The sequence below is a fragment of the Sphaeramia orbicularis genome, chromosome 5, assembly GCF_902148855.1.
Source record: "Sphaeramia orbicularis chromosome 5, fSphaOr1.1, whole genome shotgun sequence".
Taxonomy (NCBI): Eukaryota; Metazoa; Chordata; class Actinopteri; order Kurtiformes; family Apogonidae; genus Sphaeramia; species Sphaeramia orbicularis.
Window position 1 is genome coordinate 3,828,538 of NC_043961.1, and position 258,907 is coordinate 4,087,444.

The following is a 258,907-nucleotide window of genomic DNA, read 5'->3' on the forward strand; positions in this document are numbered from 1 at the left end:
CAGAGGATAATATTCTAATAAATGGTGATAAATCACTTAAGAAAGGTTAAATCTACAGAAAAATTCCTTTGGAAACAGTCACAACAGTAGCACTGGGTCTTTTTGTGTTAAATTAAACACTTAGTTGTCACTTGTTTCTTCATTAACTCATTAAGACCACAAACATGTTGCTGTAATGAAAAGAAAATGAAACAATGAAATGATTTGGAAAACTTACTCGTCTTTAACGAGTACATGTAAGCATACACGAATATATTTAAAATTTCTAATGAAGTACAGCATAAACAAGCTCCGTCTAGATTTGTGCTCATTAGCAGCGCTTCAAGAAAAGACACACAAGACCCAGAGGATTTCCCTGTCGCAAAACACGTTCCTGTTATTGTCACAATTAACTAAACTCAGACTGAAGCTGATAGTGTTTTAACTAAAAGCTAAAACGCTCATATTCTTTTTGCCGAGTACAGCTGGTAGGTTATGGCTGATGAGGTCTGTGCGCTGTGTGGGTGTGTTCCCACTGCACAAATCACCATCAGGACATAAATCACACAAAAATGAAGCTGAAAACTCAATGTAAACTTCACCACCCAATATTCTTTCTTGTGCTAGAAAAGTAATGAACACTGTCAGAGTCCACATCTTACTTAATGAGCATCCAGGTACAATATGTTTTTTATGTCTGATCCAAGAAAAATGACAGAAATGTTTTTTGTGAAGACGTAAACATCTACTAAACGTCACATCGACTGTCTGAATGTAAAGTCTGTTTGTGTTTTATCAGGTGTGTACAAGTAGTACAGGATGAAATGAAAGGAATACAGGAAAATAAAAGATGCACAAATGCTGCATTAACCCTTAAAAACCCAAACATTCACCATCTACTGATCTAAACTCTTTAATAACTGTTGATCCACTAATCCTATGAAGACATGTAAATAACTGGTATAAAATACAGTTCTTCATCTTTCATGGTCATCAGATATGACTCATTTGGACGTTCAGAGGCTCTGTAGTTACCGTGGAAACACTGTCATCTTCTACAACATTGATTCACCAGTAAAACCCATGGAGCTAGATCAATGATACATTGTAAAATAAATAAATAAATGAATAAATAAATCTGTAATTTAACAGAATTTTCACTGTTTATTTTACAGATTTTTCCTGTATTTTTAAGATACAGGAAAATATCAATGAAATGACAAAAACAGACTGTGATTTTACATGTCTAATGTAAAATAACACAAAAAAAGTGTAACTGTGAATAACTATAAAAAAAAATTTTTAAAGAGATTTTTTTCTTTTTTCACAGAAAAATACAGTTAAAATACATTTGCAAATGTATCATAATTTTACAAATATTTATTTTCTATTTATGAGATTAAACTGTTAATTTAAAGTTTAATACAGTAAAAAAATAAAATAAATAATAATAATAATAATAATAAAACGAGATAAAATTACTGACAATTAACTGTAAAAGAAGTATTTGTTCCGTAAGTTTAACCACACTTGTCTGTTAATTGACAAATATCTTGTGTAATTACAGGAGGTTTCACAACAAAAATGTTGAATAAATGTATTTTTGTGAATGTATAACATGTATAAGCACTGATAAACTGTCCAAATACAGTTTTTAATCAGTGGATTGGACAACTGAGTCTAACTGAAAATTATTTATATGTATATTTATAGGTAATTTGATTGTTTTAATACATGAAAATATTCTTTATTAAACATTAAAAAGTCAAAAAAAATTCTGCAAAATGTCAGGTAAAGTTAGGGTAAAAAACTGTATTTTAATTATGGAAAATTACCATATTTTTATGAGATGGTTGTTTTCTGTTATTTAACAGTATTATTTTGGCACTCCTGCTGCCGGAATATTACAGTTTCTTCACAGGGTTTTTTTTTTTTTTTACAGTGTAGTGGATGGACACACTGGGTTTATGTTCAATTGATGAGAGATTTGACTGAAAAAGTCACTATTTCTTCACTTTTTCTTCTTTTACTCTAAGCTTTTATGAAATCTACATGATTAGTAAATTAAATGTTGGAAAATACCTGATTTTCACCAGAAAAAAAAACAATATACAGAAGATAATATCAATCAATCAATCAAGATTTATTTCTATGGCACTTTACAATAACATGAAGAAGACCAAAGTGCTTTACATGTAAAAGCATGATTAAATTATAAGATAAAAACAGTTTAGTCAAATACCATAAATATGCATAAAACAATAACACACAACACACAGTGATAAAAAAAGACCACAGATTAAAACCTAATAGTGCCTCAGTGTTAAGGGTCTAACAGCACGTTTGTCTTTCCTGTGGAGGAATAAATGTATCATTGATTAAAATATGGATTGTGTTTTTTACTATGGAAAAATAAGAACAGGGATGTCAAACATAAGGCCCATGGGCCAAAAACAGGCCGCCAAATGGTCCAGTTCAGCTTTGGAACAAATGTCAAAAGTGCAAATATTCAGGGGCCACATACAACTCAATGTGATATTAAGTAAAATAATAACATAATAATTTATACAGTTGTGGAAAAATTATTAAACCATCAAAAGTCATCAAAAACAATGGTTCCGCAATCCAGTCCTAACTCCTGTGTTTGTCATGTGTCTAAAACAGACAGAAAAGAAAATATGGAATGAATAAAAGCACTGTTTTTGTCAGTACAATGACATAGATATTGATGGAAGAACTGAAGTGATTTTGTTTTTTATCAAGAAAACATGTTAAATGGATAGATATCAGCTCTGAAATTAAACTACTATGAGCTATTTTTGTTGGTATCATTATATTTGTCCAAACAAATGGACCTTTAGTTGGACCAGGCATTAAAATGAACAAGGAATCGGTTAGGGTTATGTGAAGTGGAGATCTTGGTGTAAATTGACATGAGCCAACACTAAGCAGGTTACTGTTGATATTAGCTAATTCAGTTTCAAAGCTAGCACAAGTTAGCATTCTGCATATTTTATCATGTGACTAAAACAGACAGAAAAGAAAACATGGAATGTCTAAAAGCACTGTTTTTGTCAGTACAGCACCATAGATCACAGGTGTCAAACATGCGTCCCGGGGCCTAATCCGGCCCACCAAAGGGTCCAGTCCGGCCCTGGGATGAATTTGTGAAATGCAAAAATTACACTGAAGATATGAACAATCCTTTTAGTTCAGGTTCCACATTCAGACCAATTCAGTCTCAAGTGGGTCAGACCAGTCAAATACAATCATGATAACATATAAATAATGACAACTTCAAAAGTTTCTCTTTGTAAATGTAAATATTTTCACGTATTTACACTCAAAGTATAATTTTGCAAAAAATGTGAATAACCTGAAATGTCTTAAGAGAAGTAAGTAGAATTTTAACAATATTCTGTCTGTTATTAAATGTTTTGTGTGTTTGTAGATCCACTGTGATCTGTAAATTATAATGTACATGTGGAAATGATATACTGAGGCAGAATATTGTTAAAATTACACTTATTTTTTCAGTTTGTTCATGTTATTCACATCTTTTGAAAGGATAGTTTGTAGATGTAAACCTTTTCATACTGTAAATTTACTTTTTTTGCTCTAAAACATAGAGAAAAGTTTGGAGTTGACATTTTTTATATATTATTATGTTATTATTTTGCTGGTTCGGCCCACTGCAGATCAAATTTAGCTGACTATGGCCCCTGAACTAAAATGAGTTTGACAGCCCTGCCATAGATATTGATGGAAGAACTGAAGTGATTTTGGTTTTTATCAAGAAAACATGTTAAATGGATAGATATCAGCTCTGAAATGAAACTACCATGAGTTATTTTTGTTGTTATCATTATATTTGTCCAAACAAATGGACCTTTAGTTGGACCAGGCATTAACCCTTTCATGCACGAATTATGAGAACCTTAATCAAATTTTTTTCCTGAATGTTTTTATTCCTCTTTAGGCACAAAAAAAAAACAATGCGATTGGAAAATTTTCTTCTGAAAAATAAATACAAATAAATAAATAAAATAAAAATAATTTCTTAAAAAAATGTAAAAAAAAAATACATTAAAAAAATAATAATGAAAAAAAAAATTCTTATGAACCTATTTTTCATGAAGTTGCAAAAATGTCCACTCAGCTGGACACCACACGGTTAATTTTTGACGCACAGAAACATGAATTTAGTGATAAATTGTGTGAAAACTATGGGGAGGGTTTGTGATTCTGGGGGTTTATGCTCAGGAGAGATCTACATAATGTTACCAATTCATGCCAGAAAGATATGTAGTGTCTTAAAACTTTAATAAAGATATGTGCAAAAAAAAAAAAAAAACAACGAAAAGAACAACAAAACCCATGAATATACAAGAGAACAGCTGTAGAATAACTGTCCACTGTAGTGACCGGTATGCATGAAAGGGTTAAAATGAACAAGAAATGGGTTAGGGTTATGTGAACTGGTGATCTTGGTGTAAATTGACACATGATCAAATGGCGTTAGATAACACGCGAAAGGTCGGAAATGCAAATTCCATAAGAACTGACCTGACATACAATGTGATTTCATGAGCTCAGTCTCTAAAAACTGCTTTGGATCCTTGGCATATGTTGGGGAACGGTAGCTATAATTCCACAATAATCATCAAAAAGTATGTTTATAAAACGTCTTTATTAGATTTGTGCGAACACCACAGCTTCTCCTGCAGATCCACAGAGGAGCTGGATGTGGATTCCCTCTCCTAAACCCACTCTGAGACCAGTTTGATCTCCTCATTACCAAACAGTATAATCATAATATAACTGCATAATATCTTGCATGATAGCATGTGGGTTTAAATAGCAAAACGAATCAAGCAATTCCAGAGTAATGTCAGTGCAATTCCAATAAGTTATAGCGCTTCCGAGATATTATTGCAGCCCTTTGCATATTGCCTTAGTGTGTATTGTGGCTGGATGGTGTCCAGGCTGCATTTAAATTACCATCATTTATTATACAGCTGACATTAAAAAGTCAACTCAATTATCCACGACGAACTGAGCTCCAAATATTAATTGCTTTTATTTAAAGTTTTTCACAGCCTGTGCACAATTATTCCAACATGTTTTGGCTGTAATCTAGTGGAAACCAGGAGAGACTGAATGAGAGCTGCTTCCATGCCTTAGAATCATGTCCCCTTTAAGGACCAGTGTGAATGCATTAGCTAATATTCGGCGTTGAATTCTGCTTCTGAAAGGAAAGGTAAAAAACAAAAAACAAAAAACTGCAGAATATTAATCTTATCCCAACAGTCGGGGGCATTTTCAGAAGAAATGTGGCGATTGTAGACTCGGTTTCATCCACGTTAGTCGATAGTTAGTGGCCACATATGATCTAAAGTGGGCCGGGCCAGTAAAATAATATAAATAATAGGATAAGAACACAAAGTTTCCTGTGCTTTTGAGTGAAAAAAAGTTAAATTCCATATTAAAAATGTTTACATCTATGAACTGTACTGGAACAGATCATAACATACAAATATGAACCTAAAAATTCTTAAGAAAAATAACATAACAATTACATCTTACGGATCACAGTGGATCTACAAATACACAAAACATTTAATAACAGGCAGAATAGTGGTACAACTCCATATACTGCTCTTAAGACATTTGAGGTTGTTTATATTTGTTCAGGTTATTCACATTTTTTGTAAAAGGCTAGTCTGTAAATGTAAACATTTTTGTGTAATTTTCCTTTTTTTTTACACTAAAACAAAGAGGAAAAAATTGCTTTTATCATTATTTATGGGTTATTATGATAGTATTTTTCTGGTCTTACCCATTTTAGATTTTATTGACCTAAAATGATTTGAACATCCTTGATTGTTAACATCTTCAGTGTAATTTTTATATTTCACAAATTCATCCCACGGGCCAAACTGGACCCTTTGGTGGGCTGGATTTGGCCCCCGGGCCGCATGTTTGACACCTGTGCCTTAGAATCATGTCTCCTGTAAGGACCAGTGTGAATGCATCAGCTCCTGTTCAGTGTTGAATTCTGCTTCTGAAAGGAAAGGTAAAAAAAAAAAAAGAACACTGCAGAATATTAATCTTATCCCAACAGTCGGGGGCATTTTCAGAAGAAATGTGGCGGTTGTAGACTCGGTTTCATCCACGTTAGTCGATAGTAGCATGTCGTAAAAACTTAAACCTTGAAATGAAAAAGACATTAAAGGAGACAAACTGTTCTTCAGTTACATTTTCACCCACTGGGCTCATGGGTTACGGTGTCCACGCAGATGCTTTAAAAACTTGCGAAAACCATGCAACATGTTGAAACTATCTTTGGTTGTTTCTTAAAAGGGTGTCTTATATGTGCAGACGTATGTAGGTGTTTGTGAATCACAGACTTCTGGGATTTGAAATTGAAAGGACAGAGGGTGTGAAGTGACTTTTTTTTTTTGTTTGTTTGTTTTACATGGAGTTATATGCAGGGGCGTAGAATTGCGTATGGACTCTAGGGGCCCGTCCCTACCAATATCCATCCACTACTGTGTAGAAAAGAAAACTGGACAGAAGACACTTCTATAGGAGTCAAGGTGTAAGTTAGTTCAAAGGTCTAGAACTGTAGAGACTCAACACAGATACTGAATAAAAGACACTATTTAATACCAAACAGATACACTTTTTAAATCAGAATCAGAGTCAGAATTGCCTTTATCATCATTTGACAGCACAGAGTACATCAAACCAAATTGAGATTGATGATTAGGGACGTGGGGCCGCTGCTCCTAACCGATGCGCCACCACAGAATCCTTTTCTTTGAAATTTGCAGTGAAAAACAGAGAATAATGCAAAGTACAAATATAAGACATCGAAGTTACTTTACTGATTATTTTAATGCATTTCTATGGAAGAGCAAGTGTTTAAAAAACACAAATAAAGAAAATTTGCGGACAAAATACAATAAAACCTCAGTCCACCATGCTGGTTTGTTTACATCTACTCCCACAATTCCTTGCGCTCAGGCAGTTTGGCGTGACTTGCCTGGAACGCTACAAAGTCATGAGTCGTGGTTTGAAGTTGTGACTTACGGGCTCAAAAAATGGCCTGGAACGCAGCATGAGATCGATAAATGTTAGTGATTAAGAAAGGCACATTCAACAGATTATTTTAGCTGCTTGCATAGAACAAATGAAAATATTTAAATGTGTACATGTGTAAATAATAATTCTGCAAATATAAGTGTTTTAATGTTAAATACTTATTTGGGTAAACACTGTTAATTTATTTTTAACAAATACATGAATTAACTTGTTCCTTGTAATTTATTCCATTGTTAAACCGTACATTTCTTCAACATAAATTATTTTGACTTCTGACCCTTACAATAGAGTAATTTGTAAACATTTTTGTAGGATCATGATCCGTTAATACTACCGATGCCATGATAGTGGAGCTCCACAGGAAGCTTCACTTCTCCTCCTTTCAAAATAAAATAATTTTAAAACTTCTTGTAGTTAATATTCATCAAAGTAATATTAAATGAAAGGCAGTTGAACCATTCAACGCTGTAATCACACAATTTCTTACTCGTGCTGGTAGTTCACAAAGTTGCAGTCAACTTTTCATGTTAGCATTAGCTTAGCAACAAACCTTCACACAGTGCACAAAAGAGCCATTTACCCTTGAAAACTAACCCTTACCATACTCTAACCCTAACCTTAAACATTTAACACCCAGTCCTAACCTTAACTAGACACGGAAACCGCATTTAATCATTTAACTGCTTTGCAAACTCTATTAATGTAAATATTGTCAAAATAACTTTATTTTTAGTGCACCAACCTACACTTCCTGTGGGTTACTTCCTTAGCATTAGCCACATTAGCTGAAAGCCTTAAAAATTTTCAGCCTATGCTTTTATTTTTTGTGATGGCCTTGATTTTAAAGCAAGAGACCTTTGGGGTAAACAGCCCCCCCTTAATTGAAAAAGTGGATGATTTTTTTTTTTTTTTTTTTTTGATGAACCTTATTTAAAAGGTGAAGGGGTTTTCTTTTTTAGGCGTATGAAGTTTTATATTTTCAAACACACTTTTTTTATTAATGTACAATTTTTGATGTTGCTCAGTTTTTTTTTGAGGCACTTTTTTTGTAGAAGTCTTTTTTTTCTTTTTTTTTAGGGGATTATTATTTTAAAAATAATCATACAAGTTTATTTTATTTCTTTGAACAAATTATATACATATATATATATATATATATATATATATATATATATATATATATATATATATATATATATATATGTGTATGAGACAGGTTGTTTTTTTCATGCAAGTGTATTTTTATTTAAGGAGTACATTTATTTTTCTAGATACGTTGTTTTAAATAAATAACAGTCTCCTTTTTTTTCTTATAGTGGATAATTTTTTGGGCTATTGCCCCTCTGGGCCACCGTAGATATGACAAATGTTTTCAGTGTCTGTGATTTTTATGACACATTGTCATAATAGTGTTATGGATTTGTCTTCAAAAACATTTTCATTCACCTGTTTCATCAACTCCATGTCCTCATCACTAGCAGGTAATTTTAACAAAAGTCTGTCAATAGAAATAATTACGTAGCCTTAAAATATGTTTTCTTAGAGTTATAAAATTCAAACCATGTAAATTTTAACTACAAATATAACAGAAGGGTTCAAATCATTGCACTGAGCAGCTGCCTTGTGTTGTGACTGTAGTAAACACTGCCATCTGCTGGACAAACCACCTCCATACACTACAGTTTGAAAGACAAACCTCATGCAGTTGACATCAGCATACCTTCACCTGGATATGATCTGGAAGGGTTAACAACGTGTATGTACAGTTTAGTGCTTTGATGGAATTTATAATGTTTCTATGATATAATGTAATAATAATAATAACAATAATATATGATGATACAAATGTGTGTATAAATGAATATTCCAGATCATTTTTACTGCAGATCAGCTTTGCCTTATATTTTTGATTTTTGAGCAGATAAATCTGCCTTTTGAGCATAAATACACTTCACAAAAGCATTGAAATCACATATATAAGAGTTTACTGGCTGGTTGGTATAGAGTACATTCCTACACCAGCCTTTCATTGTAGATCCAAAGTCAGTAAAATGATCATCAGACCGACACAGTTAATAATAAAATAACATATTCTGTCTATCAGTGACAACCTAGTTATTGGGAATGGATGCCTTCAAATAGAAATCAGTAATGATGAAATAAGTACCAAGTGTGTGTGTGTGTGTGTGTGTGTGTGTGTGTGTGTGTGTGTGTGTGTGTGTGTGTGTGTGTGTGTATAAGTGCTCTCAAATGATAGCATTTTTCAAATCAGATTAATGACAGGGTTGCTGTGGATTAATCTTGATTAATCACAATTACAAATCATTCAGTTTAATTTATATTAATCATGTCTCCTTTTGAATGAATGAATTTGTATTATCTCTTTTATTCCTTTTTTGATTTTCGTGTTTATTATAATTATTGTACAAAGTGCAATGATTAATGTACAAACTAAAAATCAACAATTCATTCATTCATTCATTCATTCATCCATTCATTATTTTTGCATGAGCAAACAGACCCAAGAAAGAAGGGAATATATAAGAATTTAAAGTGTTTATTAAAGGTGCAGGTGACTTTCATGACCAGTTTTTCCTCACATCTGTCCATCCTCAGTCATATCCTCAGTGTCATGAATCTGTTCGTCTGTCTGTCATTACTCATCTGAATCTCTTTCATTACGCTGAACAGTTTCTTAGTGCCATCTACCAGAAACAAACCATATGTTTGCATTCTGTGCCAGGAGGGAACTTGGGCATCTTCGGAATTTTTTCGCAACGTGCATTGTGGGAAATGGAGGCTCACGCCGCCACCTGGCAGCGGCAGCTGTTACAGACACAACGCAGAAATGGCAGAAGCTCCCTTCCTTCCTTCCCTCTATGCATATTCCTCCAGCCGTTTCCATGTTGTGTTTGTTTCAGTCATATAATATATGGTTGCACCTGCAGTGGCAGCACATACCTGCCTTCCCACAGTGCATGTCGTGACAAAATTCCAAAGATGCCCGAGTTCCCTCCCAGCTCAGAATGTAAACACATGGTTTGTTTATAGTGGATGAAACTGTTCACTGTAATGCAAGAGATTCAGGTGAGTAATGACAGACAGACTAGCAGATTCATGATACTGAGGATATGACTGAGGATGGACAGATGTGAGGAAAAACTGGTCACAAAAGTCTCCCGCACCTTTAAACACCTTCAACAGTTTCAACAGTTTCACACTGTATAAATGAATACTGAATGTTTAATACATATAACAGCGTTCAGTATAGATTTTATTTTATTTTTTCATGTATAGATGTCTGTATTTTTGAGCGTCATTCACATTCTACATCAACCTTCACTTGTTCTGAAAGTGTGACAGGCCTCCTGTGCCCAGTCATGGTTTCTAATTTTGGATTGGACAGTTTCCATTTTAGGGAAGAGTTCAGCGACGGGTCAATTCACTCAAAATTAGGATCAAATGGTTTACGATGAAACATCTGTGCTAAACTTTGCATAACAGGATGAACTGAAATCAAGCTTTAAATCCCGCCTTTTAACAAACTAAACGAAGCATAAAATGAGACACTTCTGAAAACCAAAAATGAATCGTAGTACGACACACACCTCTAATTCCGTTGTTTTAGGCGCCATCTGTTTGCGTTTCTTCCCCCTCAGGCACTCACCTGCCGGAGGACGACTGCAGACGAGACCAGATCTGGCAGCAGCTGAAAGTGAAACAGTGAGCACATCGAAGCTCTGTGGGTGGAGGTTAACTACAGCCGAGATGGAGGAGCTTGAAACTAGAAAGGTAAAAATAGACCTGGACATGTTTTACTCTGGCACGCAAACACTCCAGTGAGAACACACAACAGATGAAACATCCACTGAAAATAGTAGTAGATGCTCATGAGAAGGTGTTCGAAGAAGCAGACCTTTTAATTTGATGAAACTTGGGATACCACTTTTTTTCCAGAGCGAGTACAAGTACTTACATTTGACTTGATTTACTTGCCGGAGTACCGATACGAATACTTATAACTGGAATAATCCCATTCCAGTTGTTAGTTCCTTTTGTAAATGTGCTTTATTGTCGTTGTCATTAGTCTGACTGGAACAAAGTGCTGCTACTGACATTTAATGTGTTGGAATGAGCGTTTGTCAGTTAATCCACCAGGGGGCGCCGCTCTGAATTAACCATACTGGACAAATACCACGAAGAAGAGGAAAGTTTTATGAGAAGAAGAAGAAAGTCAGTAATAACAAACATGGAGACGACAGAGGAAACATTAATGTGGATACTAATACTGATACGAATGAGGGTAGTTGTCATAAATCTGTCAGTAGTTTTTAGCTTACAGCCGACAGGCCGGAGGATATTGTCGTCATGCGGCGTCCGGTGTCGTTGTCTGTCGTCCATTACAAAACTTTCAATCATCTTCTTCTCCCAAACTACAATTCCAATTGACTTCAAACTTGGTATACATTTCTTTATGATGATGTCAACAAAAGTTAGTGAAATTATTTGGATCTGGATCTGATTCTGGATTTGGTGCCACTTTGAAAAATGTCCCCATTATAAGAGATAGGAAGTGGATGGATGCAATAACTCAGTAAATATAAAAGATACCAAGTTGAAATTTCTACACTACAGACCTGATGGGGAGATGACCCAAACATAATGTCCACATGCTGATCAGGATCTTCTTCTGGATCTGGAACTGATGCAAAATTTAACATGGGCTCTTATGGGGAAAACATTTGAATCATCTTCTTCTCCCAAACTCCAGTTCTGATTGACTTCAAACTTGGTATACAGCTTCTGTATGAGGATGTCAACAAAAGTTAGTGAAATTATTTCCATCCAGATCTGATTCTGGATTTGGTGCGACTTTCCCATTATAACAGATCGGAAGTGGATTGATCCAATAAATCAGTATCAATGATATCAAGTTGGAATTTGAATTTTTTTACAGATCTGATTGGAATATGACCAAAACATGGACTATTTCTGTAATAGAATAAATACACAGAACTGGTGATAATAAATGGCATCTGGATACATTTCCCAAAGCTTTGAATTTGCCTGGTAAGCTACAGGGCTATTGATGCTGTTTGTCTCTAACTCACACAGTGGCTCTTTGAACAGATCCTCTACCTCCACTTATTTCAAGATTCTTTTTTGCTTAATTCATGATTTTCTTTTTGCTTAATTCAAGATTTTTAGCTTAATTAAAGATTTTTGCTAAATTCAAGATATTTTTTTGCTTAATTCAATATTTTTTGGCTTTATTCCAAATTTTTTTTGCTCAAGTTTTTTTTTTTTTTTTTGGTTAATTCAAGATTCTTTTTGTTTAAGATTTTTTTAATGCTTATTTCAAGATTCTTTTTTGCTTTATTCTTGATTTTCTTTTTGCTTAATTCAAGATTTGTAGCTTAATTAAAGATTTTTGCCAAATTCAAGATAATTTTTTTTAGCTTAATTTAAGATTTTTGCTTAATTTACGATTTTTTCTTTTTTTTTTTTTTTGCTTAATTCAAGATTTTTTTTTTTGCTTAATTCAATAATTTTATTTAATTTTTTCACTTAATTCAAGCTGAAAAACTTGACAGATGAGACACCTGTATGTCAGGATGATAAACTGTTTAATGACGCTGAAGTCAAACACACTGAAAGCCTTGAATCGATGCTCTACAGCCTCCAGCCGGGACTCTGTTTGACTGACACGACCTTAACAACCTCACATTTTCACCCCATCGGCAAGGTTTGACAAGTATTAAACAGCGTTGGTTTCAACCTGTTATTTGCACGTCAGTATCCTAGAGTCAACAACAAACAACATGACTGATTCACAGCCTTTGAAAATGGGTAAAATATAAAAGTTACTTTTAACCCACGCTGCCTTTTCACATCAGATATTACCGACACTGACCCAAGCGATTCTGTTTAACCTCAACTCCTACTGATGCACAGGATTTGACCCCTGGGGCTTATTCAAGACCATTAAAACACCAGACCAATTTGTCCATCCACTCATGACTGTGTAATTTAGAGCTCCAGACCATCATTAACATCACATCTGAATTAAACGACTACTGAACCCAGGAAATCAGTGTTTAAAAGCCCTACAACTATTTCTGTGCTCACTTCCAAATCAGCTTTTTTCTTCTACACTTAGCCTTTGCATAGTGATTCATCACCATTTAGTTCAGTGGTTTCCAACCTTTTTTGGCTCATGACCCCATTTCTGGCGACCCCAGACATTCAAAACGGAGACTCTTTTTTTTTTTTTGCTAAACTCAATTTGTTTTTGATCATGTAATAGTTTGCTATACAATGTGGCAAATAAACATTAACCCTTTCATGTATACTGGTCACTACAGTGGACAGCTATTCTACAGCTGTTCTCTTATATATTCATGGATTTTTTTGTTTGTTTGTTTGTTTGTTTGTTTGTTTGTTTGTTTGTTTTTGCACATATCTTTATTAAAGTTTTAAGACACTACATATATTTTCTGACATGAATTGGTAACATTGTGTAGATCTCCCCTGAGCATACTCTCACCCCCAGAACTACACCCCCCCCCCCCAGTTTTCACACAATTTATCTGTAAATACATGTTTCTTCGTTTCAAAAATAAAATGCAAGGTGTCCAGCTGAATGGACATTTTTGCAACTTCATGTAAAATACGTTCATAAGATCATTTTTATTAGTAGTAGTAGTAGTTGTATATCTTTTTTAACTTCATTTTTTGTTTTTTACATAGTTTTATTTATTTATTTATTTATTTATTTATTTATTTATTTATTTTTCATAAGAAAATTTTCAATTGCATTGTTTTTTTCATGCCTAAAGAGAAATAAAAATACTCAGGAAAAAAAATCTTGATTAAGGTTCTCATAATTCGTGCATGAAAGGGTTAATTTTAGAGGACATTTAGGCTATATAATGTATATTGTTTTTAGGGATGCAAATGATCGATTAATCCATTAATCATTAGTTGGTTGACCTTATCGACAATTAATTGATAATTGGCGATGTTGGTACAAAAATAGAGCAGATATTGGGTTTTGGACTGCAGCAACCCATTTTTTCGCTTCTGCTGGGAGATATTCCCGACGGCTCGATGGTGAAGGACAGGTACCTCCTGAGGATTTTTGGTGCCGCAGCAAAGAAAGCAATTGACTGAAGGTGGCTTCGGCCTGAGCTACCGGTGTTGGAGGACTGGATAGACATAGTGGATGAAAGAACACAAAATGGATAGATTTACACTTATACTGAGACTGCAGACTGAAATAATAATAATAATAATAATAATAATAATAATAATAATAATAATAATAATAATAATAATAACAACAACAACAATAATAATCATAATCATAATCATAATAATAATCATAATAATATTTTATTTATAAGCGCCTTTCAAGACACCCAAGGACACTGTACAACAAGATAAAATCTACACGTGAAGGTGGAAAAAATGAATTACTTTTCTTAGAGACAATTAATGTGGGTACTGATAGAAAAAAAAAACTCTGCTCTGCTGCTTTAATTTGATTTAAATGACATGGCTTCATTTATCCCACACACAGGTACCAACTGATAACCCTGTTTTGAATATTACCAAAAACTTATTTTGCCGAATGCTGATTGTTTTGTTATTGTTATGTTATAAGGTTTATTATGTTTCTATTATGTCTTCATTTTGTGTTAAAAAAAAAAAAAAAGACTAATAAAGAATAAGTGTCAAAAAAAAAGATAAGTGGCAATTTTCCTGAGAACCTGAATTTCTCTTTCAATCAGGTCAATAAGAAGCTAAAAAAAAAAACGCAAAAAAAAAAAAAGCTAAATATTGTTTATATACATCATGAAAAAGCATGTCATATTCTTTAATGATTGATTTCTTGTACCACTGGATACAGTACAGGCAATGACATTTATGGAGTAGAACTAAATAAATTCTGCTGAGAAATTCAATCAAATAAATGGATCTGTAGAAGGGCAGTTTAGAAGAAACGGGCATTTCTCACTTTGCATCACTGACATGATGGAGCCAGATTTCAGCGGAGGAGGACAAACCGGCAGCTTTCAGATAGGACATGGAAAGGGGCAATTAACCAACAATTAATAGTTTAATCGAGGAAATTCTTATCGGCAATTAGTTGATCGTCGATTAATTGTTTACGTCCCTAATTGTTATGGATGGAGGCAGAAAAGCCAGGTTGGCATAAGTGAAAATATGTCCAAACTTGGAGCCCATTACCTAAAATGTTCAGTTGTTGGTTGAACAGGACAGAGCAGCACAGCCAATAACCTGGAGGGGGCGGAGCCTGAAGTGGCTCCTGTGCATTTAAAGGGCCAGCGCTCCAAACCACCTTTCTGGTGTCATTACTCAGAAATAGGGTTGAAGATGGACCTGTGGAGTTGAATGAATGAAGAATTCAGAGCCAAGCAGAACATTTACAGTTTATGGAGACCACAGGGAAATGAAAATAACAGTTTGAAAATAATTCCATTTTAAAAAGCCATATATCACTCTTTTAATATCATTGAAAATCAGTGTTTTGTTTTAGTTTTTTATCACAATAGTAAATACAGGACAAACGATGGTATGGTACACCACTGCCCATTTAACACACCATGAGCCACAGCAAAACACCTAAAATACCAAGGAGATCCACTGTCACTGTATTTTGTATTTATTTAGTTATTTAGTTACAGGACAGTGTGTATTGGCATTAGTTACAAAGAACAAAATGCGTGCACCAGATTTAGCAGAGAATAATAATAATAATAATAATAATAATAATAATAATAATAATACATTTTATTTATAGGTGCCTTTCTTGGCACTCAAGGACAATGTACAGTAAACAGGAGATTATAAAATAAGTAATAAAACAGATTAAAAAAGAAAAGGCAGGTTAAAAATTGAACAATGCAGTTGTGGTCGCAAAGAGAAAGCTAAGAGAAGCTAATTTCCATCTGTTGTCCTGGACAAATGACCAACATAATAAACATCACTTAGATTACAAAGTCATAATATCCATCCATCCATCCATTGTCTGCCACTTATCCGGGGCTGGGTCACAGAGGTAACAGTCTAAGCAGGGACGCCCAGACTTCCCTCTCCTCAGACTCCTCCTCCAGCTCTTCTGGGGGGACCCTGAGTCGTTCCCAGTCCAGCCCACAGACATAGTCTCTCCAGTGTGTCCTCGGTCTTCCCTCAGGCCTCCTCCTGGTGGGACATGACCAGAACACCTCCCCAGGGAGGAGTCCAGGAGGATCTGAAACAGATGTCTGATCCACTTCAGCTGGTTCCTCTGGATGTGGAGGAGCAGCGGTTCTACTCTGAGCTCCTCCCTGGTGACTGAGCTCCTCCCCCTATCCCTAAGGGTGGACCCAGCCACCCTACAGAGGAAACTCATTTAGACCGCTTGTATCCTGGATCTTGTCTTTTTGGTCCTGACCCAAAGCTCATGACCACAGGTGAGGGTAGGAACGTAGATTGACCGGTAAATCCAGAGCTTCTCCTCTCAGCTCAGCTCCTACTGTAATGCTGTAAGTACGGACCCTGAACCCAAATGCAGAACTAGGAGGCAGATATAAAAGTTCACAGAGTTTATTTGTCACAGGTAGTACAGATAAGTAGGTAATGAAGATAATTAACAAGATCTTGAGGACAGCGGCCAGGGAGATTCTCTTTGGATTCGTCCTCCGGACCAAGGACGCAAACCCTCGGTATGGCTCAGTGTTTTGAGTCGGCACTCCGACTAGGGAAGTAGGGCGGAGTCAGGTAATCAGGGAAAAGGTGAACACGATCAAGGAAGGTAAGTAAAGACGACAGACAAGACACATGAGGAAAAATTAACAAAATAAAACAGGAAGTGACAGACAAACATGAAAGACAGACAAAACCAGACTAACGTCTGGTGGCAGGCTTGACACCTTCTTTACAACAGACCGATACAGCGACTGCATCACTGCAGACGCTGCACTGATCCACCTGTCAATCTCACGCTCCATCCTTCCCTCAGTCATGAACAAGACCCATGTTCAAGTCATAATATACTGGAAGAAAACCATTAAACGTGACAGATAGAGGAAAGTCTGCTCAGACTGAACGGCTTCAGTCAAATACCTAAACTGAAGGTGTCCCTGCCATCAGAAGCAGAGGTGGTCCAGCTGTTCAAGAACATAGTGCTATCAGCAGGGCTAAGTGGCAGGAGGGGGTGTATTTACGCTCCTGCAGAGCTTCATGCATTACCACGGTGCTAAACCCAAAGGGGAAACTCCCCCATCTGTTTCCCTGCAGGCACAAACCCCATTTGGCTGAATGAGACGCCCTCAGATGAGCTTCATCTGATGCTGCCTGCATCATGTGCATGAGAGCGTGCACAGATAGTTGTGTAATAGGTAGCACTCAGGACGACAAACTGTACATGAAAGGCACGTACTGTCCTTTTACAGTAGCGTGGAAATGGAAATGAGCTGCAGCGTGATGTTAATTATTTAAAGGTCTGCTGACTCTGGCTCTGCTGTTATTTCCAACCACACGGATTAATGTGGCCTTTTCTTTAGAGTGGGTGAAGAAGTGGGTAAGAAAACATTACACTGAGACTCAATTAAAGTTAAACCCATCAATTTAGCATTTATATTTATTAAATTAGACATAAATGTCACTTCCCGTCTCTTATGTGGGCGCCTGTCTTATCATAATACAGTAATAGTATGTTTTCTGCTGGGATCATTACTGAGGATCTGACCCTTTGGATGGTGTTTATGACAGCGGTTTTCAAAGTGCGATGCGCACCTCCCCTGGGGGGCGCCAGAGGACTACAGGGGAAGCACGGCGTGAGAAAAAATAAACCTGAATAAAAAAGGAAAAAAGTGTAAACATCTGGTTAGCTAACTACAGTACATGCGAGGGGAAAAATGCATTCATTTTTAGTACCTCAAGTGAAAGTGAGAGAGGACACAGAGTCTGAGGGCAGAGTCCGTGAGCAGAACACGGAGGAAGTATGACCCTGGTTATTAAAGTTTGGTCCTGATGATGTTCCGCTGCCACAGTGTGTTATTTGCAAAGAGGTGCTAGCTAACGACAGTATATGACCGTGTAAACTCCGGCGTCATAATGAAACTAAGCACCAAAGTTTGAAATGTTAAAAACACACAAAGATGTTAAGATGTGTTAAAGAGACGTTAAAAAACATACACAGATGTTAAAATGTATTTAAAAAGATGTTAAAACACACAAAGATGTTAAAATGTGTTAAAGAGACATTAAAAAGCATACACAGATGTTAAAATGTATTTAACCCTTTCATGCATGAATTATGAGAACATTAGTCAAGATTTTTTCCTGAGTGTTTTTTTTCCTCCTTAGGCATGAAAGACCAATGCAATCGAAGTTGTTTTTTTTTTTTATGGATTTACAAAAATGTCCTCTCAAGTATACCATGCATTTTATTCTTGAAGCAAAGAAACATGTATTTAAAACAGAACATCAGAGAGTCATATGGAAATAATGAAATAAAAACATTTTTAATGTTGCCAATCTGATGTTTTTTCACAATTTGACAAATTCTAATACTAGTTATTACTCACTTAATGGACATAATATGCAAAAAAAACAAAACTTTTTGCTTAAAAAAAAACCCAAACTGTTAATTACAGTCTAACAATTAACAATGTATTTACACTCAAACATGTTACTGTAGATCAGGTTTATCGAGAACAGCAAAGTTACAGTAATGGTATGAATTGCAGTGTATGGGATGGTGCCAATGTCTCTCCAGGTGTTTGTACTAATACTTAAAGGTTAACTGTGTAAACTGTATATGTGAACTAATGCTAGGTAATGTGTGGGTGGAGCCTTAATTTATTAAATGTTTCTAATTTTATGAAGGCTGTCACTTTACATCTTACCCAGAGACAACAGTTGAAAAACAGCTTTTTTGCTAATACTGGCACATTTAAAGAAATGTTCATTAATGTGTACTGTCCCTGCTAAACAAACAAATAATAAATAAATAAGTATCCACTGTGTTGGCTGATTATGCAACTAAACAAAACCTGTGAATATACAAGAACAGCTGTGGAACAGCAGTCCACTGGAGTGACCACTATGCATGAAAGGGTTAAAAAGATGCATGAAAGGGTTAAAAAGATGCATTAAAGGGTTAAAAAGATGCATGAAAGGGTTAAAAAGATGTTAAAACACACAAATATGTTAAAATGTGCACGGCTGCTTTTGACTTCTCTTCGGGGAGCTCACTATCCCACACTTTGAAAACCCCTGCTTTATGATCTTGTCAGAATGTATTTCTGTGCTCAGGTCTTCAGATCTGTGTGTAACCCCTTTGAAAACATAGCTTACACTAACCAACAGACATATTCCACCTGGTTAGCACACTACACACATACTGAATAAACTTGGATGGACTTGGGTTCAAACTGAACACATTGGACTGGAGTTTGATGAACATCAGGCGGCATTAAGCTGTGAAAGGACACTTCATTTGGGTTTTTTAAATTGAGGATTTGAATCGGAACTGAATCCATCTTTGTTGATTGGAAAAACAAATATACCTCTTTTTACCTTTTACACAAACCATCCCCCTCTCCTTGAGTCGAAAGGTAGTACAGTAGTCAATTACCGTCATTTTGGGACTATTGAGCGCATCTGAATATAAGCTACACTGATGCCAAGCTTACGTGCAGCAGCTCTATTTCCTTCTTCGATGGCCAGCTCGATCACCTTTAACTCCAAAGCTGCCTCATGCATTTTTTTGTGTGTTTTCCACAATGAGGGTGTGTGCATGACGCGCAAAATGACTGATCTGAGGAATTTAGTGTGAGTGCGTTTGGTTTACAGTGATTCGAACAGTTTCATAGGTCCACTGTGACCTGTTCGGTAATTTCACTGGTCTAGTGTGACGAACCTAAATGTATTGGCGGCATGAAGCTTGTTAGCCTGAAAAAACATGAATTAGCCACATCATCATTTAAGCCGCAGGGTTCAAAGCGGGTGAAAAAAGTAAAAAAGGCTTATATTCCAGAAATTACGGTAAGTGTTGTTCATGCTGGGTTACATGTATATTATGCAGAAACCATTCATCTTCTGAACTGTTTTATCCTCGAGAGGGTCGAGGGGGTATTGGTGCCTATCCCAGCTACCTATGGGCAAAGGTTGGGTTCACTCTAAACGTCGCCAGTTCATCGTAGGGCCAACGCCAAGAGTGAGGACTTGTTCCTGAAAAAACGTTTTTTGTTTTTTTTTTATGAAGGATTTTCATTAGTTTTAGTAGGGGTGTGTATTGGCAAGAATCTGGTAATACGATACAAATCACAATATTAGGACCACGATACGATATATTGCAATATGTTTATGCATTTGGCAGATGCTTTTTTCCAAAACGACTTACAGGGGAAAACCAATCAAATCACTCAATCAATCAAATTTTATTTGTATAGCGCCAGATTCCAACAAAAAGTTATCTCATGACACTTTATATAGAGAGTTGGTCAAAACCAGACTCTAAGCCAATTTACAGAAACCCAACAGAATCCCAGTATCAGATATATCATGATACTATTAACAAGGCAATATTTTTTGTTTGTTTTGTCTCTTCTTCTAAGAGAATATTTCCTGGGAAAATGTAATTATACCAGAAATATGCGCAAACATTAAACAAATTTTTATTTGATCAGAACAGGATTTAATACTATATCACAGAACTTTCCTCTGTAAAAACAAATTTTTGTTATAAATAATAATAATAAATAAATAAATAAATAAATAAATAAAATTATGCTTACAGACATTAAAGTTTTAGATCCTGTTCAAAGGTTCATTTTCTATTAGTTGTGAATAAAATGCATAGTGGACAGTCCCTGAATCATCCAACATCAGAACATTATTTTTGTGTGATCCCAACTGAAAAATTAACATCTGCCTCCTCAGACAGTAAAAAGTGCATATAGGCTACATCAAATAACCATTATTTAACAAAACACTTTTATCAGTTTAAAAAAAACTACATGCATGACCAGAAATATCACAATACTACTTTTTTTAGTGCAAACAACAGAGTAAAATACCCATGTGGATATAGAAATAAAGAAACACAAAAAAGAAAAACAAAAACATGAACCTCCGCCATATCTCCATTTGAATAAATGCCTAAAAATATCGATACAGTACTTTTTAATATCGATACAGTATCATGAAATGAAATATCACAAACTAATATTTTCTTGCACCCCTAGTTTTCAGTCTTCAATAATTCAGGGTTATTCAAAAAGAATGAACTGATTTCATTACACAACATTATAATAAGGAACAGCAATAGAAAACTCCAGCCAAGTCACAAGTATTCTACTTATAGTTAACTTTCATTTCATCTTCCAAGTGTTCAATGTGTCTACCACCTGCAGCACGGACAACATCAATGCCATAAGAGAATTCCTCCCAGACGTGTATCAGCAGATCACGACCCACTGAGTTGATCGCTGTTGTTATTCGATGTTTAAGGTCACCTGTGGCAGCCGGTCAAAACTTAGAAAACTCTTCTTTCAAATGGTCACTGACTCATTCCATGACGATGCTTGAGAACTGAAGCAATGCGTCATGAAATCGGTTCATTCTTTTTGAATAATAATAAAATGAGTTTTTCTCTCACACTTGCAGTATAAGTACTGAGGCTGTAAACATGAACGGAAGATGAAATGGAATCACTCACTTGCTTATTAATAGAACTACTGAACTAACTTCCACCACAAAACAGACTTTAAGAGCAGGGGCATGTGTGAATTTTACAAACTCATGCATACTGGTCACTCCAGTGGACAGCTATTCTACAGCTGTTGTCTTGTATATTCATGGATTTTGTTGTTCTTTTCTTTTCTTTTTTTTGTTTTTTTTGTTTTGTTTTGGTTTTTTTGTTGTTGTTTTTTTTTTACACATATCTTTATTAAAGTTTTAAGACACTACATATCTTTTCTGACATGAATTGGTAACATTATGTAGCATAAACCCCCAGAATCACAAGCCCTCCCCATAGTTTTCACACAATTTATCAGTAAATACATGTTTCTGTGCGTCAAAAATTAAACGTGTGGTGTCCAGCTGGGTGGACATTTTTGCAACTTCATGAAAAATACGCTCATAAGAATTTTTTTTTCATTATTATTATTTTTTTTTTATTATTTTTTTATCATTTTTATTTTATTTATTTCATTTTTTAATTTATTTTTCAGAAGAAAATTTTCAATCGCAATGTTTTTTTTTCATGCCTAAAGAGGAATAAAAACACTCAGGAAAAAAATGTGATTAAGGTTCTCATAATTCGTGCGTGAAAGGGTTAAATTTATTCAGTTTTCACTACATGTAGGAATCTGAACAAATGTGGATGTAAACTGCAGCTTGACTGGTTGCCAGTGTGCAACCACAAAGCGCTAAACCCACATATTCTTGATAAGTTATTTGCAGAACTGGTAGTGTTGACAATAATTAGCATGACCTTTCTTTTCTTTATGAACTGGAGCTCCCGACAGAAGGCTCAAAGCGTTGTTGCGTATTGGCCAGTGCAGCGATAACAGACTGTGGTTTCCTCGGGGCTCCATCTAGTCCAGCAGATTTGACATTAATTAGGCTAGCTGACACTAATTACCACCGTCTTCTGTCAAGAAAAGGTAATTCTCCAGACGTCTGGTGGGGCTGCTTTGGACCGAGGCCGTTCAGAGACAGGTGCCTGCTGTAGTCGGAGGTGGGAGTGCAGACTGATGGAAAGAAACACCAGGTAGATGGAGATTAGCCTGTGGTGAGGAGGGTGAAAGATGATGAGACAGAGGGAGGTGTTGTCAGAAGTAGAAAAATAACCATCAAAAATACAGGGAGAAATGATAAAAAACAGCCCCCCTTAGAAAAATGAAAATATTTTACACTTGAGTTTGAGGGAATGTGAATGAGGTCTGGATTTTTTCAGTTGATACCCTTTATAATATGTCGTCACTGATGGTGAAAACCTTGTAAGTCCATTTATGGTTTTTTTTTGTTTTTTTTTCATACAATTATTCTGTTGGTCAGTCTTCACGTTGGTCTGGCAGGTTTAGAAATAACATAAAAATGTTGCAAGATATTTGATCAGGCACCTGTGTGAGCAGCACTTGAAGTTCAAAAAATGTTAAAAGAGTATTATGTGTACATGTAGTAATAATTTCATTTATGTTACTGCATAAAAATCTTAGTTATCTGACCATCGTAAAGAGGAGGTGATCATATTATCTATCTTGTCATTGTTTTTTGTTGTTGTGTTGTTTGTTTTTCTCTGTTTTTGTGTTTAATAGGTTTGTTGGATAATTTGTTTTGTTTTTTTTATTGTGTCTGTGGTTCCTTATGTCTAAGTACATAAGTACACAAGAGGATTCTGTTGGGTTTCTGTAAATTGGCTTAAAATTTGATTTGATTTGATCTATCTCCCCTTTATGTGAAGCACTTTGTAACATGTTGTTTTAAAAAGTGCTATGTAAATAAATAAATAATAAAAATAAAGCTTTACATGTTTATGTAAATGTATAATTAAAAAATCTTATCTTATCTGAGTGTTTCAGTTGTATTTTATATTCAATGGGGTTTATAAACAAAACAACAGCTTCAAAAATTGACTGTAGATATCGGCAATCAGCTGACCAAATTTTTTAAAAAATCGACCTTAGAAAAACCCGTATCGGTCGACCTAGTTTTACACCAAACTCACTGAAGTTATCATAGCAGACTGATCTCATGAAATTGCGGTGTATGTCATGCCAGTTCTTATGGCGTTTGGTGTCCTGTACGTATGCTCTTTCATCCTTTCACATGTTATTCAACGATATTTGATCACATGTCAATGTATGCCAAGATCTCTGGTTTACATATCCGTAACCCCTAACCCTAACCGCTAATCATGTGGTATTTTACGCGGTGTGAACATAGCCGCAGAAAGCTTATAATGTGTGCAGATAACACGCCAATTAAAAGTGGCATATTGTCTAAACGCAATTCATGATATCATATTAATCATAGTAGCATTTGTAATGTACAGCTCTAGTTTTATATTTAGGCCTAATCCCAGTTCACCCCTTGGCCCCTCCCCCTTACCCCTACCCCTTGGGCCTTGCACTTGACACTACCCCTTGAAACAGAGTTGCCAGGGTTACGGGTTGAAACATTCTCCTATGAAATGGGACAACCGTTCCAGACCTGTTACATCATCAGCGGTCATCGATGTTACTATTAACAGATGTGAAAACTTTGTTTCCGACAGTATTCCCCATGTCGTCAGCAGCTGTAACCGTCTCTGTTCCATGGGCTTTGGTCGTCTTTTTACGTCTATCAACTATAAACCACAGAAATGCGATCTATAACACAGTGAAACGGCATGAAATGGTCGATCAAATGATTAAGTTGTTCACAAAGAAAGTACGTGTAACTGGAGGTGTCGGACTCTGCGTTGTGTTCTTTTTTTTTAAATGATGAGACCCGCACGTGTGTCCTTGGAGGCAGTCTCCATTTATTGTTCTGACAAAAATGATAAAACATAAAGACCTCTGGTCAGCGACCCCCATAAAACACACTCCTCTCCCACAGAAATCCAGAACAAAAGGGAAGAGGCAAAGGCGCGAAAACTCCAGTTATAGTGCGCAGTGTCACACTGTAAATTGTTCACTGGGGAACAGACCAAAACCAAAAGTTCCACACACTGACCCGGAGGCCCACACTGTCAGGTACCAACCAAAAGAAATGAAAATGAAATGAACAGATTTTGTGTAATTATAACAATACACAATATAATATACATACCCACATTGCTGCTAAATAACTGACCCTGTTACATACGTACATTTGTGTGTTTCTTTCGTTACACTCATGCACTTTTTGGCTGTGTTTACCTCCATCTTGCTAACGATTTGAACAGAATTATGGGAAATATCTCCTACTCCTCCATTCATAGTGTGGTCCTGGAAAATTTCTCCATTTTGAGGGTCAAACAGCTCTCCGCCTTAGCCCCTCCCCTCCATCAGAACAACACTACCCCTTAGCGTGCATGCGTAAAACCAAGGGGGAGGGGTAAGGGGGAGGGGCCAAGGAGTGAATTGGGATTCAGCTGTAATTTTCCAAAGGATCCCTTAACAGTTAGTCACAGCAGAATACAGGTGAATGCTGTCAATGATCGTGAAGTGGAACAGAAAGTCCTCACATCTCTGTGTTTGGTTGAATTCTGTGGTAAAACCCACCAGCATGTTTGTCTGGAAGTTCATCAGATGGATTCCCATTAACGAACCCACTAATGTACATTATTCTGTTGGAAGAGAAAGAATGCATCACTGTCATATTTGGACACACGGATTGTCTGTTCTCTTGTTTTATTTTTATATACATTTTACATTTACATGTATGCATTTGGCAGACTCCTTTTTCCAAAGCAATAAATACACTGCTGTTTTTATTCTGGTTTAACATGCTGCTAATGTTTTAATCCTGCACTGTAGTATTTATGTATATTTATTTATTATTATTTTTTAGGTTTTTACCGTAATTATCAGATTTTATTATTATTATCTTTAATACAGGATTCGTTTTATAGGATTTTACCATGTACATTGCTGGGCCTGAGTACTGATTTCGTTTCATGTATACACTACATGTAATGACAATAAAGTGAACCTTGAACCTTGAACCTTGAACCTTGGAGAACCAAAAAATGAAAGAAAAATACAAGAATAGATTAAAAACATAAGACAGCTGTACAATTAAAACACTGTCGTACAGAAGAATAAAAAGCAAAATAATAGACTAAAATACAAGGATAGATTAAAAAGAGACATAAAAGCAGCTGTACACTTAAAATCAGCAAAATAATAATAATGGATTGGATTTATATAGTGCCTTTCTAGACGCCCAAAGCGCTGTACATTATTGACCCATTATTCATTCGCTCTCACGGTGGTAAACTACATCTGTATCCACAGTTGCCCTGGGACAGACTGACAAAAGCCAGTTTGCGCCTACGGCCCCTCCGACCACCACCAAACATTCATACACCAGTGTGAGTGGCACTGGAGGCAGGGAGGGTGAAGTGTCTTGCCCAAGGACACAACGAACTGACTAGGACAGAGTGGGATTCAAACCACCAACCCTTCGGTTATTGGATGGCCCACTCTACCACCTGAGCCACAGCTGCCCCACAGCCCCAAGAAAAAGCACAAGTAAAAACAACAGAATAGAAATGATAATACATTTGAAATGGAATGTTTGAAAGTGCTAGAACAGGAGGATAAAAGAAGGATAAAAGGATAAAATATAAAATAAAAAGTATATTCCTAAAAGACAGTGCGACCTTGATGGCTGTTTGGGTCGATGGCGCTGTGTAGGTAAAAACACGGTGAAAAAAATCTAACAATCGGTCACTTCGATTATTAGATTAAACCACTCAAGTTAAAAAGACACAGTTAAAAAGTTAGATTTGAGTGAAAAAAACATTAAACGGTAAAAATAATTAGTTTCAAAGGCTGTATTTCTGGGAGTAGGTAAGTCGGTGGTTTGACAGACGCCACGCGTGTGTTAATATCTATATACAGCAGATTTTTAGTTCATAGTGTTGACACTGAAATACTTACAAATAGTTTTCAGTGATAAAGATCTTGGCTGTCTGCAGGTCTAGAGTCAATCTGTCCATCTGTCGTTTCCATTTTATCGGACAATCTGTCTGGAATTCACATGGGCAGACTGTACTGTAATCACAGCTTGTCCAACATCATCTGCCCACAGATTCAATATAATGGAACAGTTAACAAATCAAAACAGTGTCCAGCTGGGAATCCACATAGCAGCGGACGTCTTTTAGCCATTTATGAACCAGGCTTTGGTCTGTCTACTTCTGCAGTCGTCTGGCACAGCACTATTTAGCACCTATTCTCCTGTCCTGTTGGCTTTAAAACCAGGATGTATTACACTGGTCAACAACAAATTTATTGTTGAAGTTTTTTGAGCTGATTTAGGATCATTTTGGTGCTGAATCCAAAAATCACATTCATTTTGCTCAATCAGGTCAACTTTCTGAACTATGCTACATATTGGCTTTTTAACATTTTTGCTTACATTTATGGGCATTTTCACATCATACGATACAAAATTCTTTCATATTTCTTGCAATAAACAAGTTCTGAAGATTTTACTTTTACCAGTTTATGATTAATGTTTTTTTAATATTACAGGTGAATGAAATGGCTTCAACTAGAAGATCTTGCAAAAATAACCCTGACGTATTCTGCTCCATCTGCGGTGAATACACCATTGTACCTAACAGGAATCAAGTCACAAGTTTCATAAAGTGTGCTTACCAATCTTATTTTGGTATTAATTATTATATTTTGTGAGAAGATCAAATTTTTCGAAATCAAATTAGCAAAAAAACCTGACCTGATTGAGAAAAACAGATGTCATTTTTGGATTTAGTGGTGCAAAATGGTCCTAATTCAGCTGAAAAAACCTAGACAACTTGCACAAAATATTTTTTTGTAACCCAGTGTTATTCATTATGAAAACATGGCATTGATGATGTGGCCTTTGATACAGTTAAAACGTAGACAACAATGTTTTATTAGTTTTAGTCCCAAGAAAACTATTCAGTCTGGTGCTACACATCAGTTATATAATGGTATTCGGCCCAACTGTGACAAAATGTCACTGTGTAGTGTAGGCACATTATTATTACTGAAAAACAGTTTGAACTAATGTGTGTTTTAAACAGGGTTCTCGCTGGGGCTTAAAAAGTTTTAAAGGGCTCATATTTATCTAAACCCACTTTTATTAGTCTGCGGTTCATTTATTTGTGTATTTGGACCCTAATAGTTTATACAGTTTGAATTTGAACCCTCCAGCTGCTGCAAAACTATATTTATTTGGGCAAAAATTCCGTGGATTTCTACAACCTGTTTTAGTTACCTCCGCTAAGGAACGGCAGAGGTAATGTTTGTTTGTTTGTTTGTTTGTTTGTTTGTTTGTTTGTTTGTTTGTCTGTCTGTTACCAAGGTAACTCAGAAAGTTTTGGACAGATTTTGATGAAATTTTCAGGAAATGTTGATACTGGTACAAGGAACAAATGAATAAATTTTGGTGGTGATTGTGTGTGTGTGTGTGTGGGGGGGGGTGATCTGCCTTGGCATAGGTTTGCACTCTCCGAGTGCTTTTGTAGTTCCTTCTTAATTTGTTGCGTCTGTAACTAGTTACATCACGACATTTGCATATATAAGGTCCAGACATCCGATGAAAATTTCTCCAAGACCTTTGGCACAGGAACTAATTTTGCCTCATTTTTTCAGTCAAAAATGCTGAAGTGAAAGTTGGGGGTACTGGGCTAAAAACTAGATTTCAGGGGGTACTCCACTGTAAAAAGTTTGACAAACCCAAACTCTGATTATATTTTGTAGTTGCTCTTTACATTTGTTATCTTTTACATTGTAATACAATGTTGTCATTGCTGTTGTTTGTCATTATTTGTTGTTTGTTTGTATATTTGCTTGATTTTTCTTTTTGTTTATTTGTTGTTTTTTTTCTGTCCACCATATCTTGTTAACTGTATCACTAATTTAAAAAAAAAAAAAAAAAAAAAAGCTCTGACAATGTTTAAATCCAAGCTGAAAACCTGTCTTTTCATCTCTGCATATGGCAACTGACATGGTTTTATTTGCACTCTTCTTTTTGTTTAATTTTTTGATATTCAATTTAAAATTCCATATTTTACTGTTTTTAATCTTTATTCTTGTCTATGTATTTATAACTTGTCTTTTATTTTTGTAAAGTGCCATGTGTATGAATGGTGCTATACCAGTGCAAATAAACGTCCCTTTCCTGTATGAGGTTTCACTGTAGATTCCAACAGGACAGAACACATGGCATGTGAGAAAGTGTACTGTGAATGCATATGTATAAACATGTGCAAACTAAAGCAGAATGACAGTTTTGTTTATTTCAAATATGTAACAAAACAAAATAATTCTACCTAGCCCTTATAAATCAAACAGATTATAAGAAAACAAAACAAATGTAAAGTGAAATCTAATACAAAGCCAAGCGAACAGAAACGACACAAACACAGACTGAATGTTGGCAGCAGCAAAGAAATCCAAAGGAATGTCTCTTAATTCTGTAGTAAGCCAATTAATCTGCTCCGAAGAATTCAGGCGCTCATTGTTACCTTATTTCCTCCTTCCTGCTCTCATTTGAGGAAAAACACATCTGACCTTTCACCCCTGGCACTTTCCAACAAGCTCTGCACTGTACAGAGCATGTGCCACTGATTTACTTCATAGCACAGACTTGGAAATACTGAAGATTCATTCATTTTCACTAATATTTATGACAAACTGGCTCTTTCTAGCCTTTTGGTAAAGCATAGATGGAATAAAATATAAATGATTGCTCCTGGCATGTATGTTTTAACCCATAAAGACCCAAATATCCACCAGCGACTACAAGAATTTACTGATATAAAAAGGTAAATCACTGTTGATCCAACAATCCATCCATCCATTCAATACATGTAAATAATTGGTGTAAAATACAGTTCTTTATCTTTTCATGGTCATCAGATATCAATCGATCAATCAAACTTTATTTCTATAGCACTTTTCATACATGCTACATGTAGCACAAAGTGCTTCACAGCAAAACCCCCCACTGTCCCGCGGATGCAAATAAAAATACAAGCAACAAAGTAAAGTTTACAGTAAGGGTTTAATTAAAAGCTAGACTAAAAAGATAAGTTTTGAGTTTACTTTTAAAAATATGAACACTGGCAGCAGACCTCAGGTCCTCAGGTAGACTGTTCCATAGTTTGGGGCCATAAAGGCTGAATGAGGCCTCCCCATGAGTCTTAGTGTGGACTCTAGGAACAGTTAAGAGATTACCACCTGAGGACCTGAGGGTCCGATAGGGCTTATACGTTAAAAGCAAATCAGATAAATAAATAGGGCTAAGACCATTAAGAGTTTTAAAAACCAATAAAAGCACTTTAAAATTGATCCTGAAGCTCACAGGGAGCCAGTGCAGAGACCTGAGCACTGGTGTGATTTGCTGGGTAAAAAAATGGCACTGGCAACACATTAACCCTCAAAGACCTAAACAGCCTCTGAAAACCAAAACCATCTACTGATCTAAAATGTTTAATAACTGTTGAACCATTAATCCTATTAATACATGCAAATAATTGAGGTACAATGCAGTTTTCCATCTTTTCATGGTCATCATTTATGACCCATTTGGACGTTCAGAGGCTCCGTAGTTACCATGGAAACATCATCATCTTCTACAACATTGATTCACCAGTAAAACCCATGGAGTTGGATCAATGACAGTGGATGGACACACTGGGTTTATGTTCAGATAATGATAAACTTTACTGAAAAAGTCGCCTTTTCTCTGTTTTTGGTACAATGACCTTCAAATGTAATCTCAGCATGATGATTAAAGTACACGATCAGTAAATTAAATACTGGGAAATACCTGATTTTCACTGAAAAAATGCAAAATGGAGAATAGAATAGAATAGAATAGAATAGAATAGAATAGAATAGAATAGAATAGGCTTTATTTTCATTACACCAGTTGTGCAACAAAATTGCAGGTTGCCCTACATCTAAGTAGCAAAACAATAAGATGCAGACATCTTTAAAGAAGTATAAAAATATAAAAGTGTCAAAAAATATGTTTAAAATGGAGGCATACTGTATGGAAAGCAAAGATTTAAAAATTTTTGGTACTATAAAATATCTTCGTATATGTCGTTTTGTACCATATTGTAGTGTATTAAACTGTACTATTTTGTAATGTATTACACTGTATTGCTTTGTACTGCACAGATCACTGTTATTTATTTATTAAGTGGGGACTGTGGATGAAAATTAGCACTGACGCTAACACCGGCATATTTACATGTTTATACTGAAATAGAATGTATAAATGTGTTCATTAATGTGCTCTGTCCCACCCTAAATAAAGATACATACATATGCAAATGGAGATAAATCACTTAAGAAAGGTTAAATCTAGAGAAAAATTCATTTGGGAACTGACACAAAAGTACCACAGGGTCTTTATGGGTTAAGTTTACATATAGAAATATAATAATATGCTTGGTCCATAATCCAGCTGCATGACATTTGCCGAAATCCTCATCATGTTTGGTACCAAAATAACACATATTTTCAACTCACTGTGTCTATTCCAGAAGCTGTGATGGACATTTACAGTTTGCATGTTACATAATTTTATCTAACATGCAAAAACAGCCCAGCCAAGACCTGCAACCTCAGTAATGGTGCTTCATCCATGTGTGTACTCTACAAAGCAGCCACAAGGGGGCCTGGATGGTCACAGGGTTGTGTTCTCCAGCCAACACTGCCATTAATCATCACTTTCCTGTACACACACTCTGTGACCTGCCACAATTGCTGTTTCTGTAAGCCAATCTATCTGAAGTGTGTGCAGATGGACTGTGACAGTTCAACAGAAACCAGAAACGCTGTTCGGTGTCAGGTGGTTGGAAGAAGTTCTGTGTGTGAGACTGAAACAATAAGATGAAGTCGACTTATCAAAGCAGAGCTGGAGGTTAGAGCCCAGTGACAGAGGTGAAACAGAGTTCAGGTGTGAATCACTCTCATCAGATTTAAAGGGATCATATTTGTCTAAACCCACTTTTATTCTTCAGTCTTTGGTTCATTTCTTTATGTATTTGGACTCTAGTTCATACAGTTTGAATTCGAACCCTCCAGGTGCTGCAAAGCTATCTTTATATTTGTTTTGGATTTCTACAACCTGTTTTAATTCCTGCTTAATCTGTTACGTCTATAACTAGTTACATCACGACATTTGCACATATAAGGTCAAGACTTCTGACGAACATTTCTCTGAGTACAACATAATAGGGGTTTTTCACGCTTGACCCGGAAACGGTTTGAATCGCCTCATTTTGTGTGTCCTTTCTTCCGGTTTACTTGTCAACAGTGGCTGAGGCCGTATCGAAGTGTCACTGCTGTGTGTCCCAGTGTACAACGAATAAACAAAGGCAACTATATTGGAGTTTTCACAGTTTTCCTTCAGATTTTGTTGAGAAGAAGAAACGAGATGAGGGGCCGAACTTTAGAATTCAATAAGGGAGTATGTTTGTGTGTAACAGGTGTTCTGAACACGCATTTCTGGGAACAGGATTAACAGGGAAACATCAGGGATATTGTGAAGGGAATCAAGAGGTTAGAAGTAGGAGAAACACCAGAGTCCTGCACCGGATACCTGACGGGTAACCTGCAAAAACATTCGGGGGTGGATTGAAAGAAAAAAAAAAAAAGTTTTTTCACGGGTATGGCCACGGGTAAAATTAAATGAAACACAGGCGGCTAGCAGGCAAGGAAGTGTAAAAAAAAAAAAGAAAAATTAATGGATGAAACTAATTGTCAGGACATTTAATGGTGATGATCATCTAATTTGACCGTGGTTGATCCACAGCCGGTTTGTTTGATTTTGAGGTGAGCTTCACCTCTGTGTATCTACCCACAGATGTCATTGAACAGCACATATTAGAGGTTTATTGATGTGTGTGTTTTAGCCAAAAATAAAGCCATTAAAAGTGTGTTACTGTGCAGACAATGTGTTCAAGCACGGACCGGGTTGTGGGTCTAATGTGTGCAGGTACGGGGGGTGCAGATTGGATATGAAAAAAAAAAAAAAAAAAATAGTGGGTCAGGTTGTTTTCCTGACTTTTAACCTCTTGATTCCCTTCACAGTATCACTGATGTTTCCCCGCTAATCCTCCTCCCAGAAATGCTGGTGTACACAGGACACCAAAACCACCTTTCTGGTGTCATTCCTCAGAAATAGGGTTGAAGATGGACCTGTGGAGTTGAATGAGTGAAGAATTCAGACCCAAGCAGAGCATTTACATTTTATGGAGACCAGTGTCGGCTGCTCGTCTTTCAGACAGGGGAAGCTCATTGTCGGCTTACATCAAAAAAAAAAAAAAATTGTCAAGTTATTTAAACATACATTTGGCCCTCCGTTCCTTTTTAAGAAAATGCTCAGTGAACTTATCGTAGGCATCTTTTCCAGGGACTGGACCAGTGTCCTCTGAATGTCCAGCAGAGCTGGGCTGCTTAGATTGCCTTTGCCCATTGTGTTGTGGGTGTTAGACTTCAGGCTTTTTAAACTACAGATGCTCCTTTCACTCCGACCTAGCCGACAGTTTGATTGATTTAACTATCTACAAAACGATATTAAACTCGAACAAGAAATGATTAAATTATGAAACTGAAACAAGAAAACGCTGAAATTATGTTAAATTGAAACAAGGAAGTCCAATGAGTGTCTTTTATTTACAGTGCAAGAAATGAACGAGTAATTTCGCAGTGGTTTCTCTCTCCATTTCACAGCAGAATGTGTGACGGTATTGAACTGAACTGTGTCAGTGAAGGAGTAGATCTCCAAACAGCTGTCAATCAAACGGGATTTGGCCTTTCGACTGATCCTCCAATCAGCACATGGGATTCTGGCGTCCAGCCTGGCCGAGCTCCACCCACAGCTCCATTCACCCCCAGAGACGCCCGGCGTCCGGGGGCGGGACAACATCGTGGCATTTATCCAATTACTGTCCAGTTTTGAGGCAATGAAAAAAACTGTTCCACTCAGTCCCATTGAAGCCCAGAGACGCCCGGAGTCTGCGGACAAATGCACTGAGCAGAGATGGAGGAGAAAACACAGACACGGGAATGGAGGAGAAGTGAACAACATCGAGTCTGATGATTTGTGATAAAGCTGATTCTGAACGAACTCGTCTGTGAGATGAATGTGTTCTAATACATTTGGAGTCAATGAAATGTCAACACAACTGAACAGATTTAACCATTTAATTTTCGTAATTTTAGGGGAAGCCGGGCTTCTCTTGCAGTCTATGAAAAATCGCCACTGATGGAGACCACAGGGAAATGTTGGAAAATGAAGAATTCCATTTAAAAAAGCAAAATATCACTCCTTTAATGTTCATGTGTATATTTTATTAGAGGTAAAAGAACCAAAACAACCTGGATTTAACTAAGTAAATAAGATCCTTCCATTGGATAATTACTACAGTGACTAATATGTTTCAGCTGCAACTAGTGATGCACTGAGTTCCTTCTTATTTCTTAAACATCTCTCAGTTTGTAACATAAAGACTGGACAATGCAAGGATTCACCAGGCTCAAATTGTACCGACTAATTAACTTGTTCATGACTTCAGACGTTTCACACTGTGTATTAGTTGTATGAGAGTTAAAAGCGTCTGCTGAGCTGTTTCAAGGGTTCTGTCGTCATCATCTCCTAGCTGATTTGCAGATGTGGCAGGACTTTATCTGTTTGCACAGGATGAATCATGCAGCATTAACTTTTTAATCATACTGAATTAAATAGGTTTTACTTCATTAATCAGAACCAGTCTGTATGACCAATCCCTTTTGCTCTATTAGTCATGTATCGGTGCATGTACTAATAATATAACACAGAGCAAACAAAACCAAAGCAAAGCTGCTCAATAGAAGAGGATTTACTCAAAAAAAAAAAAAAAACACTCCTGATTCAGTGAATGAAAATGTCTTTTATAGACAGTTTTAAAGGCCAAATCCAGCCTGTCTAGTGTTTTGTATCTTTGTAGATCCACTGTGTTCTGTAAGTTGTAATACACGAGTAAATTAGTTGAGGCATGATATTGTTAAAGTTGCACTTACTGTCTAAATACACTGTAAAAATCTAAATCTCACCAAGTGTATTTTTCTCATTTTTTGTCCAAATATCTCATCACACTTAAAATCAGACATAATCACCTAAATAGGAACTTTTCAAGGAGATATAAGAACTGATTTATAGACAATAGGTCTGGAAAATCTGATTTCAAGAAATCTTACCAAGATAATTTTCACTTGTTCCACTGGCAGATTTTTTTTTAACTTGAATTAAGCAAAAAAAAAAAAAAGTTGAAGTCAGCGAAAAAATAATAATCTTGAATTAAGCAAAAAATAAATAATTAAATAAATAAATAAATAAATAAATAAATAAAATCTGCCAATGGAAGAAGTGAAAATTATCTTGGTAAAATTTCTTGAAATCAGATTTTCCAGATCTATTGTCTACAAATCAGTTCTTATATCTCACTGAAAAGTTCCTCTTTAGATGATTATGTCTGATTTTAAATGTGATGAGATATTTGGGCTAGAAATGAGAAAAATACACTTGGTAAGATTTGACTTTTTTTAATCAGTATAAATTTCAAGTTTTTCAGGTCATTCACATTTTCGTTTGAAAGAATAGTATGTAAATGTACACATTTTCATATTGCAACTGTAATTTTTCACACCAAAACAAAGAGAAAATTTAGAGTTTTCAATATTTATAGGTTAATATGATATTATTTTACTGGTCTGGAATTCAAATGGGGTCGCCTGAAATTTCTTGTAAGTGATAAAAAATAATAATAATAATAATTACTAATAAAAAATATATGGTAAGTTGACAGAGACAATCCCAATCCATAACAGACAAACTGTGGTTGTGAAACTGCAGCACTGTGGTTCTGTTTATCTGTCAAATGTTCATTGTGGTCAGTTTCAGATGCTGCAGCTCTTTCATAATTCATAGTTTCAGTTCTTGTTTGTTCAGTATTAATTGTCCTCCCTGTAAATCACAGCTGGACTGACTGGACAGATCCTGACCGAGGACAGTCCAATTCTCTCTTTGTGCAGTAATCTACACCTGGATTTACTGCCTCTATCCACAATAATATACACTGAACAAAAATATAAATGCACGACTTTTGTTTTTGCTCCTATTTGTCATGAGCTGTACTCAAAGATCTAAAACTTTTTCTGTGTACACACAAGGTTTATTTCTCTCAAATATTGCTCACAAATCTGTCTAAATTTGTGTTAGTGAACACTTCTTCTTTGCTGAGATAATCCATCCACCTCACAGGTGTGGCATATCAAGATGCTGATTAGACAACATGATTTTTGCACAGGTGTGCCTTAGGCTGGCCACAATAAAAAGCCACTCTAAAAATTGCAGTTTTATCACACAGCACAATACCACAGATGTCACAAGTTTTGAGGGAATATGCAATTGGCATGCTGACTTCAGGAATCTCCACCAGAGCTTTTGCCTGTGAATTGAATGTTCATTTCTCTACCATAAGCCATCTCCAAAGGTCTTTCAGAGAATTCATGAAGAAGACTGTGTGAGGAAAATGGTGGTCACACCAAATACTGACTGGTTTTCTGACCCCCCTGGACCACCCAATACAGTAAAAGTGCACATTTTAGAGTGGCCTTTTATTGTGGCCAGCCTAAATCACACCTGTGCAATAATCCTGCTGTCTAATCAGCATCTTGATATGCCACAGCTGTGAGGTGGATGGATTATCTCAGCTAAGGACAAAGGAGAAGTGCTCACTAACACAGATTTAGACAAATTTATGAACAATATTTGAGAGAAATAGGCCTTTTGTGTACATAGAAAAAGTTTTAGATCTTTGAGTTCAGCTCATGAAAAATGGGAGCAAAAACAAAAGTCGTGCATTTATATTTTTGTTCAGTGTACATTATATAGACTAAATGTCCTCTAACATTAATGTTTATTTGCAACATAGTATAGCAAACTATTACATGATCAAAAACAAATTAATTTTAGTGAAGAAAAAAAAAAAAAAAGTGTCCGTTTTGAATGTCTGGAGTTGCCAGAAATTTGTGACGTTAAAATGGGGTCAGGAGTAAAAAAGGTTGGAAACCACTGTTTTAGACAGTTGACTCTATTCCGTTGTTTTGCTAATCAAAGGTCTGTTTTCAGGTCTCACACATCAGTGGTTTTGCTGTCATCTCCCAACAGTAAACTGGAGTAAAAGCTGTTCTAGTTTTCACACCATTGAACAATATACAAAGTGAGCATCACAGTCTTTATTAGTTGTGAAATTCAGTGCTACGGCTGCTACGAAGGTGAATTTAACTCTGAATGAGCTGCTATTCAGTGTGTTTCTGTAAATCTGAGTCACAGATGCAGGTCAGATAAAATCATTAACACTGAACTGAGAGTGCTTGGATTCCATTTTTGTGCAACATATTGTTTAAGGCTCAACATTTAACACAGTTTATGGACTGTATGAGCAGTTGATTTTCTGTTATCGCCAAACATCTGTGTTTGATGGTTGACTTGTTCACACTGTTGTACTTAATTCTTTCTATGACTCATTCAGTTACTCACAGGAACATTTATATCACACCAGGTGCCAATATGCAGACACTTAACAACAAGGACATTTTAAAAGAGGAATATAAATGTACACACACACACTAGTACAGTACATGGAGTCTACACTGTACAAACACACACACACATGCACACACACACACACACACACACACACACACACATATTAACCCATACAGACCCAGTACTACTTTTATATCACTTCCCAAATACATGTTTCTCTGTTTCTGCCTTTCTTAATAGAAGAGAATCAGATTTTTTTATTGTCATTGTACAGATACAACGAAATTTTAAAAAAGCGCAATCGTCCTAGGTGCCATAAAAAAAGTGTAGATAATGTATATAAAAGTATGAAAACTAAACTATAAAAGAAAAACGCTGATGGCATAAATATCTAAAAAAAAAAAAAAAAAAAAAAAAAAAAAAGCAGCATCAAAAAAGAGTGTTACTAGACGTATAAAAGATGCATAAAACATTAACATAAATAAATAAAACTAAATAAATAAATAAATAAAATAATATCCTCTGTATTTTGCTTTTTTTTTTGGTGTAAATTGTGTATTTTCCTATATTTAACTCCACCCCGCCCACCCCCGACCAGCCCAGCCACCCAACCCGGGGGACGCCGGCCACCGACCCAGGCCCAACCCGGAGCCCCCCGCCCCACCACCACAGGGCAACCCCGGCAGCAGGTCCACCCCCGCCCCAACAGGGACAAACACCAAGCCACCCCCAGAGCAGGGCGGTCCAGACCCCCACTCCGAGGGACCACTAGTGACCTGTAGCCCCACAGCACCTCCCACCGGCCTCCTAACACTCAGAGTGATGTGATAGAGCTAATCACAGGGGTCCAGACTGGATCAGACTGGTCCAGACTGGATCAGACTGGTCCAGACTGGATCAGACTGGTCCAGTTGATTGTTTGCAGAGGCAGATATTGTCTCATTACTGATGTGATCTAATAGAAGGTTCCTAAACTGGTTCATGCTCAGACTGGCTTTTGTTTCCAATTCACAAGGATAGTTTTCTTTGCGATGCATAAAGCAGTGAGGACCATGTGTGAGGTGTTAGTATCCATGTTGGTGTGGCCCAGGTCACCTAGTAAACACAGTGTGTTGGGGGGGCTGGAATATTGCATCTGAGCCATGTTGACAGGTCCTCACAGACCTGAAGCCATAACCTCTGGACAGGTGCACATTGCCACAAGGCGTGTATGTAGTTATCAACAGAGTTATCTGTGCACTGTGAGCAGATGTTTGACTGTGAGACCCATCTGGAACATCCTTTGTCCAGTAGAATGAATTCTGTGAAGAATTTTGAACTGAATTAGTTGTAAATTCGGGTTTTTAGTCATTTTAAATGTATTTGAACATATTTGTGACCATGACTTTTGATCCAAATCACTGGGTAAATCTGTCTCCCATTTTGAAGGCGGTAGGTAGATGAAGTCGTCTGTTTTAGCATTAAGCCGATATATTTTGGATAGTAGCTTTGGGGTGCGGAGGTTCAAAAATTCTTCCACCTTGATTGGTAGTTGCAGGTTTAACTGGTTAGGGGTATATTTCTTACCTATAATAGATTTGATTTGGTGATATTCAAAAAAATTTGGTGCTGCTAATCACATGTTGTGAAGTGAGCGTGTCAAATGGTACAAAGTTTCCGCCCACTATGATATTTTCTAAATGTGTTATTCCTTTGTCCTTCCACTGAGTAAAGTTTATAATTCTTTTATTTTGCAGGATGTCAGGGTTGTTCCAGATGGGTGTCTGCTTACATGGAATGGGTGAACATTTGTTTATTTTAAGAAATTCCCACCAGGCTGTCAAAGTGGAGCTGATGTTCACACTTTTGTAACATTTATGATGCTTAATGGTCGAACTAATGAATGGTAAGTCAGAGATTGCTAGATCATCACACATTGCTTGCTCTATATCTAGCCATGGCTCATCTACATAACTAGGTTAGATCCATTTGGAGATATACTGCAGCTTATTGGCTAGGAAATACTGGCCAAAGTTGGGAAGGTCTAAAGTGCCCCTGTCTTTGGTCTGTTGTAATATATTTAAACTTATACGTGATGGTTTGTTTTCCCAAAGAAATTTAGATACGTGTGAGTCCAGTGACTTGAACCAACTAGAGGATGGTTTGATGGGTAAAGTAATTAACACCTGAATAAACTACTACTACTACTAATAAGCTCAGTTAAAGTACTGGTTAACAGTGTAACAGAATCCTCTGATGGTTTTCAGGTAACTTCTTCAACATAAATGCAGTAGAGCCATTTGTCATACAGAATATATGTTTTATTTAATTAACAAAGGGTCCAACTCATTAGCCATTAGCTAACTGGGAATTAAAGCCCAGGCAGTAGTCACAGACAGCCAACCTGTCACTCAGGTCTTAATTATGTATAAAACCTGAAATATAAAATATGACTGAAGTGTTATTGTAAGATATGTAGTTTTAAGTGGTAAAATTAGGTATAAAGAAATAAATCTAACTCTATATTAACTGAAATATCTTAGTAAGACAAAATTTTTCAAATGAGATTAAACACAAAACTGTCTTTCTTTTTTTTTTTTGAAGGAACAAAAATCTTATCAGTTTTTTTTCCTTTTATCTTTCTTTTTTTCTACATCTCCCTATGAAAGCACACAAACACATTCAGATAAATATTTGCATACCGTAGAGGAACTGCTGTATATGTAAACACACACACACACACACACACACACTAGTGTACTGTGGATATAAATGCATACATGCAGTTTTACATACATGTTTCCATAACTATTGACTGTGCCTGTGCTGTCAACGCCAGAAGCAGCTGAAGAGAAGGAGGAGGAGGAGGAGGAGGAGGAGGAGGAGGCTTGTGCAATGCAAAGCCTTGATTGGCCGTTGCCATAACAACACAGGAGGGCCCAAGGCAGAGATTGGTGTGGGAGGAGCTGCTGGCTGATTATAAAACCGTTCTGAGGAGCAGTTTTTCTTCTCCTGAGCTGTTTCCACTGTGTGTGTGTCTGCGTTCAGCCTTTCCTTCACTCCGGTCCGACTGAGGCTGCTCATCCTGCTCTGTGTCCAGAGGACGGACGGACGGACGGACAGAGGGAGGGAGGCCGAGCCATCACCAGGACTGGAGGACAGGTCGGTCGTCTGTCCATCACTGTTCCTCAGCCTCCTGCATCTTGTGGATTTATCTCATGTGTGAGTGACACCTCTGCAACTGGAGTGAAACCTGAGCGGAGGCAGGACTCGGCTCCACACTCTGTCCTCCCCTGGCGTGGATGACCTCTGCTCTTCTGTAAGTATTTGTGATGCAGCTTTTTCACATTCTTTCTCATTTAGCAGAAGATAAACTCAGCTTATATCTAAGGTCAGGGGTCACATAAACAAAGAGGCTGATTCTTTAATTAATCCTAATTATCTCAGTCTTCAAGTGTCACTTTTTTAGGTTTTATTTTGGAGGCTAAAATGACATTTTAAGGAGATAATGCATTTAACAGCATGCTGTGTGGTACTGAAGTTTACAAAAACACTGGTGCTTCTTGTCCGGCAAGAAAAACAAGAACATCTGAAGACCTGGACCCCACCCACTCATGCACCTCTGTTCACTGATGAGTGTCATGCATTAGTACTCACATGTAAACGGACTCTGCAGTTGTAGTTATGTCAGAAGGGCAACTCAAATATACAGAAGTCCATGCCTAACCACTGTACACACAGCAGTGTGTACCTAACGCATGAGGGGGAGGGGGGTGGCAGTGGCGGTGCAGTGTGCACAGCCAAAACAGGTTCCTTTTTCCAGTTTATTGTCATGCATTGTTGAATCATGGACAAATATAGTGTGGATCTTTATGAATGGTGTGTCTAAAATAAAACCCACTGAGTCTCACATCCTAGTAAGAAGTTGCATTGGTAGAAGGTCATATGTTCAACCATGTTTGTAATGTCTTAAAACCAACTAAATGACAGGGTAAATGTAAAGTTGAATTAGTCTTTCAGTAGCGCATAACAAAATTATACATCATTCACCAAAGAAATAACATTACTGAAACTGTGTGCTTTGGAGATACAGTAAGATTAACATAGGACTGTGACATTTACGTCACCTTTATTCTAACCTTCGAAAACAAAAAAACACAAGATTAAAAGAATGAGGAAAGGAACAACAGTGGTGTTTATCTGCCTCCAAAGCCACCAACAGTAGCATATCTGGCAGCAGCAGCTCTGTATGTACCTACTGTTAGCATTACTTATTAGGATTAAAATAATCTTTTTATGGGGCTGTAGTTTGTAGTACTTTGCTAAGTTTCTTATTTTATAATTGGGTGCTTCTATGAAACTGGTCCTAAAAACAGGACATGGGGCTAAAAATTCAAACCAAGTTTGGAAGCACTTTGGGTCTATTTTAAAAGAAAATATTTACTGAGATAAAAGAGAAACAATTTTTCAGATAAAACACATTTTTATATTATTTTGATACAAAAATCTGTATGTAACACTGTAAAAAGGACACGAAAATTATGCTGTACTATTTTTTCAAACACTACATGGTATCGGTTCGACTCAACTCGACTCGGCCTTTTTGCGTTTCCATTACGAAAAAGGACCAAGAATCTGGTACCTGGTACTAGTTTTTCAGTATCACCTCCGCTGAGGTTCCAGGACTGGAGAACAGATACTAGTGTAAACACTGCAGACCACTGATTGGTCAGAGTCGTCTCTGTGACCCGCCCTTTTACAAAAACCAGATGCAGAAGTGGACAGTAAATATAACGGTAGGTTAATCCACATGATGACAGCCCAAAAAACTACATCATGGTCGGTGGAGATTCAGTCTTTGGTGACCAATGTAAAAATTTAGCATGAGCTTACCGAGACAACACACAACAAGCAAGTTTATCAGTAACTCTGAGCAGACGACACGGAAGTAACGCACCGCATCGCTATGACGTCCAGGTACTGTAAAGTGGGTAGTATCCTGTAATGGAAACGGTCTCCAGGAATAGGACCTGGTACCAGAGTTGAGTCGAGCTGAGTCGAGTCGAGCTGGTTCCACATAGTGGAAACGCGGCGTTTGGTTCCATCCACTTTTTTCATCCAATCTATGGTTTTACCACCTTTCAAAGGTGACCTAAACCCCAGCCTCACGCAGAAACATTACCGTATCCTCAACCTTGTCTTACTTTTTTAGTACGATAAGCAAGAATGGGCTGAAACATGTAAAAGATGTTTTGTCATCAGGTTTGTCAAGCAGAAAGCCAACAAAGTGAGGCAGTGATATGTGTGAACGCATGCATCATTATTTCTTTGATGCAAGTATTATTCTATGTTCTGTGTATACGAACGGGGAAGGAGCAGCTAGATAACATCACATGCACAAAGTAATTAGAAATGGCAGGTAACTGAGAGAAGGAACAATAAGAGGAAATGCACATATAATTAGACATCAGTCATGGTTATTAGAAACAAAACACAGCTTTCTCACTCTTCTTGCATCCTGTCCATTCTCATTGCTTCTTCCAGCCCTCATCAAAACCAGCCAGACAATTTCTATCTACTGTTAATAGGATTTCCTCTGACAATATCCAGTCCTCTGGTACGCGTGTGAAGCACTAACTCCTGCACCCACCGGACTTTGTTCACCAGACATTTCCCTGATATTCATGTCTGCAAGTGGGATCATCAGGGTCTGTACACCTGCCTCAGATAATTACAATATAATTAGGTTCTTCAGCACTTCGTACTTTGTCTCTGAGAATAGTTCTTGCTGTTATTTTTTAGTTGCACGGTAGTAATCTTTTGCCGTCATGCTCTGCAGCTGAGGCACAATAGTAATATTTACATAAGAAGCTTGTTATTGGGTTCCTGGTTCATCACACAGGCCCAGGTGCACTCAACCATGATAATGTGAAGATAGGCTATAGACCAGGCTACCATATTTAATAATAGCCCTGGCACCAGCGCTGAGCACTGCTTACAGATGAACAAACACATGCAAACATTTGGTTAAACCACCAAATGGAAGGCAGTTCACACAGCAAGTTGATGTACTGGCCTCTGTAATGAAACACTGAAAGGTTTAATGCTTCAGCAAGCAGGAATCTTTTGTGAAAATAAGCCCATCGTCTCAATAACCTGGGGTGTCACGGATCCTTCGTACTCATCTCAGTTATAATTAGAAAGGCTTTAGTGGAGCAGTTCCCTTAACGGGGCAAAGAACACAAGCTTTTATGGCTTTGTTATTGTTTTGGTTTTATTCTGCATGTTGGTAAATCTGAGTTTTTCCTCTGCCAGTGTCTGAAGTAAAGCTGCTCTAGGGTATTGTAAGTTTTTCTTGTGCTTTGTAAAATCAAACTGAAAAATTAGCAGCAATGACAGATTTCAACAAGTGGTTCCAGGCATAATAAACCCCGCCCCTCGCACATATTGTAGCTTATTTTGGCATCGATCCAGCTGATGTCATCATGTCTATGCATGTGCTGATGTCAGCATATCTACTGCCTCTATATATGGGCCTTGTTTGAAGCAAATTGAAACAAAATTGATGTTTTTATATACATGTGAAATTTCGCCCATTCTAAGTAAACGGGAGAAGAAAAAAGATTTTAAAAATTCGTAAAAAAATTAAAACTTTGACCTACTTTTCCCAAAATGTAATGACATCTATTCTGCATCACTGGCAATCTATAAACCCAATTTGGTATGAATTCAACCAAAAGTTTTGCAGCTACAGACATTTGAAATTTCACCCATTGTAGGTAAATGGGGATTAAAAAAAAAGATTTTAAAAACTCATAAAAAATTTGAACTTTGACCAACTTTTCCTAAAATGTAATGACGTCTATTCTGCGTCACTAGCAATGTATTAGGGATGCAACGATATGAAAATTTCGTATCACGGTTATTGCGACCAAAGTTATCACGGTTATCATTGTTATCACAATATTGTTGAAACTGTGCTCAAAATGTTCAAAAAGTATTAATACACACACTGAAATAATTTAACCTAGTTGTATTTTCAAAAATACATGAAAAAACAGTAATAAATAAATACAATTAAATAATAGCCACAATGTACTTTCTGCTGGCAGAAACATTAAAATATTAACATGCAAACAATCAAATATACAAATGTGCATTAAAGATGTCACCTTATGGCCACTGTTTGACCATTTTCCATACCAAGTTTGAGTTGTTTTAGTTTTGTTTTTCATAGATAGATAGATAGATAGATAGCGCCTGGAGTGCTGCTGCTTCTCCAGGAAATGAGCAGCGCCATTAGTTTTCAAAGTGCAGTAATCAAACAAGGTTATCATGATAATTAGAATTTAAATGGTAAGACTACCCGTCGGGAATTTTACCACGGTTTATCGTTATACCGGTAATCGTTTCATCCCTACAATCTATAAACCAAATTTGGTATGAATTCAACCAATAGTTTTGCTGCTAGAGTGTTAACGAACAAACAAACATACAAACCGAACCAAAAACAATACCCCTTGCCTCCTCTTCGGTAGGTGGAGTAATAATCCTCTTTACTGTCAGGGGTCAATACTTATGTCAGAACCAGTAAGTGAAGTTACAGTAACTGGAATAAACCTAATGGAAAATGGGAGCCATTACTGTACAGATTAAGACTGAATGAGGATGAAGTGTGTTTTTTTCTTGAACAAACTGTGCAAAGTTCCCAGTGTTAAAGAGTTAGCCAGCTGCAACTCATTTGAAGCTAGAAAAATGGCTTGCATCCTATCCCTCTTGTTCTTTCTGGTGTTTTTCTGACATGTCCTCAGTCCTTCAGCAAAGAGCTAATTGGATTTAAGCTCCATAGTAAAGATATTTCATCCAATGTAAATGTCATACTCTACACCAACCTGCTAATTTGAGGCTACTTCATGACTTCAACGCCACCACAGCTAAGCTTCAAACTTGTGATTTAATTTCACACATTTAAGTCCTCCACAAAAATCTTTCCTCTCAGTGTGAGGGTTACTGGTTCTGCAGGTGAATAGAAAAGATACGAGGCAATAAAAGCATATTAATGATTAGCCTTTTTGAGTTTTCATGTTCACCATGAATTCTAACATAGCCACTTGTAAGCAGCTGCTTTTTAGGCACACAAAAGCTTCAAAATTCATGAATATTTTATGTTTTACAAAGAAATGTCAACATCTGCCAAGACCGTTTTGCAGGGATTTTAGAAAAAAAAAAAAAAAAACACATTCAAAACACTCATTGACTTTAAGATGAGGGAGCCGAGATGTTAAAAAATGCTAACTCACCTCTGGGGGCTTAAGATTAATTCCTGCAGTTCATGCAAACAACAAAGCACAGAACAACATACAGGTTTACTTTGCATGCAACCACTCTTGTAGAGGTATATGACTTAAAGGCGTGATATTTAGCTTTTTTATTACCTCCGCCAAGGAGGTTATGTTTTTGCCAGGGTTTGTTTGTTTGTCTGTCCGTTAGTGTGCAACATAACTCAAAAAGTTATGGACAGATTTGGATGAAATTTTCAGGGTTTGTTGGAAATGGGATAAGGAAGAAATGATTCAATTTTGGTGGTGATCGGGGGTGGGGGGGGCCCACGGGGGGGCCCATTTCCAACAAACCCTGAAAATTTCATTAAAACCTGTCCATAACTTTTTGAGTTATGTTGCACACTAACGGACAGACAAACAGACAGACAAACAAACAAACCCTGGCAAAAACATAACCTCCCTGGCGTGGAGGGGGCCCACGGGGGGGGCCACTGATCAGCCTTGGCGGAGGTCTGCGCTCTCCGAGTGCTTCCAGTTTTAAATGGAATTCCTCATTTTCAAACATTTCCTTGTGGTCTCCATAAACTGTAAATGCTCTGCTTGGGTCTGAATTCTTCATTCATTCAACTCCACAGGTCCATCTTCAACCCTATTTCTGAGTAATGACACCAGAAAGGTGGTTTGGAGCGCTGGCCCTTTAAATGCACATGAGACATTTCAGGCCCCGCCCCCTCCAGGTTGTTGGCTGTGCTGCTCTGTCCTGTTCAACCAACAACTGAACATTTTAGGTAATGGGCTCCAAGATTGGACATATTTTCAGTCTGGACTACAACCATTGCTGCTGACAAACTATTATGTTGTACTCAGAGAAGTGTTCATCAGAAGTCTGGACCTTATATGTGCAAATGTTGTGATGTAACTAGTTATAGATGCAACAAATTAAGCAGAAATTAAAATGGGTTGAAGAAATCCACTCGATTTTTGGTTCAAATTCAAACTTTTTTAACTATTATGGTCCCCAAATACACAAATAAATGTACCAAAGGCTAATATAGGTGGGTTTAGCAAAATATGACCCCTTTAACCCTGTAAAGCTTGAACCATTAAATCATTGACAGAAAATTCCAGTTCTTCGAAACTGGAGCCTTTATTGGTCCTTCTGAACAACCTAAAAATGTTTTTTCAAATATCAATTTCCATATATGAGTTTCAATTTTGTATCATATTTGATACATCGGGTCTCAATGCTCAAATATTATTTTTGAACAAACAAAACATAATCTAACACAAACATGTCTAACAAATTGTTAATTTCTTTTCTAAATGCTCCCAGTTCTTCCTCCTTCCTCATTAATGTCAGTCTTATAGTGTCACTGGAAAGGCCTCTGGTGAATGAACTCCTCCCCCTGGTGGATTATCTGTGTATTGTATGTATGTAATTGTATACATCAGGTTTTTCAAGAAAATTATATCACACTGATCAGGCTTCAAAACTCATGTATCAAATATGATACGTTTGGAGTTATAGGGTTAATTTACAACTAGTTAACCCTGATATTAGCATCAGCAACATTGTTGAAGACGTATTTACCTCACAAATGACCGATCCATCAATCAATCAAAGTTTATTTATATAGTACTTTACAACAACATGAAGAAAACCAAAGTGTTTTACATCTAAAAGCATGATTAAATTATAAGATAGAAACAGTTTAGTCAAATACCATAAATATGCATAAAACAATAAGACACAACACACAGCGATTAAAAAAAACACCACAGATTCAAACCTAATAGTGTCTCAGTGCTAAGGGTTTAAAACCAGTCCAAACAGCTGTGTCTTTAACCTGGACTTGAACAGGGCCATAAATTACCCAGCTTTAACATACTGACAATGATTTTCCTCACTTTTAAAAATATTGCCGCAAAGTCAAACCACCTCCTGGAAATGCAGCAACTGTTCATTATATTATTTATGTTATTTCTCGGACAAAGCATCACTGAAATTTGCATTTTCTAGATTCTTCAACCTCATTTCTGTTGCCTGCATACCAAGGTTATAATAGTTTTGGATTTTTCATTATAGTTTAATTTTATTTAGTTTTGACTTTTTTTTTCTCTAATTCAGAGTGATTTAATTGGTTTTCCCCTGTAAGTCGCTTTGGAAAAAAGCGTCTGCCCAATGCATAAACATAAACATAAACATAAACATAATTCAGTTAGTTTTAATTTGTTTTGAGAGCAGGTTTGCTAGTTTTTAATAGTTTTCATTTTTTTCTAAATGCTTAGTTTTAGTTTAGTTTTAGTTTTTTTTTAATATCTTTTCTCTTCTTCTCTGTCGTATTCAAATAAATCCCAGACAGGACTCTGCTGCTTTCTCCCAACTTTAGTCTCCATGTTTCCAGGTGGAGTGGGGACCAGAGACGACTGGAAACCACAAGTGACAGACCGTTAAATATCATATGGTGCCAGCAGCTAAAATTGCTAGAGCAAAATAAATCAATTTCATATCAAAGTGACACTGACAAAGACAAAAACAAAGGGAATTTTATTCAATTTTTATACATTTTCGTTAGTTTTGTAAACACACAATACAGTTTCAGTTACAGTTTTTCTTTTAATTACAGTTTTTATTTATTTCAGTTAAAGAAAATGTTTCTTCAATTCTAGTGTTCGTCATTTTGTTAGTTTTCGTTAACGATAATAACCTTGCTGCATACTTCAGTCATAGAACTAGCATACCAAAAGGAATGACCAATGGTGCATTTAGTGTTCAGGTTTCAGCTGCAGCACCAGAAAATGATAGGATTGTGTTGTGTACATGAGCAGCCATTCTAGCCCACTGCTGCTGCAGCCAGCCTCACATTAAAACACTAAAAAAAGATTTAAATGGCCTAAAGTGTTGTTGCAAATGCCTTCCTCACTCTCACCCAATAAGCTTCAAAAGCTCTTCACAGGTGGGTGGGCAGTGCATTCACAGCTCAGCTATCCAGATAATATAAAATTATCCTGAATATCTCAGGCAGCCAGTGCTTTTATTTAAAGAATCATGTTGTTTTGGGGGAAAATGAAGAAACACAAATGCTGACAAGCTGTGAGAGGCTGTTAGCAGACCGGCAGGGAATCCTAAAGTCCAGGTTTTGATTTACGAGGCAGGAGGATAGCCACGGCGTTCACTTTTAAACGTCATGCTCAACCGTGTGTTTTGGCGCTTCACATAATTGCAGGCCTTCTTTTCTAGTCTGGCGCTGCAGCTGTGATGGCTTATTTGAGGCCGGCGTGCACACTGACACGAGCAGAGGCCACCGTGGGGAATGTATAATGTGTTGCGTGTGAGCTGTGTGAAGGTAAACTGTGAGTCACAGAGCTACTTTTGTCAAACGCAAGACCATAGGCTAGGACCTGGGGGAAAACTCCCATCAAACACCACATCTGAATAATCACACAAACATAATGTGATGTGAGGCTATCTGACAGATGTGAAGGTCTAACACTCCTGATGCATATCTCTGACATTTAGCAGGAGAGGATTTAGAACAGTCCTGTCAAATACATGCAGTAAATTCAACATTGAGCTTTGTTTTCTGTTATAATTGAAGTTTGTAATGTGCATAGAACTGTTGAAAAAGGCTAATTATTCTTAAAGCAGTCATTTTGTGCTTTTTTAAACCGAATTATGCATTTTAAAACATTTCCCTGTGGTCTACATCAGTGGTCCCCAACCCCGGTACCGGTCCATGGACCATTTGGTACCGGGCCGCAAAGAAAAAAAAAACGTAGTTAATATTAAAGCAATTTTTTTCCATTAGTCTTGCAGAGATTTTATTTTGAAGAGCGACCATTTCCGCCCTCGCCTCACAACCGCTCACTTACGCCATTTCATGAATCAGTAGAAACACAAGCTAAAGAAATGAGCCAAAAATAAAATTCACTGGAGAACTTTTTCAGGAAGAAACGAGGAAACGATGAGACTGTAGAAGGGTCACAGACTGTAGAAGGGTCACCGACTGTAGAAGGGTCACAGACTGCAGAAGGGTCACAGACTGTAGAAGGGTCACCGACTGCAGAAGGGTGACAGACTGTAGAAGGGTCACAGAATGCAGAAGGGTCACAGACTGAAGCGTCACAGACTGTAGAAGGGTCACAGACTGTAGAGGGGTCACAGACTGTAGAGGGGTCACAGACTGTAGAAGGGTCACAGACTGCAGAAGGGTCACAGAAGGGTGACAGACTGTAGAAGGGTCACAGACTGCAGAAGGGTGACAGACTGTAGAAGGGTCACAGAATGCAGAAGGGTCACAGACTGAAGCGTCACAGACTGTAGAAGGGTCACAGACTGTAGAGGGGTCACAGACTGTAGAGGGGTCACAGACTGTAGAAGGGTCACAGACTGCAGAAGGGTCACAGAAGGGTCACAGACTGTAGAAGGGTCACAGACTGTAGAGGGGTCACAGACTGTAGAAGGGTCACAGACTGCAGAAGGGTCACAGAAGGGTCACAGACTGTAGAAGGGTCACCGACTGCAGAAGGGTCACAGACTGTAGAAGGGTCACAGACTGTAGAAGGGTCACAGAATGCAGAAGGGTCACAGACTGAAGCGTCACAGACTGCAGAAGGGTCACAGACTGTAGAAGGGTCACAGACTGTAGAGGGGTCACAGACTGTAGAAGGGTCACAGACTGCAGAAGGGTCACAGACTGTAGAAGGGTCACAGACTGTAGAGGGGTCACAGACTGTAGAAGGGTCACAGACTGCAGAAGGGTCACAGACTGTAGAAGGGTCACAGACTGTAGAGGGGTCACAGACTGTAGAAGGGTCACAGACTGCAGAAGGGTCACAGAAGGGTCACAGACTGAAGCGTCACAGACTGCAGAAGGGTCACAGACTGTAGAAGGGTCACAGACTGTAGAGGGGTCACAGACTGTAGAGGGGTCACAGACTGTAGAAGGGTCACAGACTGTAGAGGGGTCACAGACTGTAGAGGGGTCAAAGACTGTGGAAGGGTCACAGAAGGGTCACAGTCTGTAGAAGGGTCACAGAAGGGTCACAGACTGTAGAAGGGTCACAGAAGGGTCACAGACTGTAGAAGGGTCACAGAAGGGTCACAGTCTGTAGAAGGGTCACAGAATGCAGAAGGGTCACAGTCTGTCTCAGTTCCAGGTTCCTCAGGTCCTACAGGTGACACACCAGCTCCTCCAAACTGCTGCGACACATCCATCCATGTTTGAGACAAATTCAAACCTCTGTTCGTTCTGGATTCAAGTCAAAGCAGAACATGCGGATATCGCCACAAAAGCCCTGAAAGTCCTTCTTCTGTTTCCAACCTCACATGTTTGTGTGTCTGGGTTTTCTGCGATGACAGTTACCAAAACAAGAATCCAGAGTAGACTGGATCTACGGAACACAATCAGAGTGTATGTCTCCATCAGCCCCAGATGGAACCATCTAGTTGCAGGGAAACCAGTCCACGGTTCCACTGGTTCTGCATTAGGCTGAGTTGATCTTCTACTGTAGAATCATTGTAACTGTCTGATCTACAGTGTAAGTGTTTCAGATCACATGCTCGGAACAGACAAAGGTTTTTGTTATTGGAACCCCCGCACCTCTACCTGGTCCGCGGAAAATTTTCATGCAGGAAACCGGTCCGTAGTACAAAAAAGGTTGGGGACCACTGGTCTCCATAAACTGTAAATGCCATGTTTGGGTCTGAATTCTTCATTAATTCAACTCCACAGGTCCATCTTCAACCCTAAGTCGGTATCATAAATTGCATACAGATAATAATAATAATAATAATAATAATAATAATAATAATAATAATGGATTGGCTTTTATATAGCGCTTTTCTAGACTCCCAAAGCGCTTTACATTATTGATCCATTCTTCATTTGCTCTCACATTCTCCCTCTGGTGGTGGTAAACTGCATCTGTAGCCACAGTTGCCCTGGGGCAGACTGACAGAAGCATGGCTGCCAATTCGCGCCTACGGCCCCTCTGACCACCACCACCACCACCACCACTTTTAATTGACGTGTTATCTGTATGCATTATAAGCTTTCTGCGTGTATGTTCACGCCGCGTAAAATACCACGCAATTAGCAGTTACCGCGATTAGCACAATTACGGTTAGGGTTACTGGTTAGAGTTAGGCTTAGGCTTAGGGTTAGCAGTTACAGATATGTAAACCAGAGATCTTGGCGTACACTGACGCACAATCAAATGGCGTTGAATAACACGCGAAAGGATGAAAATGTGTATGTATAGCACGCCAAATGCCGTAAGAACTGGCGTGACATACAATGTGATTTCATGAGATCAGTCTGCTATTTCTGAGTAACGACACCAGAAAGGTGGTTTGGAGCGCTGACCCTTTAAATGCACATGAGCCACTTCAGGCCCCGCCCCCTCCAGGTTGTTGGCTGTGCTGCTCTGTCCCGTTCAACCAATAACTGAACATGTTAGGTAATCTGCTTGAAGTTTGGACTCAGAGTACTCGGAGAAATGTTTGTCGGAAGTCTGGACCTTATATGCGCAAATGTCATGATGTAACTAGTTATAAACGTAACAAATTAAGCGGGAATTCAAACGGGTCGTAGAAATCCACTCAATTTTTGCCGGAATGAATATAAAGATAGCTTTGCAGCAGCTGGAGGGTTCACATTCAAACTGTTTAAACTATTAGGGTCCAAATCCACAAATAAATGAACCACAGACTAATAAAAGTGGGTTGAGACAAATTTGACCCCTTTAAGTTGTGTTCGACTTCTCTTCTATCGCAGCTCTATCACGTCGGCCCTGATACAACCTGGCTTTAGAATGCATCTCCACATGCATATCTCGATCAGATCTGACTTCCAAACACAACACACAAATAAACACTTCCATTCAAGTGAATAAAACAAAGTACATTTCATTTCCTGAAAGGCACTGTGGCCGCTCTACAGGCTTTCCTGTTTTAACAGGTGGGCTTTGTCATGTTTCTTTACAAATCCATCATGAATTGAAAGTGATGAAAGGACGCTTTATTGTGCCTTTCAGATCAATAAAGTCACCCTGAAATCATATTTGATGTTCAAGTGTTTTTATATTATACATCTTGTGCTACATGCCACTCAGCGCTCAGAGTCTGGCCTTCAGGATGATGTTTTCTCCATATTTTTAACAGTGTTTTACACTTTTAAATTTTGTTGAGAGCCATACAAATTTGTTCTCTCATCCTGTGAACAATTTGCATTCAATGAAACACTTTTATTTACATCCTTACACCATTGCAACAAACTGCAACAGGTAGTGGTGTGCAATACTGCATATTTTGGAATCAGTCTGATACTGAGTAAATACAGGGCCAGTATCGTTGGTATTGATACCAATATGTTTCAATTCCATTTCAATTAATTGCTAAATCTCAATTAATTTTCATGACCTTTAAGTGTTTTGTGATGTTTCCTTTTTTATTATTAAATAGTTAAAACCCAGGACAGAATTTGGACAAAGTTTATAATTAAATAGAAAATACTCTATAATCAAAATAAGTTTTTTTTCAGACACAATAGAACAGTAACAAAACAATTTTTCCCCAAACATTGTCATGTCTGGAATTTTTTTCTTAAATAAACAAAGTGCACAAAATGATCACCAGAAACCAAATTCTTTTTTTCAGGTAGTGTTCAGAAACTGCGATACAAAAATTAAATTAAAATCATCTGTACCATATAGCTTTTTACAAATTATTCAGCTTGTTGTTGTCTCATGTTCGGCCTAAAAATAAAACCACATGGCACTCCTCTTCCATGCCATTCTAAACTAAAGTATTGATCTCACCACACTAGCATCGATCTGATACCGATACCGACTCGGTATCGATACTATCAACATTTGGATCGATCTCCTCACCACTACTAACAGCTACAGATCAAGGTTATTATCGTTAACAAAAACTAACGAAATGATGAAAACTGAAATTGTAAAAAATTGGAACTGGAATAAATAAAAACTATAATTAGAAGAAGAAAACAGCAACTAACTGAAAATGTATTTTGTGTTTACAAAATTAACTAAAACGTATATAAATTATGAATAAAATTCCGTTCGTTTTCATCTTTGTCAATGTTGGTTTGATATGAAATTGATTTATTTTGCTCTAGCAATTTTAGCTAGCAGCACCATATGATATTTAACGGTCCATCACTTGTGTTCACTTGTGGTTTCCAGTCGTCTTCTGGTCCCCACTCTACCTGGAAACATGGAGACTAAAGTTGGGAGTAAGCAGCAGAGTCCTGTCTGGGATTTATTTGAATACGACGGAGAGGAAAAGAAAAGATATTAAAAAAACTAAAACTAAACTAAAACTAAAAATCTAGAAAATAACAAAAACTAATAAAAACTAGCAAACCTGCTCTAAAAATGAATTAAAACTAGAAAAGCACTCAGAGAGCACAGACCTCCGCCAAGGCAGATCGACCCCCCCCGATCACCACCAAAATGTAATCATTTGTTCCTTGTGCCAGTATCAACATTTCCTGAAAATTTCATCGAAATCCGCCCATAACTATCTATTATCTTGCACACGGACAAACAGACAGACAGACAAACAAACCAACGCCGGCAAAAACAAAAGCTCCTTGGCGGCGGCAACTAACTGAATTAGAGAAAAAAAAGGTCCAAACTAAATAAAACGAAATTATAATCAAAAATCCAAAACTATTAGAACCTTGCTATGGATTAGTGCAGAATATCAACTTTCCAGTAAATAAAGATGGACACAGTGATGGCTCTGAAAAAGTGAAGCCAAAACATCTGGAACTCCTTGTCCATACATTCATAATAGTCATAAATCCTGCTCCTTCCCTGTCATTCAATGGGATTTCAGCCAAGCGAAAAGCTCAAAGTACGTCCAATACCGTTTCCCCAAAGGCGGTTAGGTTTTAATCAGGCTTAATTTTTACACAGCGGGAGGAAATGAATAACAGTTTTCTGAGCTTATAAATGTCAAACTCACCAAGGCATGTGAACGGCACAGGAAAAGCCACAGTCGTACAAGACAAAACATGTCTCCATATAGATGTAAATGTCTTAACATAGATGTAAATAATCACCCATGAAAAGACGAAAACAGCATAACATGATGAAAAACAACCTAAAAAAACCACAACAAAATGAAAATACAGAGGAAAAAAGCACTTTCAGCTAGTGTCGTAGCAGTGTTTTTGTTAGCATTTGTTTGTTTCATGTGTATCTTATTTTGTGTCAAACATGTTGTTGCCATGGTAACATGACCTATTGGTGTTAGCGGTGATGGTTGCTGTTATATTCTGATATTCCACCGATAAATGCAGCTATTTTGAGAGATGAGATGAGCCACTAAAATGCAGTCGGAGCATATTTTTTGTAAATTCGAGTCCAGAGAAAAGTGGACATAGTCAAAACAGAAAGGGATGGTGTTTGGTTTTACATAAATATAAACATGGAAATATGCAAAAGCAAACAGAATGCTCAGCTGTTTGATCCACTGTGTGGCTCAAGGGCTGCAGACATCTGTAAAGCTGGATAGTTTTTTTGCCTGTAACTTAATGTGCACATTTTAATCAGTAAATAGACCTTAAAGGAGTGATATTTGGTTTTTTTAAATAGAATTCTTCATTTTCCCACATTTCCCTGTGGTTTCCATAAACTGTAACTGCTCTGCTTGGGTCTGAATTCTTCATTCATTCCACACCACAGGTCCATCTTCAACCCTATTTCTGAGTAATTGATGCGAGAAAGGTCCTTTTGAGTGCTGGACCTTTAAATGCACATGAGACACTTCAAGCCCCGCCCCCTCCAGGTTGTTGGCTGTGCTGCTCTGTCCCGTTCAACCAACAACTGAACATTTTAGGGAATGGGCTCCAAGTTTGGACATTTTTTCAGTATGGATTATGACTTTTTTAACCCTTTCATGCATTAATTATGAGAACCTTGGTCAAGATTTTTTTCTTGAGTGTTTTTATTCCTCCTTAGGCATGAAAAAAATTGTGATTGAGTTTTTTTTTTTCCATGTAGTTACAAAAATGTCCATGCATTTAATTTTTGAAGTAAAGAAACGTGTTTAAAACCCAATATCAGAAAGTGAGATAAAAACAATGAAATAGAAACATTTTAATCCTGCTAATCTGATGTTTTCTCACATTTTAACATATTCTAATGCCAGTTATCACTCACTTCATATGCAACAAAAAAAAAACAAAAAAAAAAAAACTTTTTGTCTCACAAATAACAATTGATTTACACTCAAACATGTTAGTGCAGATCAGGTTTTACCAAGAACAGCAAAGTTATAGTAATGGTCTGAATGTCAGTGTATGGGATGGTGCAAAAGTGTCCACTGTGTTGGCTGATCTGGAACTACAACAACAAAACCTGTGAATATACAAGAGAACAGCTGGAGAACTGTCCACTGGAGTGACCACTGTGCATGAAAGGGTTAAATTAAATAATTGCTGATATTAGAAACATCATGATGCAACATTTTTTTCAGACTTGTTCCATTGGTAGATTTTTTTTTTTTTTTTTTTTTTTTTTGCTTGAATTAAGACAAAAAATCTTGAATTAAGCAAAAAAAATCTGCCAATGGAAGACGTGAAAATTATCTTGGTAAGATTTCTTGAAATCAGATTTTCCAGATCTATTGTCTATATATCAGTTCTTAAATCTCAGTGAAAAGTTCCTCTTTAGGTGATTCGGTCTTATTTTAAGTGTGATGAGATATTTGGACAAGAAATGAGAAAAATACACTTGGTAAGATTTAGATTTTTGCAGTGTAACAGGTAAATGGTTGTTCAGTCGTAGCGGTTCTTGGTTCTAGACCAGCAAAGGCAAGGCAAGGCAAGTTCATTTGTATAGCACATTTCAACAACAAGGCAATTCAAGGTGCTTCACACAGGACATTGAAATAAAAGAAACAAAAAGAAACACATTTAAAACATTATAAAAGAAACATATAAAAGGTGATTAAAAACAGCAAGTAAGAAAACAACACATAAATTCAAAAAAAATGAAATAAAATAAAATAGAATAAAATAAAATAAAAATAAAAACACACACATATTAAAGTAAAAGTTGCAGTGCAGAGTTTCAAAGAGAAAATAAAATTTAAAAAGTCAAAATCCTTTTAGTCAAAGGCAGCAGTGAACAGGTGAGTCTTTAACCTGGACTTAAAAGAACTCAGACTCTCAGCAGACCTGATATTTTCTGGTAGTTTGTTCCAGATATACGTAGCATAGAAACTGAGCGCTGATTTTCCATGTTTAGTTCTGACTTTGGGAACACAGAGCAGACCTGCACCAGATGACCTGAGTGGTCTGGATGGTTCATACTGGACTAGAAGGTCTCTGATGTATTTTGGGCCTGAACCATTCAGTGCTTTATATGCTAGTAAGAGAATTTTGAAGTCTATTCTCTGAGAGACAGGGAGCCAGTGTAGAGACCTCAGAACTGGACTGATGTGGTCCACTCTCTTGGTCTTAGTGAGGACTCGAGCAGCAGCATTCTGGATCAGTTGCAGTTGTCGAATAGAACTGGTTTAAGATTAGGCACTGGAATTAAACCCCCCTAGAACTGCCTCAACTAATGTAAAGATGTTACAGTTTGCTGTTTGTTCATGTGTGAATGTGCTCATGCAGAGCTCAGCTGAGTTGCAGTACTTCAGAACATCCCAGGACACAAGTTCAGTCACAGTGTTAGATGAATGTGACCACATGAAGCCCGGACCAGTTCTGGATGTGGTCCCATTGATCAGATCTGGAGTGCTTTCCCTTGTGAGCGCTAATGTGGCTGTTGATATGTGTGTTAGGGTTGAAGCAGCACAAAAGTGGCATACACATGGACTGACGACAAAGACCAAAGTACTCAGTGAATACAACTACTGTTCTTTCTTCTCATATATGGACAAAAGTAAAATATATGGACACAAATATATATATGGTAAAATATATTGGGACACACACTGTAAAAAAATAAATAAATAAAAAAAATAAAAAAAAAAACAGTAATATTCTGGCAGCAGGGGCACCAAAAAAATACTGTAAAATAACGGAAAATAACCATCTCATAAAAATACGGTAATTTTCCATAATTAACCCCTTCATGCACGAATTATGACAACCATAGTCAAGATTGTTTTCTTTCTTCTTGTTTTCATCCCCCTTAGCAGGGCCAGATTAACACTTCATTGTACCCTGGGCAACAATACTCAAGGGCCCCATCATCACAACCCCAGGATCCCTATAATCTGGCAAAATACAGAATAAATTCCAGGAATATATGTAAATATTTTCCATACTTCAATATTTAACTATCATCAAATGCATTTTGATGTACAAATGTGTAAATGCTCGTAGAACTACAAGTGCACCACTATAGCCTCCTGTCAAGGCCACTCACTTGCATATGATGATATGAAAACAAAACACATTAGCATCAGTATAATCTAAAATTGATCCACTACATTAGAAAGAGAGGGAAGTGTCCTCCATTTTCACAAAAAATAAATAAGAAACCATTTCCAAAGTATCCAGTATTTATTTAAGAACACTTTTTGCGGACAGTTTCATTTATAAGCAAAAGATAACCAGATATTTTCGTTATGCCCGAGCTACCCAGGGCCCTTCAGAGGTCGCGGGCCCCTGGGCAATTGCCCAGTTGCCCATATGGTTAATCCAGGCTTGCCCCTTAGGCATGAAAAAAAAAAAAGCAATGGAGTTTCTTTTTTTATGAAGTTACAAAAATGTCCATGCGTTTCATTTCTGAAGTAAAGAAACGTGTTTAAAACCCAATATCAGAAAGTGAGATAAAAACAAATGAAAAGATTTTAATCCTACTAATCTGATGTTTTCTCACATTTTAACATATTCTACTGCTAGCTAGATATTACTCACTTCATGGAGATAATATGCAAAAAAAAAAAAAAAAAAAAAAAAACTTTTTGTCTAACAAATAACAATTGATTTACACTACAACATGTTAGTGCAGATCAGGTTTATCAAGAACAGCAAAGTTACAGTAATGGGATGAACTGCAGTTTATGGGATGATGTATAAGTGTCCACTGTGTTGGCTGATATGGAACTAAAACAACAAAACCCATGAATATACAAGAGAACAGCTGGAGAATATCTGTCCACTGTAGTGACCACTATGCATGAAAGGGTTAAAGTACAGTTTTTGTATCAAATATGATACAAAACTGAAATTCATACATGGACTTTTTTTGTTTTGTTTTTTTTTGTTCAGAAGGACCAATAAAGGCTCCAGTTGAAAAGAACTGGAATTTTGATGGTCTAATAATTTTTTCCTTGACTGTAGTGTACATTAGAGTTGAAACGATTAAGTGATTAATTGATTAGGTGCTTGAAACAAAAATTAATGATTCGATTAAGCGACTCGAATTGATTGAAGGGAGATATTCTATTACAGTTTTCCTGAATTGAAGCTTCTTTGTGCATCACAATAAGTGTCCGTGTGAAACACAACAGTGGAACCAATGTTTAACAGCAGAGAAATGAAGGAAACAAAGCTTTGATTCAGGAGAACTGTGGTTGAAGGATTGTTTTTGGATCACTTTGAGTCGATTAATCGTTTCAGCTCTAGTGTACATTCTCAGGTAGGAGGAAGGGTTTGTTAATTCAGAAAGCTGCAGTGAACACATCTGTAATTCCTACCAACAACAGCCTCCCCAGTGTCATTTTACCGGCTGCCGCTCTGGCCTTAATCTCATGCTTTGAGTCTCAACAGACGTTTTATTATGAGACTGTCTGAAGATTAGAATCATCCGCCTCCCTTCTCTCTCCTTCCATCTTCCTCTTCCATCCTTCTTTACACCTCAGTGTATTTGTTCCTCCATATGTTCAGACCAAGGTTCTAATAGTTTTGGATTTTTCATTATAGTTCAGTTTTATTTAGTTTTGACTTTTTTTTCTCTAATTCAGTTCGTTTTATTTCATTTTTAGAGCAGGTTTTATAGTTTTTATTAGTTTTCATTTTTTTCTAAATGCTTAGTTTTAGTTTAGTTTTAGTTTAGTCGTCTCTTTTCTCTTCTTCTCTGTCGCCGTATTCAAATAAATCCCAGACAGGACTCTGCTGCTTTCTCCCAACTTTAGTCTCCATGTTTCCAGGTAGAGTGGGGACCAGAAGACGACTGGAAACCACAAGTGAACACAAGTGACGGACCCTTAAATACAGTATCATGTGGTGCCAGCAGCTAAAACTGCGAAATAAATCAATTTCATATCAATCTGACATTGACAAAGATGAAAAGGTAAAGGTAGGAATTTGACACCCTTGATTGTTAATATCTTCAGTGTAATTTTTACACTTCCTAAATTCATCCCGCGGGCCAGATTGGACCTTTTGGGGGGCTGGTTTTGGCCCCCGGGTCGCATGTTTGAAACCCCTGATGTAGATTTTCATAAAAGCTCAGAGTAAATTCAAAGGTTACTATTAGGGATGTCAAAATTAATGTATTAACACAGATTAATCCATCATCATGATTAATCTGATTAAAAATTTTAATCGTTTGACAGCACTTATATCACTTATCAGCAATTATATCAAAGTGATGTGTGTCTAGTATAAGGCAGATTTAATTCATGTGAAAGCTAAGAAGATCAGAACAAACCACAAATCCACTGTCTTCTCAGAGTAGAATCACATCAAAAGAGGAAAATGACTTGCACGACTTTAGAAGTGATGAGTAATATTAGCTTCAACATGTGGTAATATTGGAGAAATTAAAGTGTCGAAGGTCGTGTTTTCATATTCCACCAGATTTATAACAGTGTATAGCTGAAATGGTCTCATAAAACTGGCAAACTAACATTAATAATGTGTGTGTAATGTGTAATGTAAGAAGGGTTTCACATCTTTAATGTGTTTAATTTAATTCCTTTAACCACCTGCATATTTCTGTCATTTTTCATTTTTGTACAAGCCTGAATCCTGTCTGAACTGTCTATGTGTACCATTTCATTTCACACAGCAATCAGTTGACATTTTCAACTTAAAGAATAGAATAGAATAGAATAGAATAGAATAGAATAGAATAGAATAGAATAGAATAGAATAGCTTTGTCATTGTAACAAGTAATAAGTAGTGCCAAGTGTTTTTTATTTTTTTTACTTTGGCTGATGTGTTATTAATTGTAAATTTTGTTTTACAAAACTTGTATAGTACTCATCTGTGTTTGGGTATTTTACATTTTGTTTAAACAGTATGTTTACAACTTTGTGCTACCTTTTAGGGTGATAAAATTTTTAAATTTTTTTAATTTTATGTTCTTATCCTGGTTTTTATTCCAGATTGTTTTTATTCTATCTTTTCTGGTTTTTATTGTGTTTTTATTGCATCTTGTTTTTATTTATTTGATCTTATTTATTTTATTCTTTTCCTTATCCATGCTGCTATACTGATCAATGGTGGAACACTGAGCACTTTTTGTCCTGTCTGTAAGCGTGATCAATGTATGTGTTGTTGTAATGCCAATTCAATCACCTAGACTGCAAAACAAATCTACCTCCGGGTATAAATAAAGTAACCTTGACCTTGATAATTCAGGGACTAAATATGAAAAAAAGCCATTAAGCTAACTCAGGAGCATTTAGCGCAATGGGAATCAATGTACGATGTCCCTGTTAAATAAACACAATAAAATAAAATAAATGAAACTTAAAAGTGCCATCTGATCTGTACATCGTATATAAAACCTACTCTAAAAATACAAATAAAACCAGCTAAAACAAGTGGTTCCAGGCACAACAAACCCAACCCCTCGCACGTATTATAGCTTATTTTGGCATCGATCCAGCTGATGTCATCATGTCTGTGTGTGCTGATGTCAGCATATCAGTTGTCTCTATATATGTGACAAGTCTGAAGTCAAGTGAAACAAAATTCATGTTTTTATAGACATTTGAAATTTTGACCCGTTATAAGTAAATGAGAGAAAAAAAAAATGTAAAAATTCATAAAACATTTGAACTTTGACCTACTTTTCCCAAAATGAAACGGCATCTATTCTTGGTCACTAGTAATCCATAAATCCAATTTGATAGGAATTCAACCAATAGTTTTGCTGCTACAGACATTTGAATTTTTGACCATTATAAATAAATGGAGAAAAAAAAGAATATAAAAACTCATAAAAAATTGGAATTTTAACCTACTTTTCCCAAAATGTAATGACATCTACTCTGGGTCAATGGCAATCTACAAACGCAATTTGGTATGAATTCAACTGATAGTTTTACTGCTACAGTTTTAACGAACAAACAAACAAACATATAAACTGAACCAAAAACAATACTCCTTTCCTCCCCTTTGGGGGGCGGGGTAATAAATAGGTTTCAGGTAAAATAAATGGTTAAAAAACCAAACAGAATCCCATCAGTCACTCATAAGCATCTATGTTCTGTTATTGCACTGATCCCTTTAAAACATGTTGCTCATCAGTTGTTTTTCTGTATTCCCTGTGGTGACCGCATGTTTGTGATAAATGAAAAAAACACATTTTCCAAACAAAACAACCACTGCGACCTGAGTGGCCCGTTGTGCAAACCATGATGTCCTGTGATACAATAGTCCAGTCTTATGTTGACCCCCAGTAGGTTTTTTTAGTTGGATACAGTAGACCTACTGTTTACATGGGACGGGGGGGGGGGTCATGAAGACAGAAACCCAGGGAAGACAGAGGAGGGGACTGTAACTGTCAACAATGTTGGCCAACTGAGCAACAGCAACACATTATAAAGTATTTATCTGTAAGTTTTAAGTTCTCCAGTAGATTTAACACTTTCACTGCAGTGTACAGGATGGAAAATCCAGGGTTCATACGGGTGCTTGAAATCCTTGAAAATGCTTGAATTTTAATGTTGTGTTTTCATGGTCTGAAAAGTGCTTGAATTTTAGTTTAAATACTTGAAAGTGCTTGCAATTATAACTCTGTGATGTGATATATTTATTTATTTTTGACCCATAAAGACCCAGTGCTACTTTTATGGCAGATTCCACATGAATTTTTGTCTGTATTTAACCTTTCTTAAGTGATTTATCAGCATTTATTCTAATATTATCCTCTGGATTTTGTATTTTATCAGTATAAATCAGGTATTTTCATAGATTTAATTTGCTGATCATGAAGATGTTCATAAAAGCTCAGATTAAAGTTGATTGTTATTATGGTTTTGGTTTTATGGTTGGTATTATGGTTATTATGGTTATAACACTGTAAAACAAACAAACAAAAAAACCGTAAAAAAAACAACAACAAAAAAAAAAAAAAACGGTATTATTCTGGCAGCTGGGGTGCCAAAAAATAAATCCTGTTAAATAACAGAAAATAACCATCTCATAAAAATATGGTAATTTTCCATAATTAAAATACAGTTTTTTGCCCTAACTTTACATGAGATTTTGCTCTTTTTTTGACTTTTTAATGTTTAATAAAGAATATTTACATGCATTAAAACAGTCAAATTCCCTATAAATATGTATATAAATCATTTTCAATGAGACTAAGTTGTCCAATCCACTGATAAAAACTGTATTTGGACAGTTTATCAGTGCTTATACATGTTATACATTCACAAAAATACATTTATTCAGCATTTTTGTTGTGAAACCTCCTGTAATTACACAAGATATTTGTCAATTAACAACAAGTCTGGTTACATTTACAGAGCAAATACTTCTTTTACAGTTAATTGTCAGTAATTTTATCTGGTTTTGTTATTTTTTTCACAGTATTAAAGTTTAAATTAATAGTTTAATCTCATAAATAGAAAAGAAATATTTGTGAAATTACGATACATTTGCAAATGTATTTTAACTGTATTTTTCTGCGGAAAAAAAACTTTTAAAAAATAGATTTTTTATGGTTATTCACAGTTCCAGTTTTTTCATGTTATTTTACATTTGACATGTAAAATCACAGTCTGTTTTCGTCATTTCATTGACATTTTCCTGTATCTTAAAAATACAGGAAAAATCTGTTAAATAAACGGTAAAAATTCTGTCAAATTACAGATTTTTTTTTTTACAGTGTATCTATCTATCATAAATGGTGATAAATCAGTTAAGAAAAGTTAAATACTGTATAGAGAAAAAAAAATACTTTGGAACTGACACAAAAGTAGCACTGTGTCTTTATGGGTTAAAAGTGCTTGAATTTGACTTTGAAAAACGTGTACAAACCCTGAAAATCTAAAAGAAAATCTCTATATATAGCTGTAGACCAGAGCAGATAAGACAGTAATTGTTTGTTGAGGCCCCGCTCCAAGAGAAGACGGACTGAAAGGAAACAAAAGGTCATCTTTATTATGGCTGAGGCCTGGAGACGCAGAGCAGACCACCAGAACATGACATAATTCTTTGTGCTGTACAGTACACGACTTGTACGACAAGACGTAAACATGTCAGACTTGTGTAACTGGTCATCTCACTCAGAGGCATGGGGCTTCGTATGTTTTCTCACAGATGAATGACAGGGTTTATCATCACTGATATGCGGAGAACACACTCCGGGCTCCCTTTGTCTTTCACGTTAATCATGTGTCTGCTTAAAGGCTCCTGCAGATTGGAAGACTTCAGCTGTCTGTTCAGTTTATGAGCGGCCACAGTGTGCGACATGGATCTAATAAACATGGATATGATGTGTACACTGGGTGATGATAAAACCTAGTGGATCTCTTATGTATATGGGTCCTTCTTTGAAACGGGTCCCTAAAAGCAGGACAGAGGGGCTAAAAATGACAAAAGATTACAATAAAATAGGACCAATGGCCCTGTAGCTTACCGGCCAAATTAAAAGCTTTGGGAAATGTATCCAGATGCCATTTATTCTCACCCAGTTCTGTGTATTTATTCTATTACAGAAATAGCCCATGTTTTGGTCATATTCCAATCAATCTGCAAAAAATTCAAATTCCAACTTGATATCGTTGATACTGATTTATTGGATCAATCCACTTCTTATCTGTTATAATGGGAAAATTTTTCAAAGTCGCACCAAATCCAGAATGAGATCCAGATCGAAATAATTTCAATATCTTGTGTTGACATCATTCTAAAAAAGCTGTATACCAAGTTTGAAGTCAATCAGAACTGGAGTTTGGGAGAAAAAGACGAGTGAAATTTTTTCCCCATAAGAGCCCATGTTAAATTTTCCGTGTTTTTACATTTACTGGATAGATAGATAGATAGATAGATAGATAGATAGATAGATAGATAGATAGACAGACAGACAGACAGACAGACAGACAGACAGACAGACAGACAGACAGACAGACAGACAGACAGACAGATAGATAGATGGGAAAAAATGCCTGATTATTTAAAAAAAGTTAACAAAATAAAGAATAAATTTGCCGAAAATGGACAAACGTAAGCATCAAAATGAGTAAAGACAAAAAAAAAAGCAGCAAAATTAGTGAAAAATGTACAAAACGAGACAAAAACTGAACAAAATAGGCAAGAAAATGGAGAAAAATGAACACAAATCAGTAGCACAATGAACAAATTGGTAATATTAACATTTTGTTGCTATAGATAGATAATGGGGGGAAAAAATACTCGATTAATTAATAAAAGTTAACAAAACAAGAAAAAAAATGTGACCAAGCAGCAATATTAGTGAAAAATTAAGAAAATGAGACAAAATTAATTAAAAAATGAACAAAATAGGCAAGAAAATGGACAAAAAAAGACATAGATAGATAGATAGATAGATAGATAGATAGATAGATAGATAGATAGATAGATAGATAGATAGATAGATAGATAGATAGATAGATAGATAGATAGATAGATAGATTTTGCTAAAACATCCAGTTTTGACTTCGATTAAACTGAGCATGTGCAGAAGGAAGCATGTGGGTTTGGAGAATGAAACAATACTCTGAACAGTCCAATACAATAATTTAAGACCGATTCTTAACCCTTAAAGACCCAAACATCCACCAACAACCAAAAGCATCTACTGATCTAAACTGGTTAATACCTGTTGATCCACTAATCCTATCAATACATGTGAATAATTGATGTAAAATACAATTATTCATTTTTTCATGGTCATCAGATATGACCCGTTTGGACGTTCAGAGGCTCCGTAGTTACCGTGGAAACACCGTCATCTTCTACAACATTGATTCACCAGTAAAACCCATGGAGTTGGATCAATGACAGTGGATGGACACACTGGGTTTATGTTCAGTTAATGATAAATTTACTGAAAAAGTCAGTTTTTCTTCAGTTTTCTCTGTTTCTGATATAATAACCCTCAACTTTAATCTGAGTTTTTATGAACATCTACATGATCAGTGAATTAAATATGAGAAAATACTTGATTTTCACAGAAAATTTGCAAAATACAGAGAATAATATTACAGTTAAAAGCTTTATTGTCAGTTTTGCCAAATGCACAGCACATACAGAAGACTGAAATTGCAAAACTCTAAGATAGATAGATAGATAGATAGATAGATAGATAGATAGATAGATAGATAGATAGATAGAATCTCTGATTATTTAAAAAAAAAAGTTAACAAAATAAAGAATAAAGTTGCCGAAAATGGACAAACGTAAGCATCAAAATGAGTAAAGACAAAAAAATAGGCAGCAAAGTTAGTGAAAAATGTACAAAACAAGACAAAAACTGAACAAAATAGGCAAGAAAATGGAGAAAAATGAACACAAATCAGTAGCACAATGAACAAATTGGTAATATTAACATTTTTTTGCTCTAGATAGATAGATAGATAATGGGGGGGGGGGGGTACTAGGTTAATTAATAAAAGTTAACAAAATAAGAAAAAAAAGTACGGAAGCGTATTGCATTCACAAAAAAAAATAATTTCGGCTCTGTTTTTCTGAATTAATGAGATAATTATCTCATAATTACAAGAAAAAATAAGTTAAAAAAAAAAAGCTCTGTTTTTCTGAGTTTATGAGATACTGTTTCCTGAAAAAAAAAAAAAAAAAAAAAAGCTCTGTTTTTCTGAGTTTACAGATACTGTTTTCCGGGGGAAAAAAAAAAAGCTCTGTTTTTCTGAGTTTATGAGATATTGTTTTCCGAAAAAAAAAAAAAAAAAAAAAGCTCTGTTTTTCTGAGTTTATGAGATATTGTTTTCCGAAAAAAAAAAAAAAAAAAAAGCTCTGTTTTTCTGAGTTTACAGATACTGTTTTCCGAAAAAAAAAAAAAAAAAAAAAAGCTCTGTTTTTCTGAGTTTACGAGATACTGTTTCCTGAAAAAAAAAAAAAAAAAAAAAAAAGCTCTGTTTTTCTGAGTTTACAGATACTGTTTTCCGAAAAAAAAAAAAAAAAAAAGCTCTGTTTTTCTGAGTTTACGAGATACTGTTTTCTGAAAAAAATAAAATGTGGCTGTGTTTCTCTGTCAGTGGGACAGTGGTCCCTGGTCCAGGCAGGAGCTCCTTCTATCTGTGCTGCTGAAAGCCTCTCGGGGGAGCGTGAAGTTGTTTCCGTTCTCGTAACCGGTTCCGATTACGGATCATGGAACTAGTTTCGTTCACAGAAATCAGAACCAAGCCCCGCTTCGTGCACGGATCAAGCCCTTCAAGCACACCGGCGCTCGGAGCCTGTAGCCCTGCTTCCTGACAGGGCACGACCGCGGTGATGGGAGTTGGCATTAATGAAATCAAATAAAATTACATTCACCAGCATTAAAGAAAATATAAACAGCAGAAGAGTGCAAATGTGGATTCATTTATTTGTCGGACCTGATGGAAAGCATTAGTCAGAACTAGATCCATGGAGGAGCGGCTTGGTGAACAGGTTCGTCCCCCCCCAATAACTTTCCATCAGGTCCAGGCGGACAGCTATCCGCTCCCCGGTGTGTAAGCCGGACTGGAGCGGGTGGACGGCGCAGCTCAACTCGACAGAACAGCAGCGCTCGGAGCCTGTAGCCCGGCACCACGATGCGGTGATGGGAGTTGGCATTAATGACTACTACCACTACTAGGACTCATAAACTATAAACATAAACTATTTTTCAGATATAACACATTTTTATATTATTTTGATACAAAAATCCGCATGTAACACAGTAAAAAGGACACAAAAATTTCTCGCTACAATTTTTTCAAATATCTTTTTATTCTCTCACAGATACATTTAAGGAATCAAATTAATTATGCAATGCAGAGTGTTTCACAAAAATGACCGCTGTTGAAAGACCACTTGCAATTTATTTATGTTTAACTGGGCCGGTTCTGTATGTAACGCAAGTGGACACGATGGGTTACATACAAAACCTGGAATGAGACTGAGATTCATGAAAAACCCACGTGTCTGGATTAGAAAACTCTGAAATTCCATTTTTGCAGCGGAGACTTGAGGTTATTGTCAGTGTTGATGTTTTCAACAGGGAATCGTACCTGTCGCATTGATCAGTGAGACATTGTAGTAGTAGTAGTAGTATAGTTTATTCAGATGTTAATGACTTCAAACAACAAACAAAAACAACATATCTATTCTTTCATATATAATGTGACTGAAAGTGTGCATGTGTGTCTATTGTTTAAGTAGATGTAGGCTGTAGCAGTTTCTTATTGTGAGATGAAAAAACAAAAAAACAAAAAAAACAGAAAAAACAGACTCATACGTTCATTTAATTTTCTAGAAACAAAAAACCACAGCTTACGGCCGTAGGCCTTTTAGATATTTAAGAAGGGACTTATTCTCCATCATGTTAGCTAAAGTGATGAGATGTTAAGGTGATTAGTGGCTTAAAATGGAACAAACACAAAGATAAATATGCAAGACTCACATACGCTTGTGTGTTTACATGAGGTTTGTTTAACCCTTTCATGCATGAATTATAAAAAAAAAAAAAAAAAAAAAGGATCTAGAGTTTTTTTTTTTTAGATTGATTTTATTACTCAAAATTTGTTGAAATTAAGTTGAAATGCTTTTTTTTTTTTCAACTTTGGTTTTATTAACCATTATTATTACCGTATTCGGGTGTGCTTTTTAGGCACACTTTGCACTTTGTGTTAAAAAACTTCATATTATTTTCCACAATTTAAATAAGGTCAGAATTCAAAAGTTGTTCATTTGTGCATGATCTTTAAAATTCTGGCCACCAACTAAAATTTGCACATTGTAAACAAAAGAAAATTAGAATACTAGCATCTGTCTCCCAAGTGTGCCTAAAACGCACTATTTCTTCCATTATAACCACTGTTTTTGATCTGTAAGCAATTAAGGCATAAATCCTGCTTTTACTGATATCTGGGCTTCATTTGAGAGGTGAGGGTCTAAATTAATTTATTAATGTTGTTAATGTTGCTGTTAATCATTGACATATGCCAGGCTGCAAAAGTCAAATAATATGTAATCCAATTTTTATGTAGTATTTTGAAAAAAACAACAACATATTTTGTGTTTTTTGCATCAAAAAATGTAGTGACATCATGATGAAAAGAGATCATTTAAAGGGTTAAAAAATGTAAAATGAATGATTATTTGATATGTATGATTAGGGCTGACCTTGATTTACAAAAATAACATCAAATTAGAGCAGAAAAATAAATCAATATATAATATTTAATAGTTTGATTTATAGGTGTGCATTTTACGCGCACTAAGTGACAGATGCTAGTATTTTTGAACATTTGACCTAGCACCAAAAATAATAATGCAAATTAACCAGTGTTGCTGTTAATCATTGACATATGCCAGGATGAAAAAATCAAATAATATGTGATCCACTTTTTATGTAGTATATTGAAAAAAAATAATTTTTTTGTGTTTTTTGCACCAAAAAAGTGGTTTGTTTATATTACAAACACGGCATTTAAAGGGTTAAAAAATGTGACAATTATTGAGTATTTGGTATTTTTATTTACAGCTCAAGTTGATGAAATAGAAAAAAGTGTAAAAGAATTAAAAACAAACTGCATGAAAATTTTTTTGACATTATTCCACAAGTGTGCCAAAAAGGCACACTTGGTGCTTAGTAAGGGCCTTGCTGAATGGGATACTGGAGGGTTAAGAATATATTTAACCTCTTGAGACCCAGGGAAGTACAAGTTTTGGCTTCTTTAATTAAATAACTGCTGATATTGGAAACATCATGATGCAACAGTTTTTTCAGATGCATCACCTGTCGACAGTAAACCGTCATAAAACCATATATAAAACTGCATCAGGGGAATTAAATGTGTTTATAGTGGCATTACAAAGACATTAAAAAGCATTAACTTAGATTTGCCGATACCTGCAGAAACCCTGAACGTACATATTGACCCTTTAATGAAATGAGATTGAGTTTTGTTTTGTCAGACGTAACGAAATCCAAAACATGCAGCTATTATCTTTGCAAATATTTCTTACATGCTAACATAACTGTCCTTTTTCATAGAGGCCAAGCGGTTATTTAGAGGCAGAAGAGAACTCTGCTTTAATTAATGATTGTTAAATTAGATTAAATTAAGGCTCCAGCCCCATAACATCATTTAGAACAGGCTTTAGGCTCTTACCGCTTAGTTTAGCACAAAGAATGCTACTGGTCTCTATTAAAATGTGTCTTATAGTTGAAGTGTGGCAGTTGGAATGGGATTAGCTGTGTTCCAGACTAAACACACCAGCTGTTTGACTGTTATCGTCTCCTAGACGCAGGTTCACGTGAAGCTCCGTTGTCACCGCCAACCGACTCCTTTAGGGGAAAATGTGCGCTTGTGTTTCAGTCCATATGAGCCACTGGAGCACAAAGTAATGTAACCCCAGGCCCAAGGTCGATTTTACAGCCCACCACCCATCACACACATACGCAGATGACACCGACATATGTGTGCATGCGATCCTATGGGGTTTGTCGTTCTTTCGCTGATGTTACCGCTCTGTCACAAAGGTTAAAGCCAAATGAGGTCGAATTTGAAGTTGAGACCAAAGCAGTCGACGGTTGTGTTTTCAGTTTGCAGATGCACCTTTTTTCAGATGCAAAACCTCAGATGCTTTTGGGACAACAGATGAAGCAGCATATTCAATAGCATTTTAATACTGTTGTGACTATATTTGGGAAAGATAAAATACAAGTAATTTATGTTTGGATTTATTATAATTTTGTGATGCATATGCAAATTGCAGTTAATTTATTTTGGAGTAAAAGGATACAATATATTTTATTTATGATTTATGTTAAAAGTGGAGTTAAAATAAGCAATAGTAAATGATAAGATTAAGATAACTATGTTTCCCATGAGGCTTAGTGTTACCCAAGAAGCATAGGGAATTTTCACGGAAGTAGACGTATGTATGTAAAAAGTTGTATGTGTGTTTCAAGTTGCCGCACACAGTAAAGAGGAATGCGTCTTTTTAAACCGAGTCTCGCTTCATTATTTTGGATGTAATTTGGATAATTACAGTAAATACCATATCACTTCCATAACATTAGGGGTGTGCAATAGGACGATGTTAGATCGCATCAACGATCCAGCAAAGCAGAGAGGTCGTGGAATCGTTTATAATCTGATGTATCACAATCAGAATCTCTTTATTTTCATTGTACAAGTACAACGAGGTAGAGCTCTCCAGTTTAGTGCAAGAAATTACAAGGCACAACAAATAACAGTGTGAAGGCACACTCATTTACATTAGGAAAAAAAAAAAAAAAAATAGAAGTGTTGCAACTAGGAATGATTGTAATAAAAAAAATATAGTAGTCAGAGCCATACACTGTAAAAAAAAATCTGTAATTAACAGAATTTTTACTCTTTATTCTACAGATTTTTCCTGTATTCTTAAGATGCAGGAAAATATCAATGAAATGACAAAAATAGACTGATTTTACATGTCAAATGTAAAATAACGTGAAAAAACTAACAGTGAACAACCATAAAAATTTTAATTTTAATTTTTTTTTTCTTTTTTCACAGAAAAATACAGTTAAAATACATTTGCAAATGTATCATAATTTCACAAATATTTCTTTTCTATTTATAAGATTAAACTGCTAATTTAAAGTTTAATACTGTAAAAAAAAAATTAAAACCAGATAAAATTACTGACAATTAACCATAAAAGAAGTACTTGTTCTGTGAGTTTAACCAGACTTGTTTGTTAATTGACAAATATCTTGTGTAATTACAGGAGTTTTCACAACAAAAATGTTAAATAAATGTATTTTTGTGGATGTATAACATGTATAAGCACTGATAAACTGTCCAAATACAGTTTTTATCAGTGGATTGGACAACTGACTTTCATTGAAAATGATATATATATATATATATATATATATATATATATATATATATATATATATATATACATAGGTAATTTCATTGTTTTAATACATGTAAATATTCTTTATTAAACATTAAAAACTCAAAAAAAAAAAAAAAAAGCAAAATCTCATGCAAAGTTAGGGCAAAAAACTGTATTTTAATTATGGAAAATTACCATATTTTTATGAGATGGTTTTATTTCCGTTATTTAACAGGATTTTTTTTGGCACCCCAGCTGCCGGAATAATGCCGTTTTTTTTATAGGGTTTTTTTTTTTGTTTGTTTGTTTTTACAGTCTAGAGTATTCAACGGCTCTGGATATAGTTATACTGTATGTCCCCCCAAAAAAAAATTACAATCAGACTTTCCACATTGATATCTTTCAAAATAATTAAACAATCTAAATGCTAGTTCAGGGTATGAAACCATAACTTGTTACCTACATCTTGCAGAAAACCCCATTTAATTTGGTTCAGTGGTCAAAGAGAAATGTGGCTCTGTGTGAAACACGTCATGGGTTCGTTTCTTCCAAGTTTGGCTCTTGGATGTGCTTACGAGGGCCGTTCAATAAGTTCATGGCCTCACCCAGAAATACTGGTTGTTATAATACAGGATGTTACATTCTTTCGTGATGGGCTAGTGATGCTTGAACATCGATGGACCAAGTGCATTGCTGTAAATGGAGATTATGTTGGAAAATAAAATATAAATTATCAGTCTGTGTTGTTCTGTTCTGGGTGAGGCCATGAACTTATTGAACGGCCCTCGTATATGCTCCATATGAATGAAAAGATTTTGCTCACAACTGACAGGACAAAGAAAAAATGAATTCAAATTCTGTGCATAACATTATATCAGTGGTGTGTACTCGTGTGAGGTTTTGTTGTTGAAAGATGTACTGATCTCTCAATTACCATTTTGCATTTGTTCCCTAAGAAGCGAACATCTGTTGACAGGTATTTCACTTTGATTCTTGTTCATGATCATCTTGATGACAAAAGAGAGAAAACAGAAAACCAAAAAGGAGGAAGAGCTCAATCCAGTCTTCCATCAGCTCATAATTTAATATGTTTCTTAATCATTCATTTTCACACCTTACCAACATTTGCAGAACTCAGAAATCTGCTTCTTTTTTGTTATATGTCATTATTCATTTGGTTAGTTGAAAATGAAAAGAAACAAGCAGTCACTTTTTCAAAAGAGACATTTTTGTGCGAGAACACAATGAATAACTTGGTATTTGTACAGCGTGAACACAATGGACAACACGTCTCCTTACAAAACTTGGAGGGAATAGACTTCTGACATGTTTTACACAGATCCACATTTCTCTGTGACCACTGAAGCAAATCAAATGGGGTTTTCTGCAACATGTAGGGAATAAGTTACAGTTTCATGCCCTGAAAATGCATTTTGATTAATTCACTATTTTTAAAGTTATCATCGCAGAAAGTCTGATTGTAATTTTTTTGGGGACAAAGGGTATGCTGATGCACAGATCACATCTGCGTCACATGGATTTCACATTGTGTAGCAGGAGTCATGGCTGACAGCCGTTAGTTTACAGATATATCCATTATTATTTTATATTACCCCTCTATCCTGTAATTTATTAAAAAATGATTGGGTTTCCTGGTGTGTCCACACATATCGCACCATGTTTGTTTTAAAACTCTTCTTCTTCGCTCGTTGTAACATCCGTCAACATCTGTTTTTTTGTTTTTTTTGTTTTTTTTAATTCACGTGACTCTAGTTGCAGAAAAAGGTCTTTCCATTGCAGTTTTGTGTGATATACTAATTGTGCTACGCCTAAAAAACCACCTCTTGCCAACGCAAAAACTTTTAATCGAAAAATTAGTTTGGCAAAATGATTGTTTTTATGGTGGGTAAATTTTTAAGTGCAAGTTATATTTGCTTAATTTGAGGGTCAATGGAAAAGCGACTAATGACAAAAAAGGCTATTCTATTCTATTCTATTCTATTCTATTCTATTCTATTCTATTCTGTTCTGTTCTATTCTATTCTATTCTATTCTATTCTAACATGTCATTCCTGATCACAGCAAAGCATTGTCACTATATCTAAATATACTGTATTACTGCCTCTGTCTCGTACTAAATTCAGAAATGATTCCGTTTCCTGGTGTGTCCACACATATCGCACCATGTTTGTTTTAAAACTCTTCTTCTTCACTTGTTGTAACATCCATCAACATCTGTTTTTTTTTTTTTTTTTTATTCACGTGACTCTAGTTGCGGAAAAAGGTTTTTCCATTGTGGTTTTGCGCTGTGCTCGAAAAAACACCTCTTGCCAGCATAAAAACTTGTAATCAAAAAATGAGAGTTTTGGCGAAATTGTCATTTTTTCATTAGGTTAATTTTTATGCACAAGTTATATTAGTGCAATTTGAGGATTGATGGAAAAGCGACTAATGACAAAAAAAGGCTTTTCTACTCTATTCTGTTCTGTTCTATTCTATTCTATTCTGTTCTGTTCTGTTCTGTTCTATTCTACTTTAACATGTCATTCCTGATCAGAGTAAGTATACAGGGGTTGGACAAAATAATGGAAACACCTTAAAACATCAACAAAATATAATTTAATATGGTGTAGGTCCGCCTTTTGCGGCAATTACAGCCTCAGTTCTCCGAGGTATTGATTCATACAACTTGTGAATTGTTTCCAAAGGAATTTTAAGCCCTTCTTCAGTTAGAATACCCTCCAACTCTTTTAGAGACGATGGCGGTGGAAATCGACGTCTTACTTGAATCTCTAAAACTGACCATAAATGCTCAATAATGTTGAGGTCTGGGGACTGTGCCGGCCATACGAGATGCTCAACTTCATTAGAATGTTCCTCATGCCATTCTTTAACAATTCTAGCTGTATGGATTGGGGCATTATCATCTTGAGGTGAAGGTGTTTCCATTATTTTGTCCATCCCCTGTACATATGCTTCTGTTTTTCGTCCGACTTTGGTTGTGCTCACTCAGATTTGCTCCAGTTCAGTCACATAAGCTGCATGATGAAACCCAGATACTGGAATCGATATTTCAGTTCATCTAAAAGGTGTTGGATGTGACTGTCATCAGGGCCATGTTCAGGCCGTTTCAGCGTTTCCACACCAGAGTGAGAAACTCATTTCTGTCTTCATCTGACTCGGCTCCAGTTGCTGAAACGTGACAATATTTTTTTCCAAATCTAAATTGGAGACACATTTGTCAGACGTCTCAAATGAACCTGAGCAAATCCAGGAAAAATAGAGTCTGCTCTCTCTAATTGTGCCACATTTGTGTTTAATCTCCTCTGTTTTTAAGACGTTTCCACGAAAGGCTTTGTGCTAATGATTTACTGGCACGAACATGCTTGTAAAGTTTTGGACCTGAGTGGTACTTACCCTTGTTTTGCATCTAATTTTTTTAGTGTTTCAGGTGTTTTTCTGATTATCAGCACCCAGATTAGTACATAATGACAACTCAAAAATTGTGTGTCTTTACGGACCACACAAACCAGAGTCACAAAACTACCTTAATATATCATGTTTCAACACAATCTACTGAAATCCAAATAGTCTTGATCTATTAGTATAAATCATGCAGGTCTGATGAATGTCTCAGTTTAACCCATAAAGACCCAAACAACCACTGTAGAACAAAAGCATCCAAATGGGTCATATCTGATGACCATGAAAAGACAAAAAACTGTATTTTACACCAATTATTTACATGTATTAATAGGATTAATGGATAAACAGGTATTAAACAGTTTAGATCAGTAGATGGTTTTGGTCGGCGGTGATTGTTTGGGTCTTTATGGGTTAATATTAACTTAAACCAGAGCTACGTACAGAGAGGTGATACATTTTGAATAATACACTTTATGTGAAAAAATAAAATTAGCAAGTTCTGTCAGGTCGAATTTTGTATCTTAATCTTTGTCTCGGTGTGAGTGTGTCTGAAGATCATCAAGTGGCTCCCCTTTTTTTGGATAAAACTTTGTGTTCTCCTTTAATTTCTAAACTTTTTGCTATTATGAAACATAATTTAGATGTTTTTAGCATAATACAATGCACATCATTGTGATAAAAAAGGGGAAAAAAATAATCATGAGTATATGTATTCCTGTAGATATGTATTTGAGAGCAGTGATAAGGTGCTGTGATGGAAAAATTTTAAAATTAACTTTAACCCATTAAGACCCAAACAGCCACCATCGACCTAAACCATCTACTGATCTAAACTGTTTAATACCTGTTGATCCACTAATTCTATCAATACATGTAAATAATTGGTGTAAAATACAGTTCTTCATCTTTTCATGGTCATCAGATATGACCCATTTGGACGTTCAGAGGCTCCGTAGTTACCATGGAAACACCGTCATCTTCTACAACATTGATTCACCAGTAAAACCCATGGAGTTGGATCAATGACAGTGGATGGACTCACTGGGTTTATGTTCAGTTAATGAGAGATTTTGCTACAAAAAGTCACCTTTTCTTCAGTTTTCTCTGTTTTGATGTAATAACCATCAACTTTAATCTGAGTTTTTATGCACATCTACAAGATCAGTGAATTAAATCTATGAAAATATCTGATTTATACTAATAAAATACAAAATACAGAGGATAATATTAGAATAAATGCTGATAAATCACTTGAGAAAGGTTAAATACAGACAAAAATTCATGTGGAATCTGCCATAAAAGTAGCACTGGGTCTTTATGGGTCAAAAATAAATAGATAAATCACATCAGAGTTCACCTAAAATTCAAGCACTTTTCAGACCTTGAAAACACAACATTGTGTTCTCCGTAGTTACCGTGTAAACACCGTCACCTTCTACAACATTGATTCACCAGTAAAACCCATGTGGTTTGAAAAATTACAGAGGTTGGAGATACTTGGTTTATGTTCATTTAATGACATATTTTCCTGAAAAGTCACTTTTGCTTCAGTTTTCTCTGTTTTCATATAATAACCTTTGAATTTACTCTGAGCTTTTATGAACATTTATATCAGTGTTTTTCAACCTTAATTCAAATGGGGTCACCTGAAATTGATTTTTTTTAAAATTATTAATAAAAATATTTTTTTAATGATTCAATATATATTTCATTCTAATTAAAACACCACACACTTTTCCCACTAAAAATCATGTTCAAATAAAATGCAGGATATAATATCTGAGAGGGCATATCTTGATCGACCCGATCATGTGACCACATGCGTTGCTACGCTTCAACCTGCCTGAACACTAGTCGCTTTTCTATTGGACATCTGCACAAAACTTTACCGACATTTACTAAATGTTGAAAAAAAAAAAAACAGAAGTGTGTAATGACAGTTTTTCCATTAAATCACAAATGCGATGATTTGTTTAATTATTTTCGCGAGATGACACCAGAAGTCATTCCATAAACATGGCGACGAATGTAAATATGGTGTTGATTTACAGATAAATTCATTATTATTATATATTACCCCTCTATCTCCTACTAAATTAAAAAATGATCGGGTTTCCTGGTGTGTCCACACATACTGTGACATGTTTCTTCTTCTTCTTCGCTTGTTGTAACGTCTGTCAACATCCAGTTTTTTAACACATCTGACTCAAGTTGCGAAAACAAGTCTTTCCATTGCAGTTTTGCATGATATACCATTTTCTGCTACACCCAAAAAAGCACTCCTTGCCACCGCAAAAACTTTTAATCGAAAAATTCAACTTTTGGCGAAATTGTCATTTTTCCATCTGGTAAATTTTTATGCGCAAGTTATATTTGCACAATTCAAGGGTCAATGGAAAAGTGACTAATGTTGGAGTCAGAAAACTGGGCCAAACACAGAATAGAAAGATTTCTTCACCTGCCTGGACCTGCTAAGACATCTAAGAGGAAAATGTCTCTGTTTTGAATGTCTGGGGTCACCAGAAATTTATGATGTTAAAATGGGGTCATGAGGCAAAAAAGGTTAGGAACCACTGATCTGCATGATCAGGGAATTAAATATAAGAAAATACCTGATTTAAAATGAATTATACAAAGGATAATATTATGATATGTGGTGATAAATCACTTAGGAAAGGTCAGATTTAGAAGTGATTACAAAAATAGCTCTGGCTCTATTCATCCAACACTTTGGCCTTGACTTGTCTTAAAGGCACTAACGACCTCCCGTCACTGACATCCAATCCTCACTTAGATAGAATTAGACATTAGCCATTTATGAAGGGGCTTAGAGTGGGTCGGGGTCATTTTCACACATTACACACTCAATTTTAGTCTCATTTACGCTGGTGTTATGGCTTCAAATGCTCTTTTTATTGGATCTGGCCTCTTCTGTGTCTGTTACAGGCTGTGTTAGAAATGACAGATTATTAACGATCTACTACAGGTTTACTACTGACACTACACTGTTTTAACAACATAAGTGTAATATGTAGCTTCTATAGTCATTTTTCCATCGGACATGTGCACAAAACTTTACAGATATTTACCAAATGTCGAAAAAACAGAAGTGTGTAATGACAGTTTTTCCATTAAATCACAAATGCGATGATTTGTTTATTTATTATCGCGAGATGACACCAGAAGTCATTCCATAAACATGGCGACGAATGTAAATATGGTGTTGATTTACAGATAAATTCATTATTATTATATATTACCCCTCTATCTCCTACTAAATTAAAAAATGATCGGGTTTCCTGGTGTGTCCACACATACTGTGACATGTTTCTTCTTCTTCTTCGCTTGTTGTAACACCTATCAACATCCAGTTTTTTAACACATCTGACTCAAGTTGCGAAAACAAGTCTTTCCATTGCAGTTTTGCGTGATATACCATTTTCTGCTACGCCCAAAAAAGCACTCCTTGCCACCGCAAAAACTTTTAATCGAAAAATTCAACTTTTGGCGAAATTGTCATTTTTCCATTAGGTACATTTTTATGCACAAGTTATATTTGTGCAATTCAAGGGTCAATGGAAAAGTGACTAATGTTGGAGTCAGAAAACTGGACCAAACACAGAATAGAAAGATTTCTTCACCTGCCTGGACCTGCTAAGACATCTAAGAGGAAAATGTCTCTGTTTTGAATGTCTGGGGTCACCAGAAATTTATGATGTTAAAATGGGGTCATGAGGCAAAAAAGGTTAGGAACCACTGATCTGCATGATCAGGGAATTAAATATAAGAAAATACCTGATTTAAAATGAATTATACAAAGGATAATATTATGATATGTGGTGATAAATCACTTAGGAAAGGTCAGATTTAGAAGTGATTACAAAAATAGCTCTGGCTCTATTCATCCAACACTTTGGCCTTGACTTGTCTTAAAGGCACTAACGACCTCCCGTCACTGACATCCAATCCTCACTTAGATAGAATTAGACATTAGCCATTTATGAAGGGGCTTAGAGTGGGTCGGGGTCATTTTCACACATCACACACTCAATTTTAGTCTCATTTACGCTGGTGTTATGGCTTCAAATGCTCTTTTTATTGGATCTGGCCTCTTCTGTGTCTGTTACAGGCTGTGTTAGAAATGACAGATTATTAACGATCTACTACAGGTTTACTACTGACACTACACTGTTTTAACAACATAAGTGTAATATGTAGCTTCTATAGTCATTTTTCCATCGGACATGTGCACAAAACTTTACAGATATTTACCAAATGTCGAAAAAACAGAAGTGTGTAATGACAGTTTTTCCATTAAATCACAAATGCGATGATTTGTTTATTTATTATCGCGAGATGACACCAGAAGTCATTCCATAAACATGGTTTACTACTGACACTACTACTACTACTAAAAATACAGTTCACCACTTTCACTGAACTCCACTTGATTTATCTGCATTCCATCCCGCAATGCATTCTCGCCTTATTTTATGAAAAATAATTGAGATCCCAATTTTGAAAATAATGTTGTCCAGCTCATGAAATATAGGTCAAAGCTGCTGAATGCTGCAGGAGAACGAGCAAACACAAACATAAAAATATGAAATTTCCTGCTATGGTACCATTAACTGTGATCTATTTATATAAGGGCGAGGTCAAGGGCATCACAGATGGACCGCCCACTACTTTTTGATTCATAACTTTTGAACTAAACAACTTTCAGACAAATATTTCACATAATTGTAAAGGTCTAAACGCCATCCTAAACAGACTCAAACAGCAAAATTTAGTTTAAAATACTTTTAAATGAAAAATATCAAAAACTACTGCGTCACGGATGGACAAAAAATTAACATGTATTTTTTTGCAAGAATTATAAAGTTCTCCAAAATGAAGTTCCTCTGACATTTTCATCCTCAAATGTATTCAGCGTATACCTTAAACCCTCTATTTTACAACCTAATAACTGGTTATAGAGGAAAAAAAAATATTTGATCAGACCTAAATAGCAAGAGTTTGGACAAATGGCAGCGTCACAGATGGATAACGAAAGTAAATATCAAATTAAACATTTTTTCAAATTCATTTATTTCAATTATCAATATCATATGCATTTTTTTTTACTATAATTACAACATACAAATAATATTAACATTGTATTCAAATGCATTTTACATAGATATATGCATGTATTCATTTTAAACTGTGTGTTTAGAATATGACATAAATAATATAATGGTCAAATATCAATGTATTTGGAATAAGTTTAGTTTATTTATGAGAGTTTATAAAATGAACCCAGAATGACGGAAGAAAACTTTATCACTTGACAAACATACACACTCATAAAACGCCTCAAATTTTTTCTCATTTCAAAATACATTTTCCTGAAAAAAGAAGTAATTACCTACCCAAAAATATAAGTTTGGTGTAGATTATTGTAATTACATTTTTTTGACCGGATGTTAACCTTCCCTTGACTTGGCCCAAAATAAATTTATATAAATGATTGATTTACATCATACATAGCATTCCTTTTTGTTTTGAAGCATTGAAATGATCTAATAGGTCGTCTTGGTAGTGTGGTAACAATAGACAGCTGATACAAAAAAAGTCATCAGCTCCCAGGTTTCCATTGTGATAAGGCTGGTGGTCATGTGACTGTTTAATCCACAGGGTGTACTGCACCGATACTACAGTAGGAAGTATGGAGTGGCTGGAGTTAATGTCAGGTCAAGTGCGTGGACAAATGTGCTGCTGTGCACACTATTGGTTTCAGAGAAGTGTTCCGTCATTGTTTAAATTCCTTCTTATCGCTTCCAGAAGTAGCTAAAGGTTATTATTATTATTAATAGGACGTTGGAATCAGAGCAGAGCAGAGTTCCAGGGAACATTTGAGGATTACAAAGATTAAAGTATAGACTTTTACTTTCCTTCTTGTTCCTTAAATGTTAAATCTGTGACATGTTGGTCTCATTTGAACCATCTGAGACCCTGAGAACCTCATGGACTGGTTTGAGAACCTCATGGACTGGTTTGAGAACCTCATGGACTGGTTTGAGAACCTCATGGACTGGTTTGAGAACCTCATGGACTGGTTTGAGAACCTCATGGACTGGTCTTCTGCTGGTCCCAGAGTCAGGACTAAACAGGTGAAGCTGTGTTTCAGTTCTATGCAGCTAAACTCTGGAACAGTCAGACAGACCTGAACTGTGACAGTGTTTCAGTCCAGGCTGAAAACAGCTGTTCAACTGTGCATAGAACAACTGAAAGGGTTCTATCTGCACTCTGACCTTTTACTTTGTTTTAATTGATTATTATTTATGTTTAATTGATTATATTTTAGTTGTAATTGTGTGTTTTTAACCTGTCTCTTTTCCATTTTTGTAAAGCACTGTGAATTGCCCTGTGTATGAGTTGCGCTATACTAATAAATCTGCCTTGCCCTGCCTACACTGTAAAAAAAAAAAAAAAAAACTGTTAAAAAAACACTAGTATTCCGGCAGCAGGGGTGCCGAAAAAATACTATAAAATAACGGAAAATAACCATCTCATAAAAATATGGTAATTTTCCATAAGTAAAATACAGTTTTTTGCCCTAACTTTACATGAGATTTTGCATATTTTTTTGACTTTTTTAATGTTTAATAAAGAATATTTTCATGTATTAAAACAATCAAATTACATATGTATATATGTATATATATATATATATATATATATATATATATATATATATATATACAGGGTGGGGAAGCAAAATTTACAATATTTGAGGCAGGGATTGAAAGACAGTGTATGACCAATTAGTTTATTGAAAGTCATGAGAATTTATTTGCCACAAGAAAATGTACATAATAGAAAATGTTTTTATTCTATGTGTCCTCCTTCTTTCTCAATAACTGCCTTCACACGCTTCCTGAAACTTGCGCAAGTGTTCCTCAAATATTGGGGTGACAACTTCTCCCATTCTTCTTTAATAGTATCTTCCAGACTTTCTGGTAATAGTTTTGCTCATAGTCATTCTCTTCTTTCCATTATAAACAGTCTTTATGGACACTCCAACTATTTTTGAAATCTCCTTTGGTGTGACGAGTGCATTCAGCAAATCACACACTCTTTGACGTTTGCTTTCCTGATTACTCATATGGGCAAAAGTTTCTGAAAAGGTATGGATAATAGTGTTAGGTATGATTATGACATCAATATATGTTTGGTTTCAAAACACTTGACGTAGTGCCTGCTGAGAAAAAACAACTAAATGTTCATTGTAAATTTTGCTTCCCCACCCTATACATATATATATATATACATATATATATATATATATATATAAAAATAATTTTCAATGAGACTCAGTTGTCCAATCCACTGATAAAAACTGTATTTGGACAGTTTATCAGTGCTTATACATGTTATACATTCACAAAATACATTTATTCAACATTTTTGTTGTGAAACCTCCTGTAATTACACAAGATATTTGTCAATTAACAAACAAGTCTGGTTAAACTTACAGAACAAATACTTCTCTAACGGTTAATTGTCAGTAATTTTATCTCATTTTATTTATTTATTTATTTTACAGTATTAAACTTTAGATTAACAGTTTAATCTCATAAATAGAAAAGAAATATTTGCAAAATGATGATACATTTCTAAATGTATTTTAACTGTATTTTTCTGTGAAAAAAAGAAAAAAAAAAACTTTTAAAAAATTTAAATTTTTTGCTTATTCACAGTTACAGTTTCGTGTTATTTTCCATTTGACATGTAAAATCACAGTCTATTTTTGTCATTTCATTGATATTTTCCTGTATCTTAAAAATACAGGAAAAAATCTGTAAAATAAACGGTAAAAATTCTGTTAAATTACAGATTTTTTAACAGTGTACATGAGCTGTGAAAAAGCCCTTCTCCTTCATGTTACTGTTTCCTGTACCTGCCACTGCCCCGTTCCTCCTGAGCCTCGGACAGACCCCAGCTTGTGTTGGCAGCCTGTCCAGCTGTCAGGAACAGGAGGCGGCCATGACAGGTTCTACTGGACAAACACATCACTAATGGTCCTCCATGACGCTGTGCCAGAGCGGCTTCTCGTCCTCTCGGGGTCATGTGTTCACTCTATTTCAACAAAATGGGCCGAAGAGAAAAAGCAAATGAAAATAGAAAGAGCAAGAGTAGAAAGATGTGTGCCGGAGGGTTTGGATGTGAGCGTGTGCACATGTAAATCCATCAGTGTGAGTCATGTTGTCTGTGCTTATAATAGTCTATATGTGTCATATTTGCTGACTGTGCCTACTGACCTGTATAACAGCACAAAGCACATCCAAACAAGCCCCGCATCGTTTCCATCAGTTGGCCCCATTCTAAATGAGTACACAGGAGGGAGCTGGCTGCAGTCATTTATCCGGGGCCCACATGGGTCATTGGACCACTGACATATGGCTTCGCACTGAATCAAACACACTCCCCCCTCACCCACAATGAGCAGCAACAACTAAAACTGCATCAGTGGGTTTTATGTGAGGCCAAATGGGCAGTAGTTCAGCACAGGTTTGGACCTGTTCGACCACTGGTACTTAATAAGGAGTTATAGAGAAAGTAGAGCAGGGGTGTCAAACATGTGACCAAAACTAACCCACCGCAAGGTCCAATCCAGCCCATGGCATGAATTTTGTGTCTTTTTTCATTCATTCATTCATTCATTCATTCATGTATTTATTTATTTATTTAATTAGTTATTTGTTTGTTTGTTTGTTTGTTTGTTTGTTTATATTTTATTACTTTTATCTATTTGATTTTATTGTTTTATTTATAGCTTTGTTGTAGTTTTATGTACTTATTTATTGTTTTTTGTGTATTTCTTTTAAATTTTTTATTATTTTTATGTTAGCCCTGCAATGAACTGGAGACATGTCCAGGGTGTACCCTGCCTTCACCCCTAAGTAGCTGGGATAGGCTCCAAGTGACCCCTGTGACCCTAGTGAGGATAAAGGGGGTTCAGAAAATGAATGAATGAATGAATGTTTTTATGATGTGCAGCTCTTTGGAAACATTGATGTTTAAATGTGTTGTATAAATAAAGTGGATTGGATTAGACTGGATTGGATTTATGAAATACAAAAATTACACTGAAGATATTCATCCATCCATCCAGTTTCTATCACTTATCCAGGGCCGGGTCACAGAGGTAACAGTCTAAGCAGGGATGCCCAGGCTTCCCTCTCCCCAGACTCCTCCTCCAGCTCTTCCAGGGGGGCCTCGAGGTGTTCCCAGGCCAGCCGAGAGACGTAGTCTCTCCAGTGTGTCCTAGGTCTTCCCCCAGGCCTCCTCCTGGTGGGACATGCCCAGACCACCTCCCCAGGGAGGAGTCCAGGAGGATCTGAAACAGATGTGTGATCCACCTCAGCTGGCCCCTCTGGATGTGCAGGAGCTCTACTCTGAGCTCCTCCCCCTATCCCTAAGGGTGGACCCACCCACCCTACAGAGGAAACTCGTTTCGACCGCTTGTATCCAGGATCTGGTCCTTTTGGTCTTTTATTTATTTATTTATTTATTTAGAACATACAAAAAAACAAAACCAAATAAAACATTCAAATGGACAGAATCTATCTCCAAGCACATAGAAGTCTAAATTTTGCATGTTCGAAAAGTCCTGACACAACGCTCATGACCATAGGTGAGGGTAGGAACGCAGACTGACTTTAGGTTCAGCTCCTTCTTCACCACAACCAACCGATACAGCGACTGCATCACTGCAGACGCTGCACCGATCCATCTGTCAGTCTCACGCTCCATCCTTCCCTCACTCATGAACAAGACCCCGAGATACTTGAACTCCTCCACTTGGAGGACACTGAAGACCAACAATGAAACAGCTTCAAAGTCATTTTAGTTCAGGGGCCACATATGATCATAAGTGGGTCAGACTAGTAAAATACTATCATAATAACCTATAAATAATGACAACTTCAAATTCTGCTCCTTGTTTTACTGTAAGAGAGTAAAATTATATGAAAATGTTTATATTTAAAAACTATCCTTTCATAGAAAATGTGAATAACCTGAACAACCATGGAGGCTACAATCTGAAATTTGACAAGACAAAGAAAAACTGTTTTTTTTTCTACAACTTTATTTATCATTTTATAAGCATATTTTACAATAGACTGAAATACATTAATTACACAGGTTGTTATCCCGCAATCCCACCCCCTCCCTCCTCCAGGCGGTGCCCACATAAATACAAAGCACATCCGATAAATAAAAGTAATAATAATAAGAATAATAACAAGAATAAGAATAAGAATAAGAATAAGAATAAGAATAAGAATAAGAATAATAAGAATAATAAGAATAAATACTATTATTATTGTTGTTGTTGTTGTTGTTATTGTTATTATTGTTATTATTATTATTATTATTATTATTATTATTATTATTATTATTATTATTATTATTATTATTATTATTATAACTGCAATTTTAACAATATTGTGCCTGTTACTAAATGTCCTGTGCATTTATAGATCCACTGTGATCTATAAGTACTAATGCACTTGTGTACATGAGTAAGGACAAGGCGTAATATTGTTAAAATTACACTTATTTTTCTTACAAAATGTCAGGTTGTTCATGTTATTCACATTTTTTTTTGAAGCATAGTCTGTAAATGTGAATATTTTCATAATGTAATTTTACTTTTTCACTCCAAAAGTTTAGATTTGACATTATTTGTAGGTTATTATGTAATTATTGTACTGCTCCAATCCACCTTGTATTATTATACTAGACTGTATGTGGCCCCTGAACTCAAATATATTCAGGACCCCTGTAGCAGAGCCATTACAGGAACACTAACTCTACTCAAATTGGCTGAAGTTTATTTATGTGTTTAATCTATACTTATTTGTGCTGTAAAAAGTGGAATAAAAGTTAACTTTGTGTTCCATGTAGGATGACCTGGTTTCATGTGTACATGTCCACAGACCTGAAGACCGTGGGGCTTCCGTTTACTAAATAAACATAATCTCATAGTCTCATTTCTGCCACATTTTCCACTGTTATGGAGCAAAACAGTAGCTGGAGTAGAACAAAGAACCTTCTGTTATGTAATAGCCAAGATTGGTTTTTAATAAGGTCATCCAGATAATAACTAAAACTCATGAAAAAGGCTTTAATTTGGATTCATTTTATGAATTCAGCCCCAGTTACTTTTTCCCTAAATATTATTTTACCAACATGAACATTAAAAAACCTTGACATCAACCACTAACTAGTAAATATATGAGCGGTGACCTTTTCACATGTTTATTATTACGCAGAGTAACTCATTTAATTTCATTTACAGCTGTATTTGACAGGGACAGACTTGTTGATCAACAGAAATACAATATATAAGAAGCTGTAAATGAGTCAGACTTAGTAAACAGAGAGAGTTTTAATGAATTAAACACCAGCAAGAAAGAAAATATCACACATGGTACAAGCATTAACCAATAAGGACTTGGTGTTACACATGTGGCAGTGCCCAAATGAATTTTTCTCTATATTTAACTTTCCTTATGTGATTTATCACCATTTATTGTAATATTATTTTCTGTATTTTGTGTTTTTTTTTCAGTGAAAATCACTGCTATAGTGATATTTAATTTACTAATCATGTAGATGTTTATTAAAGCTCCGAGTAGACTTGAGGGTTATTATATAAAAAACAGAAAACTGAAGAAAAAGTGACTTTTTCACCAAAATCTATCATTAACTGAGCATACCCAGTGTGTCCGTCCACTGTCACTGTCATCTCAACACATAAAAACCTGATACTACTTTTGTGTCAGTTCCCAAATGATTTTTTTTTTTTTTTTTTGACTGTTTAACTTTTTTAAGTGATTTATCATCATTTATCATAATATTTTCCTCTGTGTTTTGCATTTTTAAGTGAAAAATCAGGTATTTTCCAATATTTAATTTACCGATCATGTAGATGTTCATAAAAGCTCGGGTTAAAGTTGAGGGTTATTATGTCAAAAACAGAGAAAACTGAAGAGAAAGTAACTTTTTCAGCAAAATCTCTCATTAACTGAACATAAACCCAGTGTGTCCATCCACTGTCATTGATCCAACTCCATGGGTTTTACTGGTGAATCAGTGTTGTAGAAGATGACAGTGTTTCCATGGTAACTACAGAGCCTCTGTGGCGATATCCGCATATTCTGCTTTGACTTTAATCCAGAACGCACAGAGGTTTGAGGTTATCTCAAACATGGACTGATGTGCCGGAGCAGTTTGGAGGGTTTCATGCTCATTAACTAGTTGGTCACAGCAAATTATGCATCGTAGTTGTGGCGCTTGTGTGTCACCTGTTGTGATGAACCTGTAACTGAGGCAGGAATCCTGATATTTCCTCGTAAATGCGTTTTTCTGTTTGCAGGCAGTCTGTGACCCTTCTGCAGACCCATCGTTTCATCATTTCTTCCTGAAAAAGTTCTCCAGTGAGAACTCCATTTTGTTTTTAGCTCATGTCTTTAGCATGTGTAACTACTGATTCATGAAATGGCACCAGAGTCAAGAGCGGTTGTGAGGCGAGGGCGGAAACGAAATTTCCCACATTTATTGTAATATTATTCTCTTTATTTTGAGTTTTTTTCAGTGTAAATCATACATTTTTCTATGTTTAATTCACTGATCATGTAGACATTCATCAAATCTCACAGTAAATTCAAAGGTTATTAAAACAAAATAGAGAGAACTGAAGAAAAAGGGACTTTTTCAGTCAAATCTCTCATTAACTGAACATAAACCCAGTGTGTCCATCCACTGTCACTGATCCAACTCCATGGGTTTTACTGGTGAAACGGTTGCTTTTCAAAATAAAATGTCTGCAAGACTGATGGAAAAAATTGCTTTAATATTAACCACAAATTTTTTTTGTTTGCGGCCCAGTACCAAATGATCCACGGACGGGTACCAGTCCAGGGACCGTGGGTTGAAACTCACGCATCAAATATGATACGTTTGGCATTATAGGGTTAAAATCAAGAAATTTCCACCCCTCTGTTGGATACGAGGACCTGTTACGGCACATAATAATAATAATAAGAGTGTGTTCATTTGCAGTAAACACACAACTGACTCTGCTCCCATCTGTATTGTTACAAAAACTCAATAGCTTATTGTGGTCAGACTGCATTTTCCAGGCCTGAACCACATGAGCAAAAAAAGAAAACATGATGTGAACCTTTGTGAAGATGCACAAGGGCAGGAGAATAGAAGAGAACGACAAACACAGATCAAAAAGAAGCACAGATACATAATAAAGGAAAAGGAGAGCGGGCGCTGTAGCAACGTGAAGTGTGTTTGTGTCCAGGGAGGATCACAGCTCCGGGCGAACCCACATGTGTCGGCGCCTCACTTGGAACAGATGCACTTGTGAGATGGAGTGTTTTTGTAGTCAGACAGTGTCACACAATCTAAGAGCGACTTCCTCCCTTTGATAGAGCAGCTACAGGAGCCATGCCAGGTACTTCTGATTGGCTGTGCTCGCCCCGGCCTCGAAACGTCCAAACAGAGGACTCTGTGTCTAACAGCCAGATAAATGGAGCTCACCGCCGGGTCTTTTTTTTTTTTTTTTTAACTTGTCTTGTCCTTCATCCTAACAGCAGAATGGTAGTCTGGCTCCTTTTGGTGCTGAACACATTTGCTTTGCCAAGGGAAACTTCATACAGTATATGAAGCTCCCCTTGATATTCTACTGACTTTATTATGAATTTTGTTGAACCGCATTTCGATGCCAGACCTGACATGGGGGGGGGGGGGGGGGGGGGGCAAGAAAGAAGAAGGTGGCGAAGACCCTCACAAGAAAGTATCAACAATATAAACAATAACAACCATGGAGATAATTATAATGGGAACAGTAACTACAACCAGAACTGAGTAAACTGGGCAGAAGAGAGAGAAAAAAAACTAAAGTTGGAGAGCGCAGACCTCTGCCAAGACAGATCAGTGACAACCCCCCCCCCCCCGATGTTTGTTGTCTGTCTGTCTGTCTGTGTGCAAGATAACTCAAAAAATTACACTGGGTTACAAAAAAATGTTTTGTGCAAGTTGTCTAGGTTTTTTCAACTGAATTAGGACCATTTTGCACCGCTAAATCCAAAAATGACATCTGTTTGTCTCAATCAGGTCAGGGTTTTTTTGCTAATTTGATTTTGAAAAATTTGATCTTCTCACAAAATTGATTACATTTTTGTGACTTTATCAGTTGATTTTTTTTATATACAGGGTGGGGAAGCAAAATTTACAATATTTTGAGGCAGTGATTGAAAGACAGTGTATGACCAATTAGTTTATTGAAAGTCATGAGAATTTATTTGCCACAAGAAAATGTCCATAATAGAAAATGTTTTTATTCTATGTGTCCTCCTTCTTTCTCAATAACTGCCTTCACACGCTTCCTGAAACTTGCGCAAGTGTTCCTCAAATATTGGGGTGACAACTTCTCCCATTCTTCTTTAATAGTATCTTCCAGACTTTCTGGTAATAGTTTTGCTCATAGTCATTCTCTTCTTTCCATTATAAACAGTCTTTATGGACACTCCAACTATTTTTGAAATCTCCTTTGGTGTGACGAGTGCATTCAGCAAATCACACACTCTTTGACGTTTGCTTTCCTGATTACTCATATGGGCAAAAGTTTCTGAAAAGGTATGGATAATAGTGTTAGGTATGATTATGACATCAGTATATGTTTGGTTTCAAAACAATTGACGTAGTGCCTGCTGAGAAAAAACAACTAAATGTTCATTGTACATTTTGCTTCCCCACCCTGTAGTTCTCACCCAAAATAGGTTTTAAGAGAAAAAAAAATCATTTTCTAACAGGATTCCTGTTAGGTACAATGGTGTATTCACCGCAGATGTAGCAGAATACATCAGGCTTATTTTTGCAAGATCTTCTAGTCGAAGCCATTTCATTCACCTGTAATATTAAAAAAAAACATTAATCATAAATTGACAAAAGTCAAATCTTCAGAACTCGTTTATTGCAAGAAATATGAAAGAATTTTGTATCATATGATGTGAAAATGCCCATAAATGTAAGCACAAATGTTCAAAAGCCAATATGTAGCATAGTTCAGACAGCTGACCTGATTGAGCAAAATTAATGTGATTTTTGGATTCAGCACACCAAAATTATCCTAAATCAGCTCAAAAAAACTTAAACAAGAAATTTGTTGTTGACCAGTGTTATGGATGGATTTGGATGAAAATTTCAGGAAATGTTGATACTGGCACAAGGAACAAATGATTACATTTTAGTGGTGATTGGGGGGGGGGCGGGGGCACTGATCTGCCTTGGTGGAGGTCTGCACTCTCTTTTCTAGAAAAGCACTCGTAGAGCGCAGACCCCCCCCCCTCAATACCAAGTTGAATTTGTGAGGTTGTTACAGTCCGGTGGTGTTGATGCAGGAGATCAATCTCCCAATAGAAGTGGGTGGTACTTTGACTGGAGGAGAACTCAACTAATTAAATGAAAGTCCATGTATGACTTCCAATCAGTGATCAATAGTAACGATACTGACATCTGTAACTGTTTCCATGTTATATGCCATCAATTCAAACATTCAATAATCAGCCATTATAAGTAAAGGCACATTTTTGACTAGAAAAGCACCTGGAGAGCGCAGACCTCCGCCAAGGCAGATTAGCCCCCCCGGTTGGTTACCTCCGCCAAGGAGGTTATGTTTTTGCCAGGGTTTGTTTGTTTGTTTGTCTGTTTGTTTGTCTGTTTGTCTGTCCGTTAGTGTGCAACATAACTCAATAAAGTTATGGACAGATTTGGATGAAATTTTCAGGGTTTGTTGGAAATGGGATAAGGAAGAAATGATTAAATTTTGGTGGTGATCGGGGGTGGGGGGGCCCACGGGGGGGGCCACTGATCAGCCTTGGCGGAGGTCTGCGCTCTCCGAGTGCTTCTAGTTTGATATGAAATTGATTTATTTTGCTCTAGCAATTTTAGCTAGCAGCACCATATGATATTTAAGGGTCCGTCACTTGTGTTCACTTGTGGTTTCCAGTCGTCTTCTGGTCCCCACTCTACCTGGAAACATGGAGACTAAAGTTGGGAGAAAGCAGCAGAGTCCTGTCTGGGATTTATTTGAATATGATGGAGAGGAAGAGAAAAGATATTAAAAAAACTAAAACTAAACTAAAACTAAAAATGTAGAAAATAACGAAAACTAATAAAAACTAGCAAACCTGCTCTAAAAATGAATTAAAACTAGAAAAGCACTTGGAGAGCGCAGACCTCTGCCAAGGCAGATCAGTGTCGTCCCCCCCCGATCACCACCAAAATTTAATCATTTGTTCCTTGTGCCAGTATCAACATTTCCTGAAATTTTCATCCAAATCCATCCATAATTTTTTGAGTTATCTTGCACACAGACAAACAAACAAACGCCGGCAAAAACAGAACCTCCTTGGTGGAGGTAACAAACAAACAAACAAAACGACAATAAAACATATAAGACCTATTAAATGATGAATATAAGAAAAGAAAGCATGAACAGAAGATCATCCACCACATCCACCCAAATACCTCGCCGCCGGGTCTAAAACACACATCCACCGAGACAGAGAGTGAGGAGTTTTATCCCTGACGACCCGAGCAATTCCACCGTCAGAGAGGGCACATGAGAACAGAGTGTGAATAACTGCGAGCTCTCAATCAGTGCCGGCCTGTTGCATTTCTCTGTGTTGTTTTTATTTCAGACACCGGGTCAGTGCAACAGATGACAACGATTACACAACTGAAAACACTGGAGTATCAGAAATCCGAATGCAAAATTTACTTGGCAGCTTTTCCTGTGTGGAAAGACGGTCTGCTGCAGTTTCAATAAAAACAAAACACAAGGCCTCATTCACCGATTGTTGGATTTTAGAAAACTGGCAAAAGAAAATACATATTTACGCTTCCATGTTTCCATCCACTACGAAATATTAACAAATAAAGACCCAGTGTTTCTTTTGTGTCAGTTCAAAAAGGAATTTTTCTGTCTATTTAACCCTTCTTAAGAGATTTATCACCATTTATTGGAATATTATTCTCTTTATTTTGAGTTTTTTCAGTGTAAATCATGCATTTTTCTATATTTAATTCACTGATCATGTAGACATTCATCAAATCTCACAGTAAATTCAAAGGTTATTAAAACAAAACGGAGAGAACTGAAGAAAAAGTGCCTTTTTCAGTCAAATCTCCCATTAACTGAACACAAACCCAGTGTGTCCATCCACTGTCATTGATCCAACTCCATGGCTTTTACTGGTGAATCAATGTTGTAGAAGATGACGGTGTTTCCACGGTAACTACAGAGCCTCTGAACGTCCAAACGGGTCATATCTGATGACCATGAAAAGACGAAGAACTGTATTTTACACCAATTACACTGGTCAACAACAAATTTATTGTTTCAGTTTTTTGAGCTGATTTAGGATAATTTTGGTGTGCTGAATCCAAAAATCACATTAATTTTGCTCAATCAGGTCAACTTTCTGAACTATGCTACATATTGGCTTTTGAACATTTTTGCTTACATTTATGGGCATTTTCACATCATATGATACAACATTCTTTCATATTTCTTGCAATAAACGAGTTCTGAAGATTTGACTTTTGCCAATTTATGATTAATGGTTTTTTTTAATATTACAGGTGAATGAAATGGCTTCGACTAGAAGATCTTGCAAAAATAAGCCTGACGTATTCTGCTACATCTGCGGTGAATACATAATAAATAATAAATACATCCTGTTAGAAAATTATTTTTTTTCTCTTCAAACCTATTTTGGGTGAGAACTATATAAAAAATCGACTGATAAAGTCACAAAAATGTAATCAATTTTGTGAGAAGATCAAATTTTTCAAAATCAAATTAGCAAAAAAAACTGGACCTGACTGAGAAAAACAGATGTCATTTTTGGATTTAGCGGTGCAAAATGGTCCGAGTTCAGTTGAAAAAACCTAGACAACTTGCAAAAAACATTTTTTTGTAACCCAGTGTTATTGACATGGATTGATAGGATTAATGGATTAATCAGTTTACATTAGTAGGTTTTGGTCAGTGGTGGATGTTTTGTTGACGTCTGTGTTCTTGCATTGCTGTAAAAGGAAACTGGATGATACATGTTACTAATACAGGGTGGGGAAGCAAAATGTACAATGAACATTTAGTTGTTTTTTCTCAGCAGACACTACGTCAGTTGTTTTGAAACCAAACATATACTGATGTCATAATCATACCTAACACTATTATCCATACCTTTTCAGAAACTTTTGCCCATATGAGTAATCAGGAAAGCAAACGTCAAAGAGTGTGTGATTTGCTGAATGCACTCGTCACACCAAAGGAGATTTCAAAAATAGTTGGAGTGTCCATAAAGACTGTTTATAATGGAAAGAAGAGAATGACTATGAGCAAAACTATTACCAGAAAGTCTGGAAGATACTATTAAAGAAGAATGGGAGAAGTTGTCACCCCAATATTTGAGGAACACTTGCGCAAGTTTCAGGAAGCGTGTGAAGGCAGTTATTGAGAAAGAAGGAGGACACATAGAATAAAAACATTTTCTATTATGGACATTTTCTTGTGGCAAATAAATTCTCATGACTTTCAATAAACTAATTGGTCATACACTGTCTTTTAATCCCTGCCTCAAAATATTGTAAATTTTGCTTCCCCACCCTGTAATGTAATAACAAATATGTGCTAATGCTAATGCTAATCACTGTCTGTACATTAGGATGGATAACATGCAGTAACCACATTTGCATACGGGGATAATAAAGCGCTTTTACCTTCTCAGTCCCTGAATACTACTACTAATAATAATAATAACAATAATAATAACAATAATAATAATAATAATAATACAGAAAGTATTATTATTTTCTGTGTGGAGTTTGCATGTTCTCCCCGTGTCTGCGTGGGTTCTCTCCGGGTACTCCGGCTTCCTCCCACCATCCAAACACATGCACTAATAGGTTAATTAGTTAATCTAAATTGCCCATAGGTGTGAATGTGAGAGTGATTGTTTGTCTCTATATGTTCAGCCCTGCGATGAACTGGCGACTTGTCCAGGGTGTACCCTGCCTTTGCCCCTATGTAGCTGGGATAGGCTTCAAGTGACCCCCGTGACCCTTGTGAGGATAAAGCGGGTTCAGAAAATGAATGAATGAATAATAATAATAATAATGGATTGGATTTATATAGCGCCTTTCTAGACACCCAAAACGCTTTACATTATTGACCCATTATTCCTTCGCTCTCACATTCTCCCTCTGGTGGTGGTAAACTACATCTGTATCCACAGTTGCCCTGGGGCAGACTGACAGAAGCGTGGTTGCCATTCTGCGCCTTCTCTGACCACCACCAAACATTCATACACCAGTGTGGGTGGCACTGGAGGCAAGGAGGGTGAAGTGTCTTGCCCAAGGACACAACGGACTGACTAGGACAGAGCGGGATTCGAACCGCCAACCCTTCAGTTATTGGACGACCCGCTCTACCAACTGAGCCCCTGAATGTTTTTATCGCTTTCCTACCATCTCAATATTTTCATAGAAAATAGAAGCCGACAGTGGTTCATAACTTAGTTTGCAAGAGCATCCCCAAGTCCTCAATATCTACTGTGAGAAGAAGAACAAAAATAAATACAACCCCCACACACAACAATAATAATATACCTCTGAGAAGGAGCAGAGGAACTCACTTTTTCAGTTACAGACAGCAGGGAACCGTTTCACAAAGACTCCCAGATCCTCCGAGGAAAAAGCATCAACCAAAACCACAAACACAGCAGCTGCTTTAGGAGCTGGTATTGATTTCTCTGTGCACACTTAAGCCTCTTTCCACTTCCATTCTTAACCCCCTAATCTACTTTATATCTTATACCTTTTTATTCTACCAGTTTCTTGTACTTAAGTTCTTTTGTGATAGTGTCGGAATGTGTGAGAGAACTGTAAACACCTGCTGAGTTCTGTGGCTTTACTGTAAATCTGAATTATTTCCACTAAGCAGCTGTATGTGTGTGAAACAGACGCTAATTGCTTCTTTACTCTTCGTGCTAAAGGAATGTACCTGCTGTTGAAAGCATCATTCAGAGGTCGTATGAAAGTCTATAGACTTTACTTTTCTCTTTTTTGCAATCACAAGCATCTTTCTTTAAAACGTAGCTGAATTGGACTGATTTCTAACCCCCCCCCCTTTTTTTTTTTTCAGCGTTAGAAATCCTCCCTCTCTTTGCACTGATCTTGGGATTATTCGCTTCCACCGTCGCCTTTTCAGCTGTTTTCTGTCCTCCACTCACTGCTCAATTTATGGCTGCCACCCACACTTCTTTGCTTTTTTTTTTTTATCCCTGATCTGTTTCTGCACAAATGAAAATCCACATTCTGGCCAAGGTGCTACATGCTAAATGCTAACAATGCCTTCTAAGCTGTTGTGGAGGAAATGCAAAGGATTTTAATGCACATTTGTTGCTGTTTGTGAGTCTAAAACAGGAGTGTCAAACATATGGACCCTGGGCCAAAACTGGCCCACCATACGATCCAGCCTGGCCCGTGGGATGAATGTGTGAAATGAGAAAATTACACTGAAGATATTAACAGTGAAAGGTGTCAAAATCATTTTAGTTCAGGACATACAGACAAATATGATCTAAAGTGGGTCAGACTAGTAAAATACTATCATAATAACCTACACTGTAAAAAAAAAAAAAAAAAAACATAAAAAAGCGGTATTATTCCGGCAGAAGGGGTGCCAAAAAAATACTGTTACATAATGGAAAATAACCATCTCATAAAAATATGGTAATTTTCCATAATTAAAATACAATTTTTTGCCCTAACTACATGAGATTTTGCTTTTTTTTTTTTTTTTTTTTTTTTTTTTTTTTTTTACTTTTTAATGTTACAGTATTTACATGTATTAAAACAAATACTTTTCAATGAGACTCAGTTGTCCAATCCACTGATAAAAACTGTATTTGGACAGTTTATCAGTACTTATACATGTTATACATTCACAAAAACACATTTATTCAACATTTTTGTTGTGAAACCTCCTGTAATTACACAAGATATGTGTCAATTAATAAACAAGTTTGGTTAAACTGACAGAACAAATACTTCGTTTACGGTTAATTGTCAGTAATTTTTTCTGGTTTTATTTTTTTTTTTTTTTACAGTATTAAACTTTAAATAAACAGTTTAATCTCATAAATACAAAATAAATATTTGTGAAATTACGATACATTTGCAAATGTATTTTAACTGTATTTTTCTGAGAAAAAAAATCTTTTAAACAATGGAAATCTTTTTGGTTATTCACAGTTACAGTTTTTTCATGTTATTTTACATTTGACATGTAAAATCACAGTCTGTTTTTGTAATTTCATTGATATTTTCCTGTATCTTAAAAATACAGGAAAAATCTGTAAAAGAAACAGTGAAAATTCTGTTAAATTACAGATTTTTTTTTACAGTGTATAAATAATTACAACTCCAAATCCTTCTCTTTGTTTTAGTGTAAAAAAAGTCAAATTACATGAAAATGATTGCATTTACAAACTATCTTTAACAAAAAATCTGAATAACCTGAACAAAATGAAATGTCCTAAGAGAAGCAAGTGCAATTTTAACAATATTGTGTCTTTTACTAAATCGACTGTGATCTGCTGTTGTAATACATGTGTGTAAATGATAAACTAAGGTGTAATGTTGTTAAAATTGCACAGATTTTTCTTAGGAAATTTCAGGTTGTTCATGTTATTCACATTTTTTTAAAAGATAGTTTGCACATGTAAACATTTTCATAATTTAGCTTTACTTTTTTCACTGTAAAATAGAGAAAAGTTTTTACTTTTTACTGGTCTGACCCACTTTAATGATAAACTAAGGTGTAACGTTAAAATTTCACTTATTTTTCTTAATAAATGTCAGGTTGTTCATGGTTGTTTATGTTATTCACATTTTTTAAAGGATAGTTTGTCATTTTTTTATTTGTTTTTATAAATATTATTTTACATTTTTTTCCATTGCGCAATTTACATTTTGTGCATTTCTGAGAGTAATGGAAACCAAGCTGTTGATTCACCAGTAAAGCCCATGGAGTTTGATCAATAGTCGCTTTTCCGTTGACCTTCAAATTGTGCAAATAAATCTTGCACATAAAAATTTACCTAAAGGCCAAAGGAAAATTTTGCCAAAACTCAAATTTTTTGATTAAAAGTGTTTGCGCTGGCAAGAGGTGGTTTTTTGGGCATAGCACAATTGGTAGGCCTATATCAGACAAAACTGCAATGGAAAGACCTTTTTCCACAACTAGCGTCACGTGAATAAAAAAATAAAAATAAAACTGATGTTGACGGACGTTACAGCAAGCGAAGAAGAAGAGTTTTAAAAGAAACATGGCGCAGTATGTGTGGACGCACCAGGAAACCAAATTTGGTTCAGGATAGAGGGGTAATATATAATAATAATAAATATATCTGTAAATCAACATAATATTTACATTCGTCACCATGTTTATGGAATGACTTCTTGTGTCATCATCATAATAAATAAACAAATCATCGCATTTGGGATTTAATGGAGAAACCAACATTACGCACTTGTGTTTTTTTGACATTTCGTAAATATCGGTAAAGTTTTGCGCAGATGTCCAATGAAAAAGCGACTAATGTCTGTACATGATAATACACTGAATTCACAGGTTCTTTCTAGTGGAATATGTATAAATCTCCTATATAAATTCACCAATATATAGGCTCTGTGTGAAACACTCCATCATATCCAGTGAAAACATCAGCTAACTTGCACATTTGTCATTTATTTTTGAATTCATCTCATTAAAGTATGTACGATTTAGCACATTTAATCTCTGAGGCAGATCATTTGTGGAAAAACCACATCAGCTGTAGAGCAGAGTAATCAGTGATGTTTTGCAAACACGGACTGGAATAAAAGTTCAATAAATCAGTTTTAAAGGGAAGCCATCATTCACTTCCACTCATTAAATGCACCCTGTGTTATTTGTCGGTGGTGGTTCGTATAGAAGGGAAGCCGGTAAAGACTGTAATGACCATCGTACTGGTTAATTGCGGCTGTTTGTGCGCTCAGTTCAATGACTGTAACATCAAGGCCTTTTATCGCCTGTTGTGCTGTTGATGAGCGTATTTTTGCGGACCGTGGTGATCATCGCTCTGTTCTTTAAACATAAACATATCTTTTCATCAAATGTATATCAGAGCTGCACGGTTTAGTGAAGAAATCATGTGATCATCGGGAGTCTAGTTGATTGGTTATTAAGGAAAATGCAATGATCGCTCATGTTTTCCAACTTAAACTTAACGCATAAAGATCCAAACATCCACCGGCAACGAAAAGCATCAATTTAAACTGTTTAATACCTGTGGGTCCATTAATCCTATCAATCCATGTAAAAAACTGGTGTAAAATACAGTTCTTCATCTTTTCACAGTCATCAGATATGAGCCATTTAGACGTTCAGAGGCTCTGTAGTTACCGTGGAAACACCGTCATCTTCTACAACATTGATTCACCAGTAAAACCAGTGGAGCTGGATCAATGACTGGATGGACACACTGGGTTTATGTTTAGTTAATGAGAGATTTTACTGAAAAAGCCACTTTTTATTCAGTTTTCTCTGTTTTTGATATAATAACCTTAAACTTTAACCTGAGCTTTTATGAACATCTACATGATCAGTGAATTAAATATAGGAAAATACTAGATTTTTCACTTAAAAATCTAAAACACAGAGGATAATATTTTGATAAATGGTGATAAATCACTTTAAAAAAAGTTTAAATAGTAAGAAAAATTCATTTGGGTACTAACACAAAAGTGGCACCCGGTCTTTATGGGTTAATGTTTTAATGGTTCTTTTTTTGTTTTTTTGTCCATTAAATTTTTTTCCAGTTTTTTTTTCCAGGTTTTCTTTTTTTTTTTTTAAGTTTGTTTTGTTTTTGTTTGTTTTTTTCTCCCATTAATTTTTTTTCCTGGGTTTTTTTCCCCACGAAATGTTTTTCATGGGTTTTTTTCCCCACGAAATTTTTTTCCTGATTTTTTTTTTTTTTCCTCTAACTTTTTTTTCCTGTTTGTTTTTTTCACACTTAATTTTTTTCATGGGCTTTTTTTTCCCACTAAATTTTTCTCATGTTTTTTTTTTTTTGCCCATGAAATTTCTTCCCTGTGGTTTTTTTGTTTTGTTTTGTTAAAGGTTTTTTTGCCCACAAAATTTTTTTCTGTTTTTTTTTTTCCCTACTAAATTTTTTTCCTGGGTTTTTCTTTCCCATTAATTTTTTTCATGTTTTTTTTCTTTCTCCACAAAATTTTTTTCATGGTTTTATTTCCCACTGAATTTTTTTCCTGTTTGTTTGTTTGTTTGTTTTTTGTTTTGTGTTTTTTTTGCCCATGGAATTTCTTCCCTGGGTTTCTTTTTTTGTTTTCTTTTTTTGTTGTTTTTTTTTTTGGCCACGAAATTTTTTCCTGGGTTTTTTCCCCACTAAATTTTTTTCCTGTTTTTTTTTTCCTGTTTTTTTTTCCCTACTGAATTTTTTTCCTGTTTTTTTCTGCCACACACACACACACACACACACCAAATTTACAGATTCTTTTATTTTATGAAGGGCCCACAATGTTAACCTTTCATGAGGCCCACAGCTGCTGGCGGCGCCCCAGCGTACAACCATTAACGTGTCCCATCTGTTTATAAAAATAGTAACCCGACTCAGAACATGACATGAGCTCCACTGATAAAGGTCTTAGGGTCACTGTTCTGAGCAGATAGTTGGGTTATTATCACCACAACACATTCACCGCACATCCTTGCATGCAGTTTGAATAACCTGTTTGCGTTTACGTGTTTATTAGTTGTGACGTCCTCTCGCAGGTATTGTTCAGCGATAGAATTATGTCGATTGAGGTCTAAAAATACATGGAAACGTGCATTCCTGCTGTTCGTGACCCTGTCGCTCTTGCTGTCTTTGGCTGTAATGAGCAGATATACTCGCACATGCTCAGATGGTGGACGGTAAAGGAGTCACAAAGACCCCCGTGACATTCTTCTGAACCAGAAAATGAGAAATGAGAAAAAAAGGCGAGCGACGGCCGAGCAGATAAACTAACCAGTAGGGCCGGCTGTGCTTATGTAACCTACTGAGAGTATATTGATCAGCTGCTTTCCTGCTGCTTTCTGCCTCATTATCAGATGACAGAGAAGATTGTCTTTGGTCAAACTGCACACAAAGATCTGTCACGGCTGCACAAAACACTCTGTAGTTCACTTCATGTGGGCAATGGACCGCAGTGTTTTTGCAATTTGGTGTCTTTGAATTATAGTCGGCTCCGTGCTCTGCAACAGTCAAATCAGCCGTTTAGTTTGTGTCATTTCTCTGTTTTTGCATGGCATTGCTACTTGAATAACTGTTCCTTCCTTTATCCTTTTTTTCCTTTAAGAGAAATGTTGAAGCGGTTTTTCTTTAAGAGATGTGTTAAGGCACGACTTGATGGATGAATGCATAGATGAATGCATTTTCTCTGCCGGCTAATGTCATTCTCTCTCTCTCTCTCTCTCTCTTTTTTTCTCTCTTTGTGTTTCTGTCTTCTCTCAGAGTCTGGTCTTCAGCAACATGAACAAGATGAAGAACTTTAAGAGGCGTTTCTCTCTGTCAGTTCCTCGCACTGAGACCATTGAGGAAAATGAGTTCACCGAGCAAATCAACCAGCTTAACATTAGACACACTCAAGGTAAGAAAAATTCCTAAGTCTTTCCGTTTGTAGAGATTAGATCAGGGCTGTCAAACTCACTTTAGTTCAGCGGTCACATACCTACAGCCCAATGTGGTCTAAAGTGGGTCAGACCAGTCAAATAAAAGCTTAATAACCTGTAAATAATGTCAACGCAAAACTTTTCTCTGTTTTACAGTGGAAAAAGTAAAGCTAAATTATAAAAATGTTTACATTTACAAAAAAAACTATCTTTTAAACAAGTGTTCAGAGAACGCAAACCTCCGCCAAGCACCCTGAACGGTGTGCATGTGTGGATCGAATATTTCTGTTTAAATTCAACAGTTTCCAGGTTGTTCCATACAGCAGAAAAAGTTGAAGCTTGGTACCAGTCATGTGTCTGTCCAATTAGATTAAATTCCAGTCAATATTTGTTGAGTTTTAATGAAAAATGTGTCATAGATGTTGTAATGTAAATGTCCACAGAGTCCACATTCCACAGTGGATGTGGACAATTTTGTGCCAGATACAAGATGTTGTTCTAATCTGCAGGTGGATCAAATTGGAGGCTAATCACAGTCGTTTTGAATTTTTTTTAATGAATTTTCAAAAATTGCTCAATGATGAGAAATAGGAAAACTGTAGATTTTGTGACCTTGCTGTGACCTTGAACTTTGGCCTACTTGGCCCAAAATTGAATGGGTTGGTCCCAGGGCCTAGGCCTATCTGTGGGGAAGATTTGGGAAAGATGGGTGGAAGAGTTTTCCCCTGAAGTTGATAACAAACAAACAAACACACAAAGCAAAGTGATCACAATGCCTCCTAGCAGGGGTAAAGATGTGAATACCATGAACAACCTGAAATTTCTTTTAAAAAAATCAGTGCAAATTTAACAATATTATGCCCTGGTTTATCATTTACACATGTGCGTTACAACTTACAGATCACAGTGGATCTACAAAAGCATAAAACATATAATAAATGAAAAATGATAGTTTTGGTGAAATTGTCCTTTTTCCATTAGGTAAATTTTTATGTGGAAGTACCTCCACCCCCATTTTGAGTAGCCGTGTCCCAGCACCTCCCACTTTACAAATGAAGCACTGGTCATAACAGCACTTTGTAATTATTCCGTATCTGACCTCTTATCTGCCTGAAACAACCTACGAGAGGCCAAAACCTCCTGTAATCGGGCTGATTTCTTACAGTCTGAAAACAGGCCCAAAGAGTAGATGTAGAACATTTGTAATACCATAGACCACTTCAGTTACAATATGCTAAAAGATATTTAGGGAGTTTGCTTTTAACATATGAGCCCTCTTGGACCCTCAGGTAGTCATCTTTAACTGTTCCTATAGTCCACTCCAAAACTCATGGTGAGGCCTCATTCAGCTTTTATGGCCCTGAACTATAGAACAGTCTACCTGAGGACCTGAGGTCTGCTGTGAGTGTTCATATTTTTAAAAGTAAACTCAAAACTTATCTTTTTAGTCTAGCTTTTAATTAAACACTTACTGTAAACTTTACTTTACTTTGTTGCTTTTATTTTTTAGTTGGAACTGCAGGACAGTGGGCGGTTTGATGTGATGCACTTTGTACTACATGTACCATGTATGAAAAGTGCTGTACAAATAAAGATTGATTGATTGATCGAATGAATGAATGAATGAATATCAGTATCGGTATCGACATCAGCCCCAGAAATCCCATATTGATCCGATTCTAGTTGTGGCCAGTTGAGGTGTGAGGTGTTTTTGCTTTATCAACCTTTTTGTGTTAAAGTTTTTTAAGAACTGTGCTCTTTCCATCAGCCTCTTCTAATCCAGTATTTCTAAACAGGCGTTATAATCACATTTGTGGAACCATGTCTATCCGGTTGTTAAATCTGACGTCACAGTGCCATAAAACTAATGACTGGGTCCAAATGGTTAATATCACAGACTGTACAAGCTTATTTAATACAACTTCTCTATTTAATAAGGCTTCAGAAGGTCTTAAAATGATTGATTTAGCTCAAATACAATTATTAGTGCAGTTTTTAATTGTCACTTTTTACCTACAGTAGATTTTAACCCTCAAAGACCCAAACACCTGAATCTGTATTTACTTTTATGAACATCTACATGATCAGTGAATTAAATATAAGAACATACCTGATTTACACTGAAACATGCAAAACACAGAGGATAATATTATATTAGATGGTGATAGGGAAGGTTAGATTTGGAGAGGGGATACAGAAATACTTCTAGGTCTTTAAGGGTCAAGATAAGATAAGATAAGATAAGATAAGATAAGATAAGATAAGATAAAAATATATGGTGAGTTAACAGAGACAATCCTAATCCATAACAGACATGACAAACTGTGGTTCTGTTCCTCTGTCAAATGTTCATTGTGGTCAGTTTCAGATGCTGCAGCTCTTTCATAATTCATAGTTTCAGTTCTTGTTTGTTCAGTATTAATTGTCCACCTTGTAAATCACAGCTGGACTGACTGCACATATCCTGACCAAGGAAAATAAAATCCTCCCTTTGTGCAGTAATCTACACCTGGATTTACTGCCTCTGTCCACAATAAAATACATTATATAGACTAAATGCCGTCTAAGATTAACGTTTGTTTGCAACATAGTATAGAAAAACTATTAGATGATCAAAAACAAATTAATTTTAGCCAAAAAAAAAAAAAAAAGGTTCGGTTTTGAATGTTTGGGGGCGACATAAATTTGTGATGTTAAAATGGGGTCACGTACCAAAAAAGGTTGGGAACCACTGCATTAACACCTCTGCATAGTGATGTGACGTTCACAAATGAGTCGAATCTTTTGAACGGCTCTTTGAAATGAACAACGGGAACCGAGTCTTTGTAAAGAGCTGTTAATTTTTATTTTTTTATTTTTTTATTTTTTTTATGGAGGGAGTGTCCGATCGTCTGTCAATTTACCAGCATACTGTTCTTGTTCTGAGAACTGCACTATAGTTCAGGTATTTCAGTAATTGCAGTGATTAACCCTTTCGTGCACAGTGGTCACTCCAGTGGACAGTTATTCTCCACCTGTTCTCTTGTATATTCATGAATTTTGTTGTTTTAGTTCCATATCAGCCAACACAGTGGACACTTATGCGTCATCCCATACACTGTGATTCATACAATTAGTATAACTTTGCTGTTCTTGATAAATCTGATCTGCAGTAACATGTTTTAGTGTAAATCAGTTGTTAGACTGTAATTACTAGTTTTTGTTTTTGTTTTAAATAAGGGTTTTTTTGCATATTATCTCCATGAAATGAGTAATAACCAGTATTAGAATATGTTAAAATGTGAGAAAACATCACATTAGCAGCAGTTAACAACGTTTTAATTTAATTCTTTTCATATCACTTTCTGCTATTGGGTCAAAACACTATTCGAAATCTCTCTGACAGGACACTTTAGAGACAATTTGACAAATTAGTGTTGCTAAATGACCCACATTTTTACTTTTAATTCATTTTTGCTTTAGTTGGACCATATGGGATTATCCAAAACAATTTATGTTGAAATAAATGTTGGAATGGCAATCAAACTTCGCTCTCTGATGGGACATTACTGTTTTGACCCTATTGGGTTTTAAATACACGCTTCTTTACTTCAAAAATTAAACACATAGTGTAGCTGAGTGGACATTTTGTAAGACATGAAAAAAATAACTCTATCACATTGTTTTTTTTTCATGCCTAAGGAGGAATAAAAACACTCTAGACAAAAAATCTTGATGAAGGTTCTCATAATTCATGCATGAAAGGGTTAATCACTGTTGTGTTTTGTGCAGTTTTTTCCGTATGTTTACACACATTTATTGTTCTTGTTTTGAGGAGAAAAAAATGTTATTTAATAAGAAAATGTTTTATTTTCTTCTTCATTTTTAGGCTACAGACTAGTCCATATAATGTACCGTGATGTTTTTGGTCAAATTCCATCATTTGTCTAATGTCACCTCTCATGTTGTGGATTTATTCCACACATTTGAACTAACAATTCTTTTTTACGGTAAGATAATATTTACTGCTGTGCCAGTTAAACACCTTTAAAATGTAATGTCAATCATCACATGTAGCCTATTTAGTCATTAAAACATTGGTGTTTCAAAATAATGCAAAAAACATAAAAGAGCCAGTCTGTTGAACGACTCTTTTCAGTGAACGACTCCTGATTGAACGACTCCCTTCAAAGAGCCAACAGTCCCATCACTACCTCTGCACATCTTGACAGCTCCACATAATATTGGTGTGATTTGGTTTAATGTTTGTTCAACGTTGTTAGCAAAGCCATACAATACAGCCTCACCTCATCCACCCCAGAGTTTCAGACTGCGACAAGTGTGTAATCTGAAGCACGATGATTCTAATTAAAAGCATTTATTATGTAATTTTACAATGTGTCAAGAGTTTCAAGCGCTCAGCACCATTCCCCAAGGGGCTGTTGTGTTAGATCATTCTGCAGAACTCATTTTCAAAACACTTTCAACAGGGTAGTCAGAGTTTCTAATATGAAAACCAATAAACCACTGGTTAATTAAGTGAGTTCAAAGTCCTGAATCCTGATCTCTGGTCCATGTGTCTTTCAGTTTCGACGTGAATGAGCAGCTCATGTCTAATAATAGACCACAAATTGCAATCTGAGTATGGGTTTTAAAACCAGATACAAAAGCCTTCCTTCCTTCCTTCCTTCCTTGTCGGTTGCAGACCTCGAGGATTAACTGGGGTTTTTCCGACTACGACTGGTAGCACCGTCGGCGCTGAGCCACAAAGGATCAGCAGGCTTCAAAGGAAAATGCGGGTTACGGTGGGATAAGTAGGGGTAGTTCATGCACAGGAACCAAATGTATTCAGGATTCTGAGTGTCTCTGCTTTATTATGTAGAGTTTCACTATAAAGACAGAGCAAGGAGATGAAATAACAATAATGGGAACAGACTGAGTGCCTTTGAGAACAAAGATGCCGAAGTGTTTAGCATTTCTGCCTCCATTTTATCATAAAACAATGTTAAAGTTCAGACTTAAATGTAAAATTAAACACGTATCCCTACCTGGTTCTCCCTCTGGACTAAGAATCCATTTGCTTGCTAAATGTAAATGACAATTTTCTAATTATTTCACTTGTGTCATAGATTATAGTTTTAAAGGGCTCATATTTTTCTATACCCACTTTCATCAGTCTGTGGTTCATTTCTTTGTGTATTTGGACCCTAATAGTTCAAACAGTTTGAATTTGAACCCTCCAGATGCTGCAAAGCTATTTTTATATTCATTTGGGCAAAAATCCAGTGATTTCTACAACCTGTTTTAATTCCTGCTTAATTTGTTACGTTTTATAACAAGTTCCATCACGACATTTGCACAGATAAGGTCCAGACTTCAGACGAACATTTCTCTAGTTCGATATAATTGTTTATCAGCAGCAGTGGTTTTAGTCCAGACTGAAAATTAGGGATGCACTGATACCACTTTTTTCCAGACCGAGTACGAGTACTTACATTGGAGTACTTGCCGATACCGAGTACCGATACGAGTACTTAATAATCCCATTCCAGTTGTTAATTCCTTTTGTAAATGTGCTTTATTGTCGTTGTCATTAGTCTGACTGGAACAAAGTGCTGCTACTGACATTTAATGTGTTGGAATGAGCGTTTCTCAATTAATCCACCAGGGGGCGCCGCTCTGAATTAACCATACTGAACAAATACCATGAAGAAGAGGAAAGTTTTTTGAGAAGAAGAAAGTCAGTAATAACAAACATGGAGATGACAGAGGAACACTAATGTGATACTAATATTGCAGCGTTTTCACTGGTAAGGTTTAAAAGTTTAGCTTCAGCAGGAAGAGAAAAGACAAATGAGCGATAAGTTTCGTTTTCACTTCTGTTTGCGGCACAGTCTGCACCGCTCCGTACTCCCGCTGGTATTCTCATTCTGTTTACGCATCCGCGAGCAGCTGGTAAACTGATGGAATGTACGCAGAGGACGGACAGAACGTTGCGTCTGTATCTGTCTGTGTCTGTAACATTACTGTCAGTCAGCGTTACTTTTACCACCCTCATTTATTTGGTTCAATCTCCACATTCTTCACACTCCACACACATTATTCCTCCTCCTCGTACCTGCTGCACTGAACTGGTAATGTCACACGGCCGTAAGTGGTATCGGTGCATTGCATCGGATTACTTTTACGAGTACAAGTACGAGTACACACACTGAGTATCGGAGCCGATGCCGATATTCATATCGGTATCGGAGCATCCCTACTGAAAATATGTCCAAACTTGGAGCCCATTACCTCAAATGTTCAGTTGTTGGTTGAACAGGACAGAGCAGCACAGCCAACAACCTGGAGGGGGCGGGGTCATGCATTTAAAGGGCCAGCGCTCAAAACGACCTGTCACGTGTCATTACTCAGAAATAGGGTTGAAGATGGACCTGTGGAGTTGAATAAATGAAGAATTATTGAATTAAGTAAAAAAAAATCTGCCAATGGAACAAGTGAAAATTATGATTTATTTATCTATTTGCACATAATAAAAACAGCAAAAGAAAAACAACAACATTCAAACAAGTAACAAGATCATGCAGGAGAGGTTAGAAGGCAACAAAAAGGCTTATATGAATACCTCCCCTGAAATGAACAATACACAAAAAAATAATTAAAATATAATATAACTGAAATAATAAACTAAAGTAAAAACAATAAAAATGTAATCCACATTACAAATCATCAAATATAAATCACATGATGTACAGCCTTACATTTTTTCATGAATGAAAGTCCTTTTCAGATGCTTTATTATCTAGGTAAGATTTCTTGAAATCAGATTTTCCAGATCTATTGTCTAAAAATCAGTTCTTATATCTCACTGAAAAGTTCCTCTTTAGGTAATTATGTCTTATTTTAAGTGTGATGAGATATTTGGACTAGAAATGCGAAAAATACACTTGGTAAGATTTAGATTTTTGCAGTGTAACCCTTGCCACTCATTTGGGACAGATTTTTTCTCATTTGCACACATTTAATGAATCTTAATATGTACTATGAAGTCTACATTCAGCACATTTATCTCAAATTTTAGACATTTGTTGAAAATAGTCTGGCCGATAACATTCATGCTCAATAGATGCTATGGCAAAATTTCATTTTTGACATGTTTTCTACACTTACCTATTATTTATTTTGTTTATTCCACTACTTTTCTGAAGTAAAGACTTTGGTAAACCTATTTTAAGCACAAAAACACATTGTCCACATGAGTGTAGGTGTGTTTTCACAAAGGATTTGAAACTTTCCACAAATCTGACTTTGGACTTTCAGCATTTGTGTGGCATTATCTCGGAAAAAAATAGGTCTCGGTTTACACAAAGCTGATATTGTCCTGAACATTTTGATATAAAACAATTGGGTATTGTGTAATTTGTAAACACCTTAAAAAGGTGAATTTAAGAAAGTATGTAGATACCCTTGGAGCTCTGAGGTTGAAAGAAAGGGCAGTTGGTGGCAAAACATAGGCATATAAGAGTATTTTTTTAATTACCTCCGCCAAGGAGATTATGTTTTTGCCAGGGTTTGTTTGTTTGTCTGTCTGTTTGTTTGTTTGTTTGTCTGTCCGTTAATGTGCAACATAACTCAAAAAGTTATGGACAGATTTGGACGAAATTTTCAGGGTTTGTTGGAAATGGGATAAGGAAGAAATGATTAAATTTTGGTGGTGACTGGGGGTGGGGGGACCCACGGGGGGGGCCACTGATCAGACTTGGCGGAGGTCTGCGCTCTCCGAGTGCTTCTAGTTCCATTGTCTTTTTAAACTGAGGAAAGACTCTAAAATGATTAGTTGTGAGAGTGTAACTTAAAAATGACATAGTTGCTAAGTCAAAGAAGATATTGTGTGAGATGCAGATTATGCACTTGGTACACACTAGTAAACTAATATCCCATCAAGTGCATTAACCCTTTAAAGGGCACTTATAGAAAAAAATCTGAAATTCAACATTTCCACCTTAGTGTGTTATTGGAGGACATAACAAGACTTTAATATGTTATTTTGTGAAATTTTCCAATTTTTTTATTGTCATGTAGAAAATACAATACAATACAAAATACAATACAAAGAGGTCAATGAAGTTACCATATTTGGTTCCTTGCCCATATGTGGCAAAAAAAAGAAGAAAAAAAATACAAGAAATAAATATGAAAAAAATACAAGAAAAACACATGTAATGTGAAAGGAACATGTATTTCAGAACATTGGAAGATCAGTTTTAGAACATTACAACAACATGTGTGCTGGTCCAGACCCCTGTCCACATCCACATGATCCCTTTGAACATCATTCCTTACATTAGTACCATTACTTCATGGTACCAAACAAAGCAGGTACTAGTGATGTCACAATACCAAAAATTCAGGAATCAATACCCGTATCACTAAAAGTACACCATTCTCAATACCAAATCAATACCATGGTAAAAATAAATAAATCAAAAAAAATCATTGGAACCCATAAACTTAAACAAGAAATACTTTCAGTATTTGCATATAAATGAATATTGCTGTTCGCTCTAACGCTCTCATCTGTTGTACTGTCAGTCATAGTTTACTGCTTTGAATGCACAGATGTGATTGGCTGACTGGTATCACGTGGGATGGCTCTAAATACATGTAACTGGTCTGTGCATTTCCTCATCTACTGTACTGTAAGCTGCACAGGTTAAAACAGAAGTGCTCCACCACTGGCTGTAGGTCCAGGTCTGTATGGAATGGCTTCTGGGTCCAGACCCGGACCATGGTCCACCTATTAGTGACCGCTGGTATTGTTTCTTATTGTCAACATTTGGTATCGGCGGTGGTCTGAACGGGCCAGGCTGTGAAAACTGCGTCGGACTATCGGACCAGTGCCAATGTGGAGCCCTGATGATGTCGCATGTCAGCTGTTTAATGCTGAATAACAGAACTCATTTGAATTCTTTAAACAGATCTGGGTGCCTGTCTCAAAGGTGCTTTGCTAGGTGTGTGGTATCCCCCACCCTCCGTTTGAATTCCGCGGTGGCAGCGTTTACACTGTGGCTTATGCGTGTCCATAACCACATCGTGGTCGTCTACCTGAAATGCTTCTACTACATACTACACAAACGACTTCTGGTTCTTTTTTTGTCCATTAGACGAGGCGGCGCATTAGCTGCAGCTGTTCCCATTCATTCATGAGCTGCTGTATCTGTTCCATGTGTACTGTCGGTGCATACCGCCCCCATCAATTCTGGAAGAGTAGTAGCCTTCTGATGGTATCGATTCTTATGCAGGCATCGGTTTTTCCATTTATTAAAAAAAGTATCAATGGTTCTTTTTTCATCATAGTATCAAATGGTATTGTGAGTATCAGTTCTCATCCCTAGCAGGTCCACTCACGGTTCATGCAGTAGAGCCTGTAGCAGTGACGGCTGCTCGTCTTTCAGACAGGGGAAGCTCATTGTTGGCTTACATTAAAAAAATGGTCAAGTTATTTAAACATAAATTTGGCCCTCTGTTCCATTAACTCTGTCTGCCATCATGTGCACTTTGCTAGATAGCTAGTTCACTCCAACCTAGCCAACAGTATGATTGATTTAACTATCTACAAAACAATATTAAACTCGAAAAAGAAATGATTAAATTATGGAACTGAAACAAGAAAATGTTGAAATTATGTTAAATTGAAACAAGGAAGTAAAATGAGTGTGTTTTATTTACAGTGCAAGAAATTAACAAGTAATTTGGTTTCTGTGATTTCACAGCAGAATGTGTGACGGTATTAAACTGAACTGTGTCAGTGAAGGAGCAGATCTGAAAATAGCTGTCAATCAAACGGGATTCAGCCTTTTGACTGATCCTCCAATCAGCATGTGGAAGCCCAGCGTCCAGCCTGGTTGAGCTCCGCCCACAGCTCCATTCACCCCCAGAGGTGCCCAGCGTCCGGGGGCGGGACAACATCGTGGCATTTATCCAGTTAGCATCCAGTTTAGAGTCAGTGAAAAAACCAGTTCCACTCAGTCCCATTGAAGTGCATGGACGCTGAGCGTCTACGGACAAATGCACTGAGCAGAGATGGAGGAGAAAACACAGACACGGGAATGGAGGAGAAGTGAACAACATCCAGTCCACTGATCTGGGATAAAAGTGATTCTGAACAAACTCGTCTGTGAGATGACCGTGTTCCAACACATTTGGAGTCAATGAAATGTCAACACAACCGAACAGATTTAACCATTTCATTTGAGTCATTTTAGAGGAAGCTGAGCTTCCACTGCAGTCTGAGAGAAATCGCCTCTGCCTTGTAAACCACATTGGACCTGAGATTGTTGACTCATTGTCCTCGCTGGAACTGTCTTGTAATGTGAATGTGTGTGGAAATGACCAAAAACAGTCACTAAAAGGTTATTATTACTATACTTGAATTAAACACCATCTTTTTCCCTCCGTATGTTACCATTCCCGCTGCTTTGTTTTTCCCAGTGAGTGTGGTCTATATGTGCTAATCCAGGCGGTTCCTCAGCTGCACATCAGCAGCTGGAAATGTGGTTAAACCCTCCTGAGATCATCGGTCTGCATCACTGTCCAAACAGTCCGAGACAGCTGAGGAAGACAACGGCAAAATTACAGACATTAACATCTGGGTGAGAAACACAGGCGGCTCAATGGGAGAAAGCGCTTGACCTGCAGAATCCCAGCAGCCGTCTGATGTTTACTCTGCTCCGAAAGCCTCTTCCTTCATCTCTAGTTTCGATCTCGGAGCCTCCCTCCCTCTCTCTCTCCTCCTGTCAGGGATTATGTCACGCTTCTGCAGTTATCTCCACTGTGTAATGCTGTTTAGATAAAAAAAAAAAAACATTTCTGTGGAGCTCAACATAACCTTAGCAAGAGGTTATGTACAAAAGGCTCATTCATGTTTAGAGATGTGTTAGAAGTTTGAAAGTCAAAGAGTCACTTATCTGGGGAAGTCAATGTGATTTCCTGCAGTAAAATTATGATTTATCATTGTCTCATGTTCTCAGTTTCTGTTATATTTACACAGAGCAATGAAAGACAATATCATGTGTCAACTCCTCAAGATATTACTCAGATATTATTTACTTTTAATTAGGATCAGAATACTTTATTAATCCCAAAGGGAAATTATTATGTTGCAGTTGCTCCATTCAAGTTTAATGAAAGTAGCATTAAAGAAATTATCAATACAACAAAAAGGGAAAAAAGAATGAATTATGTATTTGTTTCTTTTGCAAATCAGTGATCAGGGTTTGTTACGGTTTATTGATTTATTCATTTATTCAAGCTTTGTTCAGGACACAAAAACTAGGTCCATCGGATAAGATGAAAAAAACATACACAACAAGAAAAGCACTCGGAGAGCGCAGACCTCCGCCAAGACAGCTCTGCCCCCCCCCCCATCACCACCAAAACGGAATCATTTCTCTCTTGTGCCAGTATCAACATTTCCTGAAAATTTCATGAAAATCCGTCCATAACTTTTTGAATTTTCTTGCTAACAAACAAACAAAAATGCATGCAAACATGCAAACACACAAAGCAAAGTGATCACAATACCTCCTGGCAGAGGTAATAAAAAGGAAAAGAAATAGCATACGTCCATATGTTACCTACACATAAAGGCTTGATCACCAGTGAGACCACATTTTAGACGTAAACCTTACAGAACTAATCTTGGGACAGACCGGGGCTTGTAAAATTGAGTTTGATAATTTTGTAACTCTGCACATGAATGAATAAATAAAATGTCATAAAGCATCAAACACCATAATCCACAAACATCTGACTGGTACTATATAGGATATACAGAATTTATTTATGGTCATTTCTTATATTCAAAGGTTCAATATGTAAGATTCACATGTGCGTACATAAAGTTTGCGCTGGAGTCTGTATTATACTGAGTGTTTCGTTGATATTAGCTTACACTGTAGGGAGATAAAGAAACTGTTTTCATGAAGTATCAAACAAATCAAAAGTAAACTCTTTAACGCTTGCAAAAACGGTATTGAAAACTAGATGCATTTACATTAAGTGGTTTAGAGGTAATAAGGTGGGTTTTGTAATATCACCAGAAGATGGCGCTGCAGACTGTGTTAATCATGGCTGTAATAAACAGTAGAAGTAGTCAAGGTCGCTGATGTGGCCTTCAGTCTAAAATGTCACTTATTATCCCGACTCCTGAAGGGGAGGCAAGGGGTACTGTTTTTGGTTCGGTTTGTTTTTTTTATTAACACTTCAGCAGCAAAACTATTGGTAGAATTCATACTAAATTGGGTTTATAGATTGCCAGTGACCCAGAATAGATGTCACTACATTTTGGGAAAAGTAGGTCAAAGTAAAAAAATTGTAGGATTTTTTTTTTTTTTTTTATCCCATTTACTTACAATGGGCAAAATTTCAAATGTCTATATAAAACATCAATTTTGTTTCAATTTACTTCTAACTTGCCACTTATATAGAAGCAATTGATATGCTGACATTAGCACACGCATACAGGGTGGGGAAGCAAAATGTACAATGAACATTTAGTTGTTTTTTCTCAGCAGGCACTACGTCAATTGTTTTGAAACCAAACATATATTGATGTCATAATCATACCTAACACTATTATCCATACCTTTTCAGAAACTTTTGCCCATATGAGTAATCAGGAAAGCAAACGTCAAAGAGTGTGTGATTTGCTGAATGCACTCGTCACACCAAAGGAGATTTCAAAAATAGCTGGAGTGTCCATAAAGACTGTTTATAATGGAAAGAAGAGAATGACGATGAGCAAAACTATTACCAGAAAGTCTGGAAGATACTATTAAAGAAGAATGGGAGAAGTTGTCACCCCAATATTTGAGGAACACTTGCGCAAGTTTCAGGAAGCGTGTGAAGGCAGTTATTGAGAAAGAAGGAGGACACATAGAATAAAAACATTTTCTATTATGGACATTTTCTTGTGGCAAATAAATTCTCATGACTTTCAATAAACTAATTGGTCATACACTGTCTTTCAATCCCTGCCTCAAAATATTGTACATTTTGCTTCCCCACCCTGTAGACATGATGACATGTGCTGGACCGATGCCAAAATAAAATAAGCTACAATACGTGTGAGGGGCGGGGTTTGTTGTGCCTGGATCCACCTGTTTATTTATTGTTTTGCTGATGAGCCTGAGCAATAATTTAGTGTTTTAGATCGCCAGTGACTTAGAATGGAACTCATTACATTTTGGGAACAGTAGGTCAAAGTTCAAATTTTTTATGAATTTTTAAAATCTTTCCATTTACTTTTAATGGGTAAAATATGTGCGAGGGGCGGGGTTTGTTATGTCTATCTCCACTTGATAAAATTGATTTATTTTTCTTAAGAAATATCAGGTTGTTCAGATTATTCATGTTTATTGATGGGATAGTTTATGTATGTAAACGTTTTCACAATGTAATTTCACTTTTTTACACTTGAGGGGAAAAATCTGGATTTCTCATTATTTATAAGCAGTTGTTTTACTGGTCCCGTCCACTTGTGATCAAACTGGGCTGTATGTGGCCCCTGAACTAAAATGATTTTGTCTAACAAAGAACTGGCTTAAGACAGATGCTCCAGCTCGGCTCCAACAATGGTTTTCAATCATAGATGATATACTTGACATGGAACATCTTACATCTAAACTGAAGTTGAAAGAAAACTCAATTACTATACAAAGCACGGAAGAAACTGCTACCGAAAAACATTCAAAAAATGTTTTATGAAAGAGAAAGGAGTTATATTTGAAGGGAAAATTTAAATCTACGGGTCAGAAGTGTATGTACAACTTATAGGCTGTAGAATCCTCTTCCGTTTTCTTCTGCTGTTCAGGTGAGTTTGACTGCTTCTGCCCTTTCATTAGTGGATTATCTGATCTTCTGTTTTCTCATTTTAATTCACATGCAGCTGGATCCAGCTTACAAAGTAAGTCATTCAGTCTCATCTCACCGAGCGCTGTAAACTCATTAGTATTCCTCAAGGATACATTCACATAAATGCACACAAGGACACATGAAACAAACACGTATTTTCATGTCGCATGGTGCAGATAGTTGGATCTGTTTGAGCTGAGGTTTACTCTGTTTTCCATATGTGTTATGTGTTTGAGTCGATGTCTGAGGGTCCAACCTGACAAACCACTAATATTTGACATTAGACACAACCCCCTGCTTCACTTTCCATACATTAGTCCAATTAAAGCAGTCTTGCAGAGCTCCCATTTGAACATGATGATGACGATGTGATGCCGAGATCGATAAGTCGCTCAGCTTCTCTTTTGTCTTCATTTTCTTCTTCTTGAGTAGAATTGAGAGGTGTTTCTGCTCAACGCACACCGCCAGCAATGAATCCTGACCAAACTAATGTCCGTTAATGAACTGAGCGTGTTGATTTAATTGATTTTCATCTGACAAAGAGACGGTCGCTTTATTTGCTCTTCAAATAGAGTCATCATCATCATCAGATGTCCTCAAATGATCACATACACATAAAGTAACCCAGCTTTTATTTCCAGCAGGTGAGATTATCTTATCTGGGTAATGTCGAGGGATTGTTTCCTTAGGCGCGCTGCCGTTTGTGGAACAGAAAAAGCACCATTAGCTGCTGTTTCCATCAGTGTATCTCAAATCAATTAACTGTAACACCTGGTGGTTTTAGCACTGGAAACAGCAGCAGGTAAAGGCGAAGACACACCAACCCGATTTTCAGCGGTCGGACGTCATTCTAAGAGCTGAACTGTAGCATTTCTACTGTGATAATAAGCAGCAAAGACGTGTTGTCTCCACAGAGCCAATCATAGATACTAGGCCTGTAACGGTACACTAAATTTTTGGTTCGGTACATTTTCAGTTTTGAAAGCCACGGTTTGTTTTTTTTTTTTTTTTTTTTTTTCGGTTCGGTACGGGAAGAAAGAAAACCCCTCAAAATGTCTTCAATGCATTTGTGACAACCACAAAATGATAGTACATTTGTGTTTTTGAAATGTTTGTGAATTATTGTCCTTTTTTTAAAATATACATTGAAATGTATTTTATTTTGGAGAAAAAGTTATCCCCTAGAGATCAAGATATATGTGTGTGTGTTTTAGTAAAATTGATCTCAATTACATGAGTGGACAATACTCGCTGGAACCAGCAGGGGGCGCGGCCGTGTAGTGAGTCTGTATCTGCGCTGTGGACTTTGTCAGAACTGCAGAGAACTCAGAGAAAACAACACGCTGTTGCCCTGCCTCATCTTTATTATCCTGTTTTTCAGGTTAGTAATGTGCATAATATCACAAAACCCGGATAAAAATCGCATGGAGACGTCAATTAACTATGCTGGCCAGATAGTTTGTTGAGCAAGATGTGTTTGTTTTGTCTTGGTATCGGTTTCACTGTTAACGTGATTAGCTATGTACGAAAGATGCTAGCTAACAATGATGCACGTATTTCCTTAAATTGACTGGAATTTTGGCTGTGAAATGATTCAGTCTATTTTCCATACATTTTGATATAATCTGACATTCTCCTAATAGAATTCGAGATTGTCCTGACAGAATTCTTATATTTTTTGCCGTATTTTTCCAATCTTCAGATCCCACTTCCAAATAGAATTACAATCTGTCCTAGTAGGATTGCAAATTCTCCTAGGACAGATTGGAATTCCAATCTTCAGATCCTAATGTCTTGTAGGATTTCAGTTTGTCCTAGGACAAACTAAAATTACTATCTGTCCTAGTAGGATTAGGAATCCTACTGGATTTCAATCTCTACTGTGACATGTTCCATCATGTTAGGTGAATGTACAGAGTTTTCTTTCGTTTTTTAATTTAAAGCTGAAATGGTGAATCTATTAGCCCGATATTTAAGTTACACGTGTGTTAAATTGAAAGTAAGCTTAGAGTACACTGTGCAGTCTATGTTTTTTTTTATTAACAGTGAATGAGCTTTGCTCATAGAAATTATATTCATGGTAATAAGTAAATGGTTGATTATGCCATGGTTTACGGATTTCATGTAGTATAATAGAGTAAAAATACAGTCAGAAAAGTATGGGAACATTTTATTTATTTTGTATAATGAGAATTATTTTGTCATGGCTTTTTTTAATTGAAATGCTAAACTGAAAAGAAATGTTAAAAGACATTGAAAACAAACTGTACATGAAACATAACATGATTGTGAAAGTAAACGCACCTGCTTTTCATGATTTTGATGATTAAAAGAACTGCAGAGAACTCAGAGAAAACGACACGCTGTTGCCCTGCCTCATCTTTATTATCCTGTTTTTCAGGAACATATCTGTTTACGTGGTATTGCCGCTGCGGTACCCGTAACACATTTATAATGAATTTTTGAATATTTTCCCCCCAATTTTTGGAGACAATAGAATACAGAAAAACAGGAGTAATACAATTCTGCTGCTATAAGTCAAATAGAAAATAAAATATTACTAAATGTATTTTAAACATTAGTATTGCACTTTTCCCTGAAAGGGAGTTTTGAACAAACAACAAAAATCTAATCACAGTTCTGTCAGTTCACATACTGCAGAAAAAGAATAACAAAAAAATTCCACATGAAGTGCAACATTAACAAGAGGGTAAACTGGTATTCTGTTGAAACAAACTGAAGAGAAACATTGACAACAAAATGAACCTAGTTATTTATTTTAGGACAGAACAAACTGTTTAGGACAGTGTGTGTATTTGTGTGTGTGTGTGTGTCTGTGTCTGTGTCTGTGTGTGTGCAGGGTGTGATTTGTCAAAAACACAGAGGGGGGGATGTTTTGTTTTGTTTCTTTCTTTTTGTCGGGGGGCAGTTATATACATGGGGGTGTGGTCCATAACTAATGTAACTAACGCTGGCATGAAATGAAAGTGAAACTTTATATAATTTAAACATCCAACTACCAGGTTCTATTCCTCTACTATACAGCGTGTGTGTGTGACAGACAGACAGACGGAGCAGGTGTAAGTGTATGACAACTACCGGACATAGGCAGCAAACAGCGTTCATCTTATTAACGTCTCTTTCCTCGTTGTCTTTCACCGGGACCTGAACTGATCCTAAACTGGACTGGACTGATGGTGGAGGGTCTTCAGTCTCTTCCTTCAAGGTTCACATCATATTTGTTGTTTTTTTTGTTTTTTTTTTATCTTATATCAGCTGCTATTTCGTATTTCGGGTCAATGTGCGCTCCTTCAATTTGTCCATGTGGAACGTGCGCAGATTTAAAGTTCCGCATCAATCAACGTCTTTCATTCCTTTTTTTTTCTCACCATACTGTGCCGTTTGGGTACAGCTGTGGACCGAACCGAACAGGTGCGTACTGAAACGGTTCGGTTCGGTACATGTATCTGTTACAGGCCTAATAGATACTGTTCCGTGAACTCATTGTCCTCTCGTTGCCACAGTACTGTGGCGATATATCCAGTACACACAACAACAAAATTATGTCAACCCTTCATTCATTCATTGATGATGAAATTCTTTATTCAGTCATTACGTAATACAACCAGTGTCAACAAACATTACCAGCAGGTTAGTGACTGAAAAGGCCCAGGCAGAAACATCATGCTGATATTAATGCCTGTCCTACAGAACAAATTAAGCTACCCAGTGTTAAATATAAGAAAAAGAAAAGAAAAAAATACAAACAAACAAACAAAAAACAGAATTCTTTCCATCAGTAAGACTTTGTACTCTTCCATTGAAATTGGCAGATGTTTTGCCACTCTTACACATTTCGTTTTTTTAATATGTGCTGGCTGTATTGATGAGCTCTGCAGTTGAACTGTGTGAACATGTTGTCACCTGTTATACATCCTTCTTCATGTTTCGTATCGCTGCTTTTTCCCCAACAGTTTGCGATAGAATTGCTGTAAAAGCATCATGCGGCGTGCCATATTGGATTGTCCTTTTCCCCAACAAGATGTCTAGCAGGCATCCCTCTGATATCGCAGCCGTCAGACGCTGTGTGTGTGCTTGTGTGTTTGCGTGTGCTCGTATCAGCGCTGCCTTCACTGACCCTAATTAGCATTGGAAGATCAAAGAGTGCTGTAGCTGTGAAATTCAAATGACTAGCAAACAGGTTGTCATGTTATCACCCCCGGTTTTGTCTGTCACTCAATCTGCCATAAATGTGCCTGTTGGACGAGTGCGCCTCTGTTGTGCTGTTAAAATATCTTGTTAAACTCATCCAGGCGTTGTGTGTGTGTGTGTGTGTGTGTGTGTGTGTAGGTGTGTGTATGTGTGTAGTGTGCGTACGTGCACTGCCTGGCCTCAATCTTTCTGATCATTTATACACCTGCAGCTTGTTACGTGAAGTGTGCAATTTGTTCCTGTGTGTGTTTAATTGATTCACTGACTCATTTGCTTATGAAAGAGGCCACAGGTCATGTGGTGAATATTAATATTTGTGTACACACATAAATGTATGTGCGTTAAATGGGAGTTTAATATGAGATGCAGTAGAAGAGACCTGCTTTTCCTATTAACTATAGTCCCCATGGAAACAAGGAGTTAAAGCACTTTATGCCTCACCCTGGGAAGAAATGTTCGTAACACACACACACACGCACACACACACATGGCTGGAGGCTGTCAATAAAATGGAGACACATACGTACTTCACACCCCGCTATCGCCGCCGTACCGATGTGGCAGACGGCTCTCGCCATTGAAACGAGAGATCAAACCTCACAGCAGGTAGTGCTCAAAAGACGCCGACCGGGCATCAAATGCAACACAATCCATCAAATGCTGTATGAGGATGATCAAAGTCCAGTCTTTCTGCGGCATTGTGTGACAGGTCTTTTAACTGGGATGCTGATTTAACTGCTGTACATGTTCACTTCAGCAGCTTTAACTCTACCCTCCTCTGTGGCCTCCACAAAAAAAAAAAAAAAGTCAGTTTTGTGGTTTAGTGCAGGTGACTACACTATCAATAATTTCTTGCCGACAAGGATCAATAAGAGTCTGTGCTTTGATTGCTTCCCACTTCAATTGTGCCCATGCAACTTTTTAAAGGTGCAGGAGACTTTCATGACCAGTTTTTCATCAGATCTGTCAAACCTCAGTCATATCCTCAGTTTCATGAATCTGTTCGTCTGTCTGTCATTACTCACCTGAATCTCTTGCATTACGCTGAACAGTTTCTTAGTTCCATCCACCAGAAACAAACCATGTGTTTACAAACAGAGCCGGGAGGGAACTCGGGCATCTGAGGAATTTTGTCGCAACGTGCATTGTGGGAAACGCCGGTTCGCGCGACTGTCTGGCAGCAGCAGCTGCTACAGACACGAAACGGAAACGGCAGGAGCTCCCTTCCCTCTGTGCATATTCCTTCAGCTGTTTCCGCGTTGTGTTTGTTTCATCCATATAATATCATATGGTTGCACTGCTGCTGTCAGGTGGCGGCGTGAGCCTTCGCTTCCCACAGTGCGCGTCACGATAAAATTCCGAAGATGCCCGAGTGACCTACAGGCTCTGTTTGTAAACACATGGTGTGTTTATGGTGGATGGAACAAAGAAACTGTTTTACTGTAATGCAAGAGATTCAGGTGAGTAATGACAGACAGACGAACAGATTCATGATACTGAGGATATGACTGAGGTTTGACAGATCTGAGGAAAAACTGGTCATGAAAGTCTCCAGCACCTTTAACCCTGTAAAGCCTGAACCATTAAATCATTGACAGAAAATTCCAATTCTTTGAAACTGGAGCCTTTATTGGTCCTTCTGAAGAACCAATATTTTTTTTTATTTTATTTTAGTTTTTCTTTTTTTTCAAAAATCAATTTCCATGTATGAGTTATAATTTTGTATCATATTTAATACATCAGGTCTCAGTGCTCAAATATTATTATTTTTGAACAAAAAAAACAAAAACATAATATAACACAAACATGTCTGACAAATTGGTAATTCTTTTTCAAAACTGGCAAAGTTCTGCCTCCTTCCTCATTTTTTTTAACCCACCACCACCACCCCTTTTCAGAGGACAACTTTATGTTTAATTACAGCTTGTGTTTAAGTAACAATCTCAAACTTTATATTCACATGTTCCTCTCCTTCCTCATTAATGTCAGTCTTGTAGTGTCACTGGAAAGGCCTCTGGTGAATAAACTCCTCCCCCTGGTGGATTATCTGTGTTACATGTATCTAATTGTATACATCAGGTTTTTCAAGAAAAAGAAATCACACTGATCATGTGGAGAGCTTCAAAACTCATGTATCAAATATGATACATTTGGCGTTATTGAGTTGTTTATTTTGTGACACAATGATTATTAGTGGATGTTTACATTCTGTCTCTGTATTCATTTCCTGACTGCAATAGTTGCAGAACGACGTGGAGAGGTCTATTTTAAGATTTTTTCGCACTTGAGAGTCTCCAAGGTTTCGCCCAAGGTCAGATTTAAAGCACAAAATACCTACAAGCAGGGTGCGATTTGTCCAAAAAAAAAAAAAAAAAAAAAGACAGCGGGGGTGGGGGGGGGGGTTTAAATCACAAAAAAACAAGCAATCAACAGGCCTACAGTCGCAGAAAAAAAATTATTACACCATCAAAAGTCATCAAAAACAATGGTTATGCTATCCAGTCCTAACTCCTGTGTGTGTCAGGTGACTAAAACAAACAGAAAAGAAAACATGGAATGAATAAAAGCACTGTTTTTGTCAGTACAGTGACATAGATATTAATGCAAGTACTGAAGTGATTTTGGTTTTTATCAAGAAAACATGTTAAATGGATAGATATCAGCTCTGAAATTAAACTACTGTGAGCTGTTTTTGTTGTTATCATTACATTTGTCCAAACAGATGGACCTTTAGTTGGACCAGGCATTAAAATAAACAAGAAGCTGAAGAAAACAAGGGGTGGTCTAATAATTTTTTCTACAACTGTAATTCTTTTTTAAGCTAACAGTAGACCCTATTTCATGTTGAACAGTTGGACATTCATCTTTAATACAACCTAAAAAATACATGAAACATTTAATTTTCTGCGACGGCCACACCTGCCATGTGGGAGAAGGTCTGATTTAGTTTCAGGACTGTGGATGAGGAGTTATGGTCAACAGGCGACTCAATCAGACTGTAAAACGGAACATAAAACCTAACAGTGCAGCTGAACATGTCCATTGGCGCCTGTAGATGTACGTCCATATTAGTGATGTGTGGATCAGCAGGTTGCCAGTGGTTTTATTTGGGGCCGGTCAAAAAAATGTCGCTTTCAGACACAGAGAGAGACACTGAAAAATACAGAGACATAGGAAAGGTATACAATATATTTATAATGCATGTGTTTATATTTATATGGACTTTTTCAGTTGTTTCTGATAAGAAATACACTAAAAACTTCAAGTCCATTTCTTCTTTTTTACTAAAACACACTGTTTTAAGCATTTATTATGTATAATAATGATAACACTGGTCAACAACAAATTTATTGTTTCAGTTTTTTGAGCTGATTTAGGATCATTTTGGTGCTGAATCCAAAAATCACATTCATTTTGCTCAATCAGGTCAACTTTCTGAACTATGCTACATATTGGCTTTTGAACATTTTTGCTTACATTTATGGGCATTTTCACATCATATGATACAAAATTCTTTCATATTTCTTGCAATAAACGAGTTCTGAAGATTTGACTTTTGCCAATTTATGATTAGTGGTTTTTTTAATATTACAGGTGAATGAAATGGCTTCGACTAGAAGATCTTGCAAAAATAAGCCTGACGTATTCTGCTACATCTGCGGTGAATACATAATAAATAATAAATACATCCTGTTAGAAAATTATTTTTTTTCTCTTAAAACCTATTTCGGGTGAGAACTATATAAAAAATCAACTGATAAAGTCACAAAAATGTAATCAGTTTTGTGAGAAGATCAAATTTTTCAAAATCAAATTAGCAAAAAAAACCTGACCTGATTGAACAAAACAGATGTCATTTTTGGATTTAGCGGTGCAAAATGGTCCGAATTCAGTTGAAAAAACCTAGACAACTTGCAAAAAACATTTTTTTGTAACCCAGTGTAATAATTGAAAGTTAAGTTCTTCCTGAAAATAAAAGTTCAAAAGAATTGGCAAAAAAGTATATTCTGTTCATGCTTTCTTTTCTCATATTCATCATTTAATAGGTCTTATGTATTCTGTTTTATTGTAGTTTTGTTTGTTTGTTTGTTTGTTTTGTGCTTTTTTCCTCTCTCTTCTGCCCAGTTTACTCACTTCTGGTTGTAGTTATTCTTTCCATTATAATTATCACCATGGTTGTTACTGTTTGTATTGTTAATACTTTCTTGTGAGGGTCTTCGTCACCTTCTTTCTTGTTCTCCTCCCCATGTCAGGTCCGGCATCCAAATGTGATTCAACAAAACTCATAATAAACACAGTAGAGTATCAAGGGGAGCTTCATATACTTTATGAAGTTTCCTTTGGCAAAGCAATTTTGTTCAGCAGCAAAAGGAGTCAGACTACCATTCTACTGTTATGATGATGGACAAGACAAGAAAAAAAAAAAAAAGAAAATTGGCAAAAAAGACATTTTCTGACACTTTTATTGAAAAGAAAACATGCAGACACCTCGGTGGCCTGTTATAATGACACTCTTCAAAGAGTTAATGACTGCACTAAGACACTTGTACAGTTTTTAAACCTGAGTTTTGCATCAGCTCCCAGTGTTTCTGTACAATTTCTCCGCAAAACAGATCATATAACAAATTAAGACGACTAGTCAGGGGGAAACTATTCTAATTGTGTTGCCCCATGAAAACTGTGGTTGAAGCAGGTTTAAAGGCTTAAATATTTTACTTCAAAACAATCTAAGCGTTGCAGGAGGAGTCACTGTAAGACAAAACAACAGCAGAAAGCCGAGCCGTCTGTCAGCGTGAGATGTTGAAAAATTAAAGACCACCACGGATGTGTTTGTCTTTGTTTACCTCTGAGTTGCTTCAGAGCTGATGTCTAATGGTCCATAACGCACAGTGAATGTCACTCCTGTGTGCTCCCTTCATCCGTCATAGCTTTTTGCTTTCAGTTATTTTACATGGGACTGGTTAAACATCTGGGCAAAGTCAAGGGAAGGTTAACATCTGGTCAAAAAAATTCATTTACAATAATCTACACCAAACTGACATTTTTGGGTCAGTAATTACTTAGATTTTCAGGAAAATGTATTTTTAAATGAGAAAAATTTTGTGAAAAAAACAAAAAAAATTTGAGGAGTTTTATGAATGTGAATATTTGGAAAGTGACAGTTTTGTGGCATCATTCTGGGTTCATTTTATAAACTCTCATAAATAAAATAAATTTATTCCAAATACATTGATTTTTGACCATTATATTATTTATGTCATATTCTAAACACACAGTATTTAAAATCAATAAATGCATATATCTATGCAAAGTGTATTTGAATATAATGTTGATATTATTTGTATGTTATAAATATTGTAAAAAAAAAAGTATATGATGATGATTGAAATAAAAAATGTTTATTTTGACATTTACTTTTCTGGTCCATCTGTGACGCTGCCATTTGTCCAAACTCTTGCTGTTTAGGTCTGATCCAATATTTTTTTCCTCTATAACCAATTACTGAGTTGTAAAATAGAGGGTTTAAGGTATACACTGAATGCATTTAAAGATGAAAATGTCAGAAGAACTGCACTTTGGAGAACTTTATAATTCTTATAAAAAATAGATGTTAATTTTTTGTCCATCCGTGATGCAGTCGTTTTTGATATTTTTCATTTAAAAAATATTTGACACTAAATTTTGCCCTTGGAGTCTGTTTAAGATGGCATTTAGACCTTTACAATTGTGTGGAATATTTGTCTGAAACTTGTGTGGTTCAAAAGTTATGAATCAAAAAGTAGTGGACTGTCCATCTGTAACGCCCCTGACCTCGCCCATCTGTAGCTGCAACTCTTATTAAAATAAAATGACTGAACAGTTTCTACTTTTGAAGCTATCAGAAGCCATTTGTTAGTGTTAATTGACATGATTTTTGAGCTAGCTGCTAACTCAGTGGAACATAATAATGGCCTGTACATTGATTTAATTGTGTAGCACTGGGGTTGTTTCTTTTTCTATGTTATGCAATGTTTCAACTTTTTTTTTTTTTTTTTTTTTTTTAATATTCTGTTTGGTCCTCGATGCCTCTTTGTTAGCAGTTAGCTTAAAATTAGCTATTGAACCTTTAAATCAGCACCATTTATCTCACTAAAGAAAAAGTTAGAAATAACTAAATGGATGAACATAACAGCTACAAATTGGATAAAAATGAAAAGGTTGTTTTTAAATGAAGGTTTATGGCTTTTTTGATTTTAACAGTCTACATGTATCTAAATTGGATGATAGCAATATTGAGAGAGTGATATAAAAATGTCATTGTATCTGGCTTGATTAATCAATTACACTTTAACATTCAAAAAGACAAAAAAATAACAATTTCACAGGGAGCCACTGATATTAGACGGACCAGAGGTGCTCATGGAGAGGGCATGAACAATAGAAAAAAGATAAAAATCCAGGCACGTAGTTGGATGGAAAAATCAGAAATTGTATAAAGCCTTTATTTCATGAGGACCTGTGTGTTCATTGGGGCTGGAGTTTAAAACACACCAACGTGCATGTGCCTCCTTCAGGGTGTTGGGTGAATTAATCTACAGGCCCTCATGAAATAAATGCTTTTTACAATTTCTAATGTTTCCAACCGAGTTTCTGGATTTTTTGTTTTTTAACTACATTTAAACATTATTGAAAATCTCATTCAGATTCAGTTTATTGTCGTTACACATGTACAAGTACATGACAACAAACTGCATTAGGATCTAGCCAGAAGTGCAACAGCAGCAAATGTAGAAAGTACAGAAACTGTTTTCATATTGTATTTATTGTCTTTTATCCTACGCTGTACAGTTTTCTTGGGCTCCATGAAAGGTGCTTTCAAATGATATGTATTATTGTTATTATTATTATTATTATTATTATTATTAGTAGTAGTAGTAGTAGTAGTAGTATATTAGAATATGCACAATGGTATAATTGATGCAGATGTGAGTACTATGGACATAAAGCACATAGGTGTAAGATGACAGTTCAGTGTGAGTTATTACAAAATATTCAGTGTTCAATCATACATATTCAATATTTTTGAATAAAAAGCTCCAATCCAACTTAACTCTGAATCATAGGTGAGGTTATTCTTGTATTTCACTCTTTTATTTAGGTTTTATTTATTCTTCTGTACAGCACTTTGGTCCACTGTGGTTGTTTTAAAGGGCTTTACAAATAAAGATGGGTTGGACTGGATTGGATTGGATTGGACTGGGTTGGGTTGGATTGGATTGGATTGGATTGGATTGGATTGGATTGGACTGGGTTGGATTGGAGTGGATTGGACTGGGTTGGGTTGGATTGGATTGGATTGGACTGGGTTGGATTGGATTGGAGTGGATTGGACTGGGTTGGATTGGATTGGATTGGATTGGATTGGACTGGGTTGGATTGGATTGGAGTGGATTGGACTGGGTTGGGTTGGATTGGATTGGATTGGATTGGACTGGGTTGGATTGGATTGGATTGGAGTGGATTGGACTGGATTGGGTTGGATAGGATTGGATTGGACTGGGTTGGATTGGATTGGAGTGGATTGGACTGGGTTGGGTTGGATTGGATTGGATTGGACTGGATTGGGTTGGGTTGGATTGGATTGGATTGGACTGGATTGGGATGGGTTGGGTTGGATTGGATCGGATTGGTAACATAGAGCAGATCCTGTCGTTCTATCCGTCTTTGAATATGGACACAGAATGTACAGATCTGCTGCTGTGTCAAACAAAGTCTGTTTGTTCTCTCCGGTACCAAAGCATGATCAACATCTGTATCTTTTCATCTATAAATCCCTTTTTGAGACTTGTCTCCTTATGTAATCTCTCTGTCTTTAACGGTCTGTGGTTCCAGTCCCGTAGGTATATTCTGAATAGTTGAGTCAGTTCATTATTGACTGTTGTTGTGGTCGGTGACATCGTAGGTTATCAAACTAAAAACAGTGCGAATCACAGCAGAGGTGACGATTTCAACAATAAATGATGACACTCCCATGTTCAACTAAGCTGTGGATGTTAACGGGACTGTTTTTTCTGATCCATTAGGCCTGACCCCGGACAGACTGGGCCCTCCATCTCATGACACCAGTCCGGTGAGTCCTGAGCCCACCACCCCTGGAGCTCAGTCCCCATCCCACCTCCACTACCACAGCAAGGCCCAGCACAGACGCTTCTCCATGGAGGTAAGCAACCACAAGGGCTTCATCCTCTGTTTTATGTGTTTTTTCAGTGAAAATCAGGTATTTTTCTATGTTTAATTCACTGATCATGTAGATGTTCATTAAAGCTCAGATTAAAGCTAAAGGTTATGATATCCAGGGTGCTTGCTCAGGTCTTGAAAGTCTTGAAAGGTCTGGAATTTTGTGTGAAAATCTTAATAAAGTTTGGAAAAGAGTTTCTCTCATGGTAGAATTTTAGAGTTTGCTCAAAGGCACATCATCTTTTATGATAAGAAGTAGACAAGGAAAACATATTAAACAAAACTATAAAATTTCACTAACTGGTCGATACTGGAATGATTCTAGTAAAACTTGTTTGTGTGATACTCATGCACTTTTGTGATTACTTCCGCCAGGAGGTATTGTGATCACTGCTTTGTGTGTTTGCATGCGTGTTTGTTTGTCTGTTAGCAAGATAACTCAAAAAGTTATGGACAGTGTAGCGTGGCTCAACTTTGTAAAGTTAATAATATGGCTAGTCGGAGAAAAACAAAAAAATGAAGGTCTTCCTTTTAAGGTTTTTTTATTCTAGTCTTCCCAAACCCAGTGAAAGCTATTTACAGAATATTAACAGGCAAAGGGAAAAGAAATAACTAAAAAAAAAACAAAACCTCTTTGCAGACTGACAAAACACCCACAATGTGTCGTCAGCTTTATCAGACTCTCCCAACAAAGCCAAAATGGCCAACATATATGGGGAAAAGCCCCTCCCACTGGGCATGACCCACAGCAATCAATTATACAAACATAATTTCTCCTCAGAAAATCACAAGAAGAAGAAACCTCAAAACACAAGGGAAATAAAGAAAAATACCCTCTTTAACCTTTCCACTATATTTTTTATCATAAACAATTCTCTACCAGAGAGAAATAACCTTAATGAGTGGAAATCACCAATTAAATGGTCAGGTGACCATTTTCCCGCCCGACGCCCCCTTTATTAAACGGTGGCACTAGCTCCGCCCCTGTTTGGCCAGCTCGGGGTCAGTCTGCAGGAAGCAGAGCGTGTGGTGAGTATACAGCATGAATGTCAAATGTGTGCGTATGTTGGTGTGTAGAACGGACAAGTGTGCACCCTCGTACGAACTACTGTATGTGTGTGTGTGTGTGTACGAGACGTGTACTTGTGTGCATGTGTGTGGCGTGTACCTGTGCAACACGTATTGTGTGGCGTGTATTGTGTGTGTGTGAGTGCGCACTGTCCGCACTCAGTAAAGGGGATGCTTCGTTACAGACGGATTTTCATGAAATTTTCAGGAAATGTTGATACTGGCACAAGGAAGAAATGATTCAGTTCTGGTGGTGATCGGGGGGGAGTAGATCTATCTTGGCGCAGGTCTGCTTTTTTTATTTTCATATGTTTTGAAAATGTTTCTGTTAGTAAAACATAAATTATTGTGAATTATACATACATTCATTCATTCACTCATTCAAACATTTATTAAAATTAACTTTTTTGCTACACACAACAGGTACGGTCTCAACCAAAAAAGCAGGAACACAAGAATAAAAGAACATAAAGTCAAGGTCTGGGGAAAAAAACAGGAGTTTGGAAAAAGTCTGGGATTTTTATTTGGATAAAGAGCAAAAACCCTGTACATCAGATACAGAGAAAACTAAAGAAAAATGTACTTTTTCAGCAAAGATATCAATAACTGGAAGTAATGGCAGAGTGGGTAATTGGGAGATTCAGGAGGATTCCCGATGGGCCGGCTCATGTCAGTCTGGACTTTGGGCCGGTTGGATGGGAAAAATAATTCTGCCACTTATCTGTCACTTCTCTAATCTTCTTCTGGCATTCATTCTCCATTCGTCTGACAGCACAGCCCTTACATCACAGTAGATTTAATGGGTTCAACCATCTGTGGGAATTCTTCCCTTCCAAATGTTTGAGTTGGTTTGGCCCACGAGTCGTTTTTCCTGGAGCGGTAGTGCGGGTCAGTGGGTGGTGATGGAGGGCAGGAGGAGGCCAGGTGGAGCCGAAAAGGCCAGGTTAAAAAAAAAGAGGAGTTTAGTGTAAACCTGGTGGATTTACTAACTGGTGGTGTTTTCTGTTAACTTGCCAACATATATCTGAACTTATACCAGTAAAAAGGCATTGTAAGATTACATTACTTTTTCATTTATTCAGATTCCTCCTCCTGGAAAAAAGTGGGGCAGTTTGGGCGTGAAACTCCACCCCTGACTGAAAGGAAACACAAGCATCTCCATCCACTGTCATTGATCCAACTGCATGGGTTTTACTGGGGAATCAATGTTGGAGAACAGGACTGTCAAACTCATTTTAGTTCAGGAGCCACATCCAGCCTAATATGATCTAAAGTGGGCCAGACCAGTCAAATAATATAAATAATAGGATAAGAACTTTTGAGTGAAAAAAGTAAATTCCGTAATGACAATGTTTACATCTACGAACTGTACTTGAACATAACATGAACAAATATGAACAACCTGAAAATTCTTTAGTAAAATAAGTGCAATGTTAACAATATTACGCCTTAGTTTATCATTTATACATGTGAATCACAACTTAGAGATCACAGTGGATCTATAAATACATAAAACATTAAATAACAGGCAGAATATTATTAAAATTCCACATACTTCTCTTAAGACATTTCAGATATTCACATTTTTTGTTAAAGGCTAGTGTAAATGTAAACATTTTTGTGTAATTTTATTTTATTTTATTTTTTTACACTAAAAGAAAGAGACAAATTTACAGTTCTCATTATTTATAGGTTATTATGATACTGGTCTGATCCACTTTAGACTGAAATGATCTAAAATGATTTGAACATCCTTTATTGTTCTAAAGCCAGGACACATCAGTGTGAGTTGTACTCCAGAGTGGGTTGGCCTGCCCTGTCCAATAGGAGACTGGGACACTGGTACACTTTTATTTACAAGGCCATACTTGGGCTACTGCCTCCCTACATCTGCAGTTTAATAACAAGAAGAAATATTGAATCTTATTGTCTGAGATCAAACGAACATTTGCTCCTCTTTGTGCCATTCGCCCGTACAGAGCTGGGAAAACGGGCATTTGTGTACTCTGCTCCTTGCTCATGGAATGTGCTGCTAAGAGACTGGAAACTGACTGAACTGATCTCTCTGAATGCTTTTAAATCCAAACTCAGAGTGTTAGAGAATATCTCAATGACATGCATGTGTTTTACATAGGTTGGCTGGTCCGGTAAATTACTGTATGTTATCACTGTATAATGTTACTGTCTGTTGTAACTCTGTGTTGTGCTGCCTCTTGGCCAGGACTCCCTTGGAAAAGAGGTTCTTAATCTCAATGGGATTTTCTTCCTGGTTAAATAAAGGTTAAATAAATAAATAAAATAAAATAATTGTTAATATCTTCAGTGTAATTTTTGCATTTTACAAATTCATCCCAGGGGCTGGATTGAACCCTTTGGCGGGCTGAATTTGGCCCCCGGGCCGCATGTTTGATACCTGTACTGTAGAAGATGACTTTGTTTCCACGGTAACTACTGTTAATGTGTTCTTATGTTGGAAGCTCCAAGAATAAGTCCAGATTCTTTTAGGTCTCATTTTTATAAATTTAATTCGGCTTATCTGACCACAAGCAAAGGACAAAGTATGACTCAGTGCTGAGGATCCACACCAAGCAGGAAAAATGGATCCAGACATTCCAACGCACATCACTTTTATTATCCTTGTGAACTGATCTCCAAACTCTGGGCTGAACCCCTTGTGCTAGGTGGGCTGGGTCACAGAAATGATCTGGTGTTATCCGACTGTAAAGTCAAGCAGATGTTTAACCTGTTACGCCCCGGCCTAGGGGTTTACCAGGGCGAACATAAAATGTTCACTTTGTCCCCTCCCAGCTCCCAAACACACACATCAGTCACAAACTAAAATTCACAATATTTATTTTCAATATTTTGCTCAACAACTAAGGAAGGGTTAGAGGAGGGAGCGGCTAAAACAACAAACTAAATCTTCTGTAGAGTTTAACCTAAATTACCAACCCAAAATAAATGCAAGAAATAAAATACAACAAACTAACCTAAACTCCCTAACTCAAAACAGGAGAAAAGGTGAAAGAAAAAAGAGCCGACCTCCCCTACCAGAAAAAGGATCAATTTACAAAAACTATTTACAACTATAAACAATCGAATTTTGCAGGAGCACATGAAGACTGACGGTCACACACACGAACACAGGGTTGAGAGCTGGCAGGAAGCAAGAGAGAGCCGGGGACGGAAACTCCAGGGCCATTTTTAAAGGGGCCAGGCAATCACCCTCCACCAATCCAGTTCCTGCAACAAACAGACACAAAAGGGGCACAGCACACCTACAGGACGGGGGAGAACACACACACTAAACAGAAACATATATACATACACAGATAAATGGACAAATTATGACCCAGGGTCATAACAAACCCTATACTGACACTGTGTGTTTACATCTTATCTACTTTGATTTACAATCCTATGTGGGCATGTGTATTTAAAGTGTGCCCAAGGTAAAACCTAAGTCCTGTGACCATAAATCTGTCAGTTTAGTTTGTTGACCAAGATGTGACCCATACTATCCTAAGAACTGTACCAGTAACTAGTGAAACGAAGGAATCTAGTGAAACAAACTACTACTACTACTGACTAATATGTGATTAAACTTAAGGCTTTAACTATCTAAATTAAAATAATATTTTACTACAGAAACCTCTGATCGTCCAAATGGGTCATATCTGATGACCATGAAAAGATGACAAACTGTATTTTACACCAATTATTTACACTAGCAGCATTGTACCCAGGGTGCCATTGTACAATAGCGCCCTTGTGTGGTGCAACATCGGGACACGTGTCAGACAATGTTATGTACATTTATATAATAGTTTTATAAATCTTCCACTAAATAGAACCTGTAAAGTGAATGTATTCTAATGTGCAGACAGTGTTTTGAAGTAGATCTTGTAGCTCTGAGACAAATATTCCTTTTGAGTCAAACCCATTCTCTCCTTAATTCTTGAATTTCACATTTTGACCCAAGGCTGTATCTTGGAAAGTTCAGCCAACCAGCATTTTTGACTGGATTTTTCTTTATCAGTGACTCTCATGTGGTAAAATTTCATTACTTTTATTCTGGAAGCATTTTCCTTGTAGGCCAGTGTAGTCAGGTAATGTTTGTATTCATTTGGCAAGTTTGGTGGAGATCGGGCCTGTGAAGGCTGAGGAAAACCCATACAAACGCCCTCCCGCGCTGCAACATCAATCAGACACCGGACACCAGACGGACACAGAACGTGCATTATGTAGTAGGATTAGTGGATCAACAGGTGTTAAACATTTCAGATCAGTAGATAATTTTGGACAGTTGTGGATATTTGGGTCTTTATGGGTCTTTAGAGCAGCCGACGTGTTAATGTGACAGATGTAATATTAACACACAAAGCGTTCACATTGGTTTCAGGTCAAGCTTCAGTCTCACGGCAGTCAAACCTTTCATTCGTGGCAATTAACAGGTTTTCAAAGTTCTATTTCACGTCGTATGAATTCTAAGTCTGACATGTATCAACAGTTGCGGCAGTAGCTCGTTTGGTCTCCAGTTCAGATTCTTTCCCAGGAGTAATTTGATCCATTACCACCTCTGCCAAGCTCAATGAGATGACTCACCTCCGGAGCTTTTAACCCTCGCCACAGCACCAGACTGTTTTTATTGGAAATATGAGAGAGTTCACAGTTCCACCTTATCAAAAGAGGTCCCTGTGGAGTTAGTGCGATTCACTCTCAGACACCACGCAACTAATAACAGACAGTCAAGCGCATCTATGCCAGGAGGAAGTGAGCACTCAGGAACGAAAAAAAAAAAAAAGGCCCTCTGAGTAAAAAAATAATGACATGACAAAGTCTAGAACACTTATTCAACACTGTTTTGACCAGGGGTGTCAAACTCATTTTAGTTCAGTTCCATATTCAACCCAATTTGATCTGAAGTGAAATAATAACATAATAATTTATAAATAAGGTCAACTCCAAACTTGATTGATTGATTGATTGATTGATGTATTTATTTCGAACATGAATGTCAAACAGAAGAAAATAAATAAACAAAACACTTAAACATAAGACATATAATACATATTCGAAAAGGAGTGAGAAGAAGTACAACTTATAAACTCCACCCCTTCTCCTTATATAATTAATAACAATAATAACCTTCCTCGTCTAATCGTATTTATACACTATGCCATAATATGACTGATACTTACTAGTAAATAATTAGGTTTCTGGCTTCATATTATTATGAACAAATATAATATGATTTACATAAACACATAATACAATAACACATAAATGTAAATACATATTCATACTCAGATACACATATACACCTACATATATACACACACATACACACCTATACACACACTTACCACATACTTGTACATCTTTAGAACACCCAGTGATCCCCAAGCCCTCCCTCCTCCCTGTACCTCTGAAAAATTGTGTCTTTGTACCTCTTTTTAAATGCTTTCATGCTTGGACGTTGCTTTAACTCTATATTAAATCTGTTCCACAGTCTCACCCCGCTGACAGAAACACAAAAACCCTTCCTAGTCGTGCGTATTAAGGGAATTTTAAAGTTAATTTTCCCCCTTAAATCATAACCCCCCCTCATGAATAATGAATAATTTCTGTATATTTGTTGGTAAAAGATTATTTTTAGCTTTGTACATTATTTGAGCTGTTTGATAGTCCACAATGTCTGTGAACTTGAGTAATTTTGAGTAACTTTCTTCTATGTTTTAGAGTGGGAAAAAAAGTAAAATTATGGGATGAAAATGTTTACATCTACCAACTATCCTTTAAAACAATGTAAATAACATGAACAAACTGCAATTTCTTAAGAAAACTAAGTGCAATTTTAACAATATTACATCTCAGTTTGTCATTTACACATGTACATTGTAACTTACAGATCACAGTGGATCTACAAATACACTAAACATTTAATAACAGGCAGAATATTGGGAAACTTGCACTTCAGATGTTTCAAAATGTTCATATTTGTTCAGGTTATTCGCGTTTTTCATGAAATGATAGTTTGTTTTAGTGTAAATACAGTAAAATGACGTGAAAATGTTTATATTTACAAAGAGAAAAATTTGGAGTTGTGAGTATTTACAGGTTATTATGATAGTATTTGACTGATCTGACCTACTGGAGATAACCCATAAAGACCCAAACATCCACCAGCGACCAAAACCATCGACTGATCTAAACTGTTTAATACCTGTTGATCCATTAATCCTATCAATACATATAAATAATTGGTGTAAAATATTGTTTTTCATCTTTTCATGGTCATCAGATATGACCCATTTGGACTATCAGAGGCTCTGTAGTTACCGTGGAAATGCTGTCATCTTCTACAACATTGATTCACCTGTAAAACCCATGGAGTTGGATCAGTGACAGTGGATGGACACACTGGGTTTATGTTCAGTTAATGATAGATTTTGCTGAAAAAGTCATTTTTTATTCAATTTTCTCTGTTTTTTTTTCAATGACAGTGGATGGAGACACTTGTTTTTACCTTCAGTTAATAATGTCTTTGTTGAAAAAGTCCCTTTTTCTTCAGTTTTCTGTGTTTCTCATAGAATAACCCTCAACTTTAATCTGAGCTTTTATGAACATCGACATCATTAATGAATTAACCCTCCGGTATCCCGTCCACCAAGGCCCTTACTAAGCACCAAGTGTGCCTTTTTGGCACACTTGTGGAATAATGTAAAAAAAAAAAATTCACACAGTTTGTTTTTAATTCTTTTACACTTTTTTCTATTTCATCAACTTGAGCCGTAAATAAAAATACCAAATACTCAATAATTGTCACATTTTTTAACCCTTTAAATGCTGTGTTTGTAATGTAAACAAACCTTTTTTTTTTGGATGCAAAAACACAAAAAAAATTATTTTTTTTCAATATACTACATAAAAACTGGATCACATATTATTTGATTTTTTCATCCTGGCATATGTCAGTGATTAACTCCAACATTGGTTAATTTGCATTATTATTTTTGGCGTTAAATCAAATGTTCAAAAATACTAGCATCTGTCACAAAGTGTGTATAAAATGCACACCTATAAATCCAACTATTAAATATTATATATTGATTTATTTTTCTGCTCTAATTTGATTTTATTTTTGTAAATCAAGGTCAGTCCTAATCATACAGATCAAATGGAAGAAATAGTGCGTTTTATGCACACTTGGCAGACAGATGCTAGTCTTGTAATTTTCTTTTGTTTACAATGTGCACATTTTAGCTGGTGGCCAGAATTTAAAAAATCATGCAAAAATGACCAACTTTTGAATTCTAACCTTATTTAAATTGTGAAAAATAATATGAAGTTTTTTAACACGAAGTGCAAAGTGTGCCTAAAAGGCACACCCGGATACCGGAGGGTTAAATATAGGAAAATACACAATTTACTCTTTAAAAAATACAGAGGATAATAACCTGAAACATTGCGTTTTATAGGTTTTATTGGGTCATTTTTTAGGGTAATTTCATTCAGGTCTGTACTAGAAGCAGGAGAAGAAGCCGTTTCAGCAGAATTATAACATGTCGTAAATTGTAAATGTGTAGATTTCGAAAGATCTGGGGAAAAAAATGTGCTCTGAAAAAATGGGCAAATGGACTCAGTCACAGTATATTTTCTAACCATTTAGTTAATCAAAATTAAAAAAAAAAAAAAAAAAAAGTCCAGGCAGTGCATTTTAGGCTCAGGGTTTAAAGGGTTAATTTATTCATCAGACCAACCTTTGCAGAATGGTTCATCTACTTACCTGGCTGAAGAGAGCTGCAATGCATATGAGACCAAAAATCCATTTATTAAAAACTTATTAACATTTACAAGTCCGGACATGACCTTTTGTAGAGGAAAAGCCTCCTCCACTCAACAAGTGCTGTGGTGTTTGAGTTTCAATGTGCAGACAAGAGGAAACAGACGTTTAGGACAGGAGGACATATCAGTTGTACCTTTACAGATGTGCTGCTGTTTGCACCTGTGCAGATGCAGAAGGAAAGTGGAACTGTCCGACCCTAACGCTCACACTGATGATTACTTTTAAGGGATGTTTTTTCCATGCTGTTCTATCATAAGGAGGTGCGTCTTGTAAATAGTAAAGTCAACACATTTAAAAGTTCAATGTGGAAGATTTGGAGGGATTTAGGGGGATCCAGTTGTAGGAATGGAAGAAAATATTCAAGTGTTTCATCAACTGTCGTTTATAATACACCAATATATTCAACAGAAAGAGTTTTTTTTCTGTTTTATATCAGGTGGTATCCAGTCATATTCAGTTGCATCACCCACTATTCTTGAGTGTGGACCAGGCTTAATATGCTAATATGTATTATTATTTATTGTAGTGGTTTTTTAGATGATCCTTAAATACAATCCTTCATAGTTTTTTTGTGTGTTTGTTTGTTTTTTGCTGTATAGCACTTTAATTTCATTGTACTTGCTACGACGACAGTGGTTGGATTCTAAAATAATGTATTAAAACACCACAGTGACACAACACCAGCTGCAGAATTACTCTTTTTGTCGGGGAATTCTGTTTGGTTCAAGAGGCTTCAGGACTTTAATTCTCTGTGGAACAACACAGTATGATAAAATACGACAAAAGAAAGTGAATAAAATTAAATTAAATTAAATTAAATAGAATAGAGTACAATAAAATACAATACAATGCCCTTTATTGTCACTATACACTGTAAAAAAATAAAAATTAAAAAATTAAAAGACAGTAATATTCTGGCAGCTGGGGCGCCAAAATAATACTGTTGAATAACGGAAAATAACCATCTCATAAAAATATGGAAATTTTCCATAATTAAATTAATTTTTTTGCCCTAACTTTACATAAGATTTTGCTTTTTTTTTTTTTTCTTTTTAATGTTTAATAAAGAATATTTTCATGTATTAAAATGATCAAATTACCTATAAATATTTAAATAATTTTCAATCAGACTCAGTTATCCAATCCACTGATAAAAACTGTATTTGGACAGTTTATCAGTGCTTATACATGTTATACATTCACAAAAATACATTTATTCAACATTTTTGTTGTGAAACCTCCTGTAATTACACAAGATATTTGTCAATTAACAAACAAGTCTGGTTCAACTGACAGAACTAATACTTCTTTTCTGGTTAATTGTCAGTAATTTTATCTCATTTTATTATTTTTTTACGGTATTAAACTTTAAATTGACAGTTTAATCTCATAAATAGGAAAGAAATATTTGTGAAATTATGATACATTTGCAAATGTATTTTAACTGTATTTTTCTGTGAAAAAAGAAAAAATCTCTTTTAAAAAACGGAAATTTTATGGTTATTCACAGTGACAGTTTCTTTGTGTTATTTTACATTTGACATGTAAAATCACAGTCTATTTTTGTAATCCCATCGATATTTTCCTGTATCTTAAAAATACAGGAAAAATCTGAAAAATAAACAGTGAAAATTCTGTTAAATTACAGATTTTTTTTTTTTTTTTACAGTGTACGGAGCCTACAAACTGAACGCTGATTCTCCATGTTTAGTTCTGACTTTTGGAACACAGAGCAGACCTTCACCAGACAAACACTGGTTTACACTAAACGTATACGACAGTGTTCCTTAAAAGCATCTCAAGCAGACTCCAGTTGAATTTCTTCAGCCTACACTGTGTCTGTTTGTGTTCACCAGGGGCGGGGTGTTCTGTGTGTTATCCCCACTAATTATAACATGGTACCTGAAGGTCTGTCTGACATTTGAAGGCTGTGTGTTGTCTGTTCGCAGGACGTCAGTAAGCGTATGTCTCTGCCCATGGACATCCGTCTGCCTCCAGAGTTTCTGAAGAAGCTGCAGCTGGAGAGTGAAAACTCCCCACTTTCCAAACCCCTCAGTCGTATGTCTCGACGTGCATCGCTGGTTTGTATCCTGTTTAAATGCACACCATATACACTGCTGCACTTTTGTCTTATAAAACCATAATAATTTAATTTGAGCAACTGTAGTGGCTTTCTGCAGAGTTGCTAAAATCCACTCTGCAAATGTCAGGTCCTTCTTGCCATCTTGATATTATACTTGTTGATATTATTTACATCATGGCAATAATTATTTCTTAAAGTTGTACATTAAAAGGTTTATATTGTCTCTGTCGGGAAGAAAAATTGCAAGTCTATTTTTGGTTTCTTTTTTTCTCATAAAACGATTCTATTGGTCAGTCTTCACATTGGCCTGACAGTTTTAGAAATATTTCTTCTAACCAGTGTTAAAAATGGCTTGTGACTACATCTCTTAACTCCATTCATTACATTGTTTTTCCAGTTTCCTGAAAAATAACCATAGATACAGATCTTGAATAGATCTTTAAAATCTTATTTCAAGAAATCTTACCAAGATAATTTTCACTTGTTCCATTGGCAGATTTTTGGCTGAATTCAAGATTTTTTTGCTCAATTCAAGCAAAAAAAAAAAAAAAATCTGCCAATGGAACAAGTGAAAATTATCTTGGTAAGATTTCTTGAAATCAGATTTTCCAGATTTATTGTCTTAAAAAATACATTCTTATGTCTCACTGAAAAGTTACTCTTTAGGTGATTCTGTCTTATTTTAAGTGTGATGAGATATTTTGACTAGAAATGACAAAAATACACTTAGTAAGATTTTGATTTTTTTCCATTGTAAAGTGTACTAAGTAAAAACAATACATAAATCATTGAAGTTTTATTTTTTTCTTTTTGTCTCTAGTCTGACATCGGATTTGGGAAGCTGGAGACGTATGTGAAGCTGGGCAAACTGGGTGAGGTACGTCCAGGGGCGTATATCCATCCACTACTGTGTACTCACTACCAATCCAACCGCTGTCTGTAGTGTTTACTCAATGATTATGGCACACAAAGGGTTAACAGTCAGTCTCTGCTACTAGTCCCACCTCTAACATAAATATCGCTCTCCGATTGGCTCTGCGGTTTTGCTAACGTACATGTGATTGGCCGTCCCCGCTGTCACTTCATGTAGTTGTAAAAGGAACCTGTTAGTTGGACCGCTAATGTAAGTTTTCTATATGTTTGTATTTGTTCTGCCTGGGTCGTGTCAGCTAGATGGATTTGAATATCAGTGGTGTCATTTACAGGTACATTTGTTTGTTTGCGTGCGTGTGAGCGCATGCCCGTGCGTGTGTGCTTGGTAATTAGGATGTAAAGGATGTCAAAGAAAAGAAAACTGGTCATAAGACACTTCTTTAGGAGTCAAAGTGTAAGTTAGTTCAAGGGTATAGAACTGTAGAGGCTCAACACAGATACTGAATAAAAGACACTATTTAAAGCCAAACAGAAACACTTTGTAAAAGTTATTTTTACTTATTACCTCCGCCAAGGAGGTTATGGTTTTGCCGGCATTGGTTTGTATGTCTGTTTGTCTGTTTGTGTGCAAGATAACTCAGAAAGTTATGGACGGATTTGGATGAAAATTTCAAGAAATGTTGATACTGGCAAAAGGATCAAATAATTAAATTTTGGTGGTGATCCGGGGGGGGGCACTGATCTGCCTTGGCGGAGGTCTGCACTCTCCGAGTTCTTGTCTAGTTATTTTCATGTATTTCAATGGAAGAGAGCAACTGTTTCAAAAACACAAATAAAGAAAATTTGTGGGGGGAATACAATAAAACCTCAGATTCTAAATGTGATTCTAGATGTGATTTTATCCATATTTTTGGGGAATAAATTACATGTAGTAATTGAAAGTAAAAGTCTTTTTTGCTCAGGCAATAACTGTACCATCAAACTGTATGATCAGTGTATCCCTAATCTGTTCATACGTCATGAATCAACATATTTATGTCAGGAGACAAACAGTAGAGAGGCAGGAGGAGGTAGAAGAGGAGAGGCAGGAAATTCACAGTTGAGTTTAAATAATAATGGGTATATTAGTCATGAGAATAACATTGCAGAATGCATTAAATTCTTGTATTCTCTTTAGATATTCAGACATGCATTTATAAACACTAGCGCCATTGTACCCGTGGTGCCATTGTACCATAGCATGATAAGTAGAACTTGTGTGCCACCACTGTCCATTTGTAAACTACCATTTAATCATGCATTGTGCAGGTAATAATTTGAGCCAACATATGAGGCATGAAGGGAAGAGCATGTATTTGTTTGGCCTGTCAAGTATGATTACACTCATCCAGCGGTAGTGAACTGCAGCCTTCACACTGTAGCATCATCTGCTAGCAGTAGAAATGTCATGAACGGCAGTGTAACCACCAGTGTTGGGCAAATTCCTTCTAAAAAGTAATGAGTTATAGTTACTAATTACTTTTCAAAAAAGTAATTAAATTAGTAACGGAATTACTCCTTCATAAATGTAATTAGTTACCAGGGAAAGTAATTATTGCGTTACTTTTGTGAAAAACCTTCAAATGTGTAAAAGGAAACTGATGTTTGAGTGTGTTTCACGGCCCGTTGCATAAAGTAGAACAGCAGACAGGTACTGAAGACCAGGACTGTGGTGAGGCTGGGGTCCACCAGGGCCCGGCTGGGGTCCACCAGGGTCCACCAGGGCCTGGCTTTTCCTCCATATAAATGCATATCTGCATTTCTAGAAGCAGATGCTCCTCCAGTTAATCCCACATCTCCACTTTTTTGAGTCGCTCCTCCCTGATCCAGCGGTAAATGTCTTCAGTCCAGTCAGTTGGACTCACTGATAACTCCTCCCCTAAATTAGCTGATAACTCCTCCCCTAAATTAGCTGTGCATGTAGCTGCGTTCAAGTGAATGTGGTGTGCTGGGACAACTCAAACTCGTCGATGTCATTAGTGGTTCAGGTGAAGGCAGCGTAGACAACTCAGACTCATGGACACACAGGTGAAGCATGAAGGCAGTGTGGGGGATTGGAATAGAAGAAGGGCACGTACATGAACGGCTCGCAAGGAATCTGTTCTTATCGTTCACTTCAAAGAGACATTCAAAAGACTCGACTTGTCTGCGAACGTCACATTTCTCGTGCCTGGCTGAGCGAGCGAGGACGGATAAAATCTCCCAGCATACCTCACAACATTTGAATACGGACATAAAATTGTGCCTAGTAGATAGTCAGGGAATGTTCCTATTCATTTGGTGAGTTTGGCAGCGATCGGGCCTGTGAAGGCTGAGGAAAACCCGTACAAACGCCCTCCTGTGCTGGAACATCGATCGGACACCAGATGGTTTTTATAGTAGGATGTCAATTACTGAATTTTTTTTCTATGAATGTTCGCTTGTTTGATCAGCTCGACATGACGGGAAATTATGAAAATGCAAAAAAACATCAACTTTCAGGAGTGCTGCCTTGGAGCACTTTAGTGTCCCCACCAATGTCAAAATCAGTCCTACTCCCTTGGGTACATCACTTCAAACGTTACCGACCGTCAACAGAGTCCAGTGAGGGGTCCACCCACGACTGCAGCTACCGAGCAATAACTTAAAGCTAGACTAAACTTCTGTATCTCGGGTGTATACTGTCTGCCATGCTGACCACAAGTCATCCGTCTGCTACTGTTTATTTTATGGATGGGGCTGGTGGTGAGTCAGGCCTCTCCCAGGACACCAAGAGCCTGTCAAAACCTGAGCCAAACATAAAGCATCTGCACTGTTTATGTCCCTTAATGAGAAAAAAGGAGCGTATACCCATGTGTGCAGTTTCTTACATAAGTTCTCCGCGGTTGTCTGAGTTTAACAAGAAGAAAAACAGTCTTAAATCTGCATTCACACCACGTACGCAAACACGTCGTCGTACTCTGTAGGAGCATAACGCATGGACGTGCTATGGAAAAGAAAAGCTTTAATTCTACGTGACATGGCCCACGCTCTTAAATCCCGCACCGTTTGTCTGAGAACAGATTTTGCCTTGAGGAGACAGGACTGATTTGTGACACAAGCTGTCTGCATGAGAAGGCACTGCAGATGTGGACGTTTTTATAAATAAGCACCTCCTTCTGCTAGCACAACACTCAACTACTACACCAGCGGATCCCAACCGTTTTTGTCTCCTGACCCCATTTTAACATCACACATTTCTGGCGACCCCAGAAATTTTTTTTTGCTAAATTTAATTTGTTTGTGATCATGGAATAGTTTGCTATACTATGTTGCAAATAAATGTTAATTTTAGAGGACATTTAGTCTATATAATGTATATTATTATGGACGGAGGCAGTAAAGCCAGGTGTAGATTACTGCACAAAGGGAGAGTTTTATTTTCCTCGGTCAGGATCTGTCCAGTCAGTCCAGCTGTGATTTACAAGGAGGACAATTAATACTGAACAAACAAGAACTGAAACTATGAATTATGAAAGAGCTGCAGCATCTGAAACTGACCACAATGAACATTTGACAGATAAACAGAACCACAGTGCGGCAGTTTCACAACCACAGTTTGTCATGTCTGTTATGGATTGTGATTGTGATAATGATGATGATGAAATTCTTTTTTCAGTCATCACATAATTCAGCCAATGTCCACACTCCAAACATTACCAACAGGGTAGTGACTGAAAAGGCCCAGGCAGAAGCCGAATGCTTCTATTAATGCCTGTCCTACATCACAAATTCAGTTACCCAGCATCCAGTATAGGAAAAGAAAAAAACAACAACGCATACAACCAAACAAACAAGCAAAAACATAAAAAAGTGAAACTAAACCAGAAAAATAGAAAACTTAACCGACCAGATGAATGGTAATTTAATGTAGTCGAAAATAAATTATTTACTCATTACTTATTAGATCTTAACAGTTGTATCCTTCAAAAATTGTGTTACGTACCATTTTTTAAATATCAATATTGTCTCTCTCAACTCACCATTTATTTTTTAATAATAAGAATAATAATAATGGATTAGATTTATATAGTGTTTTTCTATGAACGCACACTCAAAGCGTGTACAGTGGATCCATTACAATGGGTTACAAAAAAAAGTTTTTTGCAAGTTGTCTAGGTTTTTTCAACTGAATTAGGACATGACATCATGATATATTGTGATATATCGTATCGTGATCCTAGTATTGTGATTTGTATCGTACCGCCAGATTCTTGCCGATACACAGCCCTAATCACAAGTGGATCAGACAAATAAAATATTAGCTTCATAATATATTATATATTTAGTGTAAAAAAAAAAAAAAAGTCAAATTACTTGATGAAAATGTTTACAACTCCAAGCTATCTTTTCACAAAAATGTGAATTATCTAAACAACCAATATTAACAATAACAATATTAACAATATTCTAAATGTTCTAAATGTTTTGTGCCTTTTTAGATCCACTGTGATCTGTAAGTTGTAATGTACATGTATAAATGAGAAACTGTGGCATAATATTATTAAAACTGCACTTATACTTTTTTGTGAGAAAACAAAGAAAAATATTGGGATTCTTTTTATTTACAGGTTATTATATAGTCATTTTCCTGGTCCGGCCCACTATAGATTAAATTTGCCCGTATGTGGCCCCTGGAATAAATTAATTTGACATCCCTGGTAATAGGCAGTAAAAGGCCACACCAAACTGTGCACTTTTGTCACTTGTCAACATGAAACAGATGTCGCAAATAATGAGGGAGCGTGCCACTGACATGCTCAAAGCTGGGTTGTCTGTTACAGCAGTGGCAGCACGACTGAATGTGCATCATTCCAGGCCACAGTTGACAACATGTTGATGTCCATGCGCTGCCGGTGCAGTGCTCTGCGTGAAGCTACTTATGGAAACACTCGTTATTAACATCTGTGAACTCAGACCGTTGAGCCCCATTGTGTTCTTGATGCTGTAACTCAGTGTTTTTCAACCTTGGGATTGGCTGAAATTTCTAGTAATCGATAGATAGATAGATAGATAGATAGATAGATAGATAGATAGATAGATAGATAGATAGATAGATAGATAGATAGATAGGTAGATAGATAGATAGATAGATAGATAGATAGATAGATAGATAGATAGATGTGTTTCAAAAGGTGTGACTGGGTCAGACAGACACAAAAATCTATGTATCATTCATTTTTTTCTTATTCAATTGAGACTCTACAATCGGAAAATGAAAAAAATTGCTTGTTATTTCATTATTCATGTACAAATCAAATATCAAAAAAACGAGTTTTTCATTCTTTCGATTGAACGCACAAATTCAAAATTGGAAACAAGCAAATGGTCCAAATGTTGGGTTTCACATTGACATTTTTGATATCCGATTTGGTATGACCCAGAACTTACTACTCGTTTTCCAATTATGGATTCTCAGTTGAATATGAAAAGAACGAATGATACACGGATTCACAAACAAATGCAAATTAAAATTTCTATTTATTGTGAACAAGAAAAAAAATACAAAACTAAATTCTTGACAGCTTCAACATGTCATGTCCTGGATGTGTTTCATTATTTTGCTAAAACATCCAGTTTTGACCTCAATGGAACTGAGCATGTGCAGAATGAAACGTGTGGGTTTGGAGGATGGAACAATACTCTGAACAGTCCAATACAATAATTTAAGAGTGATTCTTAACCCATAAAGACCCAAACATCCACCAACAACCAAAAGCATCTACTGATCTAAACTGTTTAATACCTGTTGATCCACTAATCCTATCAATACATGTAAATAATTGGTGTAAAATGCAGTTCTTCAGCTTTTCATGGACATCAGATATGACCCATTTGAACGTTCAGAGGCTCCGTCGTTACCGTGGAAACACCGTCATCTTCTACAACACTGATTCACCAGTAAAACCCATGGAGTTGGATCAATGACAGTGGATGGACACACTGGGTTTAAGTTCAGTTAATGATAAATGTACTGAAAAAGTCAGTTTTCCTTTAGTTTTCTCTGTTTCTGATATAATAATCCTCAACTTTAATCTGAGTTTTTATGAACGTCTACATGATCAGTGAATTAAATATAAGAAAATACTTGATTTTCACAGAAAATTTGCAAAATACAGAGGATAATATTACAGTAAAAGCTTTATTGTCAGTTTTGCCAAATGCACAGCACATACAGAAGACTGAAATTGCAAAACTCTAAGATAGATAGATAGATAGATAGTATTTATACTCTAACTACCTCTAAAAGAGTACAATACTGTACATAAAGACTTAATTGATAAAAAAAAAAGTAATAAAAAATTAATGAAAAAAAATGATTCAAGGTATATTTTGTTATAATTAAATCACCACACACTTTTCCTACTAAAAAATAAGTTCAAATAAAATGCAGGATTCAAAATCTGAGAGGTAACCTCTTGATTGACCCGATCATGTGACCGCAGACGTTACTACGCTTCAATCTGCAGTCAGAAAACTGGACCGAACAGAGAATGGAAAGATTTCTTCCCCTGCCTCATCCCGCTAAGACATCTAAGAGAAACTGAGGAGACGCCAAAAAGGTGCATTATATATACTAGCAGCATTGTGCCTGTGGTGCCATTGTACGATAGCATGAGAGGCTAAAATCTCCCAGCATACCTCACAACATTTGAATATGGACATTAAATTGTGCCTAGTAGATAGTCAGGTAATGTTTCTATTCATTTGGTGAGTTTGGCGGTGATCGGGCCTGTGAAGGCTGAGGAAAACCCGTACAAACGCGCTCCTGTGCTGCAACATCGATCGGACACCAGACGGACACGAAACATGCATTATAGTAGGATTATAAAGCCAAAATGTCATCTAAAATTAACGTTTATTTTTCAAGGCTAATGACGTTCATTTTGTCGTCTGTTTATGTAGTTATACTTTTCTTTTTTCTTTTGTTCAGACAAGGTATAGTTTTTAGATGTTACCTGCTGGACAGTTTCGACTGTGACTCCAGTCTTCCTCAGAAGCGTCATCCGACGTGCTGCTGACGTGTCATTTATCAGCTGGTCAGCTCAACAGACCAATCAGAGCCCATCGAGTCGACTGCGAGTCGACATGCGCTTACACTGTGTCAATACTCCAAATGGGCCATCCACAAAGGCAGACAAGTCAAAAACAAAGAAAAGAAGAGCAAAGACAAAAAAACAAAACACACAAAAAGGACCAATGACAAACCTGAAGATTTCATAACTATACCATACATATGGGGGATAACAGAACCAATACAGAGGGTCATGAAAAAACACCGTATCAACGTTGCCGTAAAACCACACACAAAACTCTGTCAAATACTTGTACACCCAAAGGACGAAACAGCACCGGTCATATATGAGATACCGTGCAAATCATCCAACAAAACATACATCGGGGAAACAGGACGATCATTAAACACAAGAAAAAAAGAACACCAAAAAGAATGCAAAAAGGAGACAGCAAGGAGATTCACACGGACTCAGGAAGAAAAAGGCGAACAGGAGAACTTAAAATCGGCCATCACGGACCACTGCAGGAGACACAACCACATCATGGACTGGGATAAGGACACAATCAGAACATCTGAAACAAACAAACTCAAACATTGGATCAAGGAGGCAATAGAGATCAGGAAGTGGGCGCGCGGCACCATCAACCGGGACGAGGGGGCGTACACCCTCTGCACACCTGGGATTCCCTCCTCCAGAGACCACCCAAGGCGGAGGAGGCGCGGTCGGCTCGACGGGCTCTGATTGGTCCGTCGAGCCGACCAGCTGATAAATAACACGTCAGCAGCACGTCGGATGACGCTTCTGAGGAAGACTGGAGTCACAGTCGAAACTGTCAAACAGGTAACATCTAAAAACTATACCTTGTCTGAACAAAAGAAAAAAGAAAAGTTTATTTTTCAACATAGTAAAGTAGCAAACTATTATATGATTAAAAACAAATTAATTTTGGCAAAAAAATGTCTTCATTTTTTTTTTTTTAATTCAAATGTTTATTCAGAACAGTCTCATAAGATATTATTCAGTACATCAATAATACAAAGTTCACTATTCTCTTTTTTTTTTAGAAGAAAAAAAAGGGTATCGATAATGCTCAATGAAAGGAAAAAAGAAAAAAATGTAAGTAAATTAAATAAGTATGTAAAAAAATAGATAGTAATAATTATTAAAATTATTACAATTACAATTATGCACAAATACAAATATATACAGTATGTATACACACAAAGTAGCATCCAGAATCATACTACCATAATACAAAGAAAGAAAAAGGAAAAAAAAAAAGTCTCCGTTTTGAATGTCTGGGGTCACCAGAAGTTTATGATGTTAAAATGGGGACAGGAGCCAAAAAAGGTTGGGAACCACTGTCGTAACTTCTGGACTATTTCTTTTTAATTGCCTGTAATGCTCGCAAATTGAAGTCCATTTGTTGAGGAAAATATGCTGTTATTGTTGGCTATATACTCTATTTCATTACATAAAAATAAATCAAAATATTTCTTCGTGTGTTTATATTTTTGTTCAGTGTACATGTCGCTCAGTGAATGGAATTATGATGAGAATCCTACTAATCAGATCCAGAGGACATAAACAGGCGTATAACTGCTGGATTAGATTGAAACCTGCTTGAGATGTCCTACACTGAAGGAATGAGGATGGTAATGATGCATGTAGGTGATAGCCGTTAAACCCCATTCAGTCAGATGGAATTAATTACCTGCCCAGCTTTATCTTCATGTGATATGGACGACGGGAAGACGGTAAACAGACTGGATGGAAATAGTTTCCGACTAAATTAGCTTCAAAATAACCTGCCTAGCAAATAAGTGCAAGATCCTTTGGGTATAATGTGATCATAGCGTCACCTAGACCTAGAAACACATGATCATGGTTGTGGTTTTTTTTTTTTTTTTTTTTTCCTAGGGGACGTATGCCACTGTTTTCAAAGGGCGAAGCAAACTAACAGAGAACCTGGTGGCGTTGAAGGAGATCCGGTTGGAGCACGAAGAGGGAGCACCTTGTACTGCGATCAGAGAGGGTACGAACACCACACAGATACAAACATGAAGGAGGTGATGATATTTTAGTCCAATGACAGGTGACTAGAGGGTACTTTAATAACTAACCTTCACTGAAACTACGTTAACCCTTAAAGTCTGTTGTGAATATAGAGAAAATGACTTTTTTTTTCTCTATATTTAACCTTTAACCTGTTTAACCCTGACCATATTTTCAGGGGAAAAACACCTAAAAAGACATACCCAAAGTAAATGAAGAATTACTTATAATACTTATAATAATGAGGTTCATATGGATGTTCTTGGTGTCTATGGACATTTAGAGACCACACAGTCTAAAATATTGTATCTATTACTATGACTGAGTAAACTGTAACAAACTAAAAGAGAAATTAGAATTTTTTATCCTCGCCTGTTTTTTTTTTCGGCTGGATTGACGATGATATGCATAAATTAATTGTTCGTGTCGGAGATTTTTAACCCTTTCATGCACAAATTATGAGAACCTTAATCAAAATTTTTTCCTGAGTGTTTTTATTCCTCTTTAGGCATGAAAAAAACAATGCGATTGAAAATTTTCTTCTGAAAAATAAATAAATAAATAAAATAATTTAAAAATTTAAAAACACATTAAAAAAATAATAATGAAAAAAAAAAAAAATCTTATGAACCTATTTTTCATGAAGTTGCAAAAAATGTCCACTCAGCTGGACACCACACGTTTAATTTTTGACGCACAAAAACATGTATTTACTGATAAACTGTGTGAAAAGTATGGGGAGAGCTTGTGATTCTGGGGGTTTATGCTCAGGAGAGATCTACATAATGTTATCAATTCATGTCAGAAAAGATATGTAGTGTCTTAAAACTTTAATAGAGATATGTGTTAAAAAAAATAACAAAAAAAAAAAACAAAAATGAAAAGAACAACAAAACCCGTGAATATACAAGAGAACAGCTCTAGAATAGCTGTCCACTGTAGTGAGCAGTGTGCATGAAAGAGTTAATAGCGTATATTTCACCCCACAAAGATTAAAAATCATGTTTGAACATTAAAGTTTGCACTAAAATACACTTTTGATGTACTTTTATTAACATTAGGGTCTAAACTTTGAGCAAAAGTTGAAAAAAACATCCATTGTCCTGATTTATTACATTTTTATAGTAGATGAATATTAATATAATTTTTTCGGCCCATGGGCAGGCTGATAGGGCTAAAGGGGTTAAGTGATTTATCACCATTTATTGTAATATTTTCCTTCTTATTTTGTGGTTTTTCAGTGTAAATAATGTATTTTCCTAGAATTAATTCACTGATCATGTAGATGTCCATAAAAACTCAGATTAAAGTCTCGTTACCTATAACTATTAAGACTCAGATGTGACAAAACACTGCAAAAATCTAAATCTTACCAAGTGTATTTTTCTCATTTCTAGTCCAAATATCTCATTACACTTGAAATCAGACAGAATCACCAAAAGAGGAACTTTTCAGTGAGATATAAGAACTGATTTATAGACAATAGATCTGGAAAATCTGATTTCAAGAAATCTTACCAAGATAATTTTCACTTGTTCCATTGGCAGATTTTTTTTTTTTTTTTGCTTAATTCAAGATATTTTTTGCCTAATTCAAGCAAAAAAAAATCTGCCAATGGAACTTCAACTTCACTCCAAATTGACCCTGATTTCAGCCCCTGCAGCTTTAATGTGACTATTTTGTAAGAGTACGAGTTTCCTTTCAGCTGTTTTTATTTGCACAAGAAACACAGACATGTTGCGCAAAAATTTGCATCCTTGCAAGAGGTGGAAAAGTCGGCATTTAGATAAAAGTTGAACAAGTGCAATGGAAACAGATGTAGCGAATACTTGCATGTGAATGTGTGGAGTGATGTGGAATTAATGTAAGAACCAGAAATAGCCACTATATTAGACGGAATGCAGCGATGAAATGTCACCATGTATGAGGAGCTGCTGAAAGAAATGACAGTTAAAGTGTGAAAGAGTTTGACCCAGACCAGACAATCAGCTCAGGTACGATGGTACTGTACCAAACAGCTTTAAACCATGATGAGGAGGAGGAGGAAGAACCAGCTCTGAGTATCAACAGACGGTCTGTGTGCATTTTGGTAATTGGATTTTCTTTTCAGTAACAAAAGAAAAACTAGTGGTTAATTGATTTTCATTTTAAAATGCAAGAATTAAAATTGAATTTCGTGGTGTTTTTCTTTTTCAGTGTCAAAACATTGATTTTCATTGTCTCTTTCTGAAAACAAAAAGAAAGTTACTACCTGACAGAAATGGAAATTTTCATATTCTGAGCCTGGATGTTGTCATTTTTAAATAAAGAGCGCTAATGTGCCGGTCACAAAGATTCTCTGGAAAATGGCAACATCCGGTCTCAGAACATGAAAAAAACCCAGATGTTTTTGATCTGTTTTTCCATTTCTGTCAGGTAGTAACTTTCTTTTTTAGTTATTAGAATGAGAAAACGAAAATCAATCAATTTTTTTTTAAATTTGGTTTGTCTGTTTTGACACTGAAAAAGAATAAACACCTCGAAATTCAATTTTAATTCCTTTATTTTACAACAAAAATTGTTACGCCCTAGTCTAGGGGTTCAAAAGGGCATAATATAAAATGGCTCCCAGTTATTATTAGAATTATTATCATTATAAAAAAAACTTAAGTAATTACAACAAACAGACACTATCCCCTCCCCTCACCTGTGCTTCTATCTGCTCCCATCACCATGCACCGACCCCGAAAAATGGAGTTCAACATTGACGTCAAAATGAACATGAAGGTCAGGGTGGACGCCCAAAGAACTGGACTTCCCAAGTTCCTCCTAAATACCAAACATGAATGAGCTGAATGATTTGGGGATGAGTAATACCCCTGGAAGTGATGGCTGAGGGTGTGCTGTCAAATCTCCAGGGCCACAGGTGGTACATATCTTTGGTCTCTTTTGGAATTCTTCCACACTATATTTCAGAAACATATCTTTATTGAGGACTTGCAGCTGACATCACTGGTCATGTGACTGTTGTTTACACCGCCATATTGGTAGGCATGCTATCTGGATCCAGAAAGTCCCAACTGTTGCTTTATATGGTGTTTTTCTTTGGACTGGTGTTTGCATGTTTTGTTATTTGCGAGTATGTCTGCTTGTGATAAAGGCACCACAGATGAGTTTACATGTTTACTAACAGCAGTGATGCGCGCATAACTCGGAGGTAAAAACACCTGTACCAGCTCCAGCCGGCTCACATCAGCTGTACAGCTGCAGGCTCTGCCCCGGAACTGGTGAACGAGCCGATATGTTAGCTCTAAAACGCTCCATTAACTGTCACTGTCCAAAAGACGATCCCATCTTCTCTTTCACGGCTGCATAATGTGACTGGGCCGTATGTGGAAGGCTGTCCCATAGTTAAAGCAGACTGGCACAGATGGGGGGGCAGTATTGTCACCAGCTCCAGCTGAACTCAGCGGTGTCTCCCGCCGTAGCTCCGCCCACTTCCATCTGCCTCACCCAGCTGAGGAAACTCAAAGGGAGCAGGTAGATCCACAGTCACTCTGTCTGTAGGTGATAGTCCAGGGGAAGTCCTCCTGTAGGGTTAAAGGGGTCTTCATCACCGTACCACATGATAACAATTCTTTTTTTCCACACCGCTAAGTGCAACAGACACGTAGGCTAACTATACTGAGAAGCTACGCTAACCGCAGTAATAACTATAAACAGCGGTGGGCAGAACAGAACCACCGCTGACACCAGTGGAACCCAGCGGTCTGTATGCAGAACTGATACTGGTGAAAGCGAAGGAATGAACGGCACACAGGAGTTTAGCAGGTCCATCCTTTAACACGCTACGAACTCGGCGTGACTTCCTCCTCCAAGACTTAATGTATGCATACGTCACATGAAACTCATCTATTGCAACCAACCGCAACACATGTGGTTACCATGACCACACTGCTTAAAGCTTTACGTTATTGTAGATCTACACAGGAGAAGGAGAAATATCACCAACAATGAGCAATTGTACAATCCAAGGAAAGCTTGCCTACCAATACGGCGTCGTAAACACAAAACCACGTGATCATGTGACGTGTGTGCAAAACCTCAATAGCTCTGTTTAGGTTGTGAAGCTCCGTTGAATAAATGCACACAGAGTCAAGGCAAAAGTGGGAGATCCAGCAGAAATTCAAGGCACGTGAAGTGTTTATTCTTAGGCTGTATTCACACCTGAAAAGTCCTTTGGTTCGCTTATTTGATTCGGATCAAATGCAGACTTTATTTTTTTTTCATTTGGGTCGGATCACATTCACATTGCACTTTTTGCTAATGGATCAAAATGCGTGAACACAAGCACGCACGTGACGAACTGCGCTAGCATTGGACAGAAATGTCGAGGGCGGGGTGAACCAGAGACGGCCAGTGTTGATGAAAATAATCGTGGTGCTCCTACATACAGTCATCATTTTCAGAATATAAATTGTATTTTTACTCAAACAAATTTTCTAAAATAATGTTAACACTCAAGAAAAGCTCAGTCGGAGCCAGTTTCATAATACGGGCATCTGACCAAATGTCAATGACACATTCAATCTCCTCATTGCTCCACGTCTGTCCACAGCTCATAGCTGCTGCCGTTAGCTCTGAACACCATAAACCTCGGCTACTTCCAGCGGCTACGGTGGCTCGTCAAGCACAAAAAGGTGAAAGATTCCTTGGTTTGGTTCGGTTCGAGGTCAGTTATATTCACACCAGAAATGAACCGGCCCAGAGTCCGTTTGGAAGCCACCTCTTCTAGGTGGTCTCGGTCCGCTTGTTTGGTTCGAATAAGAGTTTGCATGTTTGTATTCACACCTCAAAAAAAGTCCGGACTTTCTGGGGAAATGAACTCTGGTGCGTTTTAAACGGCCCAAACGTGGTAGGTGTGAATACATCCTTACAAAAAATAAACACTGAGCTGATATCTGCAGAAACAACTGACTTTTCGCCCCAGGAGACCATTTTTATTTTGTCAAAAGTAGGTTTGGTTTAGCTACAAACCATACCCATTTTTTTTATCCTATTTTGAACATTAATCTAGATACATTTGAAACCCTCCTGTTGAGCTTGTCTCCAATAGGGTAAGGTCTTTTTGGTGTCTGTCAGGATTGGCCTGAACATATGCATATGCAACTAGTTCCCAGTATTAGTTTATCATATATTAATATTAAACTTTTTCCCAGAAAATGTAAATTATTTCCCAGAATGTCCAAAATTTCCACTCACCTGTACTTCTTTTGTAAATGTTACGCCCTAGTCTAGGGGTAAAATAAGGCATAACATAAAATGACTCCCCACTCGATTCCCACTCCCAAGGAAGACCGTGACAGATAATGTTAAATTAAATCCAAGCAGCAGTTTATTTAATGTAGGGTGAGCAGTGATAAAAATAACAAACAAAACCAACTCAATCACTCTGTACTTCCCTAATAAAAATAAAAGAACAAAAATACACAGGACTAACCTGGCCTCCTAACTCAAAAACAGGAGAAAACATGATGAAAAGAAAATTGACTTCTCACCCTAAACAAGTGCTGCGGTGTCCATAAACTATTTACAATGTGCATAAATACAGAATTCAAAATGTCGAAAATCTCTCTCTCTCTAATAAGGCGAACTGGCGGCGTTAGTTGGGAGCAGGACGAGGACGAGGAGCGGGGCTGGGTTGTCGACAGGTGGTTTTAAAGGCGGACTCCGTCTTCCTCCACCAATTAGCGGCCCGTGCGCTCCAGGCTGGCCAATCCCCAGGACGCGCATCCCACCAATCCAATAAAGCCACCTGAACTTCCACACACATACATATACAGAAAAATACACCATTGGCCCTCGACAGGCCAGGGTGGGATAACAGAACAAAATACAGATACACATATGTACGACCTCAGGGTCGTAACAGTAAACCACGTTTTCCGAAACTTTCCATGAGCTCGCATGTTTTTTCTGCTCGCCCCGTTTTGTAACTTTCCATAATTAGGGACCGAGCCGAAAGGTAAGGCCCTCTCACACAGTGAGAGGCCTTGCCTGCAAGCAAGGCCCTATTGTTTTTCGTTTGTTTTTATATTATTATTATTATTTTTTATTTATTTTTTTTTTCTGTGACGCTTTAAACTGGAATTTGCCCCCCTAAACATGCTCAAAAACTCACCAAATTTGGCACACATGTCAGGCCTGGCGAAAAATTTGATAAAATGTAAAAATTAACCCCATAGGTGCCAAAATGGCCTCTCTAGCGCCACCTATGTGAAAAAAATGGGAAAAGCCCTAGTGGCCACTAGGAATGTCGTACAGACATGAAACCAATGCCAAAATTCTTGTTGGATGAAGCACTACAAATCATCCACTGACACTTATGACCTAACTCCAACAGGAAGTTTGCAATATGCCTTTCAAAATAAAATTTCTAAAACTAACTCCGATGACACCGTTTGTCATATTGACTTCTAAATAGCACCAAAAGATAGAGTGAAACCTCCTCAAAAAATTGATCTCTCACTTTTTCTGGAACTGTCTTAGTTTTTTTTTTTACAAGCCCGCAAAGCTGTGATGTTTGGAACTCATTTTTCACTTTGCAGTTTTTCCTGACATGTGACATATCTACACATTCATGGGACTCAGCACAATGCTCACATGCAAAAATTTTTGAGATAGGATGTACGGTTGTTGATTTATAACAATTCTTTTATTTTCATACTTTTTCCACTTTAGACTGCCATTTGACCCCCTTAACATGCTCCAAAACTCACCAAATTTGCCATGTATGTCATGGCTGGTGAACACTTTCATACAATATCAAAAATTAACCCCTTGGGTGCCAAAATGGACTCTGTAGCGCCACCTATGTACTAAAAAACACACAAAATCTGCCCTAGCAGCCAGTAGGAATGTCACAGAAACATGAAACAAATGGCAAAATGTTGGTCTGATTGAGCCGACAAATCATACACTGACACTCATGAGCTAACTCCAACAGGAAGTTGGCAATCTGCCTTTGAAAGTTACTCTACGTTTCTGCAATTACTGCTTATTCATTTCAGAGTTTTGACATAAAAGTTATACCTCATTGAATTCCCACGAGTCTGCAGAATCCAAAAGTGAAAGAATTTTTCAGATACGACCTACGGTTATGGAATTATGGCGATTTTTTGAAGACTATGTTTAGTTTCACTTTTCCAAATGGCAAAATCCCTATAAAAGTCTTGCTGGTGCACATTTTCACATGTCTCTCTGTAGTGCAGTGGTTCATGTAGCTGCCTATGGAGCAGAAGGACTCTGGTTCAAGTCCCAGGTAATCCAAAAATTTTTTTTTTTTTTTTAATTTTATTTTAAAACAGGTTTTACTGCATTGTATTGTGGATATTGGAAATTTTGCACACATTCAAAAGTACACGGAGTACATTTTTTCAAAATAAAACCAAAATTAAGAATAATACAAAATGTCTATTACATAACTTCTTTTCATTTTTATGACCAAACACTCAGCTGTTTGTACAATGTTTCTTCATTCAAAAGTACTCTTTCTCACAGACACACATCCTCACACAATAGGGTTTTTCCAAAATAAAAGCCTTAAATGTGGTAAATCATCACTTTTATACTCACTTATTCATACAATTTCAATTAATTTTTCAAACTGATTCTTTCTCTCACATTAAAAACAAATGCACATACACACAGTAGGGTTTCCAAAATAAAAGTCTCATTTTAAAGGTGATGGTGGTTTCAGTAGAGGGTCGCTGGTGTTCTGTACAGATGTAAGGAGGACAGACACTAAAGGATGGGAACTGGTATGGGGACGGACAGGTGTGAGTGGAGCTGAGGCGTCGACAGTCACGGGTGGCGGATCGCGGGGGAGGCGGATCGCCCGGTGCGAGGTCCCGCCCAATGCTGCTTGCAGCTTTAATTTCACATGTTCTTTCGATGGCTACACGTGTTCGTTTTTTTGTGGGTCTCCCAGGAAAAAAAGTCAACTACTCTGGTATAATCCACACATTACACTAAGAATAACTTCTGGCATGCAAATGAATACAGGTGAAATACTTTGGAATACAAACTGAATACTTTTGATTAAAATACAGATTTTTGAGACCACAAGGGTAAAAAAAGAAGAGGAGGAATCCACCTGAATGCACTTCCACGTCTCTACCTCACTACCACGAGTTTTCTGTCCGTCTTTTGTCTTTTTAGTGTCTCTGTTGAAAAACCTGAAACACGCCAACATCGTCACGCTGCACGACATCATCCACACAGACCGCTGCCTCACTCTGGTGTTCGAGTACCTGGTGAGTGTTTCCGTCCTTTCAGCGTGTAGGTGTTTAAATGTTAATTGTTGGCGGAGGAGGAGGATAGACTGTGAGCGTCAACGCCACAGCTGTTGTGTGTTGCAGGACAGTGACCTCAAACAGTATTTGGACAACTGTGGGAATCTCATGAGCATGCACAACGTCAAGGTGAGCTTCATTTTTTAAGTTTCTTCTTCCTCTTTAACCCTGTAATGCAGCGTTATGTAACAATGGTGCAATATGTAAGAATGGAAGGATTTTTCACCTCATTATGTAATAACACACTGGAAAAAAATCTAAATCTTACCAAGTGTATTTTTCTCATCTCTAGTCCAAATATCTCATCACACTTAAAATAAGACAGAATCACCTAAAGAGGAACTTTTCATTGAAATATGAGAACTGATTTTTAGACAATAGATCTGGAAAATTGTATTTCAAGAAATCTTACCAAGATAATTTTCACTTGTTCTATTGGCAGAATTTTTTGTTTGTTTAAATTAAGCAAAAAAAAAAATCTTGAATAAAGCAAAAAGATCTTGAATTAAGCACAAAAAAAAAATCTGGAATTAGGACATGAAAAATAAATCTGGAATTAAACAAAAAAAAAAAAAATCTGGAATTAGGGAAAAAAAATCTGGAATTAAGCAAAAGAAAAAATCTTGAATTAAGCAAGCAAAAAAAAAAAAAATAAATAAATAAATATATATATATATATATATATATATATATATATATATATAAAATGTTGTCCCCCCCCCCAAAAAAATCTTGAGTTAAACATAAAAAATCATGAATTAAGCAAAAAAATTAAATTAAGTAAAAAAAGAATCTTGAAATAAGCAAAAAAAAATCTGGAATTAAGCAAAAAAAATCTGGAATTAAGCAAAAAAAAATCTGCAATTAAGACAAAAAAATCTTGAATTAAGCAAAAAAAAATCTTGAATTAAGTTTAAAAAAATCTTGAATTATTAAAAAAATATATCTTGAATTAAGCAAAAAAAAAAAACTAATCTTGAATTAAGCAAAAAATCTGCAAGGGAAAATTTCTTGAAATAAAATTTTCCAGATCTATTGTCTAAAAATAAATTTGTATATCTCACTAAAAGTTACTCTGTAGGTGCCTAACCCCCTAACCCCCTAACCCCCCCCCCCCCGAGTCCCTAACCCCAGATACCAGAATAAACCCAGTTTCATAGAAGCGCCCAATCACACAGATCCACGTATGCATGGAAGGGTTAAACTCAAACTTTCTGTGTGTGCTAAATAAACATCTGTGCTATTGTACTGCTGTGCACGAACACATCACACCTCTTTAATTATATCACTTCATTTGCAATTCCAATTCAACCTGTCATGTAATGCAGCGTTAATTTGAAGCATCGCACCATGCAGACGTACACAACTTCATCTGCAGACGTTGGTATTTCCCTGCTGGAGAATTTCTGTATTTGTGGTCTTTTTCTGTCAGATCTTCATGTTCCAGCTGCTCCGTGGTCTATCCTACTGTCACAAAAGGAAAATCCTCCACAGAGACTTAAAACCTCAGAACCTGCTCATCAATGATAAAGGAGAGCTTAAACTGGCCGACTTTGGTAGGAACGCAAACACACACACACACACACACACACACTCTACCAGCGCTGAGGACACCCACATGTACATATGTGGCACACGGCAGTCAGATAGCAGGACTATTGCCAAAATTGCTTTCCAATTATATTTTACTGCTACTCTGAGATTTTCTGTCCTGATTACTTTAGCTCCTGTATTTTCTGTATCCTAGCAACTGTGGCCCTCTGTCTGAGTTTTCTCAATTTTGCAAAGTGGGTAGATCAACCCAAACAGTATTCCACCACTATTAGTCAATAATTGGAACTAAACGCAGAGGATGAGCTGATAGTCATTTCATTTGAGTGGAATGGCACTTTGATTAGGGGCTGAAATTCAAGTGTAGATTAAATGTTAAATGACAGGAAGTTAACGTGTTACAGACCACGCTTCAAGAAGGACCGAGAGGAAAATAAAATGTATGATTTAAGGACAGGGGTGTCAAACTCATTTTAGCTCAGGTTCCACATTCAGTTAAATTTGATCTGCAGTGGTTCTAATAGTTTTGGATTTTTCTTTCTAGTTTAGTTTTATTTAGTTTTGACTTTTTTTCTCTTATTCAGTTTGTTTTAATTCATTTTTAGAGCAGGTTTGCTAGTTTTTATTAGTTTTCATTTTTTTCTAAATGCTTAGTTTCGTCGTCTCTTTTCTCTTCTTCTCTGTCGTCGTATTCAAATAAATCCCAGACAGGACTCTGCTGCTTTCTCCCAACTTTAGTCTCCATGTTTCCAGGTAGAGTGGGGACCAGAAGACGACTGGAAACCACAAGTGAACACAAGTGACGGACCCTTAAATATCATATGGTGACAGCACAGAAAATTGCTTGAGAGAAATAAATCAATTTCATATCAATCCGACATTGACGACAAGACGAAAACGTAGGGAATTTTATCCATAATTTTTATACGTTTTAGTTAGTTTTGTAAACATTCAATGCAGTTTCAGTTAGTTATCTTTTTTTTTTTCTTTTAATTATAGTTTTTATTTCTTTCAGTTAACGAAAATGTTTTTTACAATTCTAGTTTTCGTCATTTCATTAGTTTTCGTTAACGATAATAACCTTGGGCCGAACCAGTAAAATAATAATTATAAAATAAAATTAAATTCTCATTATGTTAACATCTACAAAAATCTGAATAACATGAACAACTGGAAACATCTTAAGAAAAACAAGTGCAATTTTAACAATATTCAACCTCAGATTATCAGTTTATCCTTTGCACATGTGCATTACAGCTGACATTACAATTACAAATACACAAAACATTTAATAACAGGCAGAATATTGGTAAAATTGGATTTACTTATCTTAAGACATTTCAGGTTTTTCACATTTTTTGTAAAATAACGTTTTTTTTTAAATAAACATTTTCATGTAATTTAACTTTTTTTACACTAAGATAAAGATAAAATTTGCGGTTGTCATTATTTATAGGTTTAATATGATAGTATTTGACTGGTCTGACCCACTTGAGATCTAATTGGTCTGTATGTGGAATCTGAATTAAAATTATTTTGACATCCTCGATTGTTAATATCATCAGTGTAATTTTTGTATTTCACAAATCCATCCTACGATACGGCCAGATTGGATCCTTTGGCGGGCCGGATTTGGCCCCCGGGCCGCATGTTTGACACCTGTGTTTTAGGGCAGTTCAGTGTTAAAACTAGCTTTGTTGTTAAGCGTCACTGTGTTGTGTTTGTGCAGGTCTGGCCAGGGCCAAGTCTGTGCCCACCAAGACCTACTCCAACGAGGTGGTCACCCTGTGGTACCGGCCTCCTGATGTGCTTCTGGGCTCCACAGAATACTCCACCCCCATCGACATGTGGTCAGTACTGCAGTGTCACGACTTTTTGTCCAATCAGTGCTACAGTGAACGGCTGCTCACCCCGATAAAGACCTTAAATACAAGTACAAATACAAATACAGTACCCTCTTAAACTCCTCAGACCTGGGAATTGTCAGCAAAGTACCAGCTTTTTTTGTTTTTTATTAACCCTTTCATGCATGAATTATGAGAACCTTAAGATTTTTTTTTTCCCTCAGTGATTTTATTCCTCTTTAGGCATGAAAAAAAACAATGTGATTGATTTTTTTTTTCTATGAACCTAACCCAAAAATGTCCACTCAGCTGGACACCATGTGTTTAATTTTTTTAAGCAAAGTAACACATTTATTGACATACTGCGTGAAAACTATGAAATAAAAACTTTTTAAATGCTGCTAATCTGATGTTTTCTCACATTTTAACATACTATAATACCAGTTATTACGCAGTCAGATAAAATGCAAAAAACACCCCAACCTTTTGTTAAAAAAACCCAAAACAAAACAAAACAAAAAACACGTAATTACAGTCTAATAACAATTAACAATTGATTTACACTCAAATATGTTACTGCAGATCAGGTTTATCAAGAACAGGAAAGTGACAGTAATGGTATGAATGGCAGTGAATGAAATGATGCAAAAGCGTCCACTGTGTTGGCTGATATGGAACTAAAAAAACCAAACCCATGAATATAGGAGAGAACAGCTGTAAAATAGATGTCCACTGTAGTGACCAGTATGCATGAAAGGGTTAAATAAGTGCCTGTTTTGGAAACATCATGATGCAGCAGTTTTTTCAGATGCAGTTTTTAAAATTCTTATGGAATGTCCTTTGTGGTGGACAGTTTTCTTTTCTTTGTTTTTTGTATAAAGTTGTGAAACTCTCGTCCACAAATGACAGAAAACCCAGAGCTGGGTCTGAGGAGGTTAAGGCGAAGACACACCAACCCAGTTTTCAGTGGTCGGATGTCGTCAGGCAGTCTGCTCGTATCGTCTTATTACTAACCATCCGTTCAACAAGCACAACAACACTGGAAAAAGTCTGAATCTTACCAAGTGGATTTTTCTCATTTCTAGTCCAAATATGTGACTGTGTGTATTTACTGGTGCCTGTTGGACTCCACAAACTGCCACGTTTCTACTACATGGTACCAGCTCGACTCCACTCGGCCTTTTTGAATTTCCATTATGTAAAAGAACCTGGAATCTGGTACCTGGTACTACTTTACTGGTACTTGCTTGGCCAAGGTTCCAAAACGGGTTGAAACACAGCATAAGAATACATGCTGTAGATCAGTGTTTTTCAACCTTGGGTCGGGACACCATGTGGGGTCACCTGGAATTCAAATTTCAGGGGTTGCCTGAAATTTCTAGTAAATAAATAAATAAATAAATAAATACTAATAAAAATATATGGTGAGTTGACAGAGCCAGTCCCAATCCATAACAGACATGACAAACTATGAGTGTGAAACTGCAGCACTGTGGTTCTGTTCATCTGTCAAACGTTCATTGTGGTCAGTTTCAGATGCTGCAGCTCTTTCATAATTCATAGTTTCAGTTCTCGTTTGTTCAGTATTAATTGTCCTCCTTGTAAATCACAGCTGGACTGACTGTACATATCCTGACCAAGGAAAATAAAATTATCCCTTTGTGCAGTAATCTACACCGCCTCTGTCCACAATAATATACATTATATAGACTAAATGTCCTCTAAGATTAACCTTTATTTCCAACATAGTATAGCAAACTATTACATGATCAAAAATAAATTAATTTATGCAAAAAAAAAAAGTCTCTGTTGTAAATGTCTGGGGTCACTAGAAATTGTTGAGATGTTAAAATGAGGTCAGGAGACAAAAAAGGTTGGAACCACTGGTGTAGATGCAAACAGAAATAAACTGTACAGGAAATAAACTGTACACTAAGCAAGGAAAAATAAATAGGTGAAATAAAATAAAGCGAGTACTCTGTGCAAAGACTAAGTGTACCAGGTGCAAAAAAATAAAGATTGATTTTGCAAGATACAAAATACTGTGACAGTGGTAAGACACTGAGTGCAAATATCATTATCATGGTGTATGTTTTATTTTTGTACTTTTGTGTATAAATAACACACTTTATATTCATGCACTTTGTCCAAGTGAGTGTTGGTTGATCTACGGGGGAACCTGTCTTTGTATTACTTTTATTTGTGTAATTTTTCATTGTTTTTTTTTAAAACCTTCTACTGTCTTTCATGCATTTTTATGCTGAGCTCTTGCAACTTGTTTCCAATGCAGTTTTTCTGCAAATGGCAAATAAACTGATTCTGATTCTAGTACTGTTGTTGTGCAAATGTGCAAGGATTATGATATTACATGATTAAAAATTAATTTTAGCAAAATTAAAAAAAAAAGTCTCTGTTTTGAATTTCTGAGGTCACCATAAATTTGTGATGTTAAAATGGGGTCAGGAGCCTAAATATGTTGGGAACTACTGGTGTAGATGCAAACAGTTACCTGTGCTGGTGTTGTTTTCCTCTGAAGCAGCTGTAGGATGTGATTGGATGTGAACAGATCTGACAAGTTAAAGCACAAAGCATGTAAAATGTTGAAACCAGCTGCTCTGGTGTTAAACACAGCCGCCTTTGATGAATTAAAAAAATATATCAAACAGCTTGAGGAACATCTCAGATGTCCATGAATCATCCCAAACATTGTATATTTTAATAAAAAAAGAACTCTCTGGGGCTTTAAGCAGAGAACTGAGCCACTCATCATATAGTGAAGTGTGATTAATCTACATTCTGCGTCCTTGTGTGTTTTTCTTCATTAACATTTTTCCTCTGCAGTAAGCTCTGGTAAACCTCCGAGGCTTCACCGCGTCTCTGTAGCAACACGTCGTCTCTTTATGAGCTCACCTAGCTACAGTACATAGGCTCTCATCAGACCACAGGGCGCCTCTTCAGCGCTCCATCCTGGATAGAACAAAAGACTCCAGTGCCCACTCATCCCATGTTTGCACTTATCATCAGCGCACTTTGAAGAGCGTGTGTTTGGAGAACAGGCCTCCGACAAAAGAACTGGAACGTTAGATTGGTATTTGTTCTTTACGTCTTGCCTTGTCTCTTTCAGGGGCGTGGGTTGTATCTTGTACGAGATGGCGACGGGTCGACCCATGTTTCCCGGCGCCACCGTGAAAGAGGAGCTTCACTTAATATTCAGGCTCATGGGTAAGTTAGCAGCAGTACGCTAACCTGTTCTGTTTTTTTTTAAATTCACTTTTTATTGAAAGAATTCAGATTTTTTTCACACGTTGAGAAAACAGACAAATACACAAACTATACACTGTAAAAAAAGATCTGTAATTTAACAGAATTTTCACTGTTTAATTTACAGATTTTTCCTGTATTTTTAAGATACAGGAAAATATCAATGGAATGACAAAAACAGACTGTGAATTTACACGTCAAATTTAAAATAACACGGAAAAACTGTAACTGTGAATAACCAAAAAATTTCCATTTTTTTAAAACAATTTTTTTCTCTTTTTCACAGAAAAATACAGTTAAAATACATTTGCAAATGTATCGTAATTTCACAAATATCTATGTTCTATTTACGAGATTAAACTGTTAATTTAAATTTTAATACTGTAAAAAAAAATTATGAAATGAAATAAAATTACTGACAATTAACCGTTAAAAAAAAGTATTTGTTCTGTCAGTTGAACCAGACTTGTTTGTTAATTGACAAATATCTTGTGTAATTACAGGAGGTTTCACAACAAAAATGTTGAATAAATGTATTTTTGTGAATGTATAACATGTATAAGCACTGATAAACTGTCCAAATACAGTTTTTATCAGTGGATTGGACAACTGAGTCTGATAGAAAATAATAGATAGATAGATAGATAGATAGATAGATAGATAGATAGATAGATAGATAGATAGATAGATAGATAGATAGATAGATAGATAGATAGATAGATAGATAGATAGATAGATAGATATGTAATTTGATTGTTTTAATACATGTAAATATTCTTTTTTAAACATTAAAAAGTCAAAAAAAAAAGCAAAATGTCATTTATAATTAGGGCAAAAAACTGTATTTTAACTATGGAAAATGACCGTATTTGTATGAGATGGTTATTTTCCGTTATTTTACAGTATTTTTTCGGCACCCCTGCTGCCGGAATATTAGCGTTTTTTATCTGAAACTTTATTTTTTACCATGATTGTTGGACCACCCTAGTCTATATCCAATCCAATCCAACTTTATTTGTAAATCACTTTAAGACAACCGCAGTGGACCAAAGTGCTGTACAGAAGAATAATTAAAGCCAAAATAGATGAATAAAATACGGAAATAGATTTAAAGACATAGAAACTGTACAAAAAAGAAAAAGAAGTGCTATACAGAAGAATAAATAAAACCCAAATAAGAAGAATAAAATACAAAAATAGATTAAAAAGCCATACAATTAAAAACATCAAAATAAATAAGAACAATAAACCACCAAATAAAATCAATAGAATAAAGATAGTACCTTCAGACATCTCACACGGTTTCAGAAGCCAAGGAGAAAAGATGGGTTTGAAGAAGGGATTTAAAAACAGACAGAGGAGGTCTGTGAGATGGAGGCAGATGGTTCCAGAGTTTAGCAGCAAAAACTTTGGTGTGGACTGACTCCGAGGGTTTTCAAATGCGTGTTTCTGTTCCTTTGTCTTACAGGAACTCCAACAGAAGATAGTTGGCCTGGTATCAGCAGTAATGACGACTTTAGGTCTTACCTCTTCCCCCAGTACCGACCTCAAGCCCTCATCAACCATGTGCCCAGGTAACGTCCGATAATCAGCTGCTGGTGTTCAGTTGAGTGGGAACTGAAAAGCTATTTCATTTCTTAAGACGGTGAGTTTTGTAAACTCATATTTGCATCTTTTCCTTCAGGCTGGACACAGAGGGGATTGACCTGCTGTCCGTTCTCCTGCTGGTAGGACACTAACAACACCCACACACCGACCGTCAACTGTTTGAGACTAAACTAAAGACTCTTTTAAAGAAGTTTTAAAGGACTCATATTTGTCTAAACCCACTTTTATTCTTTAGTCTTTAGTTCATTTATTTGTGTATTTAGACTCTAACACTGGGTTACAAAAAAATGTTTTTTGCAAGTTGTCTAGGTTTTTTCAACTGAATTCGGACCATTTTGCACCGCTAAATCCAAAACTGACATCTGTTTTTCTCAATCAGGTCAGGTTTTTATGCTAATTTGATTTTGAAAAATTTGATCTTCTCACAAAATTGATTACATTTTTGTGACTTTATCAGTTGTTTTTTTTAAATAGTTCTCACCCAAAATAGGTTTGAAGAGAAAAAAAATCATTTTCTAACAGGATTCCTGTTAGGTACAATGGTGTATTCAGCGCAGATGTAGCAGAATACGTCAGGCTTATTTTTGCAAGATCTTCTAGTCGAAGCCATTTCATTCACCTGTAATATTAAAAAAAACATTAATCATAAATTGGCAAAAGTAAAATCTTCAGAACTCGTTTATTGCAAGAAATATGAAAGAATTTTGTATCATATGATGTGAAAATGCCCATAAATGTAAGCAGAAATGTTAAAAAGCCAATATGTAGCATAGTTCAGAAAGTTGACCTGATTGAGCCAAATTAATGTGATTTTTGGATTCAGCACACCAAAATGATCCTAAATCAGCTCAAAAAACTTAAACAATAAATTTGTTGTTGACCAGCGTAATAGTTCATACAGTTTGAATTTGAACCCTCCAGGTGCTGCAAAGCTATCTTTATATTCATTCCGGCAAAAATCGAGTGGATTTCTACAACCTGTTTTCATTCCTGCTTGATTTGTTACATCTATAACTACAGTTGCAGAAAAAAATTCTTAGACCACCCCTTGTTTTCTTCAATTTCTTGTTCATTTTAATGCCTGGTCCAACTAAAGGTCCATTTGTTTGGACAAATATAATGATACCAACAAAAATAGCTCATAGTAGTTTAATTTCAGAGCTGATATCTATCCATTTAACATGTTTTCTTGATAAAAACCAAAATCACTTCAGTTCTTCCATCAATATCTATGTCATTGTACTGACAAAAACAGTGCTTTTATTCATTCCATGTTTTCTTTTCTGTCTGTTTTAGTCACATGATACACACAGGAGTTAGGACTGGATTGAATAACTGTTGTTTTTGATTACTTTTGATGGTCTAATAATTTTTTCCATGACTGTAGTTACGTCACGACATTTGCACATATAAGGTTGAGACTTCTGACGAACATTTTTCTGATTTCGACATAATTGTTTGTCAGCAGCAACGGTTGTAGTAAAAACTGAAAATATGTCCAAACTTGGAGCCGATTATCTAAAACGTTCAGTTGTTGGTTGAATGGGACAGAAAAGCACAGCCAATAACCTGGAGGGGGCGGGGCCTGAAGTGTCTCATGTGCATTTAAAGGGCCAGCGCTCCAAACCACCTTTCTGGTGTCATTACTCAGAAATAGGGTTGAAGATGGACCTGTGGAGTTGAATGAATGAAGAATTCAGACCCAAGCAGAGCATTTACAGTTTATGGAGACCACAGGGAAATGTTTGGAAATGGAGAATTCCAAATGGACAGATGGAGATATATGGAAGTGTGTGGGAACCCTTCTTAACACAGATTGGCTCATATTGAGGGATGCTGATTCAACTCAGCTGAAGATCCAATGTGCCTACCCCCTTTTTTTTTTTTTTTTTTTTTTTTATATGACTGACTGGCTGGGGGAGAGGGGGGATTGTGGGAGAAAAAGGAAAAGGAAGGGTTGTTCCTTCAACATGAACATCTTACTAATGTGTGTTCTTTCCAATTTAGTGCAAGATGCAGTGTGTTCGGCTCTGTGTTAGGGCTGTGGACTAACTGTGATGTCCTTGATTTATTTTCTTAAATGTGACTTGTAAACTTTTGAAGGATTCAATAAAAACAAAAAAAAAAAAAAAAGTGGAATTCCGTTTTAAAAAAGCAAAATGTAACTCCTTTAATCAGTGTTTTTGTTGTGTTTTGATTCCAGTACGACACAAGGAGCAGGATGTCGTCTGAAGCTGCTCTACGACACCCATATTTCCTGAGTCTGGGAGACAACATACACAACTTGGCAGATAGTAAGACAAGAAAACACACAAATATACACACTCTAAAAGCTTTTCTGGCACATGTGAAACCTATGTGAGTAATTTCTTCAGTCACTGAATGATTCAAGGCTAATGCTGCATTGATGTTTGACCGACATAAGGTTCATTTTACTCTGGCTTAAAGTCCAAACTAAACAAATACTGTTGCAGAAACTGAGATTTTCACTTTGTGTCTAATTCTAAATGCAGTCTTAAACACAGTGTGACTTCTGTGCTTAGTTGAACACTTTACTATGCAATTGCAAAGAAGCTAACAGCTATATATACAGGGTGAGTCAGAAAAAACGCTCTTTCCATTTAAAGAAATTGTACTGCTAAAACGGAAACACTGATTTTTCTTTTGACCATACAGTCATATTGATGTGGTTATTGAGCATGTCTGGTGATGTAGTCATAGATTTATTGCATTGCATAAGAGAGAGAAAGTCCATTGTTTATTGGGTACTGAAATACCTGCTAACACAATGTATGCCACAGTGAACAAACTTGAAATTGACAACAATTACAGGAGTCGGGGCTTTGCTTTCACACTCAGGACATAGGCCTACATGACAGTGCCCAGGGAGTTTTCATCATGGCAAGACCACAGCGATTGCAGGTATTATTTCCTCATCGAGTTGTCTGTTTGGGTCAGGAGAGAGAGTGGCCACCTAGATCCCTGGACTTGACCCCCCTTGATTTTTTCTTGTGGGGGTATCTTAAAAACCGTGTGTATCAGACTGTTCCACAAACTCTTCAGGAACTCCGAAATCGCATCACGGCTGAAATCCGAGCCCTACGACGAACACGAATGGCGAGAAGAGCTGTGTTAGAGATGCGACAACGAGCACAGATTTGCATCAGTCTGAATGGTAGCCAGGTTGAAGGTCGTGCCAGACGACTTCGTTGAGACAAAACATTTTGATGGCGAGTAAACATGCTGTAATGGTTGACAATTTCAATTTCATTCACGGTGGCATAAACTGTGTTGGCAGATATTTCGGTGCACAATAAACAATGGACATTCCCTCTGTTATGCTATGCCATAAATCAATGATTCAATCGCCAGACATGCTCAATAACCACATCAATATGACTGTATAATCAAAAGTAAAATAAGCATTTCCATTTCAGTGGTACAATTTCTTTAAATGAAAAGAGCGTTTTTTTCTGACTCACCCTGTATATTGCAAAAATTGATCAACAAACACACAATAAAAGGGTACATAAATCAGGGCAAAACATATGACATAACATTAAAAAAAATATGTCAAGTCTTTCCTTCTGCATCTCTGTTCTGTTTGAAAGAATAAATGTGAAGATCCAGAAATGACAAAGTAAAGGGAAGCCAAAATATTGTTTCTGTTTACTATTTGAATATGACGTACATGATATTTTTTTTATGTTTGCAGCTGTGTGGCACAGTTAGGAGACAATAAACTTTATTCTTATCCTAAAAATATCACCATTAGGGGAGCTACCATGTTGCTTCTGTGATGAGCAAACACCTGTGATCGGCTAAAATCTTGCCTCACATGGTTGAATTTCTGTAAACAGAGTCAGGAGGAGGTGCAGAAGTCTTGTTTCCAATTAGGTCACTTTAATTACAATGTGTTTAAAAATAGTTAAGGGATTTTCTTCCGTGATTCCAACTAAAAACTATTGCAAACTGGATCTCTAAGCAATATAATCAGATGAAATCGTATAATGACAAACTTACACAATCATATAACATGGTATATGGTAACTACTGATGAAGTTTTCTCTTAACTTGAAGTTGTGTAACTGGAAATTTTGTTTGCTAACGATACAACATAAGTGTTCCATGTGAAATTTAGACACTTTCACATCTATACTAGCCTTATATCAGCGAGTAACTCTATGCTAGCATTAATTTACAGGGATTTAATAATGTTATCTATTATGGTGTAGCTATGCAAAACAGCTGGTACATCTGACGCCTCTTCCAAAAGTAGCTACTGTCCAACGCTGCATTAGCAACAAAACCAGTCTGAACACTTTTCAGGGTTTTTAAGGAGTTTGAGGGCTTTTAGGTTATGGACCACACCCCCATATAAATAACTGCTGCCCCTACCCCACTTGTTCCGTTGGCAGATTTTTTGGCTTAATTCAAGACCTTTTTTTTTTTTTTAGGTTAATTCAAGATTTTTTTGTAATAATTCAAGATTTTTTTTGCCGTAATTCAAGATTTTTTTTGCCTTAATTCAAGATTTTTTTTGGCTTAATTCTATATTTTTTTGCTTAATTCACAATTTTTTTTTTTTTTTTTTTTTGCTTAATTCAAGGTCGTTGTTTTTTTGCGTAATTCAAGATTTTTGGTCATTTCAAGATTCTGTTTTGCTTAATTCATGATTTTTTTTTTTTTTTTGCTTAATTACCTCCGCCAAGGAGGTTATGTTTTTGCCGGCGTTGGTTTGTCTGCCTGTCTGTCTGTCTGTCTGTCTGTCTGTCCGTGTGCAAGATAACTCCAAAAGTTAGGGACGGATTTGGATGAAAATTTCAGGAAATGTTGATACTGGCACAAGGAACAAAGGATTAAATGTTGGTGGTGATCGGGGGGGGGGGGCACTGATCTGCCTTGGTGGAGGTCTGCGTTCTCCGAGTGCTTTTCTAGTTCATGAATTTTTTCCTTTTTTTTTTGCTTAATTCAAGATTTTTTTTGCTTAATTCAAGCAAAAAATCTCCCAATGGAACAAGTGAAAATTATCTCGGTAAGATTTCTTGAAATCAGATTTTCCAGCTCTATTGTCTTAAAATAAGTTCTTATATCTCACTGAAAAGTTACTCTTAAGGTGATTCTGTCTTATTTTAAGTGTGATGAGATATTTGGACCAGAAATGAGAAAAAATACACTTGGTAAGATTTTGATTTTATCCAGTGAAGTAACTAAGAGGGGTGGGGCATAGCGAGAGGTCGAGTCACTTCTTATTTTCCAGGTCGTCCCACCTTTCACAGTCTTACTAAGTGCTTTTACACCTACGACGAATTAACCCCTATGTTGAAACTATTTAAGGCGGTGTTAACCTTAAAATTCTGGAACCACACAAACTTCATCCTCAGTTTGTTGCCACACCCAGAGGAGACTGCAGAGCTGGTGCAACCCAGTGCAAACCCTCTGCAACACTTGAAGCAGTGGGCTGTGTTTTCACTGTGATATACTCCGCAGCAGCAGCCTTTCTAAAAGACAAAGATGGGATTTTTTTTTTTTTTTTTTTTTTTGTCAAACAGAACAATCAAAGTGTGCACAGTGAAAAGAACACGGAACACAGCACTGTTATAAAACAGGTCTGGAAAGGGGTCAAATAAAATGTCAGGCAGGAAACACAAACAAAAAAAAGGAGTGGGCTCCAGCATATTGAATATAATGTCAGCAGAGGTGACACCGGTCCTTTTACCAAATGTCAAACCCACTGAAATCTGCTGGCATTTGCTTTTTTGTTCTTAATATTTTGTCTTCGATATAGCTTTCCGTCTCAACCGCTGGTCACTGTGACCTGCGAGAAGCACTGAAGCCTAAAAATGGACAATATTAGAACAGATTTCATATAATTTGGTTTTGTCTCAGGTAGATTCTTAGTCATAGTAGAGCAGGTCAGTTCTTTGAACAAGAACCCACACAAGAAATCCAGACAAAAGATTTTCCTTTGCCTTCCATTGAAGCATTTGTGACGTCATTTGTCCATGTTCTGAAGTGGTCCTTTCCTTTTGTGTTTCAGCTGCGTCAGTGTTTTCGCTCAGAGAGGTACAGCTCCAGAAGGACCCGGGTCATCGCAGTTCAGTATTCCAGCCTTTAGGTACAGGAACCAACACACAATCCCACAAGACGATAAGACTTTGGTTTAGGTCAGGTCATGTTAGATTTAATTTACTCATGTTGTCATATATTGGGCAGTTAGTTTCATTTCTGAACAAAGTGATACAGTTAAAAATATGATTTTGATATTTTTTGTCATATTAATCACATCTGTATTTGTCTACATATAGTCGTAGGAAAAAATTATTAGACCACCCCTTGTTTTCTTCATTTTCTTGTTCATTTTCATGCCTGGTCCAACTAAAGGTCCGTTTGTTTGAACAAATATAATGATAACAACAAAAACAGCTCATAGTAGTTTAATTTCAGAGCTGTTATCTATCCATTTAACATGTTTTCTTGACAAAAACCAAAATCACTTCAGTTCTTCCATCAGTATCTATGGCATTGTACTGACAAAAACAGTGCTTTTAGACATTCCATGTTTTCTTTTCTGTCTGTTTTAGTCACATGATACACACAGGAGTTAGGACTGGATTGCATAACCATTGTTTCTGATGACTTTTGATGGTTTAATAATTTTTTCTGCAACTGTAAGTTCTTATATCTCACTGAACAGTTACTCTTTAGGTGATTATGTCTTATTTTAAGTGTGATGAGATATTTTGACAAGAAATGAGAAAAATACACTTGGTCAGATTTTGAGTTTTGCAATGAAATTGTTTTAATTGGGAGAGTGCCAACAGAAAAATGATATAATTAATTAAATATAATAATTATTATAACAGAAAAAAAAATATTGGACCCCTTGTTTTCTTCAATTTCTTGTTCATTTTAATGTCTGGTACAAGTAAAGGTCCATTTGTTTGGACAAATATAATGATACCAACAAAAATAGTTCATAGTAGTTTAATTTCAGAGCTGATATCTATCCATTTAACATGTTTTCTTGATAAAAACCAAAATCACTTCAGTTCTTCCATCAATATCTATGGCATTGTACTGACAAAAACAGTGCTTTTATTCATCCCATGTTTTCTTTTCTGTCTGTTTTAGTCACATGATACACACAGGAGTTAGGACTGGATCATATAACCATTGTTTTTCATGACTTTTGATGGTCTAATAATTTTTTCCATGACTGTATATAATTTAATGATGCATCTCTTTGAAGAGGGGTGTCAAACTCATTTTGGTTCAGAGGCCATATTTAGCCCAATTTGATCTCAAGCGGGCCAGACTAGTAAAATAATGACTTAATAACCTATAAATAATGACAGACCCAAGTTTTTCCTTTTTGTTTTAGTACAAAAAACTCCCAATTACATTATGAAAATATTTACATTTTACAAAAAAGATGTGAATAACCTGAAAAAACAGAAATTTCATTTGAAAAATTAGTGCAATTTTAACTATATTATGCCTCGACTTATTATTTATACATGAACATTTACCCACAATGTTACACAAACATTTGGTAACGGGCAGAATATTGTTAAAATTTTGGAGTTTGGAACTAAACTTTGAACAATTTCTACAATATTCCATCTCTTATTATTAACACAACTCCAGATCACAGTGGATCCATAAATGCACCAAACATTTAGTAACAGACAGAATATAGTTCAGATTGCACATTTTGGGTTGTACATCTTTGATTTTATTTATGTATTTATTTGCATTTTATTGTGAAAGAATAGTTTTGTAAATGTAAATATTTTCACAGTGTAATGTTATTTTTTTGGCTTAAATTTTTTCCACATGATTTGAAAATTTGTAGTTGTCATTATTTATGGGTTGTTGTGTCATTAGGGGCTCGGGCATCGACACGAGCACCTCTCCCCCATTGCAAAGCAATGGGAGAGAGGTGCTCGTGGCGAAGCCACGAGCACCTATTGTTCTTCCGCTCGTTTATTAGGGGCTCGGGCATCGACACGAGCACCTCTCCCCCATTGCAAAGCAATGGGAGAGAGGTGCTCGTGGCGAAGCCACGAGCACCTATTGTTCTTCCGTGCGTTTATACTTATTTTTCTTATTTTTCATCTTCCGCCACATTTTCGCCGATTAATAGGGCCCGAACCGCTGGAAAGACCCCTGCAAATTATACATTAAAACGTGCGGTTTCATTGTGACTCGTGTGCTATGTTATTTTCGTAGAGATTCGTGAATTTTTCGCAGACTTATTCGCAAAAAACATGCGAAAAAAGTCCCATAGAAATGAATGGGGAGAGTAAAAAATCTGCCAGAAAAGTCCACTTTTTTCCAGACACTACTACTTTGCCATACTTTGACCTACAGACTTCATTTAAACTTTAAAACGCAGGCATTTTTGTCCTCTCCGCACGAATGTACTTTGTATGAGGATGGGGTTTACGGTTTTCGATAGGTGAGTCTTCAAAAACCCCTGGGTTGAGTGAAAATTCTCAAAATTTCCTGAGTTAGAGTGGGTGATGTCATCACACTAGAGTGTGAGAGCAGTGAAAATTCACCTGAAAATTCTCTGAATAAATCGCCCTCCCGGCCAAACGATACATCGCAGTTGAATGACATTTTCCAAAAACGTAGCCATGGTTCCTGGGCTTCATATGAACCCATGTTTGAAGACCTAGCTCTTTTTAAAGAGAAATGACAGGCACTAGTTTGGAGGCTCATCCCTTCTTTCCTCCATTAACTCTCCATTGTAGCAGGTTCCTTCTTGTCATGGTCAGTTGACTGTTTTTAAACTGCTCTAACTCAGTCATTTCTCACAGTATGTGAAAAAAACCTACATCTGTGTGTTCCCCAGGTCCTTCTGACACTCACGGTCATTTCGGTTTTCTCCAATCTTATACGGTTTTCCCGTAATTAGCAGTTTTGCGGGAGCTGTTTTTTTTCTTTTCAGAGGCTTAAATCTGCTCCATTTCTCTGTGTCTCTCTGACCTGCACTGAGCGTCTCCACGGCAACGGCGCCACTGCTCTGTGTGTGTCCCAGGTGTGTCCAATAAACTGAATCAGTCTGACATGTTTCTCCTCCCATAGCAACCCTGGAGAGTCCATAGCAACGCTGTGTGTCTGTTAAAGTACAGATACTACTACTAATACTACTACTGCTGTTAATACTATGATTACTACTACTATTAAAAATGCTACCACTGCTACTACTACTAAAAAATATTACTACTACTACTACAATTGCTACTACTACTACTACTACTACTACAACTAAAAATACTACTAATGTTACTACTACTACTACTAGAAATTCTACTACTACTACTACTGCTGCTACTACAACTACTACAAAAAATACTACTACTACTCCTACTAAAAAATACTATTACTACTATTACAGGTGCTACTACTAAAAATACTACTACTACAAAAAATACTACTACTATTACTACTACTACTAAAAATACTACTACTACTACTACTGAAAATACTACTACTACTACCACTACTGCTACCAAAATACTACTATTACTGTTACTTGTACTCCTTCTCCTTCTCCTCCTATTACTGTTAAAACTGATTCAAACTGATTCTCTCTCATGCACAAACACACTCACACACTGACACACACACTGAAACACACACTCAAAAACTCACACACACACACACATACACACACACACACACACACACACACACACACACACACACACACACACAGAGTATAGAACACAGACAGTTGAAGCTCAGGTGTCAGGTGATCAGCATCAGCCAATCAGGTCACACATGACTACAACTAATGGGGAGAGGAAAAAAATGCCAGAAAAGTCCACTTTTTTCCAGACACTACTACTTCGCCATACTTTGACCTACAGACTTCATTTAAACTTTAAAACGCAGGCATTTTTGTCCTCTCCGCATGAATGTACTTGGTATGAGGATGGGGTTTACGGTTTTCAATAGGTGAGTCTTCAAAAACCCCTGGGTTGAGTGAAAATTGTCCAAATTTCCTGAGTTAGAGTGTGTGATGTCATCACACTAGAGTGGAAGAGCAGTGAAAATTCAACTGAAAATTCTGTAAATAAATCGCCCTCCCGGCAAAACCATACATCGCAGGTGAATGATATTTTCCAAAAACGTAGCCATGGTTCCTGGGCTTCATATGAACCCATGTTTGAAGACCTAGCTCTTTTTAAAGTGAAATGACAGGCACTAGTTTGGAGGCTCATCCCTTCTTTCTCCCATTGACTCTCCATTGTAGCGGATTCCTTCTTTTCTTGGTCAGTTGACTGTTTTTAAAATGCCCTAACTCAGTCATTTTTCACAGTACGGGAAAAAAACCTACATCTGTATGTTCCCCAGGTCCTTTTGACGCTCACGGTCATTTCAGTTTTCTCCTATCTTTTACGGTTTTCCTGTAATTAGCAGTTTCTCGGGACCTGTTCAGCTCCAGTCTCAGCCTATTCCTGCTGCTCTGTGTCAGTTTCATTCTGTGTGTGTGTCAGTGCAGCGCCGTCGCTGTGGCAACTACTACTGATACAACTACTAAAAATACTACTACTACTAAAAATACTACTACTACTTCTATTACTACTACTAACGGTGACGTCTGTCAGCTGCCAAACTTTGACACACAGATTGTCCATATAAAGTGAATGGGGGTTCAGAACACAGAATTCCCCTCCGACCGTGAAGTCTTTGGTAACGTCGAACCGACATGCCCCCCCGACCCCCGAGCCCCTCTCACGATTTCCGCGTGTGGAAATTGTCTAGTTATTATTATTATTCATCTTCCGCCACTTTTCGCCGATTAATGCGGCCCGAACCGCTGGAAATAGGCCAACACATGTTATTACAAAAATGTGCGTCCTGCTCGGGAATCGTGTGCTATGTTATTGGCGTGCCATTCCGATGCACGGATTTCGTTAAAATTGCGAAAAACCAGTCAAATTTCTCCATCCGAAATGAATGGGGCCATTTTCAAGTGGCTACCATTCCCAAACGATTTGTCCTAAAAATATTCTGTCAACGCAGAAATGTTCAGCTTGGCCCAAAGATTATCTGTGTCATCACGTGGTAACGATATCACTTACGGTTTTCGCACAAATATGCGAAGAAAAACCCCATTCATTTTCAATGGGAGCGACAAAAAACTTGCCTTTTTTCCAACCACTACTACTTCGCCATACTTTCACCTAGAGACTTCATTTAAACTTTAAAACGCAGGCATTTTTGTCCTCTCCGCACGAATGTACTTGCTATGAGCATGAGGTTTACGGTTTTCAATAGGTGAGTCTTCAAAAACCCCCAGGTTGACTCAAAATCCTCATTTTTAGAGTGTGTGGTCCCCATGGTAACGGCAGCTAGAGTGAGAAAGGAGTGAAAAATTCACCTGAAAATTCTCTGAATAAATCGCCCTCCCGGCCAAACGATACATCACAGGCAAATGATATTTTCCAAAAACGTAGCCATGGTTCCTGGGCTTCATATGAACCCATGTTTGAAGACCTAGCTCTTTTTTAAGTGAAATGACAGGCACTAGTTTGGAGGGAAGTCCCTTCTTTCCTCCATTAACTCTCCATTGTAGCGGATTCTTCTTGTCTTGGTCAGTTGACTGTTTTTACACTGCTCTAACTCAGTCATTTTTCACAGTACGTGAAAAAAACCTACATCTGTGTGTTCCCCCGGTCCTTGTGACGCTCACGGTCATTTCGGTTTTCACCTATCTTTTACGGTTTTCCCATAATTAGCAGTTTTCCAGGACCTGTTCTGAGTGCCTCACTCAGTCTATTCCTGCTGCTCTGTGTGTCTCTCTCTCTCTGTGTGTGTCAGTGCAGCGCCGTTGCTGCGGCAACAGCCCCTCTGCTCTGTGTCCCAGGTGTGTCCAATAAACTGAATCAGTCTGACATGTTTCTCCTCCCATAGCAACCCTGGAGAGTCCATAGCAACGCTGGGTGTGTGAGACAGTACTGATACGACTACTATTACTTTACTACTATGATAACTACTACTACTACTAAAAATACAACCACTACTACTGAAAGTACTACTACTATTACTAAAAATACGACTACTATTACTACTACTACTAATAAAAATACTACTACTACTACAAATACTACTACTACTATGAAAACTACTTCTACTACTACTACTACTAAAAATACTACTACTAGTATTACTAAAAATACCACTACTACTACTACAACTACTACTACCACTACTACTAAAAATACTACTTCTATTACTACTTCTCCTTCTACTTCTCCTCCTTTTACTGATAGAATAAACTGATTCAAACTGATTCTCTCTCATACACACACACACACACACACACACACACACACACACACACACACACACACACAGAGTATAGAACACAGACAGTTGAAGCTCAGGTGTCAGGTGATCAGCATCAGCCAATCAGGTCACACATGACTACAACTAATGGGGAGAGGAAAAAATCAGCCAGAAAAGTCCACTTTTTTCCAGACACTACTACTTCGCCATACTTTGACCTACAGACTTCATTGAAACTTTAAAACGCAGGCATTTTTGTCCTCTCGCACATGAATGTACTTGTATGAGGATGGGGATTTACGGTTTTCAATAGGTGAGTCTTCAAAAACCCCTGGGTTGAGTGAAAATTGTCCAAATTTCCTGAGTTAGAGTGTGTGATGTCATCACACTAGAGTGGAAGAGCAGAGAAAATTCTACTGAAAATTCTCTGAATAAATCGCCCTCCCGGCCAAACGATACATCGAAGGCGAATGATATTTTCCAAAAACGTAGCCATGGTTCCTGGGCTTCATATGAACCCATGTTTGAAGACCTAGCTCTTTTTAAAGTGAAATGACAGGCACTAGTTTGGAGGCTCATCCCTTCTTTCTCCCATTAACTCTCCATTGTAGCGGATTCCTTCTTGTCTTGGTCAGTTCACTGTTTTTAAACTGCTCTAACTCAGTCATTTCTCACAGTACGGGAAAAAAACCTGCATCTTTATGTTCCCTTGGTCTCTCTGACGCTCATGGTCATTTCAGTTTTCACCTATCTTTTACGATTTTCCTGTAATTAGCAGTTTATAGGGACCTGTTCTGCTCCAGTCTCAGCCTATTCCTGCTGCTCTGTGTCAGTTTCATTCTGTGTGTGTGTCAGTGAAGCGCCGTCGCTGTGGCAACTACTACTGATACAACTACTAAAAATACTACTACTACTAAAAATACTACTACTACTTCTATTACTACTACTAACGGTGACGTCTGTCAGCTGCCAAACTTTGACACACAGATTGTCCATATAAAGTGAATGGGGGTTCAGAACACACGAATTCCCCTCCGACCATGAAGTCTTTGGTAACGTCGAACCGACATGCCCCCCCGACCCCCGAGCCCCTCTCACGATTTCCGCGTGTGGAAATTGTCTAGTTATTATTATTCATCTTCCGCCACTTTTCGCCGATTAATGCGGCCCGAACCGCTGGAAATAGACCAACACATGTTATTACAAAAATGTGCGTCCTGCTCGGGAATAGTGTGCTATGTTATAGGCGTGCCATTCCGATGCACGGATTTCGTTAAAATTGCGAAAAACCAGTCAAATTTCTCCATCCGAAATGAATGGGGCCATTTTCAAGTGGCTACCATTCCCAAACGATTTGTCCTAAAAATATTCTGTCAACGCAGAAATGTTCAGCTTGGCCCAAAGATTATCTGTGTCATCACGTGGTAACGATATCACTTACGGTTTTCGCACAAATATGCGAAGAAAAACCCCATTCATTTTCAATGGGAGTGACAAAAAACTTGCCTTTTTTCCAACCACTACTACTTCGCCATACTTTCACCTAGAGACTTCATTTAAACTTTAAAACGCAGGCATTTTTGTCCTCTCCGCACGAATGTACTTGCTATGAGCATGAGGTTTACGGTTTTCAATAGGTGAGTCTTCAAAAACCCCCAGGTTGACTCAAAATCCTCATTTCTAGAGTGTGTGGTCCCCATGGTAACGGCAGCTAGAGTGAGAAAGGAGTGAAAAATTCACCTGAAAATTCTCTGAATAAATCGCCCTCCCGGCCAAACGATACATCACAGGCAAATGATATTTTCCAAAAACGTAGCCATGGTTCCTGGGCTTCATATGAACCCATGTTTGAAGACCTAGCTCTTTTTAAAGTGAAATGACAGGCACTAGTTTGGAGGCAAGTCCCTTCTTTCCCCCATTAACTCTCCATTATAGCAGATTCTTCTTGTCCTTGCTCGGTTGACTGTTTTTAAACTGCCTAACTCAGTCATTTCTCACAGTACGTGAAAAAAACCTACATCTGTGTCTTCCCCAGGTCCTTCTGACGCTCACGGTCATTTCGGTTTTCACCTATCTTTTACGGTTTTCCCATAATTAGCAGTTTTCCAGGACCTGTTCTGAGTGCCTCACTCAGTCTATTCCTGCTGCTCTGTGTGTCTCTCTCTCTCTGTGTGTGTCAGTGCAGCGCCGTTGCTGCGGCAACAGCCCCTCTGCTCTGTGTCCCAGGTGTGTCCAATAAACTGAATCAGTCTGACATGTTTCTCCTCCCATAGCAACCCTGGAGAGTCCATAGCAACGCTGGGTGTGTGAGACAGTACTGATACGACTACTATTACTTTTACTACTATGATAACTACTACTACTACTAAAAATACAACCACTACTACTGAAAGTACTACTACTATTACTAAAAATACGAGTACTATTACTACTACTACTAATAAAAATACTACTATTACTACAAATACTACTACTACTATGAAAACTACTTCTACTACTACTACTACTAAAAATACTACTACTAGTATTACTAAAAATACTACTACTACTGCAAATACTACTACAACTACTACTACCACTACTACTAAAAATACTACTTCTATTACTACTTCTCCTTCTACTTCTCCTCCTTTTACTGATAGAATAAACTGATTCAAACTGATTCTCTCTCATACACATACACACACACACACACACACCCTCACACCCTCACACACACGCACACACGCACACACACACACACACACACACACACGCACACACACACAGAGTATAGAACACAGACAGTTGAAGCTCAGGTGTCAGGTGATCAGCATCAGCCAATCAGGTCACACATGACTACAACTAATGGGGAGAGGAAAAAATCAGCCAGAAAAGTCCACTTTTTTCCAGACACTACTACTTCGCCATACTTTGACCTACAGACTTCATTGAAACTTTAAAACGCAGGCATTTTTGTCCTCTCCGCATGAATGTACTTGGTATGAGGATGGGGTTTACGGTTTTCAATAGGTGAGTCTTCAAAAACCCCTGGGTTGAGTGAAAATTGTCCAAATTTCCTGAGTTAGAGTGTGTGATGTCATCACACTAGAGTGGAAGAGCAGAGAAAATTCAACTGAAAATTCTCTGTAATAAATCGCCCTCCCGGCAAAACGATACATCGCAGGCGAATGATATTTTCCAAAAACGTAGCCATGGTTCCTGGGCTTCATATGAACCCATGTTTGAAGACCTAGCTCTTTTTAAAGTGAAATGACAGGCACTAGTTTGGAGGCTCATCCCTTCTTTCTCCCATTAACTCTCCATTGTAGCGGATTCCTTCTTGTCTTGGTCAGTTGACTGTTTTAAACTGCCCTAACTCAGTCATTTTTCACAGTACGGGAAAAAAAACCTACATCTGTATGTTCCCAGGTCTCTTCTGACGCTCATGGTCATTTCAGTTTTCACCTATCTTTTACAGTTTTCCTGTAATTAGCAGTTTCTCGGGACCTGTTCTGCTCCAGTCTCAGCCTATTCCTGCTGCTCTGTGTCAGTTTCATTCTGTGTGTGTGTCAGTGCAGCGCCGTCGCTGTGGCAACTACTACTGATACAACTACTAAAAATACTACTACTACTAAAAATACTACTACTACTTCTATTACTACTACTAACGGTGACGTCTGTCAGCTGCCAAACTTTGACACACAGATTGTCCATATAAAGTGAATGGGGGTTCAGAACACAGAATTCCCCTCCGACCATGAAGTCTTTGGTAACGTCGAACCGACATGCCCCCCCGACCCCCGAGCCCCTCTCACGATTTCCGCGTGTGGAAATTGTCTAGTTATTATTCATCTTCCGCCACTTTTCGCCGATTAATGCGGCCCGAACCGCTGGAAAAAAGGCCAACACATGTTATTACAAAAATGTGCGTCCTGCTCGGGAATCGTGTGCTATGTTATTTGCGGGCCATTCCGATGCACGGATTTCGTTAAAATTGCGAAAAACCAGTCAAATTTCTCCATCCGAAATGAATGGGGCCATTTTCAAGTGGCTACCATTCCCAAACGATTTGTCCTAAAAATATTCTGTCAACGCAGAAATGTTCAGCTTGGCCCAAAGATTATCTGTGTCATCACGTGGTAACGATATCACTTACGGTTTTCGCACAAATATGCGAAGAAAAACCCCATTCATTTCTAATGGGAGTGACAAAAACTTGCCTTTTTTCCGACCGCTACTACTTCGCCATACTTTCACCTAGAGACTTCATTTAAACTTTAAAACGCAGGCATTTTTGTCCTCTCCATGCGAATGTACTTGGTGTGAGGATAGGGTTTACGGTTTTCAATAGGCGAGTCTTCAAAGACCCCCAGGTTGACTCAAAATCCTCATTTCTAGAGTGTGTGGTCCCCATGGTAACGGCAGCTAGAGTGAGAAAGGAGTGAAAAATTCACCTGAAAATTCTCTGAATAAATCGCCCTCCCGGCCAAACGATACATCACAGGCAAATGATATTTTCCAAAAACGTAGCCATGGTTCCTGGGCTTCATATGAACCCATGTTTGAAGACCTAGCTCTTTTTAAAGTGAAATGACAGGCACTAGTTTGGAGGCAAGTCCCTTCTTTCCCCCATTAACTCTCCATTATAGCAGATTTCTTCTTGTCCTTCTCGGTTGACTGTTTTTAAACTGCCTTAACTCAGTCATTTCTCACAGTACGTGAAAAAAAACTACATCTGTGTGTTCCCCAGGTCCTTCTGACGCTCACGGTCATTTCGGTTTTCACCTATGTTTTACGGTTTTCCCATAATTAGCAGTTTTCCGGGACCTGTTCTGAGTGCCTCACTCAGTCTATTCCTGCTGCTCTGTGTGTCTCTCTCTCTCTGTGTGTGTCAGTGCAGCGCCGTTGCTGCGGCAACAGCCCCTCTGCTCTGTGTCCCAGGTGTGTCCAATAAACTGAATCAGTCTGACATGTTTCTCCTCCCATAGCAACCCTGGAGAGTCCATAGCAACGCTGGGTGTGTGAGACAGTACTGATACGACTACTATTACTTTTACTACTATGATAACTACTACTACTACTAAAAATACAACCACTACTACTGAAAGTACTACTACTATTACTAAAAATACGAGTACTATTACTACTACTACTAATAAAAATACTACTATTACTACAAATACTACTACTACTATGAAAACTACTTCTACTACTACTACTACTAAAAATACTACTACTAGTATTACTAAAAATACTACTACTACTGCAAATACTACTACAACTACTACTACCACTACTACTAAAAATACTACTTCTATTACTACTTCTCCTTCTACTTCTCCTCCTTTTACTGATAGAATAAACTGATTCAAACTGATTCTCTCTCATACACATACACACACACACACACACACCCTCACACACACGCACACACGCACACACACACACACACACACACACACACACACACACACACTCACACAGAGTATAGAACACAGACAGTTGAAGCTCAGGTGTCAGGTGATCAGCATCAGCCAATCAGGTCACACATGACTACAACTAATGGGGAGATGAAAAAATCAGCCAGAAAAGTCCACTTTTTTCCAGACACTACTACTTCACCATACTTTCACCTACAGACTTCATTTAAACTTTAAAACGCAGGCATTTTTGTCCTCTCCGCACGAATGTACTTTGTATGAGGATGGGGTTTACGGTTTTCAATAGGTGAGTCTTCAAAAACCCCTGGGTTGAGTGAAAATTCTCAAAATTTCCTGAGTTAGAGTGGGTGATGTCATCACACTAGAGTGTGAGAGCAGTGAAAATTCACCTGAAAATTCTCTGAATAAATCGCCCTCCCGGCCAAACCATACATCGCAGGTGAATGACATTTTCCAAAAACGTAGCCATGGTTCCTGGGCTTCATATGAACCCATGTTTGAAGACCTAGCTCTTTTTAAAGTGAAATGGCAGGCACTAGTTTGGAGGCTCATCCCTTCTTTCTCCCATTAACTCTCCATTGTAGCGGATTCCTTCTTGTCTTGGTCAGTTGACTGTTTTTACACTGCTCTAACTCAGTCATTTCTCATAGTACGTGAAAAAAACCTACATCTGTGTGTTCCCCAGGTCCTTCTGACGCTCACAGTCATTTCGGTTTTCACCTATCTTGTACGGTTTTCCCATAATTAGCAGTTTTCCGGGACCTGTTCTGAGTGCCTCACTCAGTCTATTCCTGCTGCTCTGTGTGTCTCTCTCTCTCTGTGTGTGTCAGTGCAGCGCCGTTGCTGCGGCAACAGCCCCTCTGCTCTGTGTCCCAGGTGTGTCCAATAAACTGAATCAGTCTGACATGTTTCTCCTCCCATAGCAACCCTGGAGAGTCCATAGCAACGCTGGGTGTCTGTTAGACAGTACTGATAGTACTACTAATACTTACTACTGCTGTTACTACTACTACTACTAAAAATACAACCACTACTACTGAAAGTACTACTACTATTACTAAAAATACGACTACTATTACTACTACTACTAATAAAAATACTACTACTACTACAAATACTACTACTACTATGAAAACTACTTCTACTACTACTACTACTAAAAATACTACTACTAGTATTACTACAAATACTACTACTACTACTACAACTACTACTACCACTACTACTAAAAATACTACTTCTATTACTACTTCTCCTTCTACTTCTCCTCCTTTTACTGATAGAATAAACTGATTCAAACTGATTCTCTCTCATACACACACACACACACACACACACACACACACACACACACACACACACACACACACAGAGTATAGAACACAGACAGTTGAAGCTCAGGTGTCAGGTGATCAGCATCAGCCAATCAGGTCACACATGACTACAACTAATGGGGAGAGGAAAAAATCAGCCAGAAAAGTCCACTTTTTTCCAGACACTATTACTTCGCCATACTTTGACCTACAGACTTCATTGAAACTTTAAAACGCAGGCATTTTTGTCCTCTCCGCACGACTGTACTTGTTATGAGGATGGGGTTTACGGTTTTCAATAGGTGAGTCTTCAAAAACCCCTGGGTTGAGTGAAAATTGTCCAAATTTCCTGAGTTAGAGTGTGTGATGTCATCACACTAGAGTGGAAGAGCAGAGAAAATTCAACTGAAAATTCTGTAAATAAATCGCCTTCCCGGCAAAACCATACATCGCAGGCGAATGATATTTTCCAAAAACGTAGCCATGGTTCCTGGGCTTCATATGAACCCATGTTTGAAGACCTAGCTCTTTTTAAAGTGAAATGACAGGCACTAGTTTGGAGGCTCATCCCTTCTTTCTCCCATTGACTCTCCATTGTAGCAGATTCCTTCTTGTCTTTGTCAGTTGACTGTTTTTAAACTGCCCTAACTCAGTCATTTTTCACAGTACGAGAAAAAAACCTACATCTGTATGTTCCCCAGGTCCTTTTGACGCTCACGGTCATTTCAGTTTTCTCCTATCTTTTACGGTTTTCCTTTAATTTACAGTTTCTCGGGACCTGTTCTGCTCCAGTCTCAGCCTATTCCTGCTGCTCTGCGTCAGTTTCATTCTGTGTGTGTGTCAGTGAAGCGCCGTCGCTGTGGCAACTACTACTGATACAACTACTAAAAATACTACTACTACTAAAAATACTACTACTACTTCTATTACTACTACTAACGGTGACGTCTGTCAGCTGCCAAACTTTGACACACAGATTGTCCATATAAAGTGAATGGGGGTTCAGAACACACAATTCCCCTCCGACCATGAAGTCTTTGGTAACGTCGAACCGACATGCCCCCCCGACCCCCGAGCCCCTCTCACGATTTCCGCATGTGGAAATTGTCTAGTTATTCTTCATCTTCCGCCACTTTTCGCCGATTAATGCGGCCCGAACCGCTGGAAATAGACCCACACATGTTATTACAAAAATGTGCGTCCTGCTCGGGAATAGTGTGCTATGTTATAGGCGTGCCATTCCGATGCACGGATTTCGTTAAAATTGCGAAAAACCAGTCAAATTTCTCCATCCGAAATGAATGGGGCCATTTTCAAGTGGCTACCATTCCCAAACGATTTGTCCTAAAAATATTCTGTCAACGCAGAAATGTTCAGCTTGGCCCAAAGATTATCTGTGTCATCACGTGGTAACGATATCACTTACGGTTTTCGCACAATATGCGAAGAAAAACCCCATTCATTTTCAATGGGAGTGACAAAAACGTGCCCTTTTTTCCAGACACTACTACTTCAGCCATACTTTCACCTAGAGACTTCATTTAAACTTTAAAACGCAGGCATTTTTGTCCTCTCCGCACGAATGTACTTGCTATGAGGATGAGGTTTACGGTTTTCAATAGGTGAGTCTTCAAAAACCCCATGGTTGACTCAAAATCCTCAATTTCCTAGAGTGTGTGGTCCCCATGGTAACGGCAGCTAGAGTGAGAAGGCAGTGAAAATTCACCTGAAAATTCTCTGAATAAATCGCCCTCCCGGCCAAACGATACATCGCAGGCGAATGATATTTTCCAAAAACGTAGCCATGGTTCCTGGGCTTCATATGAACCCATGTTTGAAGACCTAGCTCTTTTTAAAGTGAAATGACAGGCACTAGTTTGGAGGCAAGTCCCTTCTTTCCCCCATTAACTCTCCATTATAGCAGATTCCTTCTTGTCTTGCTCGGTTGGCTGTTTTTAAACTGCCCTAACTCAGTCATTTCTCACAGTACGTGAAAAAAAACTACATCTGTGTGTTCCCCAGGTCCTTCTGACGCTCACGGTCATTTCGGTTTTCACCTATCTTTTACGGTTTTCCCATAATTAGCAGTTTTCCGGGACCTATTCTGAGTGCCTCACTCAGTCTATTCCTGCTGCTCTGTGTGTCTCTCTCTCTCTGTGTGTGTCAGTGCAGCGCCGTTGCTGCGGCAACAGCCCCTCTGCTCTGTGTCCCAGGTGTGTCCAATAAACTGAATCAGTCTGACATGTTTCTCCTCCCATAGCAACCCTGGAGAGTCCATAGCAACGCTGGGTGTGTGAGACAGTACTGATACGACTACTATTACTTTTACTACTATGATAACTACTACTACTACTAAAAATACAACCACTACTACTGAAAGTACTACTACTATTACTAAAAATACGAGTACTATTACTACTACTACTAATAAAAATACTACTACTACTACAAATACTACTACTACTATGAAAACTACTTCTACTACTACTACTACTAAAATACTACTACTAGTATTACTAAAAATACTACTACTACTACTACTACTACAACTACTACTACCACTACTACTAAAAATACTACTTCTATTACTACTTCTCCTTCTACTTCTCCTCCTTTTACTGATAGAATAAACTGATTCAAACTGATTCTCTCTCATACACACACACACACACACCCTCACACACACGCACACACCACACACACACACACACACACACACACACACAGAGTATAGAACACAGACAGTTGAAGCTCAGGTGTCAGGTGATCAGCATCAGCCAATCAGGTCACACATGACTACAACTAATGGGGAGAGGAAAAAATCTGCCAGAAAAGTCCACTTTTTTCCAGACACTACTACTTCGCCATACTTTGACCTACAGACTTCATTGAAACTTTAAAACGCAGGCATTTTTGTCCTCTCCGCATGAATGTACTTGGTATGAGGATGGGGTTTACGGTTTTCAATAGGTGAGTCTTCAAAAACCCCTGGGTTGAGTGAAAATTGTCCAAATTTCCTGAGTTAGAGTGTGTGATGTCATCACACTAGAGTGGAAGAGCAGTGAAAATTCAACTGAAAATTCTGTAAATAAATCGCCCTCCCGGCAAAACCATACATCGCAGGCGAATGATATTTTCCAAAAACGTAGCCATGGTTCCTGGGCTTCATATGAACCCATGTTTGAAGACCTAGCTCTTTTTAAAGTGAAATGACAGGCACTAGTTTGGAGGCTCATCCCTTCTTTCTCCCATTGACTCTCCATTGTAGCGGATTCCTTCTTGTCTTGGTCAGTTGACTGTTTTTAAACTGCCCTAACTCAGTCATTTTTCACAGTACGGGAAAAAAACCTACATCTGTATGTTCCCCAGGTCTCTCTGATGCTCATGGTCATTTCAGTTTTCTCCTATCTTTTACGGTTTTCCTGTAATTAGCAGTTTCTCGGGACCTGTTCTGCTCCAGTCTCAGCCTATTCCTGCTGCTCTGTGTCAGTTTCATTCTGTGTGTGTGTCAGTGCAGCGCCGTCGCTGTGGCAACTACTACTGATACAACTACTAAAAATACTACTACTACTAAAAATACTACTACTACTTCTATTACTACTACTAACGGTGACGTCTGTCAGCTGCCAAACTTTGACACACAGATTGTCCATATAAAGTGAATGGGGGTTCAGAACACAGAATTCCCCTCCGACCATGAAGTCTTTGGTAACGTCGAACCGACATGCCCCCCCGACCCCCGAGCCCCTCTCACGATTTCCGCGTGTGGAAATTGTCTAGTTATTATTATTTTTCATCTTCATCTTCCGGACACATTTTCGCCGATTAATAGGGCCCGAACCGCTGGAAAGACCCCTGCACAATATACATTAAAACGTGCGGTTTCATCGGGAATAGTGTGCTATGTTATTTTCATAGAGATTCGTGAATGTTTCGCAGAGTTATTCGCGAAAAACACGCGAAAAAAGTCCCATAGAAATGAATGGGGAGATGAAAAAATCAGCCAGAAAAGTCCACTTTTTTCCAGACACTACTACTTCACCATACTTTCACCTACAGACTTCATTTAAACTTTAAAACGCAGGCATTTTTGTCCTCTCCGCACGAATGTACTTGGTATGAGGATGGGGTTTACGGTTTTCAATAGGTGAGTCTTCAAAAACCCCTGGGTTGAGTGAAAATTCTCAAAATTTCCTGAGTTAGAGTGGGTGATGTCATCACACTAGAGTGTGAGAGCAGTGAAAATTCAACTGAAAATTCTCTGAATAAATCGCCCTCCCGGCCAAACGATACATCGCAGGCGAATGACATTTTCCAAAAACGTAGCCATGGTTCCTGGGCTTCATATGAACCCATGTTTGAAGACCTAGCTCTTTTTAAAGAGAAATGACAGGCACTAGTTTGGAGGCTCATCCCTTCTTTCCTCCATTAACTCTCCATTGTAGCGGATTCCTTCTTGTCTTGGTCAGTTGACTGTTTTTAAACTGCTCTAACTCAGTCATTTCTCACAGTATGTGAAAAAAACCTACATCTGTGTGTTCCCCAGGTCCTTCTGACGCTCACGGTCATTTCGGTTTTCACCTATCTTTTATGGTTTTCCCATAATTAGCAGTTTTCCGGGACCTGTTCTGAGTGACTCACTCAGTCTATTCCTGCTGCTCTGTGTGTCTCTCTCTCTCTGTGTGTGTCAGTGCAGCGCCGTTGCTGCGGCAACAGCCCCTCTGCTCTGTGTCCCAGGTGTGTCCAATAAACTGAATCAGTCTGACATGTTTCTCCTCCCATAGCAACCCTGGAGAGTCCATAGCAACGCTGGGTGTGTGAGACAGTACTGATACTACTACTATTACTTTTACTACTATGATAACTACTACTACTACTAAAAATACAACCACTACTACTGAAAGTACTACTACTATTACTAAAAATACGACTACTATTACTACTACTACTAATAAAAATACTACTACTACTACAAATACTACTACTACTATGAAAACTACTTCTACTACTACTACTACTAAAAATACTACTACTAGTATTACTAAAAATACTACTACTACTACTACAACTACTACTACCACTACTACTAAAAATACTACTTCTATTACTACTTCTCCTTCTACTTCTCCTCCTTTTACTGATAGAATAAACTGATTCAAACTGATTCTCTCTCATACACACACACAACACACACACACACACACACACACACACACAGAGTATAGAACACAGACAGTTGAAGCTCAGGTGTCAGGTGATCAGCATCAGCCAATCAGGTCACACATGACTACAACTAATGGGGAGAGGAAAAAATCAGCCAGAAAAGTCCACTTTTTTCCAGACACTACTACTTCGCCATACTTTGACCTACAGACTTCATTGAAACTTTAAAACGCAGGCATTTTTGTCCTCTCCGCACGACTGTACTTGTTATGAGGATGGGGTTTACGGTTTTCAATAGGTGAGTCTTCAAAAACCCCTGGGTTGAGTGAAAATTGTCCAAATTTCCTGAGTTAGAGTGTGTGATGTCATCACACTAGAGTGGAAGAGCAGTGAAAATTCAACTGAAAATTCTGTAAATAAATCGCCTTCCCGGCAAAACCATACATCGCAGGCGAATGATATTTTCCAAAAACGTAGCCATGGTTCCTGGGCTTCATATGAACCCATGTTTGAAGACCTAGCTCTTTTTAAAGTGAAATGACAGGCACTAGTTTGGAGGCTCATCCCTTCTTTCTCCCATTGACTCTCCATTGTAGCGGATTCCTTCTTTTCTTGGTCAGTTGACTGTTTTTAAACTGCCCTAACTCAGTCATTTTTCACAGTACGGGAAAAAAACCTACATCTGTATGTTCCCCAGGTCCTTTTGACGCTCACGGTCATTTCAGTTTTCTCCTATCTTTTACGGTTTTCCTTTAATTAGCAGTTTCTCGGGACCTGTTCTGCTCCAGTCTCAGCCTATTCCTGCTGCTCTGTGTCAGTTTCATTCTGTGTGTGTGTCAGTGCAGCGCCGTCGCTGTGGCAACTACTACTGATACAACTACTAAAAATACTACTACTACTAAAAATACTACTACTACTTCTATTACTACTACTAACGGTGACATCCGTCAGCTGCCAAACTTTGACACACAGATTGTCCATATAAAGTGAATGGGGGTTCAGAACACAGAATTCCCCTCCGACCATGAAGTCTTTGGTAACGTCGAACCCACATGCCCCCCCGACCCCCGAGCCCCTCTCACGATTTCCGCGTGTGGAAATTGTCTAGTTATTAATATTATTCATCTTCCGGACAAAATTTCGCCGATTAATGCGGCCCGAACCGCTGGAAATAGGCCAACACATGTTATTACAAAAATGTGCGTCCTGCTCGGGAATCGTGTGCTATGTTATTGGCGTGCCATTCCGATGCACGGATTTCGTTAAAATTGCGAAAAACCAGTCAAATTTCTCCATCCGAAATGAATGGGGCCATTTTCAAGTGGCTACCATTCCCAAACGATTTGTCCTAAAAATATTCTGTCAACGCAGAAATGTTCAGCTTGGCCCAAAGATTATCTGTGTCATCACGTGGTAACGATATCACTTACGGTTTTCGCACAAATATGCGAAGAAAAACCCCATTCATTTTCAATGGGAGTGACAAAAAACTTGCCTTTTTTCCAACCACTACTACTTCGCCATACTTTCACCTAGAGACTTCATTTAAACTTTAAAACGCAGGCATTTTTGTCCTCTCCGCACGAATGTACTTGCTATGAGGATGAGGTTTACGGTTTTCAATAGGTGAGTCTTCAAAAACCCCCAGGTTGACTCAAAATCCTCATTTCTAGAGTGTGTGGTCCCCATGGTAACGGCAGCTAGAGTGAGAAAGGAGTGAAAAATTCACCTGAAAATTCTCTGAATAAATCGCCCTCCCGGCCAAACGATACATCGCAGGCGAATGATATTTTCCAAAAACGTAGCCATGGTTCCTGGGCTTCATATGAACCCATGTTTGAAGACCTAGCTCTTTTTAAAGTGAAATGACAGGCACTAGTTTGGAGGCAAGTCCCTTCTTTCCCCCATTAACTCTCCATTATAGCAGATTCCTTCTTGTCTTGCTCGGTTGACTGTTTTTAAACTGCCCTAACTCAGTCATTTCTCACAGTACGTGAAAAAAATCTACATCTGTGCATTCCCCAGGTCCTTCTGAAGCTCACGGTCATGTCGGTTTTCACCTATCTTTTACGGTTTTCCCATAATTAGCAGTTTTCCGGGACCTGTTCTGAGTGCCTCACTCAGTCTATTCCTGCTGCTCTGTGTGTCTCTCTCTCTCTGTGTGTGTCAGTGCAGCGCCGTTGCTGCGGCAACAGCCCCTCTGCTCTGTGTCCCAGGTGTGTCCAATAAACTGAATCAGTCTGACATGTTTCTCCTCCCATAGCAACCCTGGAGAGTCCATAGCAACGCTGGGTGTCTGTTAAGTACAGATACTGACTACTAATACTACTACTGCTGTTACTACTATGATTACTACTACTATTAAAAATGCTACTACTGCTACTACTACTACTACTAAAAAATATTACTACTACTACTACAATTGCTACTACTACTAATACTACTACTACAACTAAAAATACTACTAATGTTACTACTACTACTACTAGAAATTCTACTACTACTACTACTGCTGCTACTACAACTACTACAAAAAATACTACTACTACTACTACTACTACTAAAAAATACTATTACTACTATTACAGGTGCTACTACTAAAAATACTACTACTACAAAAAATACTACTACTATTACTACTACAACTAAAAATACTACTACTACTACTACTGAAAATACTACTACTACTACCACTACTGCTACTAAAAATACTACTATTACTGTTACTTGTACTCCTTCTCCTCCTATTACTGTTAAACTGATTCAAACTGATTCTCTCTCATGCACAAACACACTCACACACTGACACACACACACACAAACACACACTCAAAAACTAACACACACTCACACACACACACACACACACACACACACACACACACACACACACACACAGAGTATAGAACACAGACAGTTGAAGCTCAGGTGTCAGGTGATCAGCATCAGCCAATCAGGTCACACATGACTACAACTAATGGGGAGAGGAAAAAATCAGCCAGAAAAGTCCACTTTTTTCCAGACACTACTACTTCACCATACTTTGACCTACAGACTTCATTTAAACTTTAAAACGCAGACATTTTTGTCCTCTCCGCACGAATGTACTTGGTATGAGGATGAGGTTTACGGTTTTCAATAGGTGAGTCTTCAAAAACCCCTGGGTTGAGTGAAAATTGTCCAAATTTCCTGAGTTAGAGTGTGTGATGTCATCACACTAGAGTGGAAGAGCAGTGAAAATTCACCTGAAAATTCTCTGAATAAATCGCCCTCCCGGCCAAACGATACATCGCAGTTGAATGACATTTTCCAAAAACGTAGCCATGGTTCCTGGGCTTCATATGAACCCATGTTTGAAGACCTAGCTCTTTTTAAAGTGAAATGACAGGCACTAGTTTGGAGGCTCATCCCTTCTTTCCCCCATTAACTCTCCATTCTAGCAGATTCCTTCTTGTCTTGGTCAGTTGACTGTTTTTAAACTGCTCTAACTCAGTCATTTCTCACAGTATGTGAAAAAAACCTACATCTGTGTGTTCCCCAGGTCCTTCTGACGCTCACGGTCATTTCGGTTTTCACCTATGTTTTACGGTTTTCCCATAATTAGCAGTTGATTGGAACCTGTTCTGCTCCAGTCTATGCCTATTCCTGCTGGTCTGTGTGTTAGTTTCATTCTCTGTGTGTGTCAGTGCAGCGCCGTTGCTGTGGCAACTCCAACTACTACTACTATTAAAAATACCACTACTACTACTACTACTACTAGTACTAAAAATACTACTAAAGATACTACCACTACAACTAAAATTAGTACTACTACTAAAAATACTACTATTACTTCTATTACTACTACTAACGGTGACATCCGTCAGCCGCCATACTTTGGCACTCAGCTTGTCCATATAAAGTGAATGGGGGTTCAGAACACAGAATTCCCCTCCGGCCATTAAGTCTTTGGCAACGTCGAACCGACATGCCCCCCCGACCCCCGAGCCCCTCTCACGATTTCCGCGTGTGGAAATTGTCTAGTTATTTGTACTGTAGATCACATTGGTCTGTATGTGGAACCTGAACCAAAATGATTTGGACAACCTGGACTGTTCAGGTTCATTTTTGCACTTTTATCCTGCAGGACCAGAATGGAACCTTTGGCAGGCCAGATTTGGCCCCCGGGCCACATGTTTGACACCTGTGGTATAGATATACGGGGCCGTGTAAACACAGTTTTCCAAAAACTATCATGTCTGCATGTTTGTTTTGTAAACGGAGAGGGGGAAATTTCCATTTAACCCTTTCATGCATAGTGGTCACTCCAGTGGACAGTTCTTCTCCAGCTGTTCTCGTGTATATTCACAGGTTTTGTTGCTTTAGTTCCATATGAGCCAACACAGTGGACACTTATGCAACATCCCATAATACACTGCAATTCATACCATTACTATAACTTTGCTGTTCTTGATAAACCTGATCTGCAATAACATGTTTAAGTGTAAATCAGTTATTTGTTAGACAAAAAGAGTTGTTTTTTGCATATTATATGAGGTAATAACTAGCATTGGAGTATAGTAAAATGTGAGAAAACATCAAATTAGCAGCCTTAAAAATGTTTTTATTTCATTGTTTTTATTTTACTTTCTGATACTGGGTTTTAAATACATATTTCTTTACTTAAAAAATTTAATGTATGGACATTTTTGTAACTCCATGAAAAAAAAAACTTGATTGCAATTTTTTTTATGCCTAAGGAGGTATAAAAACACTCCAGAAAAAAAAATCTTGACTAAGGTTCTCATAATTCATGCATGAAAGGGTTAAAAAAAAAACACTTGGCTACATATAAACATAGGTTAAACATAGTGACCATCAGAACAGATGATGAGAATGACATCACATGCACCGTGTGCTCTCCTTAAAATTCCATTTCCAGTGTCTTCGTCATGATATAATACTGTCCGAGAGGTAACTTTTAATGAGTGTAAAAAACACACAAGATAATACTGATTATCCTTGTGGGTAACACTTTCCAAAGTGAAATGGAGCAGACGTGAAATTAGCTCTACTTCATCTCAAATGAGCTGAAAGTGTCTGCAGACGGATTCTGCTAATTAGCAAGTGGAGAGGAAGCGGACATACTCAGTTTGTTTACTTTACACAAATGAAAAGACCACAATACTGCAGCCCCTGAGGAACGAACACCCAAATGAAAATAAATTAGGACTCATCAAATGATTCATTATATTTACTGTTGATATTCCCTAATAAGCTGCTTATGTAACAAATACAGCAAATCTTACTGACAGTTTATCCGCTGTATCAGGTGCAAATGTTTTACTTCAGGTTATTAGATAAGTGGAAATCTCCTGCACTTGTAATTCCAGATGAGAAAATACTGAAACATACAACATGATAGACTTTTCCACTCAACCCACGCTGTTAAGAAACAGAAAAAATGGTTGTCTAAAGAACAAAGCATCCTGCGCTTAAGGCTTTATTGGTTGTGTTTTTATGTCAAATGTGCGCTTTTTACACTTTATGTGTTAAAACGACTGCGTTTTTCTTCAGGTCGAGGAAAGAACCGGAGGCAAAGCATCTTCTAGAGGTCACGGATGAAGACTGGAGGGTGTATTTTCAGACCGCAGCACAAAGGCCAACGCAACTCAACACACTCACAAGCATGCACACCGACACACACCTGCATGTGCACAAAAAGCCCTGTTCACACACTCATTCCCATGGCAGCAGACTGTGGACACACACAGGGTTCATGGAGGAAAATACCTGCACTGCACTTGAAATGACTGAGCTGAAATCCCCCTCGCCAATACACACACACAGGAAAAAAAAAACAAAAACAGGCCAATAATATACGTATTTGCACACATTTACACAATCAGAAACAGTGAACATGCTGCCACACACATCAGAAATATATGATCTGACTAACGAGCTCATACATTTCTCAACCCTGAATACACAGGAATCCTCTGCTCTGTTCCAGTCGTACACATCAGGTTGTAGAGAAACCACATCTTATACAACTGGGAAAAAACAGAGGCAGGATTACACTGGTGTGGGCGGAGGTCTGTTCAGTTTCCAAGATACATTTAATAACATACATGCTGATGTGTTCGGCGATGTGGAACGTGGAGAGCGCCATCAAAACAGCTGCAGGTTTGTGATGTGTTTAATTAGGATTCTGAAGTCATAAATATTTATATAGAATAAATTAATTTAAAAAAAAAACAACAACACTGCTTAAAGCTCCAGGAACTGAAAACAATCTGAATAATGTCAGGGTTTGACAATAAACGCCTTCACTCTGCTGCTCTCTCCTATTAGTCCAAGTCGAAAGCAAGGTTATTATCGTTAACGAAAGCTAACGAAATGACGAAAACTAGAATTGTAAAAACATTTTCGTTAACTGAAATAAATAAAAACTATAATTAAAAGAAAAAAAACATAACTGAAACTGTATTGTGTGTTTACAAAACTATCTAAAACGGATAAAAATTATGGATAAAATTCCCTTCGTTTTTAGGGCTGTGTATCGGCAAGAACCTCGGAATAAGATACAAATCACAACGCTAGGATCACGGTACGATATATTACGATATATCATGATACTGTTAAAAAGGCAATTTTTTGTTTGTTTCTTTTTTTTAAATGATTATTTCCTGGAAGAATTGAATTACACCAGAAATATGTATAAATACTAAACACATTTTTATTTGATCCTAGCAGGATCTAATGTTATATGTTACGCCCCGGCCTAGGGGTTCACCAGGGCGAACATAATAGGCTCAACTTTTGTCCCCTCCCAGCTCCCAAGCACACACGTCAGTCAAAAACTAAGATTTACAATATTTATTATCAGTATTTTGTTCAACTAAGGAAGGGTTAGGGGAGGGAGCGGCTAAAACAACAAACAAAATATCTTCTTTTACAATTTACTAACTTACCTAACCAAAATAAATGCAGGAAATAAAATACAGAAAACTTACCTAACTACCTAAAAAAAAAAACAGGAGAAAAGGTGAAAACAAAAGAGCCGACCTCCCCTACCAGAAAAAGGTTCAATTTAACAAAACTATTTACAACTACAAACAATCAGATTTTTCCAGGATCGAAGACTGACGGTCACACACACGAACACAGAGTTGGGAGCTGACAGGAGGCAAAAGCCAGCAAGGATGGGAGCTCCAGGGCCATCTTTAAAGGGCTGGGCAATCATGCTCCACCAATCAACCACCTGCAACAAACGGAAACAAAAGGGGCACAGCACACCTACAGGACAGGGGAGAACACACACACTAAACAGAAAACACATACATATACATATAAATAGACAAATTATGACCCAGGGTCATAACATATATCACAAAATGTTCCTGTGTTCAAACTGAAATTCTGTTTTACAGACATTACAGTTTAAGATCCTGTTCAAATGTTCATATTCTATTTGTTCAGAACTAACATCAGAACAGTATTTTTGTGCAATCCCATCAAAGGAACGAACATTATTTAATAAAAGAGTGTTAATAATTAATTAAATAATTAATTATAATAAATAAAATATAAACAAAAAAAAAACAAAAAACAAAAATGAACCTCCGCTATATCTGCATTTAAATAAATACCTAAAAATATTGTTACAGTACTTTTTAATATCGATGCAGTATTGTGAAATGAAATATCACGATATATTGCAGAAGCGTTATTTTCTTACTCCCCTGTTCATTTTCATCTTTGTTAATGTCGGATTAATATGAAATCGATTTATTTCCCTCAAGCAATTTTCTGTGCTGTCACCATACGACACTTTTTGGTCCGTCACTTGTGTTCACTAGTGGTTTCCAGTCGTCTTCTGGTCCCCACTCTACCTGGAAACATGGAGACTAAAGTTGGGAGAAAGCAGCAGAGTCCTGTCTGGGATTTATTTGAATACGACGACAGAGAAGAAGAGAAAAGAGATGAAAAATAAAACTAAACTAAAACTAAGCATTTAGAAAAGAACGCAAACGAATAAAAACTAGCAAACCACCTCTAAAAACAAATTAAAACTAACTGAACTGGAGAAAAAAAAGTCAAAACTAAATAAAACTAAACTATGATGAAAAATCCTAAACTATTAGAACCTTGGTCAAAAGGCTACACTAGTGGAAAAATACGTTTTCAGACACCCTTTAAGCGTTTACACAATCTCAAATATTATCTTGAAATATTTACAGGAAAGTCTTTTTTTTGTGTTTCAAAAGGTGTGACTGGGTCAGACAGACACAAAAATCTATGTATCATTCATTTTTTTCTTATTCAACTGAGAATCTACAGTCGGAAAATGAAGAAAATTGCTTGTTATTTCATTATTCATGTACAAATCAAATATCAAGAAAACAAGTTGTTTTTCATTCTTTCGATTGAACGCACAAATTCAAAATTGGAAATAAGCAAATGGTCCAAATGTTGGGTTTCACATTGACATTTTTGATATCCGATTTGGTATGACCCAGAACTTACTACTCATTTTGTGGATTCTCAGTTGAATATGAAAAGAACGAATGATACACGGATTCACAAACAAATGCAAATTAAAATTTCTATTTATTGTGAACAAGGAAAAAATTACAAAACTAAATTCTTGACCGTTTCAACATGTCATGTCCTGGATGTGTTTCATTATTTTGCTGAAACATCCAGTTTTGACTTAAACTGAGCATGTGCAGAAGGAAGCGTGTGGGTTTGGAGAATGAAACAATACTCTGAACAGTCCAATACAATAATTTAAGACCGATTCTTAACCCTTAAAGACCCAAACATCCACCAACAACCAAAACCATCTACTGATCTAAACTGGTTAATACCTGTTGATCCATTAATCCTAACAATCCATGTAAATAATTGATGTAAAATACAATTATTCATTTTTTCATGGTCATCAGATATGACCCATTTGGACGTTCAGAGGCTCCGTAGTTACCGTGGAAACACCGTCATCTTCTACAGCATTGATTCACCAGTAAAACCCATGGAGTTGGATCAATGACAGTGGATGGACACACTGGGTTTATGTTCAGTTAATGAGAAATTTACTGAAAAAGTCAGTTTTTCTTCAGTTTTCTCTGTTTCTGATAAAATAACCCTCAACTTTAATCTGAGTTTTTATGAACATTTACATGATCAGTGAATTAAATGTAAGAAAATACTTGATTTTCACAGAAAATTCACAAAATACAGAGGATAATATTACAGTAAAAGCTTTATTGTCAGTTTTGCCAAATGCACAGCACATACAGAAGACTGAAATTGCAAAACTCTAAGATTAAATAGATAGACAGACAGACAGAGGGGAAAAAATCCCTGTTTATTTTAAAAAAAGTTAACAAAATAAAGAATAAAGTTGCCGAAAATGGACAAACATAAGCATCAAAATGAGTAAAGACAAAAAAAATAGGCAGCAAAGTTAGTGAAAAATGTACAAAACAAGACAAAAACTGAACAAAATAGGCAAGAAAATGGAGAAAAATGAACATAAATCAGTAGCACAATGAACAAATTGGTAATATTAACATTTTTTTTGCTCTAGATAGATAGATAATGGGGGGGGGGTACTAGGTTAATTAATAAAAGTTAACAAAATAAGAAAAAAAAGTGACCAAAATTAACAAATATAATCATCAAAATGTGTGAAGACAACAAATAAGCAGCAAAATTAGTGAAAAATTAAGAAAATGAGACAAAATGGATTAAAAAATGAACAAAATAGGCAAGCAAATGGACAAAAAAGACATAGATAGATAGATAGATAGATAGATAGATAGATAGATAGATAGATAGATAGATAGATAGATAGATAGATAGATAGATAGATAGATAGATAGATAGATAGATAGATAGAATATAAGTATAAACAACAAAAAGTAGCAACAGTAAAATGACAGTGGAGTTAATGCTATATATCAAAAATGCACAGGGTGTCCATAAACTTTTTTTTCCACTACTGTTAATGTAAATATAGACGACCTGTTTGTGTCTGAAGCCACGGAGAACACCAGTGGAAATGAATCCTGGTCACATTTGGCAGAATCTGATCAATGACTGGTAATTACTGCTGTCAGTCATGCCTTTAACCCTCCCATCGATCAGAAAACCCCCGTCATGAGCCCAAACCTGGTGCAACTGAATGACACAAACGTCTGAACGACAACATGATGAAAGGCAACTAGAGAAATTTTTTTGCTTGTGATGTGAAAAAAAATTATCAAGAGCTGCAGCTTTAAAACCAGACTTGGACCACGGGAGTTTTACAATCCATGGATTTGGAATCACACACGAGGAGAATCTTGACAGATAATCTTCTCTCTAATCTCAAACATGCTCACACTGCAAGAAATGAAAGTATTGGAGCATCACAATCTGCAGGATGAAGCTCAGTGCAGCGGGTAGAGTTATAAAAAACACAAGTCTGTAGCATTAGCTTTTAGCCGTACTGACAGTAACTTCCATCATCTATTAAAGACACAGTTTGTCTTACTGATGAAAACACACTGTGAACGTCTGCAGTTATTCTGGTGGCACACTCCAAACTAAAACCACTTCACTGCAAAAATATAAATCGTACCAAGTGTATTTTTCTCATTTCTAGTCCAAATATCTCATCACACTTAAAATAAGACATAATCACCTAAAGAGGAACTTTTCAGTGAGATATAAGGACTGATTTATAGACAATAGATCTGGAAAATCTGATTTCAAGAAATCTTACCAAGATAATTTTTACTTGTTCCATTGGCAGATTTTTTTTTTTACTTGAATTAAACAAAAAAAAATCTTGAATTAAGAAAAAAAAAAAAAATCATGAATTAAGCAAAAAAGAATCTTGAAATAAGCTAAAAATCTTGAGCTGAGCAAAAAAAAAAAAAAAAAATCTTGAATTAATCCAAAAATATCATGAATTAAGCATAAAAAATTTGGAATTAAGACAAAAAAAATACGTGGAATTAAGACAAAAAAAATCTTGAATTAAGCAACAAAAAACTTGAATTATTAAAAAAAATAATAATAATAAATCTTGGATTATTAAAGAAAAAAAATCTTGAATTAAGCAACAAAAAAAAATGAATTAAGCACAAAAAAAATCATGAATTAAGCAAAAAAGAATCTTGAAGTATGCAAACAATTTTGAATTAAGCAAAAAAAATCTTGAATTAATCCAAAAATATCGTGAATTAAGCAAAAAAATAAATCTTGAATTATTAAAAAAAAAATCTTGAATTTTTTTTTTTTTAAATCTTGAATTATTTTTAAAAAATCCTGAATTATTAAAAAAAAAATCTTGAATTATTAAACAAAGAAATCTTGAATTAAGCAAAAAAAAAATAAGCCAGTGGAACAAGTCGAGTAGAGGCAGCAGTTATATATGGGGGTGCGGTCCATAACTAACCTAACTAACGCTGGCGTGAAGCGAAAGTGAAACTTAACATGCTTTCAACGTCCGACTCCCAGCTTCTACTCCTCTATTATTCAGCGGATCTTACACCAAATTTTCCCAATTTCTAACCTGTATCCACCGGACCCCCTCCACTGCTCTATGGACCCCCCAGAACTGCTAGGCCCCATGAATTTGTCACGTTTACCCCCTCTTTCCGGCGGCCCAGGGGGTGACCGTTGTACTGGACCCCTGTTCCAAACACTCGGATGCTGAACTCCAGGGTCACGGCAGCTAAAGTCCTGTTTCCGTCGCTTCTCCGTCCTCTGAAACAACAACGGTAGCACCTGCGGCTGAACGCCTGCACCTCTGCTCACACCGTCCACACCGCTTCCAGCTCCAGGTCTGACGCCGCAGGAAGTCACGTGGGTCGACGTCAGCTGACTCGCCTCGCTCCAGCACCCCCGTGTGTCAGCTCATGGTGGGTTTTTGTTCCATACAGTGTTAACAGCTGACGTTCACTCCAGTTTTTGAAGTTGCCTTAGTAAAACTGTGCATGATATTTCCGGCTTGTGACCAATCTATATTTGATCTAGTGTAGCCAACGTGTTAGGAGGCGTTTCGCTTTGTGTCTGTAAATAACTCAGTATGAGCGTATGTATTTCTTAGTCTCCTATTTGCACAAACCAGAAGTGTCCTCTGAAGCTTGCTCCCGTCCCTTTGTGTCTTACCTCACATGGTTTCAACCCCACTCGGACCAAAAACTCCTGAAGCCCAAATCGGTAAAAACAACACGTCTCACTCTCTCGTAGCAAATTACTGTGAGTCGCACTCAACGCTAGCCCTTATTTTTGCACAGCTGTGACCTATCGCACCTATAACCACAAGAAAACGATCTGAAGCTACATATCGTTAGCATCATAGCATAATACACTATACGGACAAAAGTATTTGGACACGTTGAATTCGGGTGTTTCTTTTCTAACAGGGGTCTGGGATACAAAATAATATCAAAAAATGTCATAATGTAGTTTTATATTTTCATAAATATCTTTACATTGGTTAGTTTGGCTGAAATTGTTATCTTTGCTTTCAAAATGCCTCAGAAGGTTTTTACTGAATTTCTCTCAACATTGATTTTTTTGTTTTTTGTTTTTTTATTCATAAGTATGATTTTAAATGTTCTGCTTCTAAACTTCTAAAATATTTTTCATGCTCTGACTGTAAATAATAATTTTCTACCACAACTAACCATCTACTTAGGAAGAAAAATCTCCCATTGAACTTAAAAAGGAAATATTGATGTTTATAAACTATATGGACAAAAGTATGTGGACACGTTGAATTCAGGTGTTTCTGTTCTAACAGGGATCTGGGATACAAAATAATATCGAAAAATGTCATAATGTAGTTTTATATTGGGATAAATATCTTTACATTGGTTAGTTTGGTTTAAATTGTTATCTTTGCTTTCAAAATGCCTCAGACGGTTTTTACTGAATTTCTCTCAACATTGATTGATTTTTTTTTTTTTTTTTTTTCATAATTATCATTTTAAATGTTCTGTTTCTAAATTTCTAAAATATTTTTCATGCTCTGACTGTAAATAATAATTTTCTACCACAACTAACCATCTACTTAGGAAGAAAAATCTCCCATTCTACTTATAAAGGAAATACTGATGTTTATAAACTATATGGACAAAAATATTGGGACACTTCATGTCTACAGCTGTAAGATATACTGTTCATGATGATTTCAGATAAAAAAAACCATCAATATGATATTTTTATACCAATATTAAACTATATTATGGTTTTTATTGTTATTGTTTTGTATCCCAGACCCCTGTTAGAAAAGAAACATTTGAATTCAACATGTCCACATACTTTTGTCCATATAGTGGATGATTTAGCCAATGATGCTATGAGGCTAACGATATGGTTTGACACTTCGCAGATGTATAAGTCAAATGTCACAGGTCCTTTTTGACTGTTTGGAGTAAATCACCCTAGATCAGGGGTGTCAGTCTTTTGGCTTGTGGGCCAAAACCGGCCCGCTAAAGGGTTCAATGTGGCTCATGGCATGAATTTGTAAAATTTGGAAATTACATTGAAGATATTTACATTCAAGGATGTCAAAATGATTATAGTTTAGGAATCACATACAGACTAATGTGCTTTAAAGTGGGTCAGACCAGTAAAATACTATCATAATAACCTGCAAATAATGACAACTCCAAATTATTCACTTTGTTTTAGTGTTTAAAAAAAAAAAGTGAAATTGCATTGAAGTATTTACATTTATGTATTTATGTTTTTTTCCAAAGTGACTTACAGAGGAACATTAACAATTAAGCTGTCTCTCTACTTTATTCGTAAAGCACTTTAAAATAATCACAGTGGACCAGAGTGGTGTACAGAAGAATAAATAAAAACTAAAATAAAAGAATAAAATACAATAGATTAAAGACATTAAACAGCTGTACAGTTAAAACAGTGTTGTACAGAAAAATAAAAAAGCAAAATAATAGAATGAAATACAAGACTAGATTAAAGACATTAAACAGCTGTATAATTAAAAACAGTGTCGTACAGAAGAATAAAAAAAGCAAAATAATACAATAAAATATAAGAATAGATTAAAAAGACATAAAGCAGCTGTACAATTAAAAACAATAAAAATAAAAACAATATTTACATACATTTACAAACTATTCTTTCATAAAAAAGGGGAATAACCTGAACTAATATGAACAATCTGAAATGACTTAAGAGAATGAAGTGCAGTTTTAACAATATTCTGTCTGCTGCTAAATGTTGTTTTGTTGTTTTTTTTTTCAGATCCACCGTGATCTGTAAATTAAAATGCACATGAGTAAATGGCAGCCTGAAATGTAATACAGCTAAAATTGCTTTTATTTTTCTTAAGATATTTCAGGTTGTTGATGACATTCACATTTTTAAATGATAGTTTGTAGATGTAAACATTTCCATTATATAATTTTACTTTTTTCACCCTAAAACATAGAGAAAAGTTTGGAGTTGATATTATTTACAGCTTATTATGTTCTTATCTTACCGTCTGATCACCTTTAGCTCCTACTGGGCTGCATGTGGCCCCTGAACTTACCCCCCCTGGGTAAAAGGAACTTACCCCCCTGGGGGTAAATGGACAGGTTCATGTTCCTCCTGGATGATGAGGTGGTAAATGTACACTCTCCTCCCTCCTCGATCTGCCCTGACTCACTCTGTCTTCTTTTCTCTCTCCTGTCCAGGGCTGATGGAGTCCATTTACTAAAGCTCTTTGTGTTTCTTTTTGTGCTTTTCAATCAGCAGAAAACAGAGGGATGTCAGTATTCTGCATATTTTTACATGTTTTGTGAGGTTTTCTTGTCTTTCTGTAGATTCCTTGAAAACATTTTGAGTGACTTGTGATAATAATAATAATAAAAAATTGCATTTATGAATTACTTTTTATTCAACGGAATCTCAAAGAGCTACAAAGAAAAGAAAATCCAACAGGAGAAAATAAAATACTACATTAAATAAGCTGTACCAGGCACAACAAACCCCGCCCCTCACAGGAATTATAGCTTTTTTTGGCATCGATCCAGCTGATGTCATCATGTCTATGTCCTCAGTGTCATAATTTTATTTCAACAAGTTCATTTTTTTCCAGAATGAGTTGATTAGAAATGTCAAATTTATGGATGTTTTTTTATTTGACTGATTTCCCTGTACTTTTTAATGGTGTTAGACATACACAATGTTAGAGAAAATTTTGAAAAAAATATACCCAAAATGTGAAAAAATACATATGCCTTAGCTTTATGTCAGAGCGATTTATATCAATCGTCTCTATCTATGTGCCAAATTTGAAGTGAATTGAAACAAAATTGATGTTTTTAATGACATTTGGAATTTGACCCATTATAAGTAAATGGGAGGAAAAAAAAGATATTAAAAATTCATTAATTAAAAAAATTTGGACTTTGACCTACTTTTCCCAAAATGTAACCACATCTATTCTGGGTTATTTTCAATCTATAACCCCAGTTTGGTATGAATTCAGTCAATAGTTTTGCTGCTACAGACATGTGAAATCTCGCCCATTTTAAGTAAATGGGGGGTGGGAATGATTTTAAAAATTCCTAAATAGTTTCAACTTTGACCTATTTTTCCCAAAATGTAAGCTAAAACAAGCTAAAGTGTAAACAAACAGACAAACTGAACCAAAAACAACACCCCTTGCCTGTCCTTTGGGGGGTAATAATAAAATACAACATGTAAAATAAAACATCATGGTGGGGATAAAAGTCCAAGTACACAGGAAATAATGTGTTAGTACCAGGCATGGAAACTTTAGACATATTCATAAACTGACAAAAGTCGCATGTACAGTCACGGAAAAAATTATTAGACCATCAAAAGTCATCAAAAACAATGGTTACACTGGAAAAAATCTAAATCTTACCAAGTGTATTTTTCGCATTTCTTGTTCAAATATGTCATCACACTGAAAATGAGACATAATCACGTAAAGAGGAACTTTACAGTGAGATATAAGAACTGATTTATAGACAATAGATCTGGAAAATCTGATTTCAAGAAATCTTACCAAGATAATTTTCACTTGTTCCATCTGGTTTGTTTGTTTTTTTGTTTTTTATTCAAGATTTTTTTTTTTTTTTGCCTTAATTCAAGATTATTTTTTTTTAATTCAAGATTTTTTTTTTTTTTTTGCTTAATTCTAGATTTTTTTCTTAATTCCAGATTTTTTTTGTCTTAATTCAAGTTTTTTTTCCTTAATTCAAGATTTTTTTTGCTTATTTCAAGATTGTTTTTTGCTTAGTTCGATTTTTGTTTTTGTTTTTTTCTTAATTCATGATTATTTTTTTTTTCCTTAATTCAAGCAAAAAATATCTTGCATTATTTTGTTGTTGTTCTTGTTTTAAGAGGGGCATTTTTTCCAGTGTATGTAATCCAGTCCTAACTCCTGTGTGTGTCATGTGACCAAAACAAACAGAAAAGAAAACATGGAATGTCTAAAAGCACTGTTTTTGTCAGTACAGTGACATAGATATTCATGAAAGAACTGAAGGGATTTTGGTTTTTATCCAGAAAACATGTTAAATGGATAGATATCAGCTCTGAAATTAAACTACTAGGAGCTGTTTTTGTTGTTATCATTATATTTGTCCAAACAAATGGACCTTTAATTGGACCAGACATTAAAATGAACAAGAAAATGAAGAAAACAAGGGGTGGTCTAATCATTTTTTCTGTGACTGGATGACGCTGCTTCATAGAGACTCGTACAGCGAAACAGAGTACTTGAAGCTTATTTTAGAACGGCAATCGGCTGATAAACCTGCTAAAGAAAGACGCCTGAGTCATTTTCACACTGCCGCTAGATGAGTTTTTCCTACAGTTTTGTTGCTCGTTTGACATTATGAATACGTCGGATAGCGGAGAACAACAGTTTCTGCTCCGGTTCTAGAATCAGCAGACGTTCTGTTCAGTTGCATCTTTACTGAACCTAAGAAAAGACTCATGTAAACAAGAAATGATGCTGCTTTTGTTCTGTTTACGAGACAACTACAGTATAATACAGTAACAGCACTGCATCAGAAGAGGTGTGAAAATTAACAGGTACATGTGGGTTCTACGTTAATTAAAGTCCCGCCTACTCTGCAGAAAATACCTGTGCAAAAACAAGAAAATTAAACTCATTATTGGGTTAAATGTCTTATCGCAAGTAGAGTTAAGAAAACTGCACTTATCCAGTTCTTCAAATAAGAAAATATTATCTAAGGATTCAGATGTCTATAAAAACATGAATTCTGTCTCAATTTATTTCAAACTTGGCACATTTATAGAGGCAACTGATATGATGACATCAGCTGGATCGATGCCAAAATAAGATACAATTTGTGTAAAGGGCGGGGTTTGTTGTGACTGGAACCACTTGTTTGGTTCTTACCAAGATAAAAAAAAAAAAAAAAAAAGCTTAGGTTAACAGGTTTAGACAGGCTTTTTATGGCCCACCATGATGCTTGTTTTATTCACTAAAGTCTTTTATTCCTGATATAGTATTTTATTTTCTATTGGACTGTCTTCTCTCTGTAGCACTTTGAGATTCTGCTGAATGAAAACTGCTTTATAAATGCAATTATTATTATTATTATTATTATTATTATTATTATTATTATCATTATTATTATTATTATTATTATTATTATTATTATTATTATTATTACCACAGGTGTTTGATAATTTATCTTGTATTAAGGCTTAATTTCTTTATTTTATTAAGGACATATCTATTAAATTTTCATTTTTCATTTTTCAACTTTCAATTTTCAAAACAAAAACAGAAATTAATAGTCAGCAGAGACAGAGTCCCATCACATTCATATCTATATAATAAGATTAAAGTCCAGTTTGTTATTTTAAGTGTTCATACGTCTGTAGACAGGATTATTTCTTCCAATCCAACTGTATTTATAAAGCACTTTAAGACAACCACAGTGGACCAAAGTGCTGTACAGAAAAATTAATAAAAAACCAAAATTAAAAATTAAAAAAAATAGGCCAAAGTTAAAAATTTTTGTAATTTTTTTAAAATAATTTGTTCTCCCATTTTCTTATAACAGGCAACATTTTACATGTCTTTAGCAGCAAAAATATGAAATGAATTCATACCAAATGTGGTTTATAAATTGCCACTGACTCAGAATAGTTATTACATTTTGGGAAAAGTAGGTCAAAGTTCAAATTTTTTATGAATTTTTCAAATCTTTTTTTTCTCCTATTTACTTATAATGGGCAAAATTTCAAATGTCTATAAGAATGTCTTTTTTTTTTTTTTTTTTCAATTTACTTCAGACTTGGCACATATATAGAGACAACTGATATGACAAAAGCACATGCATAGACATGATGACATCATGCCAAAATAAGATACAATACATGCGAGGGGCGGAGTTTGTTGTACCTGGAACCACTTGTGATGTCATTATTTTCCTGGTCCGGCCCACTTGAGATCAAATTGGACTAAAAAAATTTCTATTTATAGGTGTTTGATAATTTATCTTGTATTAAGATTAAGGGTTAATTTCTTTTATTTATTTTTTTTAAAGAATATAGTCATTGAATTTTCATTTTTCAAAACAAAACAAAACAAAACAGCTCAGCACCACAGTCAAAACCAAAATAGAGATTAACAGTCGGCATAGACACAGATTCCCAGCACATTCATATCTATATAATAAGATTAACGTCCAGTTTCTTATTTTCAGTGTTCATACGTCTGCAGACAGGATTATTTTTTCCAGTCCAACTGTATTTGTAAAGCACTTTGACACCACCACAGTGGACCAAAGTGCTGTACAGAAAAATAAATAAAAAACAAAATAACAAGAAAATACAAGAAAATATTCAAAGTAAATAAATAAATAAAAATACAGTATACATTTCTTCATTCAAGTGAAGTTCTCTCGCTGCGTGGACAGATATTTCACTTGTTTTGAGTACGTTTTTTCCTCAGATTTAGTATTTTTATCTTTTTTTTTTAGACACCCCATTTTTTGCAGTGTGAAAACTCATAAGCGCCGGTCAGGAGGGGGTGGAGTTTATTTACAGACGAAGAGAAATAAAGTTGTTCTACCTCGAAAAATGAATGAAGCAGATGAACTATTATAAGGTGACTGTCCAGCCCATTATCCATGAAGAGATGAACGCAGGGTGAATCTGAGGACGACGGAGGGATGTACATCTGCAGACATTACACTTTAACCCCCCCACACACACACCCCCGACCCCCCCCAACCACCCTGACCCTCCCCACCCCCCCCTCCCTCAGTGGCAGAAGTATTACTATGTGTTTAGTTGTGGTAAATGAAGCTATTTTAAATACTGTAATGAAAAATAAATAATATATATGTAATTTAACACATGTTCTCATCTTTCTCAGTGAGTTTTATGCTGTTGAAGAAAACAATAGAGCACTTATTTAAAATAAAAACAGAGGAAAAAATACCTGCAGATGATGTCTAAATGTTTTATAAAAGATGCGGTTAGATTTTGTATGAGATGTGATATTTTGTGTGATTTGTCTACACTGTTATAAAATGAGAAATTGAATGTACTGTGACTGCCAGTGGGCATAAAATCGATTGAATAATTGATTCATTAATGAATAAATATTGAAAATTCGAAAATACACCTGAGTAATGCGTCATCTTTGTGTGTTCTGTTATTGTAGACCAGGGGTGTCAAACATGCGGTCCACGGGCCAAATCTGGACCGCCAAAGGTTCTGATCAGGCCCACGGGATGAAAATTACACTGAAGACATAAACAGTCAAGGTTTTCCACCTCATTTTAGTTCAGTTTCCACATACAGACCAATATGATCTCAAGTAAAATAAAATAATAACCTATAAATAAGGATGGGAATCGTTAAGAATTTAACAATTCCGATTCCATTATCGATTTTGCTAATCGATTGTCATTGGGTGAGGGAATAAAAGAGTACAAACAGGTGTGTTTGCATTAACTGTCTTTTATATTTCCATCTGCACAGAAAATAGAACATATACAGTATGAACAAATAATAAGAACAAATGACGCTGGGCTGGTTTTGGGGGGGGGGGGGGGCAGTGAAAGTGAAACTACAGACTCTTTACTAATTCCTCTATTGCTGCATTTCTACTACGTGGAACCGGTTCGACTCGGCTCGGCTCGGCTCCCGTTGTTGTGCACCTCATTTCCTTTCCCTTCTTACCTTCGGAAACTTGTATTTGAGGAGCTACAGCGTTTGTTGCCCACACCGGAACCAGAACCGGCCCGGTGTTCACTCTGCCGCTACATTCACAAGCTCCGCTGAGTAGAGAATCAAATATGTGACATTCCTGTAAATGATTCACATGCTGTGGACAAATGTTTGAGCAGATTGGAGGGATTCCACCTTTAGAAGACATGGAAGCTTTGACGGTGTTCCAGTGGACCTGGTGTGGTCTGTTTGGACCTGGTGTGGTCTGTTTAGACCTGGTGTGGTCTGTTTGGACCTGGTGTGGTCTGTTTGGACCTGGTGTGGTCTGTTTAGACCTGGTGTGGTCTGTTTAGACCTGGTGTGGTCTGTTTGGACCTGGTGTGGTCTGTTTAGACCTGGTGTGGTCTGTTTAGACCTGGTGTGGTCTGTTTAGACCTGGTGTGGTCTGTTTGGACCTGGTGTGGTCTGTTTAGACCTGGTGTGGTCTGTTTGGACCTGGTCTGGTCTGTTTAGACCTGGTGTGGTCTGTTTGGACCTGGTCTGGTCTGTTTAGACCTGGTGTGGTCTGTTTAGACCTGGTGTGGTCTGTTTGGACCTGGTGTTATCTGTTTAGACCTGGTGGGGTCTGTTTGGACCTGGTGTGGTCTGTTTAGACCTGGTGTGGTCTGTTTGGACCTGGTCTGGTCTGTTTAGACCTGGTGTGGTCTGTTTGGACCTGGTCTGGTCTGTTTAGACCTGGTGTGGTCTGTTTGGACCTGGTCTGGTCTGTTTAGACCTGGTGTGGTCTGTTTAGACCTGGTGTGGTCTGTTTAGACCTGGTGTGGTCTGTTTGGACCTGGTGTGGTCTGTTTGGACCTGGTGTGGTCTGTTTGGACCTGGTGTGGTCTGTTTAGACCGTTTCTTCCTCAACGCCATGTTGGCTACGTTCTGACAAAACAATGCAGCGTACGTGTGACGTCATCGCACATGCACAACGAAGGCGGAATTGATAAGCAGAATCGTTAAGCAGGCAGGCAAACGATTCCAAGGAATCGAGCTACTGGGAACTGGTTCTTAAAAAGAACCAGTTCTCGATTCCAATCCCTACCTATAAATAATGACAACTACAAATTTTCTTCTTGAAGAATTATGTGAAAAAAATGTAAGTGAAAATAACACTACACTCTGAAAATATTTGCCAAACTCAGTACCCGGGGCGGCATGTCCTCAAGTTCGCAGATGACTCGGTGATTGTGTCTCTTCTCGGGGATGATGACCCTGATCATGGCCCCGTAGTGTCTGAGTTCACTGACTGCTGGAGCACGTCCTTTTTAAATGTGAACGTGTCCAAAACCAAAGAGGAAGAATCCTCCGGTCTTCTCTCCTGTCGTCATTAATGTCCAGGCTGTGGAGGTGGTTCAGCAGTAGAAGTATCTGTGAACGGTGCTGGACCACAGGCTAACATTCCAGTCTCAGGTGGATGCTGGATGGAAAAAAGCTCATCAGAGGATGGATTTTTACTGTAAGCTTTGCAGTTTCAAAGTGGGTAACACTTTTATGAAAATGTTTTATTCTTGTTTAATTGTGTCTGTGCTGACCTTTTCTTCTATCAGCTGGTGTGGGCTGCCTACCCTTAAAACCAGGAACAGGTTGCAGGGCATCACTACAGTGTGCAGCAGAACCACCGGCAGCACACGCACTGACCTGACTGTGTTGGACCAGAGGAGGACTCTGAAGAAGGCTCAGTCCAGGGCCGTCAAACTCATTCTGGTTCAGTTCCATATTCAGCACAATTTGATCTGCAGCGGGCCAGACCAGTAAAAAAAGGACTTAATAACCTATAAATAATGACAGACCCAAGTTTTTCTTTTTGTTTTGGTACAAAAAACCCCAATTAAATTATGAAAATATTTACATTTTACAAAAAAGATGTGAATAACCTGAAAAAACAGAAATTTCATTTGAAATATTAGTGCATTTTTAACAATATTATGCCTCAACGTATTATTTATACATGTACATTGACACACAATGTTCATAAACATTTGGTAACAGGCAGAATATTGTTCAAATTTTGGAGTTTGGAACTAAAATTTAAACAATTTCTACAATATTCCATCTCTTATTATTAACACAACTGCAGATCCCAGTGGATCCATGAATGCACCAAACATTTAGTAACAGACAGAATATTGTTCAAATTGTACATTTAGGGTTGTTCATCTTTGTTTTTATTTATGTATTTATTTGCATTTTATTGTGAAAGAATAGTTTTGTAAATGTCAATATTTTCACAGTGTAATGTTTTTTTTTTTTCACTTAAATTTTTTACACATAATTTTTCACAAAGAAAATTTAGTCGTTGTCATTATTTCTGGTTATTGTTCTTTTGACTGTAGATCCCATTGGTCTGTATGTGGAACCTGAACCAAAAGGATTTGGACAACCTGGACTGTGCAGGTTCAGTTTTGCACTTTCATCCATCAGGTCAGAATGGAACCTTTTTTCGGGCCAGATTTGGCCCCCGGGCCGCATGTTTGACACCTGTGGCTCAGTCAGTCCTTGATGATCCCAGTCGTCCCCTTTATGATGAGTTCAGGGTGCTTCCATCAGGTCGCAGATACAGTATTCCTAAATGTAGGACCAATAGGATGAGGAATTTTCTGGCAGTCATTGTTCTGCTGAATAACTCTGTAATGTTGGTGCTGTTGTCTTTAATGGACTATTTACTTTATTTATTGTTGGTTTGTTGTCTGTGTGATACCGCTGGCTGGAGAACAAAATGCCCCTCGGGGATAATAAAGTTTACCTCGACCTATTTACATTTACAAACTGTACTTTCACAATAAAATGCAAATAAATACATAAAGAGACTAACCTTACTAACTTATTTAGTTATTTGTTCCATTTCTTTGCTCTATTTATTATTATTGTGACTTCAAATTTTTTAATTTTATGTTCTTATTCTGGTTTTTATCTTTTCTGGTTTATATTGTGTTTTATTGCATCTTGTTTTTATTTATTTGATCTTATCTATTTTATTTACTTATCCATACTGCTATACCAATGAATGGTGGAACACTGAGCACTTTTTGCCCTGTCTTTTGGTCCTGTCTGTAAGCGTGATCAAGTGCCTGTCTTGCATGTTTAATGTATGTGTTGTTGTAATGCCAAGGCAATCACCTAGACTGCAAAACAAATCTACCTACGGGTAAATAAAGAAACCTTGACCTTGAAAGAAAAACAAATGCAACCTGAGATATGCACTTTTAACAATATTCTGCCTGTTATCAAATCTTTGTGATATAATATTGTTAAAACTGCACCGATTTTTCTAATAAAATGTGAGTTTTTTCAGGTTATTTACATCATTTGTGAAAAATGTAAATATTTTTGTAATTTGATGGGATTATTTTTTGTACTAAAACAAAGACGAAAACGTGGAGTTGTCATTATTTATAGGTTATTATCCTGCCCCACGAAGGGGAGGCAAGGGGGACTGTTTTTGGTTCAGTTTGTTTGTTTACACTCCAGCAGCAAAACTATTGGTTGAATTCATGCCAAATTGGGTTTATAGATTGCCATTGACCCAGAATAGATGTCATTACATTTTGGAAAAAGTAGGTCAAAGTTACAATTTTTATGAATTTTTAATTTTTTTTTCTCCCATTTACTTACAAAGGGCAAAATGTCCAATGTATGTAGCAGCAACACTATTGATTGAATTCACACCAAATTGACTTTATAGATTGCCAGTGACCTAGAATCGATCTGATTACATTTTGGGAAAAGTAGGTCAAAGTTCAAATTTTAATGAATTTTTTACATCTTTTTTTTTCCCCCATTTACTTCTAATGGGCAAAAATTCAAATGTCCATGAAAACATGTATTTATTTATTTTATTTTTTTCAATTTACTTCAGACTTGGCACATACACAGAGGTAACTGATATGACATCAGCACACGCATAGACATGATGACATCAGCTGGATCGATGCCAAAATAAGATACAATACGAACAAGGGGCGGGGTTTGTTGTACCTGGAACCACCTGTTATGTCATTATTTTCGTGGTCCGGCCCACTTTTGATCAAACTGGGCTAAATTTGGCCCCTGAACCAAAATGAGTTTGACACCCTGTTGTAGTTTGTTCATTTCAGAAGTTCTAGTTGTGCTTTAGTGGCATGTGTGTATTAACATTTTATTCTGAAGCGTTCACTCAGTCCTACTTTTTCTTAATACTCTGTGTGATATTTTTCATTTTCTCATTTTATTTTTCATTTTTTTCATATACAGTCCCTTTTTCTGGTAAACTGATCTGAGCTGCTAAACTGATTTTCATTTTTCCTGTGACAGTGACAGTAAAGATCTATTGTATTCTGTTCTATTGTAGACCACATTATGGTGTAATACCACAGATGAACAGCAGGTGGTGCTGTTTGACTGATACACGTCACTGCAGGAGTTGCATTGTTTTTTGCTTTTTTTTAAGATGAAGAAAAACCATTAAAGTTCTGCATTTCCACACATGGATGAACTGAACAGGAATAAAACACTGCAGTGTCGTCTCACATCATAAACTTGTCAAACTGTTTGCGTTTTCATCATTTTAAGTTTATTTACTGAGCTGCAGACTAAACTTTACACACATCTTTTCACCAGCCGTGTTTATATGTTTGTGTTTGACCTGTTTTATTTGTCTCCAGGTTTAGCGTTGGAAAAGGTTTTACCTCTTCACGTCATTCAGTTAAGTTTTCATCTATTAGTAGAATATTCACACAGTTTATTTTCACTATAATCATGTGATGTGTTTAATATCACAGTAAACTTTAATGAGCAGATAAAAAACTCCCTTGATATCTGCAATTGCAAAAAAAAAACCAAAACAATAACTGTAAATAAGTTGATACAGTGTCTTCAGGTATGTAGTAATTTTTTTCTTATTTCACTTTCCTTATATTTAAATATTTTTTTTAAATCTTGTGTTTATAATTTAACCCAAAAACACCCAAACACCCATAAGTAACTCAAAAATCCAACACATGTCCGACTAAATTCTGACTGAACACAAAAATGCTGCACATATCAAGGATAGACTCTGTCCATTTTGCAACAGTATTTCACATCAAAATAAATTCTTTCCTCTTCATAGCAGTAATGCTACACATTAAAAACAAAAATAAACTCTGTCCATTTCATAACAATAATACACATATCAAGAGCACAAATAAACTATACGTTTCAAAACATTGACGCACAAATCAAAACTAAACTCTGTCCATTTCATGACAATAATACACATATTAAAAACAAAAAATAAACGCTGTCCATTTCATAACAACAATAATACAAATTTAAAAAACAAAAATAAACTCTTTCCATTTCATAACAACAATAATACAAATATAAAAAGCTAAAATAAATTCTGTCCATTTCATAAAAATAATGCATAAATCAAAATAAACTCTCCATCTCTTAGCAGTAAAATACATATAAAACATAAACTCTGTCCATTTCATAACAAGAATAATACAAATATAAAAAAACAAAAATAAACTCTGTCCATTTCATAACAATAATACACATATTAAAAACTAAAATAAACTGTCCATTTCATAAAAATAATGTGCAAACCAAAATGAATCCCTATTTCTTAGCAGTACAATACATATCAAAAATAAACTCTGTTCATTTCAAAACAATAATATACATTAAAAACAAAAATAAACTCTTTCCATTTCATAACAATAGTACACATTAAAAACAAAAATAAACTCTACCCGTTTCATAAAAAATAATGCACTAACCAAAATAAACTATCCATTTCTCAGCAGTAATATACATATCAAAAATAAACTCTGTCCATTTCATAAAAATAATACACATATTTAAAAAAACAACCAAAAAAACCTCTGTCCATTTCATAACAATAATACACATATATAAAAAAATAAATAAACTCTGTCCATTTCATAACAATAATAAACATATTTAAAAAATAAACTCTGTCCATTTCATAACAATAATACATATATTAAAAAAATAAACTCTGTCCATTTCATAACAATAATACACATATTTTAAAAAAATAAATAAATAAATAAACTGTTTCTTAAGAAATAATGCACATACCGAAATAAACTATCCATTTCTTAGCAGTAATATACATATCAAAAATAAACTCTGTCCATTTCATAACAATAATACACATATTAAAAAAATAAACTCTGTCCATTTCATAACAATAATAAACATATTTAAAAAAAATAAACTCTGTCCATTTCATAACAATAATACATATATTTAAAAAATAAACTCTGTCCATTTCATAACAATAATACACTTTTTTTTTTAAAAATAAATAAATAAACTGTTTCTTAAAAAATAATGCACATACCGAAATAAACTATCCATTTCTTAGCAGTAATATACATATCAAAAATAAACTCTGTCCATTTCATAACAATAATAAACATATTAAAAAAAATAAACTCTGTCCATTTCATAACAATAATACATATATTTTAAAAAAATAAACTCTGTCCATTTCATAACAATAATACACTTTTTTTTTTTTAATAAATAAATAAACTGTTTCTTAAAAAATAATGCACATACCGAAATAAACTATCCATTTCTTAGCAGTAATATACATATCAAAAATAAACTCTGTCCTTTTCATAACAATAATACACATATTTAAAAAAAAAAAAAAAAAAAAAACAAAACTGTCCATTTCATAACAATAATACACATATTTAAAAAAAAAAAAAAAAAAAAAAACTGTCCATTTCATAACAATAATACACATATTTAAAAAAAAAAAAAAAAAAAAAGTGTCCATTTCATAACAATAATACACATATTCAAAACAAAAAAAGTGAGTTTGACATCCCAGGTTTAGTTGAGTGGGCGGGGCTTCGGAACACTGTCCAATCAGCGTCGTGTCCGTCAGTAAGTTAACTTGGAGTCCCAGCTGGAACCCACTGGCCCTCTGATCCTGGAGCTGGCTTCCTTCGTGCTTGGACTCCTCGGTTTTTCCGCCGTTCATGGTTCCGGTCCATGAGCTCCGGTCCCCGGCCGTGTGAGGAGCGCAGAGCCGGGCCCGAGGCTCCTCCGGCGGGCAGACATGCCGCTGTTTGACGGGCGGATCTGGACGCTGTTTGTGCGCCACTGGAGGCAGACGCTGACCTACTGGAGCGTGTTCTTCAGCTTCGGCCTGTGCATCGCCTTCCTGGGCCCCACCATCCTGGACCTGCGGTGCCAGACCCAGTCCACCCTGCAGCAGATCACCTGGGTCTTCTTCTCCCAGCAGTTCTTCCTCCTGGTGGGCAGCTCCGTGGGAGGACTCTGCAAGAGGACGTGAGTCTGAGCAAACCAGGCCAGAACCGCACTGGTCCAACAGTCCAAAACTAACAGAAGAAAAGCAGGGACATTTTACCATGTGTGGCACTGATGAAGACAAAATCACACTGTAAAAAAAAAAAAAAAAAGAAAAGAAAAAGTTCTATTCTGGCAGCAGAGGTGCCGAAAAAATACTGTAAAATAAGGGAAAATAGAAAAACCATCTCATAAAAATACAGTAATTTTCCATAATTAAATTACAGTTTTTTGCCCTAACTTTACATGAGATTTTGCTTCTTTTTTTTTTTTTTTTTTTTTAACTTTTTAATGTTTAATAAAGAATATTTACATGTATTAAAACAATCAAATTACCTATAAATTTATACATATAAATAATTGTCAATGAGACTCAGTTGTCCAATCCACTGATAAAAACTGTATTGGACAGTTTATCAGTGCTTATACATGTTATACATTCACAAAAATACATTTATTCAGCATTTTTGTTGTGAAACCTCCTGTAATTACACAAGATATTTGTCAATTAACAAACAAGTCTGGTTCAACTGACAGAACAAATACTTCTTTTACGGTTAATTGTCAGTAATTTTATCTGGTTTTGATATATTTTTTTACAGTATAAACTTTAAATCAACAGTTTAATCTCAAAAATAGAAAAGAAATATTTGTGAAATTATGATACATTTGCAAATGTAGTTTAACTGTATTTTTCTGTGAAAAAAGAAAAAAATTTCTTTTAAAAAAAATTAAATTTTATGCTTAGTCACAGTTACAGTTTTTTCCTGTTATTCTACATTTGACATGTAAAATCACAGTCTATTTTTTGTCATTTCATTGATATTTTCCTGTATCTTAAAAATACAGGAAAAATCTGTAAATAAACAGTGAAAATTCTGTTAAATTACAGATTTTTTTTTTTACAGTGTAGGGTCAAAATGTGAAATTTGAGAATTAATGACAGAATGTTTTGGGTTTTTTTTTTTTTACTTTATTTATAGAACTTTTCAATATTTACAGAACCTTTCATTTAACAAGTATAACATCCATAACTTCAAGCAATGCACTTATGATATACAGAGATTGACGCCAGACACGATGCAATGAAATTTAACATATGTGTACTAGCAAAATATACATAATAATATAAATATCAAGAATCATAACAATCTTAGACAGAACCCAAGGAAAAAAAAAAAATATATATATATATATATATATATATATATATATACACACACACACACACACACAAACAGGACACACAAAAAGACAGTCATGACAGTGCATTCTGGTACTGTTAAAGGAGGAAAGAAAATTAATTAATTAATTAATTTAAAAAAACTAAAAAAAAAAAAAAAAAAACAGATCAATAACAATATAAAAATCTAAAATGTTTTTAAATTTCCAGGCCAAGAAACATATTCATGCAGTGTAAGAGTTTCCCATATTTTGTTAAATTTATTGATAGTTATTTAGGGTGCACCTATTTTTTTCTAACTTTATGTTAAGCATGATGTCTGTGTGATTTTGTGATTTAGTGATTTATTCCGAACATGCAATGAAATTTAACATATGTGTACTAGCAAAATATACATAATAATATAAATATCAAGAATCATAACAATCTTAGACGGAAGAAAAGCACAATAATTTCATTTACATTTACCCAAAAAGGGGTTTGGAAGAAATGCAACATATTTAATCCCACCCCCCCTCCCTAAAATATTATTAATAATATATATCCCTCTTCCTTTTACATTACTCCTCTATATTTATATATCTATTCACACACACACACACTCTCATTCATCCATATACACATACATACATTTATACATATACACAATATACAAATACACATATAATCTTTTACTAATGCCTTTCTTAGTTGTGCTAGCGAATAAATAAACAAATAATAACTAACTGAAGGAAGGAGATATATACGTAAACAACAGTGAACATATGGTGACAGTTAATAACCCTCATCCTTATATCTTGTGAAAAACATGTTTTTATAAGTGTTTTGGAATTGTCTTATGTTTGAACATTCCTTGTGCTCCTCCTTTAATCTTTTCCGTACTTTAACACCACACGTTAACTCTCTCTGATCCAGTGGTCGTGTGTTGGAGGTGATGAGTCCTTCCATTTGAAGAGAAGGGTACGCCTAGCAAGTACAGATGCAAAGGCCACAACTTTGTGTAGGTTAGGACAGAATGGGTTTAACTCAGAAAGAACTAGAAGTACTCGGAGAGCGCAGACCTCCGCCAAGGCTGATCAGTGGGCCCCCCCGTGGGCCCCCCCACCCCCGATCACCACCAAAATTTAATCATTTGTTCCTTGTGCCAGTATCAACATTTCCTGAAATTTTTATCCAAATTAAAGGCACAGTAGGCCAAAAAGTAAGGGCACCCCCATTTTTTATATAAATTGAGATAAAATCCGCCTTCTGGATCAGATCCGGATCAGCCTTTGAAATGTGATAGAGGACCCCATTGTCAATTCCTGAGTTAAATTTCATGAGTTTTGGTCAATAATTAAGCGAGATATTGGGAAACGAAAATTTTGGCCCCATTTACCATAAATTTCAAAGTGATCCAGAATCCAGGATTTCTCCCGGATCACCCCCAAAAGTTAATCATTTCTTCCTTATCCCATTTCCAACAAACCCTGAAAATTTCATCAAAATCTGTCCATAACTTTTTGAGTTATGTTGCACACTAAAGGCGGCCTTACACTGTGTGAGTTTAGAGACGATTTCTCACTCGTGCGACTCTTTCTGGGATCGGCCCGATGTGCCTCTAATCGTGTGTCGTGCTTCGTGCAGTGTACATGGGGTAAAGAGAAGCGATTAGCACCTCACGACCACCTCACGACCAGCAATCATGTGTTCGCAAGGAAAACGGAGCTGTTTGAAATCCTGCTCGCTCCACGTGAGTGTATCGTACTGTCAAAGCAGTGCCACGAACCAATGTGCCTCAAATTCTCACACTGTGCATGCGCGAACACAGACGCGTACAGTAGCGTACAAGCTAACAGTAGCTGGCTGTTGTCCTAATGCAGTTTGGCTGTTGCAGCTTACCTCTAGTTCCTGGATGACAGCCCATACTGTCCACGTCTGGCCAACCAATGCCTGCACCGAACACATCGTTGTCTTTTCTTCTTTTTTGATTCCCTGCAGATAATGGCACATATTACCAAAGCAGCTCGTTGGTTTTTGTTTAGCACTACCATTTTGTGACTCACGCCAATACACAATCGTATATGCACTTTTACGGATTCCTTGGTATTTTAACGTTGTATTTCCGGATACAACACTGGAACGTGTCGTGCGTCCTGTGGTGTATGGTCCTACAGTGTGAGCAGTCAGGTCGCATACGAGCGTCGGTCCGTGCAGTGTGAGAACAGGAATCGTGAAGCTGACTGTACGACTGATTCGCACAGTTTGAGATGGAGCTGCGTACAACGATCGAAATAATCGCACAGTGTATGGCCGCCTTAACGGACAGACAAACAGACAGACAAACAAACCCTGGCAAAAACATAACCTCCTTGGTGGAGGTAAATATTAATGTCAGAGCTTACCAGATTGTTTCTTCTGTTTTTTTTTTTTTATTAGTGATAGTTAACAAGACATTGTGGACAGAAAAACAACAACAATAACACATAAACAAAGGGAAAATCAAACAAATAAACAAACAAACCAAAAACAACAACAACAGAGTAATGACAAACAACAACGACAACATCATATTACAATGAAAAAGATCATAAATGTAAATAGCAACTAAACAACATAGCTTGGTTAGAGGTGATAAGGAAAAGGGGAAGAGGGGGGTGTGAATGAAAGGGAGAAAGAAAGAGAGGGGGGAGTGAGGGGGAAAATAATAATTGTTGTAATAATACACAAATATATAATAATAATAATAATAATAATAATACCACTAGTCTAATTTACTAGTATTATTGTGGCGGGGATAGCGGCAGAGGCAGTCACAATACAACGATGAGTTAAATCATTTAATATTTGTAATCATGTATTTGTATCAGTTACTATATGTTTTGAGTTTATATGAATTAATTTAACCCTTTCATGCATGAATAACACTGGGTTACAAAAAAATTTTTTTTGCAAGTTGTCTAGGTTTTTTCCAACTGAATTCGGACCATTTTGCACCGCTAAATCCAAAAATGACATCTGTTTTTCTCAATCAGGTCAGGTTTTTTTTTGCTAATTTGATTTTGAAAAATTTGATCTTCTCACAAAATATAATAATTAATACCAAAATAAGATTGGTAAGCACACTTTATGAAACTTGTGACTTGATTCCTGTTAGGTATAATGGTGTATTCACCGCAGATGTAGCAGAATACGTCAGGCTTATTTTTGCAAGATCTTCTAGTCGAAGCCATTTCATTCACCTGTAATATTAAAAAAAACATGAATCATAAATTGCCAAAAGTAAAATCTTCAGAACTCATTTATTGCAAGAAATATGAAAGAATTTCATATCATATGATGTGAAAATGCCCATAAATGTAAGCAAAAATGTTAAAAAGCCAATATGTAGCATAGTTCAGAAAGTTGACCTGATTGAGCAAAATGAATGTGATTTTTGGATTCAGCACCAAAATGATCCTAAATCAGCTCAAAAAACTTCAACAATAAATTTGTTGTTGACCAGTGTAATGAGAGCCATAATCAAGATTAATTTTTTTCCTGAGTGTTTTTATTCCTCTTCAGGTATGAAAAAATAACAAACAATGCAATGAATTTTTTTATGAACCCATATTTCATGGAGTTACAAAAATGTCCACTCAGCTGGACATCATGCATTTAATTTCAGAAGCAAAGAAACCTTCATTTACTGCTATACTGTGTGAAAACTATGAAATAAAAACATTTTTAAAGCTCCTAATCTGATGTTTTCTCACATTTTAACATAGTCTAATACTGGTTATTACTCACTTCATGGAGATGATATGCAAAAAAAAAAAAAAAACACAACAAAATTTTTGTTTAAAAACCAAAAAATAATAATAACAATTACATTTTTTTTTTTTATGTTCAAACATGTTAGTGCAGATCAGGTTTATCTCGAACAGAAAAGTTACAGAAATGGTCTGAATGTCAGTGTATGGGATGATGCATAAGGGTCCATTGCGTTGGCTGATATGGAACTAAAACAATAAAACACATGAATATATAAGAGAACACCTTTGAACAGCTGTTCACTGTAGTGACCACTATGCATGAAAGGGTTAAATTAATATTTATTGAAACCCAACAGAATCCTCCAGGAGCAAACACTAGTGACTGGTGACAGTGAAAGGAAAAACTACCTTTAACAGCAGAAACCTGGAGCAGAGCCAGACTGAGGAGGATGGACGAGTGACAGGACCAGCTGGGGTTAAAGAGAGAGAGTAAAGGAAGAGAAAAGAGAGAGCGATCGAGATGGAGAGAGACTGGGGGAGAAGGAGGGGGAGACACATGGATGGAACTGATGCACAGAAAACTGAACTAGAACATTTATGGAACTATAGAATAAACACTGTCAGAACTATATGGATAAGTGAGTGATGACGATGAAGGAGGAGAGAGGTAGGACCACAGCAGCAGGTCCAGAGATGATCCAGGGAAAACCTGTGATGATCCGAAATATCCTAAATTTATAATATTCCAACAATATTCCAGAATAAAATACCTGATTTTCACTGAAAAATGCAAATGGCAGACGATAATATTATACTAAATGGTGATAAATTGCTGTGGAAAAGTTAAATGTAGACTTTGTCGGAACTTGTTTGGTAAAATAAATGTAGCTCCTTAAGGGTTAAATTATAAGTTTAGTTTTTGAGTAAAAGTACTTGGTGACATTCTACTACTGGAAGCCTGGAAAGACTGGGACTGATGACACCCTGGATCTGAAGCCTTTATGTTGGACAGTTGAGCTGAATTTGACTGACAAATGCACACCAGTCAAATGTCAGGCTGAACTCCCACACCCAGCAGCAGCAGCAGCAGCAGCGAACCGTGATGTCAAATATCCACGTCCGTGTGTGTGTGTGTGGAATGAATGTTAGAACACTGTGACTTTCAGGATGTATTTTACATATCAGACACTCCAGCCCAATCAGTAAATATAGTTTTAACCAAATAAAAGGTGTCGTTGAAGGACTTAGTAATAGTAGAGTGGAAAGTTGGCAGGAAAGGAGAAAACAAGGTGAAGATTAGGTGGAGGTCTAGTGGATAAAAGCACCGAGTAAATAAAAGCTGGTGGAGCATCAAGGTGACCGAGCAGCAGCGACAGCCCCCACCTGAAAAACACAGTCAGGTGTCATTCAAGTGTCGTCTAGTTTCTGTGTAAAGCCGGGGGTCCAACACAGGGCCCATGGACCAAAACCAGCCCACCAAATGGTCCAATGTGGCCCGTGGGATGAATATGTGAAGTGCAAAAATTACATTGAGTATATTAACCCTTTCATGCATAACATCCACATTTCTGGACTCATAGTGTAAAGCAGTGATATTTTGCTTTTTTAAATAGAATTCTTCATTTTCCCACATTTCCCTGTGGTCTCCATAAACTGTAAATCCTCTGCTTGGGTCTGAATTCTTCATTCATTCAACTCCACAGGTCCATCTTCAACCCTATTTCTGAGTAATGACACCAGAAAGGTGGTTTGGAGCGCTGGCCCTTTAAATGCACATGAGACACTTCAGGCCCCACCCCCTCCAGGTTGTTGGCTGTGCTGCTCTGTCCTGTTCAACCAACAACTGAACATTTTAGGAAATCGGCTCCAAGTTTGGACAGATCTTCAGTCTGGACTACAACTGCTGCTGCTGACAAACAATTATGTCAAACTGGAGAAATATTCGTCTGAAGTCTGGACCTGATATGTGCAAATGTTGTGACGTAACTAGTTATAAAACATAACAAATTAAGCAGGAATTCAAACAGGTTGTAGAAATCCACTTGATTTTTGCCAAAATGAATATAAAGAGCTTTGCAGCAGCTGGAGGGTTCAAAATCAAACTTTTTTAACTATTAGGGTCCAAATACACAAATAAACTAGAAGCACTCAGAGAGCGCAGACCTCCGCCAAGGCTGATCAGTGGCCCCCCCCGTGGGCCCCCCCACGCCAAGGAGGTTATGTTTTTCCCAGGGTTTGTTTGTTTGTTTGTCTGTCTGTCTGTTTGTCTGTCCGTTAGTGTGCAACATAACTCAAAAGCTATGGACAGATTTTGATGAAATTTTCAGGGTTTGTTGGAAATGGGCCCCCCCGTGGGCCCCCCCACCCCCGATCACCACCAAAATTTAATCACTTCTTCCTTATCCCATTTCCAACAAACCCTGAAAATTTCATCAAAATCTGTCCGTAACTTTTTGAGTTATGTTGCACACTAATGGACAGACAAACAAACAAACAAACCCTGGCAAAAACATAACCTCCTTGGCGGAGGTAATGAACCACACACTAATAAAAGTGAGTTTAGAGAAATATGAGCCTTTTAATTCAACTCCACAGGTCCATCTTCAACCCTATTTCTGAGTAATGACACCAGAAAGATGGTTTGGAGCGCTGGCCCTTTAAATGTACATGAGACACTTTAGGCCCCGCCCACTCCAGGTTGTTGGCTGTGCTGCTCTGTCCTGTTCAACCAACAACTGAACATTTTAGGTAATTGGCTCCAAGTTTGGACATATTTTCAGTTTGGATTACAACCACTGATGACGACAAACAATTATACCATACTCTGAGAAATGTTCGTCTGAAGTTTGGACCTTATATGTGCAAATGTTGTGATGGAACTAGTTATAGACGTCACAAATTAATCAGGAATTCAAACAGGTTGTAGAAATCCACTGGATTTTTGCCCAAATGAATATAAAGATAGTTTTGCAGCAGCTGGAGGGTTCAAATTCAAACTGTATGAACTATTAGGGTCCAAATACACAAATAAATGAACCACAGACTAATACAAGTGGGTTTAGACAAATATGAGCCCTTTAGCTTCACTTTCCAAAGGGTTCTAAAGGCAATATTCTCCAAACCTCATGGGGGCCCTAAGCAATAGAATGAACAAAGGGATCATCTTAGTTGTAGAATGTGGACTGCTCTGGGATCTGATAAAATTAACCTCTGAAGACCCAGCTGTGGGTTTACTGTCCATGTTTGTGGAGAAAAGTTTCACAGCTTTATACAAACCCCCCCCAAAAAACTGTACACCGCAAAGGACATTCCATAAAAATTTTTAAAAATACATCTGAAAAAACTGTTGCATCATGATGTTTCCAATATTGGTTGTTTAATAAAAAGCCAAACCTTGTACTTTCCTGGGTCTCAGGAGGTTAAATATCTTCTTAATAAAACCATATTTTAAAAAATAAATGAATAAATAAATTCTTAATAATAATAGTAATAATAATAATAATAATGATAATAATAATAATAATAATAATTCATTTCAACTTTAGTCTAATTTTGAGTAATAAAATCCATCTAAAACAATCTAGATACTTTTATTTTCATAATTCATGCATGAAAGGGTTAATGATTAATGGTGTCAAACTCAACCAATGTGATCTAAAGTGGGCCGGACCAGTAAAATACTATCTTAACAACCTCTAAATACTGACAACTCCAAATTACTCTCTTTCTTTTAAACTTTTTCAACTTTAATCAGAGCCGTTATGAACATCTACATGATTAGTGAACTAAATTTCAGAAAATATCTGATTTTCGCTGAAAAAACACAAGAAAAAACTAAGGATATTATTGTAATAAATCATGACAAATAATTGAAGAAAGGTTAAAAACAGAGAAAAAATCATTTAGGAGCTGCCACAAAAGTAGCACTGGGTCTTTATTACTTAAAATAAGGCTGAAGTTGAAATGCATTTTGAATTTTTTTTAAAAATGTGGTTTAATTAAGAAGATATTTAGCCCCCTGAGACCCAGGAAAGTACAAGTTTGGGCTTTTTTTTTTTTAACCCTTTCATGCATGAATTATGAGAACCTTAGTCAATAATTTTTTCTTGAGTGATTTTATTCCTCTTTAAGCATGTGAAAAAAAAAATGCAATTGAGATTTTTTTAATGAACCTATTTTTCATGGAGTTACATAAATGTCCACTCAGATCCACACCATACGTTTAATTTTTGAAGCAAAGAAACATGTATTTAAACCCATCATCAGAAAGTGATATACTGTGTGAAAAATATGAAATAAAAACATTTTTAATGCTGCTAATCTGATGTTTTCTCACATTTTATTATACTCTAATACTAGTTATTACTCACTTCATGGAGATAATATGCAAAAAAAACAACTTTTCGTTTAAGGAAACCGGTAATTACTGTCTAATAACAATTAATAATTGATTTCCACTCAAACAGGTTAGTGCAGATCAGGTTTATATAGAACAGTAAAGTTACAGTAATGGTATAAATGTTAGTGTATTATTATGGGATGGTGCATAAGTGTCCATTGTGTTGGCTGATATGGAACTAAACCAACAAAACCCATGAATATACAAGAGAACAGCTGGAGAAGAACTGTCCACTGAAGTGACCACTATGCATGAAAGGGTTAATTAAATAATTGACCATACTGGAAACAGCATGATGCAACAGTTTTTAGATGCATTTTTACAATTTTTTATGGAATGTCCTTTGCGGTAGACATTTTTTTGTTTGTTTGTTTGGATTGAGAACCATCAAATGTCTCGTGTTGTTGCTCTGTCGAGTTGCATCCAGAAACATTTTGGTCCATGGTCACTGAAAACTACTTAATGAAATTAAAATGAACAGTAGTTTTATGCCAGGCAAGGTTTCTCCAAAGAATATTAAAGTGCAAATGCTTGTCAGCACTAATGCACAACAAGAATAATGTGAACAGTAGTAAATGATTGATGCGTCAGTAGGTGTACGCAGCAGCCAACTGCTGATCTGACACAAGGCTTAATAATTACACATGGAAACGTCCAGGTTCAGTGGAAACTCTGCTCTGTAGGACACGTCTGCTGTTGTCATCATGTTGTCTTTGTCTCGTCTCCAGCCTCGCGTCTTCCCTCTACTCCCTCTTCTCCTGCACACTCATCATCTCGCTGGTGTTCGCCATCATACCTCTGTGTTACCATGTGGCGCTGCTGTCCATCGCCATGGCGATCGCTGGCAAGGCCATGGGGGTGATCGACACCATCGCCAACCTGCAGCTGGTGAAGCTGTACCAGAAGGACTCAGCTGTTTTCCTGCAGGTCAGAGGATGGATGGATGAATGGATTTATGGAGGGTGGGTGGACGAATGGATGGATTGGTTGATGGATGGATGGATGGATGGATGGATTGATTTATGGATTTATGGATGGATGGATGGATGGATGGATGGATGGATGGATTTATGGAGGGTGGGTGGACGAATGGATGGATGGATGGATGGATGGACTGAGTTATGGAGGGTGGGTGGACGAATGGATGGATTGGTTGATTGATTGATGGATGGATGGATGGATGGATGGATGTTCCTTTCTAATTCATGCAGAATTGCTGGAATCTTTTTTGTTTCATTCAATATTTTTCACAAATCATTAAAAAATATTGGCATTAATAAAACTGTCATAACTATGGGAGGATAAATCTGGGTGCATGTCCGTGTCCATCAGCTGGCTGACTCCTCCTCTTTTCATGTCTCTCTGCAGGCTTTGCATTTCTTCATCGGCCTGGGGGCGCTGGTGAGTCCTCTAGTGGCCGATCCTTTCCTGGCAGAGGACAACTGTGTCCTGGCGTCCAACTCCACTAACTCCACCACCAACTCCTCCGTGGACCTTGACCACATCCGCTCCAGCCTGGCCGGACACGGGGCCGGACTGCAGCCCGGCGCCTCCCAGTATCCACTGCACACCGAGGGCGTGGTCATCACCAAGGTGTCCTACGCTTTCTGGATCATGGCTCTGATTAATGTGAGTCCATGTGAATGTGTTCAATACATCAATCAGCCTTTGCATTCTGACCGCTCTGACCAGTCCAGGGCTGGACCTTTCATGCCCACCCAGAGCTCCTTATAGTCATGTAAATATATGACCCACGGAGCTCTGTATCTTCAATCTAACACTGACACAGTTAGCCACTTTAGCTAACATTTTCACCTGGGTCCATATGTTCCTCCATTACAGCCTCACAGCTTGAGATAAAAGACACAGAAGTCATGATGTAACATGACCTGGCATGTTTCTGTGTACATCATCTCCTTACACATTGAAGTACTGTTCCTGTTATGACTTTGTCTTATTTTCAGGGTTTGGATCTTAAAATGACAAGATTTTCTTGCTTCAGACCTGGCAACCTGTGTTTAGTACATGTTAGTACGTAGCATGTTTGAACATTTTTTGTGGCTGAAATAGCTCAGTTGGGAGAGCGTTAGACTGAAGATGTAAAGGTTCCTGGTTCAATCCCGGGTTTCAGCAAATGTAAGGTGGATTTTTGGTCACATACCCCTGACCTGTAAATTACTCTCACTCAGTGCACTAACTGTGTGTCATACAAATATTCTGAATCAAGGTATAAGTAGGTCCATTCTTCTGTCACTTTCCTCGATTTAAAGATCCCAGCATCTTCTCACTTCCTTATTTCTCACCTCCTTGGCTCCTCAACTCCTCGATGCTCAACAGTGACCCACAAATCAGTCTTGGTACACCATCTTGAAAGATGTCAGAATTCCCTTGCGTTAGATTGAAGATCTGAAGGTTGCTGGTTCAATCCCAGGGTCTGCCAGAGGCCAGGTGGTCTGTTGGTCATGTAGTCCTGATTCATAGATTACTTTGACACAGTGGAGTAAATCTGTAACAGTGGTCATTGTCTGGTTCAGTTCATCTTTCCATGTGACATGTAGGAAACTCACTGTGAAAAGCCACAATCTTTACCTTTACATCTGCAATCTAACAGTTTTTTTTTTTCCTGTCATTATTTCTCACTTCAGCCAATCTCTAATATTTTTGACTTGGACTGATTTGTTAGCATGTTTGTATGTTTGCATCTTCTCCTTACACATTGAAGTACTGTTCCTGTTATGACTTTGCTCTTATTTTCAGGGTTTGGATCTTAAAATGAGAAGATTTTCTCAATTTAAACCTGTCGATCTGTGTTTAGCACATGTTGGTACGTAGCGTATTCTGGTTGGTCTCGTGGCTGAAATAGCTCAGTTGGGAGAGCGTTAGACTGAAGATCTAAAGGTTCCTGGTTTGATCCCAGGTTTCAGCAGGTGCAGGATAGATTTTTGGTCACATACTCCCAACCCATAAATTACTGTCACACCACAGATTAAGACTGTCATACTAATAGTCTGAATCAGGTATATGTAGGTCAATTCTCCTGTCACTGTCCTCGATTTAAAGATCCCATCATCTTCTCACTTCCTTCTAGTCTGATAGCGTTTCATACTGTCTTCCATATACAATTATTGTAGATTATTCATTTATCAAGACAGGGGTAGTTGTTTGTTTACCTGCTTTACTAGTTTCAGCTACTTTCTGTAAACAGTAAAAACAATAGTTCTCACTTCCTTATTTCTCACCTCCTTGGCTCCTTGGCTCCTCAACTCCTCGATGCTCAACAGTAACCCACAAATCAGTCTTGGTACACCATCTTGAATGATGTCAAATTTCCCTTGCTTTACGTTGAAGGTCTGAAGGTTTCTGGTTTGGCAGAGGCCAGGTGGTCTGTTGGTTACCATTATTTCTCACTTTAGCCAATCTCTAATAATTGTTTAGGTTTGCATCATCTCCTTACACATTGAAGTACTGTTCCAGTTATGACTTTTCTCTTATTTTCAGGATTTGGATCTTAAAATGAGAAGATTTTCTTACTTTAGACCTGTCGATCTGTGCATTGCACATGTTATTAGCACGTAGCATGTTTCAGTTGTTTTAATGGCCGAAATAGCTCAGTTGGGAGAGCATTAGACTGAAGATCTAAAGGTCCTTGGTTCAGTTCTGGGTTTTGGCATGTGCAGGGTGGCTTTTTGCTCACATACCCCTGACCAATAAGGTTCCTGTCACACCACGAATTAACTCTATGTCGTACTAATATTCTGAATCAGGTACACATAGGGTAATTCTCCTGTCACTGTCCTGGACCAGTTTTGTATTTGAAGGTCCCATCACCTTCTCACTTCCTTATTTCTCACCTCCTTGGCTCCTCAACTCCTCGATGCTCAACAGTGATCCACAAATCAGTCTTGGTACACCATTGTAGATGATGTCTGAATTCCCTTTAGTACGTCTTTAGATTGAAGATCTGAAGGTTCCTGGTTCAATCCCAGGGTTTGGCAGAGGCCAGGTGGTCTGTTGACCCTGTAGTCCTGATTCATAGATTACTTTGACACAGTGGAGTAAATCTGTAACAGTGGTCATCGCCTGGTTCAGTTCATCTTTCCATGCGACATGTAGGAAACTCACTGTGAAAAGACACAACCTTTACATCTTCACTTGAGCCAATCTCTAACAGTTGTTTAGGTTTGCATCATCTCCTTACACATTGAAGTACTGTTCCAGTTATGACTTTTCTCTTATTTTCAGAGTTTTGATCTTGAAATGAGAAGATTTTCTTACTTTAGACCTGTCAGTCTGTATATAGCACACGTTATTAGCACGTAGCGTGTTTTAGCTATTTTTAGGGCCGAAATAGCTCAGTTGGGAGAGCGTTAGACTGAAGATCTAAAGGTCCCTGGTTCGATCTCGGATTTCGGCAAGTGCAGCGTGGCTTTTTGGTCACATACCCCTGACCCATAAGGTTCCTGTCACACATTGGACTAACTCTGTGTCATACTAATATTCTGAGTCAGGCATATGTAGGGCAATTCTCCTGTCACTGTCCTGGACCAGTTTTGTATTTGAAGGTCCCATCACCTTCTCACTTCCTTATTTCTCGGCTCCTTGGCTCCTCAACTCCTCGATGCTCAACAGTGATCCACAAATCAGTCTTGGTACACCATTGTAGATGATGTCTGAATTCCCTTTAGTACGTCTTTAGATTGAAGATCTGAAGGTTCCTGGTTCAATCCCAGGGTTTGGCAGAGGCCAGGTGGTCTGTTGACCCTGTAGTCCTGATTCATAGATTACTTTGACACAGTGGAGTAAATCTGTAACAGTGGTCATTGTCTGGTTCAGTTCATCTTTCCATGTGACATGTAGGAAACTCACTGTGAAAAGACACAATCTTAACCTTTACATCTGCACTTTAACAGGTTTTTTTCCTGCCGTTATTTCTCACTTCTGCCAACCTCTAACAATTTTTTAGGTTTGCATCATCTCCTTACACATTGAAGTACTGCTCCAGTTATGACTTTTCCTTATTTTCAGGGGTTTGATCTTGAAATGAGAAGATTTTCTTACGTTAGACCTATCAATCTGTGTTTAGCACGTTATTAGCATGTAGCATGCGTTAGCTGTTTTTATGGCCGAAATAGCTCAGTTGGGAGAGCGTTAGACTGAAGATCTAAAGGTCCCTGGTTCAATCCCGGGTTTCGGCAAGTGGTGGGTGGATTCTTGGTCACATACCCCAGACCCATAAGGTTCCTGTCACATATTGGACTAACTCTGTGTCATGCTAATATTCTGAATCAGGTATATGTAGGGCAATTCTCCTGTCACTGTCCTGGACCAGTTTTGTATTTGAAAGTCCTATCATCTTCTCACTTCCTTATTTCTCGGCTCCTTGGCTCCTCAACTCCTCGATGTTCAACAGTGACCCACAAATCAGTCTTGGTACACCATTGTAGATGATGTCTGAATTCCCTTTAGCACATCTTTAGATTGAAGATCTGAAGGTTCCTGGTTCAATCCCAGGGTTTGGCAGAGGCCAGGTGGTCTGTTGGTCATGTAGTCCTGATTCATAGATTACTTTGACACAGTGGAGTAAATCTGTAACAGTGGTCATTGTCTGGTTCAGTTCATCTTTCCATGCGACATGTAGGAAACTCACTGTGAAAAGACACAATCTTAACCCTTACATCTTCACTTTAACAGTTTTTTTCCTGCCATTATTTCTCACTTCAGCCAATCTCTAACAATTTTTTAGGTTTGCATCATCTCCTTACACACTGAGGTACTGTTCCTGTTATGACTTTTCTCTTATTTTTAGGGTTTGGATCTTAAAATGAGAAGACTTTCTTCCTTCAGACCAGTCAATCTGTGTATGGCACATGTTATTAGCCTGTAGCATGCGTTAGTTATTTTTATGGCCGAAATAGCTCAGTTGGGAGAGCGTTAGACTGAAGATCTAAAGGTCCCTGGTTCGATCCCGGGTTTCGGCAAGTGTAGTGTGGTTTTTTGGTCACATACCCCTGACCTATACATTACTGTCACACCATGAATTAACTCTGTCACACTAATATTCTGAATCAGGTATACATAGGGCAATTTGGGACTACAGATGAAAACTAGCCTTCTGGCTAATTCTGGCTTTTTTTTAACCGCGTGTAACCATGTGTTTTATGAAATTGCATTGTCCCCTTTCAAATAAACTAAATTCTCCTGTCACTTTTCCTCAATTTGATTTCTTCATTTCTTCTCACTTCCTTGGCTCCTCGATGTTCAAAAGTGAGCTTGAAACGAGAGGATTTTCTCATGTTAGACCTGTGTTTAGCACGTTAGTCCAAAGCATATTTTTGTGGCTGAAATAGCTCAGTTGGGAGAGCGTTAGACTGAAGATCTAAAGGTCCCTGGTTCAATCCCGGGTTTCAGCAGATACACTGTGACTGACCCGTAGTAGGCTTCTGTCTTACTAACATTCTGAATCAGGTTTACATTGGGCAATTCTCATGTCAATTTGACGATGCCAACATCTTCTCTTTGGCTCCTCGATGCTCAACAGTGACCTTGAAAGGAGAAGATTTGCTACCTTTAGAGCTGTCAACAACAGTATTCAATGTGAGAGAAAACCATAGAGTGCAGAAACATCTTAGCAGCATCTAGGCTATGACTTTTTTAAAATTTTGCACATTAAAATTTACTGTCTTTATGTGTTTTTTGAATGTTAAAGTTGGGGTCCAAGGTGAACCTGAGGTACTTGAACTCTTTGGCCAAATCAAGTTCCACCCCTTCAAGAAAGATGTTTGACTGTTGTAGTTCAGCTGGCAGTGGTTGTTTCCTGGTTCAGTTCAACTTTACAGGAGAAAAGTGTGAAAAGCTACAACTTACCTGTGAAACTGACTCAAACAAACAAAGCAGCTGGGATTGACAGATGGTGAATAAGGGACACCATCATCAAAACACCAAATGCAACAATATCTTTTGGAAGAATGATGTTCATCCCTTTAGTAAAGTTCACAGTCTTGTCAAATGAATCTCCAAGTAGCTCTGAAGTTCTCACTAAGAAAATGTATGTCGTTTTTTTCCTTTAAATTGTCACTGTCTTACTTTTGAAGAAACCTGGAGACGCAGCTATATTTAACTTTGAATATGTAGTTTTCGGTTGCCTCCTACGTCTCCTGTGTTTGAAGATCTCCTGTTGACAGACTTTTATCGACCTGTTGATCCTCAGGGTGTGTCTGAATGTAAAGGTTATGGACAAAAATACTTGATAAACAGGAAAAACAATGATGCATATTCTTTCTTGCTGGTCTTTAAAACAATCAAGCAATTTTCTTTGACTTTTAGAAACATTATTCATAGAACCCCATGGTGTTTGACATTTGGAAGACCCAAATGTGATTAAATAATAGTTTATAATGAAATTTCCAAACTGTATTGTTGCTGTTGAGATAAACTCAGATGTGTGTCAATCAAGGGAGTAGGTTTGAAATTGACATTGGTGGGGACACAAAAGCACTCCTGAAAGCTGATGTTTTTTTTGCATTTGCGATCATAATTTCACATCATGTCGAGCTGATCAAACAAGCAAACAATCATAGTCAGAAAAAAAATTCAGTAATTGACATGTTTATAATGCATATCTGAATATCTAAAGAGAATACAAGAATTTAATGCATTCTACAAAGTTATTCTCATGACTAACATATCCGTTATTATTGAACCTCACCTGTGAATTTCCTGCCTCTCCTCCTCTTTCCTCTTTACTGTCACCTGACAAAAATATGTTGATTCATGACAGATGAACAGATTAGGGATACGCTGATCATACAGTTTGATGGTACAGTTATTGCCTGAGCAAAAAAGGCTTTTACTTTCAATTATTACATGTAATTTATTCCACAAAATATGGATAAAATCACATCTAGAATCACATTTAGAATCTGAGCTTTGATTATATTTTCCTCTCAAATTTTCTTTATTTGTGTTTTTTAAGCAGTTGCTCTCTTCAGTAGAATTACATGAAAATAATAAGTAAAAATAACTTTTAAAAAGTGTATCTGTTTGGCATTAAATAGTGTCTGTTATTGTATTGATAGTGACTGCACAGTAGTGGCTGGATGTTGGTAAGGACGTGTCCCTAGCGTCCCTACCCAGTTCTACGCCCCTGGTGTCATTGTCCAGTTTGGTTCCTTAAAGATTTATTTACATATTGTGATATTCCTCTCAAACACAATCATAACCTTCCACCTTAACAGCAGTGAAAAGGCTGTGTTTTCTTTGACTTGAGTTGGTTCCAACAGAGGATGAGATAAGACGGAGTGGACAGTCTCTAATTGAATCAGCTGACAGGAAGTGTTTGTCTTAACAAGGGCCTCTTTGTGTGTCTTTGTGTGTCTTTGTGTGTCTTTGTGTGTTTTGGCAGCTCCCTGTACCGGCAGCAGTGCTGGCGTTGTTGTACCATGAGCGTCTGCTGCCTTGCTCCAGGACCAGTCCGAGGTTGCTGGACAGAGACCCGGCGTCCGGTTCGAGTCCTGCTGCTGACTGTGGACCAGGTAGTGCAGACGTGGACACAGTCTGAACCACTGTGGTAGGATGTGAAGCTGAACCTCGGTGTCCTGGTCTGTGCAGGTCATGTGAGTCTGTTTAGATGTTGTAATCCTGAGAAGCTTCGTGGTCGTCCTCCTTCTTTCTTCATCATCCACGCTCTGGGCGGGGCCATCCTCTTCATCACTGATGGAATTATAGTGAGTTCTCCAAATGCAAACACACTCAGGCTACGTTTGGACGGTAAGGTCAGTGTGTCTTTTGGTAATTGGATTGTCTTTTCAGAAACAAAAGAAAAACTAGTGGTTAATTGATTTTTGTTTTAAAATAGAAGAATTAAAATTGAATTTCAAGGCGTTTTTCTTTTTCAGTGTCAAAACAGGTAAATCAAATTTAAATAACAGATTGATTTTTGAAAATCAATCAATTAACCACTAGTTTTTCTTTTGTTTCTGAAAAGAAAATCCAATTACCAAAAGATACACTGACCCAGTAACGATCTGAACCAAAAACACAAAAGTGGCGTTGTGTTCTCACTTTTAATTCCATGTTTAGACGTGCATTTTGGGGGAAAAATCTGCATGCAGACAGACACGCAAAAGTGTCCTATTTATGGATGTAGTGTGCACAGCAGGTGGCATCACCACCACCAAGACCAAACGTCTGTGTAGAACCTTTGTGCTTCTATTCCTGTTCTCTCCTACCACGGAATACAATCACAAAACAGGAAACAGAACATGGCGAAGCGAAATAAACAAAAACTGATCATTTTGTCTGGACAGCTGAGGAGGTGGAGTTACTACTGAACACCACATGAAGGTCCATCACAGGGAAATAATCCAACATGTTGTTTTCCTGTACTGGTGCGGGCCTGTGATGTAAATACTATACAACTAGAAAACGCAGTTTTGCGTTTTCAACCCTTTAGATCAGAGGTGTCAAACATGCGGCCCAGGGTCCAAATCCGGTCCCCCAAAGGGTCCAGTCTGGCCCCTGGGATGAATTTGTGAAATGCAAAAATTACATTGAAGATGTTAATCATTTTAGTTCAGGTTCCACATACAGACCAATTTAATCTCCAGTAGGTCAGATCAGTCAAATACTATCAGAATAATAACCTATAAATATTCACAACTCCAAATTTTTCTCTTTGTAAATGTAAACATTTTCATGTCATTTTACTGTATTTACACTAAAACAAATTATCATTTCACAAAAACACAAATAACCTGAACAAATATGAACATTTTGAAATGTCTGAAGTGCCAGTTTACCAATATTCTGCCTGTTATTAAATGTTTTATGTATTTGTTGATCCACTGTGATCTGTAAGTTGTAATGTACATGACCTTCCTACCAGTGATCAATAGGAACTATATTGATATCTCTAATCATTTCCATGTTATCAACCATCAAAATATGGCCCGTTATAAGTAAAGGCAAACGTTTAATTTTTCCAAAATACATCAAAATTTTAAAGATAATTTACAATTAAGATTTTAAGGATTAAGGCCTTAATTTAGGATAAATCACATTTAAGATGTCTCAAGGATCCACTGAGACCCTGTATTATGATTTTTTTTATATATATATCCTGTACTCTCCTCTAACTACGTATTTTAATATTTTTGTCTTTTTTGGTTTAAGCCCTTTGGTTTATTTGCTTTTATTTACATAACAAAGACTTAAAAAGCAAATGTAGCAATATCATTTTTTGTGTTTGTGGATTTTTAAAGAATTTATATGTCGGATTAAAGGATTAATTATCAATTTTTACGATAATTATGGCCTAAATTTAGGACAATCACATTTACAGGGTTTCTGCAGGTATCAGTAAATCTAATTTAATGCTTTTTAATGCCACTTAAAACAAATTTAAAGCCCCTGTCCAACTGCAGATACAGGTTTATGAATAGTTTTATGATGGTTTATCATCAGCAGGCTTTAACCAGGTTCTGAACAGTTCCTCCTCCAATCACTTCTGCTGAAACTTGCATTTTCCCATTGTTCCAACATTTGCTAATATTCCGTCCGCTCTTTCGCCACAGCATGAGCACGCTCACAGCACGTTACGTTCCATATTTAATTATTATTTTGAAGCAACTAATAACTTATTTATTCAACTAAATACCTTAAAATTGCTGGATATTGTACATATAAAAATATTAGAGATGATTTATAAAGTAAAAAATAATATTGTTCCAAATACCATTCAAGAGTTTTATAAATTAAGAGAGAGTAATTATGATTTAAGAGGTCTTTATATTTTTGAATGTATGAAAGTGAGGACAAATGTGAAGTCCACATGTATTTGGGTTGTGGGTGTGAAATTATGGGATGGACTTGATGAATTTAAGTAGTTCACTTCTCTGATAAAGTTTAAAAAATGTCTTAAGTATAAGATCATTCAGGAATATTAGATGTGTTTTTGTTGTTATTGATTGGTAACACTGTGTAGATCTCACCTGAGTATAAACCCCCAGAATAACAACAACCCCAACCCCCCCATAGTTTTGACGCAATTTATCAGTAAATACATGTTTCTTTGCTTCAAAAATTAAACGCATGGTGTCCAGCTGGGTGGACATTTTTGCAACTTCATGAAAAAAGGTTCATAAGAACATTTTCTTTTATTATTATTATTATTATTATTATTATTATTATTATTATTATTATTATTGTCATCCTCATCATCATTAATATTAAAATTATCATTATTATTAGTAATATATATTTTTTTTATTTTTTTTAACTTTATTTTTTAATGTTTTTTCTATTATTTATTTATTTAATTTATTAATCTTTTTTTTTTTTTAATTGGAAAATTTTCAGTCGCTTTGTTTTTTTCATGCCTAAAGAGGAATAAAAACACTCATGAAAAAATCTTGATTAAGGTTCTCATAATTCGTGCATGAAAGGGTTAATTTAATATAAGCGGTGTGTCAGGTGAAAAGGATCGGCAAAAGATAAGCTTCTGCTTCTGGCCTATTCCTTTTTTTTGGTTTTTGTATTTATGGTGGTTGTTGTACTGTGTGCGGTCAATACTGTACAAGCCAAAAATAAACCTTTCATTCATTCATTCATTCAAGCATCATGTGTATCAGCCATTAACAATAGCCAATTAAAGGGTTCCACCTGTCAATCATCACACTATACTTTCCAATCAAAATTATTAAATGTTTATATAATCAAAATAAATCATGAATAACAAGGCTTTTTTCCATCAAGTGTATTTAATTTTTTAATGCCTCTGGACATCCAATTGAATGCTTTTAATGCCATTTAAGGCCTTAATTTTTCACATCTACACTGGACAAAAATATAAACGCACCACTTTTGTTTTTGCTCCCATTTTTCATGAGCTGAACTCAAAGATCTAAAACTTTTTCTATGTACACAAAAGGCCTATTTCTCTCAAATATTGTTCATAAATTTGTCTAAATCTGTGTTAGTGAGCACTTCTCCTTTGTCCTTTGCTGAGATAATCCATCCACCTCACAGGTGTGGCTTACAAGACAACCCAGGCTCTTTTCATGGGTCGTTCCACGTTGGTGGAACGCTCTACCAAGTGCTACAAGAACAGAGTCATCCCTGCCTATCTTCAAGAAGCTCCTGAAGACCCAGCTCTTCCGAGAGCACCTCCTGTCCTAGCACTTTCAAACATTCCATTTTAAATATTCTAATAAGGTTTTTCCCAGGACAACCACAGATTCTTTCACGATTATCTCTGGACCTGCTGCGGTGGTCCGGCCTCTTCCCTACCCTCATCATCACCACTCACTTATCCTCAACCGCCTCCATGTGTCTCCCCCTACTCCCCCCTTCTCCCCCTCTCCCCCAGTCTCTATCTCTATCGCTCTCTCTTTTTCTCTTTCTTTACCCTCTCTCTTTAACCCCAACTGGTCCAGGCAGACGTCCATCCTCCAGGAGTCTGGGTCTGCTCCAGGTTTCTGCTGTTAAAGGGAAGTTTTTCCCTCCACTGTCACCAGTCACTAGTGTTTGCTCCTGGAGGATTCTGTTGGGTTTCTGTAGAATTGACTTAGAGTCTGGTTTTGACCAACTCTATATATAAAATGTCAAGAGATAACTTTCTTGTGATCTGGCGCTATATAAATAAAATTTGATTGATTGAGTGATTTAATTGGTTTTCCCCTGTAAGTCGCTTTGGAAAAAAGCGTCTGCCAAATGCGTAAACATAAACATAAACATAAACATATCAAGATGCTGATTAGACAGCAGGATTATTGCACAGGTGTGACTTAGGCTGGCCACAATAAAAGGCCACTCTAAAATGTGCACTTTTACTGTATTGGGTGGTCCAGGGGGGTCAGAAAACCAGTCAGTATTTGGTGTGACCACCATTTTCCTCGCACAGTCTTCTTCATGAATTCTCTGAAACAGCTTTGGAGATGGCTTATGGTAGAGAAATGAACATTCAGTTCACAGGCAAAAGCTCTGGTGCAGATTCCTGAAGTCAGCATGCCAATTTCATATTCCCTCAAAACTTGTGACATCTGTGGTATTGTGCTGTGTGATAAAACTGCACATTTTAGAGTGGCCTTTTATTGTGGCCAGCCTAAGGCACACCTGTGCAAAAATCCTGCTGTCTAATCAGCATCTTGATCTGCCACAGCTGTGAGGTGGATGGATTATCTCAGCAAAGAAGAAGTGTTCACTAACACAAATTTAGACAGATTTGTGAACAATATTTGAGAGAAATAAACCTTGTGTGTACACAGAAAAAGTTTTAGATCTTTGAGTTCAGCTCATGAAAAATGGGAGCAAAAACAAAAGTGGTGCGTTTATATTTTTGTTCAGTGTATTTAATGACTTAATGCCTTTTAATGACCAGCAGAAACCCTGATTTCAGAGATCTGCAGACACCCTGATAAAGAACATGTGCCACCTTCCTTCACCTTCCTTCACTTCTGTTTTCTGACCTCCAGGGCTCCTACGCCGGCTTCGTCTACACTTACGCCGTTTCCCCTCCTCTGCTCATGTCTCATAAAAGCGCCGGTTACCTGGACAGTATATTCTGGGCCTCCATCACCGCCGGCAGACTGGCGTTCATCTACCTGTCCTACAGATACAGCGCACCCAGACTACTCACCGTTAGCCTGGTATGAACACACATGTACTGCACAAATCTGACACATATGGATGCATGTTCTTCCAGAGCTAAACACATGCACAGCCCTGGTTATGCACAGCTGTTGTGTGTTGGTTTTAACCAAATATTTGAGCTGGGCGGGAATTCACTCTGCACAATTGTTTTACATCATACAGAGGAACTTTATTGTCTCAGTAGTGACACAGGCAGCAGGATGTTGACAGATTAATACCGTGACATCCAGGAGATAATAAGGCCACTGTCACAATATAACAGTGTTTATAAATGTTAGATGGAGTCTAGATAATACCCATAATACACATTTACAGCATACAGTTTGATGAAATGTCAGAATAACAAAAACAGTGCTAAAAACTCTGAGCTCTGCACCATGTATATTACTGAACACTGCCCTCTAGTGGTCAAATGCAAACAGCATTTAGGACATAGAACTTGATATTATTTTATGTGGAAATAAGTACAGTGACCCCTAACCCAGTGGTTTTAGACCTTGGGGTTCCCTGGAATTCAAATGGGGTTGCCTGAAATTTCTAGTAATTGATTAAAAAAAAAACAAAATTACTAATAATTTTACTCCAGTTGTGTGTTCCTCTTCACTTTTTGAATTTCTACCCTCTGGCAGACGCTTCCGGACACTAAAGGCCAGCACAAACCGTCTGAAAAACAGTTTTTATCCCAGGGCCATAATTGCACTGAATACTGCTGGACATTAATTAATTGTGTGGAATGCTGAATGTCGTCCAGAGTATATGATGTTTTATGTCTCTTTTAAACTTCTAGTAAAACTCTTTATGCTGCTTTTTAGATATTTATGCCATCAGGGTTTTCTTTTTATATTTTAGTTTTTATACTCTTTTATATACATTATTTCTACTTTCTTTTTTTTTTATGGCAACTAGGACGATTGCACTTTTTAATTTCGTTGTACCTGTACAATGACAATTCAATTCAATTCAATTCAATTCAATTCAATGGTGTTTCTTCAGGTGGGGGTGATCGTGGTGCAGTGTTTCTTGATGATCTTTTACCACAGTTGTGTGTTCCTCTTCATCGGTACCTGTGTGTTGGGCTTGTGTATCAGCAGTGTGTTCCCCTCCATGTTGGCCTTCACAGAGGACATATTAAATTATAAAGGCAAGTCGACACGTCACACATCTAACACACACTACATTCAACAAGTCTGTTTCTGTATTTCAACACGTGCATACATTCATGTGAAATTTCATTATAACACTGGGTTACAAAAAAATGTTTTTTGCAAGTTGTCTCGGTTTTTTCAACTGAATTCGGACCATTTTGCACCGCTAAATCCAAAAATGACATCTGTTTTTCTCAATCAGGTCAGGTTTTTTTTGCTAATTTGATTTTGAAAAATTTGATCTTCTCACAAAATTGATTACATTTTTGTGACTTTATCAGTTGATTTTTTATATAGTTCTCACCCAAAATAGGTTTTAAGAGAAAAAAAATCATTTTCTAACAGGATGTATTTATTATTTATTATGTATTCACCGCAGATGTAGCAGAATATGTCAGGCTTATTTTTGCAAGATCTTCTAGTCGAAGCCATTTCATTCACCTGTAATATTAAAAAAAACATTAATCATAAATTGGCAAAAGTCAAATCTTCAGAACTCGTTTATTGCAAGAAATATGAAAGAATTTTGTATCATATGATGTGAAAATGCCCATAAATGTAAGCAAAAATGTTCAAAAGCCAATATGTAGCATAGTTCAGAAAGTTGACCTGATTGAGCCAAATTAATGTGATTTTTGGATTCAGCACACCAAAATGATCCTAAATCAGCTCAAAAAACTGAAACAATAAATTTGTAATTGATTTAATTCAGTGTAATTGACACATACATTCTTGAGTGACCCTTGACCTTTGGCTAATCAGTTTATCCTTGAGTGTATTTAAAATGAAACTCCCTCATTTTGTTCGTATTGCATGATTAACCCATAAAGACCCAGTGCTACTTTTGTGGCAGCTCCAAAATGATTTTTCTCTCCGTTTAGAGGTTTAGTGGTTCAGAAGTTATTCAACATTTTACATCAGTCGATGATTTTGGTCGATCCTGGATGTTTGGGTCTTTGTGGGTTAATTACAGAAAATACTTGTTGCATAAAAACTGTGCACTGACCCTTTAAAGGTAAAACGGTCCTTATTTCTCATGTGTAAATGTTGACTCCTGGTGTGTGTGGTTCCAGGCTGTGCCACCACCGTCCTGGTGACCAGCGCCAGCACCGGAGAGATGATCCTGCAGCTGCTCGTCGGATCTGTAAGAAAACTCACATCACTGTTAACAAACATCATGATAGTTTAGAATAACTGTTCTGTTTTCCACTGTGTGTTTTCTCATTCATGTCTGGGTCTATTGCATGGCTTTAACATAACCCTAACCCAGAGGTCGAGTTAACCGAAAATATTCTGTCATTGATGGATTTTTTTTTTTTAAATGACGGAAAATTCTGAAGGCCGTCCGTCATTTTGACAGATACTGAGGGTAATCTACCAAAGAAAGTTTTCACACAACACTGAACAGAACCTGCTGCAGGATCGCTGGTCTGTCTGTCAACAAGGCATCAAACAGTCCATAACAGCATCCTACCTGCACAGAACCAACATCCTACCAGTATAGAACCAACATCCTACCTGCATAGAACCAACATCCTACCTGTATAGAACCAACATCCTACCTGTATAGAACCAACATCCTACCTGCATAGAACCAACATCCTACCTGCATAGAACCAACATCCTACCTGCATAGAACCAACATCCTACCTGTATAGAACCAACATCCTACCTGCATAGAACCAACATCCTACCTGTATAGAACCAACATCCTACCTGCATAGAACCAACATCCTACCTGTATAGAACCAACATCCTACCTGCATAGAACCAACATCCTACCTGCATAGAACCAACATCCTACCTGTATAGAACCAACATCCTACCTGCATAGAACCAACATCCTACCTGTATAGAACCAACATCCTACCTGCATAGAACCAACATCCTACCTGTATAGAACCAACATCCTACCTGCATAGAACCAACATCCTACCTGCATAGAACCAACATCCTACCTGCATAGAACCAACATCCTACCTGTATAGAACCAACATCCTACCTGCATAGAACCAACATCCTACCTGTATAGAACCAACATCCTACCTGCATAGAACCAACATCCTACCTGTATAGAACCAACATCCTACCTGCATAGAACCAACACCCTACCTGTATAGAACCAACATCCTACCTGCATAGAACCAACATCCTACCTGTATAGAACCAACATCCTACCTGCATAGAACCAACACCCTACCTGTATAGAACCAACATCCTACCTGCATAGAACCACCAACACCTTCATAGAACCAACATCCTACCAGTATAGAACCAACAACACATGCATAGAACCAACATCCTACCAGTATAGAACCAACAACACATGCATAGAACCAACATCCTACCTGCATAGAACCAACATCCTACCTGTATAGAACCAACAACACCTGCATAGAACCAACATCCTACCTATATAGAACCAACAGCACCTGCATAGAACCGACATCCTACCTGTATAGAACCAACAACACCTGCATAGAACCAACATTCTACCTGTATAGAACCAACAACACCTGCATAGAACCAACATCCTACCTGCATAGAACCAACATCCTACCTATATAGAACCAACAGCACCTGTATAGAACCAACATTCTACCTGTATAGAACCAACAACACCTGCATAGAACCAACATCCTACCTGTATAGAACCAACATCCTACCTGTATAGAACCAACATCCTACCTGTATAGAACCAACATCCTACCTGCATAGAACCAACAACACCTGCATAGAACCAACATCCTACCTGTATAGAACCAACATCCTACCTGTATAGAACCAACATCCTACCTGCATAGAACCAACAACACCTGCATAGAACCAACATCCTACCTGTATAGAACCAACATCCTACCTGTATAGAACCAACATCCTACCTGCATAGAACCAACAACACCTGCATAGAACCAACATCCTACCTGTATAGAACCAACAACCCCACTGTTCACAACTGCACTGAATACAACAGCAGTACTGCAGTCACATGACTCACCGTTAGTCCACCTGTAGTAGACCCTGTCCAGTTAGTCCACCTGTAGTAGACCCTGTCCAGTTAGTCCACCTGTAGTAGACCCTGTCCAGTTAGTCCACCTGTAGTAGACCCTCTGTCCAGTTGGTGTCAGTGTTCATATTAATGAGTCAGTGTCCAGTCTTGTGTCGTTGTTTAGCTAACTTTAGCCAAAATTCGATGCTACTTTGCTAGTGCAAACTGTGCAGACAGCTGAGTCTCCTTAGTTCTTTTAAAGCCCAGTAAATGTGATGGCACTGATAAACACAGTGAAAATAGAGGGACTGATGTGGTGAAGTATGACGGACAAGCAAGGAATACACCAGTTCTTCTTTCATTTGGTGTGTTATATGTACGCATGTTCTACCTTTCATGTGTTATTTGATGGCATGTCCATTCGTGCCCAGATCTGTGCTTCACAGAACCTGAACCCTAACCCTCAGTTCATGGGATCTGACACTGAGTGAACAAACACAAGGAAAGCTTAGAATGTCTACAGAGAACACACCAGTTAAAAGTGGTGTATATAATTATGCGAGTCGTGATATCACGTTGGTTTATCAGCCAGCAGCAACTACAGCTGCTGCATCACTGAGATGTTTTTGAACATTAAATACGACTAAATATATTTCATTATCATTAAAAAATAAAAATGTGAAATGACGGATAATAATGTTATGACGGAATTTTTACAACCCTGTCCGTCAAAATGACGGACAATAAAAATGTCTAGCACAACCTCTGCCCTAAACCTAACCCTACACCTAACCCTAAACCCAACCCTAACTCTAAACCTAAACCTAACCCTAAACCAACACCTAACCCTAACCATAAACCTAACCCTAACCGTAAATCTAACCCCAACCCTAAGTTAACTCTAACCCTAAACCCAACCCTAACTCTAACTCTAACCCTAACTCTAAACCTAACCCTAAACCCAACCCTAACTCTAACCCTAACTCTAAACCTAAACCTAACCATAAACCTACACCTAACCATAAACCTAACCCCAACCCTAAATTAACTCTAACCCTAAACCCAACCCTAACTCTAACTCTAACCCTAACCCTAAACCTAACCCTAAACCCAACCCTAACCCTACACCTAACCCTACACCTAACCCTAACCATAAACCTAACCCAACCCTAAATTAACTCTAACCCTAACTCTAAACCTAAACCTAATCCTAAACCTAACCCTAAACCCAACCCTAACCCAACCCTAACCCTAAACCTAACCCTACACCTAACCTGAACCCTTACCAGTAATCGTGTGGTATTTGACGCGACATGAACATACACGCGGAATATTTATAATGCGTAGAGATAACGCGCTAATTAAAAGTGGCGTGTATATTTATGTGATTCATGATATCACGTTGTTTTTTCAGTTGTATGGATCATTTCTTTCCTGCTGCTTTATTAGACTTGAACTGTAACCCCCAATAATTTCCCCCTGGGTTTACTCAAGTATTCTGGTGTTCCTTCAGGTGATCCACAGTCAGGGCAGTTACGCCTTCCTGCTGTGCTGTACGATAGCGTCCTTCATCGGTTTGTGTCTGTTCCTGCTCCTGCTCTATGTCCAGTATCTCCACAGAAAATCTACAGGTAAACAAATATCAGGTAAAGACGAACAGACTCCAGGTTCATGTGGTGGTGGGACCGCATGATGACACTGCACGACATGCATGGTTGAGCCTTTACGGACAGTTGGTAGTGTGTAGTGGAAGTACTCAGCTGCATGAGGGGGATTTCTGGGTGAGTAGTTCATGACCAAAAGCCAAACCTACAAATGCCGAAACCCGGGATTGAACCAGGGACCTTTAGATCTTCAGTCTAACGCTCTCCCAACTGAGCTATTTCGGCTTGTGTAAATCACCGTGATGGCACCAGTCACAGACAAAATACAGTAAAATTCAACATATTACAGGAGGTCTAACCCTTTCATGCATTAATTTTGAGAACCTTAGTTGAGATTTTTTTTTTCCTGAGTGTTTTTATTCCTCTTTAGGCATGAAAAAAACAATGTGATTGAATTTTATTTATGAACATATTTTTCATGGAGTTACAAAAATGTCCACTCAGTTGGACACCGTGTGTTTAATTTTTGAAGCAAAAAAACAAAAAACGTGTATTTAAAACCCATCATCAGAAAGTGGAAAACTATGAAATAAAAAAAAAAAAAAAATCATGCAGCTAATCTGATATTTTCCAACATTTTAACATACTCTAATACTACTTATCACTCACTTCATGGAGAAAATATGCAAAAAAAAATTTTTTTTTGATTGAGAAAACTTTTAAATTACAGTCTAATAACAATTAACAATTTATTTACACTAAAACATGTTAGTGCAGATCAGTTTTATCAAGAACAGCAAAGTTACAGTAATGGTATGAATTGCAGGGTATGTGATGGTGCTGTGTTGGATGATATGAAGCTAAAACATCAAAACCCATGAATATACAGGGTGGGGAAGCAAAATTTACAATATTTTGAGGCAGGGATTGAAAGACAGTGTATGACCAATTAGTTTATTGAAAGTCATGAGAATTTAAATCTTCAAATCATATTTTACTGCATTTCTAACGGTCTTGTTGTCTACCTCAAGTTCAATTGCCATTTTTCTCATGGATTTGGTTGGATCCTTTAGGATTTTGGATTTGAGAGCTTTAATAAAAGCTTTGGTACGTTTTTTGTTGCTTCCTCCACTTCCAGACTTTCTGGTCATAGTTTTGCTCATAGTCATTCTCTTCTTTCCATTATAAACAGTCTTTATGGACACTCCAACTATTTTTGAAATCTCCTTTGGTGTGACGAGTGCATTCAGCAAATCACACACTCTTTGACGTTTGCTTTCCTGATTACTCATATGGGCAAAAGTTTCTGAAAAGGTATGGATAATAGTGTTAGGTATGATTATGACATCAATATATGTTTGGTTTCAAAACAATTGACATAGTGCCTGCTGAGAAAAAACAACTAAATGTTCATTGTAAATTTTGCTTCCCCACCCTGTACAAGAGAACAGCTGAAGAAGAACTGTCCACTGGAGTGACCAGTATGCATGAAAGGGTTAATTTATTGTGAAATAACAAAGTACTGTTAGGGACTATCTGATAGCATTTAGCATGTATTAGCATGCTAATGGTTTATCCACATACAGTCTGTACAGTGGTAATGTATGAGAGCAGGTTCACACTGAGCACTTAATAAAAACGATAAACAGCGGGTATATCAGGGATAATTTTGGACTGATAAGAACTGATAGAACTGGTACCAACTGAAGGACAGAATGACCCACTGGAGTCTCTTTATCTTGCGCACACATTCCACAATTACATAACACATACATGCATTTTCCTTGCCCCAAACCCCAATATCACATCTGCTGTCTGCCTTTAACCTTCACCCTTGTCCCCCAAATTCCTTTCAAATCCATGAAAAAATTCCAGCATGTGTACTGTGTGAAAACTGTATGATGTCTTATACTTGTGCTTTGCATTATCTTGCGTTCTTCACGGCAAATTGCAGAGAAAAGGGTTCTATGGTAGCGCAGCAGTTGCAGCGGCCCGATGTCCCTAATCATCGATCAAAATCTCGTTTGATACTCTGTGCTGTCAAATGACAATAAAGAAATCTGTAATCTGTCATTTTACCGGTGTCAAACCACCAAGAGGTAAGGACAACTCCTCTGATCAAGAACAGAATTTAAAATAATCTAAGAATAAAAGCATTTATAGATGGATTAAAATAAAATACAAATAAAATAAGATGACAAGATAAAAGCTGATAATATACACTATATTTGGACTCTCTTATATAGCTGTAAAATAGTAAGTTGTAATTGAAAATTGTACCTAATAAATAGTTGGTTTACATAATTTTCACTTTTTCATTATTTTATATTATTTTATATCATTTTAACTTTTATTAAGGTCATAGGGGAGAACTGGGTAACGTGAGCCACTTCCGAGATGTAAGAGACTCTAGATTTAATTAAATATTCATCATGTTTTCACCAGAGGAAATGGATCACCATTCGTACACTGCTAAAAAAACACTTTAATCTAAGGGCCTTTTGTGTTTCTGTGTGGACATCATAGGTGAGTGTAAATTGCAGTAAATCAGTTGATATCGCTGCATATCACACACAAAGCCTTACGGTCAGGCAAATATAGGGTCACAAAAATACAGTCTTGTGACCCAGTGTTAAGGTCTGAAAGCAATTTAAATAAACTAAGTAACTTATTGGTTAAAAAAAAAAAAAAAGGAAAAAAAAAAAAGCAGAAAAATAGGTTCAGAAATAGCTACAAGTACTGATCATAAGGGATGGATGGCAAATCATGTACAGCTGTTCAGATCAAGGTTCTAATAGTTTTGGATTTTTCATTCTAGTTTAGTTTTATTTAGTTTTGACTTTTTTTCCTCATACAGTTAGTTGTAATTAGTTTTTAGAGCAGGTTTGATAGTTTTTATTAGTTTTTGTTATTTTCTAAATGCTTAGTTTTCATTTAGTTTTAGTTTAGTCGTCTCTTTTCTCTTCTTCTCTGTCGTCGTATTCAAATAAATCCCAGACAGGACTCTGCTGCTTTCTCCCAACTTTAGTCTCCATGTTTCCAGGTAGAGTGGGGACCAGAAGACGACTGGAAACCACAAGTGAACACAAGTGACGGACCCTTAAATATCATATGATGTCAGCAGAGAAAATTGCATGAGGGAAATAAATCGATTTCGTATCAATCTGACATTGACAAAGATGAAAACGAAGGGAATTTTATCCATAATTTTTATCTGTATTAGTTAGTTTTGTAAACACACAATACAGTTTCAGTTAATCATTTTTTTTCTTTTAATTATAGTTTTTATGTATTTCAGTTCACGGAAATGTTTTTACAATTCTAGTTTTCGTCATTTCGTCAGTTTTCGTTAACGATAATAACCTTGGTTCAGATACAAATGATAGATTTACACACTGGTTCACCTTACCCCATTCTCCCCTACATAATAATATGATGAACAGACACCATTTTAATAAATAAATGAATAGAAAAAAATTATAAGGATGTAAGAGTCACTGATTAAACACCAGCTCATTCATAGATAATTATTAGCAGAGGCCAGGTTCATTTTTTTAGGCCATTATGTATGTTTAACTTGTAAACAAATAGAACTGAACGCAGCAGAAACTAGGTCAAAGTTCACAGTTACTGCGTCTTGGTGTTTTCATGGGTATAAATCAGGGTTGTACAAAATTCAGAACTGGTTATATTTTAGAAAGTATCTTTAAAACCCTTGCATGTTGTGAAGCTGAGTTGGTTTTATTCTTTTTTTTATTCTTTTATTTGGGTTTTATTTATTCTTCTGTACAGCACTTTTTTCTTTTTTGTACAGTTTCTATGTCTTTAAATCTACTTCTGCATTTTATTCTTCTATTTTGGTTTTAATTATTTTTCTTGTACAGCACTTTGGTCCACTGCAGTTGTTTTAAAGTGCTTTACAAATAAAGTTGGGTTGGATTGGATTGGATTGGATTGAATTGGATTGGATTGGATTGGACTGGATTGGATGTTCTGAAGCGGTCGTGGGTGTGGGTGGACGCCTCCTGTGAATGCAGTCTAAATGTGAGCCATAAATTGTGAGCAGTAACGTCCTATTTCTCTCTAAACTGTTTCACCAGTGCTTGTGTCATCTCCTCCGCTGTCAGGGAACAAATCTCACCCAGTCTCGCGGCCTCGTCTCATGAGAGTAAACAAAGCTTTAGGCCGCTGCCGAGACTTAGGTGTGATATAAACATGTAACTGGAGACAGAACGGGACGGAGGTGAGGTCCAGGTCGGGCTTTTATGGGGTGGGGTCGGGGGGTGGGGTGTCCAGAGAGGTTTTTGCTGGAAAACTTTTGGAAAAAGGTTGAATGGTTTTTAAAAGTCAAACAGAAGAAAATGTGAATGACACACTGAGTTACAGAACCAGAAAGAAATGAGAAACTACTCACTCTGTTTTTGAGGTGTTAGAAAATATCGGTTCTGCAATATATCGCGATATTTCATTTTCCAATACTGTATCAATATTTAAAAGTGCTGTATCGATATTTTTTGGTATTTATTCAAATGCAGATATTGTGGAGGTTCAGTTTTGTTTTTTTGTTTTTCTTTTTCGTTTATATTTTACTATTATTTAACACTCTTTTATTAAATAATGTTAGTCCCTTTGTTGGGATTGAACTCAAATACTGTTCTGATGTTAGGTGTGAACTAACAGAATCTGAACATTTGAACAGGATCTGAAACTGGAATGTCTGTAAAACAGAATTTCAGTTTGAACACATGACTATAATCTCAGAATTCTGAGGTTATAGTCAGAATTCTGACTTTTTAAAAAAAAAAATTTGTATTATTGTTTTGAGAATAATGTCAGAATTCTGAGAAAAAAAAGTCTGAATTCCAACTTTTTTCTCAGAATAATAATAAAAAAAATATATATTGGACCTTAATTTTTATTTTTTTTTCCAGTGGCATTGATCCTCTTCCATATTAATCTCATAAACATACATTATTTTAGTTAAATGTTTGTTTTTTTTTTAAATATGACTTTATTCTCATGATATTATGGCTTTGTTTGCAAAATATTATGACTTCATTCTTGTAAAATTATGACTCTTTTTGTATTTGACTTTATTCTTGTAAAATTATGGGTTTTATCTCAATATTTTATGACTTTAATCTTGTAGTGACAGTGTTTTTATTTTCTAATGTGGCCCTAATACGCTGTCATAATATGTAGCTCCTTTCATTCAACAATTTATTCTACTATAAAAGTATGACATTATTTTCGTAAAATTATGAGGTTTTTTTAAAGTATGACTTAATTCTCATAATATTATGGCTTTATTTGGGGGGCGGCCATGGCTCAGTTGGTAGAGTGGGTCGTCCAATAACCGAAGGGTTGGCGGTTCGAATCCCGCTCTGTCCTAGTCAGTCCGTTGTGTCCTTGGGCAAGACACTTCACCCTCCTTGCCTCCAGTGCCACCCACACTGGTGTATGAATGTTCGGTGGTGGTCGGAGGGGCCGTAGGCGCAAAATGGCAGCCACGCTTCTGTCAGTCTGGCCCAGGGCAACTGTGGATACAGATGTAGTTTACCACCACCAGAGGGAGAATGTGAGCGCGAATGAATAATGGGTCAATAATGTAAAGCGCTTTGGGTGTCTAGAAAGGCGCTATATAAATCCAATCCATTATTATTATTTGCAAAATGTTACGACTTTAATCTCATAAAAGTACATTATTTTCATTTAAAAAAATTTTTTTAAACTGTGACTTAATTATCATAATATTATGGCTTTATTTGCAAAATATTATGACTTTAATCTCATAAAAGTACATTATTTTCATTAAATTATGAGGTTTTTTTTTTAAAACTACAACTTTATTCTCATAACATTATACTTTATTTGCAAAATGTTATGACTTTAATCTCAAAAAAAGTACATTAATTTTGTTAAATTATGAGTTTTCTTAAAACTGCGACTTTATTTTCATAATGTTTTGGCTTTATTTGCAAAATATTATGAATATTCTCATAAAATTATGACTCTTCTTGTCTTCGACTTTATTCTCATAAAATTACGGGTTTTATATCGATATTTTGCGACTTTATTCTCGTAGTGGCAAGTCTTTTTATTTTCTAATGTGGCATTAATACACCGTCATAGTATGTAGCTGCTTCCATTCAACAATTTATCCTAATACTAAACAGATTTAAAGTAATAGGTCTTTAATGAAATTTTTCTGTCATCATCAGTGTGCACCCGTTAAACCTCTGATATAAAATCCTTAAAAGATGAAGTGAGCAGCAAATATTTTATCACAAAGTCAATATGTCTTACCTGCATTAAGAATCCATCAGGAGCTGAGACTGAAGTTCAGAACAACAGAGCACCACTTGGTAAAATCAGGATATTCATTTCATGTGTAAATATTCAAGCTGTTGGTCTTGTTATTGGATGACCTGCATGTCATCGTGTTCCTCCTCCTTCCTTCAGATCTCCCAGATTCTTCAAAGAGCGTGGATATGAAAGAGGGGCCGAAGTGACCAGGGTCTGGATCTGAGGGACGAAGGGACGGGGGCTGATGCAGGACAACAGGACAAACCTCAGGAATCCCAGACTTTCCTTCATCTTTTCCCACGGTGGAGGTGGAGGGACAGCGGTCTGCACTCGCCCTGTGAATGAGAATGAACATGTATCTGCTCAAGCCTGGTGATCAAACAGCGGCTGATTGGATGGACTCGAATACAGTATCTGCAACACAATCAACATGATCTGTCAAACCTCATTATTCTGCACCTTAATGCTTATCAGTGTGAACATGCACATGAGGTTTGTGCAGCTTCACTCATTAAGATCCATAAAAAAAACCCAAAATAATCTACTGATGTAAAATATTTAACAACTGTTGATCCATTAATTCTATCAATCCATGTAAATAATTGGTGTAAAATACAGTTCTTTGTCTTTTCATGGTCATCAGATATGACCCATTTGGATGTTCAGAGGCTCCGTAGTTACCATGGAAACACCGTCATCTTCTACAACACTGATTCACCAGTAAAACCCATGGAGTTGGATCAATGACAGTGCATGGACACACTGGGTTTATGTTCAGTTTATGACAGATTTTACTGAAAAAGTCACTCTTTTCTTCAGTTTTCTCTGTTTCTGATTTAATGACCCTCAACTTTAATCTGAGTTTTGATGAACATCTACATGATCATTGAATTCAATACAAGAAAATACATGATTTTTACTGAAACAATGTAAAACCCAGAGGATAATATTATAATAAATGGGTATAAATCACTTCAGAAAGCATAAATTTAGGGGAAAATACATATGGGAACTGCCACAAAAGAAACTATGTGTCTTTATGGGTTAATTGAATTTTTTTTTTAGTCTTGCAGCCGTTGGAGAGGGGACAAATTTCTCTGTTCTCTGTGCTGTCGGGCTTCAGACAGACATTGTCCCACGGCCCTGTGTGTAGATAGTAGAAAGGCAGACACTTCAACAACAGAGCTAATACTGTAGGATACTGATGATAACAACTAACATTATTGCACGTTAGTTCATTAGATCTGCTTTTGGTTCCAGTCTATTTGAGTTTGGATGGCATGCTGGGGGAAACATGTTAAAAACATACACAGCTAGCTGCTAGTTAGCTGTATCTGTCCTTTACCATTATGAGATCCATTCCTCTGCCCTGAGTGCAGTACAAGGACTGGATAATCTGACCTGAGACTAAGAACTGGGATCACCCAGACTTTAGTCTGCTTTTAGATCACACCTGTGTATGGGGACACTCCATTTAGAACAGAATGGGACAGATCGTGTGCTTTAAACTCCGGTAGACTGGAGGATTTTGCTTGATCCATAAACACATCAGGAGGGAGAAGGTATGGGTCGGTAACTAGTAGGCCTGTAATGGTACACAAAATTTTCGGTTTGGTATGTTTTTGGTTTTGAAAGTCACAGTTCGTTTTTTTTTTTTTCGGTTCGGTATGGCAAGAAAGAAAACCCCTCAAAATGTCTTTAATGCATTTATGAATTTTTGAACATTTTTCCCAAAATTTTTGGAGACAACAGAATATAAAAAAACAGGAATAATATAATTCTGCTGCTATAAATCAAATAGAAAATAAAATAAATATTACTAAATGTATTTTAAACATTAGTATTGCACTTTTCCCTGAAAGGTAGTTTCAAACAAACAAGAAAAATCTAATCACAGTTCTGTCTGTTCACATTCTGCAGAAAAAGAACAAAAAAATTCCACATGAAGTGCAACATCAACAAGAGGACAAACTTATATTCTCTTTTAACAAACTGAAGAGTTACATTAACAACAAAATTAACCAAATTATTTATTTTAGAATAGTGAACAAACTGTTTAGGCCACTTTGTGTACTTGTGTCTGTGTGTGCAGGGTGCGATTCGTCAGAAACACGGGGGGGGGCGGGTGTCAGAGCCGAGGCGGGATGCGGTCCATATAACTAAAGCAACTAACGCTGGCGTGAAACAAAAGTGAAACTTTACATACTTTACATGTTATACAGCGTGTTTGTGAGAGAGAGACAGACGGACAGAGCTACTGTAAGTGTTTTAGAACGACCGTAGTTCCTAGGGGCCAAACAGGGTTTGTCTTATCTTCTCTTTCCTCGTTGTTGTCTTTCACCTGAACCTGAACTGATCCAAACTGGACTGTACTGATGGTGGAGGGTCTTCAGTCTCTTCCTTCCAGGTTCACCTCATATTTGTTGTTTTTTTGGACCTTATATCAGCTGCTATTTCATATTTCAGGTCAATGTGTGCTAGTTCCATATGTCTGTGTGAAACTGGATTTAAAGTTCCGCATTGAACAACGTCTTTCGTTCCTTTTCCTTTTTCTCAACATACTGTGCCGTTTCGGTACAGCTGTGTACCGAACCGAACAGGTGTGTACCAAAACGGTTCGGTACTGTTACAGGCTATCGCTAGTGTCTCCAAATAGTGTTCTTTGTGCCGTCCAGTAAGGTGAGTCACTTCGCAGGACAACTCCAAAACTTTATTTTCAGTGCTGGTAGACATAATTTGTCGTTCATTCGTTTGTTTGTTGTGTCACTTTTGCCGTCCACCATGGAGCTGAACCCCTAGTCATGTGATAACGGTGATGTCAGTGCAAAGGGTCAATAGGCGTAAAAGGGCCATTGAACATTGCTACACACACACACACACACTTAAATTCACCTAAAACAATAACCCCTGTGGATAAAAGTATCGTAATGGAGCATAATGTTCAATACCTACAATGCACTGCGGCAAAGCTAACTGTAAAAGTGCCATGAACTTACACTATGCACTGAAAAAGTCAATCAATATATTAACCTTATGTTGCACATAAGACGGCAGAGACATGGCAGCCATGTTAACATAAATGATTCAATCAGGATTCAGGAGGTTTCAAGATAATCTACCAAAATGAAATATACAAAGATTACAAGGCTGTTAGCTGTTGTGTCGAATTCTACTCTTTGCCGAAAACTGATCCTCCTTCCTAAATCAGCCATGGAGAGGACAATGTGCACCAAATTCACCCTGTCACAACTTTTTCTCCTTTCTGACTGTAGGGTAGGACATTAATTGTGAATTTTTCAACCTCTTAACGCAGTCAGAGCTGTGTAGCAATTAAGTAATGAATAATATTGTAAGGTATTGCAGTTATGTTTTTTTTTTTTTTTCTGGTTAATATTAAAGAATGTGCAAACTGTAAGGTACATAAAACTTTCTAAAGTCAAATCTTAGATACACAACACACAAAATATATAATAATACAAACGGACACTGCTGAAAACTACATCACCCACGGCTAGGGATACAGTTTACGGCAGGGAGCAGAATTCGGCACCGGGTACTGCCGAAAACTGCGTCCCCCATCAGAGTTAGCTCATGAAGCTAAAGGAGGGAAATGACTTTAGCAGCTCACATTTAGAGCTGTTCTGGTGTGACAGGGTGAATTTGGTGCACTTTGTCCTCTTTATGGCTGACTGAAGAAGAGGGAGCTGTTTTCGGCAGCTGATGCGCGATGCAGTTTTCGGCAGGGAATAGAACTGGGCACAACTTTAGCAAGCTAGCCCATGGCGACGCTACACAAACTAGCTAGCATACTCTAGCTAGCATTAGCATCAGCTGGAGTCAAAGCCGTGCTGTCCCTCACACAGGTGCAGTTACAGACAGGGCTGACAGGCCTGGAGGCTCGTTCAACAACACACAATATTCGCACCCAAGACGTAAAGGAAGGAGCAGAAAGGGACAAGATCCAGGAGTTCACACAAAGTTGGATGAAAACAGAGCAGGACTACATGAGCCACATACCAGCAAACAGGAAGGCTGAAGGAGATGAAGGATAAAGGGGTTTGTTTCCAGATGCACCTGAACACCGGCCCGGTCAAATACAGCTGATGACCTGAGGAGAAGACCAGGGATGGACCCAGTACTCCAAAAGCCCAGACAAAAACCCCTGAGACACAAGTGACACAACGACCGTGGGAAACAGCAGGTGAGTCATTTACAGTAACTGTGGAAGTGCAGTCACTGACGTTAGCAGACACCCAAATATTTGAAGTCGACCTAATAATCACATTAATTATATATGTTTTATAAATAAAGACTGTCTTTGCAATGATACACATAGAAAAAAAAAAAAGAAAAAAAAAAAAAAATATATATATATATATATAGATAAAATTGCCATTTATTTAAAATGGAATTATCTTGTCACTTTCATCATACAAGGAAGTGAAGCCTATAGTTTTCGCATTGTGAGACAAGATATATATATATATATATATATATATATATATATATATATATATATATATATATATATATATATATATATGTATGTCGAGGCCCAAAACGGAATCTGGCCCGATTCAGAATCGGGCCGGCCCAGAATGGAATTCTATTCTAGGCCGGCCTAGAATGGAATCCTGCTGCTATAATGTTATTTTTATACCATGTTTAATGCAAATGATCTAAATTATTACAAAAATCAATACATGGAATTTGCAAATATGTGAAAAAAAAATGAAACAAACAACATTTTAATTCTAAACTATAATACACTTTATTTACAAATAGAACCTAGTGGTACCCCCCACCAATATATGGTACAGTGAAATCGACTGAAATTGACAATAGTTACTCAAAGTATGTAAGACTGAAAATGTAAAATTATGACAAATTATGGAATTATGGATCATTTGCATTAAACATGGTATAAAAATAACATTATAGCAGCAGGATTCCATTCTAGGCCGGCCTAGAATAGAATTCCATTCTGGGCCGGCCCGATTCTGAATCGGGCCAGATTCCGTTTTGGGCCTCGACATATATATATATATATATATATATATATATATATATATATATATATATATATATATATATATATATATATTTTTTTTTTTTTTTTTTTTTTTTTTTTTTTTTTTTTTTTTTTTTTGCTTAATTCAAGTTTGTTTGTTTTTTTGCGTAAATCAAGATGTTTTTTTGCTAAATTCAAGCAAAAAATCTGCCAATTGAACAAGTCAAAATTATCTTGGTAAGATTTCTTGAAATCAGATTTACCAGATCTATTGTCTAAAAATATGTTCCTATATCTCACTGAAAAGTTACTCTTTAGGTGATTACATCTTATTTTAAGTGTGATGAGATATTTGGACTAGAAATGAGAAAAATACACTTGGGAAGATTTAGATTTTTTCCAGTGAATTATCCATGTATTGCATGTGTCTAATTGTACACATCAGGTTTTTAGAGAAAAAACACTGCTCATGTAGAGGGCTTCAAAACTCATGTGTCAAATATGATACATTTGGTGTTAAAGGGTTAAAGATAGTGAAAATCTCCGTATCAGCCTGATTTAGTCCAAATCTTTCTGTACGTTTCAGTTCAAATCCAACTATTTCCACTAAACCTTCATTAAACTTAGACCCACACATTCTGCCTCATGGTGAGAACATTTTATTTATGTCATTATTAGATTTTCATTTCCACCTGTGTGCTTCCCTGGAGATAAATCTCAGTTTTCTGTGCCTCGCTGACTGAAGTTGAGGGAATTGCCATGGCAACCACACACAAACTGCAGTTTACTCCTTATTAAACTGACCTTTCCCTCCATTGCTGTAAGTGGGTTATGGGTGATGTGCCGCCAACAGCTGATATATTGAACATTATTGCTTAAATCCTGTCACCTCTCTACTTCTGTCAGATGGATATTATGGTTGAAACTGAGCGGTCAGACTTTAACGGGACAAAAAATATATTTATATATTTTACTGAGCGCATTTGAAATTCTTCTTAGAGTCACCAATCTAAATTTATCGGCCAAAGAAAAATATGAAATTAACCCATAAAGACCCAAACATCCACCAGTAACCAAAACCATCTACTGATCTAAACTGTTTAATACCTGCTGATCCACTAATCCTAACAATCCATGTAAATAACTGGTGTAAAATACAGTTCTTCATCTTTTCATAGTCATCAGATATGACCCATTTGGACACTCAGAGGCTCCGTGGTTACCATGGAAACACCGTCATCTTCTATAACACAGGTGCCTAAACCGGCCCACCAAAGTTTCCAATCCGGCCCCGTAGCATGGATTTGCAAAGTGCAGAAGATATTAACAGTCATGGGCGTCAAACTGGAAAATAACAGCATAATAACCTTGAAATATCGACTAAATGTTCTTCTTGATGAAATGTGAAAAAAATAAAATGACGTCATGCCTATAAATAATGGCAACACCATTTTTTTTCTCTTTGATTTATTGCAAAGAACATTAAGTTCTAATATCCTTTAATAATAAAATGTCAATAAGCTGAACAAATATGAACAACCTGAAATGTCTAAAGAAAAATAAGTGCAATTTTAACAATATTCTGCCTGTTTTGTGTCTTGGTAGATCTGATCTATAATGCACATGTAGAAATCATAAGTTGAGGCAGAATATTGATCAGATTTTTCTTCTTATTATTTCTTATTATTTTTCTTCAGAAATTTTAGTTTTTTCAGGTTCACATCTTTTTTTTGGATAGTTTGTAAAATGTAAATGTTTTCATAATTATTAGTTATTAGTTATTATAGTTATTTTTTTGCATATAAAAAAATTGCAGTTGTCATTATTTCTAGGCTATCATGCTATTATTTGACTGGTCCGGCCCACTGCAGATCAAATTGAGCTGAATGTGGAACCTGAAAGAAAATGAGTTTGACAGCCCTGTTCTACAACATTGATTCACCAGTAAAACCCATAGAGTTGGATCAATGACAGTGGATGGACACACTTGGATTATGTTCACTTATTGATATATTT

The 258,907-nt window shown here is 36.8% G+C and overlaps 2 protein-coding genes and 8 non-coding genes across 15 annotated transcripts; 9 read left to right on the plus strand and 1 right to left on the minus strand.

Annotated features, from left to right (window-relative positions):
* The first annotated feature begins 40,305 nt into the window (after positions 1–40,305).
* On the plus strand, positions 40,306–195,158 carry cdk18 (cyclin dependent kinase 18). Of its 3 annotated transcripts, none has more exons than XM_030135219.1 (17): positions 40,306–40,699; positions 101,033–101,168; positions 115,115–115,135; positions 127,359–127,495; positions 138,379–138,510; positions 139,333–139,389; positions 148,382–148,496; positions 156,716–156,810; positions 156,916–156,978; positions 158,282–158,405; positions 160,130–160,250; positions 163,369–163,466; positions 164,974–165,079; positions 165,190–165,232; positions 167,317–167,407; positions 171,154–171,231; positions 194,878–195,158. In XM_030135219.1, the coding sequence occupies exons 2-17, from the start codon at positions 101,051–101,053 to the stop codon at positions 194,910–194,912; spliced, it is 1,434 nt and encodes a 477-aa protein (XP_029991079.1). In that variant the 5' UTR covers positions 40,306–40,699; positions 101,033–101,050; the 3' UTR covers positions 194,913–195,158. The 3 variants fall into 3 exon arrangements, with proteins under 3 accessions (XP_029991079.1, XP_029991080.1, XP_029991081.1); XM_030135220.1 differs by having other exon boundaries at positions 40,307–40,699; positions 115,118–115,135; XM_030135221.1 differs by lacking the exon at positions 115,115–115,135 and having other exon boundaries at positions 40,309–40,699.
* A 21,255-nt stretch (positions 195,159–216,413) lies between these two features.
* On the plus strand, positions 216,414–252,490 carry mfsd4aa (major facilitator superfamily domain containing 4Aa). Of its 4 annotated transcripts, none has more exons than XM_030135045.1 (11): positions 216,414–216,855; positions 226,918–227,116; positions 227,558–227,818; positions 234,591–234,723; positions 234,797–234,912; positions 239,659–239,832; positions 240,830–240,977; positions 242,055–242,125; positions 245,484–245,601; positions 249,675–249,817; positions 252,037–252,490. In XM_030135045.1, the coding sequence occupies exons 1-10, from the start codon at positions 216,623–216,625 to the stop codon at positions 249,785–249,787; spliced, it is 1,566 nt and encodes a 521-aa protein (XP_029990905.1). In that variant the 5' UTR covers positions 216,414–216,622; the 3' UTR covers positions 249,788–249,817; positions 252,037–252,490. The 4 variants fall into 4 exon arrangements, with proteins under 4 accessions (XP_029990905.1, XP_029990906.1, XP_029990908.1 ...); XM_030135046.1 differs by having other exon boundaries at positions 234,591–234,720; XM_030135048.1 differs by lacking the exon at positions 249,675–249,817 and having other exon boundaries at positions 245,484–245,616.
* Positions 228,250–228,322, plus strand: trnaf-gaa (transfer RNA phenylalanine (anticodon GAA)). The gene has a single exon. It is a non-coding gene; the product is annotated as a tRNA-Phe (tRNA).
* Positions 229,043–229,115, plus strand: trnaf-gaa (transfer RNA phenylalanine (anticodon GAA)). The gene has a single exon. It is a non-coding gene; the product is annotated as a tRNA-Phe (tRNA).
* Positions 229,787–229,859, plus strand: trnaf-gaa (transfer RNA phenylalanine (anticodon GAA)). The gene has a single exon. It is a non-coding gene; the product is annotated as a tRNA-Phe (tRNA).
* trnaf-gaa (transfer RNA phenylalanine (anticodon GAA)) lies at positions 230,531–230,603 on the plus strand. The gene has a single exon. It is a non-coding gene; the product is annotated as a tRNA-Phe (tRNA).
* trnaf-gaa (transfer RNA phenylalanine (anticodon GAA)) lies at positions 231,312–231,384 on the plus strand. Its single transcript has one exon. It is a non-coding gene; the product is annotated as a tRNA-Phe (tRNA).
* trnaf-gaa (transfer RNA phenylalanine (anticodon GAA)) lies at positions 232,095–232,167 on the plus strand. The gene has a single exon. It is a non-coding gene; the product is annotated as a tRNA-Phe (tRNA).
* trnaf-gaa (transfer RNA phenylalanine (anticodon GAA)) lies at positions 232,527–232,599 on the plus strand. The gene has a single exon. It is a non-coding gene; the product is annotated as a tRNA-Phe (tRNA).
* trnaf-gaa (transfer RNA phenylalanine (anticodon GAA)) lies at positions 245,787–245,859 on the minus strand. The gene has a single exon. It is a non-coding gene; the product is annotated as a tRNA-Phe (tRNA).
* Positions 252,491–258,907: the final 6,417 nt, after the last annotated feature.

What these genes read in the sequence shown, in the direction of transcription:
- mfsd4aa (XM_030135045.1), top strand. Translation starts at nt 216,623, where the DNA reads ATGCCGCTGTTTGACGGGCGGATCTGGACGCTGTTTGTGCGCCACTGG. An exon ending in TCATCACTGATGGAATTATA is followed by an intron (nt 234,913 to 239,658) that starts GTGAGTTCTCCA and finishes TCTGACCTCCAG; the next exon opens with GGCTCCTACGCCGGCTTCGT. An exon ending in GACTACTCACCGTTAGCCTG is followed by an intron (nt 239,833 to 240,829) that starts GTATGAACACAC and finishes GTGTTTCTTCAG; the next exon opens with GTGGGGGTGATCGTGGTGCA.
- cdk18 (XM_030135219.1), top strand. Translation starts at nt 101,051, where the DNA reads ATGAACAAGATGAAGAACTTTAAGAGGCGTTTCTCTCTGTCAGTTCCT. An exon ending in CTTAATATTCAGGCTCATGG is followed by an intron (nt 163,467 to 164,973) that starts GTAAGTTAGCAG and finishes TTTGTCTTACAG; the next exon opens with GAACTCCAACAGAAGATAGT. An exon ending in CATACACAACTTGGCAGATA is followed by an intron (nt 167,408 to 171,153) that starts GTAAGACAAGAA and finishes TTTGTGTTTCAG; the next exon opens with CTGCGTCAGTGTTTTCGCTC.